This window comes from Kogia breviceps, chromosome 20 (assembly GCF_026419965.1).
Source record: "Kogia breviceps isolate mKogBre1 chromosome 20, mKogBre1 haplotype 1, whole genome shotgun sequence".
NCBI classification, from domain to species: domain Eukaryota; kingdom Metazoa; phylum Chordata; class Mammalia; order Artiodactyla; family Physeteridae; genus Kogia; species Kogia breviceps.
This window is the reverse complement of record NC_081329.1, coordinates 11,834,541-12,122,898: the sequence shown is the minus strand read 5'-3', so window position 1 is coordinate 12,122,898 and position 288,358 is coordinate 11,834,541. Positions and strand designations below refer to the sequence as shown.

The following is a 288,358-nucleotide window of genomic DNA, read 5'->3' as shown; positions in this document are numbered from 1 at the left end:
GGTCAGAGCAGCTGGGAGCAGAGCACGTGTGGCACGTTCGAAGGCTTCTGTTCACTCGATCCTTCCTTGTGTGTCTTGTTGTTATCGGCAGTTCTTACACAGAAGGCAGTCTGTTCTCAAGGTGCTTGAGAAAAGAAGTACACCTACCTCCACTTAAAGAATACATTATTTCTCCCCGTGGGCTGTTTGTTCAAATCCACACTGAAATAGGAACATCACGTAATCTTCCCAAAGAAATGACATGATAACCCGATGATGAAAACATGGAGGACAACTGGTGTCTTTTCTTGTGAAGGTAGCAGTCAGGAGGCGGTGATCTGGGTACAGAAATTGGTAGCCGTTGAAAGAGACCTTTCTCCTTGCAGAAGAGTCTAGATCAGACCTTTCATATACCTTATTGCTATTATTGTGTTTTACTTTGGCTTTTGTCTGTTTGGATGGATAAAGGGGCAGGTGGAGCAGAGAGCAGAGGATGTTTAGTTTTTATCAGGATCACACCTGGTTCAAAACGTAACCTCTGAAAGAAGCAGTATCCTTCGTCCAGCTTCTCTGAGGATAAGGGAAAGCGTGGTGATGAAAGGCGTGGGTCTTTCCCAAATAAGCAGCTGATGCCCCTGCAACTCCGACCCTCTCACAGCCCTTGGTGCCCCCAGTGAGGCCAGCTTCCTCCCGACTCTTGAGCCGCTCACGTGGTCCAGCCACGCATGACTTCTGGTGGTCCTGGGGGTCTGTTCTCCCCTCGCCTCCTCCACGTCTGCTAGCTGTCAGCTGCCTCCAGCCTGTGGGAAGGCAGCTTCCACTGCTCCGGTCTAGCCTCTTGAGCAGGTTCCTAATCCCGGTGATTTAAGCTCCCAAGAAAATCGTCCTCTAAGTTAGTTTAGTTAGTTCTTTACAAGTACTCTCCTTCCTGGGGTGCCTGCGTCCCACCTTAGGGATGCGGCAGGGCACATCACCCATAACCTCGAGAGAGTCAGAGCCCAAGGCCTATTCTGCTGCTGAGTCTGGCTCTTTCAACCCTCCTTCCTCACCTGTGCGGAGTTAGTCTCCTGGGGACCCGGTGCTCGGCCCTCATGTCTGTCAGGGCCCACCAAGCCCATCAGATTTTCTGCATGTGCACTAGGATCCCAGCTCTGGACAAGACACAAGTTCCTTCCCATGGAGCTTCTGGCAAATCAAGGGCGTGGCTAGATGGTTGCTCATGTGTCCTTTAACATCCCTTGATTTTTAAGGAGCTTGGCCTGTCCCCGGCACCTGGACTGTCTCTGCATCTCCCCATTTCAGTGTATCTGAGTCTTTGGCACAATCAAAACTCTGTTGCTGGAGTTTCTATGTTTATGTGACAAGAGAAACTGCCACCCTCTCCCCACCTTTTATATGAAATGGCTCTGGAGTCCAGAGACCCTCCTAGGGGAAGAGAGTGCAGATGTTACAGGGGGAAACGACCCTTTCGTGATTCCAGCAAGAGATTCCTTAGAAGAACATCAGAAACCAAACTCTCCTCGGTTTAAGGTTGGAGACCACTAACCTTAAGAGCCGAACGAGTGCTTTGCTAATCAAGAAGCTCCTCAGGATGGGTTCAACTCCACTGTGTCCAGGAAAAATAATCATTTGTCTCTAAGAGGTGTGTTTGCTTACTAGATCTGCTAGAAAAACCCCAACAGGTCTGCAGCCCTCTTGGTGCCTTGAGTGGGGAGAAGAACCCATGAATGAGGCTGCACCCTATGGGAAGGAGTAGAGTTTTTCAGAGGATGGGGTGAACTTATGAACAGAGACACTGGCAGCAGTGGGGGCTTGTGCTGGAATGAGAGGATCATGGATGCGAGCTGAGGATGAGAAAATCGGTTTGCAGGGGTAGGAAGGGCCCGGGGCATCCCCCCAGGGAGACTAGGTCGCCAGGGGCCACGAGGAGGACTGTCCACGTGTAGAACCTTAACACTCACTCTCTCACATTGTAATTCTTCTTTTTTTCCAAAGCCTTTTTTTTTTGTAATAAAATATACATAACATAAAAGTTACCATTTTAACCCTTTCTAAGTGTAGAATTCTGTGGTGTTAGGTGTATTCACACTGTTGTGCAACCGTCATCACTATCAATTTCCAGAACTATGTCATCATCCCAAACAGACACTTTGTACCCATTAAACAACAACTCCCCAGTCCTTCTCCCCCCAACCCCTGGTAATCTCTGTTCTACTGTCTGTCACTATGAATTTGCCTCTTTCAGGTATCTCATATAAATGGAATCATACAGTATTTGTCCATTTGTGTCTGGCTTTTTTCACTTAGCAGACTTAGCATAATGTCTTTAAGGTTCATGTATGTTGTAGCCTGTATCAGGACGTCACTCCTTTTAAGGATGGGTAATATGCCGTTGTAAGTATATGCCACATTTTATGCATTCATCTGTCGATGGACGTGTGGGTGGTTTGCGCCTTTTGGCTACTGTGAATAGTGCTGCTATGAACATTGGTGGGCAAGTCATTGTAATTCCTTTTTACAACTTCCCTCACCTTGCAGTCTGGTGGGCTACTCTGGTGGAGAGGAAAAGGATCAGGTGGCATAGAGGAGGTCCTAGCCCTCTACCCTCACCTAGAACCTCTGCCCAGGTTCCAGCTGGAAGGACCACAGCTTAGAGTCCCACACAGCCACATGGGCAATGGTAGAAACCCATGATGGCAGAGGGTCATCCGGCAGGGACATTTGCAGGAGAGAAAGTGTGGCCAATTTCCAATTACTTCTCTGTGTAGATAATGCTGCCCGCACCCACCCCCCGAGGAGATGGGGGTGCCCGTCCCACACCTGTTTGGTGGTTGCGTTTATAGTACATAATCTGGAAAGATATGAACCAAAATGTTTACAGTGCTTATTTTGGAGGATGGCATTACTGGTGATATTTACTTTCATATTAGACAAAAATAGAACTATTTCTATTTTAAAAAAATGAATGCCAGGTTGATTACTCAGATTAAAAATATAACAGGGCTTCCCTGGTGGCGCAGTGGTTGAGAATCCGCCTGCCGATTTGGGGGACGCGGGTTCGTGCCCCGGTCCGGGAGGATCCCACATGCCGCCGAGCGGCTGGGCCCGTGAGCCATGGCCGCTGAGCCTGCGCGTCCGGAGCCTGTGCTCCGCAACGGGAGAGGCCACAACGGTGAGAGGCCCGCGTATCACAAAAAAAATAAAAAATAAAAAAAATTAAATTAACTTAAAATAAAAATATAACAAAGTATCCTATTTTAGTGCTTGTTTCAAAATACATTGTCAACATTCCAGTTCAGCTGTCCCTTCTTCTAGCTTTGTCTAGCAGGAAGTTTTTCTACATCAGAATTGTCACAAATTTTATTAAGGTTTTTTTTTAATGTCAATCTTAAAGACAGTGAATTTGTGGCATTAATTGAGCATCTATTGCGTGCATAATGCTGTGTTAGAAAACTACAAATAAGATGGGTAAATATTTATTCTCTTGAGTTGCTGTAATAAATCCATGTAATATACCTAAAAATATAAGATCTAAAATCGAATTTCCACCAAGCTCAATAGAAATGCTTTTATCACATGCTGCATGTGTTTGGAAGGTAGAAAGCTTTATGCACACCCACAGGGCCAGTGTTCTTGGGGTGAAGTTTTAGGGAGATCCAGAAGGCCCTGCTGCTCCTTCAGCGCCCCAGAGAGCACAGGAGCATGTTGTCACCTCAGATGCTTCCATGGCAGGAAGTTGGGTGAGTGAAGCAGGCAGGGTATAGGTGGTGACTATATCATTGATCTTCCAGACGTAAACACTTTTAAGGGTGAAAAGGGGAGCTATTACTAATTGCGCAGGGATAACCAGCATCAACTGGGACCATCCAGGTAAATCAGTATATATGCTCCCCGTTGGATATAAGGCATCTGGAATGTGGGGACTCCAGCTGCAGCTAGAAAGCTGCTCCTTATCTAGAGGCAGTGAGATACAGCAGTCTCTAAAATAGGGCTCCAGCCAAACACACAGCCACTGATCTACGATATTTGAAAGCAAATCCGTCCTTAGCAGTCCCCCCACAAGGGGGTTAAATCAGGGCGTCCGGGCACACGCCTCCTTTTAGATATGCCACAGAAGCTCAGCCAGTGACACACGTACACATGACTCTCCCTTCTGTTACACTTAAAACTGGACACAGCGGAAATGTTCAATAATATGAAATGGGGGCTTCCCTGGTGGCGCAGTGGTTGAGAATCCGCCTGCCGATGCAGGAGACACGGGTTCGTGCCCTGGTCCGGGAAGATCCCACATGCCGCGGAGCAACTAAGCCCGTGAGCCATGGCCGCTGAGCCTGTGCGTCCGGAGCCTGTGCTCCGCAACGGGAGAGGCCACAACAGTGAGAGGCCCGCATACCGCAAAAAAAAAAAAAAAAAAAAAAAAAAAAAAATAATATGAAATGATGGGGGAAATCATGGCCCAGTCATATTAGCTTTTACTGATACTGTCCTTAAAGATTTTTCAGTGAGATGAACAAAAATCTCATGATATAATGTTGAATCCAAAAAAGACTACAAGACGACATATATAATATGAACCCAATTATGTGATATATATATATATATATATATACACACACACATATACACATACATGTATATATATATGAAAGTAGGAAAGAGATATGTAAAAGTGCAGTTTGCCCCTGGGAGATGGGTGAGGAATGATATTTGTTTTCTAAATTTTCCATGAGGTTTTTTTTTAAACTGTAAGTATATATTGCAAAATTGGGGAAAAATCACTTTATATATGTGTGCGAAAGCTAAATATATATGTAGATGTGTGTATACATATACTGTTTTCTCATGTGGTCTATCCAGCGCCAGTCCATCTGGCCAGAGAACCCCGAGTCATCTTACACTCGGCCTTGGCTGGCAGCCTGTGTCAGGATGGTGCAGGGCCCACGGAAGAGCCAAAAGGAATCCTCAGAAAATATCTGCTCCATGAATTCTCTGCCCGACCTGGTGCCAGGAAGGCGAATGGGTGTAATCTTGTTAAAGATTAGCAGGAGTAGCTGTGTACCTATTTGCAGTGAAAATTTTTCCTTTTATTACATGATCCTTAAAAATGGGCTTTCCTCTGCTGAGTCTGTTTTCTCAGTTATCTCCTCTCTGCCCTGCCCCACAGCCACAGAAAGGAAGGTTTTTGTTGTTGTCGTTTGTTTCTGCTAAGAGCAGTTCTGTTGGTGAGGTTGGATGCCATTGCCTGGCCACAAAGGGGGGGCCCGTTTAAGATCTCTGCCCCTCCGCGTGCTCGATGGGCAGGGAGCTGGGTCCGAGGGCTGTCACCACACAGTCTAGGAAGAGAACCTCACCTTCTCTGTTTTGCTACTGGTTCTTTGGATTAAAAAATATCACAGAAGCTGGCAAAGTTGCTATGTTTTCCTCTTTGGGTTCAGTAGCAGGATATCATATCTTCATGTGCAGTTTGTACTTTATTAGAAAGGCCTTGAGATGGCATAGCAGCGTTTATATTCTTAGGTTTGATTTTACTTATTACATTTGTATTTTGGGGTTTACCAAAATGTATACCTCCATAAAATTTTTAAAAATAAGGAAAGAAATCAGAGCAAAGGGAAAATAAAAGTAGAGGAGGAGGAGACTAGATGGAAGATTCGTGCACAGGATGCCTGTGATGAAGTCATGCTGAGTTACAGAGGTTGAGTGGGGCACTGAGCCATGAGCTCCCTAAAGCTTAAAGAGAATCCCAAACAGAAGAGCCGCCTTATAACTGATGCAGTGAGGAGTCTTCTTTATGGTTCCAATCATTTAAAAGCACTATCAACAGGTAGCTGATACCACGTGGAAACTGGTGGTGAAGATGGCAGAGCTAAAATACGGGAAAAAGACGCAGAGCCTGAGTCCCCGCCTGCAGGAAAGCTGCCCACCTACCAAGAATTTATGTTACACATTTGGGAGTTTGTATGTTACAGCAGTCAACCTGCCCTAACACACCCAAGAAGAGAAATCGCTATTGCACACATTGGTGTCATTACCTTTTTACATGTTTGGGTTCCCTCTCCTAAGCTGCAAATTCCTTTGAAACCCATATTTTATTGTTTTTTTAACTAAAAAAGAATTTTTTTATAACCCCAGAGAGTCTAGCATAGAGCCGTGCACACAATGAGCCTTCAGTAAATGCTGAATGATAGATTCAGCGAGCTCCTAGTGGGCTGAAACTGAGCCTTTGCCTTTTGTTTCCAATAGTTCTTGGGATAGGATTATGTGCTATTAGTCACTTTTAATTAAGGTTCTTACTATTAAGGAACTTGAGACCCAATATTCTTATAAAGAGTGGAGATCTAGAGGAAAGAGATAAAATAGATATGCCCAAAAATCCATTTGGAATTTCTCTGAGAGATGGTTCTCTCTTTAATCCCTGCAGTTATTGAATGTAATGGAAGCTTCAGTAGAACTTGAACCGGCCTGTGAGTCAGGAGGCTTGGGATCTCTCTCCACCACAAATTGTGACCTTCAGTTTCCTTGCCTGTAAGATGAACAGTGGTTCCTAAGTGAAATTCTATAGATTAATGGAACATTGGCTACCATTCAGTTACATATCTGTGTCTCTATGTCTACATAGTCTCCACGCGATTTTGATGCACAACCAGATTTGGAAACCACTGGACAAGGTGATCTTAACCTATGAGTCCATCTTTTATAACATGGAAAGAAGGCCCTGGCTGTGGTCCGCAGTGCTGTTAATATGGGAGAAAGACTGCAAAGGAAAAGGGATATTGCCAAGACATTTTTTAAAAGCATCATTAAAGCAAAAATATGTTACTATGATTATAGATTTGTGTACTCTGAGAACATATTCCCCCCCCCACCCATTTTGTGATTATAACTATAAGAAAATTATACTTGAATTAGACAAGTTTTTTAAAATTTATTTATTTATTTATTTTTGGCTGTGTTGGGTCTTCGTTGCTGCGTGAGGGCTTTTTCTAGTTGTGGCGAGCGGGGGCCACTCTTCATCGCGGTGCGTGGGCCTCTCACCGTCGCGGCCTCTCTTGTTGCGGAGCACAGGCTCCAGACGCGCAGGCTCAGTAGCTGGCGCACGGGCTTAGTTGCTCCACCGCATGTGGGATATTCCCGGACCAGGGCTCGAATCCTTGTCCCCTGCATTGGCAGGCGGACTCTCAACCACTGCGCCACCAGGGAAGCCCTAGACAAGTTTTGAATGACCTAGTTCTTCAGGAATGCAGTTGTCTTTAAAGCATCTTGTGAGTATAGTTTATACTCCTCCTAGATTACGATCTCTTTAAGAGGAAGCAGAAACCGTCTGCTATTTGCATAGTCCACACTCCAAATACCTACTAATAATCATGGTGTCTTGCTGTAGAAGTTCTCTGTTTACAAAGCGAATTGTCTCAGTTTGCCCTCATAATGACCCTATGAGGTGAGTTTTCTTACTTTCCCCATTTTACCAGAACCCAGGGGTCTAGGTTCCTTGATTTGCTCAGTCACTTAGCAAGGTGTGGTAGGTAAGGAAACTGTCAGACTGACCACTGAAATGGGAACCTACGGGCATCTGAATCAACTTTTAATATTCACCTCATTTGAAGTCCTCAGTCTGATTCCTCCCTCTGTACACAGGCATGTTCTAGCAACACGGAGGATGAGAACCTCTCTCTGTTGGTTTACAAACTGGCCCCTGTACTCAACAGGGCAAGGAGAGACTGAAGAAACAGGCAGACACTCCAGATCTGTGGGTGACAGGTTTAATAATTAAGGGGAGGGGCTTCCCTGGTGGCCCAGTGGTTAATAGTCTACCTGCCAATGCAGGGGACACGGGTTCGAGCCCTGGTCCAGGAAGATCCCACATGCTGCGGAGCAACTTAGCCTGTGTGCCACAACTACTGAAGCCTGCATGCCTAGAGCCCATGCTCTGCAACAACAGAAGCTACCACAATGAGAAGCCTGAGAACTGCAACGAAGAGTAGCCCTCACTCGCTGCAACTAGAGAAAGCCCGCCTGACGTAGGACGCTTGTCCTGGGCCCTGAAAGACAGTAGGTCTCCACACCCATCGCAGATGTTAGACGTTTATATAGAAGCCTTCACTGGGCTCAGTCACATATGTCATCCAGATGGTCTCAGCCCACATCATTATCTCCAGGCTGTGTCCTTGGGGCAGCTTCTGGGAGCAGGGATGGCAAAGCTGGATGCACGTTCTCAGGACGGGGACGCGGTGAGGAGCCTCCAGTCACCTGGGTCCAGGTTCTGGGTCCACCGGCAGTCACATCCCCTCCATGAACTCCCTGCGCAGGCCCCTGCGTCCCTCCTGCATTAGCTATGACTGTGGGCCTGTATCCATTTCCCCGGAGAATCGTTTAGTTCGGGCAACAGTTTCCTCTGGGGCTGGCTCCCTGTGTGCAATGATGTTCAGGGCCTGAAGTGCGTCTCTAGGGAAGGTGAGAAAGGAAGGGGCTCAAGCACGTCAGAGCAGAATTGTCGCAGCTTCAGGTCCCAGCGAGAGCCGCAGAGTCAGGGGACTGAGTTCTGTTTCCATTCGGAGCCAATCAGGAGATCTCCAGAAAAGCCCTCTCTGAGCCTTAATTTCCTCATTTGCAAAATAAGAGTAACACTTGTCCAAACTACCTTCCAAGACTGTTGTGAAGGAGGGGGATGTTTTCCTTCTTACACTTGCAGCCTAGGAGGGGACAGACCCAAGGGCCTGTGTCTCCACAGACAGGAAGCCTTCCCAACCTGCCAACACATCCACCCATCCAGCCCTCCACCGGCTTCCTGGTGGGCACAGGCAGGGTTTTGTCGTTGTTGTTTATTTTGAAAAATAAGCTCAGCTTTTCAGATTCAGAGAACAAATAACAAATATGATAGCTGGCCAAAGAAACTGAAATACACGTTTGCAAGCAAACCTACTTTGTTCATTTTTACAGATACGAAATTATGTCTTCTTCTGGTCTATAAACTGAAATCTATAAAATTATTCAGGTGTAAGAAGTAAAATCAGTTCAAAACATTTTATTTTGAAAATGCCCAGAATAGGTCACTTAGATGCATTATGGATGAATGCTTTCTCCTTGCCCTGAAATATGCCTAGGGCGGAGGTTTGCCACACCACAGGCCCGGGAGAGGACTTGTCCTCGTCAGACAGAAAACAGTGTGTGACTGTGCAAGTAACACAGGGCAGCAGGAGGGGCCCCGTCAGCCAGGCCCGAAAAGGCTCGAAGCTCCTGCACACACGGCCCTGGGGAAGGGGCTGCACAAAAGGCAGCAGCCCCTTGTCCTCTCCAGGCCCCACCAGGGAGCATCTTGTCCTGGGGGCCAGCCCTCTTTCGCAGGCTGTGTGGGAAATGGTTACACACAGTGGGGTTTGCTCCAGGGAAGGAGAGCAATAGTTCTATCTCGCAACAAGTTGATCCAGGCTGCCTGGAGGGCCACGTTAAAAGTGAGTCTCAGGCCAGACCTGGGTGGGGTGGAGAGTAATGAGCACCCACCGCATGCAGCTGTGTCCTTTCTCCTGAGCCTCAAGCTCCCTGACGATGGCCGCGGCTAGAGCAACTGAACTTCTTTGTTTTATTTTAAACACACCAGAACTGGGCATAAAGCCAGGGTGTTATATTAAAGTTCTTTATAGACAAAGAATATATGCAGATAGATAAGTAGATAGGTAGGCAGGTTGATAGATAGATAAGAAATACGTTATAGGAATTGGCTTGTGTGGTTATGGAGGCTGAGAATTGGGGGTCAGTTGGTCCAAAGGCCCAAGAACTAGGAGCACCTATGTCCAAGGGCAGGAGATGATGTCCCTGCTCAACCAGAGACAGCAAATTTGCCCTTCCTGTTTTGTTTTGTTTTTTGTGGTACGCGGGCCTCTCACTACTGTGGCCTCTCCCGTTGTGGAGCACAGGCTCCGGACACGCAGGCTCAGCGGCCACGGCTCACGGGACCAGCCACCCCGCGGCACGTGGGATCCTCCCGGACCGGGGCACGAACCCGCGTCCCCTACATCGGCAGGCAGACTCTCAACCGCCGCGCCACCAGGGAAGCTCTGCCCTTCCTGGGTTTTTTTTGTTGTTCTTGTTCTATTCAGGCCCTCGACAGAGTGGATCATGCCCACTGGTGAGGGCAGTCTTCTTTACTCAGACTACCTGTTCAAATGCTAGTCTCCTCTGGCGACACACTTGCAGACACACCAGAAATAGTGTTTTGCCAGCCATCTGGGCATTCCTGAGCCCAGTCAGGTCGACACATGAAGTTAACCATCGCTGTGTGCGTTCGTGTGTTGAGAACAAGGGCCTTCCATCTTATTCATGGTATAAATGAATTGTGTAAATGTGGAATTCACAAAATCCTCAAATTGCAGATGAGCCAGGGGACCTCCAGATACTCTCCCCATCTGCCCCCCATTTTAGCACCTTTAGCACTTGCCATTTTGAGGTTGAAGAGGGAGGCTCGGGGAGGTCATGTGCCTTGCCTGGAGCTACTTAGCCAATTAGTAGAAAGCCAGGACTAGAGCCATTTCTCTGTACTCTCCTGTCTGGGGACACGGCTTGCATGACCTGGTTACCTACCTGTCAGATGGGAAAGGACATTAGGATCAGAACCTGGGACCTGGTGTCCCTACCCGAATGGGACAGGCACCTGGAAACACACTGAGGCCTTTGCTAAGAGCAGGGACACTCTGGGAAACAGAATGAGGTCTCTGAAGGCTGTGGCTACAGAAAGAGGTGGTATAACTGACAGCTGTGAGAACCCAGGGAGCAGCTGGGAGCAGGTACCGCTGGGAGATCTTGCAGGCAGGTGGGGTTTGGTGCCCTGGGAGCAGGCGGCAGGCCCCAGGCACCGGGCCCATTTTCAAGAACAGGTTTCCTGCTCCTGGGAGGGTCTCTGGCACTAGATACTCAGAAATTCAGCCCTATAAGGACTGAAGTGGTTGGTAAGACACACACATGGATATCCAAGTTTAAGAAATAGAGCAGGAATCCAACGATCAAGTCCAAGATGGAGTCCATTTTGGGGAGTAAAGCAGGAGCACACCAAGCAAGGGCCAGAAAAAGGTGTTAGGGCCTTGGGCTAAATCCACTAAACTGTGGGCAGGATTGACCCAGCGGCCAGACTGAGGTTGAGTCTGCAGATTTAGGACGTTTAAAGGGGGCTGGTGCAGGGACAAAGGTGAAGACTGCTGATCAGGCAGAACTTTGCACTGACCTTTAGCCCAGTGCTCTTTTCTATTAATTATTTATCTGTTAGGAGTTCTGCCGAGCTGGAAACTTTTCATCCTTTACCTGAAAAACAAATGAAAGAAAGGGTAAAGAGATAGGAGGTTCTGATTCGCTCCTGCCAGTTTGGGGAAAGCAGTGGTATTTACCCAGATTTGGCAATTGCATGTTGGATAACTCAAGCAAAGGAGAGTCATAGCCCTCAGAGTCTCCCATGGCCGGGTGTCAAGTTCTTCATACGTGCTAGGAAAATGGGCACTTTAATAGTGCAACATAGCTCATCCTTTTAAAAAGTCAAGCAGGGCGTAAAATGCCGGGTCAGTCAGGGAGCTGATTGTCACGGATGCTTGTGCAGGAAGAGGGGGATTGAGACCCGTATCTGAGACAGGATAGAGGCGGGGGAAGAATACTGGTCTTGGAGTCGGAAAACTTGGGTTCTGGTCCGGGCTCTTCCATTGAAATTGCTCTGGGCAATGTCCTCATCTATGACCCGGGGACTGTACACCTCGGACGGGGAGGCGGAGTTCGTGGAATCACGTCTTTGCAGGTGCCCTGAAGGAAGTTGCAGAGAATCGTTCTCTTGTAATTTCATTTCATAATCCCTTCCTTCTTTCTCTGAGACTCAGATATTCCTGGCTGGGTGAGGAGAGAGGACTCCACTCGATTTGGCCTCTGTAGACTGAGCCTCAGGTGCACTCCACTGTCCTGCAGGAGGTTGGCGGCTGGTCCTTCTAGCTACTGCTCACCTTGTGTGTGATCACACTTCACTTTCTGAGAGCAAGAGGGAGAGACTCGACTTCCCTCACTCCCCACGCACCTGCGATGATTGGGATCAAGCCCTATCAAACTAGGAGTGCGGGAGGTTGTCGAGATCCAGGGAAAGAGGAGGCTGAGGTTCCCATGGAGCCCCCGAAGCTCCTTTGTGACTCCCCCGTACAAATGCTCTCTCCTTCCTAGTTCTCCCAGGGACACATCCATTGTCCACGCCTGTGGGGCAGGTGGCTCATGCTGGACTCACTTCTGAGAATCTTCCAGACCTGGCCCCCTGGAATTGGGCAAAGCCAGTAGGCAAGGGACTGACCATCCTAGAAGTGGCGTGGCCCAGCACAGGAATCAGAGGAGGCCCTCGTGGGCCCTTCCAAGGCATATGGCGTTTATTTCCTGGGCACGTTCTATATGTCTGGCACTGTGCTATCTGCCATCTATACATATTGAAGAGTGTGTCATTGTAGTGGTGAGTGAGATGAGGAATGTAGAAGTTAAGTGGTTGCTTAATGTTGCCAACTAGCAGGTAGCAGAGCCAGAATCCGAGCCCAGGTCAGCTACAGACACCATGAAACCTCCTTCTCAGAGAGGTGCTCACTACCTGGGCTCAGGGGGTAGGGCCGTGCACTGGAGCCGGAGAATCAAAGGCTCACAGTCCGTTAGATCAAGGCCAAGAGTCCCACACTGACAACTGAGACCCTCACCCTCCCTTTCCTTCACTCCTTCCCCTCCTCCCTCCTGTTCCTTTACCGGTGGCGGAGACCCCTGGAGAGACGGGGGGAGCTTGGGCTGGGTCTGGAGGTGCTCCCAGAGACCGAGGCTCTGCAGACCCAACGAGTGAGCCAGAGCTGTGAATTCAGTCCCACAAGGACTCATCGAACGTGTACCACGTGTGCTCGATGAGGACAGCCTGCGTCTTCATTAGGGAGCAGGACATTCACCCCGAATGGTTCATGGCGGTCAGGGCTGTGCCTGACTGGAGGCCAGAAGGAGGGCTCCAGGCAGCACGGGCTCAGCTGGTGGTGGAGACCAGAGGAGAGCAGTGAGGATAAAGGGAAAGGCTCCCGAGACGCACGGGAGCCCAACTGCAGCCTATGCGTGTCTGCCTCAGAGGAGTGTTTGTTGAATGAATAAATGAAAACTAAAGGGTGGTTTGAATTCAGACCGGAAGAAATGAGTTGAGATGACATTCCAAAAGTGAGAAAAACACCAAAGAAGTCTTAGGGGCAGGAATCAGCAGGAAGATGGAGAAAGGAATGGGGATAACAGCGGGTAGTTGTATGGGACTGAGAAGGGCAGGGCTTCGACGCCTCGGAAGACTCTGGCCGTGCCATAGGCACGTGCTACTTGCGAGCACGCTGGCATCTCCTCTGGGAGGCTAATGGCCTCTCAGACTTTACTTGTTTCAAGCTGAGCTCTTGTCTTTCTCTGCCAAATTCCAGTTTTCACATCTTAGTCCCATGCTTCCACTTGCTCAGGCCAAGAAGCTGAGAGTCGTTCTTGACCCTTCCCTTCCTCTCACAGACTTTACATCTGGTCCACTAGGGAAGCAGGCAAGCTCTACCTTCAGAGTCTCTAGATTCTAGAACCCAGCCCCATTTCGCCCGTCCACTCAGCACCTCCTGCGGAGATCACCAAATGGCCTCTGGGCCAACCCCCGACCTTCCACCCTTGCTGTCCTAGTCTGTTCTCAGTGCAGCAGCCAAAGGCATTCTTTTAAACTGTGAGTCAGATCCTGCCACTCCTTTACTCACAACCTGTCACCGGCTGCCATCTCGCAGCGAAAAGCCAGCATCCTTGCGATGTCCTGTAAGGCTGATGGTTCCGGGTACTTCTCTCCACCCTCCCCAGCCTCACCTCCTGCTGCCCGACCCCCTTCACTGCCCCTGCTGCGGCCGTGCTGACTCCTTGCTGGTCCTCCGTGCTGCAGACACACTCCAACCTCAGAGCCTCTGTAACTGCTGTTCCTCTGCCTCGAATGCTCTTCCCCCAGGTGTCGACATGGCCTCCACGCAACTCCTTTATGTCTTTGTCCAGTGTCACTTCCTCAGGAAGCTCTTCCCTCACTATCTAAGCTAAAATCCTATTACTCCTCTCCCTTGGCACTCTTACCCTTCCTTGCTTTATTTTTCTTCGTAAAATTTACTATAATCTGACATATTTATGTCTGTCTCCGGCAACTAGAACTAAGCTCCATGAGGGCCAGAGTTGTGTGTTTTGTTTATTGCTGTGTATCTAGCCCCTAGAACAGAGCCTAGCACATGGTAAGAATTCAGTAACTCTGTGATGAATTGATGACTGAATGACAGAAAACTTGGTAGGGAGAATGCTGAAAGCAGATAACAAGAACGACAAATAATAACAAAACTTTTCAATTTCACCTTGTATCTGCTTCTTCGTTTAAGCTCCACCGGGGTGCTGTTCCGTTATCTGTCTTCTCCCTGTTCAGCCCCGTCAGGTGGTGGTTTCGCAGTTCCGTTGACAGAGAAAAGTGATTAGGTTGTGTTGGGAGTTGTGTTTCCCCCCCAAAAGAGGCAGGATGTCCTAACCCCCAGTACCTCGGAACATGGCCTTATTTGGAAATAGGTTCTCTACAGAGGTCATCAGGTTAAAATAAGGGCATTAGGATGGGCCCTAGTCCAATACGACTGATGTCTTTATAAAAGGGGAAATTTGGGCACGAGACAGACAGGCAAAGAGGGCAGGTGATGTGAAGACACACACAGCGGGGTCGGGGGGCGCGGGAAGAGGCCACGTGAAGATGGAAGCAGACACCGGCGTTACGCTCCCACAGCCAAGGGGCTCCTGGGGCCGCCGGAAGCCCGGGGAGCAACGCGGAGCAGATTCTCATCGCAGCCCCGGAAGGAACCAACCCTGCTGACACCTCATCTGTCTTGGACTTCTAGCCTCCAGAACCAAGAGACAACACATTTCTGTGCTTTGAAGTGCTTTGTCGCGGCAGCCCTGGAAAATTAATACAGATGGGGTGCTTCCTCTTCACCAGGCAGTCAGCCCGATTCGGGCAGGAAACAGAAAACCGAGGCCTCGTCTCACCCTGCTGCTGACAGGCGGGCGTGGAGATGAACTGGGATAGATGTGGAGGGTGTGGGCCCCGGGTTTTGGTTCCCACGTCGGCCACGCCCAGGCAAACCACTCCACCACCTGGGCCTCCGCATCATCGCCTGTCAAATGAACTTCTGGGAGTGAATCTTGTCCCCAGCTCCAGCCAGCTCTCCACGTTCCATTGCCCTACAGCATTCTCAGAGGTCTAAACGTCAGCGGAAGGCAAGAGGAGAGAACATTTGATTAAGCGGTGACCTTGAGGACATTTTCCAAATAACTCTTCATTTGCAGAGCCCAATTAAACAATTTTTAAAACTTTGTCTGTTCCCATTAGCTGGCTTTTCCTCAGCGTTTATTTCCAGCCTGGGCTGATGTCATTGACAAAATGAATGGAGAGGAGAATCAGTGCTTGAGTAGAGTGGTAACTCCTACATTAAGCTAGCTGTAGCCTCTAAAGTTCAATTCAAAAGCAAAAGTGAGGGACTTCCCTGGTGGCGCAGTGGTTAAGAATCCACCTGCCAATGCAGGAGACACGGGTTCGAGCCCTGGTCTGGGAAGATCTCACATGCCGCGGAGCAGCTAAGCCCGTGTGCCACAGCTACCGATCCCGTGCGCCGCAACTACTGAAGCCCGTGCACCGACAGCCTGTGCAATGCAATAAGAGAAGCCGCTGCAATGAGAAGCGCGCCACAACAAAGAGAAGCCCCTGCTCGCCGCAACTAGAGAAAGCCCACGCGCAGCAAGGAAGACCCAACGCAGCCAAAAATAAATAAATAAATAAATTTTTAAAAGTATAAACTCTACAAAAATCTCTATAATAAAAGACTATTGGTAAAGGATTAAAAAAAAAAACAGCAAAAGTGAGAAAAAAAATCATGGAAAGGGAGAGGCCCAAAGAAAGATCATTTTCTGTCTGTTAGAGAATAGATTTGCACCGAGGGGCCTGAAATACTACATAATTGGCAAGCTTCCTGTCAACTCTGCTACTTTCGTCCCAGAAGAATTATATGTCAGTTGTGTAAACTGCTATAAATAATTATTGGTTTTGCAAAAATTATATCCAGGCAGAAAAGCGAGTGTCATGTGGAGCTGTTTCTCTGAAATATCCAGATTTGGAAACAGGATTAACTGCCTCCAAAACCTGCCCCCCCCAGCCTGCAATCACTTAAGTGTTGCAGCAACTCAAGTGCAAGCACTCCTCTCCCCCCAAAATGGGGGTGGGGGGTGGAGGAGCTGGTGCCAAGTCGGTCTGGACAAGACACAGCTGTTGTCCACGCCAGAAACGGGGACCTTAGAGGTTATTGATGCCACCTCCCACTCACCTCAGGCAAGTAGAGTATGATGGAATGAAAGGACCTTTTCTCGGATTCATTCAACATATCCTTATGTGAACCCACTACTTCCCAGGTGCCAGACCCTAGAGAAACAAGACAGACAATGTTCCTGCTTTACAAAGCCTACAATTTCAGATAAAATACCTGGAAATTATAAGATCCGGGGAGGAAACAGAAACTAACAAGGACACAACTTTGATAATTGATCTTTGAAGAGGTGAAATTGAGACCTGACAGATGGGGATGTGAAGGTTGAGATCAAGGCCATTCCAAGCAGAGGGAACAGCATTTGCAAAGGTCCTGAGATGAGAAAGTTAAATGTCTGCTATTGAAGTAGAAGGAAATATCTAGATAAAAATCTGCACGTCAGACGGAGAATTATGGATCTAGAAGAACTACAGAGAACAATTTGCCAACACCATTATTTTATGTTTTCTAAAGTTTAGAGTCTCGTTACCTTCCCTAAAACCTCACAGAGGCCAGTGGAAGAGGAGGACTAAGATCCAGCTCTCTGGACTATTCTGTTACCAACCCCTCTCATTAACCAAGCTGAGCAACTGAGTTTACTCCATTCCCATTCTTCCAGAATATTAGTAGCTCTGTGTGTCATACAACAAGTGAATTGCACATTTGGAAGAGATGTAAGAGGTCATTTTATGGGATTGCATTCATTCATCCATTCTTTTTTTTTTTTAAGATGGGAAGTTTTCTTTTTTTAATATTTATATTTTTAAATGTATTTCTGGCACGTTGGGTCTTTGTCGCTGCACGCGGGCTTTCTCTAGTTGCGTTGAGCGGGGGCTACTCTTCATTGCAGTGCGTGGGCTTCTCATCTCGGTGGCTTCTCTCGTTGCAGAGCACAGGCTATAGGCATGTGGGCTTCAGTAGTTGTGGCACGCAGGCTCAGTAGTTGTGGCACATGGGCTTAGTTGTTCCATAGCATGTGGGATCTTCCCGGACCAGGGATCAAACCCATGTCCCCTGCATTGGCAGGCGGATTCTTAACCACTGTGCCACCAGGGCAGCCCCCATTCTTTCTTTCACTCACTTCCAACTGCTCGGTGCTCTCCTCAGGCAAGCCCTTGTACCCACCTCATTGCTACATTTCTGGCCACTGCACTTCACCATGCTGGTCTTATGTCCTGTATACTTGTCCAGAGGTCCATGAGGAGGTCAGGATCTATCCCGAGCACCAGAGAATTCCCAGTGCCTACTTAGCCTGGCACATAAAAGGTGCTCAATTAATATATGCTGAAAGCTGAATGAGTGACTGAATGGATAGATGGAATCAATGAAAGTTGAATATCCTCAGCTCTCTACTGGAATGTTCACCTGTGAGAACGTAGCTCTGTATTCATTCATGCTCTGGTCTTGTCTTCAAACACTGCCAATAGGGAGTTGATAAAGTATTAAATGCTTGTCTACCATTAAAGACTGTTAAAATCCAGTAGCAAATTTTACAAAGACCATGATAATTTCTCGAATTTTTTCTCAGTTTTATTTCTTGTTGTTTCCAATAGGTAATATACATGCATAATTCCAAAGTCAAAGCAATATAACAAGGTGACTTTGTGAAGTGTCACTCCCACCTGGCCCCAGTTACTCTGTCCCCTAGACCGCATTCCCAGCCCTCTAGGTACAGACTTGTTTGTCTAGGACTGTACCAAGCTGTACCTATTGTCTTGGTAAATATATTAATAGTGAGCCCTTTCACTCTCAAAAATATCCCATTTAGGCAAAAAAATAATTTGGTTACCCTAGCTATAGTTAACCGTTTTCACTACTTCCTTCAAGCTTTTCAAAGTCAAACAAATAAGAATATCTTAATATATGGCTTACTTAAGCATCCTGCTACTGGTGGGCAGCTGGTTTATCTCCAATTGTTCCTATTACAATCAATGTGGCAATGCTGTATCACTTAACACGTGTGGAGTTGTGTCTACAGGAAAATACTTAGAAGCAGGATTGCTGGGTCAAATGGCACATGAATCTGTAATTTTGATAGAAATTGCCAAATTTCCCTTAGTTGGGGTTGTGACATTCTGCAATCCTAAAACAAGTTATGAGAAATCCTGTTTTCCTATAACCTTGCTCTCAAATGTCACAGACTACATGACTTGATCCAAAATTAGCAACTGTGACCTAGAGGGGAGCACACTGTTGGTTAATCCCTTCCCCAGAAGCCGGCCCGGCTCCCTAGACCTGCCAAAGAAATGCCAGTGTATTCATATGTTGTTTCAATCAAGTGATATGTTTTTTTTTAAAAAAAACCTTTAAATCAAGGGCTTTCATCAATACTAAGGACTTTCAGTATTTTCCTTTTTTTTTTCTTAATAATTAATAGTTTTTCTATTAACTCTCCTAACAGTATTATTCTAAGCAGTGGTCCTTTAATCTGAGGCTTACAAATCTCTAAGAACTATGGGAGATTGTTCTGTCAATGATATGTTAGGGTGCAGTAATTAGGTACGCAGCACTTGGGCAGCACTTACTCATCACCACAGTTTTCAAACCCTTTGGGCTAATGCAGTTAGTTGAGTTAATTGCCCATGTCCTACTGTTGGAGTGGTCTTGCTAGAATAAAGAAAATGAGCACATTTGGAACAAAAAATCAGGCTCATTAGTGAAGAGTTTCTCAGACTGTGGCCCTTGGGCCACCTACTTCTGAGTCATCTGAAGTGCTTGTTCAAAGGGTAGATTCCTGCACTGGCTTTATAGCTACTGAGTTTTACAATTCCAGGCTTTTCATGTCATTGTTCTGATCATTAACACTATTGTTCATAATTATTGTCAAAAGCCATGTACAGGACACCAGACCAGTGCTCTGTAGGAACCTCCTAGCTCCCCTCACCCTGATTTTTAGAGAGGATTTCCTTTTTGGGTTTTTTTTTCCACTGTCTCATGATTTTTAAAAAGTATTTTGTTATGAAAAATTTCAAACATAGGTGAAAATAGAGAGAATAGTACAATAACCTCCACGTAGCCACGATCAACGTTAGCAGTTATCAACTCATAGCCATTTTGTTTCATCTCTGTCCCTACCAATGGCTCCCCTTCACTAGAAACCTTAGAACCTTATTTCATCTGTAAGTATATTTTAGTAAGTATCGAGTTTCTCCTGGCCCCACAGAGGAGCAGCCCATAGGAGAGGGGGCTGGAGAGGCCTGGGGTGGGTGGAGGGGGAGCTCTGGAGGGACGATGGCCTAGCGGGGTGTCCAGTGGATCTCCTCTGGGCTGGCTGTTACCCTGCTACGAGGAATCTGTACGAAGCACATCCTGAGATCCCCGGGCTCTAAGATGCGATTCTGCCCTGTCTCCTGAGGGCGCTGTCCCTGCTGGGGAGAAGCCCTCCGGACGCAGACACCGCTGAACGTCGGCGGCTGAGTGCAGTTTTGCTATAAGTGAAGTGCTTCGTTGCAGCTTGAATATTACGCCAGACCTTTTCCACACTTCAGTCGGTTTGGTTTCTGTATTTCATTAGCATTTTGTCCTCACTCCCTTTCCTTGCACAAGCACGTAATTCCAAAAAGCATTCACTCCCCTGCAATCCTCAATATCCTACCTGAATTGGAAGTGGATTTTTCTCCCCTTTTAAAGAAAAAGATGGCCCTATGCAATATAATAATTTCTGTTCCTGTGGAGAAAACCCAAGCACTTCACTGACTGTGTGATAAAATGCCATTTCATGCTTTTGGAGCTGTGATTGGCTATCACCTGTGCAGTAGTCCTCTAAGAGCCTAAAAGCCTTCACCCCATGGTGCTACTGACGGACCGAGACAAGCAGAGCAGACAACGGGGAAACCAAAGCCCGCACCTCTCGGGTCAGTAACACAGGTGGCAAGAATGAACCACAAACCCAAACTGCAGGCACTCCAAAAGAAACCTCTTCCTCATCTCAGACTTATAAAGTTTCCTACTAAATCCTGAGAGGGGATGTGTGAAGATTAGGATTAGGCTCTTGATTGACATTTGTCCCCCAAAGCAAAGAACTTCTTGCTGTTGGAACTGCTTTTCACATTCTGATTTCTACAAGTTTTTTTTTTTTTTCTTCTCCAACATATTCCCAATAACAAAGGTCTTTCATCATTTGATAAACTGTTTAAAAAGAGATATATTTCTTCATCCTTAAGACACCACTCTGCAATCTTGTGAAAGACCGTAGTTTTGATGCAAGATGCAAAAGGTTGGGACACGGGCTCAGATTTCTTAGCCTAGTCAGCACCTTGCTGCTTGACTGCTCAGGCGCTTGGGACCTCAGGGCACTTGGCGGAAGCCTGTTGGGCAAATTCAGCCACTGTGAGAGACCCTGGAGCAAAGAAGAGGCACCAGGTTCCATTTTTCTTCTTGCCTCTTTAACAGCTTGGTAAATTGCACCTTATTAAAAATGTGGGAAAAATGTAATAGAAAAGTAAATTATAACAACAATGAGCTACTTTTTCACCTGTATAATTGACAAATATTTCAAAGAATCATAATGCCCTAAGTTAGCAATGGTGTGGGAAAGGAGGTCGCTGGTAATGGGAATTTAAGCTGATACAACTCTTCCGAAGAGAAATTTGGCAGGACCTGTCAAAAACCCTTTCAAATGCATATCCTTTAATCTACTAATCTCTCTCCCAAGAAAATAATCAGACTGAGTTTGAAACTGTCTGCAACAAATGTTTATGATAAGAGAAAATTAAATGTCCAAGTATGTAGATTGTATTAAGTGAGTTGTTATAAATTTGTAAAATGGAAATCTCTGAAGTCCTAAAAAATTATGAGGTAGAGCTATATTTATTGGTATGGAAATATTCCACAGTACATTTTTTTCTTTTGCATATAGGTTTCTTGTCGCTTTATCCCCCCTCTTTGCAATGATGGATGCTACCATCAGCTCTAATTAACATCAATAAACAGTCAGGTACTCCACTCTTTTGAAATCTAGACGGGCATTAGAATTCTGAAACAATGTGAATATTGTTACAATTTCACTAAAATAGTACAAGGAAACCTGCTGGTTTCTGTAATGAAAACAAATTCAGATGTCATCGGAGAGGTGGGACCCTCTTTGGGGAGAAAGTAGCTGAACCGTGCAGTCACAACTCTTATCCTCAGATAATCACCTTCCACCATCATCCGTGGAGGAGTCGGTGGAGGGAATATTTCCTTATCTCATATTTTTCTCAAAAAGGTCTTGATGGAAAAGTGAAATTAGTACGGCTGGAAAATTAGAAATAAATGACAAACTGCTAATTTAATACTGAGGTAGGTAAAAAAGAAGGAGGTCCTTTATTATTTAAAAGTCTTTGAATCTAAAAGGTATGTTTCTAGACATTACTTGCAAAGGGACCAAAACGGAGAGCAAACATTGAGGTGGGTGGAGAAAATGCTTAACAATTAGAAATTTGGTCGAAATTCTCCCCAAACAATGCAAAGTTTGTTTTTAAATTTACAGATTTGTTCATTAAACATTTATCAAGCACCTATTGTGAGGCAGCTCAGATATATAAAGATGAGCAAACAGTCTCTTCTCAAAAAGCTCCCAAACTGTCCTGGATTTGGTCAGGGACTACACCACGTTTCAGTTCTGGTCTATGTGGGCAAGTCCCCTTCTGCATAACCACCAGTGACCCATTCCACGCATTTTCTCACATATTTAAACTAATTTAACTAACTGGTTGTTTCAGTGTCACACAGATATAGCCTGTCTCCATATGTTGGGGTGTCCTGGGCCCTCTTCTCTTCTTTGTACACATTATTTCCCTAGGTGATCTCATCTAGTCTCATGGCTTTAATTACCATCCAAATATGATGATTCCAAATCTGTGTCTCCAGCCCCTACCTTTCCCGAGTTCCACAGTCAAATTTGCAGTGGCCTATTTGGCATCCCACTTGGACATCTAACACACACCTCAGATCTCTCTGGGGACAGCGGCACAGCTCCTGTGCTCTGGTCGGCCAGCCCTGCTGCGGCAGGCGCTGAGCTCTGCAGACGCTGGCACTCCACACAAGAGCAGGAAGGAGGAGGGGCCCATCTCTCTCGGTTGTTCACTTGGCAACTTGCTTATTTCCTCTGTTACTTCTGGTCCTTGTTCCCTTGACTCTGAGCTTGGAGTTCCGCCAGATGCTCCCCTGACCCCATAGCTACCTTCTGAATGTGTTTTGGATTCGGATTTCCTCGGTTAATATGATCCCTTCTGCTTTTTATCATTCATGAATTTTTTTCAAAGTTTTAACCTTTCTGGTTGTGCTTCTTATTTTCTCTCTCTCTTTTTAATTCATTCTTTTAATGTTTTAAGGTATTTTTTCTGGATGTTTTGCATGGGGGTAGAAACGTACACTGAGTTTTCCATCTCGATTCAATATCTATTCTCCCTTTCGTATAGATTCAGTGTTGTACTGAACATAAGCCAATTTAATAACTCAGTTATTTTGTTAATTATTGTCCTGTGCTCTAGGACTGAAATACCTTCAGGAGCTATTGAGATGTGTGGCAGTACTGTACCCAGGCACTAAGAGACACTCAGTTGTTTGTTGAAGAAGTAGAAAGCAATCAGAGGTCTCATGGTTATTGTTTCCTTTAGCTATGAATTCTCATTTCTCACGTCCTTCACTGTCTCACTGTTGTAATTGGTGGTCTTATGTTTCATACAGTTGCCTCTCCTTTAGACAAAAAAAAAACCATGCATGTGCTTTATGAAGCTTTTGCTTCTCAACACCACCACCCCAGGAGGAAGATTTCTGTCTTTGCAATTACATTATATGGGAAACATTTCCCCAGATCATTTCTTTCTAAATATATGATGTTCTACTATAATTATAATTTTTTAAGCCTTGAAACAAAGTAAAATTGGGTTTGTTTAAGCTGAGAGCCTATCCTTGAAGAGAGCACTATATAATTTACTTCTCGAGTTGTTCTGCCATCTTCAGGGTATGGGAACAAAGAAAAGCTATGTTAACTTCCTCTGATCTTATAATATCCTCCTCTACCTCAGTAGCTAGGCAAGAAGGTTGTGATGGTTAATTTTGTGTGTCAACTTGGCTGGGCCATGATATCCAAATATTTGGTCAAACATTAATCTGGATGTTTCTGTGAGGTTGGTTTTAGATGAGATTTATATCTAAATTGGTGGACATTTTGTAAAGCAGATTACTCTCCATAAGGTGGGTGGGCTTCATCCAATCAGTTGAAGGCCTTCATAGAACCAAGGCTTACCTCCCCCAAGCGAGAAGGAACTCTGCCAGCAGATGGCCTTCCAACTTGAACTGCAGCATCAACTCTTCCTGGGTCTCCAGGCTGCTGGCCCATTCTGCAGATTTTGGACTTGCCAGCCTGCAAAATAGTGTTAACTGATTCCTTAAAATAAATCTCTTTATATATGTATGTTTTTTTGAAACCTCTAAACTGACTTGAAGTCCTTGCATATCCTCACAGTGAGGGGTAGATGTTACAGAAATCAGAGTAAACACTACACCTATTCACGTATCTGCTTTGAGACTAGAGGTCAGAATCCCTTCTCTAGAGACCCTGTTGGGGTCCATTTTCTCATCACTGCCTTTGTAGACTCCCCTGGACTGTGAACTCTATTTGTCTACTAAAAGCCATGATGGCAGCCTTGCTTCTGGTCCATTGGGCATTCCCTGGATGTTGGATTCAGCTCAATTACCAGAATCACTATGCACAGCTGTGACCTCATACCTTCATTAAACTCCTAGAATTTGCATTTGCTTCTGTCTCGCGGTCTCCCTGGACTTCCCAGTCACTGGATTGTGCCTTCATGTCCAGAGAAGTAACATTCACTCATTTCGTCATTAACTGGACTCCCAGTCCCAGCCAGTCCAGGTGTTCTGCCCTGCTTCCCACCCAGCGACCATAGCGAACACCACACATCTTAGACTCGTTTTTCCTGGTTGTCCTGACAACCTTACAAATTTATGGTTGTGTCCTTTGTTTTAATTTCTAATTTAGTTCCTATATTTTAATGTTATATTCCATCATATAAAGTTGACCTTAATAAGAAGGGTGAAACTTTACAAATAGGAAAGGAAAACTCTTTTCCAAAAATTCAATGCTGAGTATGTCATCACAAACTAATGTTAAACTTGGAAAATACAACTGAGACCTGAGAATTCAAATTAAAAAACTAACTGAGCAATACGTACCCGTTTAACAATGCAGAACTAGATGTGCATATTCTACTTGAATCAGTCAGGGGCAAGTCAGGGGGTACAAACCTCAGCGGTTATTTTAACAGACAGAATTTAATAGAAAGCATTATAAACTAGGTAACTAGGTACAGTAGCTTCCTATTGCTGCCGTACCAAATTATACCACAAATTGAGTGGCTTAAGACGGCACAGATTTATTATCTTATAGTTCTGGAAGTCAGAAGTCCAAAATCAGTTTCACTGGACTAAAATCAAGGTGTCAGCAGAATTGTGTTGCTTCTGGAGGCTCTGGGGGACAGTGTGTTTTTTTGTCTTCTCCAGCTTTGAGCGACCACCTGTATTTCTTGTCTCACTGGCCTCACGTCACTCCAGCCTCTGCTTCCATCGTCACGTCTCCTTCTCTGACTCTGACCTTCCTGCGCCCACTCAGGTCGACCCTTGTGATTACATTACAGATAGTCCAGGATACTCTTCCCATCCCAGGATCCTTAAATTCACTGCAAAGTTCCTTCTGCCATGTAAGGTAACATCTTCACAGGCGTGGGGGATTAAGACATGGATATCTTCGGGGGACCATTTTTCTACCTATCAAAGTAACGGATAAGGCAAAAACAGAACAGAAGGTACCACACTTCATAGACTGAATCAGCAAGTGCAGGAAGCAGATACCCCCCTAGGGTTCCAATGAAGGAAAGATGTTGGAATGTTTAAAACTTAGATGCTTAGAAAAGGGGCCCACAGAGCAGAAGCCTAGGCTCTGAGGCCCCGATGCCGGCAGCTAGTGCTGGTGTGTCTGAAGGGGACGATGAGGCTGGTTCTAGGGAGGTGAGGAGAGCTGCAAACTGCTGCACCTGGAAGAAGCACAGCTGCAGTGCGAAGAAGCAAGGCTTCTGATGCGGCCAGAGCAGGAAGCAGCCGGGAAGCCCACTGGGAGCCCCCAGAAGGAGTAGGTCCCTTTCCTCCTTCCCTCCCACCAGTTTCCGCTCGGGCTCCTTATCGGCAGGAGGGAGCCAGCCGGCGAAAGAAAAATGTATGTGGAGCCCCAGCCCCACCGTTAACAAAGCCGAACACAGAAAGTAAGTTGGAACTCGAGAAGTGACACAGGACTCAACTTGATGAAAAGCAAAAAGCATAAATCAACCCATTGTTTGTATTAAGCATCCTGGAACCATGACTTTTCCCCTCAATTCCTTGGGGTTTTTTTTTGATATGCTGCAGCCTCAGACCACCTTGAGACATATGTATGGAAATTAGTGTTTTTAGATACACTTTATTTTTTTTGGGGGGGGGAGTTTTTTTAATAGATCTTTATTGGAGTATAATTGCTTCACGATACTGTGTTAGTTTCTGTTGCACAACAAGGCGAATCAGCCATACGCGTACACGTGTCCCCATATCCCCTCCCTCTTGAGCCTCTCTCCCACCCTCCCTATCCCACCCCTCTAGGTTGTTGCAAAGCACGGAGCCAATCTCCCTGTGCTATGGGGCTGCTTCCCACCAGCCAACGATTTTACATTCAGTAGTGTATATATGTCGATGCTACTCTCACTTCGCCCCAGCTTCACCCTCCCACCCCATGTCCTCAAGTCCATTTTCTATGTCTACCTCTTTACTCCTGCCGTGCAACTAGGTTCATCAGTACCTTTTTTTTTTTTAGATTCCGTATATATATGTTAGCATATGGTATTTGTCTTTCTCTTTCTGACTTACTTCACTCTGTATGACAGACTCTAGATCCATCCACCTCACTACAAATAACTCAATTTCGTTTCTTTTTCATGGGAATGTAAATTGATACAACCACTGTGGAAAACAGTATGGATGTTCCTTAGAAAAACTAAAAATAGAGCTACCATAAGACCCAGCAATCCCACTATTGGGCATATACCCTGAGAAAACCATAATTCAGAAAGAGTCATGTACCACAATGTTCACTGCAGCACTATTTGCAGTAGCCAGGACATGGAAGTAACCTAAGTGTCCATCGACAGATGAATGGATAAAGGAGATGTGGTACAGATATACTTCAGGTAGTGCAAGGATTCCAAACTTTTTAGAAAGGATGCACTCTTGGATTTTTTGGTTTTACAACATCCCACGTGGTCTCCATAAATCCCTTCTGGTACATATTTAGTTTTTTAATTAAAGCAAGTTACAACTGGTAATTCATTTGTTTAGGGATTTCATACCATTATTTAAGACAATTTAGGATTACTCAAAACAGGAGGAGGATTTCTGGATCAAATCAGTGGATGAGTCCATCAAACCATTTCATATAATTTGGGAAAAGAAACCCATAAAGGAGACCCCCTGAGTCAGAAAGTGAGATTAAGAAAAATATATCCTATTTTCAGAGTGAAATCTATGTATTTTCACTTATGTTTTGGCCTCATACTTTAGCGGCTTGTGTGAACACTGTGTTTCTTGACCTGGTTTTCAATTTTCACATACCAGGTTTATGTTCTGCAGTACTATGTATTTTCTGTAATATGCTCTCCATATTTTCAAGTTGTTCTCCAATTATAAAAGCAGGACTAAAAGAGCTGAATGTTCCTGTGTCTATCTAGCATCTTCTTCTCCATGTTGACTTCTAGAATGTACCAAGCTTGAGTGCCTGCAGTGCTGTACGTGGTGTACTCTTTCATTCTCAAGTAAACGAATTATCATGCTCTTAAGTCCTAGCCTTGGTCGGCTGGTTTTGCTTTCAACCTCATTCAGTAGACTTCCTTGTCATAATAACCAACGAATGGCTTCAAGCTAAAATACTCGTTTAACTGCTTCTAACTCTCCATCCTCACTAATTCTATTTCCTTTCTTCTCCTGCATTTATAAGTGTATCTTTCGATTTTGTACTGTTGTACTGAAGTGCTACAACTCTGAAAGTTGTACTTTCACTTCAAATCATTGATTAACCACATCACTGGAATCTTTTTGTAAGCAGGTTTTTATGAAAAAGAAGCCAATACAAGGAAACAAAAATTATATCAGGAATTTTTTCCAAAAACATAGTCCAGGATAAATTGGGTCTGTGTAGATTCATCCTATTCCCATGCACATTTCATATTTCCATCTGTTCAATAAAGACTGTGTTCAAAGTAGTGATCCTAAAAAGCTGATTATAAAGTCCTAAAATAACAAAAGATCTTGAAATATATAATATGCATTGTAACTATTGAGGCGGGAAATAATAGATTAACTTATGTAAGACTGATTTTTCCACAAGAATTTATATTTAAGGGAGTTTTCTGTTTAAGAACTTTGATTTCCTTAAATCTTATTCTAGCACCACTTGATTTTCTATTATTTTTGTTGGTGATAACGTTTCTTTAAGATTTCTTTTTTTTCTTTTTGTTAATGCTGCTATGCTTTTATTTTGGTAGCACTAATCTTCTCTTAGTTTTTTTCACTCCCTCCCAGGAATCGTAGTCATCCTAATTATTATATTTTAAGTCTTTACTATTCTCACATATTTTTATCAACGACATTTGGCCCTCTGTAACCGTGAGTTCCACAACTGCACATTCAATTAACTGCAGATTGAAAATATATACATTTTTTAAATGCCAGAAAGTTCCAAAAGACAGAACTTGAATTTGCCACACACTGGCAACTGCTTACATAGCATTTACATTGTATTAGGTATTATAAGTAATCTAGAGATGATTTAAAGTAAATGGGAGGATGTCCATGGGTTATATTTTATATAAAGGACGTGAGCATGAGGGAGTGGGAGAGTATGGGAGGGCGGGGCAGGGGTGTGGATCCTGGAACCAATCCCCTCTGAACACTGAAGAATGACTGTAATTAATTTTTGAATGGCAACTTTCTGTCCCTAATAACTAATTTACTCTTTGCACCTTATTATATTGTTTTATTACTAAGTAACTGCAGTGTATACCATTTCTTTTTCCCCTCTCTAAATTTCTTATATATCCTCACAAATAACTTGACAGTTTGGGTTTATGTAACAAATTTCCTCACACTTCTCAGGCAGATGTACCAAAATAAGGAGATGAATAGTCATAGGGGAGAATATATATCCATATATATATGGATATTCATATGTATATGGAAAGTCAAAGATAAAAGAAATATTGAGGAATATTAAGAGGCTATAGCTATGTTTCACTTATGTTCATTTTACGTTCTTCATATTTCTGTTCATGTACATATGATTTCTAATAGTTTATTTGTAGTCTGCCTTCTCCTTCACTCTGATTCTTTTCATTTATACCTAAACATGTTCGTTCTTAGGAATTCCACTTCTGGATGTGGTAGTGTAAATAATTTGGATTAATCCTCCTGCTGAGAACTAGAATATCTGAACAATTATTTTTTTTAATGTTTGAAGTCATCAAGGAATTATGAACTTAAGAAGAATCAAGGATCCACAGTCTTAAAAAAGAAGGAAACACAAAGGGGTGGTCATTGCATTCAGGTCTCTGGAGCTTCCAGAAGAGGCAGATGAGAAGCTGAGCAGCTTCTTGGAGGTACTGACAAATTCATGAAGTTAGGAGAAAAACCTGGAATTCACAAACTACTGAAGAAGAGGATCCCAGGAACCCTTCTAAGCTTTGGATAAGCTACAAGCCTACACTCTAGGACTAAGTGTGAACTCTAAATGGACTGACCTTCAAAGGGACTAAAGCAAGCTTCAGATAATCTCAGCTACTAACAAGAAGAAAAACATAAATGCTCTATTTAAAGATATCATCATCTTAGACTCCAATTTATCTCCCAATTTTTCATATACAGTATCTGCTACTCATTTAAAAAAGAATCAGGAAAATGAGGAGACAAGTTAATGTGATAGATAACCAAGGGGGGAAAACAATAATAAAAACAGACTTACAAGTATACAAATAATCTGACACAAACCTTAAAATAACTGTACTTAATATGTTTACAGCACTAAAAGGTGAAATTGAGAATTTATGTAGAAAACTGGAAATGATTTTTTAAATGAAACTTCTATAACAGAAAAATTTTATAAAGTGTTTAGCAGCTGGAGAGAGAATAGTGAACTGGAAAATCTGTAATAAACATCCAAAATAAAAGCACAGAGGAACAAAAGGATAATAAATGCAGAAAAGAGGCTAAGAAACATAGGAACTATAGTGAAAATTGTATGAGTAATTGGTCCAGAAGAAGAAGAAAGAGAGAATTAGAAGCAATATTTGCCAAGATATCAGTTGAGAATTTTCCAAAATGGATGGATGATATCAAACTACAGGTTCAAGAAGCACAATAGAACCAGGAAGGTCACTCTAAAACATATCACACCTAAGCACACCACAGTACAACTGCTGGAGACGAAGGGCAAAAAAGTGTTAAATGTAGCTAACAGAAGAAGAAAAATGACCTTCAAAGGAGCAACCAGACTGACAGCAAAAATATCCTTCAAAAATGTAGGTGAAACAAATACATTTTCAGACAAACAAAAATGAAAAAAATTCATCATCAGCAGATCAACACTAATGAAAATATTAAAAGATGTTCTTCAGCCAGAAAGAAAATGATTCCAGGTAGTAGCTCAGAGATGCAAAAAAGAGTGAAAAGAAAAACAGAAGATAAACATAAACGAATATTGAGGATTGAAACCATAATAGTGAAGTCTTATGGGGTTTTAAATATATAAAAATCAAAATACATGGCAAAACCACTCTGGAAAACAATTTGGTAGTTTCTTAAAAAGTTAAACATACACTTACACGTGACCCAACAATTCCAATGTCCATCAAACGGTGAAGGTATAAACAAACTGTGGAATTTTAACACAATAGAATATCACTCAGCTGTACCTAGTAATGAACGAACTGATCGATTTGGGGGAACCAGCCACCTGTGAGTGGGCTGTCAGTCTTTGAAGGCTGGCTTGCTGACTATCAGATGAGTTTTGACACAGTCTTTGAAGGCTGGCTTGCCTTCAAATGAGATGAGTTTTTTCAAATCAGATGAGTTTTGACACAGCCAAGTCCAAACTGTCACGGAATAACTTCGCCCGGGGTTACAAGGTTGCAGACTTCCAGCTCCTCACTTATGTGAACCATGGCACTGAATTCGGAGGTTCTATCCACCAGAAGGTTAAGGAGAAGATTGAAATGTCACCGAACCTCGCTTGGATGGCTGGCAGTTAATGATACCCGTTTCTGACATCACCGCTAAATACAAAGTGACTTATAGAACTTCTCTATCTGCTAAAATAAGTCATGCCAGCCTGATTGGACTGGGTCATACCCAAACACTTTGCCCAGGAGTCAAACTGACCCTATCTGCTTTGATTGATGGAAGGAACTTCAGTGCGGGAAATCACAAGGTTGGGTCGGGATTTGAACTAAGAAGCTTAACGTGGTTTTGAGTAATGCACCAGCTTTGTCCCTGGGCATTAAGAGAAATGAACCCACTGTGTCTTGACCGTAGTCAAGGTCTTCTGTGAAATTTGCAAAGTGTAAACTTTTATTCTTCCGAAGAATTGTAATCTTGCCCATACTGAAGTCTAGAGATCGTAAGTCCATCCTAAGGGAGATGCTTGAAGGCATTCCTGGAGGTTGTCACGTTTGTGCCACCTTTTAGTTCCGAAGTGTTATTTTGAGTGTGTCCCTCAGTGACGATGTAGTGTCATAAAGAAATGACATGATCCTCCAGTTTGCACATCACGCCCTGCCTGTCCCACACTTCCTCATGACCTTTTATTATATTGGTCTCTGTGCTGTAGTGGAATCTTTGGTTTTGCATCAGAATGAAATAAAATAAAACCATAACATTTGAAACAAAAAAAGAATGGTTTAACACCTGAAAAATTGTGTCATATTAATAGAATTAGGGGAAAATATCATATTACCTTAGAGATAAGTGCCAAAAAAGAACTTGCCAAAATTCAATATATATTCATGATTAGAACTTTTAGCAAATGTAAATAAAACTGCTTGAATCTGATAAAATGCACCTATAAAAAAAACCGTACACAAACATTATGATTAAATGTTAAAAACTTTCCCTCTGGGGGCTTCCCTGGTGGCGCAGTGGTTGAGAGTCCACCTGCCGATGCAGGGCACATGGGTTCGTGCCCCGGTCCGGGAAGATCCCACGTGCCGCGGAGCGGCTGGGCCCGTGAGCCGTGGCCGCTGAGCCTGCGCGTCCGGAGCCTGTGCTCCGCAACGGCAGAGGCCCCAACAGTGAGAGACGCGCGTAACGCAAAACAAACAAACAAACAAAAAAAAACTTTCCCTCTGGAACTGAGAATGAGACAAGAATATCCGAGCCAATTAATAAGAAAGATAAAGAAAACAAGTGTAAGAATATGAACACAAGGACGAAAACTGCCCCTATTCACAGGCAATTTGGTGGTGTGCATAGACTATCCAAAAAGATCTACAGCTAAATTATTAAATTTAATTAGTTAGCAAGGTTGCTGGATATACCAATATACAAAAATCAGTTGTATCCTTCCTGTCCCAACAACAAGCAAAAAATTAAAATTTTTATTTTTATTTATTTATTTATATTTTTAATTATTGAGATATAATTGAGAGATAACGTTATAGTATTAGTTTCAGGTACAACATAATGCTTTGATATTTGTATACATTGTGAAATGATCACTATGATAAGTCTAGTTACTGTTTGTCATCACAGTTACGAAATTATCTTTTCTTGTGATGAAAACAATTTAAGATCTACTCTCTTAGCAACTTTCAAATACACAAAACAGTGTTATTTGCTATAGTCAGCATGCTGTACATGACATCCCTGTGGCTTATTTATTTTATAACTGGAAGTTTGTACCGTTTGGCTTCCTTCACCCATTTTGCCCACCCCTCACATCCCCTCTCTGGCAGCCACCAATCTGATCTATGTATCTGTGAGCTTGGCTTTTTTATTTGTTTGTTTTGTTTTAGATTCCACATATAAGTGAAATCATGCAGTATGTCAAGGTCCATCCATGTTGTTGCAAATGGCAAGATTCCATTCTTTTTTTACAGCTGAGTAATATTCCTGTGTGTGTGTGTGTGTGTGTGTGTGTGTGTGTCACATCTTCTTTGTCCATTCATTCATTGATGGGCACTTAGGTTGTTTCCATGTCTGTCTATTACAAATAATGTTGCAGTGAAAATGGGGGTGCAGATATCTTTTCAAATTTTTGGTTTTGTTTTCTTCAGATAAATACCCAAAGGTGGAATTGCTGGATTGTATGGTAGTTCTATTTTTAATTTTTTGAGGAACCTCCGTACTGTTTTCTGGAAAGCCATTTGCCAAGCAAATTGGAAAGAAAACATCGAGAGAAGTTTAGATAACATAATTGTCACAGTAATTCACCTTCTAAGAATCGATCCTTAGAAAACAATAATATCACAAACACACTTGGACAAAGGCTTATGTCCAAGGGTGTTGCAGCCTTGCTTACCATGGCAAAAGACTGAAATAACCTAAATGTACAAACATAGGAGAACGACTGTAGTGACACTGTCTCTCAATCAGATAAAATGTGCCTGCCAAAAGAAAATAATAAAATGGATAAATATGTAACATAATTGTAATAACTATAATTATTATATATAAATATATTCATATTATATATAATATACAATAAATATTTTAATAAAATGGAGAATGATCATGAGATACTATAAAGTGAAAAAAGGAGATGCAAAATTGTAAATATGTACTGGAAAAACCCAAATGTCCATCAAGAAATGAATGGTAGGGCTTCCCTGGTGGTGCAGTGGTTGGGAGTCCGCCTCCCGATTCAGGGGACGTGGGTTCGTGCTCCGGTCTGGGAGGATCCCACATGCCGCGGAGCAGCCGGGCCCGTGAGCCATGGCCACTGAGCCTGCGCGTCCGGAGCCTGTGCTCCGCAACGGGAGAGACCGCAACAGTGAGAGGCCCGCGTACCGCAAAAAAAAAAAAAAAAAGAAAAAAAAAGAAAGAAATGAATGGATAAATAAAATGTGAAATACACACACAGAATGGAATAGTAGACAGCCTTTAAAAGAAATGAAATTCTGTTACATGTTACAACATGGATGAACATTGAAAATATTACGCTAAGTGAAACAAGTCAGGCACAGAGGGACTAATAGTGTATGATTCCGTTTACAGGGGGTACCTAGAATATGTAAATTCATAGGGACAGAGAGTAGAGCAGAGGTTATCAGGGGCTGGAGGAGGAATGAATGGGGAGTACTATTTAATGAATACAGAGTTTCAGTTTGGGATGATGAGAAGTTCTGAAATGGATAGTGGTGGTGGTTGTACAATCTTATGAATATATTTAATGCTACTGAATTGTATACTTTAACACTGTTAAAATGATACATTTTATGTTAGGTGTATTTAACCACAATAAAAACACGCCCAGGAAAAAAATACACAAGTTTACAGAAAATGCATGCTTTGCGATATGGGGCGATGTGCAACTGATATTCAGATGTGATCTCTGGATACCGATTGATTCATTTTTAAAGTTGGGATTGATTCACACAGAAAAGATGTGGAATTAAACGCCTACTATGTGCCAGTTACTCTTCTCGGATCTGAGGGTAGAGCTTGGTAAACAAGACAGGTGGCCCCTTAGGGCAGGAGATAACAGATATTGAGATTATAAGAAATTCTTTCTTTTTTATCTCTTTCTATATTTTCTAAATCCTTCTCATTGAGTATGCTATTTTTATATTGGGGGAGAAAACATAAGTGAAAGAAGAGAAGCAGTTGAGATGGACTTTCTCCCTTGGTGTAAACTCATACCCCATCCATATAGAGAGGAACAGGCCTGATGATGGGTGAGGGGCTGAGGGGGGTTCAGAATTTTCAGAACCAGAGAGACCTGGGCTTCCTGCTCAGCCTGCCATCCTGCTCTTCTCCCTGTTATGTTTTGGGTTTTCCAGCTTCCCGAAGCATCTGGACTACAGCTACTCTCTTTTTTTTTGCGGTACGCGGGCCTCTCACTGTTGTGGCCTCTCCCGTTGCGGAGCACAGGCTCCGGACGCGCAGGCTCAGCGGCCATGGCTCACGGGCCCAGCCGCTCCGCGGCATGTGGGATCCTCCCGGACCGGGGCACGAACCCGTGTCAATTGCATCGGCAGGCGGACTCTCAACCACTGCGCCACCAGGGAAGCCCAACAGTTACTCTCTTAATCCTGCCCACTGCATCCCATTCCGATGGTTTATATCCGTGTCCGAAAGATGAAGAGCTTCGCTTTTCTAGCACCAGGATTTTATCTCTTTGAAAATAGTCCTGCCACAACTTTTGAATCACTGTGTTGGCCCTCTCTCTACTTACAAAAGGCCATGAAGTGTCTTCTAGAGACTCACAAAGCTGATCTGCAAATATCAGGCAGAGGTCAGTAGACTCAGGGGTTCAACACGTCTCCACCGAGGCATCAGAGAGCAAAACTGAGATAGTTTCAAGGCTTTGAAATGTAAGAAGTCCTTAGTGGCCTCATTTCTACATCCTCTCTCTGTCCCCAAATAATTGACCCTAAGTTTGTTCTTTCTTTTCTGATATGTCTGGGATGAGGGGAGGGAGCTTGACCTGAATGAGTGGAATTGATTTGACTTTCTTCATGATAATGCAAGAACCTCCCCCTCCCTCCCCCACCAGCTCTTGCAATTCTTCTGTAACTTTTGGCCTAGGGATCTATTTTAGGCAGCCATTTCCACACTCTGTTAGAAACATCTCTTGTTGTTGAACTAGATTTTGGAGGTGTATGAACATCTGGTTTTTAGACTGTGAGTCCCCTAAAAGCTGATATCATGTTTAATCCTAGCTGTTCGGTGAATGTCTAATCTATAAGTCTATGATGCATGAGTAAAACCGGCTTTCACGGCTTCATTTTCATCTTATTCTCAAGACAAATTTTATTCTCTGTATTTTCCCCACAAAAAAAACTAATGTTTTTCTCTTCTCCATTTCGATTCTTTTCATTTCTCTTTCCCCAAAGCTCCAGTTACCAGTTCTTACCACTGAAAATTCCTTCTCTACTCTCTGTTCCTACTTGTTCGTGATCTAGCAGCCTTGCCTAGGAAAGATGGTGTGGTTTGGTGGTTATAAAGCACAGGCTGCCTGAGTTCAAGTTCTGATTCCACCACTGGTTTGTAACTTCTGCGTGCCTCAGTGACTTCATCTATAAATCGGGGCTAATTGACAAACTCTGTGCTAGGGTTGTTGGGGGAGGGGTCAGGAATGCAAGGCGTCTAGTGTGGAATCTGGCAGCTGAAGAAGGCTTCAATGACTGTTCAGTGGTAGTGGTGTTGCCTGAATGGGTATAGGGAATAACATTATTTAGGTAGGCAGTCCTTCCTTCATGGACTTTGTCCAACTCTAGACTTGATCCTATGAGGAGAAAATGGATCATTGACCAGTGAGGGAAAATCTGGAAGAATGGGTTTGGGCCCCAGGGGAGAGGTGACTGAGAAGGGTGACAGCTGCCACTTGTCCAGTGCCTTCCAGCTCTGGGAGCACTTCTGTGTGCCTCAGACCCCATGACGCTTCAGCATCCCCGCCATCTGCACAAGCTCTCTAAGATTCAGTGGCCCTCCTCATCAGCTGTATTGTTCCTCCCTTCAAAGGAAGAAGCCATAACCTAGAGACACAAACCGTTTCCCTGGGGCACACAACCAGTGGGTGGCAAAGCTGACCTGAAGTTCCCGGTCTTCAGAGGACCAACCTAGGACCTTTTGGAGACAGCAGAGCTGCTGGGTCTGTTCTTCATGTCCACTTGATCCACCACATTTCCATGTAATGGACCCTGTTTCTGGGGGCCTTGCCTTCCTAATCAACCCGCAGTTACATCCTCCCTTCCCCCCCCCCCAGCCCTGGAGTCAGTCCTGGACGCCGCAGATGCAAAACATGAGTGTCTCCACCCCTCCTCACATACCCAGGGGGCTTGAGGATAAGCCACCAGCCGAGACTGGGTCCTGTGGCCTGGCCACAATTGCTGGGCTTAGGTGACACTTGGAGGGACCTTGTGTGAGGCCTGGCAGCTTCCAGAAGCATCCAGGGGGCTCACCCAGTCCCCAGCCCTCTCTCTCCCTGTGCCCGTTTCTAGCTAAGCACTGCTTCCTTAAGTCTGATCTGTTGCCCTAGCCAGTCTCTCGGCCATGGGCAAGCCAGCCTTATTCTGAATCCCGGTTCAGCTGTCAGTGGACTTGGCACCCAGCCCGGCCCCGTCTCTGGGGTTTGAACTGACCCATAGTGTCATTTCCTGCCATGAACAGATGTCAGGGAACAGTGCTTCATCCTCTTGGCCCCCGAGCGCTTGAAGGCTGCCTGTGTCCCCCAGTCCCAGGCCTTGCCCACCTGATTATAGACACTTCCTTTACCGACTGCTTCAGAAACTAGGGCCGCCCGTCCGTCTGTCCCTCCTTCCTACCACCCGTTCTGTCAAAGGACCCATGATATTTTGCATCCAAGTAGCCTCAATTTCAACACAACCATAGCATTGCTAAGACCTCTTTATGGAGTAGAATTAGACTCTTCACTCCAACTGTGACACTGGGCAAATGATTTTACTGCTTCAAGACTTGACTTCCTTTTAGTTTTATAGTGGGCATTAAATTAGGTGACCTCTTCCTGCTATAAAACTCTGTATTTAGAGCTGAAACATCTTTTCTGTTATCCGAGACCTCTAAGAGAGAAAACACGGTTATTGGTCTAATGACTTTAAGTAAATCTGTCTGTCTTCCAGGGGGAGATCCTGCACATTTTCTCTGCCATAGACAAAGAACTCTAGCCTTTATTTCCAACTCATATCTCTCATGCTATGTTTGAGAATGATCTTTTCTGTCTGTATAACCTCTATCAAACTGGTCATTTTTTTTAACTTTCAAATCTACCTTTGACACTTGTATAAAATACCCTCAACTTGCTACATTAAGGTACTTGCATGAAAAGCATGATAATTTCCTTCAATCTGAAAGAGGTTTGGAGACCTAAAATAACCTTGGGAATGAAATATCACCCTGATGCAAAACTGAAACATTGAAGTTACTAGATTTCAGCTATTTCAAAGCTCTGTACTTTTGTCTCTTGATAAATGCTGTAATTGTTGGCTGAATGATTAATTTTCATAATTCTCATTTCTGTTTCTTAGATTTTTTTTTTATTTCTTTGTTTCTTGGTGGGGAAGAATTAGCCCCCACTACATCCCTATAGAAGCTTCATTAATTTAGTAACTCATTGATTCAACAAATAAACTTTTGCAATCTCCATTTACTCACATTCTTTTACCAAAAAGCACATGAGACCCATAGGCTTTTTGGGTCTTCACAACCCAAAACATCTGTTTGAAATGAAAAATTAAATCATTCCATGCTTATAGGCATGTTGATTGGTAGAAAAATTTGAATCATTATTTGGATTTTTAAAATCCAACCCAATATTTTCCTCCATAGGGATTAACTCACCCCTCCTATTTCATACTCCTAGGAAAACAAATTAACTTCCCAGTCACCAGTGCATCTAGGTGGGGCCTTACCACTGGTTCTCATCAATGGAATGTAGCGGAAGTGATCCTGCCACTTAGGGACTAAGGAAGTTCTCTTCCCACTTGGATGATTCCAGGATGATCTTGACATCTTGGGTTGAAGACAGCAGAACTTCACTGAAGGAGCTGCTTCCCTGAATTACTGTGTGGAAGGCCACCTGCCTAACACCTGATTGGACATTAGAGTTCTGGGATTGTCTGATATAGCAGTTTGCACACCTGGTGAACACATCCCTCTTATCCTTTAAGTCAAACAAGCTAGTGACTGCAGTCTTTGGAGTAAGTAGCCTTGCCTACTTGCCTTGGCCTGAGGCCAAAGAGGCTGCCCTGCAAGTGATTTACAGCAAGCTGACTACTTACTCTGCCTTCACGTCATATAATATAACTTGCATTCCCTCTGCAGAATAATACTGGGGTTCAAAGCCATGAATACATGCTCTCCTTTCAATTCTCCTTGGCTGCTCATCCATGGTGGCCAGCCCCACCGGTCAGAGTTCATCAGCTTGTCAAGATCTCTCCCTATTTTGGCATTTTATGAATACAGCAGATGGGTTGGTTCCCTGGTGTGACTCAATCTCAGAAACCAAAACAAAGCACCTGTATCTAGCCTTTTTCACTTCTTCCGGGTCGCTCAATATACATAATCTGGTTTCTTTCAAAATAATATGGTTATCTGATTTCCTTCCTTAGTGGCTAGTTAAGCAATGAATCTGGCTTTCCACAAATTTACTGGGTCCTTGAGTTCATTTAAGGCTTTTCCTCTTACTCTTTCATCAGTCACAATCTCACTTCTTTAATGTCGCCTGGGTTTTTCTGTTTAAATGTGCTTCCTGGTTTTTTTCTGTGTGGTTTACAAACGTGAATGTCTTGGACCCCGTCTTCAGTATTTCCAGCTCAGTGCATCTTCACACCATTCTGTCTCTTTCACTGCCTGAAGATGTGTCTCACAGCATTTCCTCTTGGGATCATCTCTTCTTCAGGAGAAAGAATTTAAAAGTAAGAGATGAATAATACAGAGGTCTACCATTTCTCTGTCCCTATACTACAGCTGGTATCAACTCTTTTTCTGTATCTCCCCTTCTGGTTCAGGCTTCTTACAGGATAATCTAAACAGCAGTCATTGATTGCTAAATCAAATCAAACAAGAGAATATCCAGTTTGCTACTTTTTCCTCTCACATTTCTCCTAATGTTTAAATTTCCCCATCAATCAATTAACAAATGACTTTGGTACACTTTGCCGAGAGCTGTGAGATGAGAACAGAAGAAATACAAACGAGTTCACAAGTAACTTGTGAGGCTGATTTATGCAAAACCATTCAAGAATAGGATAGTATATGATACTAGTTGTCTAGTTATATAAAAAGTGCATTCAGAATTGTAGACGGGAGAGACCAGTGTGTGTGCTGGAGTAAAGGAGAACTTTAATAAAGGTGGGATTGGGGACTAAGACATACAAACTACCAGTTATAAAATAAATAATCCACAGGGATGTAATGTACAGCACAGAGAATATAGTCAATATTTTATAATAACATTGTAATCTATAAAAATATCAAATCTAACCTAATATCTACTGTCTAATATAATATCTACTATAATATCATAAGTCAACTACACTCAATTTTAGAAATAAATGAATAATAAAAAATAAAAATGATTAAAAAATAAAAATGGGCTTTGGCCTTTAGGAACTGTTAGGCTAGAGCAATATGAAGGACAAGCATTTCCTATGTGGGGAATATCATGAACATAGGCACAGAGGCAGGAATAATAGTAACAGCCACAGTGGGTCCTGTTTATTATGCACCTATTATGTTCCTTGCACCATGCCAGGCCCTTTACATTCATTGTATCGAGTCCTCACAGCTATCCTGGGATGATGAGGTAGGTATTTTACAAATAAGAGAACTCAGATGTAGGGAAGTGGTAGATGTCAGATTCATGATTCAGTGTCTGTGCTCCACCCATAACATAGGAAGGTGGGGCCATTAAGAAAGGTACCACTCCGGAGAGTAGAAGGTAGTAAACTAGACAGAATGGTGAGGCTAGATTACGGAGACACTGGATGCTGGATTTGACCTAAAAAGTAACAGGAGACTGTTGTAGATTTTTCAGCACATATGTAGCATGACAAGACAGAAGTTCAAGGCCATATTCCATGTTAGCTGTATGACTCTGTGAAACATGGTTAAACCTGCTGAGATTCAGTAAATGTAAAATGTGTTTAACAGTAGTATCAATTCATAGAGTTGAAAGGCTTAAATGAGGTAATGTATTTAAAGCTTCTACTAAAGTACTTGACGTACAGTGTTTAGTTATGATACTACTATGATACTACTACCACTGCTATTGAAGCAGTGTTTAAGGAAGATAATTTAGAGAAAAACAACAAACATCTTATTCCCTGGAGAGATGTAACGAGATGGCTTGGGCTTCTTGGGGTAAGGAGAGACAGGTATGAATTTACCAACGTGGCAAAGATGAGTCCACAGGACTTGGTGACTGATGTAAGGAACAAAGGAACACAAAAGCCCAAAGACACAAATTTAGAAGAATTTGAGTGTGAAGTGTGATAACATGGCCAGAAATTAGGAAGTGAGCGGGGAGAGTTAGTTTTGGGAGATAGATGAGGAGGTAAGTTTTGGATGTTTTGAGCTTGAAATGATGATAATACATCAAGGAGTAGGTGCTACAAGCTTTGGCAAAACGGTTGACTGTGGAAATGCAGATTTGGAGATTATTATAAAGATATCTATTTGGAAAGTGAAAATGAACAAGAGTCCAGTATAAAGAGAGCAGACCAGAGGACTAGGGTTGACACCTGGGGGTGCCCACAGTTGAGGAGCATGATATGGGAAAGGAGTCACTGAAAGATGAAAGGAAGGAGCAGAGAGAGAGAGGTAAGACACTAATGTAGGTCACGGAAGTCACAAATCAGGGAAGAGAGTTTCCAAAAGGAGAGAGCCCTACTGTGCCCAGGGCTCCTGTGGGGAGAAAAGACTGAGGAGATTAGGAAAAGACTTCTACCATGACAGCATGGAACCCAGATGGGGAGGAACCCAGTTAGCAGGCACTGCCCATTGATGTGAGACATAAATATACAGAGAGAACTAGGCTGTAGCTAGAGGTAGCAGCAAGACAAACAGAGGAGGTTATTTCTTGTTCTTGGAGAGGCCAACACCACCAATAATCCTCAGAGTGAGCTTCCGCTCATCTCCACCCCTTGCCACGTCATGTCTTCACGGACGTGCCGCCTTCTCCCATGGCCACTGCAACCGCCCTAGTCTGACCTCTATTAACTCTCATCTTCCCCTTTAGATCTCACTATTGCTACTGCACTCATCAACCTCATCCGTTGGACCCCAAACCCACCATTTCTGATGATGTTGTGGACCCTATGATCTTTAACAAGCACAACTAAGATTGTTTCTCTTTCAAAGGCATCATCAGGAATGAAGATTATTTTACCTAATTAATTTTCTTCTGCTTAGACACAGGTATCTAAACAACGATAGCAATTGTTATTCAGATCACTCCTCTCAAGCATGCTCAAAGTTCCCTTACCTCTTACACTGTCATTGCATCATGAGATGTACCCAACTGTTATTTGGAGCACGCACTGGGAATAACCTCCCTGCCCAGCCAACTTTGTGATTCTTAGAATCCTATTTCCTCCACAAACCCTCTGCAGTTGGATTTCTCTGATTCCTGCCCTGTTTAAGCATAGGACTTCAATGATTATTTCCCATTTTTCTTCTTCCAAAACATGCTACCTGCATTCCATTTCAAGTAGCAAATATTGTGTGCCAATGAACAACGTAGATACAGTTATTGCATCGTGTAAGTAATGTCTTATTTTCCTTCTGTTGTTGGTTTTACCCAATAAGCTAGCCTGAGTTAGCTTCATTTTACGTTACCTTCCATCATACAGGTCAGAAACCATGTCTAATCCAGCATGTGTAACTAAAGGCCATCCTCTACACTCCAGTATCCCTGTACAGTGTAATGTGCGAAATGGTACTTTATTGGTGCTTTTTGTTGATGAATTGATAATGATTGTGACCCCATTCCTATTCTCTACAAGTTCATCTTTCATGGTAACAACCAGATAGCCTCATTTTTCCTCCACTTCCTGCAAACGCACTGCAGGCATCATTAATTTTCTTGGTCACCAGCATCTCTGAGTTCCAGTTCTTCCTTTCAGAGAGTTTCTCTCTTAATACTTGTATCATAATGTTTACCTGCTTTCCTTGCATTGTATTCTGACTTTGGGCAGGTACAACAATTATTTTCTGATTGGAAGAATTCTCCACAGACTAGCTTCCGGTTATATACGTTTCACACTTTGTTTCTCCTCCACCGCGCGTATGTTTTCATTCTAATTCCAGATACCATAGGACACAGTCAGATCACAGTACGAGCTCTGGCCTTGGACTTTAGTATCACATTCCTGGATGAGTTCCAGTAAGCCATAGGAATATTTCTGGAAGTCATTTCTGCTTTGGGGAGCCCAGTAGTATCAACTATATGTTGAAGTTACTGAAATCCACATCTATAAATCCCACTCCACCAAAACTAAATGTATCCATAATTCACTTTCCCCATAACAGGATCTGTAAAATGCTCATAATCATTCCAGTGACACCTGACACAAGGAGAAATGTGATGGAGAGGATGTCAAAGTGGAAAAGTACAATGGATTTAACCAATTGCAGTTAAGATATCTTACCTCTGAAAATTTACAAAACATATGACCCTGTGAACACAATTCTGGGACCCTCTTAGGGCCTTGGAAGAAGAAGTCAGTGCTAGTGAGGGGCTCTGAAACTAAAGCTTCATTAAATTCATGGCAAATCCACCTTTCTACTCTTGTCTCTCTGTTTTGTTTCCTCATCTGCAAAATAAGAATAATATTAGCTTTGCCTATTTGAAAGGTTGCCATGATACATATAATAAAATTATCTGTGTTTTGTTATTGTTATTTTTATTTGTGGTACACGGGCCTCCCACTGTTGTGGCCTCTCCCATTGCAGAGCACAGGATCCGGACGCGCAGGCCCAGCGGCCATGGCTCGCGGGCCCAGCCGCTCCACGGCATGTGGGATCTTCCCGGAGCAGGGCACGAACCCGTGTCCCCTGCATCGGCAGGCAAACTCTCAACCACTGTGCCACCAGGGAAGCCCTATCTGTGTTTTTAAAAAGTGCTTTATATTACCATTTAATGCATCATTAGAGATGGTTCTTACGTATATTTTCTAAAATTGGCTGTCACTTCTCCCTTCCCACCTTCTCTTCTTACAAAGAACTTTGATGCTCCTCGCATTGGGAGGCGGAGTCTCTGTTCCCTCTCTTCGCATCTGGGCTGTGCTCACAGCCAAAGTGATACTCTGACTCCCTGAACTAGGTCGTAAAGGCGACACGCCTTCCACCTGGCTCTCTGGGAATGCTTACTCTTGCACCCCAACAGCTGTGGGGAAGCCCAAACTATAGAGAAGCCCACAGAAAGAAGAAGAGACAGCTGTCTCCAACCCTCCAGCCATGGGAGGGGGTCCTCATGAAAGTGGATCCCCCGGCCCCAATTAAGCTGATGTTGAGTAGAACAAAGGCAAGCTATAGATTCATGAACAAAATAAATGGTTGTTGTTATTTTAAGCCTTTAGGTTTTGGAGTGGTTTGACTTGACGGGAACCATCCATCTTTCCAATGAAACCCCTCTCCACTTACTCCAGACTGAACTTCTCTGCATTCCCTGACCACACCTCACAATTCCCTACCCCTGTGCCTTTCTCACACCATTCGGAATGTCCTCTTCCCACTGAAATCTTACCTATCCTTGATGGGCTCACTCCGTTGCCACGTGTCCTATGAAGCTCCCCTCGCTGCCTCAGTTGGCTGTGATATCTTCCTCCTCTCAAACCTTGCAGAACTTTGTTTCCACTCGTCATACAGTACTTATTGCCACGATTGATATGCAGCATATTTCACTACTGGCAAGGCCAAGGACCGACCAGTCAGAAGGGGGCCTCTTGAGTTACCTATCCTGTGATTTGGTGACCCTCCGCCTGGCAGCAAGGTTGGTCCCATGTAGGCTTAGCTCTTCCTGTGGCCTGTACGCACCTTCAGGGCAGGGCACCTCATATATTTTCGTCAGTATTCCCATCCCCCATGCAAAACATAGGGTCTTGCATGTAATATACTATATACATTATGAATACTTGGTTGAGACTTAAAAAATAGATCCCTGACAAATAAAAGAGCAAGTCCAGAGAGTATATACAGGGAAAAAAAAAGAGCTTACAACTTTAAATAACTGAAAAATAAGATAAATTTTCTCAAATCAGGATCATGAAGGTTTTTGATCTGAGAGCTTAGTGATCATCTAATTGCATCTCACACTCTTGTGTGCAAAAGAATGGCTTGGGGAAAACTAGTGTGTGTTGGTGGGGAGAGAATGCAGATTCTGGATTCCACTCCCAGACATTCTGAATAAGTAGGTCTAGGTGGAGCTGATGAAATCTCCTCCTTGGTGAGATCTTCAGGGGACTCTGATGCAGGTGGTCCATGGACCACACTTGCAGAAACCTTGGTTTAGTCAGACCCCCTCCATCGGTGACTGGGTTATGCGCTCACGCTGTGTCCTGCGCCGTTTGAACTGGCTGTGGCTGCTGGCTGCCATGGACCAGAAGAGGTAGCATAGCCAGAAGGAAAGAGAAGTTGGGAAAGCTATAACTTCAGCGCTGTCTGTGAAGGAGAAATCACTGCCTTTAATCTTTGGGTGGTGGCTAAATGAAACAAAACACTTCACGGAGATCACTAGGGAAGCAAGTAGCCTGGTTGGGGAGTCTTGCATCTCGGGGTGTCCTCGGGTGGGTTGACCTGTTTCCTCATAGTTGAGTAAATTGTTGATGGTGTGAATCACCTCGTGCAGTTCAGTCTCCACCCTCGGCTACCCAGTTGCTACCAGTCCAATGCCTAATTTCGTTTACTCACAACCTCAGAGCTAACATTAGAAGCCTGGATTCTAACAGATTATCTACTTCAATGCCTTCTTTCCGGAATAAAATCTATGTGGTTCTGAGTCCTTCAGCTATTTAAAAATAAACTCACAGGGTCCTTCCAGCTTTGTTCTTCCAGTTTCACTCGCACCATCTTCTAGAATCCTTTGCCCAGTGAGCGAGTCTGCCCTGGAATCTGAGTCTCTGGAAGAGGCCTCTGAGTCACTGCTTATTTCTGTGCTCTCACCCTGGGGTCTCTAAGAGGCAGGGCCCCAGCCTTTCAAATCTCAATATTGCCCTGGAATAAAAACTGCCGGACGACCTGTAGCTCGAACAGCTTTGTGTTCCCAGCATCTTCCTCATCTTAGAAGGCAGAAGAGGAAATCAGGGAAGCAGTAGGCAGCTACCACTGACTCACCACGAATTATCCTCAACCGTAAATTATTCACGGGCTGCAGAAGAGCCATCTTCTATAAAATTTTAGGCCTTTCTGAAAACACTCTTCATCTTTCCCAATCTTTGTGCATTTTTAAATTTTCATAAATATCTGCCTGGAACATAGCCGAGCAACTGACATCCCCTAAGTGATAGAGACCCTGTGGAACTTGCATGCTGGGCTAGCGTGCAGTGTTCCACAAATGTAACCACAAAGACGGGAAGAGTCCCTCTCATTGCCACAGACTTTCCTTAGAGCAAGATTCCAGACTTCCTGTTGTTGGTCGTTAATAATTGTGCTTTGTTGATTTTGTTCAACTCGGACATTCAGCATTTGTATGAACGCCGTACAAAGCACTCTGTCCCACGTGAGCTCATTTCATTTTCCACAACACTGTGAGACAGGTATTGGTTTCAAATCAAGAAACTGAGGCTCTGAGAGGCTCGGTGACTCGTCTAAGGTCACAGAGCTAATCGGTGATGATCAGGAACTTGACCTAGGACCTCAGTGTCAATTCCAGGGCACAGCCCCCCATGTCATGTGGCACTTGCTCTGTGTATGAACCATGCAGGGCCCACACAGCTTGTTCATGAGAGAAACTGGACACGGGCCTGAAAGCGGCCATGGGGGTGCACCTCCCGGACCTCCAGCTACCAGGGGCATCACTGGTCCAGGGCACCAGCTGCTGCTCTGAAATCCATCTCTGCCTTGGTCAAGGTCTCGGTCCCCACAGTCAGCTCCCCCCCCCCCGATGACTGAAGGTGGCAGGGGCGCTAGGAACGGCCCCTTCCTGGGAGACGTGGAGCTCTTCTGGCTGGCGGTGACTTTGTCTCAGCCTCCCTTTGGCTCTGCCCAACTTTCCTACGACTCCAAGGAAGAGTCCATCCCAGCTTCCTGCCTCTCCTTCCCTCAAGTCTGCTGGCAGGCTCGCCTTCCCGCAGCTCCCTGATCAGTCCTAGGCTGCTGCTTTTCAAAGGCCCCTGGGGGTATCCCGGCCTGTCTCATTCCCTCACTGCCGACGGCCCTGCAAGGCACAGCTCTAGGCTCAGGAAGCCAGGGGAGGGCCTAGTGTTCAGACTCTCGTGACATAGCAGATGAACCAAAAAGACAAAAGGTAGAAAGACTGGGCAATTTTCAACATGCATGCCCACGCTGGGCTGAATCTGTCCTTAGACGTGGAATCTTCAGGGAAAAAACTAAGCAGGGAAACTGCCACGGGCATGTCTGCACGGGCAGCCTTCTTGAAATGGTCGGGAAGAAGTACTTTTCCTAAGCGGCTTGCTCCCAGTGAAGCCCCAGCTCACTGTTGGAGCTTCTGCACCTCGCTTAGGTTTCAGAAGCCGCTGTCCTCAAGACCTATTTTTACTGACCTTTGAACTGCACGTGATGGGGAAGAGGCAACCAGCTATGACGCATACTTGTTAAAGGAAGAAATACTCGTGTTGATTCCTCCTGAGAGGAAGATGTCCCAGAAGGCATTAGTCTTTGTCTATACCTGTCATTTGAAGAAGGAACCAATTTCAGAAACATAGTCCCATACACTTTCCTCCCCTGAGTCATGGAACAAGCATACCATTCCCGTGTTCACTTGCTGAACACACAGTGAGCCCTGCCATGGCCAGGTGCTGGGATTCAGAGGAGAAATAGCACCAAATGGAGTCACCACCACGTGTCAGGGACACATGACAAGGGAGGTTGTCCACAGAGACTGCGGGATTAAGACATCTTGATTTACAGAAAACCAGCTTTTTTTTTAACCGTGCCAGTAAACATTTACCATGGTGGCAATGCTGCCATTTTTTTTTTTTTTTTTTTTTTTTTTTGCGGTACGCGGGCCTCTCACTGCTGTGGCCTCTCCCATTGCGGAGCACAGGCCCCGGATGCGCAGGCTCAGAGGCTATGGCTCACGGGCCCAGCCGCTCCGCGACATGTGGGATCTTCCCGGACTGGGGCACGAACCCGCGTCCCCTGCATCGGCGGGCGGATTCTCAACCACTGCGCCACCAGGGAAGCCCGAATTTTATATTAAATCTTTAATAAGCAGATATTTAATATCTATTCCCTACACTGAAAAATTCTTTAAAAATTCTATTCATGAAGCAGGAGACATGCTTAAAGTCAGGATTTCCTATTGTACTTTTTGTTACTTCTCGTGTTTAACATGGAATTGAGCATACAGCAAGTGCCTGATTAAAAAAACGATTGATGGTTAATATTTCCCTGTATTTCAATGATTGATTTCTTGTTGAACTTTGCCGTTACGTTCTGATGTTGTCAAAAGTAAGATTGTGTTTTGCCCACTGCTGCATCAGCAATGCCCAGGACAGGCCTGCTACCTGTTAGAAAGAAAAAGAATCAATGAATGTGATGGATGGATGGATGGAGCAGCAGAGATTTCTTCAAGCCTAGGGTATTAGACATTTCCTGAAGGAACTATTATTTGAGCTGTGCCATAAAGGCTAAGGAAGCTTTACATGTGTGAGATGGTAATAAGGGCAAACCTGGGCAAAGCAAACGTCTTAAGCAAAAGCTTGATGGACCAGAAGAGTTCGACTGAAGTTGGCAAGATAGGAAGTGATGGAAAATAAGGCTGATGACTGAAAATGTGTTTGACATACTTGGGAGTCCATTGAAAGGACTTAAGCTCCTTGAGGGCAGGGCCAGTTCAGGGCTGTGTTCCCAGAGCTTAGCACAGTGCCTGCCACCCTGATATAATGGAATAATAAAAAACTTGTGGATGAAGGTTGACCCTTGGCCACTTCTCTGAAGTCATCCCTGTCTGTTTTCCTGGCTCACTCTTATACTCTGTTGATAGCCTTGCCCTCTCTTCTTTTAAGCTTTTTAAAATTTATTTATTTTGGTTGTGTTGGGTCTCCGTTGCTGCATGTGGGCTTTTTTTAGTTGCGTCAGGAGGGAGCTACTCTTCATTGCAGTGCGGTGGCTTCTCTTGTCGCGGAGCACAAGCTCCAGGTAGTTGTGGCACGTGGGCTCAGTAGTTGTGGCTCGTGGGCTCTAGAACACAGGCTCAGTAGTTGTGGTTCACAGGCTCAGTAGTTGTGGCTCGTGGGCTCTAGAGCACAGGCTCTGTAGTTGCGGCACATGGACTTAGTTGCTCCGCGGCATGTGGGATCTTCCCTGACCAGGGCTCGAACCCGTGTCCCCTGCATTGGCAGGCGGATTCTTATCACTGCACCACCAGGGAAGCCCAGCCTTGTCCTTCTTAAACTTGACTCAGAGCTTTTGCACTTGCTTGTCCCATTTCCTGAAACATCTCTTATTCGGCTCTGTCCTCTCTTACCTTCCTGCTCTTCCTTAAACATACCACCCTGAGACCTTTGCACTCACCCTTCATTTGATCACTCTTCTTAGAAAATTCTCCCCACCTGTTTTCATGGGACTCAGTCCCTTCCTTCATTTAAACCTCTGCTCAAAAAGCTCTTTCACTTCCTCTAGAAGCCTTCCCTCCCAGCCTATGTAGGAAGTGCCTCTCTCCTTTGTCACTCTCAGTCCCAACTTTTATTTTTCTATTGTTTTAATTTTCTTAATAGCATGTATCACCACCTTACATTGTTCGAGTTGTTTCTTTACTGTTGGCCCCCTCCCTGTTAGAATATAAGCTCTCATACGGTGGTGAGGACTTTTCTTGTTCACTGTTATTTCCCTGAAGCCTACCTTGAGCAGTGCCTGACCCATATAAAACACTCAATAAATATCTGTTGAATAAATAAATGAGTAGTTTAAATACCTTTTTCCTAAAACAGAAGGCTTTTTTTTTTAACTTTATTTTTTGGCTGCACTGCTCAGCATGTGGGATCTAGTTCCCGGGACCAGGGATCAAGCCCGTGCCCCCTGCACTGGGAGCACGGAATCTTAACCACTGGACCGCCAGGCAAGTCCCCTAAGGCCTTTTATGTGCATCCTTCAATGTACCTTTAAACTAAGTCCTAGAACTTTAAAGGTAGAATGAACCACGTTAGAATTATGTTACCCGTTCAAAGCATTTTAAGATGACACCAACGAGGCCCAGACAGGTAAAGCCCAGGTTGGAGGCCAAATCACACAGTTAATTGGTGAAAAAGCCAGAATTGGAAACGTGGTCTCCCCAGGCCTACTCCAGGCTTACCTAACCCAGGCCAGTTCCTGCCATCTGCCTTCCTGAGTATAAGAGGAATGGAGATTTGAAACACTGTTATTACTCATTTAACAGGTGTCTGTAGATAATTCACTGCTGCCACCAGACATGGTGCTATGGGCTCTGTGTCACATAAAGGTGAATAAGGCACGGTCTATATGTGTGCGTGTTGCACACACAAGTAATCACAATTGAATGTGACAAGTCCTAGACCAGAAACATTATAAAGAGCTGTGGGAGCACCTCCAGAGGAAAGAAAGATTATACCTAAGGGAATGAGAAGCAGTTCTACTGGAGGTGAGCTGTCAGTTCAATTACATAAACGTGTATCAGGTGCCAGGCACTGCATTGGCATGGGGCTGGAAGATGTCTAGACACTGCGTATTTGCTGTCAAGGAGCTCAAAGCCAGGCCACGGGCCGAGAAGCATAGACAAACCTGTTACAACAAAGGCCCTGAGTCTGAAGTGCAGGGTAGCACAGCTCTGGGAACAAGAAATGTGTGTGTGTGCACGTGTCCTGGAGAAAGTGGTGCCTCCGTTAGGTTTTGGAGGATAAATAAGAATTTAAGGGGTTGTAGGTAGAAAGAGGAATAGATACAAAGGCTTTCCAAAGAGAAGCAAAAATACTAGTAATTATAGAGTGATCACCTGGCACCAAGCGCTATACTAAGTGTTTGGTGCCGAGCACTCTGTGACATATGTCACGAGAGACACCCCTTTTTTAACATAATGGTTCTTTCTTGGATAGAAGGTGACACTCAGCCCCCAAAGAGCCTACCATACTCCAGACACATCCATCCATCCATCCATCCATCCATCCATCTGTATCTATTTATCTATCAGCATCATCTACCTATCTATCCATATCGCTCCCGGTGTTTATTCAGGAATCAGATATAGGATTTTCTTTTCTTCAGAAATTATAGTTTTCTTCTAATAAGCAGAAAACACATTTTCAGAAATATTGGCTTAAGTATTCCTCTGTTAGGTTGGCTGGGTGATTACTGAGCGAAAGGAGAGTACCATGTATGGAAGACAGGGCTGTGGTTCACATTTAAACCCCTTGAAAGGAGCTCTCTTGGTGATATATTTCATCTCGTCACCCTCAACTGCTTAAAGTGACATTCCAGGAATTTGTGGTTTGTCAGAGCAGTAGTGGTTATGAATTGGGAGCTTTAGTTCTATAAACTGAGTGGACTCAGTCAAGTTTATGTACAGCTGGAGGGCTCAAATGGTGGACCTGCCAGGAAGCCCCAGAGCAGAAACTCCTTAGGGAAAGCTGTGTATACCATTGTCATCCGTTGAACTGGGCAGTCCTACATGTTTTCAGATTGATCAAGGAACTATTTCCTTGGCAAAAACCCACAGAAGCATTATTTTTCCTGCAAAAGCATTACTTCTCCTGTGAAAACAAAAAGACTGCAGGATTGTAATCTCTGAAGGAAATGGGGGCTGAGGGGGAAGGCTTCGTGAGTATCTACTGTTTAGAATGGAGAATATTTGACTTACTTTAGTCATAAGAGTAAAGGGTGGGATTCCTTTCTCCTTCAACTCTAGTATCTTCCAACTTTGTCTGTATCCTCTTGTACTTCTTTCCCTCCAGTCCCAGAAAAAGGTCTTTTCCTCTGCTAGAAGCTTTACTTGGTTTCAAAAACGTTGCCCTCCCATCTCTTCCAACACTGAGGTCTGACTCCACCAAAAATCCCTGTTCCGATTTTATTTTCAATCTCTTCCATTTTGCTGGCTTCTGACTCAAAGCTTATAGGTTTATACATGCTCTAACTCCTCCCATCTTTATAAGTTAAAGCTACAGACAAAATAAATGTTCTTAAACTCTATGTTCCCTTTAGCAAATATATTTCTTCTATCCTTTATGTTCTTAAATTGAGACATAATTGACATATAACATTATATTGGTTTCAGATGTACAAGATAATTATTTGATATGTATATATTGCAAAATGATCACCATAACAAGTCTAGTCCATCACTATTACTATATTTTGTGTATTCTTAGCTGCATAATTTTCCAGATTTTATTTTTTATTTTTTACATCTCTAGAATCAGGATGTGAGGTACATAGTTTGCAAAATGGCCACCATGGTTCCCCTCCTTGTATCCATGTCCTTGGGTAGCTCTTTCCCACATGGATTCTTGACGTGGTCATGTGGCTGGCTTTGGCCAATGGAAGAGCAGCAAACATGATGCAAGCAGAGATTTGAAAAGCAGTTGTACATTGGGGCTTGTCGCCTTTGCTGCGTTAGAGCCTTGAGACCACCGACCGAACACGCTTAAACTACCTAACTGAAGTGTGGAAGAAAACTAAAGGACCCCAGCAAATAGCCTGACAACCATCACACATGTGAGCGAGGCCATCCCTGGACCATCCAGCCCCAGTTTATCCACCAGCTGACCAGCTGCAAGAGAGAGCCCAAGAGAGACTAACGGAGGAACTGACCAGCTGAACCTGGCCCAAGTGCCAGCCCACAGAATCATAAGCTAATAAACGATCATTGTTTTAAGCCACTTAGTTTTAAGGTGATTTGCTATAAAAGCTAATCAATACAGGATGCATCACCCAACAGATGATGTCTTGCAGTTATAACGTGCAACATTTTTTTTTCTTTTTCAGGGTTACATAAAGTAATGGTGCATCTTACAATGGATTTTGATTTAGATTGGACAAAATACAGTACTATACCCATTTGGCAGATGAGAAAGCTAGGGTCCAGAAGGTTTTTTGCCCTAGGTCTGCAACCGGTAAATTGTGGAATTTGAATTTAAGTGGTCTGACTCCAAAACTTTAGCTCTTAACCTGAAAGTAGTTCCACGCAGCTGGAGAAGGGAGTGGCCAGAGAGCTGGCTGGTGAGAAAAGCAACCAGCATCTTATGAAGGGCGTCTCACAAGTTCTGATAAAGAGTTTGAATTTCATTGGTTGACAATGAGAAGCCAGTTGAATTGTTAGATTGGGATACTTACAATTTCTATTTGATGGACTAAAAAACAGTCTTCATGCCACCTCAAGAAACAGAAAGTCTAGTGTTGTGGGAGTGCAGGATAGAGTCTGGAAGCCCTGTCCTCATCCAACAACTCTGTGCTGGGGCAGCCCTGCAAAGCCAGCAGAGGGCCTGGAGAGCACCTCTAGGAGAGCTGGTGGACCCTCATCCAGGAGGAATAGGGGCAAACCCAGAAAAGTCACTGCCTGCGCAGCTGTGGGCTAGCTCTCCCTCATAAAGTTAACAGAGTTGGTGGTTCGAGTGCATTTAAAGAATAAAAGGGATGTGGGAGACGGGAGGACTATGGCTTCATCAGGGCAACTAAAGACCATGTGATAATCATCAGTAGCTCCAGAACAGTGTCAGTTTGGAGAAATATCCTCCCTCCCTATTGCTGGAAGCACAAGAGAGCTGCAGTAGCGAATCTGACCAGTAGCACGGTAGCTCTGCAAAAAGTCCTGCCAACTGTGAAGCTAACGTAGCTTAATTTTCAGGTCCCCTCCTTACAGGAGCCCCTTGTAAGACCTGGGAAGGGCTCTAGCAACATGTTCACATAGTTCAATGTTTCTGCAGAATTTGCAGAAGTAAGATAATTTAACTGCAATCAGTTAACACTGTTGCCATTCTCTACTCCAAGTCCCCTCTGTCACCACCCCTCCCTTGGCAGTGCTGAAGTAGTCAGGTCGTTTTTGGCACCCAGCTAAGGGGAACTGGAGTTGGGCATATATTACTGTGGGTTTGGGGAGATATATATGGGATGTTCAGTCACTTGCATGCATATTTATAACCTCAAAGTGTAAGAAAGCCTTCAGGACTATTCTCTCTGCCAACTCACGCAGTATCCTGGCAGAAAAGCTCAGGGCCAGTGATCATATTTCTTTATCAACCTGTCCTAAGGCATCTGGAAGTATTTGGGCAATGAAAGAGAAACACGGGGTGAAAGGTACATAGCCAGAAGCTATACTACTGAATATTCTTCTGATCAGCGCTCGTTTCAAATGGAAAGAACTGGATCTGGTACTCATCAACAGCTAATCAAAGCTATCATTTAAAAAAAATTCCAGGGCTTTCCTGGTGGCGCAGTGGTTGAGAGTCCGCCTGCTGATGCAGGGGACATGGGTTCGTGCCCCGGGGTGGGATGAATTGGGAGATTGGGATGGACATATATACACTCATATGTATGAAATAGATAACTAACAAGAACCTGCTGCATAAAAAAATAAAAAATAAAATTCAAGAATAAAAAAAATTTTTTTAAAGCAAAAACTAAAAACAAATGTACCGTACTAATGTTAGATATTAATGATAGCAGAAATTGGGTGTGGGGTTTATGGAAATTCTGCAATTTTTCTGTAAATCTAAAACTGTTCTAAAAAATAAATTTGAGGACTTCCCTGGTGGCACAGTGGTTAAGAATCCACCTGCCAACTCAGGGGACACAGGTTTGAGCCCTGGTCCGGGAAGATCCCACATGCCATGGAGCAACTAAGCCCATGCGCCACAATTATTTGAGCCTGCACTCTAGAGCCCTCGAGCCACAACTACTGAGCCCATGTGCCACAACTACTGAAGTCCGTGCGCCTAGAGCCTGTGCTCTGCAACAAGAGAAGCCACCGCAATGAGAAGCCCATGCACCGCAACGAAGAGTAGCCCCCACTCACCGCAACTAGAGAAAGCCCATGCACAGCAATAAAGGCCCAACGCAGCCAAAAATTAATAAATAAATAAATATTTTTAAAAATAGAGATTATTTTAAATAAATAAATAAACTTTAAAAAAATCTCATATAAAGAAGAAATTAATGACTATGCAGCCAAAATGGTAGGGGTAAAAACTTAATATAGAGGTCGGAAAAAATTAATAAAATGTTTAGATTTCTCCTAGTTTTTGTGAAGTGTATGGTGTTATAAAGTTTTAAAATTTGAAATGTATTGTTATTTCTTGTTTCAACCTATAGAAACGTTCTCTTTTGTATTCAACTTTGTAATTTTCTTACGGAGGCTCTCTAAATTACATAGACTTCCAGTTCCACAAAACCTGGATCCACGCTTGTTTGATCATGTGTGAATAGTTAGAAAAGTATGTCCAGTTCAACAACTGAGGACATACTGTGTGTAAATAGTATGCTAGGACTTGCACAGGCGTGCGGGGTGATGGTGGTTTATGAAGATTAATAGGATACGGTGCCTGCTCTCCAGACACTTACAGTTTCGTGGGGGAGACGGTTATATGTCTAATGTAGATGTAGCCTCCCAACAGACTGAGTGGCAAACGCCCAGCCACTGATGCCACCTCTTTCTTTAACCATCCACCTCCCAAGTTCTGGAAGTAAAAGCACATTGGCCATTATTACTTACTTAATTTATTTTAGCTGTGCCGGGTCTTAGTTGCATCACGCAGGATCTTCGTTGCGGCACGCGGGATCTTTTACTTGCGGCATGCAAACTCTTAGTTGTGGCATGCATGCGAGATGTAGTTCCCCGACCAGGGATCAAACCTGGGCCCCCTGCATTGGGAGCGCATAGTCTTACCCACTGGACCACCAGGGAAGTCCCAGCCATTTTTTTTTAACTGTTCATACATTAAAAAAAAAATTGTTTATTGGAATATAGTTGCTTTACGATCCAGCCATTATTAACTGACGTGGCTTAGTTCAGAGGACCATGCGCAAAAGCAACAGATGTAGACGATTAATAATCATCACAACTTTGCAGGGGCAACTGCAGGTGAGGGCTGTGGAGACAAGGCCATTGTCAACCTCCCCTGAGCTTGTCTCCGAAGGAGGACTTTGACTCACTTTAGCTTCTCTAGAAGATTCATGTCGATTTGGATCTAGCTGGAATTAGCCACAAAATTCTAATCAAGCCAAAATGTAATGGGGGTGAGAACAACTGAGAAGACTCAAGCTTATGTTGGGAAATTCGTTGCACTGAAACATCCAGTTGGCTCTTGGTCGCTCAGGTAGAGAGGAGTTTGGAAGAAATAAGGTAGAAAAGAGGTTTGAGACTGGATTCCTACTTCTACGCGAGTCCCAAAATGGAACCCCCAACTGTGGAGTCTGGAACTTTCATTTAATGAGAAGACTGAGGCCAGAGGATGGCAATCCTTGTGACACCCTTCTAAGGTACATACTCTAAATCTCGTTTTACAGAGGATGGAATGGGGCTTTATGCAGGTTGGCCCAACCCCAAAGCCCGTGTTCTCAACTTCTGTGCAATACTGCCACCCATCAAGTCTGTATCTGATGGTCACGGGACAACCCCATAAACTGAAAGTTTTTGAAATGATTACGGAGCAAAGGTTTTTTAAAAAGTCTTTGTGACCACCTAGAAAGGTGGGATAGGGAGGGTGGGAGGGAGGCGCAAAAGGAAGGGGATATGGGGATATATGTATACATATAGCTGATTCACTTTGTTATACAGCAGAAACTAATACAACATTGTAAAGCAATTATACTCCAATAAAGATATTTTTAAAAAGTGTTAGGGCTTCCCTGGTGGCGCAGTGGTTGGGAGTCCGCCAGCCGATGCAGGGGACACAGGTTCGTGCCCCGGTCCGGGAGGATCCCCCGTGCCGCGGAGCGGCTGGGCCCGTGAGCCATGGCCGCTGAGCCTGCGCGTCCGGAGCCTGTGCTCCGCAACGGGAGAGGCCACAGCATTGAGAGGCCCGCATACCGCCAAAAAAAATGTGTTAGTGCCGAAAAGGACCTGAGAAATGATTTCATCTAGCCCCCTTAATTCCCGAGGGGAAACCTGAACTTCTGGAGAGTGAAGTTGCTTCCCAGCGTCACACAGTAGCTTCTGCCAGCGGGCTAGGAATCGAGATGCAATCTCGATTGTGTGCCGGTCCCGGCCTAGAGCCTGAATTAAGGGCTAGAACCCAGGGACAGGCATGCTCATTAGGAAGAAAGTGTCCTTGGAGAGGGAAGGGATAAGAGGAGGCAGCCAATGACAACTCTGACATGTTATGGGTGGAATTGAGCCCCCCCCCCATTTATATGTTGAAGTATTAATCCCTAGGACCTCAGAATGTGACCTTATCTGGAGATAGAGTCTTTACAGAGGTAATCATGTTAAAGTGAGGTCATTATTGTGGACCCTAATCCAGTTGGACTGGTGTCCTTATAAGGAGAAATCTGGACACAGGCACATATGGAGGGAAAGCCACACAAGGAGACATAGGGAGAGGATGGCTCTAGAGAGAGGCCTGGAACAGAGTCTCCCCACACAGCCTTCAGAGGGAACCAACTCTGCTCTCACCTTGATTTTGAACATCTAGCCTCCAGAACTGTAAGACGATACTTTTCTGTTGCTTAAGCCACCCAGTTTGTGGCACTCAGTTATGGTTGTCCCAGCAAACTAATGCACCACAGACTTTGGGAAGCATCTGAGGAGGCACCGCGGCTGAAGGACCGGCAGGAGAAGTCGGGGCAAAGGACGGGCTGAAATGATGAAATCATGGGTGGGGAGAAGGAGACACAGGCAGAGATCTAAATCCAGGATTAGCAAGTGGAAACCCATACAAACGAAAGTGGAGTCCATTTTGTTTCTTTTAAATGGAGAGTCAAGATCTAGCAGATCTAGATGGAGAAGGGGGCCTAGGAGAAGTGAGCTGTTACAGAGGCCGCCGGGGTGTGGGCTGCCTCACCATCAGTGGACCACCGTGCAGGAAACAAGTACTGCTGCCACGTTCAGATGTTCTGGAGCCGTGAGAGAAGCCCAGGGGGAAGTCCTTAGGAGATTATCATGGAGTCAGCTGCAGTCCGCTTTGAGGTCTCCGTGAGCACAAGTTCACCAGAATGTAAGTACTAGTACACTTGTACTGTACTGTGCAGTGTACAAGTACACTTGCACGGCCTGACTATTATGGACGTGCTCTGGAGGCCGACTGCCTGAGTTCCCAGTGACTTTTGCCCTCACTAGCATTCAACCTCTCTGGGCCTCAGTTTCTGCATCTGTGAAAAGGGAATAATGACAGCACCCACCTCACAGGGTTATGATGAAGATTCAATTAAGATAATGTGTGTGAAATGTTTCAGTAAAAGTTATCTGTCATTACTAGAGGTGTTTATTATAACAATAATTCTTCTCCTGCCTCCAATTCCAAGCAGTACTAGATAAGAGCCCTCCACGCACTGCAGGGCACACGCGCCACTGTAACTGGGACCACCGGTATTAGAGGTTAAGGATACTGGCAGGCCACAGGTGCTAAGAGGAAAAATAACATTTGGGCTACGAGCCTGAAAAAAATAGCGTTGGCTTCTGAAAGCCCCAAATCGGCATCACATGCTCGCAGACAGAAGTCCTCAAAATCGCACAGCCAGGACTGAGGAGTGGACAGGCCACAAGAAGTGTCAGGTGAACACTGCCCTTGAGCGATGTCGAGCATGCGCTCTGCTCCACCTATACCCGGGCTCATCTGTCCGGGTTGCTTCATGTCCAGGGCTCTGCAGAAATCCAGAACAGAGCCTTCCCAGCCAGGGAGTGTGGCGAAACTCTATGTGGGGGCCGTAGGGAAACCAGGTTAAAAGGGGTTGCGCACGTCGCTGCCAAAGAAAATAGGAAAGGAAAGTCCTTGGGCCCCCAGGGCCCCTCCCTACAAAAGCCCCAGCCCTCCAAGGAGTCAGCGGGGCACGCGGTTGCGGGTGGAAGACGCAAAAGGGCGTTTCGCGGCCGCCGCGGCACCGCAGGCTTCCGGCCTGAGCCACCACAATTTGCCCCTTGCCCTTCCTCGGACACGTTATGAAATCCACGGCAGTTCGGACGACTAGAGATACGTGTGCCACGGGCCTCTCCGCGCCCTCCCGGCATGCGCGCGACCAGAGGGGAAGGTGAGCGCGCGGCGGGCTGGGCGGGGCCTGCTGGCGGGCCGGGCGCGGCACGAGCCCCCGCCGCAGCCTAGCTCCAAGGCGGCGGGGTCTGGGGCGTAGCCAGCGCACGCAGCGGCGGCGGCCCCCTTAAATAGGATCCGGAGGCGGCTTGGGGTCAGCAGTGGGCTGCGGTGACAGCCGGCGGTGCACGGCCGAGCCTGTGGAGGAGGTGAGTGGTCCTGCCGCGGGGAGCCGCATCCGTACCCGCTGCGGCGCCGGCGTCTCGGCGGGGCGCGGGGCTGAGTCTGCCCTGCCGGCCCGAGCCCAGGAGGTTGCGGCCGCAGCGGAGGCACGCGAACAGGGCCTCGGCTCGCAGGGACGTTCCGCTTTTCCGGCCTCTGCCCCGCGGCTCCTCGGGTTCCCGCCGCAGCGGAGGCCTCCGGGCCGCCCTAGCCGCCGCCGCTTCCTGGGCCGGAGCCGGGGATGCCGGCCCGCAGCGCCGCGCGGGCGGCGCGGGCTTGGGGCTGGTGCACGGCGTGGTGTGTGTGACGCGCGCCGCCGGACCGGGTCCTTGTTTGTGTGGCGGTGGGGACCGGCCCGGCGGGAAGCCGGACCCGGAGCTGCAGATACCAGGCGATGATCCCGCGGGGCCGTGACGGTGCTCTCTGGGCCGCGGCCTCCCTCCTGCCCCCGTGGCGGGGGTTCAGGCGCGCTCGGACCGCGCGTGGACGCATCGGAACAGGCGGTCTCCCAGTCTCAGCGTGACGGTGGCCCCTGCGCGCAGCGCCCGCGGGAAGGTCAAAGGCAGCATCAAAAGCCGGTTGCCACCATGTGGAAATTCTCGCGGTGCCTGCAGAGGAGTGCCCATATCCGCTGCACATGGCCGTGACGGAGTCATTTAAAGAGCCTGGCATGTTTTGAAATTAGGAAGCAAAAATCATGTTATCTATTACCTTGTAGCCTAGACGGTGACTTGAATGAACACGTGCACGAGAGCCTAGAGACAGATGCTCCTGCTAATCAGTGTGTACGTTAGAACTGCAAACTCCTTCCCCTCCCCACTCACTGTCAAGGTTATGGAGCTTAACTAAGACCATTATAAAAGTGCCCTTGCCTTTGAAAGTTCAGACTTTTAAGCTTCTTGTTGGTGCAGGAATATACAGAGTGCCCTAACGGTTAATATCCTTACTTTTATTTTTGACCTTTGCTTATCATAAGAGAAACTGGTTAAATTTCACAGTTTCTGACACAAATTTCACCTGTGATTATCTCAGTGTAAACAATTATTTGCTTAACACTTACAAACAAAAACCCAGTCAAAGCCTCTGGTTTGATTCAGCATTTTCAGATGGAGGTGGCAGGTTAGATTGGCTTAAAACTTAAGGTCTGAGTTGACAGTCTGGTTGGGTGGGCTTGAGAAGGTAGGACTTTCAAAGGAACCTTCGCTTGCCATCAGGGTAGAGCCAGTCTGGGAGACTTTTTTTCTTATTCTGACTCAACTGGGAGAATCCCTTCCCAGTATGAAACTTGACTCCTCATTTGGAAAAGACTGCATTAGACCAAAGTCTTTCACAGCTAAAATTCTGTGACTAGAAAAAGCAAACCCTGAAGAGCAGCACACTTCACACCTCCCTCCCTCACTTAAAATAAGATAGACGCATCATAGACCATGTGTTACAGATTTCTGTTCTCTGCATTTGCTGTAAAATGAAAAGACTTTTATTAAATCACCCTTCTCTCACAATTATAAGCATGTTGACCTATTTCCTTCCCGTCTCTTGTTATGCATAGTTTGGCAGTATTTTTATTATTGTTGTGGGCAGCCTGACTAAAAAGAATCTCTGGGCTTTTAAATTTGGGGCATTTAAGAGATAGATACTTGTGACAAAGACAGGTAGAGACAGGTGTCTATTTATATCTCAAAGATCAAGTGTTCATAACTGTCTGCTTCTGGTTGAGCTTTGGAATAGCTGACAGTGTACCGCATGCCACAGTGTCCTGCTTGATATCCAGGGCTGGCTACATCTTTGGTTTTCGATGTAGCTGTCTTGTGGAAGTTTGGAGGAGGGGCTGGGGAAAGATCATGTTGTTTTGTCATTACAGCTGGGGATTTCTCCTCTCTCCCTTCTAGTTTCACTTTCCTGGAAAGAGCGAGACTGTAGGAATAGTAGTAATTTCTAGATGTGATGCTCAGTAACCTTGGGGGAATAGATAATTTTTTAAGGTCGGTTGCTGAATTTATTGTGCAAATTTGCCACCTATGTCCATTATTCTTTTGCATTTATTATCTGTTATAACCAAATTCTGTCAGTGTTGACAGAATTAATCACGTTTTGTGAACAGTATTGTTTGGATGTTGCAATGCGTTTGACTCCTGTCTTAGAAAATACAAAAGAACATCCTTTAAGGCAGCTCAGAGCTGTAGTTATCCTAAGTCCTCTTCAAGCTCTGCTCTCTGACAGGCCGTGGCCAGTCAGGAGGGAGATCAAAGGTGCCAGAGTTTTTATTGAAGGTTATCGGTCCAACTTGATGTCCAGACAAACACATTAGAGTCACTTTGCTTTGATGCTCCTGCCTGGAGGCCAAGTCTCAGGGAACAGAGAAGGTGCCAGGGGTTGAGTTTGACTTTCAACGTTCTAGTACTTAAAGGAGCTTTGGAGAGCTTTTAAACAAACACAAGCCCTGAAGTCATAGCTGGACGTGATGAACTAGAAGGTAGAGGCAAACCTACCAGTGCTTGTGTCCGCAACTCCATGCCATTTGCTCGCCCCTTCCTCATCTAAAATGCTGAATGCCAGCTCTTAAAAAAAATCCTAGTTTGTGTTTTTGGGGGTTTTTTTTGTGTGTGTTACGCGGGCCTCTCACTGCTGTGGCCTCTCCCGTTGCGGAGCACAGGCTCCGGACGCGCAGGCTCAGCGGCCATGGCTCACGGGCCCAGCCGCTCCGCGGCATGTGGGATCTTCCCAGAGCGGGTTACGAACCCGTGTCCCCTGCATCGGCAGGCGGACTCTCAACCACTGCGCCACCAGGGAAGGCTCCTAGTTTGTGTAAGCTTGAGGTGATACATAATTTGTACCACAGTGACAAGAGAAAAGGGTCACATAATTTGAGTTTGGTTCATTTTTCTGCTTTCTCACATCCTAACATTTAGAATTTCTTAACTGTTGGAGGTGACACAGTTATTAGTCATAACTTTTGTGGAATCAAGAGGGAAGGGTGAAATATGACAGAGCCATCCCTGAAATTTGGCCGGCTTGGAGGGATGGCACTTTCTTTGGCCAAAAACTTAGCTGGAGGTGAGGACTGTTTCCCTGCTGCAGAAGAATACATTTGGCTGGAGGCCAGCGTCTTGTCTCTAGAATCTAAGATTTCAGGACTGGTGGCTCCATGTAGTTTTCAAGTTTTAAATAAAAATTTGAAAGCTGTCTAATTTCTAAGTCAAAACTATTTGCCTCAGAAAATCTGTATGTATAAATAAAATTATATATTTATATAAATACAGTATACAATGACATCATTTTTATAATATATACATTTAATGTTGTAATAGAAATCTATGCTTATTATAGAAAATTTGTGAACTATAAAAAATAAATCTGGGAGTTCCCTGGTGGCCTACTGGTTAGGATTCTGGGCTTTCACTGCTGTGGCACGGGTTCAGTCCGTGGTCGGGGAACTGAGATCCTGCAAGCTACATGGTATGGCCAAAAAATAAAAAAAACCCCAAAAAACAAAAACCTCTCTTCAAGAGATTGAATGTTATTAACATTTTCATGTATTTCCTTTTTGTGTTTTTCCAGATTTTTTTAAGCTTAAGTGTATATTTTTAATCTAAGATAAAATTTTTGATAATTTAATTTTAATCACCTAAGTTATATCGTGAACAATCTTTTTCATGTTACATACTATTGAAAAAAAAGAGTTTTGAAGGTGACTGCCTTATGTGGTTTATGGGATATGCCATAATTTATTTACCTTTCCCTATTGTTGGATATTTAGGAACAACTGTCTATTTCAGAACAGTTCACCAAGCTTCTTATATATTTCAATATATATATTTTTAAGTTTGGGCATGTTCTGCTTTAAAATTGTTGAAATTGACAATGATTTGGAAATTATTTTTATTAGTGTATGGTTTTAATGGACTTTTGGGTTCATGTATTCTAGTCAAATGCTGTTGAAATAAGGATTTCATGCTTTGGAAAGATAAGTGAAAAGAAGTTAGGGCATCACAGGAGGAAATGTGGGCTGCCTTTTGCACCATTTCCTCATTCTGGAGGGACTTCTGATAAATGTATTATCTGTCCATTTGCACACTTATTTGGCTGCTATAGAAGTTGGCACTTTTCCCGCAGGTTTATTGTGGGGAAAATGTCCATATACGTAAGGCCAAGGTGCCCTGAGTACCATTTATTCTTTTGTTAACCAGAGTAAAGAGAAAGTTCCTACAGGAGCTCGTTTCTCCCTCCAGGCTCAGCTGTCAGCTGCAGCGCAGGGCAGTGTCCGCTGAGTGGACAGGATAGCAGGTAATGACAGCTAATAGCGCCAGGCACTGTTCTTGGTGCTTCAGATCTGTTCACGCAGTTAATCCTCCTAACTACCCGGTAAGGTAGGTCCTACTTTTATCCATATTTTATGAATGGTAAAGGAACAGGTGCAGGGATCAAGTCTCCCAAACCAGGGTTTGCACCTAGGCAGTTTGGCTTCAGGGCCAGAGTGCCTAATGGCTTGGCTCTGCTTCTTGAACTTGAAGGGTTCTTAGTCCAGGGGGGCCTGGAAAGTTCTAGGTTAGCCAGCAAGACTGAGGACAGAGCTGGTTCTTCTTCCATATCATTGCTCCTTTGTCATCCCCTATCGCATTCACACGTGTCTTTACTACCAGCGGGCTGAAACTACAACAGATTTTGATTCAGCTCCATTTGGCGAGTGATAAGATCACTTGCTACACAGCTGTGACTTTCTAGAAAATTAAAGAGTAAAAGGCTTTGCCTGCCCTGGAAGTTAGTCTTGTTCTAGATCGTGCTGGAAACTTTTAATAGACAAGAGACTCAAATGGTGGACTTGCAGGGTTTGCCAGCACAGAGGTATAGTCCGGTGGTTATGGCCCCCTTTCCCCAGGACAGTTTTAGGCAGAACCCCAATCTATGAAATAAAAGCAGGGCTGCCGTGGTTTAAGGAGGGAGGGGTGGGAATCCCAGATCACAGAGACTCGAGAGGCGGTTGCTTCCTCGCCTCTGAGACACTCCGGCGCACCCCAGGTTCCCCGGGTCCCTGAGCCTAACTCACGTATCGCCCGATGCAGTACCTGGTACAGGAGAGGAGATGACTTACCCAGGTTACACAAACTGTGTTCCCCTCGGGCTGTGACACACGGTGGAGTTTGTTCCTGGGCCCTGTCCCTGTTCGAGGAGGGGCTGGACCTCGGTGTCATCCTTGACTTGTGCCCCAAGATCCTGCCCGTCAGCAGGTTCTGCTTATTCTGTACCACGCTGCCCAGCGCACACGCATTTCTTCCTTTCATCGTCCATGTCGCTGCCCTAATCCAGAGCCTGTCACCTCTAGTTTAGATGGCAAAAGTCCTGAGTTAAGAAAAGAGGGGGAGGATGATGACTCTTCCTAACACAGAGTTCGGATCGAATCCCTCCTCTCGCCCAGAAGCCTTCCCGGGTCCCTGTGCAAGGCCCCGAGTCTTCATGTGGCTTGGCTCCTGGGGGCTCCTGGGGCCTGGTTCCAACCTGCTGTTTGCCATGAGTCTCCCAAAACGCCACGAGCTGGGACTTTTGGAAAGAGGCTCTGGGGCTTCCCTGGTGGTGCAGTAGTTGAGAGTCCGTCTGCCGATGCAGGGGACACGGGTTCGTGCCCCGGTCCAGGAAGATCCCACGTGCCGCGGAGCGACTGGGCCCGTGAGCCGTGGCCGCTGAGCCTGCGCGTCCGGAGCCTGTGCTCCGCAACGGGAGAGACCACAGCAGTGAGAGGTCCGCGTACCGCAAAAAAAAAAAAAAAAAAAAAAGAAAGGAAGGAAAGAGGCTCTGGTGGCACAGGGTTGAACCAAGGCCTCTGCACCCATGACTCTGCCTTCCCGCCGACCCGCCGTCCGTGCCCCGGGCGAGCCTCCCGGGCCTGTGTGCCCACCGACCCCCGTCTGCAGTGCCGCTCCTTGTCCCACCCTCGCAGCACGTCACTCCGCTCTTCAGAGGCGCTTTCCCCAGAGGGACCGTCGCTGTCCTCAGACTCCACAGCGCTCACTGAAACCCTCGGCTGACAGCAGCTGGTGGTTAAAATGATGAAACACTCCCACTCCGCTTAGAAGACATCTGCTACCCCAAGATCCCTCACCCCTAGTTCAGAAACTGAAGGGCTAGCGCCTGGCCGGGGAGGCTCTCCTGAACCCTATTCTGGTGGTTGGCCTGCTTCTTTTCCAGTTGCTTGGTGCCTGACTGTACTGGTTATGCCGTGTTTTGAGCGCCCCCCACCTCACCCCACCCTTCCTTTGCCTCTTCATAACGCGCATAGAGGTCCCCCAGCCACACACTGAGCTCTGTGCATTTAGGAGACCTAGTCACTGTCGTTTCTGTGTTTTCAGCAGCGTTTAACACACGGCAGGCCTCGCTGCTAGTAAGTCCTTAGTGTTACCTGATGATTGATTGAGACCAGGAGACATTCAGATGGACACATGTCTCATAAACGGTGTCACCGACAAGAATGTTCATTTCATCGTTCCAGGTTCCTACGCTATGATCCTGTGCGAGGCTTAGATCTTGTAGCTGAGATCAAGGCGTTGAAAGTCTCCGGAGGTGCCCCAGACTGAGCAGCTGGCAGGGACCTTGCTGTCACACCGTCCAACCAATGAGCTCACCGGGGAGGGACCCGCAATGCAGAGGGTATGCCCGGCCGCCCGAGCAGGCCGGATGCCGCAGGCGGCGCCAGGCTGTGCTTCCCCTCCTGACGTGAGCCAGAGAGCAGCACGTCAGACTCCAGGGCCTCTCTGGAGGGCACGCAGGGACTCTAGCTGAGGTCCCGGGAGACCAGCTCTGATGAGCCAGGCCCTTAGCCTGCCGGGGGCCCTTGCCTAGAGTCTCCTTCTTCCAGAGCAGCACCCCCAGTCCGCTTGGCCTCGGCACTAGCCCGGGTGCCTGTGACCTGTGCTGTACTGCCCTCCCCAGAACGCTTCATTCCGTCACAAGGCAATGCGGAGTATTTTTGTCTCCCCCTGGATGGAAAGTCCGTGTGCAGCTTGGGCCGGCACTGTTACCCTGCGTCCTGGGCGCCAGGGGGTTTGCAGGCGCTCCGGTTAGCAGTTGTATTTACTGCTTCCCGTAGTCGGGAACTGACAGAGACTCTAGCCAGGCAGGTGGCAGAGAGGAGGTGGGGCGCTGGTCTCCAAGATGGGGTGCATGTGCCCCGGGTCAGGGAGACCATCTGTTAGGGTGCAGGTGGATATATTAGAACCTCTGTAGATATTTATTTTTTAGCTTTCTTTTTAAATTCATAATTGTACGTTTCATAATGTTCAGAAAATATTTGCACATGTATACAGTTTATAAATAAGTGCATCTACATATTAGGGATACATTTACTTATGATTTTTGTTGCATTATCAAAAGTTCAGAGAGCCAGAAGATTAACTCCTTCTCTGCCACCGGTGTGGCAGGACCCCTCCAAATACCATTTTTAAAAGAAAGGAATTTGTTAGTTAAGGGGGGATAGACACTGCTTTGTGACACTGGGTTGTGATTCGTGTCAAATTGGCCTCTGACTTTAGGAGAGCAAGGTTAAATCTGGAAGATTGTTTTGCCTTTGGCCAAAACTTGACAATGTAGAAAGAAGCATCTTTAGGACAAGGATTTCATTTTTTTCCGTTTTATTCACTCCTGTGCCTCAAGCAGTGCTTGATGTAGAGTGGGTGCGCTCCCTAAGTATTCTCAGTGTGTACATATGTACCTTTTTCTTGCATGACAATGAAATAGCATGCTGGGTTGCCCACTTCAAGTCAATATTTGAGTTGGCTTTCTTTGTTTAAACCTTTGGTCAGTGGCAGGTTACAGCATTTGTGCCCGTTTTACTCCTCTTAACTGAGTTCTCAAAGCTGTAGGATCGTAGAGCTAAAACAGGCCTCAGAAGTGTCACCTGAATGATAAGATGTTTGGGATTTGCTTTTAAATTGTTTTTTAAGAATGAAACAATGCTGACAAGATGTTGATCATTATTGAAACTGAAGCTGTGGTTATTATGGGTACATGGTGGCTTCTTATACTACCCTGTATACTTTTGAATAGATTTGGAAATTTTCATAATAAAAATTTAAACAAAACATAAAGGGAAAATAAAGACCCAAAACTAGCGTCACCTGTTCCAAGGAGGTACGGCCAGATGGGACAATCTCTTTTTTTCCCCTTCCTTCTTTTAAACACTGGGTCATTATTCTATAATCCTCTGCAACTGGTTAGATTCGTTTTGTCTTTAGCTCCCCCAGGGCTAATCACCTCTTATATAGTTACCTGAACTCTGGGTGTAACCCTCGCTCACCGAGGCCTCCCTCATCCCTTCTCACACAATGAGCTAAATCCTGCTTAAACCTTTTCTCTGTTTCTCCTGTCGCTTCCTGCTGCACCACTGAGGGTGTCCCCAGAGCTGAAATCTGTCAACGCTCAAAAGTGGATTTCTCCCAAGTTTGGGAGTAGCTGGCCTTGCTCTCTCTCTGGGTAGAAATCTGCCTTTTATTCTGTGTTCCGCTCACCTCTGCTTTCTTAGCCATTTCTCTGGCTTATCTGTCCCTTTGGAACCTTGGTCTGTTTTCAGAGGTGTGAGTACCTCTGCCCAGCCTTGTGTCCCCTCAGCCTCCTTATCCGGGGCACTGACATTTGATCGCTGCGACCTCTGGGAGCTGCAGGGCTGCCTCCTCTCGGGCTTCCGCGCCAGCTTTGCTCCGACCGCCGCCAGGCTGCTCTCCTGGGAGAGGGGAGTGTCGGGGCCTCTGGTTTATGTCGCTGTTGTCCTTAACCTACCCGCCACCCCGAGTGCTGCCAGCACAGGCTGGGCCTTGACGTTTCCCCACCCCCAGCTGCCTCTGCCTATTCCTGTCTGGCTCTCGGCTCGCTGGACCGCCCTCCCTCTGTGCTCTCCAGCCCATACACAGTGCTTTCTCCCCTCTGGCTCCTGGAGCCCAGGGCCCTGCATAGTTTGGTTAACTCCTGCAGGTGCGTTAACTCTTACAGGTGCATTAACTCCTGCAGGTGAGTTCGCTCCTGTAGGTGAGTTCACTCCTGCAGCTGTGTTAACTCTTACAGGTTAGGGCAGACGGTGAGAGCTTAGATATATATTTTCTGGGAGGGGCTTTCACCCCATCTGTCACTTTGCTGGAAGGACAGTTTACCACCTGGGGCCCTTTCTGGAGCAGGTGGGAAATACATAAATACAGGAGGAAATAAACTGACCTAGCCTAGTTACAGCTTGTTTATCTTGAGAAACAAACAAACAAAATACAGCAAAGTACAAAGAGTAATAAAACCATAAAACAAATACCCATAGAATTGATGGGGTGTTTTTTTTTTTTTTTTTTTTTTTTGTTTTTTTTTTTTTTTTGCGGTACGCGGGCCTCTCACTGTTGTGGCCTCTCCCGTTGCAGAGCGAAGGCTCCGGAAGCGCAGACTCAGTGGCCATGGCTCATGGGTCCAGCCGCTCCACGGTATGTGGGATCTTCCCGGACCGGGGCACGAACCCGTGTCCCCTGCATCGGCAGGCAGATTCTCAACCACTGCGCCACCAGGGAAGCCCGATGGGGTTTTTTTTAACAATGGGTTGTTTGCTTTTTATGTCCTGCCATCACCCGGAGTTTCCGGGTGGGTGGGATCCTGTTATTTAGTCCCAGGTGCCAGGACTGCGTGGCCAGCTTTTGCCTCTTTGAGCATCACCTTGGAGATGCTCTGTGGTGTTGGTGACAGAGCGGTGAAGCTTCCCTTTGTTCCCCCTGCCTTCCTTGTCCCCCGGGGGCCTATGCAGGCAGCAGGGGGGCTGGCTCCGGTTTTGCAGCTCACGGGGCACAGCCAGTACCTGGACAGAGAGCTCCGTGCGTGTGGGTCTAGCGTTCTTTCATGATTCTGTTCTGCCCCCTCCCATGGCCACTACCAGAAGTTGCTAGCTTTGGACAGAGCATCTGAAGGGACCCCAGGACTTCGGTGCCTTCTCTGTGTGCAGCTTCTCAAACAAATGGACCTCCTCCCGGTCCTGAGGCCCTTAGAGGAGGGCCCCTGCCAGCTGGGTCCAGCCCTGGTCGTTGTGAAAGACATGGGTCCTGTTTCCTGTTTGATTGTTGTCCCCTTCTCTCGGGGAGCCTCTTCTGCTTCAGGGTTTACTTGGTGGTTCATTGCATGCCAGGAAGGTAGAGAATCTTTTCTTCTGGATTGTTTAGTGGCCACAGGAATTTTATTTCTTCTCCAGCTATTATCATAACAGGCTCTCCTTGTGTTGCCTGACTGCCCCATACCACGGTGTCATTCTCTGTGACATGCAGGCCCCCAGACGTAATCAGGACCCGCCCTGTGCCCAGATCAGCTGAAACAACATGCCTGTCAGACCCACTGATGAGCCAGAAGCCTCACCTGCAGGAGCCTCTTCTGTCTTGCTCCTCGCAGAAGCCTGGGGTCAGCCTAACAAACAGCCACCTGGTCTCCCGCCGCTGAAGCAGAGCCGGTTGACTGTGGGTCTGCTCTGTCCAGGGCTGTTCCCTTCTCTGGCTCTTCCTGGGAACCGTCCCTGCCCCGTCGTGACTCATATCTAGATACCACTTAACAGTAGTGCATCGCTGTTTGAAGACCAGTGGAAACATCTTGCTTCTCTTAGGAATTTTTTTTTTTGAATGGAAACATTTCCTCTTAAATCCATGCCACTAAAATTTCACCCTGACGGAGAGGCTTTTAGGTGACCTGCATATCTTCACCAGGCAGGGCCTGACTATAATTATCGCTTTCCCAAGTGGATGTACCTGACGGGTCCCTGTATCTGTGTTGAAGAGAGAAGGGAGGAGAGCTGTGTGCTTGGTGGTTTTGTTCTCCATGGGGAATGCTGGGCAGGTCCTGCTTCGAGCGTTCCTTGCATCCCAGATGGCCACCCACCCATCCACGCTCTGGGCCTTTCTAAGGGCTCCTCACGCCAGCCCCCCATTGCGTTCCAACCCCTGGGCAGTTTCTCTGGTTGCGAGGATTTGCTTTCCTTTCAGAGATAAAACTCACTTACAGAAGTTGGTGGCCAGCCCTGGGGTCAGGCTCTAGACTCAGCCTTTCCTCTTTGCATTGGCTGTTCTATTTAAGAAAGGGGTTTGCTCTCTTGTCTTCCTCTTGGGCAGCCTTGATTTGTTGTAAACTCACCCGCAATCACATGTCTGAATGGATTTCTACAAAGGAGAAGTGAGGACCCTTGCCCTTAGATGACCTTGGGGGTGACATCATACGTAAGTGAAAGAGTTTGAGAAATAGGCAATGGGGAGATGAGAAAGCAGATGTTCTGAGGTAGCCTCTCGGTCAGTGGCTTGCCATCCTGTCTGCTGCTTTGTTTCCTTCCCCTTCAGGTCCCCCGGAAGGCGCTGCTTGCTCCCCGCTCACTGCCTCGTAGCAGCAGCGAGGGTGCCGAGGGCAGATGCTGAAGTTTGGAAACGGCCTGAATACCCCCTTTCTCTTTGGAGAATCACAGCTCTGTGTACACATCTTCCGGAGGCTTGCAGTAGAGAACTGGGCAGAATCACAGAGGGCCATTCATGACTCAGGAAATGTTTAGGAAGCACCTCTTCTGGGCAGGGCACCATGCTAAGCACCGAGGGCAGCTTGAGACAGTTGGGCCGGGGCTCCGGCCCATGAGGAGGGGGAGCATCTCCCCAAGGGAAGCATCCACTCACCATGAGCACAAAACAGGAGCCGCTAAGGACCACACGAGAGCTACAACTAAAGCATTCCTGGAATTCAGAGGAAGGACTCCCTGCTTCTGACTGAGTGGGTCCTGTAAGAATTTATTCAGGAAAGCAGCCTCTGGCCTATTTGGGTAGGATTGGGACATCTTTTTTTTTTGGCTACGTTGGGTCTTCGCTGCTGTGCGCGGGCTCCCTCTAGCTGCGGTGAGCAGGGGGACACTCTGCGCTGCAGTGCGCAGGCCTCTCATGGGGTGGCCTCTCCTGCTGCAGAGCACAGGCTCTAGGCGCGCAGGCCCCAGTGGTTGTGGCTCGCAGGCTCAGTAGTTGTGGCTCGCGGGCCCAGCTGCTCCACGGCATGTGGGATCCTCCTGGACCAGGGCTCGAACCCACGTCCCCTGCACTGGCAGGTGGACTCTCAGCCACTGCGCCACCAGGGAAGCCCTGGACATCTTAAAGCAGGACCAGGGAGGAGAGCTGTAGGTGAGGGGAACTGCGGAGCGGGTTTGGAAGCACAGGGACCTTCTGCTGGGCTTTGAGGGGCTCGTGCGGTGCAGCAAGGGCAGGGGTGCTGAGGAGGAAGGGAGATGGTGTGTGCTGTGACACCTGCCTCCGTGGCGGCCCTGAGGCTGGGGTCATCAGGGGAGCCCGGAGGAGCACGGGGAGAGGGGGGTCGCCCTTGCACTCGCGTGGGGACGAGGGCCTACAGATGCCTCACAGCCCCTCTGCACTTCATGGCTCCACCACCATTCTCCAGACTCCAAAACTCACCTTCCAGTTCTTTCTCTTTCTTCCATCTATCTCCACTTAGTTACCGAATCCTGGTACGTATTTTTTTTAAGTGATTGAATTTTTTAAAATTCTGGTAAAATATGAGTAACATAAAATTTACCATTTTAACCATCGTTAAGTGTGCAATTCCGTGTCGTTAAGTACATTTCCAGTGTTGTGTAACCATTACCACACTCTAGTCCAGAATTTCTCATCATCCGAAGCAGAAACTGTACTGTGAAGCAGTAACCCCCACCCTGTGTGTCTTTTTCTGTCCCTATGAATTCACCTACTTTAGGCCCCTGCTATAAGCAGAATCGTCTGGTATGCGTCCTCTTGTGTCTGGCTTCTCTCACTTGGCATAACGTTTTCAAGGTTCACGCATGCCACGGCGTCCTTAGTAAAGGCTGAAGAATATTCCGTCGTGTGCGTGTGCCGCGTTCTGTTTATCTCTTCACCTGTGGGTGGACACTGGGGGTCACATCCCCGCTTTTTAAAGCCGCGTGTGTCCTCGCTTTTTGTCGTCCTCTGCGTGGTGTCCCACCTTTGTGTCGATGTGAACACCGTGTGCCTGGCTCCCAGCACTTGCCTCTCAAGGGCCAGTGGCCTTGCCCTCAGCCCAGCCTCTAGTCCTGTTCTTGTGTAGAGCTGGGCAGGGACTTGAACTGCCCCGCACGGTTTCCTGGTCTTTGCGTTGACAGTGTCAACTCCGTGCAGTGAGGACTGTTACTACACGTGCTCTCACGGGTGACTGCTCAGCACCGGCCCGACATGTGCTGCGTGCTTAGCTCACAGCGGCCTCACAGACGTCGTAAGCTCACGCTGATTTCCCCAAACGTCTTCCTCTCCATCTCCTGTGCAGCTTACCCTGCCACGCGTTCCAGATTAACTTGCTCCGAATCCTTGAGCGGAGGTGGGGAGCTGCTTCTCATCCCCGGAGCCTGAAGTTAGGCTCATTTTCTTAGGCCACACTCACCTCCTGCGTCCACACACAGCTCCCCCGAGACGGTGTGATGGCGTCCACAGTTTCTTTTGCACTTACTGGCACCTCGTTATTCTCTATTTTGTGTCTGTATTGTCGTTATGCAGTTTACTTCCAAGCCTCATGAATGGCGTCTGCGGGTTTCCGACGTTTGTACCCCCAAGTGGATATTAAATCATGTACATGTCCAATAGAAGGTGAGGTTTTCCCAAACCCTCTTTCAGTCCTCACGTTAAAGTCTTACCAAGCCTTTCACGCTACGGAGTGTTCTCTCGGACACTTTATTTTGAACAACATCGGTAGAGGGGGCACCCTGTCTTTTTTTTCATTTATTTATTTTATTTATTTATTTTTGGCTGCATTGGGTCTTCGTTGCTGCGCGCGGGCTTTCTCTAGTTGCGGCGAGCAGGGGCTACTCTTCGTTGCGGTGCATGGGCTTCTCATTGTGGTGGCTTCTCTTGTTGCGGAGCACGGGTTCTAGGCGTGCAGGCTTCAGTAGTTGTGGCTCGCGGGCTCTAGAGCGCAGGCTCAATAGTTGTGGCGCACGGGCTTAGTTGCTCCGCGGCATGTGGGATCTTCCCGGACCAGGGCTCGAACCCGTGGCCCCTGCATTGGCAGGCGGATTCTCAACCACTGTGCCACCAGGGAAGCCCGGGCACCCTGTCTTGAAGCCACCCCTGCCAATCCGAATCTTGGGTTCCTATAAAAGTCTAAGGCAAAGAAGTTGAATGCTGGCTGGGTAATTACTTCTGGGGGTTGGATTTTACCAAGGCAAGCGTTGGATATTATTATAAAAACCTTTTAAACATCAGTTTTAAAACAGTGAAGTATGTAGTTTAGTTATATGAATATGGACCCATAGGACAGATATTTTTTAACCTGTCCTAGCATCATACACATGTGTTCCTGTGACTTGGGAGAAGTTTTGCAGTGGCAGCTGCAGATGGCAGTTCAAAAAATCCTTCCACTTAACCAGCTTAAATGGAAGAGAAAAATGTGAAGCTATGCCACAGAAAACTGTTAATCCTCAAAATGTGGCTTTGGAGATTCTGAAGACCTTGTTGGAAGAAGCGTGTTCAACGACTTGGAATGAAATATTAATGAAATGTGAATAGAAAACCAGTAAATATTTCTAAAGTAATGTCTATTGTTGTGTGGCTTAAATATACGTATAGCTTGGCGAGTACAGAGGCTGTAATAAGCAGGCATTTGACCCGTTTCATCTGATCCCTGAAAGTTTATCTGTTCCAGTTGGGCATGTTATATTTGGAATCTCTTTATTTGGGGACGTATGTGGTAGTGGTGGCCGGTGGCCAGTGTGAACGGGTGAGGCCTGGCCCTAATCTTACTGGTAAAAAAAATCAGTCTAGCCCTGTACTTGGCTGTGAAAGCTTTGTGTCCCACTCTTGGACAGCTCTAAGGAGATGGGCAGGGAGTGGTTGAGTATAGACTTATTCAGCTTGCCTCGACTATTTTAATAAAACAGTTTTCTAAAAACAAAGCATCTCCGCTCCCTTTCTCCTTTTAAAATCTTCTTGGAAATTGAATTGGGGATCCACACACAGAATCACTTTAATGAAAGTTAAGCGGGTTTCAGGTTTACTCTGCTGCCTTGGGGAGAATTCCCTGTGGAACTCCTTGCTCCTTGTGCCTGGGATCCCTGAGTGACCCAAGTGGCCCTTCTCCTTCTCATGCTTAGGATGAGGAAATGGTCCAGGGGCAGCGACCACGGTAAGGAATTCCCCTTTGGGATGGGGTTGGAACAGCAGACTTGGGCACCTCTGTGGGGTTTCTATAGCTCCCACCCTCTCCAGAGAGCCTGATGGCTCTTTCGGTTCCAGAGGGGATGGTTTAAGCAAATCTAGCTTTAGGTACTTTGCCAGCCAGGGTTAAGGAGCAAGAATCCAACGGGTCTGGAGAGGCCCATTGAAAGAACAGCACACGGTCTGGCTGCTGCTCTCTTGTTGTCCTCTAGGCCAAGCTCTGCCCAGCAGTGCCAGACAAAGAGGGCACTTTCAGTCCTCTGTAAATAGCCTGTTGTGCAGGGGAGGAGGTGGACAAGGAATGGCAGCATCTCGCCAGCTTGGCTTGCTGCTTTAAGGCGAGATGTCAGGATTTCTTCATTTGCTGCTGCTGGGGCAAGGGTACTATTTATGTGGGTTTGTTTGAGGGCTGCATTCCTGGTGAAGTAGTCCATCAAACCGCTATTATTCAGCTGGATGAAAGCTTGAGGAACTTTAGAAGGAGAGAAACATCCAGCTCACCCATTTGGGGCGGATTTATAAATGACACGAAGAAAATAAAATGCTAATGTAAGTATCCGTTTGCAGAATCGCAGGAGCTGTGCGTGCGTGCGTGTGTGTGTGTGTGTGTGTGTGTGTGTGTGTGTGTGTGTCCATAGAGAATGATGCCCTTGTGAGTCACCTCTGGCCCTGAGCCACGTTTTTCCTGGTGCAAACAGAATGGTAAGAGGTGACCCTTTGTGTACAGTGGGCCTTGAACCTACACGCTCCCAGGCCAAGGTAAAGGGGTGAATGCTAGTGGTTCTGTTGGACATGCAGCGTGAGATGGATTTCAGATGCCGAGTTCTCCTAATACTGTGGCGTGTGAGTGCGGGAGGGACCTGTAGAGCCCGCCTGCTCTCACGGTTCCTAACCTGGGGTGTGGGCTGCAGGGGGCTTGTGAGCCCCAGGTGCAAACAAGTACGTGCGTGTCCTCAGTGGGGAGAGTCAGCGGCCCAGCAGAGGGTAAGAATTGTTCGTGTAGAGGAAAAAGCGTGAGTTTAGTTGGGTTGGTGTCCCGGTCTTGGGAGATACCTTCTGGAAGCCTTGTAGGTGTCCAGCCTCTGTTTCCTCATCAGATTTTATATTTTGATGTTTAAATAAGACACACGATGTGAAAGCTTTTCCAAAACACAAAATTGAATGCTAATTGTATCATTTAGCTCTTCTTCCCAAAGTTCGGGCAGATGGGTGCCAGGATTTCTGTTTTCTGACAGTCATGCAGTCCAGTTTCTATTCCCCTGCTCGTACATCTATTTCTACCCAGGTCTATTTAAAGGCGTCCTCTGCTCTGGTTCTTTGCAGTGAGCTTGTGCCAGGTTTCTCCCGCCATTGGTACGCTCCCTGTCATCCTGTGGTTTTAGACTCCAGCTTTACAGGAATTTCGAAAGACAACTGAGCGATCTCACTTTCTGTAGGTGTGAGAGAAGCTATAGGGAAGGAGGAGCTGACTGCCAGTAGCCTTGTGTGTGCAACAAATGCTGGCCGCTTAAGTCGGCTTAAAAGCCGACTGAATCATGTTCTTAGCAAACAGCACCGTGATTATATGCCTGGGCTATAAAAGCTTCCTGAGATGATGATGTGGAAATTAAGAATTAGGAAAAAGCTTCCAACTAGAGCACCATTGGAACAAGCATAAAATCTGGGTTTTAACCGCTTGTTGGCAAGTACATGAGTCTTGATACTTCTTAGAGACCTGCTGGGACTGTCTTAAGACATGGCGTTTGTGTTCACCTGGAGCATTTAAAGGCTATTTATTGTGGCTAATTTTCTTTGAATGTAGGTCTGCCTCCATTTCTAAATAGCCCAAGTGCCGTTTCCTTAATAGCAGTTAAATAGAAGGGGAAAAGATTTATAATACTCGCCATTCACATTTAAGAGTTCTCCCTTACGTGGATCTGCATGAGGTATTGCCTTCGTTCTTCATCGTGTGGACTGTAGTTTTCCCGTGTACAGCATTAACCGATTTGTTCAGCAGAGTTGATCTGCAGCTTGTTACCTGGCTGCCAGCTAAAAGGCATGAATTAAACTGCTATAGCTTGTCATCATCGCCCACTAAAGATAAGAATTTAGCTGGATTTAAATCCTTAGTGTTCCAGATTAGTACCTGATAAAATGTTCTTGCACGGGTGCTACTGAATGAGCACTTTTCTGTTTTTTTTTTTTTTTTTTAAGTTTTCTTTCCTAAACTTATTTCTAGAAATAGACTTATTTCTTTCTTAGTATAATGCTACCGAATCAGCAATTTTCTGGTTTGTTTTTTTTTTTTAAGTTTTCTTTCCTAGACTTATTTCTAGAAATAGACATTTCTTTCTTAGTATAATGCCATCTACTTGTAGCTTGGCTATTGCTGATGCTTAATATAATATAAAAAATTAATCACTTGTTTATGACTGTGTTTGTTTATGGGGGGATGATTTAATATTCTCACACAGGGATGTGAGTCTGTTGAACGACTCCTGTAACTTCGCACGATTCTAGGTTTTATGGAAATGACTTCAGGGACTTCGGGGAGAGAGGAGGGAAGGGCAGGCTTGTGTGTAATAAATAGGGTGGGTACCTCGCATTCAGGCTCGAAGTGCTGTGAGGTGATGAAGACAGCCAGGATGATTGCAGGGAAAGGCAATCATCAAGTGCACGTTATACGCATAAGGTTTCTCTGCATCCGTGGAGCTGCAATACTGTGTATGAAATCTGACCACTCGGGGCCAGTAAGACCTGGACTTGATTTGTCTGCTTATCCTCGAAGTCTCGGTGTAAACATCCCCTCCTCAGAGGGGTCTTCCCTGATCACTGGATCTTAACGGTGCTAACACTTACTCCACCTTGCAGACAGATACTGCTTGTTTATCTCCCCCACTAGCTGGTTAGCCCCTTGAGAGCCCAGACCGGGTCATCTGGCACTGTCTTCCCAGCTCCTAGCCCACACAAGATGCACAGATTTGTTGAATGGCTGGGATAGTTCAGTTCGAGTTATGAATTCATCTAGAAGAAACCTGCTGCCAGTGTACTGATAATCAGTTACTTTCTTGATCTGTCTTATGTCCGTTTGACATGACCACCCAACATCTGATCGTTCATTTCAGTGGTTTAAAAAAAAAAAAAATACGCCCATTGTCTCTCCTTACTGGGATGCTGACCAGAAAGAAAACAGTGTCTGTCTTCGGAACTGGCACCGCATTGACGCTCACTGATCCTGTCCCTGCCCAGTGGGGTGACTGCTCCCAGCGTCTCATTGGCCTATCCTCCACTGCCTGTTCTCTTGGGAAGTCAAGTACGGATTTTGTCTGCTAGTTACCTTTAGCCCAGTGGGCAGCAGCACAGGACCGGGCATGTGACAGATGCCCTGTGAGACCTTGGCAGGCTGGCTAAGCGCCGGGTGAGCACGTCCATCCCCTACTCCGCCCCTACCCCGCTGCCTAGCCTGTTCCTGCAGTGGTGTGTCACCCAGCAGCCAGCTGTCGGTGGCACAGATGGTGAGTGGTTTTGTAAGTGCTGGTGCTTTCTCTGCGTAGCTATGACCTGAAGAAATGCACTTACCTGCTCCTTCTCTGTTGTCATGTTAAAGCTCGAAAGTTTCTGTGTGTCTGTGAGTCTGTGTGTGTGTATGTATGCCTCCACAGGGCTGTTGTAGCACAAGATTGCATTACATTGCCTCCTAGAGCATTGATGGCCAGTGAAAGCTCCTGATATAATGCAGCTCTGTAGAAATATATATACGATGATGTAGATTTAAATTTGAAGAGGATTTCTGTATTTGGAAAAAAAAAAAACAAACGATTTTCAGTCTTGGGACCTAGCTATTTAAAAAACATAAAATAAGGAGCTCAAAAATACCATCTGGGGCTTCCCTGGTGGCGCAGTGGTTGAGAGTCCGCCTGCCGATGCAGGGGACACGGGTTCGGGCCCCGGTCCGGGAAGATCCCACATGCTGCGGAGCGGCTGGGCCCGTGAGCCATGGCCGCTGGGTCTGCGCGTCCGGAGCCTGTGCTCCGCAACAGGAGAGGCCGCAACAGTGGGAGGCCCGGGTACCGCAAAAAAAAAAAAAAAAAAATCTGAATTAATGATAAAGGTTAACACTTGTTGCATTGCCGGGCAGTTTTCGAGAAAAGTCTTTCAGATCATTTACTAGGATTTCCTTCCCTGTACTGCCAAACATACTTTAGAGCAGTTATTCACCAATAATTTTCTAATTAGAATTATTCATATTTGTTCTCTGTACTGCACATTAATTTTTACATTTATGCATATATATAAATTGTTTATAATATTCAGTTTGAGGCTTTAATATATATATATGGGACTGTTCATCTGATTTTCTTCCGTGTGTTTTGGCTTCTTAATTTTGTATGTGAACTCCTTGTCGTTGTGTCGTCTTTTATTACCTCTGTCTCTTGCTGTTCTCCATGCAGGACACATCGCAGAACGCCAGTGGAGGAAATAATAATAATGCCCAACACAGACCGAGCACACTGTGGTTCCCCACACCCTTCTAAGCTCTTTCTGTGAACCATTTAGTCCTTACAAAAGCCCTGTGACATAGGTGCTGTTTTTATGGATGAGGAAACTGAGGCACAGAAAGGGCAAGTGATCTGTCCCCCGTCAGACGGCTGATGAGCTGGGGAGGCAGGATTTGGCTCTAGAATCTGGGATCTTCAATACTATTTTATACTTTCTCTCAAATACTATGCTATAATCTCTCTAGATATTTGCTAGATAAATATCTCTAGATATTTATGCACACCCTTCTATTATTTATTTTAGCTATAACAGCTTGAGGAATATAAATGACACTGTTTTGTCAGAACAGCCCACTCCAGTTTTCCCTGCACTCTTATGGCTGCTTTGGTGGTACGGGGAGCATGGGGAAGGTGGGGGGCCCACTCAAAACCCAGCTCGGTCTCTTTCACCAGCCGGGGAGCTTGTGCCGAGCTTCGTCAGAAGAAATGGAAACTGATGGCCTTTGGGTGCTTCGGGCTAGTTTGTGCCTCTCTGTTCTTCTCCGCATCAGCTGTGATAACGAGAGTTGAGTGTGTTTGATTAGGTGGAAGAGAACAAGAGAGCATCTAAGGCAAGAAAATGGTAACTTATGCCCCTCGTGTGAACATTTTATGGCAGGAATTCTGAGTGACTAAATCTTTTTAATGTGGTCAACGAAAACTTTACACAAGGTGATAGAAGTAAAACGAATTCCTAAAATGTTTTTAGAAAAGTGAGATCTGACAGCCAGGAAAAGACCTGGACCGTCAGCCTGTGGCTTTAATGCCCCCGATCGGTCAGCCGGCGTCGAGCTGATGGTCGCGCCACCCTGGAATGAACGTGACGTTTTTCTCTCCGGCAGATATCGGTGTAGGGTGCCACCAGCCCAGGACGATGCAAGCCCACGAGCTGTCCCAGTACTTTCGGATGCCAGAGATGGTTGACTTCCGGCAGTACGTGCGCACGCTTCCAACCAACACGCTCATGGGCTTCGGAGCGTTCGCAGCGCTCACCACCTTCTGGTATGCCACGCGGCCGCGGGCCCAGAAGCCACCCTGCGACCTGGCCATGCAGTCGGTGCAGGTGGCGGTAAGTGGAGCCTGGCCGCCCCCGGGCCTCTGCCTCTCTCTCCACAGGTTCCAGGCCCCATCGAAGGCGGCGTCAAGCAAGATCATGATCACAAGCAAATATTGGTGGGGCACTTTGTAAACTGAAATGCGCTCCCCCAACAGAATTGCAGCAGTGATGAGAAGAGGAAGGCAAAAAACTAGAGCAGAGAGACACAGGCAGTGATGCTGCTTGGGTGTCTGGCCACGTCACCCGGAGGAGAGGCTCGTCCCGTAATCTCGTGGGGCTTCTGCCCTGCACCGGGCTCTGAGCTGTGCCCGGAGGGTCCCGAGAGGGGAAAGGACAGGCACGGGGTCCCTGCCCTCCGCAGAGAGGAGGGTGGTCAATTGTTAGAGAAAGAAGGATTTCACCTGTGGTTGTCTGATACCTGGAACACATCGCACCACAGGGGTTAAAAAGGACTCGGGGATTGCTTTTTTTTTTTTTTTGGCTGCATACTCATTAATTGCTTCTTTATATCAGATTTTTTTTAAGTTGAGTTTTTAGAACAGTTTTAGATTTACAGAAAAATTACAGAATTTCCATAAATCCCACATCTATTTCTGCTGTTATTAACATCTAACATTAGTATGGTACATCTGTTTTTTGTTTGGGGTTTTTTTTAAACTTTTTATTATTGAATTTTATTTTATTTTTATACAGCAACTTCTTATTAGTTATCTGTCTTATACATATTAGTGTCTACATGTCAATCCCAATCTCCCAATTCATACCCCCACCCCCACCCCGCCGCTTCCCCCCTTGGTGTGCATATGTTTGTTCTCTACATCTGTGTCTCTGTTTCTGCCTTGCAAAGAGGTCCATCTGTACTATTTTTCTAGATTCCACATATATGCATTAATATATGATACTTGTTTCTCTCTTTCTGACTTACTTCACTCTATATGACAGTCTCTAGGTCCATCCATGTCTCTACAAATGACCCAATTTCACTCCTTTTTATAGCTGTGTAATATTCCATTGTATATATGTACCACATCTTCTTTATCCATTCGCCTGTCGATGGGCGTTTAGGTTGCTTCCATGTCCTGGCTATTGTAAATAGTGCTGCAATGAACATTGGGGTGCCTGTGTCTTTTTGAATTATGGTTTCCTCTGGGTATATGTCCAGTAGTGGGATTGCTGGATCATATGGTAATTCTATTTTTAGTTTTTTAAGGAACCTCCATACTGTTCTCCATAGTGGCTATGTCAGTTTACATTCCCACCAGCAGTGCAAGAGGCTTCCCTTTTCTCCACACCCTCTCCAGCATTTGTTGTTTGTAGATTTTCTGATGATGCCCATTCTAACTGGTGTGAGGTGATATCTCATTGTAGTTTTGATGTGCATTTCTCTAATGATTAGTGATGTTGAGCAGCTTTTCATGTGCTTCTTGGTCATCTGTATGTCTTCCTTGGAGAAATGTCTATTTAGGTCTTCTGCCCAGTTTTGGATTGGGTTGTTTGTTTTTTTGATATTGAGCTGAATGAGTTGCTTGTATATTTTGGAGATTAATCCTTTGTGCGTTGATTCATTTGCAAATATTTCTCCCATTCTGAGGGTTGTCTTTTTGACTTGTTTATAGTTTCCTTTGCTGTGCAAAAGCTTTTAAATTTCATTGGGTCCCATTTGTTTATATTTGTTTTTAACTTCCATTACTCTAGGAGGTGGATCAAAAAAGATCTTGCTGTGATTTATGTCAAAGAGTGTTCTTCCTGTTTTCCTCTAAGAGTTTTATACTGTCCGGTCTCACATTTAGGTCTTGAATCCATTTTGAGGTTTGTTTTTGTGTATGGTGTTAGGGAGTGTTCTAATTTCATTCTTTTACATGTACCTGTGCAGTTTTCCTGGCGCCACTTATTGAAGAGACTGTCTTTGCTTCATTGTATATCCTTGGCTCCTTTGTCATAGATTAGTTGACCATAGGTGCATGGGTTTATCTCTGGGTTTTCTTCCCTGTTCCATTGATCTATATTTCTGTTTTTGTGCCATTACCATATTGTCTTGATTACTGTAGCTATGTAGTATAGTCTGAAGTCAGGGAGTCTGATTCCTCTAGCTCTGTTTTTTTCCCTCAAGATTGCTTTGGCTATTCAGGGTCTTTTTGCCTCCTTACAAGTTTTAAGATTTTTTGTTCTAGTTCTGGAAAAAGTGCCGTTGTTAATTTGATAGGGACTGCATTGAATCTGTAGATTGCTTTGGGTAGTATAGTCATTTTCACAATATTGATTCTTCCGGTCCAAGAGCATGGTATATCTCTCCATCTGTTGGTGTCATCTTTAATTTCTTTCATCAGTGTCTTATGGTTTTCTGACTACAGAACTTTTACCTCCTTAGGTAAACCTTAGTTAGGTTTATTCCTAGGTATTTTATTCTTTTTGTTGCAATGGTGAATGGGATTGTTTCCTTAATTTCTCTTTCTGATCTTTTGTTGTTAGTGTATAGGAATGCAAGAGGTTTCTGTGCATTAATTTTGTATCCTGCAACTTTACCAAATTCATTGATTAGCTCTAGTAGTTTTCTGGTGGCATCTTTAGGATTCTCTATGTATAGTATCATGTCATCTGCAAACAGTGACAGCTTTACTTCTTATTTTCCAATTTGTACACCTTTTATTTCTTTTTCTTCTCTGATTGCCATGGCTAGGACTTACAAAACTATATTGAATAGTAGTTGTGAGAGTGGACATCCTTGTCTTGTTCCTGATCTAAGAGGAAATGCTTTCAGTTTTTCACCATTGAGAATGATGTTTGCTGTGGGTTTGTCATATATGGCCTTTATTATGTTGAGGTAGGTTCCCTCTGTGCCCACTTTCTGGAGAGTTTTATCATAAATGGGTATTGAGTTTTGTCAAAAGCCTTTTCTGCATCTACTGAAATGATCATATGGTTTTTATTCTGCCATTTGTTAATATCACATTGATTGATTTGCATATATTGAAGAATCCTTGCATCCCTGGGATAAATCCTACTTGATCATGGTGTATGATCTTTTTAATGTGTTGTGGGATTCTGTTTGCTAGTATTTTGTTGAGGATTTTTGCATCTATATTCATCAGTGATATTGGTCTGTTATTTTCTTTTTTTGTAGCATCTTTCTCTGATTTTGGTGTCAGGGTGATGGTGGCCTCGTAGAATGAGTTTGGGACTCTTCCTTCCTCTGCAATTTTTTAGTAGAGTTTGAGAAGGATAGGTGTTAACTCTTCTTTAAATGTTTGATAGAATTCACCTGTGAGGCCATCTGGTCCTGGGCTTTTGTTTGTTGGACAATTTTTAATCACAGTTTCAATTTCAGTGCTTGTGATTGGTCTCTTTTTATTTTCTATTTCTTCCTGGTTCAATCTTGGAAGGTTGTGCTTTTCTAAGAATTTGTCCATTTCTTCCAGGTTGTCCATTTTATTGGCACAGAGTTGCTTGTAGTAGTCTTTTAGGATGCTTTGTATTTCTGCGGTGTCTGTTGCAACTTCTCCTTTTTCATTTCTAATTTTATTGATTTGAGTCCTCTCCCTCTCTTCTTGATGAGTCTAGCTAATGGTTTATCAATTTTATTTATCTTCTCAAAGAACCAGCTTTTAGTTTTATTGATCTTTGCTATTGTTTTCTTTGTTTCTATTTCATTTATTTCTGCTCTGATCCTTATGATTTCTTTCCATCCACTAACTTTGGGTTTTGTTTGTTCTTCTTTCTCTAGTTCCTTTAGGTGTAGGGTTAAATAGTTTATTTGAGGTTTTTCTTGTTTCTTGAGGTAGAATTGTATTACTATAAGCTTCCCTCTTAGAACTGCTTTTGCTGCATCCCATAGGTTTTGGATGGTCGTGTTTTCATTGTCATTTGTCTCTAGGTATTTTTTGATTTCCTCTTTGATTTCTTCAGTCATCTCTTGGTTATATAGTAATGTATTGTTTAGCCTCCATTTGTTCGTGTTTTTTACATTTTTCTCCCTGTAATTTACTTCTTTTTTTTTTTTTTTTTTTTTCCGGTACACGGGCCTCTCACTGTCGTGGCCTTTCCCGTTGCGGAGCACAGGTTCCGGACGCGCAGGCTCAGCGGCCATGGCTCACGGGCCCAGCCGCTCCACGGCATGTGAGATCCTCCCAGACCGGGGCACAAACCTGTGTCCCCTGCATTGGCAGGAGGACTCTCAACCACTGCGCCACCAGGGAAGCCCTAATTTACTTCTAATCTCAGTCTTGTGGTCAGAAAAGATGCTTGATATGATTTCAGTTTTCTTAAATTTACCGAGTCTTGATTTGTGACCCAAGATGTGATCTATCCTGGAGAATGTTCCGTGTACACTTGGGAAGAAAGTGTAATCTGCTGTTTTCAGATGGAATGTCACTTAAATATCAATTAAATCTATCTGGTCTATAGTGTCATTTAAAGCTTTTGTTTCCTTATTAATTTTCTGTCTGGATGATCTGTGCATTGGTGCAGGTGAGGTTTTAAAATCCCCCCTGTTGTTGTGTTACTGTCGATTTCCTCTTTTATAGCTGTTAGCAGTTGCCTTATGTGTTGAGGTGCTCCTATGTTCGGTGCATATATATTTATAATTGTTATTATATCTTCTTCTTGGATTGATCCCTTGATCATTATATAGTGTCCTTCCTTGTCTCTTGTAACATCCTTTATTTTAGAATATATTCTATCTGATATGAGTATTGCTTCTCCAGCTTTCTTTTGATTTCCATTTGCATGGAATATCTTTTTGCATCCCCTCACTTTCAGTCTGTATGTGTCCCTAGGTCTGAAGCGGGTCTCTTGTAGACAGCGTATATACGGGTCTTGTTTTTGTATCCATTCAGCGAGACTGTGTCTTTTGGTTGGCGCATTTAATCCATTGACATTTAAGGTAATTATTGATATGTGTGTTCTGAATTACCATTTTCTGAATTGTTTTGGGTTTGTTTTTGTAGGTTCTTTTCTTCTCTTGTGTTTCCCACTTAGAGAAGTTCCTTTAGCATTTGTTGTAGAGCTGGTTTGGTGGTGCTGAATTCTCTCAGCTTTTGCTTGTCTGTAAAGCTTTTGATTTCTCCATCAAATCTGAATGAGACCCTTGCCGGGTAATCTTGGTTATAGGTTCTTCCCTTTCATCACTTTAAATATATCGTGCCACTCCCTTCTGGCTTGTAGAGTTTCTGCTGAGAAAGCAGCTGTTAACCTTATGGGAGTTCCTTTGTATGTTATATGTCATTTTTCCCTTGTTGCTTTTAATAATTTTTCTTTGTCTTTAATTTTTATCAGTTTGATTACTATATGTCTTGACGTGTTTCTCCTTGGGTATACCCTGCCTGGGACCCTCTGCGCTTCCTGGACTTGGGTGGCTATTTCCTTTCCCACGTTAGGGAATTTTTTTCTCGGGTTCTTTCTCTTTCTCTTCTCCTTCTGGGACCCCTGTAATGCGAATGTTAGTGAATTTAATGTTGTCCCAGAGGTCTCTTAGGCTGTCTTCATTTCTTTTCATTCTCTTTTCTTTATTCTGTTCCACAGCAGTGATTTCCACCATTCTGTCTTTTGGGTCACTTATCTGTTCTTCTGCCTCAGTATTCTCTTTTGATTCCTTCTAGTGTAGTTTTCCTTTCAGTTATTGTACTGTTCATCTCTGCTTGTTTGTTCTTTAATTCTTCTAGGTCTTGTTGAACATTTCTTGCATCTTCTTGATCTTTGCCTCCATTCTTTTTCCAAGGTCCTGGATCATCTTCACTATCATTATTCTGAATTTTTTTTCTGGAAGGTTGCTTATCTCCACTTCCTTTAGTTGTTTTTCTGGGATTTTACCTTGTTCTTTCATCTGGTACATAGCCCTCTGCCTTTTCATTTTGTCTATCTTTCTGTGAATGTGGTTTTTGTCCACGGGCTGCAGGATTGTAGTTCTTCTTGCTTCTGCTGTCTGCCCTCTGGTGGATGAGGCTATCTTAGAGGCTTGTGCAAGCTTCCTGATGGGAGGGACTGGTGGTGGGCAAGGTGGGTGCTGCTCTGGTGGGCAGAGCTCAGTAAAACTTTAATCTGCTTGTCTAGTGATTGGTGGTTCTGAGTTCCCTCCCTGTTGGTTGTTTGGCCTGAGGCAACCCAGCACTGGAGCCTGCAGTGTCCTTGTCCCTGAGGTGAGCCACAGTCACGCCCTGCCTCTGCAGGAGACCCTCCAACACTAGCAGGTAGGTCTGGCTCACTGTCTAGTGCGGTCACTGCTTCTTCCCCTGGGTCCCGATGAGCACACTACTTTGTGTGTGCCCTCAAAGAGTGGAGTCTCTGTTTCCCCCAGTGCTGTCGAAGTCCTGCAATCAAATCCCACTAGCTTTCAAAGTCTGATTCTCTGGGAATTCCTCCTCCCCTTGCCGGACCCCCAGGTTGGGAAGCCGGACGTGGGGCTCAGAGCCTTCACGCCAGTGGGTGGACTTCTGTGGTATAAGTGTTCTCCAGTTTGTGAGCCACCCACCCAGCGGTTATGGGATTTGATTTTATTGTGATTGCGCCCCTCCTACCATCTCACTGGGGCTTCTCGTTGGTCTTTGGATGTGGGGTATCTTTTTTGGTGAGTTCCAGTGCCTTCCTGTCGATGACTGTTCAGCAGTTAGTTGTGATTCTGGTGCCTCTTGCAAGAGGGAGTTGGGACTTGGGGAGTTCTAATAGGATGAGGCCAGACTGGGAGCCTGCAGGGTTAATGTGGCCGCAGAATCTAGGATGGGCGTGAAGAATCAAGGACGTTCAAGAGGTGTGTAAGGTAGCGTTGGGTGCCGTGGTTGTGTTTAACTTGGGCAAACAAAGGTCGGGCTCTCATCGCTCTAAGAACCAGGCAGAGAGTGATGTTCCATAATTAGGGCTTACTGGGTGGGATGATAGGGAAGTCCGAAGGAGGATTCTCAGTGCTCCTGCTGTACCTTCCTTCCCTCGTGAATCTCTTCTTAAGGTTAATAGAAAAGATGAAGCAGCCAGGTGTTCACTGGTGCTTTGACTCTTCACCTACTCTCTGTAGTTTCCTGCTTTCCCCTACCCAGGTCAGAATTCATTTTCAGGATTTATGACTCACAAAAGAAAAGCATTGGGAAACAGAGAATCACCTCATTTACTCTTAGATGTAGCAGTGAATGGTCGCCCCCCACCCCCTCCCTGCCCTCCTCTGACCCAGACTGATGGTCACAAGCAGGAGAGTGTGTCCTTCCAAATGAAGCCCTGGCCTAATTAATACCTTTTTGCTGTTTATAGGGTTTCAGTTCTTCGTTTCATTTCAGACAATTTCTTGGATTCATTAATGTGAAACTCTTAAAATATATAAAATGATATGTCAGTGTAATTCATGCCAAAATGTAAAAATAGAATGAACTACTGCTGAAGAAAGCTGGCTTTGTATTTTATTTCTCGTTAGAAGGTAAACTTAGTATTTCACAACAGTTAGTCATATACCAAACGTAAATAGAATTTAATTTTTTCTAATATGTGTGAAGTTTTTGGCATCCCTTCTCTTCTAGCAGAGGACCTGGTATCTCACCGTAGCATTGCCATCACTCTGAAAAGAGTACTTGGCCAGTATAGATTTAAGATATTTTTAATTAAGCAGTAACTGTAAAAAATAAAAAAATTAAAAAGCCAAATTCTTATTGTATGAGAAATTGGAGAGGCACTTACAATGTGGTTTTTAAGTTCCACATAAAGTCAGTTAAGTTTAGCATAAAGTCATTGAGCCTTATTAAAATGATCATACATGTTCTCTGTAGAACAATTTAAAACTGCAGATAAGCAGAAAGAAAATTAAAATCTCTAATTCCATTACCTGGTGTATGGGCTTCCTGATTTTTCTCCTTGCTTATAGGAATAGATTTAGCTCTGATTTTCAGAATTTGTAGGTCTTAGGAAGAGATACAAAATTTGCTTTGCATATCTAAAAAAGAACGTAAAATATTGAATTTGGGATTATGATACTTAGTAATATAGATGCTTTTATATTGTTAGTATCGTCATATGGACTTCCATGGCAGAAAGAGTAACTTAATTCATTAAGTATTAATCAGGAGCCTGGCTGGCTGGCACTGTTGAAGGGGCTGATCAGCCGAATCCAGTACTGTTGCTTTGTTCCTACTTTGAAGCCAAGTAAGCACCATTACCCATCGCCACCGTCACACCCCCCTCCCGTTTTGCACAGGCAGTGTTTTCACCCTCCTCTTCCAGTCAACTTTACATGGCTATGAGAATGAGAGGAATCTGCCCTTTGGGTTTGGCTGCATCTCATCACTGCCCACACGGGCTGCTTCCCAGTCACACTTTTATTTTAAAGCAGCAGCACAGAGGGGACTTCCCTGGCAGTCCAGTGGTTAGGACTCCACGATTCCACTGCAGGGAGCGTGGGTTCCATCCCTGGTCACGGCACTGAGATCCTGCATGCCTCACAGTGCGGCCAAAAAAAGGGGGGAAATAAATAAATAAAACAGCAGCACAGAGGTTCTGGATAAGTTAAAGCTTCTAAAATTTCCTTTTACGAATCATCCTCTTTTAATAAATAGGATGTTAGCACCTGTGCTGTAGACCTGTGCAGGAAAGCTGATGCAGACACACGCTATAGAATTGGGCAGCGAAACTGGAATTGGCAACAGAATCCCAAAAGTCTCTCATAAATTTTTGAGCCTGGTTTGATCAAGACCCTATTTAGAGAGCCGTTTCCCTCTGTCTGCAGGTACAGCTCCCAACCTGCAACAGTGCATGTCCGGGAAGAATTCTGTCTTCCACAGTGTTTCTCTACTGTAGCTCCATAACTTTGAGCAGGGGATGTCCCCTGCCGATGCAGGGGACACGGGTTCGTGCCCCGGTCCGGGAAGATCCCACATGCCGCGGAGCGGCTGGGCCCGTGAGCCATGGCCGCTGAGCCTGCACGTCCGGAGCCTGTGCTCCGCGACGGGAGAGGCCACAGCAGTGAGAGGCCCGCGTACCGCAAAACAAACAAACAAAAAAGGATGAGTCCTTACGGGCATATTGTAATCATCGTGGAGCAACAAAACACAGACCTTGTTGCTCGGTCTTCCCCCACCCTCATTTCACTCAGCTCCTGTCCTGAAATTACAGAGTACGCCTTACAGTTAAGTGACAGTGTGACCTGTCACCCAGTGTTTCACCTATGCCTTAAATTGTACAGATCTGGCATAGAATTCATTTACTGCTTTATCTTCAAACTTTTGCTGCCTTGCTAATTAGAGTAATAATAAATGTCTTGTCCTCGGTTTACTTTGTCAAGATGACGGCTTTATTTGGGACGTGATTAACTTCTTTAACTTTGACTTGGCTGCTTCTCAAAGTCCTGAAGATCATATGCCGCCAAAACGGTAGCATAACCAAAGAATTACTTAGGCAAAAGTTTGTTGTAAAACGATACTCCAAAGCAGTGATTCTCAAAGTAGGAACTGGGGAGTTGACCTGTTGTCTTGAAGAGATAGGGTCTCCATATATCCAGAGCTAAACTTAATCTCTTTTTCAAACCGACAAACAATCCCTAGTTTCCTATTTTGGATAAATCGGAACTGCTGTTCTCTCAGGCCTCCGACTCTCCCTTCCTGCTTTCCTGCCTCCGGTTCCCTACCACTCCCATTCACTCGTGCTTAGCGCCTCCAGGGTCACACCCTGCCCTCCCTCGTCCAGGCCCACGTCAGTTGGTCTCTGTCCATCTCGTCTCGTACACTGCTCACCCTCCTTGTAGATTTCCTTTTAAAGCATCACCCGGATCTTCACCGCTTCCCTGCTGGGGACCTCAATGCCGCCAGGCTGGCACCCCAGAGTCCCCCGAAGGGCCGGCTGAAACGCGGCTGCTGGATCACACCCCCAGAGTTTCTGACTTGGTAGATCTGGCAAAAGGCTCGCTAAATGCTTTCCCTACAAGGGCCAGGTGTTACCTTGACCGTCCTCCGGGGACCGCAGCTCTGGGGTGAGCCTGTGCCCTGTAGATTCTAGGCTTCTCCTCTCTATTGGCTCCGGCCCCCTCGACGCTCCTCTGCTCAGCTCAGTACTCCTTGGAGTCCCTCTGGCCATGTAGGGATAAGATTTAGCTGCCTTCGGAACAAGCCCTGTACCTTATTTGCCTGGTTCCCGTCAGCTCTGTTGGCAGCCGTGGGCCCCGCTCAGCAGAACGTGCTGGGAAGGCAGTATTGCTTCTGCAGAGAGACAACCGAGTAGTGCCATGGATGAGCGACTGTCCTGAGGAGAGGTGTAGGTGGCACCGCGCTAGGCTGAGGTCATGAGGGCCTCTCCGCGGGCCACCAGGCTGCCTGCGCCTTCAGGCCATGTGGTGACACGCAGAGCAGGTCGGGCCAGTGGCCAGGAGACAGCTGTTTAATGGCGGCTGGCTCCTCTTTACCAGGCACACCTCTTACTTTTCTCAGCGTTTTTTCTCCTTCCCATTTTCTGTCTTTCAGTCTCCTGTCTCTCTCTTTCTATCTTAGCCTTGATGCCCTGGGTCTTCCTGGGTTGAAGAGGCTTCTGATGTTTACTATAAAGCCACGAATTGCTTCTGAATTTTAATCTGAATATTTGTTGGTGAAATGATACAGGCTAAGAAGGACTGGCATTGTAGTTAGGACACGTTATCGGGTGTCTGAGTAATATTCTACACATTAGCGTTTTACAGAAAAGTTCTCGTTTGACTAAAACTAACCCTGGACATGGGCACATGATATCCCCATTTTACAGAAAAGAAAACAGACTCCGAGGTTAAGTAATAATAATGCAGGATTCTCAAGGGAAGAGATTTTTCCATCTTTATGTGCACAAAGAATAACTTTTTTGCTTTTATAAAGTAGCATGTTGTAGTTAATAATTGTATTTGGAATCATGGCTACAGGTCTTAGAAAGTTTCTGCCAAAATAAGACTATGTGACGATTAGAAAATATGATTGGGTGATATTTACCCCAGAAGACTATTAGCAGTTGTAGATCGAGTTAAACACACATATGTAGCACATAATAGATATTAAAAGAACATACATAAACATATAAGCAAAAAAAAAAAAAGTCTGGAAGGAGCTCACCAAACTGATAACAGGAGCAAGTCATTTTTGTCCTCGATATACTTCTATACTATTAAAATTTTTAATAAGTATATAAATGATAACTTTAAAAAAAATATTTATTTATTTATTTGGCTGTGTCGGGTCTTAGTTGTGGCACGCGGGCTTCTCTCTAGTTGTGGAGCGCAGGCTCCAGAACTCACGGGCTTAGTTGCCCCACAGCGTGTGGGATCTTAGTTCCCCCGAGCAGGGATGGAACCCATGTCCCCTACACTGGAAGGCAGATTCTTAACCACTGGACCACCAGGGAAGTCCCCTATAAATGATAACTTAATAGGGGAAGGAAAGAGCTAATGGGAGGAGGAGTGAAGAATCCTAATTTTTAAAAAACAGCAACAATAAGGAAAAGAATCCACCAGCCCCTGTCTGGCTGTCTCATTGCCTTATAAAGGGTCTCCACATTGCTCTGTCCCCTGGAGTGCATCCTGTTTCCCTATCAGCTCTGCCTCTTCAGACTGTTTCCTCTTTGAGACCTCGCCTTTTGCCCCTTCCTGAAGCCTTTCCTAGTTTCTTCCTTCAAACCTCATGCTAGAAACAATGTCTCCCACTTTTGAGCCGTGCTTTCTTGTGGTACCAGAAGTCCTTGTATCATAATCTAATTTCCCCCATAAATTTTAAACAAAAATACACCTGTACCCCTTGCAGTATCTCTGGGGCTCTAGCATGCTGAGCTGCTCACTGGTTGAGAACTCCTGCCTCCTGAGATGACTTGCCAGTTAGGAGTTCTTGTCCATAACGGGTGTACTTTCTGAGCCGAGAGATGGCAACTTAGAGGAGGGGACACAGTGGTAGCGCCTCTGCCTCCTTACAAGTGCTGCAGGTCAGTGTGTCCATGCATTTTATAGCTGACGATGGTAACTAGTAGATGCTACCTGAGAAACTGAAGTTGGCAAAGAGAAAAAGCAGTAGACGTAATCGCCAAAAGAATATAGATAACACGACGGAAGTAAAACTGAACAGCGTGTCCTTCCCACGAGACCTGACAAAAATCGGTCCTCTGTGCTGCTGGCCACAGTTTGAGAATCATCACAGTGCATGTAGGGGGTTGGTGTCCCGTCCTCAGACTCTTCAGCCTTGTCTGGCAGGACCAGTGCTTACAGGTCTGTGAGCCTCTTTTCTTTTTCCCTCAGTTGCTTCCTTTTCCCAGGGGTCCCAGGATGGTCCTGGGTGGTCCTTCTCTGAAGCCTGCACTTGTCTCCAGGTGGATGATTTATGTCAGACGCCAGCACATCCCGCCCTGGAGTTCATCCGGCAAATGCTCACCGAGCAGCTGCTCCCAGGCCCTGGAGAGGAGGGAAGGTGCACACGGTAGACTTTTTATTTCTGATGCTTTCTGCTGACGTGCTGTGTGTCTGTCTGTCTTTTTCCCAGGGCAGCGATGGTGCCCGGAGATCTGTGCTCCTGGACAGTGACGAGCCCTTGGTGTATTTCTATGATGACGTCAGAACGTTATATGAAGGTTTCCAGAGGGGCATACAGCTGTCAAGTAAGCATTTGACTGAATCCGTGTGACTAATGCTTCATGTATTTCCTTCAGAAAGAGGGGTCTTTCGTCAGAAAGCCATATTTGCTCCCAACTTTCTCCCACTCAGTCTGGCTCCCGGCTCCCTGTCTCCTCCCATAACATCCGCAGACTGAGTCTGACTGCACACGGGTCCCGCTGGGTGTGCCCCGCGGCCAAGGGGCTTCCGTGGTCACGTGTGTGCTTCATGGAGAGTCACACGTCTGTTAGCTCAGAATAGGCTCTGACGTTTTTTGCAGTAAAGAGACCTGTTTAATTGCGCCTGATCCAACATTTCTCAAGCTTGCTTGACCAGGAGACCCATATTTTGAGAAATACACACTGACATCCAAGGAAGCAGGGTTCCATCAGAGACACTTGGGGGGTGTCGACTCATCCTTCATCCCTGAGGATGGCACGAAAGACCCCGGGCACCCGGAAGCTGCCCGGCCTTCCAGCCCCTCTCCCTCCTGCCCCATGTAAGAAACAAAATAGAAATAAAGAAACAAACAAAGACTCAGACCAAAACCCAGGGAGAAAACATTTCCAATCTGAATTCATTGTTTCGCATCTGAGGACCACAGTAGAATACCTGATACTTTGTGGAATGAAAGATACAAACGAGAATCTAGGAATATTTATGCATGTTAAGTCCATCCTTTTTTTAAAAAATTTTTTTTCTCCTTTCAGATAATGGCCCGTGTTTAGGCTCTCGGAAACCAGACCAACCCTACGAATGGCTTTCATACAAACAGGTGAGTTTTCTGGCCGTGCGGCCGCCTCACGGGAGCCACAGTGCTGGAACATGCCAGTTCTTGGAGCCGTTGAACATTGGGCAGGAAGGAGTGATGAGCCGTAGGCCCGGTGGGTAGAGGGGTTTCTCAGTGTTTATTTCGCCTTACCAGAACCAAATGGTAGTTTTCAGATCCCTCATTTTCACAAGTGGTGTAAAAACAGTTCATGTGTGTTGGAAACTTCCCATTGCACGATGGTCTTCAGGCCTCACAGAATCTTCAAGTGCTTCTGGGTTACATCATCTTGTCATGTTACTGTTTTGCGCAGGTCTCAGCCTATCAATAATCAATATTGTGGCTGGGCCGGCCCTTGTGGTTCATATTACGATGGCAAGACGCCTTTCGGCAATAACCATAAGGAAACTTGGAAAAAATAAAGCTTTCTTACTACAGGACATGGAAATGACACAACACACCTGGCCACACAAGCGGGGTCTCGGGTAGCGGGAGAGAGAGTGTAGAGCGCCTGAGGTTCTGCCTTATTGGGGTCAAAGATGGGGGCCTAGGGTTTCGAGGGCTCACTCTGATGAATTTGAAACAGAAGAGCAGGAACTCAAAGCTCAGGAAGAGAGAAAACAAGTGGCTCAAATGGTCAGTTAGCAACATCAGCCAAAATCTGTAAAACAAAGGAGCCTCGTGCGGGAGGGGGCCTGGCTTCTTCTCTAGCCTATGGCTGGTGATGCGTCAGCCTTGGAAGTGGATGGTCACAGCAATCAAAGCTTAAGGCAGGCACTTGCATTACGAAAAAAGAGGAAGCCCAGCCCTTGGGGTTTACACTACAGGTACCTGTAGTGATCTGTTCCTCTATTGCTTCTGTTATGTATTGGCTGGAGGAGAGAAAACGGGTCCATTGCAGTTGGGATGTTTGAAGGCAGATTGAAAATCACTGGGGTTGCAGAAGTACATTTATACATTTCAGACAGAGGCTGGTGGAGATAAAAAAAAATACTTAAGCTAACTTTGAATTTGTATATTTAAATCACTTTTTCCCCCTAGCCCAGTGATTCTTAGCTTTTGGGGCTAGGAACCCCTGTAAGGTTTTTCGAAGAAAGGTCTGGACCCTCTTTCTAGAGATACAAGTGCATGCATAGAATCCCGATAAGCTCTGAAAACCATCTAGGGACTCGCAGGTTCCCAGCCCTTACACACAAGCAGGCGTTGTGAAACAGTCCATGGGGTATGGAAGTAATCAGCATGTTAATGGCATTCTTGCCTGGCCAGCATTGTCTCACCCCATTGGTGCGTGGGGAGGGGTACTAGGTGCCAGAACCTACAGGCTTCTGGGGCAGGAATAGGTGTGCTTCTGTTTTCTGCAGGTGTGGGTGTGGATTTAAAGTGCTCTTGAGAATTTACCAACTTAGAATAAAGAAAAGAATTCCAAATTAAGATTAAAAAAATTTTTTTTTAGTTCATTTGGGGTAGGAATGAGGAGAGTATGAGGGATGGGAGCAGGGATATGGCCCTGCCTAATTTTTATGACTCTACTTATTTTTACATAGTTGAAATTAATTGTATGCATTTTTGTATTCATTTATCTTACTTAAAATTGTTCCAAATACTCTGATATGGTTTTCATAACTGTCGTATTTACTAGCTGTAGAACATTTTCTTAGAGATTTATCATCATTTACTTAACCATCCAGACATTGGTCTTTTTTCCCCTAGACTTTTGTGACTTTAGATAATTTTGAAATACATATCTTTGTACCTAAAGTTTTTTCAAACCTCTGGTTAGGGTTATTTCCAAAGAATCAGTTCTCAAGAATAGAATTGTGGAGCCTAATGATAAGAGCTTGTTCTTATTTTTTTTTTAAAGATCTCCCCCAAACTTGTTGTTTGTGTGTTTATATCAAAGGACAAGTTTTGGCTGCTTGGTTGCTCTTTATAAACACAGACACAAAATTCTGTGTCCCTGGATTGCTTTTATAATTTTATAAAACTGAAGTATAAAAGTATAGAAACTAAACTAAAGTGTAGAAAGTCTGACATGTATCATCTGTGACCTGCAGCTGTTGGGGTGAAGTTCATTTGCTTTGCAGAAGGAACTGTATGATCAGTTTTCTTACAGTGAGTTCTGGTGATTCAAACCTTGAACTTTACAAAAATGTGTAACTAAAGGAATACCTGTTTGCCCCTGTTCTTCCCCCCAAGGCAATGCTGCTTCTTGGCTAAGATATTAGGCTTGGCCATCACAGGAAGCTGTGTTCCTTGAGTTGGGCCTGATGCTCTTCCTGATTTTTTTCTCCCCCGTTTTAGGTTGCAGAAATGTCAGAGTGTGTGGGCTCGGCGCTGCTCCACAAGGGTTTCAAGGCGGCCCCAGATCAGTTCATCGGCATCTTTTCTCAGAACAGACCTGAGGTATTAACCATTAGGCACTGACCGTACATGGTTTAGAGAGGTCTCAGATGGAAGAACCAGTTAGGGTTCACACCTACCTCTGCTTCAGACCATATTCTTTGGTCTGATTACCTTTGAGAACACGACTTTGCGTTATGCCTGAGACAGTTACATGTATGAAAACCCAAACCAGACCCTTCTTAGCCTTTAGGTAGAAAAAAAAAAAATCACATTTAAAGAAAATTACGGTTTTTGTGTTTTTTTAAATCAGGTCCCCCAAAAAAACTAGTGAAGAAAGTCTTAGAACAAATAACTAACAAAGAAGTCTTCCCACTTTAAGGGCTTCCTCTGTGATTAGAGAAATGGCAATAATAAATGACAGAGAAACTTGGATACATTTTTGTCAGTAGCAAACTCTCATCTTTTCTCTCTAAAAGGTCTGGGCTCTCTCTGCCCAGGTTATACAGTTTAAAATCCTAGGGGCCATGGGGAAGGGGCCTCACGGGGAGCTGGCCTTAATGTGGACAAGCAGGCTGTTGTTTAGCCATCTGGGCCCATGCGTGGTGCTTCTGTAAACCACTGTATTAAATTACATTTAAATGAGAAGCCCCCTGGAGCTATTGCCTGTAGTGTGAGTAAACAAATAGTGGCATAGCTGGTGCAGAAAAATTCAAGCACTGGGCTTGAGGAAAATGAATTGATTCTTAAACCTACTTGGGTCCAAAAGACATGTTGGTTCAATCCCTATGCTACTATTTTATAAATTAGAGTGGTTTCTCAGCGGTTTTTTAAAAATAAATTTATTTATTTATTATTTTTGGCTGCATTGGGTCTTTGTTGCTGCGCGCGGGCTTTCTCTAGTTGCGCGCAGGCTTTCTCTAGTTGCGGCGAGCTGGGGCTACTCTTCGTGCGGTGCATGAGCTTCTCATTGCCGTGGCTTCTCCTGTTGGGGAGCACAGGCTCTAGGCGCGTGAGCTTTCAGTAGTTGCAGCACATGGGCTCAGTAGTTGTGGCTCGCAGGCTCTAGAGCTCAGGCTCATTAATTGTGGCGCACGGGCTTAGTTGCCCTGCGGCATGTGGGATCTTCCCAGACGAGGGCTCGAAGCCGTGTCCCCTGCGTTGCCTGGTGGATTCTTAACCACTGCGCCACCAGGGAAGCCCAAGGTGGAGTCTCGATGCCTACGAGGGTGGGGAGGCCAAGGGAATGTCGGGAACGACCGCACGTTTGCGTGGAGCAGCGTGTCTGTGATGGGGGATGAAGCGTTTCACTGTGGCGGAGGCTGGAGTGGCAGGGTGAGAGAGAGAGAGACAGCTCCAGGCCGAGTGGATGTGAGTGGGTTGTGCTTGCTTCCCGTGGCCACTGTGCCCTTATCCGCGCCATGTGTTCTGCAGAAGATGGGCGCCACTGAGGCTTTATAAGCGGAAGAATGACTCTGCTGCATCTGCCTTGTAGGCGGGTCAGTTGCTGTGTGGCTGATGCGTTTAGAGGAACATGACCAGTGACTATGTCACTTCCTCACTTTCCTGGGGAACCTTCCAGGACAGTTTTCCCAGTAGACAACATGCCCGCCTTGCCCTAGTCCCAGGCCCTGCGGCACACTGTGGCCAGATTGCTGTCCCTCAGAGCCCCAGTTGCTGTTTGGCCGAGAAACCCCAGAGGCTGCACCTTGCCAGGGACATAGAGCCAGGCTCCCCTGTGGCCTCAGGCCGGCTCCACCCCTCGCTCCAGCCCAGCCAGTCCCCACAGCCCTGCTGGGCCGTCCCTGCCAGCCTGGTGGCTCACTGATGCCCCCGCTCCCTGCTTTTATTTTTTTTTTTAATATTTATTTGGCTGTGTTGGGTCTTAGTTGCGGCATGCGGGATCTCTCATTGCGGCACGCGGGCTTCTCTCTAGTTGTGGCGCGAGGGCTCAGTAGTTGTGGCACGTGGGCTTAGTTGCTCTGCGGCACGTGGGATCTTAGTTCCCTGACCAGAGATCGAAACTGTGACCCCTGCATTGGAAGGCAGATTCTTACCCACTGGACCACCCTCCCTGCTTTGATCTCACAGTCCCGGCTCCCAGAGTCTCCTTGCCTTTCTCTCCACCTGTCCAAATCGTGCTGCTCTGGCAAAGGGCAAGCTCGGTTACCTCCCCCACCCAGGAGGCCCGCTGCAGGCTGTCTTGCCTCTGAGGCCATCACTCTCATGCTGTTCGTTCTCTTTTCACATATTTGCCTCAAATTTTCAGGCAAATTGTACTTTGCTTTTAAGAAGTGGGCAAGTGTTTTGCTCTCATTAGGAACCCCTTTGGTGCCTGGCACATAGTGGTAGATACCCAGATGTTAGTTTTGCTACATCTGGTGTTTCCACGTTGAATGTCTATATATTGTTTTCCCTGGAGTGGTTCCACAATGTCTCATTTTCTCACCCTGATCTTTACTTTTTCTTTAGTGGGTGATCATTGAGCAGGGTTGCTTTACTTACTCGATGGTGAGCGTCCCCCTCTACGATACCCTTGGAACAGAAGCGATCACCTACATCATCAACAAAGGTATGCTCGCGGCCTCTGGGGGCACTTTGGCATAGTTATTGGTTAGATACAGAGACTACGTTTGCCGCTACGTGATATGATAGGGATTTTTCCACTGAAATGTACATCTACCCTCCTATTCAAAAAATCTAGTACTTAACCTGGTGTCAGATGTTACAGCCAAGCTTTTGATATCCCAGAGCTGGTTCCTCACTGTGTCTCTTCACTTCCAGCTGAACTCTCTCTGGTTTTTGTGGACAAGCCAGGGAAGGCCAACCTCTTATTAGAAGGTGTAGAAAATAAATTAACACCATCCCTTAAAACTATCGTTCTCATGGACTCCTATGGCAGTAACCTGTCGGAACGGGGCAGGAAGTGCGGGGTGGAGATCATCAGCATGAAGGCGATGGAGGTGAGTCACCCCGCCCCGCCCGCCTCGGTGCAGGGCCTCCCTGAGGTCATTGTGGCTCAAATGTGGTGTCCAGTGTGACCACAGAGTCCCAATTCTGGCTGGTCCTGTGGAAGATGGAGAGCAGAAATCCCTGTCTCGTTACTGGAGAGAAGAATTCCACCCACATGCCCAGTGTTAATCCATCACCTTTTACAGAAAGCGTCCGCATCAGGCGAGTGGAACGAGTTGCTCACGCACTCATTCTAGAGCGCTGACGAGCCATGCCAGTAAATGCTGGAAATGGGGATCTCGGGTTCAGGCAGAGATTTAAGCTTGTGTGTCCTCTTCAGGCTTTAACACCTTTTACTTACTGATTTACCTCTAAAACGGAGCCAGACATAGAAATCTGCCTCACTATTCTTTTCCCCAGGTCGCTTCTCTAGGGTCCTGGTGAATTTCTAGCATAGAGGCTTGATTTGGTTTATTTTTGTATTATACTTAAGATTCACCTTAAATCACAACTTTAAAGGTAGCCATTCTAGGAAAATGAGTGTGGTCCATATTTAAATTGATGGTTTGACATCGGATCCTACAAGAAGCTAGTCTCCCCGGTTGTTTTTGGATTAAACTTCAATCCAAAACTGGGCAAGAGGAGGCTCTTGTTATGAGGCGCACATCACAGAAGTAATAGGTTCAATAAAATAAGTCCTTCTCTTTCTGAAAATGTTATAAATATTTTCCTGGAACTGTTATAAATAGGATTTTGAATTTTATTTACAGTTTTCCTCCTATCAAGAATTTCAGCTACAAGGAAGGGGAAGTTCCTGGGGAATTTAGTCGTCACAGAGAATCTGTCATTTGTTCTGTCAGAGCTTCCGCCTCTCTCTCACTCACACACACACACACACACACACACACACACACACACACACACACACACCATAGCATACAACAGGAGTCCATAAGAGCTAATGGGTGTGCTGAATTGTTAAATTGGGTTTTTAACTAGCTTTTCACCTAGCATTTCCCTATTTTTGTATTTTTTACTTGTAACACCATTTCATAATTATATCTTTTCCCCCATTTTTCCTCTTCCTGCTGCCCCCACCACACACAGACACATACACAAGCATTTTTTTGTCTTTTTTGACTGCTCTGTATGATAAAGAAGTAATCTTAAGATTAAAATTTAGATAAGTAAATGACCAAAGATTATAATGTAAAGTTTATATTAAAATATTTATAAAAGACATTGTTTTACACTTACCTGTATAATATGATTCATATTGGGTTTTTGAAATTTTTATAAGCAAAAGATTAAGTTTTTAAGCAATGAATTTAAAACGAACTTTTTGGTTGATCATGTGATCCAATTTTTATTAATGTCTATTTTTATAGCCTCAAAAATAGAAACATTGGTATTTTTGCATTTTTTCCAATATTTTGTTACGAAAATTTTCAAATATGCAAACAAGTTGAAAGAATTGAACAGTAGACCACTATATCCCACCAAGAGTCTACAATTAACATTTTAATATATCTGCTTTATCACAGATTAATCATTCTATCTCTTTAGTCACTGAGTTGTCTTTTTTTATTCATTTTCAAGAGGGTACAAATTTTATCACCCCTAAATACTTCATTAAGTAGAATTCAGTTTACCTTCTGTTTATGGTTCTTTTTTATTTGGGCATTTGGTACCTAAAGATGACAACTTTGAGTTTTATAATAGCTGTATTTTTTCCTAAATAATGACATAAGTCAGGCTTCAGGCTATGAAACTCTCTTGGCAAATAATGGACTAGTTTGGATAATTTTTTTCTAATAAATTAAAAGTCTAATTGCATATAACTTGCTTTATTTTACTTAACATCAATTTTTGAAGAATTAGAGATCTTAAGAAGTTAATGTAAGAATTTTAAAAAGATGAGTGGAAATTTGGATCTGATAAACATTATTTTCGAAAAAAGATTGGTGGAATTATTGTTACTTTAGCTCTTAGTCGACTTCTGTTTGGATGTCAGTGTTCCTATTTTTAATCAGTGGTCTGTTATATATATAAGTTAAAGTGCGATTAGGATTAAAAACTGTTTAAAACTGTATGCCGGGTAGAAACTCACTGAGCCCTGAGCCCACCCATCTAATTTCCATGTATTTCTAGGCACGCTCACTCAAGCTGTTCGATTTTAATAGGAAAAGAATATAAATAGTTCATTTTTTAAAATTCATAGATATTAGAGTGGTCATGGAGACACCTTCATGAAATAACAACATCAGAATTAGCCCTTGGTAGTAACTGGGAGTCCGCCTTTGGGAAATGCCGTACCTCAGAAATGAGTCTGTCATTCTTAACCTTCATAGCCATTCGAGAGTGGTCACAGAGCTGCTGTCGTGGTCTGTTTTTTTGTTTTTTTGCGGTACGCGGGCCCCTCACTGTTGTGGCCTCTCCCATTGCAGAGCACAGGCTCCGGACGCGCAGGCTCAGGGGCCATGGCTCACGGGCCCAGACGCTCTGCGGCATGTGGGATCTTCCCAGACCGGGGCACGAACCCACGTCCCCTGCATCGGCAGGCGGACTCTCAACCACTGCGCCACCAGGGAAGCCCTCATGGCCTGTTTTATAATCAGAGACGCCCCAATCCTTCCTCTGCTGCACGTGGGGAGTACAGATAGTTGAGCCTCTCCAGAATGGCCACCAGTTAAGTCTGGCAGAGACTGATTTTCTCTCTCCGGATTGAAGATGTCAGTTTTGCAGAATCGGGTGATCACGTATCTGTGCTGAGCTCTGGTTTTGGAAGGGTACAGAGCAGCTGTGGTTCTCTGATTGCGGTGAAGAGCCAGGCTTTGTTAAAGGCTGTGATAGGAAGGGGAGTGGAAACCAGAAGAACGTGTAAAAGACTTTGATTCCTGTCTTTTGAATAAGTCCTATTTCAAAGGCCAGTCCTAATGCCATCGATATAGTTTTATATAAGAGAGAAAACAACCAGAAAATGGCTTCTTAGAACGATGGGTAAGTATTTGGGTTCAGGTTAATTAAAATTGCTATAGTTTATTTAATTTGAAATCTGTGCTGTCTTTGAGTCAGCTGTGAGTGAATCCCACAGAAAAGTCAGCTTGAACTGACTTGATGTGACTTTTGTTCTTTACATTTAGAAAATGTTTCCATTTAAGATTTTTTTTTTTTCCTCTTCTCTTTAAGGACCTGGGAAGAGCCAACAGACGGAAGCCCAAGGTGAGTGCACCATGTGCGACCCTGCCCCAGCCTCTGTGTAGCTTCCGTGCCTAGTCAGCTCGGAGCCTAGTAGAAATCTGGAGTGATATCTTATGACTTAAAGTTGTCTATTCTATTCTGATTTATACTGGCTTTTTTTTTTTTTTAATGTGCTGTAGCCTCCAGCACCTGAAGATGTTGCAATAATTTGCTTCACAAGTGGCACTACAGGTCAGTTTTGAAAAGGAATTGTTCCTGAGTGGCATCTGGAAGTGTGTATTCCCTGTCTCTTCCTGTGGATGACTTATCCGAGCTATCGATGGACTAGAAGCGCGAGAGACAGAAGCGTTCACGCCTGTCTTACGGTAGCTCTGTTATAAGACGTGCCCAGAATCTGAGCGTGTCCTCAAACATCGCTGAAAGGTCACAGTGGGGTCACCCATGTTCCTGGGACAAAGTGTATCCATGGTTTCCAGAAATAAAATTCCCGGAGTTTCCTCTCTTACTGCTACACACACCCTCTGAAACTTGCCCATATTAGTAAAGATGGCTTAAGATAATAAGTTTCATTTTTAAAGGATTGCAGATTGCTCGGGAATGTAATGTGACTAACTTTTGGCTTTCATGGGTGTACCTCACACTACAGGCACCGGAGGCTCTAATGATATGAGGTTTCTGGGCTTCTGTCGTGTCCGTCATTCTTGGATGGAGTTTCTGTCCTCTAACTTTGTTCTGTTCATATGTGTTCACAGGCAGCCCCAAAGGAGCGCTGATCACCCATCAAAATGTAGTGAGCGATTGTTCAGCGTTTATTAAAATGACAGAGGTAAACTTGGGGGATATCGTCATCTTTCTTCGTATCCACTGGTTGGCATCAGGCCTCAAGACTGAAGGCGGTCAAAGCACCACTATCATGTTAGGCATGGACTGTATTGAAAACACTGTCTGAAATATAGATAAGGTCTGAGCTTTCGTACATTCACCTTCCCCCAAATAGTTTTCACTGTGGACCTAATCCCCAACTCCGGCTGTGACCGTTAAGATGAGTTGACAGGTGGAATTTATTACATCTTTTATATGGTAAAACTTTATTTGGACACTGCTCTATAAATGTTTCCAGGAAAGGACAGAGAAGAACTGACTCGCTTGTTTTTATCTCCTATTTTAGTATGGAAAAGAATTAATTTCTTTAAGTTGACAAAGAAATGTTAAATGCTGCTGAAGGTTTTTTGGATTATTATTGTTTTCGTTATTTATTATGCTTGATTTGATTTGGCTTCCACTTTATAAGAAGGATTAAAGCCTCAAAGTTTAGTTATTTCCTGTAATCTTAAAGTTTGCTTTGTAAGTATTTTAGTCTGCGTGGGCTGCCACAACAAAATAACACAGACTGGATGGCTTAAACAACAGACGTGTATTTTCTCACAGTTTTGGAGGGTAGAAGTCCATGATCGAGGTGCCAGCAGGTTTGGTTCTGGTGAAGGCTCCCTTCTTGGCTTGTAGACCACAGGCTTCTCACCACGCCTCCCCCGACCTCTCCTCTGTTTGCATACAGAGAACAAGAGAGAGGTTTCTGGTGTTTCTTCCTGTTCTTACCAGGACACCAGCCTTATTGGATCAGGGCCCCACCCTCATGACCTCATTTAACCTTAATGACCTTCCCTGTCTCCAAATACAGTCACTTTGGGGGCTAGGGCTTTAACGTATGACTTTGAGGGGGGTGGTCACAATTCAGTCTGTAACGCCAAAGGTCTATTTCAAACTTGCCTTTTAAAAAAGTACTTATTGAATAATATAATGAATGCCTTTCCCTCATATCCTTTGCACACTTACATAATTTGCTTTTGCAAATTACATGTCTCTGGGAGGGCTCCATACGGTCTACTTTTTGTGGTAGGGGCCTGTGCTTAATGGTTTTGGGGAATGGGCACCTTTGGTGACTGCAGAAGCGCGATCTCACTTTCACTTATACTTACACTTTCTTAATCCTTTTGGTATATACCTTCTACACAGAGTTCAACATTTAGTACCTTACCAAGTGAAATTTTAATTTCCTTATTGACCTTCAAAGAAAACTTAAAATTCATGAATCATTGAAGTAAATGTTTACAGTTAATATTAAGATTAATAATTTGTAATTTATAATAATAAAATGGAAAATTCCTGGAAATTCTAATGCTTTTCTGCCTGCCTGGTGTCTCTGCTTTCCAGGGTGCATTCGTTGCTTCCTCAGATGATACTCTGATCTCCTTCTTGCCTCTCGCCCACATGTTTGAGAAAGTTGTAGAGGTAGGCACTGAGTTTTATTTTGTTTGTGCACGTGTGTTTGGTTGTGTTCTGCTAAGTTGTGTTTTACAGAAAGCACTTGTCTTGAATGCCAGTGACACAGACGTTTCATTTTTACCATTGCACACATGCGTGAGTGGTTCACGCAGATAAGTTTGAGTGTGCAGACTCTCCTCTACGTAGAGAGTTCTTTGCTCAGCCCCATTTTAGAAACTGAGCTAATTATTTAAGAGCATAATTTTTTTTCTCGGTCCAGATACTTGAACTTTAATACTCATTTTAAAATTGGAAGCTCAGACTTTTGAAGGACACGAATATGGACATGAATTCAGAAAGATGAGCTGTGAATGTAGAAATAATTTTATGAATACCATCCCACAAAGGCTGGTGAGGCTTCAGTTCTGTAAGAAGTCTCTGGGTTTTTTTTTTGGCCACGCCATGCGGCTTGTGGGATCTTAGTACCCCAACCAGGAATTGAACCCGTGCTCCCTGCAGTGGAAGGTACGGAGTCCAAACCACTGGACCACCAGGGAAGTCCCAGAAGTCTCTGTTTTTGATTGTGCTTATTCATAAGGCACAAGTTGACTTCAGATTCATTTTTTCAGCTATATTCCAAGTGCCTTTGGCAAAGCGGGATGACCTTCAGCTGACCTCTGCCTGAGCTCCTCATACACGACTGTGTGACTAATTTAAAAACTGACCAAGAACCATCTTTTTTCCTTCTTGGACAGTTTTGGATTGTATGCTTATAGTAGAAACAGTGAGCACTGCTCACTCATTTAATGAATGTTCACGGAGCACCAGCTGTGTTGCAGGTACTGGGCAGGTATTAGAGAGAGAGGGGTGGCTGATAAAATCCCGGCCCTTTGACTAGCTGCCGCCCTGTAGCATTCACTTCCCCCAAAGGATCAAGGATCTTCCCTCTGATACTTGTGTCTCCTGCACGCCTCAGGAGACCTTGTGAGTTTACAGAGTGATTGCAGACGTGTTGACAGTGGACCGTAGGTACCTAACTAGTTTTCAAAGTGTGCCCAGGAGGCAGGCCACGCTGAACAGAAACCTCCGAGCTTTAATTTTTAAACAATGAACCTTTCTAGTTGTTTGTGCTTTCAAGCCTGAGACCGTTTGTACTTCCGTTGCATCATCTCTTGAATCTCTCTTTCTTTTTAAAATTTAAAATAGGCAGACACTTTGTCAAGTGCCTGTGGCTTGCCAGTGCAGCTTGCATCGGACAGGAAACAATTCAGGCACTAGGTTATAGCCGAATGCAAACTGCCGTGGTACGGATGGCCTAGTGCCTCAGCTGCAGCATATTCTGACTACTCAGAATTTTTTAGTTAGATTCAAACAGAAGAAATGAGACTTTAAAAAGCTAAGGCAAGTAGCTGAGTTTTTTTTGATGAGAATAAGTTAGACCTAAAGTTTCTGGAAGACTAAATATACTTGGATTATCGAATACCATGTCATTCATTCAGCAGATATTTATTATTGAAGCTAAAATAGCAGAACCTCTCTGATCATCACTGAAAACCACATTCCCTGGTTTCTTACTAGTCCCTTTATCTTCAGGATAATCGAGAGCAATGCCACACTCCCATGTTGTACAAGGACCCAAGAACACAAGAACATTGTTTTTAAAGCTCCCTACATTTAGGAACTTTATGATTTCTGGAAGCTGGTCTGAAGTGCTAAAACTGGAGCCTTGTGTGTCTGTGTGTGTTGTGTAATCCCTGCTGCAATGATGACATGTTGGCTATTTCTGTTTACCTCTCTAGTGTTTGATGCTGTGTCACGGAGCTAAAATAGGATTTTTCCAAGGAGATATCAGGCTGCTTATGGATGATCTCAAGACCCTCCAACCCACCGTCTTCCCTGTGGTCCCCAGACTACTGAACCGGATGTTTGACCGAGTAAGTGCCAAGCGAAGAGCAGGGACAGAGCTCTGGACCTGGAGTCCAAGACCGTGTGTGACTGTGGCCGCTGCCCGTACTCTCTCAAGGGACTGCAGTTTACCCCTCTGCTAATACACCTGAGCGCGTTTACCTCCCAGATCTGTGAGTAAGGGTTATAAGACAGAGCGCCTATGGACACACTTTGTCAACTGGAAGGCACAATACAGGTGTGAGGTGGAGGTTGTTTTATTTTCACGATAAACTCTTTGAGCCTCTGTTTTCTCATCTTTACAGTGGACTGTTACTGCCTCCATCTCATAAAGATGCTAATTACATCATATGAAAAGGCTTTCTAAATTGTAAAGCTCCACTGCATGAAAAATGTTACTTACTTAGCCACCCTGAGAGACGTGACTAAACCAAGCCAGGGACCGAGAGGAGGTGGTGAGCCTTTAGAGCACGGACCCCACAGCTGGGGTGGGACCCTGTGTGGTGTGAGCAGTCTCCAGAATGAATTTGGACTGGGCGGTTCTAATACTCTTTATTTTGAGACATGGCTTTCGTCATCTATGAGAACCTTCTCATTTTTTTTTTTTTTAATTAATTTATTTTTGGCTGCGTTGGGTCTTCGTTGCTGCCCACGGGCTTTCACTAGTTGCGACGAACGGGGGCTACTCTTTGCTGCGGTGCGCGGGCTTCTCATTGCGGTGGCTTCTCTTGTTGTGGAGCATGGGCTCTAGGCACGCGGGCTTTAGTAGCTGTGGCGTGCAGGCTCAGTAGTTGTGGCACGTGGGTTCAGTAGTTGTGGCACGCGAGCTCTAGAGCACAGGCTCAGTAGTTGTGGCGCATGGGCTTAGTTGCTCTGCGGCATGTGGAATCTTCCGGACCAGGGATCGAACCTGTGTCCCCTGCATTGGCAGGCGGATTCTTAACCACTGCGCCACCAGGGAAGTGCCAGCCTTCTCATTTTCTTAATGGTTCTTTTTTAAAAAACTGTAAAACAGCTTTATTGAGATATAATTCACATTACATGCAATTCACCCATTAAGTGTACAATTCAAAGGTTTTTAGTACATTCACAGAGTTCTGCAAACATCATTACAGTCCATTTTAGAACATTTTTATCACCTCAAAAAGAATGTGGTATCATCCTCTACCCTGCTACCTCCCTCCACCCCCAAAAAATCTCATATACTTTCTGAATCTATAGATTTCCCTATTCTGGATTTTCATGTGAATGGAATCATGCAATATTCTTTTGTTGCTGGCTTCTTTTGCTTAGTATGCTTTCAAGGTCCATCATGCATCCGTACTTCATTCCTTTTAATGGCCAAATAATATTCCACTGCATGGATACAACACGTTTTCTTTATCCGGCCATCCACTGATGGGCATTTGGGTTGTTTCTGCTTTTTGGCTATTATGAATAATGCTGCTGTGAACATTCATGGACAAGAGGCTGTGTGGACATCATGTGTTTTCATTCTCTCGGGTATGTGCCTAGGAGCGGAATTGCTAGTCATACAGTAACTCTGTGTTTAACTGAGGAACCACCAGTCTGTTTTCTAAAGCAGCTGTACCATTTTACATTCCCGCCAGCTGTGTATGAGGGTTCCAATTTCTCTACATTTTCATCGACACTTGTTATTATCTGACTTCATATTATCTCACCATCCTACTTATTGTGAAACTTTCTTGCTTCTTTACTTATTAGATTTTTGCTCAGGCAAACACCACACTGAAGCGATGGCTGTTGGACTTCGCCTTCAAGAGGAAAGAAGCTGAGCTTCGTAGTGGCATCATTAGAAACAACAGCCTGTGGGATAAGTTGATCTTCCACAAAATACAGGTAGCACATTGACTCACAACAGTTATTTGTCATGTAAACTCCTTTGTGTTTCAAACTTTCTGTGAGGGCTCTTTTTTTTTTTTCAATTGAAGTATAGTTGATGTACAATATTATATAAGTTACAGGTGTACAGTATAGCAATTCACAATTTTTAAAGATTATACTCCATTTATAGTTATTATATAATATTGGCTATATTCCCCATGTTGTGCAATAAATATATCCTTGTAGCTTATTTTATACCTAATAGTTTGTACCTCTTAATCCCCTATGCCTATATTGTGTGAGGGCTGTTTTTAAAAGAGAAGGTGAGAGAGAGAGAATTTCTGGCACATTTCTAAAAACTAAGGACAGAGTCATTAGCAAAACCTCAGTGTCCAAGATAAATCTGAACAGTGTTTAGCTATCCAGGGCAGAAAAGGAATCAAATCAGGTAGCATAGCCTTTCTGATTTTCCATTTTGTTTTGCTGTTCTGGAACTCTTGAGGTATTTTTTTAGGCATGAGTGATAAGGAATATGGAATAATATTATGTCCCCCAGAAGGTGGTGGTTGCCATAAACCCACGACACTCTTGTTCTAATTCCTTAAAACACCTGCAGGTATAGAGGTGTTGCTTTATTTTCCACACCTGTTGAGAGTGAATGGAGTGGTTTCTGGTGGAACCAAACTCCAGTCAGGTGTCCCCCTTGGGGTGCCTGTGCGTCCTCGGACACAGTGAGTTCTGTGCAGCCTGCAGACAGGAGCTGGTGGGTTAGAGTATTGGGGTTCCAAGAAGGAATCTTTGAGAAGCCCGCCACCTTCCAGTCACTTGCCCCTCACCCTCTCCCCTCTCCCTGCCTTGCAAGTCGAGCCTGGGAGGAAAAGTACGGCTGATGATCACAGGAGCAGCGCCCGTGTCCGCCACCGTGCTGACCTTCCTGAGAGCTGCTCTGGGCTGCCAGGTGAGGTACCTCCCTCCACACCTCCCTCTGGTCTCGGGCCGAGTCATGCCCAGGAGTCTACTTTCCAATAGGCACTCTTCTTCTCCTCCGTGTGTCGTATTTTTGTTTGGAAGATCATGTTACTCCTAGGTTGCTTGGAGAAAGGGGTATAGGCACACCTCGGAGATACTGCAGGTTCAGTTCCAGACCACTGCAATAAAGCCAATATGGCAACAAAGCCAGTATCGCAGTAAAGCCAGTCACGTGAACTTTTTGGTTTCCCAGTGCATATAAAAGTAATGTTTACACTAGTCTGTAGTCTATTAAGTGTGCAATAGTATTATGTCTAAAAAGCAATGTATGTATCTTAATTTAAAAATACTTTATTGCTAACCGTCATGTGACAACGCAGCGTCGCCACAAACCTTCAATTTGTAAGAAATGCAGTATCTGCAAAGCGAATAAAATGAGGTGGGCCTGTATATATCTGTTACCCCGGGCAGAATATGTATTTGTGTCTACCACTGGGTAATTTTCTCTAGGGTAAGGCACAAAAGATGCCTTTAGATCAGGTGTGAGGGCATATGGGGATTGGCAGTAAGTGATAAGCCGACGTGCAAAGCATGCAGAGACCGTTCTTAAAGGGGAGGGGGAGCCAGCAGAGACTGGGTGCTAAGTAGCCGTGGGCCGACGGCGTGAGTGAGTCCCTGAGCAGGTCGTGCGGCGTGACCCGTGAATGACACGGGCTCCTATGTGGGTGAATACGTTCGGTGCTGTGATAAAGCGTGTCGTAGCGCACGGGCTGAGGTTACCCAACGAGCTAGAGGAACTTGGTTACTGAGCACTCCCAGCAGAGGTGTGACTGTCCCCCTCTCTTCCTGCCCCATCTCTTGGTGACCCAGTTCTACGAAGGCTATGGACAGACCGAGTGCACTGCCGGGTGCTGCCTGACTGTGCCTGGGGACTGGACCGCAGGTACGATGGCAGGACTTTCCTCATTGGGGCCTTACTTTGGGCATTGGAATTACTGGAATTGGGTTAATAAACCAACTTAAACAAGTGCTGTGTCTCTGATGACTAGGCCTCGGGGTCAACAATCTCGGAAACCAGGGGGCCCTGTGGCAGAGTGGGATGTGACTTGGAGGCTCTGACTGTCAACCTGGGAGGGTGGCAACAGAGACTTACGTAGATCCTGAAGGTCACGTCTAGAGATGGTGTTCCTTATACCAGGTTCAGAATGTTTGGCCCAACAGAGCTTTCCAGGAATTGATTGGGGCCTAATTATTCGCTGGCAAATTTTAATTAAATTTCCAGAGACTCCAGACAGAAATAAACACAAGTCCTTTGTCCCAAAAGGAAAAAACAGGGGAGGACCAACTATCCTGCCTGAGGTTCTGCGTCAGGAGTTTATGATGCGTATTATATGCGTTTCATCCCAATATCCCTGTGAGAGAGAAGCCCTGTTACCTCTGAGAGGACAATGATTGATTGTTGGCTAAAAAGCATGTCAGTAATGTATAAGAATTTACACGGCTTTATGTTTTGGAGCCAGGATTCCAACCCAGGTCTGACCACAAAACTTCTGTGCTTTCCCCTGTCCCACACCGGCAGTGTATTCTACACTGTGATAAATAAGTTCTGTGATTTGTTCGCTGTTTTACACATATGAGCATCAAATGACATAGATTCTAGTATCAAGCACTTTCTAGTAGCATAATTCCGCTGCGATTGGCACTAACAGTCTGTGAACCTTTTTCATGGTGTTTGTTTAATTTTTTTAAAAATAAATTTATTTATTTTTGGCTGCATTGGGTCTTCGTTGCTGCGTGTGGGCTTCCTCTAGTTGTGGCGAGCAGGGGCTACTCTTCGTTGCTGTGCATGGGTTTCTCATTGCGGTGGCTTCTCTTGTTTTGGAGCACGGGCTCTAGGCACATGGGCTTCAGTAGTTGTGGCACATGGGCTCAGTAGTTGTGGTTCACGGGCTCTAGAGTGCAGGCTCAGTAGTCGTGGTGCACGGGCTTAGTTGCTCTGTGGCATGTGGAATCTTCCCGGACAGGGATCGAACCCGTGTCCTCTGCATTGGCAGGTGGATTCTTAACCACTGTGCCACCAGGGAAGTCCCTGTTTGTTTAATTTTTAACTCCTGGTGCCTTACCGGCTAGAGAGTTTGAATAGTGACTTCTTTAAACTAAAATTATCAAAACATAGGAAGAATGATTTGTGATACTCTTAAAACTTAATCTAATTTGTTATTTTTTGTTTTGGGAATAGAACCCAGTCCTAGCACCCTTTGGCAAGAGAGTTAAGTGAGCTGTGAAAAGAATCCCTGTCCTGTCTTCATAAACTTACATGTAAAACATGTTCGTTTATAATCCAGAGCATAAGGCCGTATTGGTTAGAACCAACTGACCCGTCAAGGTCTGTTCTTATAGAGAACCGGGGACGTTACGTCTGTATGAGGGAGAGCAGGGCCATCAGATCATAGGAACCAGGTGAAAGTTTCAGGAAACCTGCTTCCAGCTGTTCAAAGAAACCCTGAAAATGAGCAGCCAAATCATTTATACTTCGAAAAATAATTTGGGGCATCAGACTTGGGAAAACTCCCTAAGAGACTTTTGAATGTTTTTGCCTGTTTTCTAGGAATAAACTCTGTAATTTACCAGGGGGAGACAGGCTGTGATTGCCGAAACCAGAGGTTTATACCCTCTGTTCTCACCCTGAGTGGGCTTGTTTGTGATAAAAGTGATCTGTCCTGAGGATATCGGTAGTCACATCAGGAGTGATCATCTTTTATTTGATATACAGGCCATGTCGGTGCCCCAATGCCTTGCAACATTATAAAGCTTGTCGATGTGGAAGAAATGAATTACATGGCTGCCAAGGGCGAGGGCGAGGTGAGTGAAATCCCGCAGTCACCCCCTCGCTGCGGGCTCCTCCAGTAACCAGCCGCCTCTCAGCACCACAGCACGTAAAGCCACGGAGCTTGGTGTTGCTGGTGACAGCAACAGGCTGTCACACAGGCTTCTTTGTGGCGGTACATTTCTGCCTAACTCACAGGATGGGCAGGGAGGTGGGGGGCACTAATGCCTGCCTTCTGTCGCTGGCCACGATGGGGCCATGGGCCCAGGAGGGTACAGAGGCTCCAGGGCCTGAAGTCCTGGGCCACAGCTTCCTGTCTGATAATTGCGCTCCATGCTAGTGAGCTACTGGCTAGAGGAAGGAAGGCCAAATTGCTTTGGGATTTCACCCCCTTTGGGGTTTTCCAGCAGCTCTGATCCAGAGCCAAGGGTGAGTGTGAGCCCTGGAACTTGAGTGCAGCCAAGGCCGTTATGGAAGGGAAGTGGGGGATTGGAGGTGCTGCCACGAAGCCAGCCGGGCTCTGGTAGCTCCCTCTATATCGTGGCGTTCAGGGTCTGGCCAAAGGCTGGGACACACACACACACACACACACACACACACACACACACACACACACACGAGTTTTCTCTGGAGAAGCCCCAGTCAGTGCTCTTAACAGCTCCCCCTCCAGTTTTGTTGAGATGTAATTGACATCCAGCACGGTGTGAGTTTAAGGTGTACAGCATCATGATTTGACTCACATATATTGTGAAATGATCACCGCAGCGAGTTTAGTAAACATCCATCATCTCATATAGATACAAAAAAAAAGAAGAAGTGTGGTTTTTTCCCTTGTGATGAGAACTCGTTAAGATCTGCTCTCTTAACAACTTAAAAATCTTCCATATGGCTGTGCTAGCTGTAGTCGCCATGCTGTACATGATACCCCTGGTCCTTGTTTATCTTATAACTGGATGTTTGTACCTTTCATCCACTTTCTTCCAACTCCCACGCCCACGCCTCCCTCCCGATCTTTTTCCCTCAGGTGTGTGTGAAAGGGGCTAATGTATTTCAAGGCTACTTAGAGGACCCGGCAAACACAGCAGAAGCTCTGGATAAAGATGGCTGGTTGCACACAGGGGACATTGGAAAGTGGTTACCAGTAAGTGGTCCCCTCCCCTGTTCACAGACACTTTTGTTCCACCGTAGGGAAGAAAAAACCCCATGTGGCGGTGGCACCCTAACTTTCCCTCCTCTTTCTCCTTACCGAGTGGTGGAGCGTAGACCCTTCCGTCTTCTGCAGGAAACAGGTTATACTTAGCATCCTCGTGTAGCATTTTCAGTTTAACGGCAGCAAATATGTTTTGTTTTGATGCTTGACATCCTTTCCGGTTGCTGCTTCTGGCTTGAAATCCAGAGACACTGTGTCTGGCTTTTCACATTTCACTACTGTGCCTTGCTGTTGAGGTCTTAGTTAAGGTCTGGGGGGCACTGCATAGGCTTCCAGGAATGTGTGACAGGTGAAAATTTGTGAACACCCGTGTTTCTTAGCATTGTCATCTCAGTAAAAAACAGGATAAGTGCTTAGGGGATCAGGCCATCCCCTTTGAACTTAGCCTCAGAACCATTTACTATAGCGAAATACAGAGTCCGTCTTGGGAGTGAGATGCTTGTGCAAAAAGCTGACCTCTAGGTTTCACCACTTTTGCTTGTTGTGGTGACACCACTGCTTTTTAAAGTTGTTACTGTGTTTAATTGCAAGCACTCAAATGGCTAGTGTAATTTTTATTATTGTGAAATGTTCTAGTCTTACAGATTTATGGTGCTTTATTTATTTATTTATTTATCACCTATGAGGAATTTCCCCTTTATTTCTGCTGTTCTTGGACAATTTGAAAAAAGGAGAAAAACATGATGACCACTGGTTTAGGGAACATTAGTTTTAGAAGTTTTTTTTTTGAATTTTTGAATTTTATTTATTTGTTTATACAGCAGGTTCTTCTTAGTCATCAGTTTTATACACATCAGTGTCTACATGTCAATCCCAATCGCCCAATTCATCACACCACCATCCCCCCACCGTCACTTTCCCACCCATTTGTTCTCTACATCTGTGTCTCAATTTCTGCCCTGCAAACCAGTTCATCTGTACCATTTTTCTAGGTTCCACATATATGCATTAATATACGATATTTGTTTTTCTCTTTCTGACTTACTTCACTCTGTATGAGAGTCTCTAGATCCATCCACGTCTCAACAAATGACCCAATTTCGTTCCTTTTTATGGCTGAGTAATATTCCATTGTATATATGTACCACATCTTCCTTATCCATTCATCTGTCGATGGGCATTTAGGTTGCTTCCATGACCTGGCTATTGTAAATAGTGCTGCAATGAACATTGTGGTGCATGTGTCTTTTTGAATCATGGTTTTCTCTGGGTATATGTCCAGTAGTGGGATTGCTGGATCATATGGTAATTCTATTTTTAGTTTTTTAAGGAACCTCCATACTGTTCTCCATAGTGGCTGTGTCAGTTTACATTCCCACCAGCAGTGCAAGAGGCTTCCTTTTCTCCACACCCTCTCCAGCATTTGTTGTTTGTAGATTTTCTGATGATGCCCATTCTAACCAGCATGAGGTGATACCTCATTGTAGTTTTGATGTGCATTTCTCTAATAATTAGTGATGTTGAGCAGCTTTTCATGTGCTTCTTGGCCATCTGTATGTCTTCTTTGGAGAATGTCTATTTAGGTCTTCTGCCCAGTTTTGGATTGGGTTGTTTGTTTTTTTAACATTGAGCTGTGTGAGCTGTTTATATATTTTGGAGATTAGTCCTTTGTCCATTGATTCGTTTGCAAATATTTTCTCCCATTCTGAGGGTTGTCTTTTCGTCTTGTTTATGGTTTCCTTTGCTGTGCAAAAGCTTTGATGTTTAATTAGGTCCCATTTGTTTATTTTTGTCTTTATTTCCATTACTCTAGGAGGTGGATCAAAAAAGATCTTGCTGTGATTTATGTCAAAGAGTGTTCTTCCTATGTTTTCCTCTAAGAGTTTTATAGTGGCCAATCTTACATTTAGGTCTCTAATCCATTTTGAGTTTATTTTTGTGTATGGTGTTAGGGAGTGTTCTAATTTCATTCTTTTACATGTACCTGTGCAGTTTTCCTGGCAACACTTATTGAAGAGACTGTCTTTTCTCCATTGTATATCCTTGGCTCCTTTGTCATAGATTAGTTGACCATAGGTGCATGGGTTTACCTCTGGGCTTTCTATCTTGTTCCATTGATCTGTGTTTCTGTTTTTGTGCTAGTACCATATTATCTTGATTACTGTAGCTTTTTTTTTTTTTTTTTTTTTGCGGTATGCGGGCCTCTCACTGCTGTGGCCTCTCCCGTTGCGGAGCACAGGCTCCGGACTCGCAGGCCTAGCGGCCATGGCTCACGGGCCCAGCTGCTCCGCGGCATGTGGGATCCTCCCGGACCAGGGCACGAACCCGTGTCTCCTGCATCGGCAGGCGGATTCTCAACCACTGCGCCACCAGGGAAGCCCCGATTACTGTAGCTTTGTAGTGTAGTCTGAAGTCAGGGAGTCTGATTCCTCCAGCTCCGTTTTTTTCCCTCAAGACTGCTTTGGCTATTCAGGGTCTTTTGTGTCTCCATACAAATTTTAAGATTTTTGTTTTAGTTCTGTAAAAAATGCCATTGGTAATATGATAGGGATTGCATTGAATCTGTAGATTACTTTGGGTAGTATAGTCATTTACACAATATTGATTCTTCCGGTCCAAGAGCATGGTATATCTCTCCATCTGTTGGTGTCATCTTTAATTTCTTTCATCAGTGTCTTATAGTATTCTGCATACAGGTCTTTTGTCTCCCTACATAGGTTTATTCCTAGGTATTTAATTCTTTTTGTTGCAATGGTAAATGGGAGTGTTTCATTAATTTCTCTTTCAGATTTTTCATCATTAGTGTATAGGAATGCAAGAGATTTCTGTGCATTAATTTTGTATACTGCAACTTTACCAGATTCATTGATTAGCTCTAGTACTTTTCTGGTGACATCTTTAGGATTCTCTATGTATAGTAACATGTCATCTGCAAACAGTGACAGTTTTACTTCTCCTTTTCCAATTTTTATTCCTTTTATTTCTTTTTCTTCTCTGATTGCTGTGGCTAGGACTTCCAAAACCATGTTGAATAGTAGCAGTGAGAGTGGACATCCTTGTCTTGTTTCTGATCTTAGAGGAAATGCTATCAGTTTTTCACCATTGAGAATGATGTTTTCTGTGGGTTTGTCGTATATGATGGCCTTTATTATGTTGAGGTAGGTTCCCTCCGTGCCCACTTTCTGGAGAGTTTTTGTCATAAATCGGTGTTGAATTTTGTCAAAAGCTTTTTCTGCATCTATTGAAATGATCATATGGTTTTTCTTCTTCAATTTGTTCATATAGTTTATCACACTGATTGATTTGCATATATTGAAGAATCCTTGCATCCCTGGGATAAATCACACTTGATCATGGTGTATGATCCTTTTAATGTGTTGTTGGATTCTGTTTGCTAGTATTTTGTTGAGGATTTTTGCATCTATATTCATCAGTGATAATTGGTCTGTAATTTTCTTTTTTTGTAGTATCTTTGTCTGGTTTTGGTATCAGCGTGATGGTGGCCTCATAGAATGAGTTTGGGAGTGTTCCTTCCTCTGCAATTTTTTGGAAGAATTTGAGAAGGATGGGTGTTAGCTCTTCTCTAAATGTTTGATAGAATTCACCTGTGAAGCCATCTGGTCCTGGACTTTTGTTTGGAAAATTTTTAATCACAGTTTTGATTTCATTATTGTGATTGGTCTGTTCATATTTTCTTTTTCTTCCTGGTTCAGTCTTAGAAGGTTATACCTTTCTAAGAATTTGTCCATTTCTTCCAGGTTGTCCATTTTATTGGCATAGAGTTGCTTGTAGTAGTCTCTTAGGATGCTTTGTATTTCTGTGGTGTCTGTTGTAACCTCTTTTTCATTTCTAATTTTATTGATTTGAGTCCTCTCCCTCTTTTCTTGATGTGTCTGGCTAATGGTTTATCAATTTTGTTTATCTTCTCAAAGAACCAGCTTTTAGTTTTATTGATCTTTGCTATTGTTTTTTTCGTTTCTATTTCATTTATTTCTGCTCTGATCTTTATGATTTCTTTCCTTCTGCTAACTTTGGGTTTTGTTTGTTCTTCTTTCTCTAGTTCCTTTAGGTGTAAGGTTAGATTGTTCATTTGAGATTTTTCTTGTTTCTTGAGGTAGGCTAGTATAGCTGTAAACTTCCCTCTTAGAACTGCTTTTGCTGCATACCATAGGTTTTGGATGGTCATGTTTTCATTGTCATTTGTCTCTAGGTATTTTTTGATTTCCTTTGATTTCTTCAGTGATATCTTGGTTATTTAGTAATGTAGTGTTTAGCCTCCATGTGTTTGTGTATTTTACGTTTTTTTCCCTGTAATTCATTTCTAATCTCATAGCGTTGTGGTCTGAAAAGATGCTTGATATGATTTCAATTTTCTTAAATTTACTGAGGCTTGATTTGTGACCCAAGATGTGATCTATCCTGGAGAGTGTTCCATGTGCACTTGAGAAAAAAGTGTAATCTGCTGTTTTTGGATGGAATGTCCTATAAATATCAATTAAATCTATCTGGTCTATTGTGTCATTTAAAGCTTTTGTTTCCTTATTTATTTTCATTTTGGATGATCTGTCCACTGGTGTAAGTAAGGTGTTAATGTCCTCCAGTATTATTGTGTTACTGTCTATTTCCTCTTTTACAGCTGTTGGCAGTTGCCTTATGTATTGAGGTGCTCCTATGTTGGGTGCATATATATTTATAATTGTTACATCTTCTTCTTGGATTGATCCCTTGATCATTACTTAGTGTCCTTCCTTGTCTCTTGTAACATTCTTTATTTTAAAGTCTATTTTATCTGATATGAGTATTGCTACTCCAGCTTTCTATTGATTTCCATTTGCATGGAATATCTTTTTCCATCCCCTCACTTTCAGTCTGTATGTGTCCCTAGGTCTGAAGTGCATCTCTTGTAGACAGCATATATACGGGTCTTGTTTTTATATCCATTCAGCAAGCCTGAGTCTTTTGGTTGGAGCATTTAATCCATTCACCTTTAAGGTAATTATCGATATGTATGTTACTATGACCATTTTCTGAATTGTTTTGGGTTTGTTTTTGTAGGTCCTTTTCTTCTCTTGTGTTTCCCACTTAGAGAAGTTCCTTTAGCATTTGTTGTAGAGCTGGTTTGGTGGTGCTGAATTCTCTTAGCTTTTGCTTGTCTGTAAAGCTTTTAATTTCTCCATCAAATCTGAATGAGATCCTTGCCGGGTAGAGTAATCTTGGTTGTAGGTTCTTCCCTTTCATCACTTTAAGTACATCATGTCACTCCCTTCTGGCTTGTAGAGTTTCTGCTGAGAAAGCAGCTGTTAACTTTATGGGAGTTCCCTTGTATGTTATTTGTCCTTTTTCCCTTGTTGCTTTCAAAATTTTTTCTTTGTCTTTAATTTTTGCCAATTTGATTACTATGTGTCTCGGTGTGTTTCTCCTTGGGTTTATCCTGTATGGGACTCTCTGCACTTCCTGGACTTGGGTGGCTATTTCCTTTCCCATGTTAAGGAAGTTTTCAACTATAATCTCTGCAAATATTTTCTCTGGTCCTTTCTCTCTCTCTTCTCCTTCTGGGACCCCTATAATGCAAATGTTGTTGCATTTAATGTTGTCCCAGAGGTCTCTTAGGCTGTCTTCATTTCGTTTCATTCTTTTTTCTTTATTCTGTTCCACAGCAGTGAACTCCACCATTCTGTCTTTTGGGTCACTTATCTGTTCTTCTGCCTCAGTTATTCTGCTATTGATTCCTTCTAGTGTAGTTTTCATTTCAGTTATTGTATTGTTCATCTCTGTTTGTTTGTTCTTTAATTCTTCTAGGTGTTTGTTCTTTAATTCTTCTATGTCTTTGTTAAACAATTCTTGCGTCTTCTCGATCTTTGCCTCCATTCTTTTTCTGAGGTCCTGGATCATCTTCACTGTCGTTATTCTGAATTCTTTTTCTGGAAGGTTGCCTATCTCCACTTCATTTAGTTGTTTTTCTGGGGTTTTATCTTGTTCCTTCATCTGATTCATAGCCCTCTGCCTTTTCATCTTGTCTATCTTTCTGTGAATGTGGTTTTTGTTCCACAGGTTGCAGGATTGTAGTTCTTCTTGCTTCTGCTGTCTGCCCTCTTTTATGGTGCTTTATACTCCAAAATTTTTATTGTTTTGAAAAATACCCCTCCCAATTAATTTCAGAGTACCCAAGCTATTTATTTTTTTCATAGACATTATGGTACTTCACCGTGGTTCTTTTTTTCTTTTCCTTAATATTTATTTATTATTGATTTATTTTGGCTACGCTGGGTCTTAGTTGCAGCATGTGGGATCTTTAGTTGCAGCATGTGGACTCTCAGTTGTGGCATGCATGCAGGATTTAGTTCCCCAACCAGGGATTGAACTCGGACCCCCTACATTGCGAGCTTGGAATCTTATCCACTGGTCCACCAGGCTATTTAGAAATAAATTAAGTCCCTCTTTCCAGACTCAGGAGGGATGAAGTATCCGTTCTAATTCTGACTATGGCTCTAAGGAGCACATCTCATAATCTCCCTGGACCTCAGTCGGCTCCTTTTGGAAATGGAGGAAAACTGATGTGGGCTGAGAGAACTTTCCAGTGGATGACTCTCTGAAGCGAGAGAGTGGCCTCGGGTGGGGATGGGGGTTTTGTTTACGGGAGATGGGGAGGTGGGAGCTACTGGCATTTGGTGAGTCTGGTCTGGAGATTCTCTCATTCCCACAGTCATCATGGGGGCAGCCGTCAGCCCCCTCCTGCCCCCACCCTGGAACAGGGACAGAGGGAAGTGAGCTGCTGCCTCTGCAGCCCCTGCTCTGTGCAGAGCCCTGTAGGAGGATGAGCACGTCTCTACTCTCGAGGACCTTTACCCCATCGAGCGAGCGAGCGGCCGATTCAGATATGAGACAAAGTGAAGCTCACTGAGCTGAAGGGAGCAAGCGAGCTGCTGTGGTTGGCTGGGAGTGAGGGCAGCTCCCAAGTCCCTTCTCTGTCTCTCTACTCTGCTCAGTGGCCTGGGGGAGGTTATGTAATCTCTCTAAGCCTCAGTTTGCCTCTCTGCAAAATGGGTTAACAGCTGACCCCTGCCAGAGGTTATTAGGATTGAATGATAGTGTACAGGAAATACCTGCTGCTGGGGGGAAAGCAGCTGCTGGACCTGCTCACAGGCCGCTCCCCCCCCTTCAAACAGAATGGCACCTTGAAGATCATCGACAGGAAAAAGCACATCTTTAAACTGGCACAAGGAGAGTACATAGCTCCGGAGAAGATTGAAAACATCTACCAGCGAAGTGAACCTGTCGCTCAGGTGTTTGTCCACGGAGAGAGCTTGCAGGTATGCACTGCCCCAGCCGTGAATTCTGTGGCCGGCGTGGCCCGGGCCTAGAAGTCTAGGGCCTTTCAGTGTGATGGGAAGTTTGCGATGGGTGTTGAGTTGACTTTCATGTCTGACGTGCTGGAATATTATCAACACGTTACTGGTTTTTACTGCTTGGCATTTCTTTTTTTTTTTTCATCTATTTTGTAACTGGAAATTTGTACCTCTTATTCTTGGCAATTCTTATCCAGAAAAGTTTTTTTCTCTTTAATTTCATATTACCAAGGGAAGTTGGATAAGGATACCAAGGGAGTGGGTAAAATAAGCTTCTAATTTAATTATGAGGGGAAATATTGATATACAGGTTGTAAGAAAGTTTAGAATTTTCAAACATTAAACTCAACTTATTTATGATATGTCTCCTACATCTTTTTTTTTTTTTTTTTTTTTTTTTTTTTTTTTTTTGCGGTACGCGGGCCTCTCACTGCTGTGGCCTCTCCCGTTGCGGAGCACAGGCTCCGGACGCGCAGGCTCAGTGGCCATGGCCCACGGGCCCAGCCGCTCTGCGGCACGTGGGATCTTTCCGGACCGGGGCACGAACCCCTGTCCCCTGCAAGGGCAGGCGGACTCTCAACCCCTGTGCCACCAGGGAAGCCCTCCTACATCATTTTTGAGCAAATGTGGTTATGAGCCAACATATCTTAAAGTCGAAAACCAACATCAGTATTGCAATGAAACATCATTTGCTAAAATTTTGGACAGATGGTGGGGAGGAAGAGAAGGGTGTCTGGTTTCCTGAGGGTTAATATTTCTACAAATCTTGACATTTTCAAATAATTTTGGAAGAATATTTTCTTATAAGAAAGTGCACCTATTTTTCTTCAAGAGTGCACCTATTTTTCTTCAAGAGTGCACCTATTTTTCTTCGACCTGGAATCATACCCATGCCTCTAATTTTTATTTAGTTTCATTGTCACTAAATTGTAAAGAATGAGATATTAGAGTTTTTTCTAAATGAATCTGCATATACTTTCTCTTTTTATAAAGTAGTTATCTGATATCTATCCCCTTGTTTGCTCATTTGACCCTGTTTTATTTTAAAATATATATATGAGTAAGTAAAAATTAGGGTTTTATTAGGTTTTGATTTCCAATGGTTTTTTTCAAAACATTTATTGCAAAATCCCCAACGCCATCTATATTTCAGAGGCAGGAGTTAACCTGGGCCCCACGGACTCTGGGGCTGGTAACATGCTCTGAAGAGAGGATCTGTAACTTTCATCAGATTCTCCCAGGGGCCCAGGCTGCAGATAATAAAGAACCACAATTTTAGAGCATCTGGATCAAGCCCTTTAATAACTTACTTGTCTCTGTTAAAGGCATTTCTCATAGCGATTGTGGTACCAGACATTGAGACGCTAGGCCCCTGGGCCTGGAAGAGAGGCTTTGAAGGCTCCTTTGAAGAGCTGTGCAGAAACAAGGTAGGTTCCGAAGTGTGCGGCCTTCTCCTGACCCTCCCTTTGCATTAAGTGCAAAGTTCAGGGACTCCCGCCGCGGGAGTAAGGATCTTACTCTTCTTGCCTTATTAGGGTGTCCAAAAAGCTGTTCTGGAAGACATGGTGAGACTTGGGAAGGATTCTGGCCTAAAACCATTTGAACAGGTAAGACTTGCATCCAAGTATATGAATTCCTGCAAAACAGGTTTTTGACTAGAGGATGTTTTCTGTGAATATATTATAGAAGAGGATGAGGTGACGTAAAGACACCTGTGCGGAAGGGATAGTGGAGTGGTTTGGCAGGGGAGGGGATTTTTGTAACCAAGGGTATGAATTCTCTTCCTGGAGGTCAGGCTGCAATCCCGATTCTGTACTGACAACAGGCCACTGCCCTTCGTTGAGAAGGTGCAACGGGACCTGGCCTGAGAGGCTGGTTTGAATTGCCGAGAAGGTCTTTATCCCTTGGGAAGGTTAAGTGCTTTTTAGACTCAGGTGGCCTCCGTCCTCCTTTCCTCCTTTGACTGCCTGGTTTCTTTACAGGTCAAAGGTATTAGTCTCCACCCTGAATTATTCTCTGTCGACAACGGCCTTCTGACCCCAACGATGAAGGCTAAAAGGCCAGAGATTCGGAATTATTTCAGGTCACAGATCGATGAACTTTATTCCTCCATCAAAATCTAATGCAAGGGAGGAAGCTGGGAAGAGGCCGCATGCTTCCGCGGTCTTCTCCTGCCCGTGGCCTCCGTGGGTAGTTTTGACAACGGCAAGTAGGGAAGGAGCGTCTTTGTCTGCCTCGTGCGTTCAGATTCTCGTCATAGGAAGCTTAGAGGGAATGGAACACTGCCTTATGGTCACCTCGCGTTGCAGACCATGTTCACGGTGATATACAATTTCCAAAATGAGCCTTAAAAAAATTGTAAAGGGGAAACTATAAATGTGCTAAGTTATTTACGACTTCCTCAGTTTAAAAGGAGGGTGAAAACTTGTCTCCCTGTTTTGCTAACCAGGTGGTTAGGACTTTGCTATTTCTGAGATGTCTGCTACTTGCTGCAAATTCTGCAGGTGTCTGCTGCTCTGAGGAGTACCGTGCACTGGAGGGAACCGTCCCTTATAAACAAGAACTGGCCCAGCTGCTGGAGGTCGCAAGTGGACCAGAGGGTTTTTCTTAATCCCTCCACCGTCCCCTCCCCATCTCACGTGACCCTTCTGATTAACCCCTGTCACTCCTGTTGGAGCAGAGGATGGACGTAACTCAGAACAGCGCAGGTACGGATGGATGGCCGCTCACCAGAGCGGGTGGATTCTGGCGTCCGCAGAGCAGAATATTCACTGACCCTCTTCTCCAGACCCGATGCCCTCCCTCCATCCCTTCCCAGGGGTTATTTAAAAATCTGCCTTAGACTCTGCAGTGAAGACAAGCATTTCAACAAGGAAACAATTACCTGGATCAGCCATGTTCAACTGTGACGCCGGAAGAACTGTCCACTTTATCTTCACCGAACCCGCCGCTCTGTCTGTGATGGTTTTTAATGTGGTTTCCATATCAAAAGAGTACGTTGTGATTAAGTGGCTTTTTTTCCCCAGAATAAACTCTCAGGCAAGGCATGTCTTTAAAAATATTAAGGGAGTAGATACACTTGGGTACTTATTGAAATGGACGGTAATTAATAAATGCTCTTCTATCATAATGCTACCTGGTTTCTATGAAATGTATTTGACAAACCAAAATTCTAAGACATAGGAATCTGGAAAACTCATTTCCTGAGATTAACTTCTCAAGGGATTTTTTTTAAGTTAATTTGGGAAATTAACAGCATTTCACTTTACTGCAAGCCTTCGCCACACGTGACTGAATTTAGTTGTCATTTATATGTTGAAAGCAGCTGTTTGTGGGTATGTGAGTGCCCGTATCATACAAGCACAACAGGGTCTGCCCTAAAGAGTTGTCGTTGTAATAACGCTATTTGGTAGCCTAGCTTCATACGTGCATTCTTAATTGCACAAGAAGTCAATAATTTGTCACAATGGGGTTTTGAATGTTTGCTTTAAGTGTTGGCTATTTCTATGTTTTATAAACCAAAACAGAATTTCCAAAAACAATGAAGGAAACCAAAATAAATATTTCTGCATTTCAAGTGAGTGAAGCATCCCTTTTTGCGTCAGGTGTTGCGTTCGGCGTGGCCTCTGAGGTGCACAAGCGAAGAGCAAGAATGACCTCAGCCTCCCAGTTCTTTCCTCCATCCCAGGTCTGCTTCCTAGGACGCAGTCATCCCGACACGACCCCGGGCCCCGGCCAGCTCCCAGCAACGGCCCTGCTGTGTCGCAGAGAAGAAAAATCTTGGTGTGAATAACATGGATATTCTTGAAAGCGCAAATTCTCGGGGGGAAAGCGGCAGTGCGGGAGGCATCGCTGCGCTTGGTGGTCCTGGGGTGGATTTCGTTCGGCCTCACCGTCGTCATTCTCTCCCTGTGGAACTGTCGGAGAAGGTGTCCCGCTGACAGCAGCCGACTGTTTCTTTTCTTCTATCACTACCCTACGCTGTCTTTTTAAAGATTTTCTTTTCCAGAGGTCTTAGTTAATCACCCCCTAAGGTTTTCTGTAGCCTGTTTTCAGTCCTCTTTCCCTTCAGTCTTGGGTTTGGGGTGCTGATGTCTGCTTTCTTCCTCTAAAGCTCAAGCCCTGTGCACCCCTCTCTGGTAAGACTCCTCATCCAAGGGACTTCCCTGGCGGTCCACCTTCCAGTGCAGGGGGTTTGGGTTCAAGCCCCAGTTGGGGAGCTGAGATCCTTTAAAGTCTTTATTGGATTTGTTACAATAGTGCTTCTGTTTTGTTTTTGGCCACAAGCCCTGTGGGATCTTAGCTCCCCAACCAGGGATCGAACCCGCACCCCCTGCATTGGAAGGTGAAGTCTTTTATTTTTTTAAATTAATTAATTTATTTATTATTTATTTTGGGCTGCATTGGGTCTTTGTTGCTCCACATCCTCACTTAACTTTCTTTTTTTTTTTTTTTTTTTTTTGATAACGCCCATCCTAATGGGTGTGACGTGGTATCCCATTGTGGTTTTGATTTGCATTTCCCTAATGATGATAAGATCGAACATCCTTTCGTGTGCTTATAGGTCACTTGTGTATCTCCCTTGGAGAAATGTCCTTTGCCCATTTTAAAAAGTTGGTTTTTGTTATCGAGCAGTAGTAGTTCTTTATATATTCTGGATATTAACCCCTAAACACTGTTTCCAATTCTTAACTTTCATGGTGCACCATATACAAAGGCACTCCATCCCCCAAATCAAAAGCACACCTCAAGCCCAGAGGTCTCTGTCTCCGCAGCAGTGACCTGCTGCCCGGAGAGTTCACCTTCCCCTCCCCGCAGGTCCAGCTCTGACACACCTTCACTCTGTGTCTAAACTCAGAAAAGCAGTTTGTTTTTAAGTATATTTGGCATTTGGTAGTTAAAGTATTTTTGCCTCACTTCTGCTTTTTAGATTACTTAGAAGAAGAAGAAGAGGAACTAAAATGTGTTGAGCGTTGCCAGGCACTCTTCTGAGCCTCTTACACAGGTGACCTTTTCATGTTTGCAACCCTCTGAGCCAAATGCTCCTGGTGTCCCCATCACACAGGGAGGAAATTGAAGCACACGACTTGAGTCAGGGTCGTACACGGAACAGAGTCGGAGCTGGGCAGTCTGCCTCTGGACACTGAGTTTCGTCTTCACGCCGTGCAGGTTTCTTGTCTGCCTGCGCCAGTAACCTCCTGACAAAATGTGTCGTTGGATTGTTTCTTAGTGCCAGCAGTTATGCCTCTAAGCTTTGGACCAAACGGTTTTGATTCCTACCTAATGATTGTTCTTTGTCATAGCAGAGGCTAGTACCACTTCACAATTTTGTTCTGGTTCATGGGTCATCAAAAATTAAGTATGGTTGCTGTCTGTGATGTTGGAAACCCCAAATCCATCAAGGACCAAAAGTTAGGTAGAACCTGCCGCTCTATTTCAGGAGGAAAGTGGGTGTAGATCTGGGTCACTGCCCTGTGGCATGTTCATGAGGTCCCTTGGACGTCCTAGGAGTCATCAGCTACGGAGGTAGTGACCCAGCTATAAGGGGCTGTGGGCTCGCTCTGGGTGGTGAGCTATGCTGCGCTCTTAAATTCTCAGAGGGGTTACATGGTGTGGTGATTAGCATTCTGGGCTCTGACTTATGTTCTCATTTAATCCTCACAAAACCCCTGTTAGGCAGGTGATCCACCCATAGCTCTGGGTCTAACATCAGCTAAGTGCCAGACACAGCTCTGTGCTGTGGGGACGCAGCAATGAGCAGAGCAGACAAGACCCTTGCCTGGGGACAGCTAACTTTCTAGCCGAGAGAGACGGACAGTAAACAGGAAAGCAAATGAACAACCTCGGATTGCAATGGGTGCCTTGAAAATAACGCGTAGAGTCTTGGCGAGGGGCCACGAGGGCCTATTTTAAGTGTTGGGGTCAGAGAAGGTCTCTTTGAGGAGGTGACACTTGAGGTGATAACCTGAAGAATGAAGAGGAACCAGCCTTGCAAAGGTTTGGAGAAAAGAGGTTTCAAATAGCAATAGCAGTGAGTGCAAAGGCCCTGAGGTAGGAAAAGAGGTCCCTCTAGTCCAGGCCCTGAAAGGAAGCCAGTGCGGCGGGGGCATCGCAAGCACAGGAAGGAGGGGAACTGAAAGCAGTTAGAGAAGAAGGAGGGCCGGTTACCAGGCCTTGTAGCCCAGAATGGAACCTGGATTTTTCTCGGGAGGAAACCAGTGAAGGGTTTTGAGACAAGGAGTGCATATTCCCTCAATGAACCCCTCCTGGTGGCTGCAGGAGGATCTGGGGAGAAGCACGGAAACCCGGCCGGGACAGGCTTACCTGTGTAAGGCAGCCTGAACCAGGTTGGTGGCAGTGGAGATAGAAGACAGTCGCAAGCAGCTGCAGCTGGGCCCCGTCACGTGGGGGGTCAGGAAAAGGGAGGCTCCGGGGCTGAGCACCGTTGGGTGGACGGCGGAGCCCTACTTACCGAGACGGGAAGACCCCGGGGTGTTGGTTTGGGGAAGGGAATCAAGAGGTTGGGTTTGGGCAGTTTCCATCCGAGGTTCCTGCTGGACGGCCACGTCGGGATAGATATGAGTCCGCACCTCGGAACAGGGCTCCCCAAACCCCGGCACCAGTCCGCAGCCTGTTAGGAGCGGGGCCGCGCAGCAGGAGGTGAGCGGCGGGCGGGCGAGGAGCGGAGCTTCATCTGCTGCGCCCCGTCGCTCGTGTTACAGCCTGAACCATCCCCTGCCCTCCCCCGTCCATGGAAACATTGGCTTCCAGGACACCGGTCCCTGGTGCCGAAAAGGTTGGGGCCCGCTGCCTCAGAAGACGAGTCAGGAGACAGCAGCTTGCAAAGTCCGCAGCACAGAAAAGGTATTTCAGGCTGAGGGGCTTAATCAGGCAAACTGGGGACCCGGAAACCTGGACAGGAAATCGAGGCGGCCCCACGCGGACCGCTGGGGACCTCCACAGTGGGGCGTCGATGAAAGAGCCAGCAACGGGGGCTGAGAGTCACGTGCCATGAGGAAGGGGGGAGCCCAGCGCGTGGCGCCCCTGAAGCCCAGAGGGAGAAGTGTTTGGCTAACACAAATCGTCCTTGCTAAATACGAAGGCTGCTGGATTTCCCCCCAAGAGCACTGAGCAGGCTTCCTGCTTTGCACGGGGCTCACTGAACTGGAGGGTGAATCACAGGAGCAACAGCAGTGCTGCTCGGGGACGCTGGAGTCCCTGCTCGGCTGCGGCACCCCTGGCGCGGGTGCGGAACCAGTCGGCTCACGTGCTGCGTTGGGCCACGTGCGCGGACACCAAGGGACTCTTGTTTTCGAGTCTCTTGCTTCCCCGCACCCACGATACTGCTGCCCCTACCCTGTGGGGGCTCCTGCCGGCTGCCCGGCCCTGCCCGGGCGGAGCTGTCACCAGGCCCTGCGTTTGGGAGACACTCCAGGGCTGCCCCAGGCAGCTCGGCCACTGCCCCTGCTGCTGCGTCCCCTGCTGTGCGTCAGATCCACCCAGTGCCCCGCACCCCTCAGTCCTCCCAGCCAAGCAGGGAGGCCGCCATCTCCTGCCAGGACAACCGCACCAGCCTCTTACTCTGCCTCCTTGCCTTCGGTTTTGGTCTCTACTAACTCACCCACTTTCCCTCCACTTTGCAGCAAGAATGATTTCTCTAAGTCATGTGTCTTAATCACGTGATTCACCTGCTTAATCATGCCGATGTGGCCTGTTGCTCTCAAGCCTGAACTGCCGAGTGTACTTAGAGGAAGGCTTGGCAAATGTGACTGTGCATCAGATCCCCTGGGGGAGAGTAAATCTGGAATCAGGCCTGAAATTCTGCATTTCTAATAAGCTCCCGGCTGAAGCCAGTGCTGCTGGCCTGTGCATTACCCTTCGAGGGGCAAAGGAACTGGAGGGCCCCTGCCTGTCTCCCCAGCCTCATCTCTGGCCACCTCCCCAACTCGTCCAGCCATACGGGGCTTATTCTAGCTCCCAGAATGCATGATGCTCTCACTCGCCCCTGGGCCTTTGCACGTGCACCCTGCCTCGAGCACTGTCTTACTCCCCCCCCCCCCCCCCGGCTGGCTCCTGTCCTTTATTTCAGTGAGATTATAGGTGTCACTTCTCCTAGGAAGCCTTCTCCGATTCTCCAAGCCCAGGAAACAAATTGTTGAGCATGTTTGTGGCCTGGCAGTGGTGTGAGGTGGAGGGGTAGGGTGATAATGATCTTTTTATGCTAGGGCACAAGGTCAACGGGGTGAGTGAGCTAGATCATGAGGTACAGGGTGGCAGCCAGAGGGCGGGGGGAGCCGTTTCCTCCTACAGAAGGTTCTAGGAAGAAGATTTTTGTGTCACCTGGGGTTAGAGGGAAGCCTGTCTGACCTGAGCTTGTCTGAAGTGTCCCTGGCTCTTCCACTGCCCCCTCCTCCCTGCTCGCTGAGCAGAAAGGATCCCTGAGGAAAGGACCCTGCTTGCCCCAAATGTTCTGAACAAGGTCAGCCTCACAACTGTGTGTGTCCTCAGGCCACCCGAAAGTCATGTCCGAGTGAGCAAAGGTCATCACAAGGATGAAAACTTTTTCCAGAAAGTTCTTTTTTGACCAGAGCTTGAAAGTGAATCATGGAGACAAGTTTCTACTGTAGAAATTTTATGTCCCTTTTTTCCTTAAGAAAATCTTTTTCTTTGAGGTGTTCTTTCATTTTCTTTTCTCTTTCTCCGCTTACATGCTCCTTTGATCCTTGTACAAGTTACAAAGTTATTCCCTTCACAGATTGGAAGTCGGTTTTTCTTGGCTAGTGAAATCCTGGATTTTGCTAGAATGTTCCTGCCGGGGTTCCTGCACCAGACTCTCTGAGTCCTGCAGGGAGCTGGGAACGGAATCTGAAACATGAGACACAGCATCGTCAGGATGTAGTGATCCGACCTACTTAGCCACGTGATCTCAACTTGGGTAGGAGGAGTGCCAATTAGGTCTGGAAAAAGTAGAACATTAGTTACAGAGCAAACAAGTTTAGTAGCCGGCTATCAAAGCACATGACCTGGGGAGGGAGCTAATGTCATCGCAGTTTGTTCCGATGGGAAAATCTTTCTGCCCTCAAACTTAAAGGACACCGAATAGGACTTCCTTTCTGAATTTTTATTTCCCCTTTTTCTTAAAGGGGGGCATCCAAGGGAAGGTCTCTTTCCTCCTGGCTCCCCCGGCTCGCCCTCCTGGGATGTTTCAAGTTTGTTTTGCAGTGTCATAGTTGTAGATGTCGAGCCGTTGGTCTGTTTGAAACAGATAACGACTTTAGTTTCTTCCCAATGAGAACTGCCAAGTTTAGTGGGTTATAACTGCGTACCCGATAATTCGCAGGTGCTGTAAGAAGTTAAAAAAGAAAGTCGGAAAATTGAAGAAATAAATGATTTTCTTTCCCACGATAGAAAATTACACTCTTTGCCTTAAGGGAAACTTACAGGAATGGATTTGATAAATTATGGCAGAGGATCACGCACATGAAGGGAAAAATGAGTTGAGCAAAGGCAGTTAAGATATGTAGTCTAGGGCTTCCCTGGTGGCGCATTGGTTGGGAACCCGCCTGCCGATGTAGGGGACGCGGGTTCGTGTCCCGGTCCGGGAGGATCCCACGTGCCGCTGAGTGGCTGGGCCCGTGAGCCGTGGCCGCTGCGCCTGCGCGTCCGGAGCCTGTGCTCCGCAACAGGAGAGGCCACAGCAGTGACAGGCCCGCGTACCGCAAAAAAAAAAAAAAAAAAGATATCTAGTCTTATTAATCTTGAACCCACTTTGAACCGACGGTAAATGTTATTGACAACGTCTGAACATGGGTAAGTCGCTCTGGTCTCTGGTTACGTTTTCCAATCTCCAGCGCATTCTTCCTCTGCCCCCTAGTGGACACAGCGCTGAACAGAACATGTGACCGAACGAGCTCCGTAGAAAGAAAAGCGCAGAGGCACAGAAAGAAATGATAAGCCCTTCTATCTGTCTGGGGACCTCCAGATTCTTTATCTCTTGTCTTCACGGTAATCCGATAAGATAAATAATAATATTCTCATTTATATGTTCATTAAACATCAAGCTAATAATCCAAAATATAGCACTAATATATAGATCAACCTACGCCACAGGGAAGATATATTTCCGCAGGGAAGTGTCCATACCCAACCCTTCAGTTTACCCCAAGGATCCAGGATGTCTTGTAGTTCTTTATTTTCTGTATTTGTATTATAAAAGCAGCAGTTTTTTTTTTTTTTTATTTCCCAAACATGAAAGTACATTACATAACTTAACGACCCGCCTCGTAGGTCCTGCGGCCCCTCTGCGCTTCCCCGCGCTGCTCCGGGTTCCCCCGAGACTCCAGACCCGCTGGCTCCACTCCGGTGTTTTCTGCCCCCTTCCAGCCCGTCCTGAGCACTGTCCCCACTTCTTCACAAGCCCAGTGGCACGTCCTATTAATTCTAGCTCTCTGGGACCCTGACTAATACAGGTAGTCATGTCACGAAAGCTGGTCCAGTTAGAGTAAATCTCAGGCCTTTTTCTGGAGAAGGAGTGCTGGGACATAGCTGCTCTCTTTCTCTGAAGGGTGGAATTCCGACGGGAGACTTGGAAGAGGCGCCAGGTGCAGGCTCTGGGCCAGAATCCTTAGATCTTGTGCAGCCGCAGTCACTTCCTGCCCGTGGGGCTGCTCCTTCGTTTCCCCATATGCGAAGTGGGATTCTGGCGCCCACCACAGAGGGTTATCGAGAGGGTTAAATGGTTCCATTCTACTAAACATTGGAACGATGCCTGGATCATAGTAAATGCTCAGTAAGTCCAGGCAATGATGCAGCGGATGGGGATGATGATGGCAGGACCCAGGCTGAGGAAGAAGCTGAGGGACGAGAAGAGCAAGGAAACGGGTTCAGAGCCCTCATGGCTTCTCCAGCCTCTAGATCCAATTGAGCTTGACAGCCATCCTACCGCTGGACTTTTCAGTGACACGAGCTCATAAATTCCTTTATCATTTAAACCTACTTGGGTTGAGATTTTATTTCCCTCCAGAGTGCTGAACCTCTTGTCTTAACAGAAAGACAAGAAGCACAAGCACCAAAGGTTTGACTGTAACCCCTTTCCTGGGAAATGGAGCTAACTTTCCACACTCTTACAGGTGACAACTTTCCGTGATTCCAGGAACCCTATTTCTGTGCATCAGTGGGGAACTACCTTCAAATCCTCACAGGTGATTTACTCTTCTGTGGCAATTGCCCAAATGATTCCTGGATGGATTGAACAGGTATTTCACTGAAGAGGAATCAGGAAGGACCTATAAACAAGGAAGAGATATCAACTTAAGGGAAATGCAAATCAAAAACACAATAGGATACCATTTCAACTTGCTAGTCAGGGAAAAATATTTAAGTCTTGAAAATTCTAAGTATTGACAAGTATGTGGAGCCATGAGGACTTTTACACGCTGCTGATGGGGCTATAAATTGCACAGTCTATAAAACGGCGTGGCGGCTTCCCTGGTGGCGCAGTGGTTGAGAGTCTGCCTGCCAATGCAGGGGACATGGGTTCATGCCCCGGTCCGGGATGATCCCATGTGTCGCGGAGCGGCTGGGCCCGTGAGCCACAGCTACTAGCCTGCGCGTCTGGACCCTGTGCTCCGCAACAAGAGAGGCCGCGATAGTGAGTGGCCCGCGCACCGCGATGAAGACTGGCCCCCGCTCGCCGCAACTAGAGAAAGCCCTCGCACAGAAACGAAGACCCAACACAGCCAAAAATAAATAATAAAATAATAATAATTTTTAAAAAAAACGAAGAAACGGTGTGTATAACTTGGCATTCTCATATAAAGCTGAAAATGTCTATCCCGTGAGACAGTAATAGTACTACTGAGTCTATCCTTGTCTCTTAGATATGTGCCCTGCAAGACACTTACAGGAATGTTTAGCATGGCATTGTTGGTAACTGAAAACAACTGATGTTTCCATACATGGGAGAATGGATTAATAAAATGTGGTGTATTTACTTAATGCATTCCAAAGACAGTGAAAATGAATGATGACATCTACACGCATCAATGTGGATAAAACCTAAAAATCATGGCTTTGAGGAAGAAACAGCACTTCCAAAATACATACCAAATAACATTTATATAACGTTTTAAAACATACAATAATTAATATATCATTTAGGGATATATCAAGGTAGGAAAACATGGGAATGAGAAACACAAAATCAGAAGAGTGGTTACCCGTGGATGGAATGACTGTTGTAAGTTTCCTAACCCAGTGGTGAGCACATAGGTGCTCCTTTTTATCTTTACATTATATATGTTATATTCTTTAGTATGCATGAAATATAATAATTTTTATTGTGGTAAACTGTACATGACATAAAGTTCAGCATTTTAACCATTTTTAACTGTACAACTTAGTGTACAGTTACTTATGTAATTCACACTGCTGTGCAACCATCCACCATTAACCACCTACAACTTCTTCATAATCCCAAACTGTGCTTTTGGCTGTCACATCCAAGAAATCATTGCCAAGTCCAATGTCGTGAAGCTTTTGCCCTATGTTTTCTTCTAAGAGTTTTAGCTCTTACAATTAGGTGTTTGATCCATTTTAAGTTCATTTTTGTTTGTTTGTTTTGTGGTACGCGGGCCTCTCACTGTTGTGGCCTCTCCCATTGCGGAGCACAGGCTCCAGACGCACAGGCTCACCGGCCATGGCTCACGGGCCGAGCCGCTCCGCAGCATGTGGGATCTTCCCGGACCGGGGCTCGATCCCGTGTGCCTTGAATCCGCAGGCGGACTCTCAACCACTGCACCACCAGGGAAGCCCTTTAAGTTCATTTTTATTTATGGTATGATAAAGGTCCAACGTCATTCTTTTGCAGGACAGTACATTTTTTAACACAAAGCAAAGAATCAGAGAATATTAAAAGGGGCCCTCACCATTTACGAATAAAGAAACTGGGGTAGAAATAAAATAATAAGCCAAGCTCACACCACTGCTTCAGGGAAGCAGCGGGGTAAAAACTCAAGGTCTATTTCCAATGCACTACACTACACAACTGCGCAGGCGCCTAAGGACCCAGCGCGCCCCGCCCTGGGTTTGGATCCGCCCCTCGCGGGAAAGCGCCCTCTGACTTTCCCGCACTGGCTCCTCTCCTTCCTCGCCCCCTGGGGCGGTCCCTGGCGGCTCAGGAGTGCGCAAAACGTGCGCGGCGGACGTGGGGTGAGGGAAAACCCGGGAAATCTTTGGCGTCTCGTGGATCCGTCAGGGACTGCTTGTAAGGCGTAAACTCCAGCTCCGCTTTCGCGCCGTACCAGGCCGAGTTTTCTCTCGCGCTCTAGGACCGGGAGGAGCCCTGGCCCTGTAGGAAGCAAGCGAGGGGGCGTGCCCTCGTGCTCGGCCCGGATTGGCCGCTGGGAGCAGCGCGGGATTTGGCGGGAGCTTCGGGAGCTGCGCCGGCGCAGTGAGCGGTGGGCCGAGATGGCCCCGCCGAGGCGAGTTCGGTGCTCGGGGTAAGTGCTGCGGCCTCTCGGAGCGCCGGGCTGGGGGTTCGCTTTATCTTTCTTCTCCGCCGGGCTTCGGCCTCTCGGAGCTGTTCGTGCTCCCTGGCTCTGCCACTGTGCAACTTGTCCTAGTGACTAAACTCTCAGGGCCTTGGTTTCCCCGTCGGTAAAATGGGAATAATAATATCCCCACCTTGGAAGGATTACAGTGAGGTTTAAAGGAGTCAGTTTAAAACCTTGGCCGGCGGGGAGGGGAGAACGTTGGCTAGTGTCAGCGTTACTTTGTGTGGGTGAGTGTAGCCTAAAGTAGACTCCAAATATTTTGAAACAAACCATCCAACAGATAACTTAATGAGTGCCTGTTACTTGTCAGACATTACGTTCTAGTGACGCTTACACTCTGGCTGGTAGTATTCTTATTTTCAAGACCCTGCTTGTTTTTGTAACACAAACCACGGACTGTAAAGCCGAACTAAATCTCCCGCCGCGGGGGCCCAAGCTGCAGCTTGTTATTCTTAAAGAGGGCCTCCAGCCGGGATGAGTCAGGCTTTTTTTTTTTTTTAATCAAAAAGGGCATGCATTTTAAAATAGTTTACAAAACTGCTCTCTAAAATGTTATTCTTCATGGACCCAAGGGTACGTGTCTCGCTGGCGGTGTCTGGAGTGCCTCCAAGGCCCTGTGTGGTCCTGGCTGGAGGGGCCTCGGCGTGCTTCGCGCTCTGGCTGGTACTCAAGGCCTTAAGGAGTTCCACCTGGGCCGTGGGAAGGCGGTCTGGAGAAGGTGCATTTGTAGATGCGGGTGAGGGTGCAGGCTGCCAAACAGCGTAGGGGACAGGCTGGAGCAGGACGAAGCAGGGCAGTTGAGTAAGCCGCGACTAGGCTCCCATGGCCAGTGGGGAGGAGGATTGGGAAAGAATTAGGGGCCTGAAACTCAGCTGACAAGAGTGAAATTTTATCTGATAGGCTAGTGGGGTTTTTTCTCTCTCCCTCCCTCCCTCCTCCCCGCCCCCACACGTATACACGTACATATAACATTTTTGCCTTTGAGACGCCTGACATCTGTTTATCCCTCCCCCTAAAACGCACTAATGCACATACACCAAAATTTTTTACGTATGTTACCACCGAGGTTTCCATCTTTTGGGAGCCTCACCTTGCTCCTAGCCTAAGGTGAGGAGGAAACTTGACCACTTTTTTGAGCACAGACAAGACAAGAAAGGGTGGAAAGAGTGGGTTCAGAAGTTATGTGATCTGGTTTCTCGTCCTATCACTTGGCTGTGTGACCACTGATGTCACTTAACTTTTCTGAACCCCAGAACCATAATTTAGGCCGTAAAACTAGTATCTGCTCTACCTTCTTTTTTGGGTCTGAGAATCAAATAGAGCAATGGTTTTCAAATGTGTTCCACCGGGAACTTGTTGGACAAGCAGACTCTCAGCGGCCACCCCAGGTTTCCTGAATCAGCAGCTCTGGAGTTGGGGCCAAGCCGTCTTGTTTTAACCAGCCCTCCAGGTGATTCTGATACCTGAGGATTGTGAACCACTGCTCTAACAGTTTTCCAACTTTTTTTTTTTTTTTTTTTACTGTAATTCGCAGTAATGATGTTTTACAGCACAGTGGGTACGCAAACATGCACGTACGCACACATAATAAAGCCTAGGGTTTAAGAAATCTTTTCTTTTCTTTTTTTTTTTTTTTTTTTTTTTTGCGGTACGCGGGCCTCACTGCTGTGGCCCCTCCCGTTGCGGAGCACAGGCTCCGGACGCGCAGGCTCAGCGGCCATGGCTCACGGGCCCAGCCGCTCCGCAGCACGTGGAATCTTCCCGGACCGGGGCACGAACCCGCGTTCCCTGCATTGGCAGGCGGACTCTCAACCACTGCGCCACCAGGGAAGCCCAAGAAATCATATGTTTTATATTCTCTTGTATTTATTTATTTTTTTAATGCTGGGGGAAAACCTTAAAGGACATGATGGGGCAGTTGATGAAACTTGGATATGGAGTGTAGATTAGATTAATGATGTCAGTGTTAAATTTCCTGATTCGGAAGTTGTACTGTGACTACACAAGGTAACGCCCACTTAGGAAAGACACACTGCAGTGTCCCCAGTTTACCATACACAGACACACAGGAAGCAGGTGAGACAAAATGTAAACAGTTGGTGAAGCAGATAAAGGGTATACAGAAGGTTCGTAGAGTATTCTCAGCTATTCTCTAAGTTTGAAATTATATCAAATAAAGAAATACTTGTTCCACAAAGAAATACTCGTTCAGACACTAAACGGACTTTGCTCTCCGCTAACGGGTGTCTGCAGGGCACTTTTGAAAGTCAGGGCCTGTGCGTGGTGGTGTAGGGCATCCCCCCAGCCCTGGCACCATGCCTGTACCACAGAGGATACTCAAAGCATAGTCCCTGGCGGGATTATTTCCTGCCTCTCATGTTTCCACTTTTCTTCTGGTCACTATTGTCATATCTTGTTTACTTTAAGCTCCGTTGAAGGTACGCAACTTTATCCTTTTATCCTAATGCCCACTGGAGGGAGCCTGAAGGGCGGAAAGAGGGCAGCTCTGGGTTTGAACTGATGCAGATGTTAACGCAGGCTTCCCTCCATCCTGGCCGCGTGTGGCTTTGGGCAGATACACATCTGGAACGTGGGACTCACTTCTACCTTGAGGACTGTTTCAGAGATAAATGAGAAAATGTGTGTAAGAGAGCCAGGCACGGATGGAAACGGGGGTCCAGTGCTTGAGAAAGAGAGGTACCTCTCTTGCTCATTTCTGCAGAACACCAGCTGTTGCTGTTGATTGCGACTTCAGGGACAAGGATGACAGCAGCATTAGGAGTTTTCTGTGTCCCTGAGGGCAGAGCTGTGCTATTTATACGTAGGTGTTATGAGTTGACCTATAAAAAATTTAATTCAATGTGTGAGATATGGGTTCTACTTTCTAAAGGGATTTTGCCATTACCGGAATTTCATCATGTGCACATTGTCAGTGCAACTAACAAGGAATGTAATTTGGAAAGAAAATGCTTGGATGAGGTGTGATTCTGGTGTTTCCCCCAGTTATTTTTAAGTATTTCCTAACTCTTGTGTGTGGGTTTTCTGTTTCCTAGTACGAGATATTCAAAGAACACTATAGGAAGAACACATTCCACGAAAGATGTAAGTTATCTTTTTTATATTTTAATATAGTTTTTCTCGTAATTGACAATACAAAGTAACGTTTTATAGGAGACTCGGAGTCTCGTAGACTTGGTAAGCTCAGTGTTTTCTTGTAGTGAAAAAGCATATTCCTTTTCCTCCTGCCCTTTCCAGTATAATGGAGAAAATGGCCGTTGTTAACGTTTTGAATCTTTTTTTCTGGGCCTAGGCTGGTTTCATTTTCATTTGGATAATCGACATCATTGAACAATTGTACAATGTTCTGTATTTTGCTTTTGTTACTTATGGCCATTTCTCCATGTTGTTATAGTTTTCCACAGTTTATGATTTCATAATATTCCATTTAGTTTCACATTCACAGGGTATTTTTACTTCAGGGTGGAGTCTTAGAAGGAAATGTCTGTGAAAGGCAGGTGCGTTTGTTTAACCCTCGGGCTAGCTCAGTTCACAGTATTTTCCAGCGGCTTTTGTCCAACTGGCCTTGGAAATTCATGTGAACAACCTCTGGTCGTGCCTGCTTGGGGGTGCCCGGGCGCCGGGAGTTCTCCCTGCTCTGTGCCCTGCCCCTGGTCTTCTCTTTTGCAGGGTCTCTCCCCTCGGCTCCCCTAACCCCCTACCCGTTTGGAGGGGGCCCTTTTCCTCTCGGGAAGGGTTTCTTCAGCTTTCCGGTCCTCTTCCCTCCTCGGGAAGGCTGCTGCCTTGCACAGGCCCATTTGCTTGGGGAGGATGGAGGATGTCAGCTCCTCTTTGGCGTTCGTTCTACCCCCCCACACTCCATGAATAGTTTTTCCCTGAGGGTCTGTGAGTGGTAGTTTCTGTTTTGTCTCTCAGTTTTATTCCATCTCCTGTATAACTTCCAGAATTTCTTCATATTTTCCTGTCTGTTAATGGCAGCCCTCCACATTTTCGAGAGCTACTGTGGATGTGTCTCTCATTTTCTGTATGTTGTCTTTCATTGGGATTTGAGGGGCAGTCTTCCTGGGGCTTATTAGTATATTGCACTGTAAACCCTCATCTCTCTCCTGCAAGCAGGAGTTTTTAACCTCTGTGTTTAGGAACTTTCCTGGGCATGTTTCTGGGGAGAGGCCCACACGGGCTCAGGAGTTGGCAGGCTGTGGCCTGTGGGCCGGATCCAGCCTGCCTGCTGGTTTTGTAAAGCCCTGCGGGCTAAGGGTGGTTTTTATATTTTTAAATGACTGAAGTAAAATCAAAAGAAGAGTGTCTCATGCCATGTGAAAATATGAAAGTCAAATTTCAGTATCCACACACAAAGCTTGACTGCAGCCCAGCCGTGCTTTTTCCTTCTGCGTGGCCACTGTCTGCTTTCACCCTGCGCGGCTGCGCTGCGTAGTGGCACCAGTCCCCACGGCCCGCAAAGGCTGATATACAGGTGACCCTTGAACTGGGAGGGTCCACTTCTACCCGGATTATTTTCAGTAGTAGGTTCTACACTATCCGCAGTTGAAACCGCAGATGTGGAACCCCGGATCAGGAGGGCCGACCGCGAAGTCACACGGGGGTTTTCGGCTGTGCGGAGGGTGGGCGCCGCTGAGCCCTGCGTTGTTCAGTGGTCAGCTGTGCTTACCCCCCGATCCTTCATAGAAAAGCTTCCCAACCCCTGCCTCAGATGATCAGAAGAGCCTCTGCCCCCCAAGAGTGTGAAGGCTCAACTTCTTAGGCAGCGGTGATAGCAGGAGGATCCTTGCCACGTAAATCAGCTTTGTAGTGTTCTTTTGGGGAGGGCCAATTCAATGACTTTGACCTTTATTCACTTTTAGGAAGCTGGCCAAAAGCACAAGCCTACCGATGTATTTGATTTTCCTAATAATTCTGGGATCTCAAGCATCAGCAGGCTGGGTGAAAATGAGAAGGAGGAAGAACCCTATGAAACCTTTGGTTAGTATTTTAAATCTTTATCCTAAAATCTCTAAAGTGGTTCAAGCGACAGCGTTTAGGCTGTAGTTACTAATACAAATATAGAAACGCCCTCAAATACAAAAGCCGGGTTGTCTGCACATGAGTACGGTGTTCTGGGGAGTCTTTGATAATTTGAATTAATTTTTCTCACTTCTAGGTACGTTGGAAATAAGAACTCTATTAAGAGTTGTCAGAGTGGAGCTCTCCTAGTAGCATTTGTCAACCAGCCAGCCACACTAGGACACCTGTTGTAGACCTTTGTAACAAGAGGAATATAAAATATATTTCTCCCTCCATACCTCCAGCAGTCGCTCGGTAAGGGGCTTTCATTTAGGAAGGAGCGGAGGGACAATTTTTCCTTTTCTTAAACACACAGAGGCAGAGGATGCTTCAGGAGAGCTTCACCGTGTTCTTGGGTGTTAGGAAGACAGGACTGGCCCCTGGCTGACCCGGGTTTGTGAGTTGTCCAGGCGGGACAGCTTCTGTCAGTGTGTCACTGGCCCCTCTAGAGGCCACAGATGATACAGAATGGGCCATGTGCACCCCCATCTAGAACAGCAGTAATCAGACATTTTTGCCAGAATAAGTTTTAAGGGAATTTTGAAAACATATAACTTCTCCCGTATTTTTAATTTGGCATCTGCTATTTCTAGTCTAATTTTTGTTAATAAAAGAAAATATTGTACACTTTGTAAGATGAAAAGTAATCATTACCAGAATACCCCTTTTATTATGACTTGATAAAAATGTTTTAACTACTCATCTAAAAGAAATCATAATTTTGAAAATTGAGATGTAATTCACTTGCCATAAAATTCACCCTTTTAAAGTGTACAGTTTAATTCACTTTTAGTATAGTCACAAAATTGTACAACCATCACCATCTTCTATTCCAGAACGTTTGAATCACCCCAGAAAGAAGCTCGGTGCCCAGTAGTAGCCACCCCTGTATTCCCCTCAGCCCCCGGCAGCCATAAATCTCCTTCCTGTCTCTGGATCTGCCTGTCCTGGGCGTTTCAATTCAATAGAATGGTGCACTATGTGTGTGCTCATATGTGACTTGCTTCTTTCATTTAGTGTAGTATTTGCAAGGTTCATCTACGTGGTAGTATCAGTACTTCATTCCTAAAAATGTTTATAGTTCAATAATCCATTGTGTGGATAGACCTCATTTTTTAATCCATTCATCAGTTGATGTACACTTGCACTGTTTCCACTTTGTGGCCATTATGAGTTATCCTGCTGTGAACGTTCACATACCAGTTTTTTGTATGGACATGTGTTTTCATTTCTCTTGGGAATGCCGTCCCTGAGTATCCATGTGAGGTTGGTTCCAGGACCCCCCGTGGATACCATAGCCCGAGGATGCTAAAGTTCCTTATATAAAATGGCATAGTGGGCACCTCCCTGGTGGTCCGGTGGTTAAGACTCCACACTTCCGATGCAGGAGGTGCGGGTTTCATCCCTGGTCAGGGAACTAAGATCCCACATGATGCGTGGGGTGGCCAGGAAAAAAACAAAAAACAAACAGAAAGTGGCGTAGTGTTTGCATATAACCTGTGCATACCCTCCTGTTCGCGATCAGTCATCTCTGGGTTACTTATAATACCTGATACGATAGAAACGCTATGTAAGTAGTTGCCTGTGTGCAGCAAATTCAAGTTTTGCTTTTTGGAACTCTCTGTATATTTTAAACAATATACATTCCTTAAAAAAAAAAATTTTTTTTCCCCAAATATTTTCAATCCATGGTTGGTTGAATCTGTGGTTGCAGAACCCACGGATATGGAGGGCCAGCTGTACACCTCAGTCATGTGGCGTTTTGAGGAAATGTTTACACGGCAGCTGTACTGCTTTGCGTTCCCCCCAGCTATGTATAAGGGTTCCAGTTTCTCCACATCTTCATCCACTCTTGTTATTATCTGACTTTTTGATTCTAGCCGTCCTAATGGGTATGAAATGGTATCTCATTGTGTTTGTGTGGTAAAATATACAGAACATAAAATTACCCATTTTAATCATTTTGAAGCGTCTGGTTCTGTGGCGTTAAGCATGTGTATCGTTGTGCAGCCGTCACCCCATCCGTCCCCAGGACTTTGTCCTTTCTTTCCCCTGAATGAAACTCTCTGCCCAATAGCCGACAGCACCTCGCTCCCCTCTCCCTCTTCTAGCTTTCTGTTTCTGTGAATTTGACCACTCAAGTGAGAGGAATCATACAATATTTGTACTTGTGTATCCTTTTTCTCATGCAGCATTATGTCTTTAAAGTTCATCCATGTTGTAGCATGTGTCAGAACTTCCTTTTTAACAGTGTGCTGTATACATTTTACGTATAGACCACATTTTGTTTATCCAGTCACCTGTCAGTGGACACTTGGGTTGCTTCTACCTTTTGACTGTTTTGAATAATGCAGCTATGAATATAGGTGTACAGGTATCTGTCCCAGTCCTGCTTTCTCTTCTTTTGTGTATATGCCCAGAAGTGGAATTGCTGGATCATATGATAATTCTGGGTTTAATTTTTTTGAGGAATTGCAGTTGCACCATTAGCAATGCACAAGGATTCCGTTTCTCCACATCCTCACCATTACTTGCTCTCTGGTTTATTTGATAATAGCTATTCACATGGATGTGCGGTAGTATCTCAATGTGCTTTTGAGTTGGATTCCCCTAACGACTAATGTTGTGCATCTTTTCAGCGCGCTTATTGGCCATTTGTATGCAGGCACACCTTGGAGATACTGCGGGTTCAGTTCCAGACCACTGCAATAAAGCAAATATTGCAATAAAGCGAGTCACGAATTCTTTGGTTTCCAGTGTGTATAAAAGTTATGTTTACACTACACTGTAATCTATTAAGTGTGCAGTAGCATTATGTGTAACAAAACAGTATACATTCCTTAATTAAAAAGTACTTTATTGCTAATCATCTGACAATGCAGGGTTGCCACAAGCCTTCAATTTGTAAAAAATGCAGTGTCTGCAAAGTGCAATAAAACGAGGTACACCTGTATCTTCTTCAAAGAAGTGTGTTCACATCCTTTACTTGCGTTGAAATCAGGTTATTTATCTTTTTATTATTGAGTAGTAAGAGTACAGCTTGTGTGACTGGTTACATATGGAGATTCAAAATTGGTCTAGTTTTCTTTTTTTCCCTTGTTATTCCCAGTAGTAAAGTAAACCCCTTTGCCTAGTTGAGGCCGATACAAAGTATATTACTGACTTTAAAATTGTGCAGTTGCATATTCATTATATAAGCAGCTGAAACGTTTAAATCTGAGAACGTTTAAATGTGTGCAGCACGCTAAAGCCGGAGCGTGAAGAGATGGGTGCTTGGCCCTTACCAGGCGCCCCTGCAGCCATTCGCTCCACGCTGCTGGCCTCCTCCTTCCCCTGCCACAAGCCCGGAAAGGGTGCCGAGGCCTCTCCTGTGACCCCCTCTTCCTCGGCAGGTAGGAGCATCCTCCCACCAAGGCCATGTGGTCTCCTCTCCTTTATCTCCGTTTCTCCGTTATCTTCATTATCTCCTTTATCTTCATTCCAGTTAACTTTTTTTTTTTTAATTTTTTTTTTTTTTTAGTTTTGGCTGCGTTGGTCTTCGTTGCTGTGTGCAGGCTTTCTCTAGTTGGGGCTACTCTTCGTTGCGGTGCGTGGGCTTCTCATTGTGGTGGCTTCTCTTGTTGCGGAGCACGGGCTCTAAGTGCGCGGGGTTCAGTAGTTGTGGCTCGCGGGCTGTTGCTCTGAGGCACGTGGGAGCTTCCCGGACCAGGGCTCGAACCCGTGTCCCCTGCATTGGCAGGCAGATTCTTAACCACCGCGCCACCAGGCAAGTCCCCATTCCCGTTAACTTTTTATGCTTAGCTCAAGGCTCTAGAGTAAAGGAGAGAGGAGGGGACGTGCGGAAGGACTGGGGTCCCTCCCCAAAGGGCCAGTCGTCCGCAGATGTCGAGTGCCCACCCTGCGCCAGGCACTCTGTGGGGTAATGGAGTTGCAGGAGTGGGGCAAGCACTCCAGGCCTCTGAGTTTATTGTTCATGCTGTGTCTCCCAGGTAGCTGTGTGATGCTCCATCAGGTGAGGAAAGAACGTCAGACCTCCTGTTTATCTTTTAGCTCATTTAAGAGTTTCCATATAATATATAAGGACAGTAAGGTTATAGCTTAACTATCCATGTATTTATTGGTGAAATGGTTTACATTTTTTCTTGTTTAGGTGTGAGATCATAAGTAGCATATGTAATTGGTTTTGATTTTGTTAGCCATTTAAACACAGGTTGCTTTATACTCCAGTGTAAAGGAACAAACTTGAATACTGCTCAGACAGCCAGACTTCTGAGTGCCCTTTTTAAAAAAATCTTTTGTAGACCCTCCTTTACACAGCACTGCTATATATGCTGATGAGGAAGAATTCTCCAAGCACTGCGGGTCATCTCTCCCCTCAAGTCCTCAAGGAAAAGAAGCAAAAAGAAGGTATGGGTGGATCTCAAGCAACTGTTTACTCATGGTCAATGGGATTTCTGAAATGTTCTTTAAGATAGAAGCTTATAAAACCAAAACTTTTTAAAGATCTTCTGAGTCAACTTATGTTTTCCCTCAAGAAGACTGGGACATGAAAAGGCAGTTTATCAGTAATTGACATTACTTATAATAACTGTAACTGACACCTGATTATCCTAGAAAACATACCAGTGAAGGTGGTTTAGCTTTGAGGTAAAACAAACGAGGGGAAAGGTTTTAGGAGCATAGAATTTTAGATGATTTTGAGAGGTCCCTTTAATTTACAAATATGCTTAATTGTCACAACAGATGCGTGTTCTAGTTCAGGGTGGAAACAGGGAAGAGAAGCTGATAATCCCAAAGGAAACGCGGTCTGTTGTAAATTCAGCTGCGTGGTCCCTAAGCTGCCGTGGTTTGAGTTTTGAGATTTATATATGGAGGCCTGAGTCAGGAAAATCTGCAAAAATGACACCACAGAGGCAACTCGAGAGCACATATAATGAAGAACTCTTCAGTAGCTGTAGTACTACTAACTAAAAATTATTAGCTAGAGCAAATCCTTGACTTAAGGACCTCTGTTAGGTAATAGGTCAGTTCTAGTTACTGACTATATTTTGAAAGTAACAAAACTATTTTTAAAACAAATATCCCACTTGGGCAGAAATCTAGATGAGCACATCTTTCTGAGGTTCTCTGCACTGGGGAAACCTTATGGTACTTGGTTATTTGGGAGGCTCCAGTTTTTCTATGAGATGTTATTGGAAATTGGTAGCAAAAGCCAAATATTTGGAAAACCACACAGTTCATTTTATTTTATTTATTTTATTATTAAAAAAAAATTTTTTTTTGCGGTACGCGGGCCTCTCACTGCCGTGGCCTCTCCCGTTGTGAAGCACAGGCTCCGGACGCGCAGGCTCAGCGGCCACGGCTCACGGGCCCAGCTGCTCCGCGGCACGTGGGATCTTCCCGGACCGGGGCACGAACCCGCGTCCCCTGCATCGGCAGGCGGACTCTCAACCACTGCGCCACCAGGGAAGCCCACAGTTCATTTTAAATGGTGGTGAATGTAATTTTTCAAGAAGAATTTTTGAATAGGTGACACATTTACATAGTTTAAAAATATAAAAAGGTTAATAATAGTCTTTATGTCCTCTCTACCATTACCCAGCTCCTGCATCCACTTCTTCCTTCTCCCCCACTATTGATTTCTTATATGTCTTTTCACAGTTTCTTTGTGCACGTCAAAGTCAGAATACAGAGTTTTAACCTTTTTCGAGAAGGCAGGCTGCCTTGCTGCCTGGCTTTTCTGCTCTCTGTATCCTGGAGGTGCTCCCTCCCTCATCAGCGCACACGGAGCTTCCTTGCTCTTCTCTTCACAGCCGCGGGTCTTGCGCGGTTTGGATCTCCAACGGCCCATTTCCCCCGTCCTGGACCGACAGGCAGTCGGGTTGTTTCCAGTCTCCTGCTGTCGCCAGCAGGGCTGTAGCCAGCGACCTGGCACGCATGCCGTTTCACACGCGCGCCTGTATTTGTCACACACGTGCCTGTATTTCTGTGGGATGTATTCGTAAGGGGAATCCTCAGTCAAATGAAATATGTTAGCCGTTTTCAGAGTTACTGCCACGTTCCCACCAGCGTGGTATCAGACTTGCAGTTTTGCCAGTGTGATATGCTGTCTCAGTCTAGTTCTAGTTTGTAGTTTTCTCACGACTGAGTTAAATAGCATCTCTTACATGTTTTACAAGTCCTTGAATTTCTTTCTGCGCACTCTTTATATCCTTTTTCCATTTTTCTAGCGTTGGTCATTTCCTTCTTGACTTCTGTGACTTCATTTAAACATGAGTGAAATTAATCCTGTTTGTCATGGACGGCTTCTGGCTTTCTGTCGTGGAAGTGGATTGAGATTGTGCCATTGAGTAGGAGAGGGCACCTAGGAGATTGAGTACCCCTGTCATGGTGAGGCGATCGTGAACTTGGTGTGGAGACGTTAGAGAGACTGCTGTGTACTTGGGTCTGGCGCTCAGGCTGAAGTGGTTTGGTACAGGAGGTGCAGGCACGGGTGAGCACTCCCAGGGAGAGACGGTGGGCTGAGAGGAGGCGGGGGCCTGGGGCCACCCTGTAAGGAAACCTGCCATCTGTCCAGGTGGTGGAGCAGGCGCTTGCGAAGCAGAGAGAAGACCAGTGGCCAGAGGGGAAGGAGGAAGCCAGGCAAGGGTTTGTGCTCGGAGAGGTGGAGGAGTGAGGAAGCATGTGTCCTCGCGGTGGCGGCGGGGGGTCAGACGCCAGTCAGGGAAGAGCTGAACTCATGGGTTGGTTTAACCGTGGATGTCCTTGGTAATCTTGGTTTTGGTGCTGTGATACGTCCAGACAAAAACCTTTGTTGGGGTAGGTTAGACCGGGCTTATATATGGATACAGAAGGCAGTCTGGGCAGAAGGGATGCGTGGGGAGGGGCGCGGGTGGGGAGAGAGGGAGGGAGGGGGAGCGCACGCCAGCGCCCCCAGGGACTCCCGGCAGCGTCGCAGATCTCCTCTCCTCTCCTGTGTCCCTGCGAGTCTGCTCTCACCCTCTCCTCTCCACCCTCCCCCTATTCCTCTCGTGGCTTTAACGACCCATAAGCCGCGGACCCCAGGTCTCCCTCTTGCCCAGCCTCTCCCGAGGCCCCCGGCTGTCCTGCACCTTGGCCACATTTCCCTGGATGCCTGTAGGCACCTCGGGCTCGACAAAGCCGAAACCAAGCTCCATCATTCCTCCCTCGTCTGGTGTCAACAAGCTCCTTTGGTGTTCTCTAGCTTGATGGTCCTGCTGTCACCCAGTCAGCCCACAGAGCTGTCTGGCAACCGTTCCTGGTACCTTCTGTTCTCCGACCAGTCTCCTTTGTTCTGGCCTGTGACTCCCTTGAGGATCTGCTTTCCTTCTCTCTGCACACCCTCCGGCTCCCTGTGGCCGCGGCTCAGGCACCTGCTGCTGGTGCCTCTGTCTGTGCCATCACCCCCCCAGCCCCCCCGCCACTTCCAGTGCGTGTGTCTAGCATGGAGGCCTTAGCTCCCTCACCCCCAACCTATAGGCGTGGTATGGGGGCCCCGTGTCTGTCTGGCTCCTCGGGTAAGTAGACCCTGAGGCAGGGTGAGAATTGCAGAGATCTGTTAGCAACATCGGGGAAAGTTACAGGTGGAAGAATCCGGAGTGAGCAGAGATGGCCTCAGACTGCAGCGCGGCTCTCACAGCTCTGGCCGGCCCCGGTGGTGGGCAGCTCTGAAGGGCAGGCCGGCAGCAGTGGCCGCCACGCGGCGAGGGTCGCCCTGGCGCGGCAGCCAAGCGCAGGCAGGTCCGAGCAGGACGCCTCCGGCCGCCTCGGTGCCTCCCCGGTCCTAGCCTTTGTCTTCTTCCACAGTGTTAGCTTCTCTTTAGCAACACATTCGCTCTGTACTCTGATTCCCGTACGTCGAACGGGCCGGGCTGTTTTACACCCCTGTGCTTTCATGTTTCCTTTTCCTTCTTCCTTAAATCCCCTTCCCTTTGTTTCTTTGCCTGGAAAAGTGTTTTCAAAAGTCATCTCAAGTCTCATGACCGTGATGTGTTTCCTGATTCCCCAGCCATTTATCCGCATCTCCTCTGCACTCTCTGCCTTTGGCCTCCCTGCTAGTCAGTGAGCCCGTTAAAGGAAGGCTCCTTGTTTTTCAAGTAATTTTATTCCTTGTACTTGTATTTTGAGGTTGGTGTTAAATAAATGTTTGTTGTATTGAATTGAATGGAAAAAATGAAAGAACTCTCATCAGAAGTTTAGGGTTATTTTTTCCTTTTCAAAGGATGAAAGGGGCTTCCCTGGTGGCGCAGTGGTTGAGAGTCCGCCTGCCGATGTGGGGGACGCGGGTTCGTGCCCTGGTCCGGGAGGATCCCACGTGCCGCAGAGCGGCTGGGCCCATGAGCCATGGCCGCTGAGCCTGCGCGTCCAGAGCCTGTGCTCCGCAACGGGAGAGGCCACAGCAGTGAGAGGCCCGCGTACCGCAAAAAAAAAAAAAAAAAAAAAAAAAGGATGAAAGAAGGTATTCCCTTTTCTGTCCCCTGAGCGTAGGCCCAGCGTCTGTGGATTAGTACAGATGCTGGCCCGTACACCTGGGAGTGGTGACGGGGAGAAAAGAGCGGTTCTCAGACAGGACCATGAGGTACTGCGCTTATGGGACACTTCCTTGCCTGCCAGCACTCAACTGATGTGGCCTGGGTGTGGGAACGTGTGGGAGATGACCAGTAAATCTGGGAAGGTGGCAGGCCCACCCGTGACAGGTGGGAAATCTCCTTATAAATCGAGCTTGTTTTTGTGTTGGAGGAGCAGCTTTTAGAAGACATATGTCAGTAAAAATGAAATGTGTGCAAGATATTGATGGTTTGTTCTTTGGTACAGTTCGGACACTTCTGACGTTGAAGCAAGTGAAAACGAGTCTGTAAAAATTAGTGCAAAAAAGGTATGTAGGCGTGTTCTCCTATCTTAAATTGTAAGATATTTCATATCCATTTTAAGTTGGATGCAAATAGAGAAAATGTTCTGTAGCAACATTCTTCATAAAGAGTATATAATATTTTAGAAGATTTTTTAATAAAAATGAAATATTTTTATATCGGAAGTGTTTTTCATTACAGAGATCTCAAATCTCTGTGTACCTGGTCAGTTTCCATAGTGTTCGTGTAATGTGTTTAGATGGTGGTTTACAGAGGCAGAGTGGTTTGCTGGGAGCGTCTGCCTGGAGCCCTTTAGTCAAGGTTTCTCGTCCTATCTGCTCATCGTGTTGCCATCTTCCTGTTACGTTCAGTCTTGAAGTTTAGAGATAAGAAATGTGGACTTTATGGTTATCTAATGCAGTAGGGATGATAAGCATCTGTACTTTCAAAACAGTAATGCTGTTTTCTTGACGTAGCCAGGAAGAATACTCAAGCCCATTAGTGATGAATCTGAAAGCACTGAAGAAAGTGATGTAAGAAGAAAAGTTAAACCAGCAGAGAACATAAGTACACAACGTGAAGCTGTTTCAGCGACAGCATCTTCAGAACCTTCAGAGAAACCAGCTGAATCAGTCACGCTTAAAAAGGTGGGACCCCTTGGTGCCAAGCCCTCTATTGAAAAAGAGACCTTTTTGTATAACAGTTTTAATCTGATACTTTTTGAGTATTGCGCATTGTCGATAGGTTGTTGAGATTCTGAGTTGTGTTTTCTTCTGAACGCTTTCATTCTAATAGGCACCTTAATTATTGGCTGACCATCTTGAACTTCTGTAGAGCGTGGCTTGTCCTTCGCTAGGGTCACTCTGTGGAAAGCGTAACGTGTCTTCCAAGCCTCTCTAACTCAGTGGGACTCAACCTCTGTGATAGCTTTCAGTAGCTGCAGAACAGAATACCACACATGTGATTTCAAACAACATACATTTATACCTCACAGTTTCTATAGGTCAGAAGTCCAGGCTCGCCTTAGCTGGTCTCAGAGGCTGGAGTCAAGGTGCCAGCCAGGACTGAAATCTCATCCGAGGCCCACGGTCCCCATCTAAGATCACGCAAGCTATTGGTAGAATCCTGATCCTTGCCGTTGTAGGCCCGAGGTTCTTGTTTTCTCTCTGGTTAAAGCTGGGTCACTCTCTGCCCTTAGGTCCTCGTCACATGGCCCTCTCGCAACATGGCAGCTGCCATCTTCAGAGCTAGCCAGAGAATCTCTCCAGTCTGCTGCAGTGGCCTCTTATGAAACGCAGCCTAGTCGAGGGAGTGGCCATCCCATCATATTCACAGGAGCCACCCACACTCAAGGGGAGGGGATTGTCCAAGTCCTTGGGGATCTTGCTTACCACACCCTCCCGTCTCTGCCTCCCTGGTGAATCTGGCCAGATTGGTTTTCGGCTTTGTTAGGGGGAGTCTAGGGTAGGCCTGACTCTAGAGCAGTGCTTCTCAACCCTCTTCCATTGTTGTCCTCCCTAAGAAGCCTTTTTAGACATTTTTCCTCCTAACCATCCCCGCACAGTTAAATTTTTAAAATCATAAATATACTGTGTATCTGTGTGTATACAAGGTACTTCGGAGGGTCACAAACCATTGTACTGTCTGAGAGTCTCTGGCCTGTCCCCTCGGGAACAGTCTCACCCTGTTTGATATCGCACGACCTAGGGTACCGTTCCTACCCCTCCCTAAGTTGTGGTCTCTCCCCTCGCTCAGCTGGATAGACAGCTGTTAACTGGTTGTTGATGAGGTCTCTGCATTTTCTCCATCTGAGCTCCCCCAGAATTTCTTGTCTGTTATGTTCTTCATCGCACGATAGCCACGTCCCAGTGTACTCTCTGTAGCCTCACGCGCACGTGGAGCAGGCGGTCAGACCTCTGCTCTTGTCCCTGAGCAGCCTGCTGCGGGTCTCTGCCTCCCGCGGACAAGGGCTGCCGCTCTGCGCCGGGACTGGGCCCGCCGTGCTGCTGCCTCGGCTGTCCCCAGGCGTGCGGGAAGGCGGGCGGCCCGCGTCCACCCTCCGAGTCACTCAGGTTTGTTTTGCTGTTGTCCAGGGCCTGAATGAAGGTGCCACCCCTCTCCCCACTTTCTGGCTGTCCGTGGCAAGGGAGCTAGTTCAGAAGCTGTTACTTCCTCCTCGCCTGGAGCAGAAATCGAGCTGATTCCACACATTGTTATCTTGAATAACAAAAGTTCAGATTCCTCCAAGGCACCCACTGTTACAAGCCAACTGAAAGTTTTAATTACTTTTTATTTTGAGGCGGTTTAATTTTTTTCAGCATTTCCTTATATTAATTTAGGTAATTTATATAATTATTAACTTAGAACAAAATGAGAATTGTAGCTAAAATATTGACAGTGTCTGATAATACTGTCTTAATTCTTGTTTTAAGAGAAACTCCTCTTAAATAAAAATCTTTGCTGTGGGTTTTTTTTTTGTTTTTTTTTTTTTTAAGAAAACACAGAAAAAGAAGATGTTTCGTGGCAAAAGGAAGAAACCAAGAAGTGAAGCCACAGACTTGGGTATACAATAGTGTTTTATACATAGTCAATCATTCAATAATTTCTTTTTTTAAAATATATTTTTAATTTGATAAAGTAGTAAATTTAAGTATATAAAATTGTTACTTTAAAAAGTTAAAAATACGTGACTTTGGAGTAACTGATTTTCCCAACACCCATCATGAAAATTTTCAACATACGACAAAGGAGAAGGCATTTTACAATATATATTCATATACCCACTACCTAGATTTTACTGTCAAACTTTAGTATACTTGCTTTAGCGCCTATTCATTAATCTATTTTAATTTTTCATAACATAGTACGCACTCTTTTCATACAACATAGTACATACTCTTTTCATACAACATAGTACGCACTCTTCATACAACATAGTACGCACTCTTTTCATACAACATAGTACGCACTCTTCATACAACATAGTACGCACTCTTTTCATACAACATAGTACGCACTCTTTTCATACAACATAGTACACACTCTTTTCATACATCATAGTACGCACTCTTTTCATACAACATAGTACGCACTCTTTTCATACATCATAGTACGCACTCTTCATACAACATAGTATGCACTCTTTTCATACAACATAGTACGCACTCTTTTCATACATCATAGTACACACTCTTCATACAACATAGTACGCACTCTTTTCATACAACATAGTACGCACTCTTCATACAACATAGTACGCACCCTTCATACAACATAGTACGTACTCTTTTCATACATCATAGTACGCACTCTTTTCATACAACATAGTACGCACTCTTTTCATACATCATAGTACACACTCTTCATACAACATAGTACGCACTCTTTTCATACAACATAGTACGCACTCTTCATACAACATAGTACGCACCCTTCATACAACATAGTACGTACTCTTTTCATACATCATAGTACGCACTCTTTTCATACAACATAGTACGTACTCTTTTCATACATCATAGTACGCACTCTTTTCATACAACATAGTACGCACTCTTTTCATACAACACAGTACGCACTCTTTTATAGAAGGCTTCTTTCAGCAGGACTTTGAGATTCATCCATGTTATTTTGCATCATTTTTTATTGACACAGTTTATTGAAAAATGGGAGGAAAATGAAGCATTGAAAATAAAGCATTTTCTCTCTTTCCTTCAGTTCTTCTAAAAGATAAGTTTTATATTTTTCTTTTTATAAAAATGCTTATTTTAGAAAATTTCAAAGGTATGGAAAGGAAGATAAAATCACCTACAATTCCATCACCCCAAAATAACTACCATGTTTTTTGGTCTTTACTTTTCAATTCTTTTACTGAGCTTTTCTCACACGAAGTGGGCTCAAGTCCTTGTCATTAAATATTCTACAATACCATTTTAATGTATAATATTTTGTTCACAAATGTGCCATAGTTTAGTTAATCTCTTATTATATTCCTACAGCTATCTGAATCAATACACTCAGTAAGCTTTATGTGTCCTAGACGTGGCGTATCGGGTAGATTAAAACTGAAAATACAGTTAACAAAGAAGATCTCAATCACCAGTAGTGTTAGATAAGAGCAGACTGTTAAGTAAAGACACAGCAAGGTAATTAAAAGGCAGCAGTGCTTTAGGCTGCTTCAGCAGAAATGGGAGAACCAAGCAGACGGCAGTTAGAGGGTGAGGTACAGATGGGTTTGTGAGACTGACTGGGAGAGGAAGAAGTGAGCATGTCTCCTCCCATGTGCTTCTTCAAAAGTTGTGGCTATTTTTAGCAATTTGGTGGAACTACTTTTGTTGTAGGCTTTCAGAACCCTGGACCTAGAGCTAAACTGTTGATAATTAGTATATTAAACTGACTTATCCTAATGTTGTAGATACTTCCGACTGTGTACCTATCTGGTGTTTAGAAGAAAAGAAAACCAGTGACATCATGGAGTTAGATGTCGTTTTGTCTGCATTTGAGAACATCCTCCTAGAGTATAAGTAAGTCTTTTGATATTGTGGTATATGTACCTAATAAATTTCCCTCAAAATAGCACTTCTACTCACTCCACAGCTTCTGATATGTAGAATTTTCATTATCACTGGTTTTTATTTTTATTTATCACTTTTATATTTTTAAACTTCCATTATGATTTTTTTCCTTAAGCCTGTGAATTTAGTATGTTTTTGTATGTCCAAATATGTGACTTTTTAATTTATATTTTTGTATTAACCTTCCATCTTAAATAGTTACGGTCAAGTGTCATGGACTGGTGATACCTATTTTGAAATATTGAGGCTTCCTTTATGGTCTGGCACATAATCTGTGGGAAAGCTCTAATTAGTGGTTCTATGTAGAATCTCTAATTATTGGATCTATTAGAATCAGTATTACTCAGTTTTTCCTGGTACTTCTATCAATTTATGCTATTTATATAGAGAGATTATTTTATTAAGACATCATGTTTAAAATTGCTCTTTTATTCATTTATTTATTTTATTTATTTAATTTTTGGCTGTGTTGGGTCTTTGTTGCTGCGCACAGGCTTTCTCTGGTTGCTGCAAGCGGGGGCTACTCTTCGTTGTGGCGCATGGGCTCTAGAGCGCAGGCTCAGTAGTTGTGGCGCACGGGCTTAGTTGCTCCACGGCATGTGGGATCTTCCTGGACCAGGGCTCAAATCCGTGTCCCCTGAATTGGCAGGCGGATTCTTAATCACTGCACCACCAGGGAAGCGAAGCCCTAAAATTGCTCTTTCAGATTGAACATTTTATCCTTATGTAGTGACCCCTTCCATTCCTAAAAATGCTTTTTGTCTTAAAATCTATTTTATCTGATACTAATATGTCACTAGATTTCTTTTGCTAATATTTGCCAGATTTTATATTCTTTTAACTTTTATTTCCAACCTTTGTCTCACCTTAAACTTTATTATTTCTTATAAAATCTTTTCTAAATCCAAAGTGTCCATTTTTGAATTCCACCTGTTGACTTTAGTCCATTTACATTTATTTTAATTATCCATATATTTAGAAGAATGTACTGATCCACTGTTTTTACTTTAAAAAAATTTTTTTTCACTTTTTGATGTTTTTAATCCTATATAACATTTTTTTTTAAAAATAGAATTTACAACTCTCCACCAGTAAGGTTAGAATTTTGGCAAGCTCTCATGTCTTAATCTTCTCACCCTTCCCCCACCCCAAAACCCGTCATGTTTATAATACCTAGAGACTTTAATTCTGGGAGAAGGGCTATCACAGTTGATGTGAAATGGCTTCTCTTTTACCTGTTTCAATGTGGGTTCTTGACTTTGAACTTGCCAGGGTACTGCAACTTCTCAGCTGGTTTCTGGAGTTCTCATAAAGGCTTTTCGGGCTGTAGGTAGTTGTTAAGTTGGTTTCCCTGTGGGGGAATGAGGTGTGGGGTTTCCTGTTCCACCGTCTTCTGATGTCACTAGAAATACTCCATTTTTTTTTTGATGAAAACTTCTTCAAAAATCTGTATTCAGATGTGTAGGCCTTCTTCTTATGTTATGCTTAGCTTCGGAAGAATTAGGCCATGGGCTTAGTCCCCTTATGCTGGGTGACTTTTCCTCATGGATTTGCCCCAAGAAAAAAATAACTATAAGACAAACTGTCACACAAGAGATTTATTTTCTATTAAAAGCACACTTTAGGGCTTCCCTGGTGGCGCAGTGGTTGAGAGTCTGCCTGCCGATGTGGGGGACACGGGTTTGTGCCCCGGTCCGGGAGGATCCCACGTGCTGCGGAGCGGCTGGGCCCGTGAGCCGTGGCCGCTGAGCCTGCGCGTCCGGAGCCTGTGCTCCGCAACGGGAGAGGCCACAGCAGTGAGAGGCCCGCGTACCGCAAAAAAAAAAAAAACAAAACACTTTATAGTGTCATACTGTGCCGAGGAAGAGGAGGGCTAGCTGCCACCCTGGCGGTATGTGCGCTGCTCCAGCACAGTCGCTGTGGGTCTGTGTCCAGCCAGAGCGAGCCAGATGGGAGACTGGGCTCTTTTGTCTCTGGTGACAGGGACCTGAGCCAGTTTTGGGTCAGCTTTATAGTTTTTGCAGAACTGAATGGCTGGCTTCTGGCTACTTACTCATTGGTTAGTCCAGATGTGTTATACAATTATTTCTCCAGTTATAGCAGGGAGGGAGGAAGGAAGGGGCTAAAGCCTGCTGGTCACTGGATCAGGCGGCAGAAAAAGACGGGGATTGGCTGTAAACATTGCTTTCTACATGGCTTAGTGTCACCTGTGGATGTAGCCAGTGTCAGGGAGTGCTGACTACATACATGAGGGTTTGGGGGAAATATTTCCTGTTCTTTTTGTTTGTTGAGATGTTTCCAGTATTTTTTTAAATCTGAGAAAGGGCTGCAAGCTGACCATGTCATCTTAGATATTCAAAAGGGCACGTACCAAACTGTGTGTGTCTATGGGTGTGCTAAACAAATGCAACACACCTTTCAAAATCCTTTATGTAATACCTAAGTTTAACTTTCTTTATTCTGCTATAGACAAAAAACAGACTCTAGAATTTGTAAGGAAGCCATCAACAAATTTCATTCTAATTTGAAAGAAGAACTCATCAAAATGGTAAGTTCACTGACATAAATTTGTTGGTCTAGATATTTTTTAGTAATACTGAGCAGCAAACTGTTATCTTAGAGGAGCTTGCATTTGCTGGCAATGTGGTGAAGAACTCATTAGAACTATGCACATTTCACATGTTGTTTTTAAACTAGATGTAGTTATATTGTACACTGATAAACAGTAACTGTGGAAAATGCTGGCGAATATTTATTTTTCGTTTTGTGTAGCTTGAAGAAGTCCAGATGTTGAAAACTCTGAAAAGGAAGAACACTAAGGTAACTGACTTATGTGCTTAGAAACGCAGTCCTGTAGAACATGCACATACGTGGAGTTAAGTAAAGACCTGACTCTGGGTTTTATGACGTGGAGAGTTTGTATAAGATCTTTTATCTTTTCAGTCAGGCTTTTCTTTGGTTGATCTGGTGATTGATCAGATGAGTATACTGCAAGCTGAGGAACTGGGGATCCTAGTTAAGCCGAAAAATGGCTCTCAAGCCCCAAATGACCACTTACATGGATAAGGATTAAGTAATGTATATTTATCACTGTTGTGTATGTCAAAAAGTGTTCAGACTGAAGAACTGTCTTATGTCTCAGGTAAAAGGGCAGCCTGGGAAGAATCCTGGGTTAAGGCTCAGGAGACCTCCTTTCTTGTCCTGGTTCTGCCCCTTCGGTGCACCGTATGCCACTAGGTTTGCAAGGAAACCTGCGGCGCTCCTTGCCCATCTGTTTATAGTTGGACCACTCGACATCCTATGTTCTAGCTGCAAACTTGCGTGAACCTACGTGTAGAAGCACAGCTCCCCCTCTACATTTATAACAGAAACGGATTTGAAATGTGTACATTTTTCCTTCTGGTGATTATAAGCCTTTGTTGTTTTTCGGTTTTAATCTCCTGTTGGTCAATTCTGCGTTTCTTATAAGCAAGCAGGAGTAGTCTGAATGTCCAACAGTGGAAATATGAGGTAGTCGCTAAAAGTGATAGTTGAGATAATACCGTGCATTATATTGAAATGTCCTTTTTAAACTACAGATTGTGTCGTGACACTCCCCTGCCTCACTGTGTTTCTAGTGTACCTGGATACGGTGGAAGCCCCTTACTTTACAGCTCACAGGGTAGTAAAGATCTGGCCCCACTTCCTCTTTCAAGCTGTCCTCGAGTGGATGCCCCTGTTCTTTCCCTTCAGAGCATGTGTCACAAGTTGTAACTACATCCTGCTTGTATGTAATGTCTGTCTTCCCTGTTAGACCAAATTTCCAGGATGGTTAAGAATGGGGTTTGTCTTGTTTCCCACTATATTTCCAATACAGTGTACAAGGCAGTGCTCAAATACTTACAAAATTAATGTAACTGTTGTATTACTTAGATGATCTCAGATATCGAAAAGAAAAGGCAACGTTTGATTGAAGTCCAGGATGAACTGCTTCGGTAAGATAATATCAGAATCCTCTTTGAGAACTTATGAGAAGGATTTAATCACGATATGCCATGCGAGGCTTTGTTGTAAAACTTGCTGCTGTGCTGCGTTTAAACCCCAGGTTTCTCTGAGCTTCGAAGCTCAGTGAAGGCAGGCTTTGCTGCCAAGTGGAGAAGCTGTGAGCGGAGGGGAATTCAGCAGTGGCCCGTTCCCCCACGAGAGCTCTCAGTTCTGGCCCGAGAGGCAGCCGGATTAGAGACTGAGTGCGTGCACAGACTCTATCTAGAACCAGACTGCCGGGCTTTGAACCTAGGCTCTGCCATGTGCTGGCCGTGCAGCCTTGGGCAGGTTACTTAACCTCTCAGTGCCTCAGTTCCCTCACGTGTGGATGAGCACGATGCTAACTATATACCTCACAGGGTGTTGTGAGATTTAAATGAATAAATATACAGAAAGTGCCTCATGGAGACTGGGGTACAGTAAGCTTTGTATGAAGTATCAACAGTTTTTGTGAATGTTGGTGAAAGGTATAGCTTGGCGTGGCACTCGTGTGAGTGCATTCCCAGGTGTTGAGCCGGGACACTTCCCACCAGGGCTGTCTCCACGGTCTGCTTAGGAAGACTGGAGCACAGTCCATCAGCTGGTTGACCAACTAGTATTTCCTGGTGGTCTTCCATACAGACAGGGCTGCTGTGTGAGCTGGAGGGTTGGCCATAAAGTAGCAGCAGAGTAAGCTGTATCAGGTATGCTCTCTGCTCTTAAGGAGTTTAAAATAGCTTGAAAAAGTGGTCTTATCAGAAAAGACAACCTATAATTAAGTACTAAGTTTTAAAGATGAGACGGCCACAGAAGTTTAGAAGTGGGAAAAATTGGTTGTCTAGGCCTTTGGTTTCCAAATCTAGTGTATGGACAGGTGCTGCTGGCCCATGCTAAAGCTTTCATTGGCCCAGGCCAAAATAAGAAAGGTAGTGAGAGGAAGCTTTTTAAGGTGTTAGCTGTGTGTGCTGGGCACTGTCCTATAAATGCTTTACATACTAACTCATCGCTGTAACCCTGTGAGGTAGGTCATTTGGCTATATAAGACAACTACAGAAGAGTCATCTGTCTTTGAGATCTGTTGTTCCTTTTCTAGATAGAACTTTAGAAGTGGAGAAGTATAGTATTTTGAAAAGGCACAGAAAGAGAAAAATGTATGTCATCATTGCAACTTTACATGGGAAAGACCTAAGGCACAGGGCAGTAACTGACCCTCAGCCACCCGCCTAGGAAGTGAGGGAGCCACGGCCTGGTGTCTGCCGACTGGCTCCAAATCGAGCACTCCTGCCCACAACCCAGATGGCACAGTGAGTTTTCCAGAAGGTAGCACTTGTTCAGTGTACAGAACTGTTACGAGGACTTTTCTTTTGTAAAATGATATTAGAGCATAGTTGTTTTTTTATATGTTTGTGAGAATAAAAGATGGTAGCCTCTCCCCATTCTTTTATAAATTGGTCCACAAAATCCAAGTTATCCCTTTTTATTTTATAGGTTAAGAAACCAATAAGCTACTGAGAGAGAGAAAGCAGGTTGCCCAAGGTCACACATTTCATCCAGGCACTGAGAGAGCGTTTCCGCTGGTTTTATTAGACCTTTTATTTCAGCAAGAGGTAGGGAGGGGCTGAGGGAAGGCTTTCTGTCCACACTTTTACTGTTAAACTGCAATGCCTGTCTGCTTCCGCCGGGGGCGCTAGAGTCTTTACCCAAGTATATGTTTTCATTCAGTAGTTCGCAGGACTTTACAAATGGCTCGATGAATTTTAGGACATCTCAGGCGTACTCGTCTGTGGGCTTCATTGCTGAGCACTCGTTGTGCATCACGTCTCAGAGTCTTTTCTGTGTGTTGAGTCCAGAGTCGTTCACATTGGTAATTTCGGAGCCAAAGGTACCTCGGACCACCTAGGCCACCTCCCCTGCTTTTTTAAAGCTTCACTCAGCACCCTGACATACTCCATCTCATCTACCTTATTAGGCTGTTGTTGTACTTTATGTCATTTATTTTCGGGAAAAATTTTTTGTTTGTTTTAGGTTAGAACCAGAGCTGAAACAACTACAAATAAAGTATGATGAACTAAAGGAGAGAAAAGCTTCCCTTAGGAATGCAGCGTATTTCTTGTCTAATTTAAAACACCTTCATCAAGATTATTCAGATATTCAAGAGAAAGAACCAAATGTAAAGGAAACGGTAACTTCAGTTTTCACTTTTCACTGTGCTTTAGAAGATACAGGGCATTTGCATGCTGCAGTACAAGAGCTATGGAGAGGCAGCATTGGTGTCTACCCAAAAAGCATCACTATAAATTGGTGAAAATTTGTTATCACCACTTCTTTAGCTAATTAATTAAGGCCAGAGGAGTAAAGAAAAATCCAGAAACATTGATTTTACTAAGGTATTAATACTTAAGCTTCAGAGAACTGAATTTCTTTGAGAGAAGCACATCCTCTGTGTACAAATCTCAAGTGAACAACTATGCTTTATTACTATAATTGTCATCAACATAAGACCGCTCATACATGTTATAAAGACCAAACTTGTTCTTTGTTCAGCCCATAGTTTTAGTATCTTTTGTATCTGAAAAACTAGCCATTATCCCATATAAATGGTAGGTGTAATTTTAGAAGTTGAGAAATACTAAAAAGGCATGTAGTAGGGAAAAATGTAATTTTTTTTAATTGAAGTATAGTTGCTTTACAATGATTCAGGTGTACAGCAAAGTGATTCAGTTATACATATATATGTAAGAATCTTTTTCAGATTCTTTTATATGTTATTACAAAATACTGAATATAGTTCCCTGTGCTATATAGTAGGTCCTTGTTGTTTATTTTATATATAGTAGTATGTATATGTTAATCCCAAACTCCTAATTTATCCCTTGCCACTGCATCTTTCCCTTTTCGTAACTGTAAGTTTGTTTTTGAAGTCTGAGAGTCTGTTTTGTTAATAGGTATAATTTTTCTAGATTCCACATGTAAGAGATATCATATGACGTTTGTCTTTGACTTACTTTGCTTAGTATTATAATCTCTGGGTCCATCCATGTTGCTGCAAATGGCATTATTTCATTCTTTTTTATGGCTGAGTAATATTCCTTTGTGTGTGTGTGTGTGTGTGTGTGTGTGTGTGTGTGTGTGTGTGTGTGTGTGTGTGTGTGTGTACCACATCTTTATCCATTCCTCTGTGGATGGACATTTAGGTTGCTTCCATGTCTTGGCTATTGTAAATAGTGCTAAAGTGAACACTGGGGTATCTTTTCAAATTATGGTGTTTTTAAAAAATTAATTTTTGGCTGCGTTGGGTCTTCATTGCTGCACGCGGGCTTTCTCTAGTTGTGGTGCGCGGGCTTCTCATTGCTGTGGCTTCTTTTGTTGCGGAGTGCGGGCTTCAGTAGTTGTGGCGCACGGGCTTTGTTGCTCTGCAGCTTGTGGGATCTTCCCAGACCAGGGCTCGAACCCATGTCCCCTGCCTTGGCAGGCGGATTCTTAACCACTGTGCCACCAGGGAAGCCCTATGGTTTTCTTCAGATATATGCCCAGGAGTGAAATTTCTGGATAACTTGGTAGTTCTATTTTTAGTTTTTGAAGGAACCTCCGTACTGTTCTCCATAGTGGCTGTACCAATTTACATTCCCACCAACCATGTAGGAAGGTTCCCTTTTTTCCACACCCTCTCCAGCATTTGTTGTTTGTAGACTATTTGATGATGCATTCTGACCGGTGTGAGGGGACACCTCATTGTACTTTTAATTTGCATTTCTATAACAATTAGCAGTGTTAAGCATTTTTTCATGTGCTTTTTGACCATCTGTATGTCTTCTTCGGAGAAATGTCTATTTAGATCTTCTGCCCGTTTTTTTTTTTTTTTTTTTTTTTAAACTTGTACGCGGGCCTCTCACTGCTGTGGCCTCTCCCGTTGCGGAGAACAGGCTCCGGACGCGCAGGCTCAGCGGCCGTGGCTCACGGGCCCAGCCGCTCCGCGGCATGTGGGATCTTCCCGGACCGGGGCATGAGCCCGTGTCCCCTGCATCGGCAGGCAGACTCTCAACCACTGCACCACCAGGGAAGCCCTGCCCGTTTTTTGATTGGGTGTTTTTGTTTATTTTTTTATATTGAGCTGCATGGGCTGTTTTGTATATTTTGGAAATTAATCCCTTGTTCGTTGCTTTGTTTGCAAATATTTTCTCCCATTCTGTGGGTTGTCTTTTTGTTTTGTTCATGATTTCCTTTGTTGTGCAAAACCTTTTCAGTTTAATTACATCCTATTTTTAAAATTTTCATTACTCTAGGAGGTGGATTCAAAAAGATGTCACTGCAATTTATGTCAAAGAGTGTTCTGCCTAAGTTTTCCTCTAGTATCTGGTATAGAACCAGGTATATCTTTCCATCTGTGTCCTCTTCAGTTTCTTTTATCAGCATCTTACAGTTTTCAGAGTACAGGTCTTTTGCCTCCTTAGGTAGGTTTATTCCTAGGTATTTTATGCTTCCTGATGTGATGATAAATGGGATTGTTTCCTTAATTTCTCTTCATATTTCATAGTCTAGAAATGCAACAGATGTATCCTGCAACTGTACCAAATTCATCGATGACCTCTAGTAATTTCCTGGTAGTGTCTTTAGTAGTTTCTATGTATAGTATCATGTAATTTGCAAACAGTGACAGTTTTACTTCTGTTCTAGTTTGGATTCCTTCTTTTTTCTTCTCTGATTGCCGTAACTAGGACTTCCAAAACTACGTTGAATAAAAGTGGCAAGAGGGGCATCCTTGTCTTGTTCTTAATCTTAGAGGGAATGCTTTCAGCTTTTCACCATTGAGTATGGCATTACATGTGATTTGTCATATATGGCCTCTATTATGTTGAGGCAAGTTCCCTCTATGTCCACTTCCTGGAGAGTTTTTATCATAAATGGATGTTGAATTTTATCAAAAGCTCTTTTGCATCTACTGAGATATTATTTTTATTCTTCAGTTTGTTAGTGAGGTATATCACATTAATTTGTAGATATTGAAAAATCCTTATATCCCTGAAATGAGTCCCACTAGATCATGGTGTGATTCTTTTAATGTATTATTGGATTTGGTTTGCTAGATTTTTTTCAGGATTTTTGCATCTGTGTTCATCAGTGATACTGGCGTGTACTTTTCTTTTGAGATATCTTTGGTTTTAGTATCAGGGTGATGGTGGCCTCATACAATGAGTTCAGAAGTATTCCTTCCTCTGCAGATAGTTTCAGAAGGATAGGTATTAACTCATCTCTAAATGTTTGGTAAAATTCACCTGTGAAGCCATGTGGTCCTGGCCTTTTGGTTGTTGGGCGATTTTAAATTACTGATTCCATTTCGGTAACTGGTAATTACCAGTAATTGGTCTTCATATTTCCTGTTTCTTGCTTGGTTCAGTTTTAGTAAACTTTGTAGTTGGTTCTGATTTTTGCTGCAGACTTTGCTACTGTTATGATAACCACCTAAGATTAATAGAAATACTTAAATTATAGAAAAAATTTGTACATTTTATACAAAATTATGATATACAAATATATAATGTATACATACATCTTATTCACTTCCAAATTCAACTTCAAAGTTTTGATATGGGGCTTCCCTGGTGGCGCAGTGGTTGAGAGTCCACCTGCCGATGCAGGGCACATGGGTTCGTGCCCCGGTCCAGGAAGATCCCACATGCCGCGGAGTAGCTAGGCCCGTGAGCCATGGCCGCTGGGCCTGCGCGTCCAGAGCCTGTGCTCCGCAACGGGAGAGGCCACAACAGTGAGAGGCCCGCGTGCCACAAAAAAAAAAAAACAACAACAACAACAAAGTTTTGATATGATCTAAAAGTTAGGCTCAGGAGATTAAAGATTTGTTTATATTCAGTATATTAGAGATCTGGAAATAGAATGTTTTTAATTTTTTTTGACAGTACCCAATTGGTCTAAAGCTTATTTGGAGTTGGGGATTTTGGTTAGTAGGAGAAATTAACAATAGCACTGGTTGAATTTGAACATTATAACTTTGGTGAGAACTGAGACTGCCTTCTTTGGAATACATGACTCTTACTAACGTCTTGTTCTGTGCAAGCCCTCAGGTGTTCTGGACTTGCGTTGTAGCAGCTGTGCGTTATGCTTTCAGAGTGTACGTACTGGGGTATATGTCTTACCTCTTCTCCTAAACTAAGAATCTAGAACCAAATGTTCATTCTTCCCCTTTCTGCCCACCCTCCCTGAGAGCAGGTGCCCTGTGGTAGCTTGAACACATTAGGCTCTCAAATACTTGTTAAACTGAATTGCCTAGTAATATGGTAAGTGAATTTCACTACCAAGAAAATCACCATGAAAACATAAGCAACAAACTATCATAAGTATGATACGGCTGTCAGGGGATTTAAGTCACTCACCCTTAGATACAAAATTGCACCGTGATGTTTGGCTTTGTTAATTATTTCAAAATCATGAGTTGAGCTTTGTTTTCTATTTTACATTGGGTTTGTATTTAATTGTCTTTAATCGGTTTGGATTGGCAACTTTTAAGACACTTTATTGATCTTCCCAGGAAGTAATTTTTCCAGATGATGAATTTTAGGGACCTGCTGTTCTCGTTCCATCAGTTCTTATGGTAAAAGTAAATCTTCCTTATGGTTTCCTGTGTTTAAAATAGCATGAGATCAAGCCGAACCCACAGGTTCACTAGCTGACTTGCCCGAACCAGGTCTTACCCTGTCCCAGGGATGATTTTGTTTTAAATAATTCAGATGCCACAGTTCTTTGAGCCAACTTATCTCCCGGGATGATTAGCTCAAGCTTTGCAGAGCAATTCCCTTGCAACCTTACTTATCGATTGTCCTAAGGCAATGAATTAAAACCAATTTTATCAAAAAAAAAATGAGAGGAAGAGTGATTCAGAGAAACCTCTATTAATACTGGCATTTGGTCATAACATTGAGCTATGTAAAATGGATAGGGTTCTAAAAGTTTTTTGATACTTGTTATTCTGAATATTTTCCCTCAACAGTATGATTCATCCAGCCTTCCAGCTCTGCTATTCAAAGCAAGACCCCTTTTGGGAGCTGAAAACCATCTGCAAAATATCAACTATCAATTAGAGAAGCTCCTTAACCAGAAATGGGACCAGTCTACTAAAGTGTGCACATATAAAGAGTAGTCTCATGCTACTGCCTGTTACCTTCTGAAACTGTATGTATTTTTCCACAAAGGAGATGGGGGGGGAAGAACCCCAAACTTTATTACTATTAATTTGAATTGAATATTTCTTCTAATTGTTATAGCAACATTCTCAGGTACATTTTAAAAAAAGTAAACTTGTCTAATTGTTCAGGCTGGTTGTATGGTCTTGTCACCAGAATTTAATATTACTTTGTCATTAAAATTAAATGGCTAGGTATAGTAGTTTTAGAGGCCATAGTTAATTTTTCTGGTTAATGTCAAGTAATGAGTTTCAAAATGTTTTAAAATGTTGACACCTAATCAGCCCTAGACATACAGAAGTTTTACTGTAAAAATAAACATGCAAAATTAAGCCAATATGAACAAAGACTAATAACTTTGGTTAATCAAATAAGGAGACCTACACTAAATTTAAGCACACTGGAGCTACTTTTCAATAAAACTGGCTTCAATAAATAAGATTTGGAGGCAAAGTAATAAAACTTAGCTGATACAACAGGCTTTATAAGTTACTACAGTTTGTTATTAAATGTTTTCAAGCAAATTACAGCCTAGTACTCTTGTAATACTTCTATAATTAGTTCATCAGGAATTTCACCAATTCCATTGTAACTGAGAAGACTGTCCTCTGCAGCTTCTGCCAATTCAGCATCTTCTGTAGCCTCCAAAATATAAGCATCATCAATGCCATTATCCCAGTCAGCATCAGAAAGTGTACCTTTTGACGATGCACTAGATGATGGTTCATGAGGGTTCCTTGTTTTATCTGCTGTAAACTCCTCATCCTTTAGTTCCAAAGGGGAGGGAGAGTAGAGTAGGAAGAAATTACTGCTTATTCAGACAGAATGTATGATTTCACCATATAGTCAATCTCTACTGAATCAAAGTATTCAGTTCAACAGATTTTAAAATGAAAACACTGGATGATATTGTCTCCAATACAGTCACCATGGGAATGGGCTCATTGTTGCTGCCTTTGTGGCACACTCTTGAAACTCCAAATTTAGAAATGCCTGCAGTTCCTGTGGTACATTCTTTTCAATGTACACAGGTGGGGCTACAGCAGTGGATAGTCTAGCTGAAGGCAAAGTGGTTTTTAAAATGTATCTGCTATCTTAACATATTGTCTATAAAGTATTTTTAAAAACTAACATGGATTGAAAAAAGTTATGAAGAACAGTTTTGAGACAACTTTCAAAGTATGAGTGTGGATTTGTATATTATTGTATCAACATGAAATTTTCTGAATTTAATAATTTCACTATAGGTATTAAGAATGTTCTTCATCTCTTAAGTATGTAGCTGGAGAATAAGAGATTTGTTATGAACTGAATGTTTATATACCCCCATCCCCAAATTCATGAGGTTGAAATCCTAACCCTTAACCCTCAATGTGATGGTATTAGGAGGTGAGGTCTTTGGCAGGTGATTAGATCATGAGGGCAGAACGCTCATGAATGGGATTTGTGCCCCCTTATAAAAGACCACAGACCACAGAGTGCTCTGTGATAGGGAAGGACACAGTGAGAAGACAGCTCTCAATGACAAGATTCATCAAAAATGATGTGTAATGTGTACAGTAGAGGGAGAAAACAAGTGTGGCCAAATGTTTAACAAATCTAGAGGAAGGGCGTACAGGGTTCCTTGTTCTGCTGCAACGTTTTTGTAGGTTGAAACTTCTTTTAAAACCAGATGAAGCAGAAGTAACAAAATATTAACTGTTAAAACTAAGTGATAGGTTTGTTATACTGTTCTTATTGTAAATAAAGACAAATTAAATCCAAGCAGTGGTAATACTGCACACCAAAAGTACTTTCAACTTGGCATTTCTGAGCTATTACTGGATAGGCAGGAAAAGAAATCAGTTTTAGAAACCCACTGAAACCACAGACATGCATCAAAATAACACTCCAAATGAACAAGGATAAAATATTCTTCTTACAGGCACAATTTTAAAAAATCTTTCTTCTTATCTCTTGACCTAGTAGTTCACCAGAGAATCTGGCTATCAGCTATTTTATATCCAGCTCCTACAGATCAAGAATGAGATTTCTACCATTTCAGTATGAATTTTTTCAGGAGACTTTTAAAAATCAAATTTAATAGGTACCAGTTAATTAATCTAGATTGTAAACTCAAGCACTAATTCAGCTTGTATCAGGTAACTTTCATTCTAACTAACACTATAAACAAAAAGGCTGATAGATGTGGGGGAAAAAAACATTAAAAAAAAGTCTAGAAAATAACACGACAAGAGTACTTAATGAAAATTTCTTGTAAAATATTAATAAGACCCCCATATAAAAGTAGAGGGCAGTTACAGGCAATCCATAACAGAAACACATAGTGAATCTGATGAAAGTTAAACTGCATTAGTAAGTGTAAATTAAAACACCTGAAATACCACTTTATGTCTACCAGGTTGGTAGAGATTAAAAGGCAGAAACAAGCAATGGTAGCAAATGTAGGGTAATAGGTACTCCCATAAACGGAAATCTAATTTCCTATTGTTTTTTGGAGACCAGTTGGTAATATGTATGGAAAATATCTGTGATGGTTTAAGTAGGAAAAAAAGCCTACAATATAGTATGTATACTATGACTGCAAAAACATGAGGGTACAAAGATACAAATTCTGGAAGATATAGACCACAATATTTACATCAGTTATCTGCGTGGTCAAATTATAAGTGATGATGCTTTTTTCCTTTTGTGCTTTATGTATTTTCTAATGTTTGTCTACAATGAATGTGAATTACTTGGGTAAATAAAAATTTTAAAAAGAAAAATATTGGTTTGGCAATCTAGTAATATCTACCAAAATTTAAAATGCCTATAACCCTTTGACACAATTCTACTTCTAGAAATTCTTCTTATAGCTTAAAGAAACAATATATTTTGGTATACTTTGTAAAGCAAAAAATGAGAAATGTCTGAAACTGGTTAAAAATAGCTAGCTACATTAATTTCTTATGCAGCAGTGGGAAAAAATGAGGTTCATATTATCAGATTTGTGCTGAGACAATCACTACAACATATTCCTAAGTGAAAACAAGGTACAGACGGTGTTTAAACAATATCTGGACACACCTGGACACCATTAGTTCATTTACCATTGTACCAAGAACTAGTTAGTAATGAGAAGGAAACTAAAAACTGCACTTACCTCTTTGAGAAGAAACAGAAGACGTACTTCAGCAGGTAATAGGAAACCTGAATCAGAAAAACAGTAGAACTATTACATAAATATCTAATTTTTACTTTGTGGTAAATGTAAAAATTAGTAACTCACAGTCAGATTTGAAGTTTTGTGCTTTACATATAGGGTCATGACATTTTTGATACCAAACTTCATTTTTCAGGTCAACCAAGATCCTTTACATTAAAAAAAGAAAAGAAAAAATTATTTACTATCTAGACTTGATAGAAAACAAAATTCAGCTACATGCCATTTACAAGAGATATGCCTAAGACTTCAACATGGAGAAAAGTTAAAAAGTAAAAGGATGAAAACAGACACTTACTTGGCAAACAATGGTTGCCAAAAGTATCACAAAATGAACTTCAGGGCAAAAAGTACATACTGACAGAAGTTCCTCCCAGGAATAGAAATTCCCAACTTCTATCCACCAAATAAGAGAGCATCAAAACATGTGAGCAAAACTGACAACTTGAAGGGTAAACAAATCTTCAACCATAAATCAAGATTTTTAAAAAAACATTCTTTTGATAATTGATACCAAACAACTCCCCAAAACTCAGGATATCAAAAATTTGAGAATTTAAAACAATTATAAAAATTGACTATGCTAGGTACAACATGAATCATCAAATTTAAAAGTATTCATTCACACAACACATTCTTTGACCACAAAGCAAATTATTTACAAATAAGCAACAAAAAGATAGCTAACTAAAACTCATAACTTAGAAATTTAAAACATTTTTCTTAACCAAATGACTCAAGGAAAAACCACGATGGAAATTAGAATATGCTTAGAACTGAATGGAACTGAAATTACATATTAAAATATGTGAGGGGAATTCCTTGGCAGTCCAGTGGTTAGGATTCCATGCTGTTACTGCCGAGGGCCCAGGTTCAATCCCTGGTCAGGGAACTACAATCCCACAAGCTGTGTGGTGGGCACACACACCCCCCCCCAAAATAAATAAAAAATATGTGAAAAAGAGCCAAAGTGATCTTTAGAAAGAAATTTAGAATCCTAAAAGCTTATTTACAAAAAAAATGGCTAAACACAACTTAGAGAATTAACAGAATAAACCTTAATAAATTAAAAGGCAGGAAGTAATAAAGAGCAAAAATTTAGAAAAATCAACAAGGACAAAATATGAAGACTAATAAAATTCTTTCAAGATTAAACAAAAAAAGGTAAATAAATAAATGTTATTAGAAATTGAGATATAACTACAAATGCAAAATATACTAAAAATGTACTATTATGAATTTTTTCCAGCAATGTTGAAAATTTTGGTAGAAGATAAGATAGATAAGAATATAAGAATATATATAAGATATAATATATAAGATATATATATATAAGATATATATATATAATATATAAGATATATATATAAGATATATAATATATAAGAATATACCAAACCAAGCAAACTTAAAGTTACAGAAAATCCAAACAATCCTATAACCACTAAAAGTTTTTTTTTCATTTGATTAAGTAATTGGGACATTTACCAAGGAGAGAAAAATGCTGGCAACCCAGTCTAATGGCCTCATAAACATTCTAATAGACTTCCTAATAAACAGACTAATGCTACAGTTCCCAAACTGTACACCAAAGTGCCCCAGAGTGACGTAGGATATTTTTATCTTTCTAGGGAAACGGTGATAACACATCTGTCAAGCACCCCACAAACTACTTGCTTGTAATTCATAGCTTCATTATATCACCTTTCTTCATTCCTTTCAGTGATGTTCTATCTTTGTAGAGCTGGGTTTTTTGGTGGTGGCTGTGATGAAAAGTACCATAAATGTGGAATGAAACGTGACAGTGAGAGTGGCAGTGTCCAGCCTAATTCCAAGGTTTAAGAGTTTATGCAATGCTCAGAAGGACAAACATCCCATTAATAATTATATTTAAGGAGGTTCAAAAGGTCCAAACTTCCAGGTATAAAATCAGTCACTGGGATATAATAATGTACACATGGTGGCTATAGTTAATACTACTGTATTACAAATTTGGAAATTGGTAAGAGTAAATCTTAAAAGTTCTCATCACAAAAAAACCAAAATTGTAACTGCATCTATGCATGGTGATGGATGTTAACTAGACTTACTGTGGAAATCATTTTGCGATCATGTTGTACACCTGAAGCTAATGTAATGTTATGTCAATTATACCTTAATTTTAAAAAATGAAATACAAATATTTTCTTTCAATTGATAAACATTTTTTTTTCAAAGAGCTACTAAATTATTAGGACAAACACTAAGTTGCTTGAAACTGATTAATAAACTGTTAGGTATTTCTTTTGTCCTTGGTGCAATGTGAAAAAATTATTACGATACTAAGGGCAACATAACTGAGAAAGTCTGGGGACCAATGGCAATTTGCTAAGTTGAGAGTCCTTATCTACGTAGAATGTTCTTCGCAGGATGTTTCTGCGTATGGTAAACAAACCTAGAGTCTATGGATTTATGAGGCATGGTTCCCTGGACATGTCATACATGCTATGTAACTATGAATATAAAACACAGATGTTTGATAACTTCAGTGCTCCCTGCTGTGTACAGTGACTGCTCACTTCTGCCTCAGCTTTCAACCTGAGTTAGAGAAAAGCATCCAGTGCAGGAAGGACCCGGGTCACCGTGCCAGATGTCCCAGGCCTCACTCTGCTTCTCCTGTGCCTTTGTTTCCTTGTATCTTTAGAGCTACCAGTACAGCGTGTCACTGGGTAAGACCTCCGACTCGTGGGAGTGGAGGTTTGACAATCCCATCCTCAGATTTGTTAGTAACCAGGGAAATGCAGATGAAAACCACAACACCATCTTAAACTCACCAGATCAGCAAGACAAAGTTTTAAAATCTAACAATAATAAGGTTTTGGTAAGAATATGGAGCAGTACAAAATCTGAAAACACTGCTGGTGGGAGTGTAAAGTAGCAAGACCATTTGGGAAAATAATTTATTATCTAATAAAATTAAATATGTGCATATTCTATGACAGCAGTTCTAGTTTTAGAAATATTTTGAAAAACTTGCATATGTGCACTAAGTGATATATACAAGACTATTTGTAGCTTCACTGTTTATAGCAGCAAGCCAAATATCCATAGTAGGACAACAGATGAACTGGTATATTTATATTTGTATAATGACATATACAATGATGAAAACAAGAATAAACAACAGCTACATGCTGCAGTATAGTACGGGTGAACCTCATAAATATAATGTTGACCAAAAAAGCAAGTCAAAGGATGCAATTTACCTAAGATTCAAAAAAATGTAAAATGAAATATACTGTTTGGAGATACAGATATATACAGAAAAACCATAAAGAGAAGCAAGGGAAAGATTAACACAAAATCCAGGATAATAGCTATAATCTCTAAAGAAACTGGGGCTGGGCCCACAAGGTACTTCTGAGGTTTGGATGAATTTTGTTTCTTAGGGTGAGAGACAGATATGGCAAGTTATCATTTTAGTATTAGTTCTTAAAAATGTAAATATATCAGTACATTATATACACATATATATGATGTATCTCACAGTTAAGAGAAAGAATACACTGTGGATACATAATACAACCTGGTAATTCTTCAGAAAGAAATATATAGCAACCTGAGTATCTCAAGAAGTTAAAAGATGATCATTGTATGATGATTTTCTGGCAAACTTGCATAGAAAAAACTAGAAAGATACACCAAAATCTTAACCATAGTTATTACTGGTTTGGGGACTATGGGTGGTCTTTTGTGTTTTTCTGTTATAGCTTTCTGCATTGAGCATATAGTTTTAAAAGTTTTTTTTCTTTACTGAATTAATCTACATATATAGTATAGCACTGAATAATAATATCTAAGATGTTTTCTAGCTTTCTAACAAAAGCTTCATGATAATTTTCTCACATCTAGCCCATGTGCTGTATAAGCTTGATATATCGAAGTCTGAACTTTGACATTATGTATTAAAACATAGCAAAATTTCTCACATCATAAATGATAACTACTGGGTTTCTATTTTATCCATATTTTCAATATTTCCTTATATGATTTAAAATTCTTCTAATTTTACTTCTTCCTTTACTTCCTCTCCTTTTGCCAGGGGCATTTAAAAGGAAACTCTAAAAACAGGGCCTGGCATATACAGCAAGTACCCAATAAATACTGGTTCCCTTCTATACCATTCTTTGTCTTGAACATGTTAACATAACCTTAACTCCAATTCTTAAACACTCACGGAGTAGTTTCCTTCTTGTCCAAATTTGCTCACTTTTGATTTAGACTTGACTACTACCTCTCATTTCTTTCTAGCCCCACTTAATTCTACTTTAGTTTTCTCAAGATTTTACTATTTATTTAAGGGATTATTTTACCAAATAAAGTACAAATAAAGATATGTGCTAGAGGGCTTCCCTGGTGGTGCAGTGGTTAAGAATCCGCCTGCCGATGCAGGGGACACGGGTTCGTGCCCCGGTCCGGGAAGATCCCACATGCCGCCGAGCGGCTGGGCCCATGAGCCGTGGCCACTGAGCCTGTGCGTCCGGAGCCTGTGCTCCACAACGGGAGAGGCCACAACAGTGAGAGGCCCGCGTACCACAAAAAAAAAAAAAAAAAAAGATATGTGCTAGAGGCAAGGTAATAAGATACTCAAATTAAATATTAAAAAACAAACCAAATAAAATATAAATTGAATTACAACTAAATCTATTATAAAAAATTTTTATATTCTCATCTTTAAAAATTATAAACATTTAAAATACTGGTTAAACACACAGAACTCATTAACAAACAGTATTACTTACATGATATTATTACTCTTGTGGGCTCTTCCAATGTTTTCACACCAGCGGTATTTACAAATATCATAAACCAATAATTCTTCTGGGAAAAAGTAGCTCCAACGCCGAATTCCTGAACCACAAATAATGTTTCTAAAGATATTATTATTGTATCATATAACAATTAATTAAGAATAAGATTGTTGGGCTTCCCTGGTGGTGCAGTGGTTGAGAATCTGCCTGGTAATGCAGGGGACACGGGTTCGAGCCCTGGTCTGGGAAGATCCCACATGCCGCCGAGCAACTGGGCCCGTGAGCCACAACTACTGAGCCTGCGCATCTGGAGCCTCTGCTCCACAACAAAAGAGGCCGCAATAGTGAGAGGCCCGCGCACCACGATGAAGACTGGCCCCCACTTGTCCTAACTAGAGAAAGCCCTCGCACAGAAACGAAGACCCAACACAGCCCAAAATAAAAATAAATTAATTAATTAATTTAAAAAAAAAAAAAAAAAGATTGTTTTACCTCCTTTAATGCCATTTTTATTCACCAACAAGAGAACAAATTGATCAATTTCAGGGTACGGTGAACACTGAAAACCTTCAATGGCTTCTACTGCAACAAAAAGAAAAATTAATTATAAATCATAACGGCTAAAAGATGAGGAGTTAAATTTTAAGTTGTTTAGTACAACTATGGCTTTTGCAACCTGCCCCTGCCAGTTTGTTTTGGGTTTTTTTTGCCTTCTCTACAATATGTCTTTTAGCCAGTCATGGATTCTTACAAGAAAGCAGGTAAAATTCAGACCTCTCAATTAAATCAAATTTTAGCTAATCTGCATAAAACATTTAGTATCACTTCAGTTGCTTGCTTCATTCTGATAAAGAGAAAAGCAGCCCCTTGCATCCAGGAGCTGTCCTAGTATTATCATTGAGGCCTTGGTGTTGCTAAAAGCTGGCTGGGGACTCACAGCTCAGCCCTGGTATTCTCCTATTAATCATAAACTATTTCATATAACTTCAACATCAGATAAGGTCACTCTGTGGCCATGATTCAAGACAAAAATGAACACCACTCTAATCATGTGTGAACACAGACAAAACATGAACATTTTCCAAACCACAAAAATGACCAAACGCCCACCTATCTTGTCGAATATAAGTAGCTGCTCCTCCTTTACCAATGGTGGCTTTAGTCTTAGCCTCCCTGTAGTCAGCCTTCCTTCTAGATAAGATTTATCAAGATATTTAATCATAAAATTGTCACTGACAGTACCCAGTTCAAAACAAACACACTTCCTTGGAGACTTCAAAAGCATCTACCTCAAGCCTGAATCCTATAATAAGTCCTTTCTAACACCCTTTTACTGAGATGCCCCCAGTTTCCTATGCTGTGCATTCTCCACCGTGGTGACCAGTAATAAACTCAGCTTATTACCACAGGTGTGTTCCCCAGTGCTCTTTAGCTGTACAGCACTGACATTCATTATGTTTTCTAAGACTCTAACGGAAAAATTAAAAATAATTTATTTAAAATCTTACTTAAATTTAAAGACAGAATACCCTTAAAATGAAGCCCAATTTCACTTACAAAAATAGTACACATAATTTAAGAAATTTTGGAAACTATATTACAGCAGAAATGAGGAATAAACTCTAAATCAATGTCTAAAAATAACTGTTAAACAACCAGAGGAAAATAAACATAAGAAAATGTTATCCATATTTTTAAAATAAACCTGTGTTCCTACCTCACATATAATTTTGAGTTTTAACATCATAAATGGGCATTTTTCATATTATATAGGCTTTATAAATTTAAATCAAATGGCTACACAGTATTTTACAGTATGTAACCAATCCCATTTTGTTGTACATTTAAATTTTCAGTTTCACTATTATAAATGATAGCCCAAAATATGTGTATAAATATATTTACTGGTGTTTATATATCTTAGAAAAAGATCTATACTTTCTTCAGTATAGGAATGAAGAACACATAAGTTTTGTGAAAAATTATATGGCCATTAAAAGAATGCAGAAGTGGGCTTCCCTGGTGGCGCAGTGGTTGAGAGTCCACCTGCCAATGCAGGGGACGCGAGTTCGTGACCCGGTCCGGGAAGATCCCACATGCCGCGGAGCGGCTGGGCCTGTGAGCCATGGCCGCTGAGCCTGCACGTCCGAAGCCTGTGCTCCGCAATGGGAGAGGCCATAACAGTGAGAGGCCCGTGTAACACACACACAAAAAAAGAAGCTTTAAAATACACGAATTTTTATACTTTTTCCATTTTGGATAGAAACCCAGTTGTTCTGAAGGATCAGTACATATGAATACTTAAGATTTATAAGCAAAATAAATTTTGCATCCTTAAATTTTCATAAGAAATTGTTTTCTTAAAATTACCTGAAGTACTGTTATGGTTAAAATACTCAACTCGTTTTTCTTTATTTTGAGATATGTCACATGTCAGAATTCGTAAAGTATCTGAGAATCTGAAGAAGAAAATATGTAAAACAAAAAGTAACATTATATTAGAATTAAAGAGACATGACTACAGAAAGGACACAATTTCAAATAGTTTCATAATAAAATCCTTTTTGTTCAACAGATAACTGTTCTAGAATATTTATCACACATTTGCCCACAAAAGCACCAATCCAACCCATACAAAAAAAGAGTAGTTTGGTGATCATTTGAAACTGATGCTTTCCTCTACTACAGAGTAAATCAGAAGACTCTAGGACTGCTGAAGCTGCAGAATGAACTATTCCTCAAACATACAGAGCCTTTGAAATTTATGTTAACAATAATTTTAAAAGTCTGGATAATAGGAAGAAAAAAAGAGGGATGAAAGCAAAGGGAAAATAGATTAAAATTAACTGAAAGCAAAAATACATTCATAACCATAAAGAATTTAGCCTTTATTTCAGGAAGAAAAATACCTGATATTTATTTGGATACACAAATGACAGTTAAGATAACTCTACTCAGAAGAACTCTCCACTTCTGTAAAATTAATATTGAAACTACAAAAATGAGATTTGGTAATCAAGAGATTACCTGTACTTCAGGCTGTTATTAGAGACCAACTGTGTTGCTTTTCCCATACATGACATAATGTGACCTTGTTCCGGTGCCAACCACAGTGGGGAGCAAGAATCATGTAATTTTTAGGACCAACTACCTCTAGAATCTCAGAGATGATGAATAATTAACATTTACTGAGCAGAGACCATGTGCCAGGCACTGTTGTAAGCACACACATACAGCTCTTATTTAATCCTCACAACTCCATGAAATAGATGTTAATATTATTTCCATTTTAAAGGTAAGGAAACTTAGACTTTGATGTTACTTCTAAGATTTGTTATGAAAACTCAAATAGTCCATAAATATATAGAGAAAAACAACACATCTTCCCACCCTCCTGAGTAACCGCTATCAAGTCGACATTTGGACACAACTTTCCCTATGGCAGTGTATCTTAAGTATTTTTATTAAAATTTATCTCTATGGAATTTCTCTTTAAAATTATATGTAGGAAAGGCAAAAAGGAGAAGAATCAGAACAAGTTAATTCAGCAAGGCAATTTAGTCTGATCTTTAACCACATGTCCTACACTAACAAAAATTGCCAGCCCAGAGTGAAGGGGAATAAAGGCATATATTTCCGTTGAAAGATGTCTTTCACACTTTAAAAAAATGACCAACATGGGAATTTAAATGTTCAGTAACAGAACTGACAATAGAGTATATCAGTATAATGGAAAATTATATAGACATCAACAATTTTATTTATAATTTATTGTTGGTAATTATTAACTTGACAAATATTCATGACATAATGTTGAGTGGATAAAATAGGTGACATAACCATATAAATAATGATCTCATGAAATATGTTTTAAATGAAGGAGCTATGTAAATTATATTTCTGTATGTGCATATATAAAAAGAAAATTAAATGTTAACAGTAAGTACATTTCCAAATGCAATACAAGTCATTTTTCATTTTTATAGAATAATCATTTTAGAAAAACTGGAAAATATATCAAATATAATCATAAAAGGATATAAAGAGACAAATGGTTAAAAAATAATTTCTACTATTATTTAGTTAATGGATAAAAAAGAACAGTTAACCTAGAATTTTAAGAAATGACTTTCTTTTACTCAAGATATAAAAAATTTATACAATTCACATTTTAGTAATATACAGTGCCATTCACTGCCTAATAAATATTCATGAACACACAATGATTTAATTCTGGTCCTGTATACCTGACATTGCTGACCAAAGCAGAGAGGAAATATTGATTTTCTTTGGAAATATTCTTCAATTGTATAGGATAAAATTTGTTATCTTCAGCAACCTCCAAAGGCACATACTTTCCTATTTTTGATGATTTATACAGTCGAAAGTTTCTATTTCTTGTATAAACTCCTATATCAAAAATTAATAAAACAATATGAATGCATGTTTTCAGTGATTTGTTTTTATAGTCAGCAAATATTAATTCTGTATAGTATTATTAGAAAAAACACCTGGTTGAGGTTCAAGGTGGTGGTGTAGGAAGATCCTGAACTCACCTGCTCCCAAGGACACACTGAACCTACAGCCATACATGGAACAATTTCCTATGGAAAAAAATCTGAAAACCAGAGGAATGGCCGCTTCACATCAGGCAAACGAGAGGGAACTCACACGGCAGCACATAGGAAAGGCTGAGAGGGACTCTCACCATAAACCCCACCCCAGGCACGGCAGCACACAGTCAGAAGGGAACGCAAACCCGAACTTCTCCCTAAGGCATACAGGCTTCATACCCCACATCAGGCACCCAAACTTTTAAGACCAACACCTGAGAGATGAGCCCTCCAAACACCTAGATTTGAAGACCAACTTGGCTCACAGCCACGAGACCCACAGGGCCATGAAAACTGAAAACGACTCTTAAAGGGCTCACATGCAGACTCACCTGCCCCAGGGTCAAGTGCAGAAGCAGCCTGTTGAAAAGCGCCCATTCATTATGTGAAAGAGACTCACTGACTAATTTTAAAGCACTGGTCTGAGGGGCAAGGTCCTCTTGGGATATGCTCTAAGGATGGAGGCTGGTGGGCACCACCTTCCTGCTCTCCTTCTGCCTTGCTAAAGCTGAAGGGAGCCATCTTTCTTTCATCTTTCTTTTTTATTTTATAAGCGGGTACCATCTTCATACCACCCCTCTGCCTTGCTCCAGCAGTGGGTGCCATCTTTGTGCTCTCCCTCTGCCGTGATCCTGAGTGCCAGTAGCTCCCAGAGGGGAGCTTCTACACACATCTGCTGCCCTGGTTTTCACAGCTGGTGACACAGTTTCTGTGGCTACCAATCCCTCCTTGATCTCCTGGCTCTAGAGGTTAGGGAAGCTTGTGATCCTGGGTCCCATGGAGCTGTAACAATCAGAGAGATAGCTCTTGGTAGACTACCACTCCCAGAGTATTGCACAGACAGTAGACTTAAACACACCCCCAGTCTTTCCAACAAAGAGGCCTATTTGCTTGTCCTGGAGCTTAGGGGCTCTTAGGGAATGGAGGCCAGCGGACACCCTCTTGGCACTCTCCCTCCACCTCACTACAGCTCACCAGTATCTCTCAGAAAGGAGCTTACACACTCATCTGGAGCCCCAATTTTTGTGACTCCTGCCCAGCCAGACTGCCTGGCTCTGGTGACTAGCAGGGCTTAAGCTTTTGGTCCCACAGGGGTGTATAGATTTGCATTCTCTAAAAGCTGCTGCCTGAAGGTCTGGCTTCCAATCAGCTTGAATCTAGGTGCTGACTGAGATCCTCCCCTTTGGGGCACTGACTGGTCTTGGCACACACTCCGTTACTAGGAGCTATTAAAAATATAATAGGCTGCTTGGACAAGCACAGAGGTTTGTGACAACATGAGCTAAGACAGGACTGAATGATAAAGTTCATCTTCTACACAAGGCCAACCCTTCAAGACTGGGAGAAGTGGCTGTTTCATCTAATGGATAGAAACCAACACAGAGAGTCAAGCAAAATGAAGAAACAGAGGAATATATTCCAAATGAAAGAACAAGATAAAACCTCAGGGAAAAAAAATCTTAATGAAATGGAGAAAAGTAACTCTCCTGATAAAGAGTTCAAAATAATGGTCAATAAAGATGCTTGCTGAACTCAGGAAAGAATGGAAGAACACGATGAGAACTTCAACAAAGAGAAAATATAAGAAAGTACCGAACATAAATCAAAGAACTGAAGAATACCATAAGTGAACTGAAAAATACACTAGAGGGGTTCTACGGCAGACTAGATGAAGAAAAAGAGAGGATCAGTGAACTCAAACACAGGGCAGAGGAACTCACCCAATCAGAGCAACAAAAAAGGAAAAGAATGGAAAAAAAGTGAAGACTGCTCAAGGGATTCATGGGACAACATCAAGCAGACTAACATTCACATTAACGGAGTCCTAGGGGGAAAAAAAGAGACAGAGAGAGACAGAAAGGAACAGAAAACTTATTTGAAGAAATAATAGCTGAAAATGTCCCTAACCTGGGGAAGGAAACAGACATACAGATACAGGAAGCCCAAAGAGTTCCAACCAAATAAGATCAATCCAAAGAGACCCATACCAAGACACATTATAATTAAAATGCCAAAAGTTAAAGGGAGAGAAATCTTAAAATAGCAAGAGAAAAAACTTGTTATGTACAAGGGAACCCCCATAAGATTATTACCCCAGAAGGGAGTGGTATGATATATTCAATCTGGCTGACATTAAAAAAAAAATTCCAACCAAGAACACTCTACCTGAAGTTATCAGTTATAACTGAAGGAGAAAGAAAGAGTTTCCCAGACAAATAAAGGCTAAAGGAGTTCATCACCACTAAACCAGCCTTGTAAAAATATTAAAGGGGGCTTCCCTGGTGGCGCAGTGGTTGGGAATCCACCTGCCGATGCACGGACGCAGGTTTGTGCCCCGGTCCAGGAGGATCCCACGTGCTGCCGAGTGGCTGGGCCCGTGAGCCATGGCCGCTGAGCCTGCACTCCACAGCGGGAGAGGCCGCAGCAATGAGAGGCCCGTGTACCACAAAAAATATATATATATATATATATATATATATATATATATTAAAGGGACTTTCTTAAACTGAAAAAATAAAAGGGGTGTTAATGGGCTTCCCTGGTAGCGCAGTGGTTGGGAGTCCACCTGCCGATGCAGGGGACACAGGTTCATGCCCTGGTCCGGGAAGATCCCACATGCTGCAGAGCGGCTGGGCCCGAAAGCCATGGCCACTGAGCCTGCACGTCTGGAGCTGTGCACCGCAATGGGAGAGGCCGCAACAGTGAGAGGCCAGCGTACCACAAAAAAAAAAAAAAAAAAAAAAAGCGGTGTTAATTAGTAAGAAGAAAACATACGGGGACTTCCCTGGTGGTCCAGTGGTAAAGAATACACCTTCCAATGCCGGGGACACAGGTTCGATCTCTGGTCAGGGAACTAAGATCCCACATGCTGCAGGACGACTAAGCCCATGTGCGCAGCAACTGCTGAGCTCATGTACCTCAACTAGAGAGCCTGCGTACCATGAACTATAGAGCCTATGCGCTCTGGAACCCAAATGCCACAACTACAGAGTCCACGTGCCCTACAGCGTGCACACCACAACTAGAGAGAAAACCCACATGCCACAACCAGAGAGAAGCCCGCGTACCACAATCAAAGATCCTACATGCCTCAACAGAGATCCCGCGTGCCACAACTAAGACCTGACACGCCAAAAATAAATAAGTCTTAAAAAAAAAATGAAAGTGTAAATCTCACTGGTAAAGGTAGATATATAGTAAAGGTAGTGGATTAAGACTTACAAAACTAGGGACTTCCCTGGTGGCACAGTGGTTAAGAATCTGCCTGCCAATGCAGGGGACACGGGTTCAAGCCCTGGTCTGGGAAGATCCCACATGCCGCAGAGCAACTAAGCCCATGCGCCACAACTACTGAGCCTGCACTCTAGAGCCCGTCAGCCACAACTACTGAGCCCACATGCCACAACTACTGAAGCCCACGTGCCTAGAGCCCATGCTCCACAACGAAAAGCCACCGCAATGAGAAGCCCACGCACCACAACAAAGAGGAGCCTCCACTCACCGCAACTAGAGAAAGCCCGCACGCAGCAATGAAGACCCAACGCAGTCAAAAAAATTAAATAATTGTTATCAACTTAAAATAGACTGTTATAAGTTGTTATATACAAGCCTCATGGTAACCACAAAGTAAAAACCTATAGTAGATAATACACAAAATGACAAAAGGAAACTAAGCATACCACTAGAAAAGTCATCAAACCACAAAGGGAGAGAGCAAGAAAAGTAGAAGGGAAAAGAGGAACTACAAAACAGCAGAAAACTATTAACAATATGGCAATAAGTACATACCTATCAATAATTAAGTGTAAATGGACTAAATTCTCCAATCAAAAGATACAGAGTGGCTGGGCTTCCCTGGTGGCACAGTGGTTGAGTCCGCCTGCCGATGCAGGGCAGGTTTGTGTCCCAGTCCGGGAAGATCCCACATGCTGCGGAGCGGCTGGGCCCGTGAGCCATGGCTACTGAGCCTGCACGTCCGGAGCTTGTGCTTTGCAACGGGAGAGGCCACAACAGTGGAAGGCCCACGTACCACAAAAAAAAAAAAAAAGATACAGAGTGGCTAAATGAATTAAAAAACAAGACCTATCTATATGCTGCCTACAAGAGATGCACTTCAGACATAAGGATACACACAGGCTGAAAGTGAAGGGATAAAAAAAGATATTCCAAACAAATGGAAGCAAAAAAAAAGCTGGAATAGCTATATTTGTATCAGACAAAATAAACTTAAAACAAAGACTGTAATAAGAGACAAAGAAGGGCATTACGTAATGATAACTGATAAAGGGGTCAATACAAAAGGACATTTGTAAATGCTTATATACACCCAACATAGGAGCATCTAAATATATAAAGCAAATATTAACAAACCTAAAGGGAGAAATAGACAGCAATACAATAATAGTAGAAAAATTTAATACCCCACTTACATCAATGGATAGAACATGCAGAAAGAAAATCAGTAAGGAAATATTAGCCTTAAAGGACACATTATTAGATCAGATGGACTTTACAGAACATTCCATTCAAAAGCAACAGAATACACATTCTTCTGAAACGCACATGAAACCGTCTCCAAGACAGATCATGTTAGGCCACAAAGCAAGTCTTAACAAATTTAAGAAGACTGAAATCACATCAAGCATCTTTTCTGACCACAATGGTGTGAAACTAAAAATTAAGTACAAGAAGAAAACTAGAAAATTCACTTGTATGTGGAGATTAACATGCTAATGAGTAAACAATGGGTCAATAAAAGAAATTAAAGGAGAAATTTAAAAATACCTTGAGATAAAAGAAAATGGAAACACAACATACCAAAATGTACAGGATGCAACAAAAGCAGTTCTAAGAGGGAAGTTAACAGTGATATAGGCCTACCTCAAGAAACAAGAAAAATCTCAATCTAAAATTATACATCAAGGAACTAGAAAAATAAAACCAAATGAAGCCCAAAGTTAGTAGAAAGAAATAAAAGATCAGAGCAGAAACAAATGAAATAGAGACTAAAAAAAACAAAAAGATCAATGAAACCAAGAGCTGGTTCTTTGAAAAGATAACAAAATTGATAATCCTTAGGTAGATTCACCAAGAAAAAGAGCGGACTCATATAAATAATATCAGAAATGAAAGAGGAGACATTACAACTGACACAAAGGATCATAAGAGACTACCATGAATAATTATATACCAACAAATAGGAAAACCTAGAGTAAATAAATAAATTCCTAGAAGCATACAACCTGCCAAGACTGAATCATGAAGAAATCGAAAATCTGAATGGACCAAGTACTAGTAAGGACACTGAATCAGTAAACAAAAACCTCCCAACAAAGCAAAGTCTCGGACCAGATGGCTTCAAATGTGAATTCTATCAAAGATTCAAAGAATTAATACCAATCCTTCTCAAACTCTTTCAAAAAATAGAAGAGGGAACACGTCCAAACTTACTTTACAAGACCAACATTCCCTGAGAGCAAAACTAGACAAGGATACCATAAGAAAAGAAAATTACAGGCCAATATTACTGATGAACATAGATCTAAAAATCCTCAAAATATTAGCAAACCAACTTGAACACTACATTAAAAGGATCATACACCATGATCAAGTGGGATTTATTCCAGGGATGCAAGGACAGTCCAACATCCACAAATCAATCAATGTGATGTAACAACACATTAACAAATGAAGGATAAAAATCATATGATCATCTCAACACATGCAGAAAAAGCATTTGACAAAATTCAACACCCACTTATGATAAAAACTTTCAATAAAGTGGATACAGAGGAAACATACCTCAACATAAAGGCCACATATGACAAGTCCACAGTTAGAAATACTCAGCGGTGAAAAACTGAAAGCTTTTCCTCTAAGATCAGGAACAAGACAAGGACACACACTCTCATCATTTTTATTCAATGTAGTATTGGAAGTCCTAGCCACAGCACTTAGGCAAGGAAAGAAAGAAAAAAGGCATCCAAATTGTGAAGGAAGAAGTAAAACCGTCATTGTTTGCAGATATACTGTATACTTGTATACTTGATATTATACAGGTCTGCCTCAACTAACAACTGGTTACATCCCAACAAATAAGTTGAAAATGCATTTAATACACCTAACCTACTGAATATCATAGCTTAGCCTAGCCTACATTAAATGTGCTCAGAACACTTACATTAGCCTACAGTTGGGCAAAATCATCTAACACAAAGCCTATTCTGTAATAAAGCACTGAATACCTCATGTAATTTATTGACTAGTATATTGAAAGTAAAAAAAAACAGAATGGCGGGCTTCCTTGGTGGCGCAGTGGTTGAGAGTCCGCCTGCCGATGCAGGGGACACGGGTTCGTGCCCCGGTCCAGGAAGATCCCACATGCCGTGGAGCGGCTGGGCCTGTGAGCCATGGCCGCTGAGGCTGCGCGTCCGGAGCCTGTGTTCCGCAACGGGAGAGGACACAACAGTGAGAGGCCCACGTACCACAAAAAAAAACCAAAAAAACAAAAAAAAAAACCAGAATGGTTGTCTGGATACAAAAATGACTGTGACTGATCTATCTTCCTGACTGCATGGCTGACTGTGAGCTGCAGCATTATTATACCACATATCACTAGACCAGGAAAAGATCAAAACTGAAAATTCGAAGTATGGTTTCCAATGAATACATTACTTTTACACCACTGTAAAGTCAAAAAATTTTAAGTGGGAAAAAAAAAAGGTAGGTCAAACCATCATTAAGTCAGGGATCATCTATATGTAGAAAACCCTAAAGACTCTACCAAAATAATGTTAGAACTAATAAATGAATTCAGTAAAGCTGTAGGATACAAAATCAATATACAGAAATCTGTGGTGTTTCTATACACTAATAACAAACTATCAAAAGAGAAAATAAGAAAACAATCCCACTTACAATTGCATCAAAAAGAATAAAGTATCTAGGAATAAATTTAACCAAAGAAGTGAAAAACCTGTACACTGAAAGCTACAGGCATACTTCAGAGCTACTGTGGGTTCAGTTCCAGAACACCACAATAAAAGCAAATATCAGAATAAAGTCACACGAATTTTTCACTTCCCAGTATTATAAAAGTTATGTTCATATTATATTATAGTCTATTAAGCGTGTAATAGCAGACTTTAAAAAATACATACCTTAAAAAAAATACATACCTAGGGGTAGGATGGGAATAAAACACAGGCCTACTAGAGCATGGACTTGAGGATATGGGGAGGGGGAAGGGTAAGCTGTGACGAGGTGAGAGAGTAGCATGGACATATATACACTACCAAATATAAAATAGATAGCTAGTGGGAAGCAGCCACATAGCACAGGGAGATCAGCTTGGTGCTTTGTGACCACCTAGAGGGGTGGGACAGGGAGGGTGGGAGGGAGACGCAAGAGGGAAGAGATATGGGAACATATGTATATGCATAACTGATTCACTTTGTTGTAAAGCAGAAACTAACACACCATTGTAAAGCAATTATACTCCAATAAATATGTTAAAAAAAATACTTTATAACTAAAAAAATGCTAACCACCACCTAAGCCTTCAGTGAGTCATTGTAGTAACATCAAAGATCACTACTCATAGATCATCAAAACAAATAATAATGAAAAAGTATAAAATATTGCAAGAATTACCAAATGTGAAACAGAGAGACACAAAGTGAGCAAATGCTGCTAGAAAACTTGCGTTATCATTGGTTGACTCAGGGCTGTCACAAACCTTTAATTTGTAAAAAAAAAAACACAATATCTGTGAAGTGTCATAAAACAAGGAATGCCTGTTTTATTTCCAAATTCCTATACTTGGTTGTCAGGGGTGCTAGAAAGATATGCAATACAGCAGGAACACTTCCTATTCTCAGCCTGATTGGCCTGGTAATCTTGCTTATAGCTTAAACCTACTTTTCTTCAACTTGTAGACACTGAAGCTCTCTGAGTTGCTCTAACCATCAATGGCAAAAATGCTGCTCTTATGGCTTTTCAGATCACAAGCTAGAACTCAACATAAAAATGAGGTTTAGTTCACCAAATTGGAGCTCAGCTGAATTAGGGGTCCTGATTGGCCTGTGTGTTACCTAAACAGGCTGAGGTCTTGTGCCAGTGCTTCATATACCCTCAGATTCAGAGACCAGAAGCAAGCAGGGCAGAAGAGAGCACAGCTGAAGAAGCCACCAGTTTTATCATAGTAGGAAGCTGATGAAACAACCCCTGCAAAGCTCTTCAGTGCAGAAAACGCCAGGCTTACTTTGCCACCTAATAACTCCATTTTTACATTGTACCTATTTTTACAATTTATTTCACCTAATTAAACCTGTCAGCAGCATTGGAGACCGCTATCCAACTGTCCACTGTTATGAATCCTGGGAACATTTCAGAGCAGGAGCCAGCCACCACCATTCTCTTCTGGAGCTCAGGCCAGCCTGCTGCTTATGTCCCACAGGACCCCTTTAAGATCTCCTAACAGAAACCTACTAGATTTCCTGCACCTGAGCTCACTGATCACATTCTGCTAGTGACCCCAGTTGTTGTGGAGCAGTGGTGGTAGTAAGAATCCTAAGCAAAGTGACAAGTGGGCACTGACTGGTCTCTCACAGAAGTACACAAGGACAGTCCAACAGAGAGCTGTCAATTCTACTTACCTAGATCTACAAAAAGATGCTTTTCTCCCATGTTATTCTTCACAATTAAAAATGAAAGATCAGGACTGCTTTGCTTAGCTGACCCCAGCCTGTCCAGTTTCTTTGAATTCGTTGTCCAGCTCTCTCCTATATCCTTATCTGTGGACTTTTTGCTAAAGGAAATTCCTTGCTTAATTGGTGTTTCAGAAAAATGGGAAAATTCATGGCCCATTGTCTCTGGAGTCATATCGTCATCTTCACTAGCAATTAAGTGAAAAGCAGGCTCTAAAATTTTTCTCACAAAATTACCTAAAGGAAAAATAAAAAGGTTAATCTAATTATTTTCTGCAAACTATAACAAGATTTAGGCACAAATCTACACAGGACAATTTTACACAGTAAGGCTTCTACTTTTGATTTCTGGTTTTAAAAAACTGAATTGTTATTATAAGCTGTTAACACACCTCTCCTATACTTCCTCTTGTGTAATCTTTTACTTCTTAAATCCCCTTTGACAGGGGAGTTTAGTGTAACTTGTAAACAAATCATCTTAGAAGGGAAGGTTCATGTGAGAAGATCTGTCAGTGTTGCTAGTATGGGCCTGGGCCGAATGCTCTGTCACCAAAAAAGCACCATTTTAATGAATACAAATTGAGTAGAATTTACATTCATAATCAGTGTTTAAAGAATGCAAGGTTTACACAAGTAAACAGTGCTGCCAAGCTCTGCCACACTCCCCCTAGGCCAGGACGTCAGCGAATTTCTAAGGACCTATTTGCTCCCCTCTACCCGCACGACGTGCCCCAGGACGTCGACGCTCGCAGCCACCAGCTTACGGTGCGCACTCCTCCTGCCTCTCCCGATGATCGCTCATGCGCTGGGCTCTGGCCCAGTAACTGAAGTCCAGAACTAAAGCAAGTAAATGCATCTATTGTATTTCAACATTTATTCTAAGAGTTCTAAATATGAGTGGTGCTATCTTTACATAGAAAAGATGGTATGACAATCCAGAGCTTCTTTAAACTCTCATAATTTGTATCATAAAATCAAGTAACAATCTGGTTAAGTTGCTTCATGTATAACAATACTGGAGAAATGCACTACTGTAAGAAAAACTTAATTTTAGTCTTTAAAATTGGTATAGTCTGGGTTTGTCACTTTATTTACCAGACAGCTTGAACCCTTAAATCATAAGATACACATGCTCGAAGTTCAAAATTCTCTTTCTCCAAATTAGACTTAATTACTGCCCTCCTCAAAGAAGCAAATCCAAGATCTTCTAAAACTAAAAATCAAAATGAAAGCAAAAGAATTTGATCCTTGCAATCATATATAGACGTGATTATCTCTGGAATGAGGGAAATAAGGTAAATACTGAGTAAAAAGAAATCATGATATATCAAAGGACAATAAAGCAGTCCAAACATAAACTGATAAATTTTCCTGGAGATGTAAAATTACACCTACTTGACACCAAGAAGGCGTGGCTGCAGAACCAGTTGCCAAGACTGTGCTTAGGAGGCCGGGCTAGGACGACGGACGGTGGAACCACCTTAATGCTGACACCGGCTCCAGCAAACTACTCTGCTCTCTGCTGCCCTTCCCCAGTAGTGTCGCCCTCACCCATCATTAATACAGGGACAACTTTATTGGCTGGGAATAACTCAGAAGAACGTATCGATCATAGAAATTTCAGGTTCTATGGCAGGCTGGTAGGAAAGTATTTCAAGGAGATCAAACTTGTACATGTTGCTAACATTCTATGATCTTACACTTCCTAATTCCTCTTTCTGAAAGGCTGACAACAGGAAGTAGAAATGTCACCAAGAGATACACTGAGGGAGGGGAACCAAAGTGGTGAATCTGGACTATTTCATAATCTCTGCATCTCTGGTTCTGACAGTTCATGATTTTAGAGGATCGAAGCCAAAGATGGCACCCCGTTAATCAGGTCTGTGTCTCTCACTGTAGCCACACCAGACCCCACTGCTCCCCAAATTAGTCACGAACTCCTACCTCTATACTCTTGCTTATGCTGTTCTGACAGTAAAACCTTTCTTATCTTTGTCTGATGGGATTTGATTTAAAGCCCAGCTTCAATGTCAGCTGCCCTCAGAAGCTATCTGTAGGAGACACTGCTAATTGCCGGTCAAATTTCCATTCTCCTCTTCCTCCTAGCAACAAATCTCCATGTTTAGCCTCCTGGCTAGGAGTCAGAGCAGACTACAAAGAGTAAATAGGAGTCAAAGAAATGCCTTGCTTAGGGCTCTGCCCCTCGCACCAGACAGCGGAGCCACTTAACATTCAGTCGTTCATTCAGCAAATATTAAATGATGTCTTGTATTTATGGTAGCTGCTGCTGCTGCTGCTGTTATATTATTATTACTGATAGACATTACTATCTGATAAGCTCTGGAAATACAACAGTGAATAAGAAATAATCCATGCCCTAAAGAAACATCAAGAAGAACAGAAGACAAAACAAAAACAAGAAATTACCCCCAGGAAGTGGTGAACGCTTTGACGTGATAGGCACTGAGCACGCTCTGCAACCCAGAGGGAACACGAACCTAAGTCTTAGGGTTTGGGATGTGACAGAAAAGGCTTCTCAGATGACAATAACTACACTGAGTCTTAACAGACCAGGTGAACTGGTGAACTGGTCAGACAGCAACGTCAAAAAGTGCAGAGGCCTAAGGACTAGAGAAAACGTGGCCCCCGTGGGAGCTAAATGAAGGACAGAGTTAGAAGTGCCAAGTGGTGAGAGATGAGGCCAGTGCACAAGGGGCCTCATCATGCCAACTAAGACACCTGGACTCTTCCCTGAAGGCAAGGAATAATCCTGGAAGGGTTTGAGGCACACAGTAGTATGATCAGATCACTCTAGCTAACTGACTAAAGAAGTAAGCAAGACACAGCATTTCCACTTGGGTAACTGGGTGAATGGTCATACCACTCGGATATACACCTCACAGGAGAAAGAGCAAGTGTGGGAGAAAAGATGAGGAGACTGGTCTAGGACACGCTGAGTTTCAAGTGTCTGAGTGGGGATGTTCAACGGGAGAACAGTCTTGGCTGCAGAGAAAGACTTGAGAGCCATCAACACACAGACGGGAATGGAAGCCATGACAGTGGATGATCATTAAGGTTACAGATGGAGTGAACAAAGGGACAAGGACAGATTCAACAATTACTAATATCCAAGGGATGAAAGAAAGAGACAGAGAAGAAATGTCCAACTAAGCTAACAGAAAATGGGGAGATAATAAGGAGTCCTAGGTATACAGCACACTAGGCCACTGTGACCTAGTGTTACCCTAATCTAGCAATAAGACGTTGACTTTCATGCCAGTCTTTTATTGACTATGTTCATGCCTTTTGCCCTGGGTACCCTGGAAACTGTCAGACACTTGTTCTGAAATGGATTACCTGTTGCCTGAACTTCAGTCAATCGTCTGCTTGCCCTACCCCTGCTCTGATATACACTCAGGATTTTGGCTTTTATTCAGACCTTGGTTTTCAGTGTTCCCTTTCTACCTATTTGTTACCCTTTGGACTGACTTCATTTTATACCTGGGCCTATATCTCTAAATGTCCAGTCCTGGAATTAATCCTCTGGTTACACTTTCAGGCTTACACATCTACACTTCTCTCCAACCCTAAGGTTTGGCCTGGAACAATAAACAAGGCTTCATGAGTGTGGCCTGGAACCCAAGCCCAGTTCTCATGTACTAAAAGCTAAAGGCAAGGCTAAAGCAAAGGTCAGAAATCCAGATCTGAGGTATCAGAGATAACACTTGAATTAGGCCTCTCCTGCATTACCCAGAAAACTTCTGAAATGACTCCTGTTGGAACAGACACCAGGACCAGGGCATGCATGGCCATCCCAGTATCTACAGCAAGAGGCACTAATGCCAAGGATATCCTGAGTACATTAATGTGTCTAAAATGAATCTAGAATAGGAAGATAGATCTACAACTAAAGGCAAATCCTGAAAACATGAAAAATCATGACTCATTTTTTTAGGACAGGTTAATGACCATAAAACCTGACAAATACAAAACTTTAAGAGGAAAGGAAAGCATAAGTTTTTAATATAATTGTGACTTTTTAGAAAAAACAGTACGCTTACCAACATGAATATTATCTTTAAATGCCACATCATGGAGTTGAAATATTAAATGGCGGCTAAATTTTTCATTGGTGCTAGAATCCAAGTTGAGAACATCTTCAGCTGAACAACTAACCCTGTAAAACTGTTGAAGTGCTTTACAAACATGCTGAAAACACAAGTAAAACATCAATAATTAGTATTTTTTGTTTTAAAATTTTTCCATGAGCAAAATTCAAATATCTTACAAGTCTAATCTGTTTTTTATTTTGATATCAGATTATGACATAACAATTTAACTGAATTACTTATGTACTGAAATATACATATTTAAATTACTATACATGTTTATGTTAAATAATGCATAGGCTCTCAGGGTTAAAGGCCTCTCAGAATTCAATTTATCTTATACATTAATCTCTAAAATCACAATAAAAATACTTCTTTTTAACCACCTCTTTTTATACATTTTATTTATGTATTTATTTATTTGTTTATTTGCTGTTTGGTTGCACCAGGTCTTAGTTGCGGCAGGTGGGCTCCTCAGTTGCTGCATGCATGTGGCATCTAGTTCCCTGACCAGGGATTGAACCCAGGCCCCCTGCACTGGGAGCAACAGAGTCTTATCCACTGTGCCACCAGGGAAGTCCTAAGCATCTCTTTAAATATTATCTATGAGTTAAAGTCACAATTCCATTGTTTATAGTTTTAGTTTTCAGAAAGTTCCTCACGCACACTGAGCCCAAATCTACATCCAAGAATGTGGCCTCCAGGGCTAGCTGATGCTAGTAATGAAAGCAGTTACGCATTATAGGAAGGTAGCAAGCGCAGGGTTACGAGCACACGATTAGGAGTCAGAAAGGTTTGACTTCTGGCTTTGCTACTTACCAGCTCTATCACTTTAGTCAAGTCCAAACCTAACATTCCTCAACTGCAAAATGGGATAATAATAGAACCTAACATTTCAGGTTGTTGTAAGGAGCAAAGAGAAAATGAGAGTAAAGAGTTGTCCCAACGCTTGGCACATGTAACTGCTTAAAAGAATTAGCTGTGCAGCCACAGGACAAGTCCCTTCTCCTGAAGCCTGTCTTCTCTTTTGCAAAACGAAGGTACTAAGAAACACCACACAGGTATGGTACTGGCACAAAAACAGAAATGTAGATCAATGGAACAGGACAAAAAGCCCAGAGATAAACCCATGCACATATGGTCACCTTATCTTTGATAAAGGAGGCAAGAATATACAGGGGAGAAAAGACAGCCTCTTCAATAAGCGGTGCTGGGAAAACTGGACAGCTACATGTAAAAGAATGAAATTAAAACACTCCCTAACACCATATGCAAAAATAAACTCAAAATGGATTAAAGACCTAAATGTAAGGCCAGCCACTATCGAACTCTTAGAAGAAAACATAGGCAGAACACTCTATGATATAAATCACAGCAAGATCCCTTTTGACCCACCTCCTAGAGAAATGGAAATAAAAACAAAAATAAACAAATGGGACCTAATGAAACTTAAAAGCTTTTGCACAGCAAAGGAAACCATAAACAAGACCAAAAGACAACCCTCAGAATGGGAGAAAATATTTGCAAATGAAGCAACTGACAAAGAATTAATCCCCAAAATTTACAAGCAGCTCGTGCAGCTCAATATCAAAAAAACAAACAACCCAATCCAAAAGCAGGCAGAAGACCTAAACAGACATTTCTCCAAAGATTTACAGATTGCCAACACATGAAAGAATGCTCAACATCATTAATTAGAGAAATGCAAATCAAAACTACAATGAGATATCATCTCACACCGGTCAGAATGGGCATCATCAAAAAATCTAGAAACAATAAATGCTGGAGAGGGTGTGGAGAAAAGGGAACCCTCTTGCACTGTTGGTGGGAATGTAAACTGATACAGCCACTATGGAGAAGAGTATGGAGGTTCCTTAAAAAACTAAAAATGGAACTACCATACAACCCAGCAATCCCACTACTGCACATATACCCTGAGAAAACCATCATTCAAAAAGAGTCATGCACCAAAATGTTCATTGCAGCACTATTTACAACAGCCAGGACATGGAAGCAACCTAAGTGTCCATCAACAGATGAATGGATAAAGAAGATATGGCACATACATACAACAGAATATTACTCAGCCATAAAAAGAAACGAAATTGAGTTATTTGTAGTGAGGTGGATGGACCTAGAGTCTGTCATACAGAGTGAAGTAAGTCAGAAAGAGAAAAACAAATACCATATGCTAACACATATATATGGAATATTTAAAAAAAAAAGGTCATGAAGAACCTAGGGGCAAGACGGGAATAAAGAGGCAGACCTACTAGAGACTGGACTTGAGGATACAGGGAGGGGGAAGGGTAAGCTGGGACAAAGTGAGAGAGTGGCGTGGACATATATACACTACCAAATGTAAAATAGATAGCTAGTGGGAAGCAGCCGCATAGCACAGGGAGATCAGCTTGGTGCTTTGTGACCACGTAGAGGGGCAGGACAGGGAGGATGGGAGGGAGACAGACACAAGAGGGAAGAGATACGTGTATCTCCATATGTATAACTGATTCACTTTGTTATAAAGCAGAAATTAACACACCATTGTAAAGCAATTATACTCCAATAAAGATGTTTAAAAAAAAAAAGAAACACCACACAGGGTTATCTTGGGATTAGCAAAAATGTCTGTTCACTGCCGAACACTTAGATACCGAATAGTTATGCAATAAATTGTGTTTATTAATGTTATTTTGGTATTATAGCATACCACCTCCCATCATGCTCTCTGATCCTACTCTTCTTCAGTAAATTCTTTCTCAGAGAAGGCTTCCTCAATTTCCTTATGTACATCAAATTGCCCCATATATATTCTACCTCTATTTGTAGTACTTACACAGCTGCAATTTTTGTGATTATTTTAATAGGTTTCCTCTATATCATAGAGAATATCCCTCAGGATCTGTTCTCTCCTGCTTCTGTAGAAATAGAACCCTGATGATTAGCTAGATATGAGGTCATCGAGAATAAAGACCATGTTCCCCAGACTCCCTTGCAGTAAGGGAGTAAGTGGCCATGTGACTAAGCTCTGGCCAACAGGATGTAAGCATTAGGAAAATATTCTACTTCTACATTATAATCTTAAAGGAAAGGGGCATGCTCACCCCTTCCCCATTTTCTACTGTCTAAAATGTAGACACAGAGGTGTGGAGCCATCTTGGACAATGTAAATAATGGCATCTCAGGAAGAGCAAAGCAACAAGCCTAGTCCCCTACTACAATGGAGCCACATCCAGGTGTTACATGAGAGAAATAACTTTCTATCTTGTTTATGCCCCTTTAATTTTAGGTCTTTATTACGGCAGCTAAATCTATCCTAACTTATTATCCTCCATTACATGATAAATTCTGTGAAGGCAGAAATCATGTCTCTTTGGGCTAGCCATTGACACTAAGAGGCTGAAAAAATTTTGATAAATGAATAAAGTCTACTTATGCACTTTGGAGCTATACAGAATAAATGTAATAACTGTAGATAATAAAAGTAATCATAGTCCCCTTAAGTTCTTTCCCCCAAGTTAAATTTTAAATAAAATTTTAAGTTACAGAGAATATAGTCAATATTTTATAATACTATAAATGGAGTATAGTCAGTAAAAATTTTGAATCACTGTTGTACACCTGAAACTAATATAATATCGCAAATCAATTATACCTCAACTTTTAAAAAGTTTTTAATTTATTTAAATATTTAAGTTGTAAAATCCAGAAGTTAAAAATATATGATTTGAGCAATGTTACCTGTCAACAGTTTTATAAAATGCTTTAGCACCAGAAGTCATTCCATCTGGCAGAAGTGGCTTACTGGAATTGTCAGTTAAAAACTGTCAGTATCAAAGGGCATTACATATTATCACTAGTTATTATTAGTCAGTTATTTATTAACCATCTGTTATGATAACAGCTAACCTAACTTATGCCTCCTCACACAGAGATGCTAAAAGAAAAGTACTTACTGTATTATACACTTATTACATACAAAGTAACCAGTAAACGAAATTAATTTCAATATAATCATTTGTAAAGGTTACATTAAGTAAAATAATCCTAATAACTTTTCTACCAACATAAGCATGTTAAATAAAAATGCTGTGTAATTTTAAGCTCAGATTTCTACAACCTTTTCCAATTTTTGTTGATGTTAAAGATTAGTTGTTCAAGACTAATTTGGATAAGATTGTATAAAGAATTAGGAGGAAAAAAATTTAAACACCTACATGCTCTTTACCATACCAGTGTTTATTCTTGTTACAAATAGGATTTGCACTAGTGTTGATTCCATTAGGGATAAGTTTCTAGTTTCTAATACAATGAAGTACTAATACTTCTTTTTTAACAGTATCACCATATTAAAATGCCAGTGAAAATCTCTGAATCTTAATTCCTTGTTGGCCACACAGAGCCCACATAACAAATCCTACCTTAGACTGTAGAAGTGTATCATACAGTAGAAAAGAGTCAATATCTATGGATTATTAAAAATGTAATTAAGGTTAAAAAGTAAATACAACTTACCAACTATAATGAAATAAAACATTTAAATTAATTTTTAAGGGTCTAATGGCTATCTCAAGAAAAACATAACTTTTCTGTTCTTTTTGGGAGGGCTGGGGGGAACTTATGTATATTTCTTTTGCTTCAAAGTCAGGAGAAAGCTGACATTATGATTTTTTTGAAAACAGTATTTGCATACATTTTTCAAATAAATTTAAAATAAAACATTTAGTGATCCGACAAAATCAGCAGATATTTTTAATCAAAAACATTTTAATTTGGATGTATTTTTAACATAAAATGAGTCATCTACAGTTAATATCTAAAACAAAAAATAATGTTAATACCTACTCTGAGGCCAAATAATAGTCAATATAATTTTAGTACACCTTAATACAATCTTAAAAGATTTTATAAACGAACCTAATAGAGCTTAGTTGCATAAGCCCATATTCCTTTTATTACTAACTTCCTGGTTGACACTGCTAAATCAAAAATATATACTAGGGCTTCCCTGGTGGTGCAGTGGTTGAGAGTCCGCCTGCCAATGCAGGGACGCGGGTTGGTGCCCCGGCCCGGGAAGATCCCACATGCCGCAGAGCGGCTGGGCCCGTGAGCCATGGCCGCTGAGCCTGCGCGTCCGGAGCCTGTGCTCCGCAACGGGAGAGGCCACAACAATGAGAGGCCCGCGTACCGCCAAAAAGAAAAAAGAAAAAAAAAAAAAATATATATATATATATATACATATACTAGAACTACACTTTTTCTCTTTGTGAAAAACAAAGAGCAATGATCACTGTAGTTCTAGACCAGGTTTTGCCAGTAACTAGTTGTTGGACCTGGAGTTGGAATTGAGTCTCTCTAGGCTTTAGCTTCCTCATTTATGACGAAGTAAGACAGAACAGTTGCCAAAATTTCTGCCAGCTCAAAACTTCTGATACTATTTTTATCACAATTTTCTTGGGGGCTTCCCTGGTGGCGCAGTGGTTGAGAGTCCACCGCCGATGCAGGGGACACAGGTTCGTGCCCCGCTCCGGGAAGATCCCACATGCCGCAGAGCAGCTAGGCCCGTGAGCCGTGGCTACTGAGCCTGCGCGTCCTGAGCCTGTGCTTCGCAGCGGGAGAGGCCACAGCGGTGAGAGGCCTGCGTACCGCAAAAAATAATAATAATAATAATAATTTTCTTGAAGTTTACCTTAGTACTCAATTTTTCAGTAAAAATTACTTCACCTAATCTTCACCAGAGTCAACTATTTGTAATGCAAAAGAATATATAATTAAGAAACAGAAAATTCCCAAACTGCCACCTTTCTCAGTTTTTTGGGGGTTTTTTAATGTTTTTATTTTTGGCTGCACTGGGTCTACGTTGCTGTGTGTGGGCTTTCTCTAGTTGCGGCAAGCGGGGGCTACTCTTCATTGCGGTGCGTGGGCTTCTCATTGCAGGGGCTTCTGTTGTAGAGCACGGGCTCTAGGCGCAGGGGCTTCAGTACTCGCAGCGCGTGGGCTCTAGAGCGCAGGCTCAGTAGTTGTGGTGCACAGGCTTAGTTGCTCCGCGGCATGTGGGATCTTCCCAGACCAGGGCTCGAACCCGTGTCCCCTGCATTAGCAGGCGGATTCTTAACCACTTCACCACCAGGAAGTCCTCTCAGTTTTTTTTTGATATAGCAATATTACTGAATATATGGACATAAACTGAACCTTCCTCCTTTTCAGAAGTTTACTCAGAGAAGTGACATTAGGAAACGAAGTCAAAAGGAAGAGTAACAAGAAAAAGGAGGAGAAACACAGAACCTATATATTACACAGGTTGGATTCATTTAATGACTGAATGAGTGAATGAAAAGATATACAGGTAGATATAAGGAGAAAAACCTGAGTCTGTAATTTACCTCAATGAGTAATGCAACCATCTTTTTCCCATCAGCTCCTGGATTGGCAAGTCTGTTAAATTCCAAATCAAAATAAAGCTTGCACACAGCATTTTCAGGAATGACTTCATAGCAGTGTAAGAGATTTCTTCTGAATTGAATAATTCAAGATTGTTAGGTTTAGATCTCACACATTTTAAATCACAGAAGTTGCTCTTGTATCTCAAGATAGTATATTAACTGTGATTTAATGACAGGTAACTATGACATAATGAAGACAAGATAAAGTGAACAACTGCTTGCCACAGGTTTAGGAACACAGTATCAAGAGTTTCCATCAAACAAGATGTAACAATCATTTTCTGTAACATTATTTCACTGGAAAATATAGTCAACTTCATACTGTTATTTATTCACAGATAATTTTGATATCAGGTAACACTTCTACATTTGTTTTTGGTATCACCATGAAGCAAATTTTGTTTAAGAACTTTCTCAAACTGTGTTCCCACAATCACATATTCTTGGGATTCCATGAATTTTTTAATGAGAATTTTTAAGTTCCATATTTTCATTAGGAATATTTTAAAAACTGGTTACATACATTCTGAATCACCTGACTTCAATGAGCTTTCAATGCTCACAGGTGCATTTCATTTCACTCACTGCTCACCAGTGAGTTTCATTCTCACTGGTATCAAGAGGTATGACTTTAAGATGGGTTATTAAGAAGAAATGCTGACTTGATTAGTAAATGATAAACTGCTTAGTGGCATCATATACAAATAAAAGGTTCACAGTAATTTGAACAAAGAAAAGTGATGGTGGGAACTGTGTCACCACGTGATACAGGAATTCAAAACACACGCAATTCCTCTCTCCTAGCACCTGGTGAGATAATTCAGTGCTGCTATCACAAGGAAACTCCAGAATTCAATTCTAAAGGTAAAGTAGTAACTAACTGCGTGACCGAGAACTATGAAAGCCAAGGCAGCCTGATTTAACTTCACAAGCATTTCCAGATGAAGGAAATGTAATTTAATGTGTTGTCCTTTAAAAGCTACTTACCGGGATTCATAGTAAAACCAAAGTTGAGCATACGTTGTTACAAGGTAAATACGTTGTCCATTGCCCACTTTGTATTCCAAAGCAAATACACGAACGTCCTTTATAAAACCAAAAATAATATTCAAAAAATTAGTAAAATGCAAACTTAAAATCAACTGTAGCTATTAAATGTTCATAAAGATTTTATTTTTCAAAAACTGGAACATTTGTATTATTGAAAACAAGAAAATGAATCACTAAATCTATGCCAATCAAAATCTAGTTATGTGTATTTTATATTTAGTCACTCAGCTAATACATGTTCAAGGCAGAAACAATTAGAACATCCAGACTAAAACAAAAAAAAAAAGAAAAATTATTTTTCAGTCACTCGTTTGACTTCCTATTATAGTTTTATCTGCCAGTTTATGAAAAAGAACTTATTTTTTAAAACTACCTGAACATTATTGTAAATAATTTGGACTAAAGTTAATAAATTTCCTACAGTATATAAAAATACACGAGAACCATTTTAAAAAATATATTTGTATGTAAATCTTAAAAGCTAAAGGAAAGTTTTAAAATGCAGAACAAGTAACTATAAATTATTGTTTCTCACAGAAAAGGAATACACAAGTTCTTTTGCTTCCACTTGGCTAAAGGTAGCTGTTGAGCCTATAAAGGAACTAAACTTCCATTTTCATGAGAGAAATCATAAAAAGACTAAGTTACCCGGCCCTATTAAAAATCTTCTCGAGATAAATTTTATAAACTGATGATTGGTAAATCCAGCAATCATACAGCTATATTTTTTTAAAGTCAAGATTAAGTGAATCTGTATTTTAATTCTGATACCTGAATTAGGGTTACACAAAATGCACACAAAAGGCTTTTCTTCTATTTCCTAAACTATTCTGATGAGATATGAGCGAGCTTCTGTTTACCAGGGAAAGAAGGTCCTCCTCCTCATAAACTTCTAGCATTTTGAGTTTTTATATATAATCAATTTTCAGAATCACAACATATTTATGCTGGATTTATGTTGGATAGATGCATCTTTTCATTATATTTCTTTATATTCCCCACAGTGCCCAACAAAAAAGATGTGCAATACACACCTGCTTATTTTTGAGAACCATTCCCTTTGTGAGGCTAGCATGTAGCAAGCACTTCTTCCTCCCACTTTCCTAATGTGTTGGAAATTATGATAAATCCACTCTACTACTCCAAAGCACAAAAAAGGACAGTAGAAAGATAAAAACGTGTGCTTTGGTACTATGATTTAAGTTTTAGGGCTTATTAACTCTAAGCTATGACATTTGAGACATTTTCATTTGCGATTGTTTAAATTCAAATCTCCAATCCCTAATTTCATCCTTAAAATCTCACACTCTGGGTTTCCCTGGTGGCGCAGTAGTTAGGAATCTGCCTTCCAATGCAGGGGACACAGGTTCAAGCCCTGGTCCGGGAAGATACCACATGCTGCGGAGCAGCTAAGCCTGTGCGCCACAACTATTGAGCCTGTGCTCTAGAGCCCACAAGCCACAACTACTGAAGCCCGCACGCCTAGAGCCTGTGCTCCGCAATGAGAAGCCCTCGCACTGCAATGAAGAGGAGCCCCCGCTCGCCACAACTAGAGAAAGCCCATGTGCAGCAACAGAGACCCAACGCAGACAAAAAAAAAAAAAAAAAAAAAACCTCACACTCTACTTACTCATTTCCTGATATTTCTGTGGGTATTATTTTAGTTTAACTCTTACCCTCATTCTATTATTTTTCAGTCCATGAATAGTCACTTCTCCTCTAAGCATAGCTTCATTTCTCTGTCATTACAAATTTTTTAAACTATTTGGCATTAGATATGTCATTTTTTTCATTATTAATGTAAAGTAAATGGTTAGTGATTCATGGATATCTTTCCTAATAGTACAAAAAGATCGCAATTAAATTCTTCTGGTAAAATATGTTGACTGAAATGAAGACAAACAACAGATTTTTTTGGAAATCCTAAGGTATAGTAGCCCTAAAAAAAGATGAAAAAAATTACCTGTTTGCAACTTTTAACAAAATTAAAAGCTTCAGTTTGCCGATGAAATAGTTTCCAAATGGATGGTGGTTCTTCTGGCTTAGACAATCTTGGTCTGTACACCAAGGGCAATGGTTCCCTCTCATAATGGGATGCTCGTTCTTCAATTTGCTTCAGTTTTGCTTCCCATTTTCTCTCCATTGGTTCAGAAGTATGGGGAGACTAAATCCTATCCCAGGTAGGATCTCTGTCAATTACTACTAAAATAAACAAACATGGACGCCAGTTTCTTTGTTTAAAATGTATTTTGTTTGGTAAAACTTCAAAGCTCATTTCTGCTTATTTCTTTGCTTTACAGTTTATGTTTTGCATGAAGTTTTGTTGTGAAACAAGGACAGGGCTGGTTATCAGAAACCTTTAGACCCTGGCTCTTCCGTCTAATAGTGCTGCAGTTTTGAACAGGTTAATGAAGCTCCCTAAATTGTAATCAGCTGCAAAATGGGAATCAACATGATCTTTATGTAGTCATCTTGAGGATACACGTCATAAGACATGAAAATGTTTTGCAAATTCCAATGCCTCATGTAAATGAGTTTTTTGCACCACTATGGTTTTTATTATAACCATTTTGTTGCATCAGGTGCCATGTACCTCACCCAGATGGCGGGCACCATTCCAGTGCTATCATTTCTTAGTGCAGAATTCATTTCTAGGCACCACTGTCTAGTTCTTAGCTCCCTTTTCCTCTTTTTCCTGCCCACTGCTCTTTTCTTCTACCCAAACGACTATTAGTTGGGAGGATAACCAGTGTATGACTGGGAGTTACAATACTGGCTAGTTTTGGTTTGGGATGTACAGTAATCATAAGCATGACTTGAAAAAAAAAGAATAAATGTTAATCTGTTAACTTAATGACTACTTCTGTGATCAGTCAATTGAAATGATTACATTTCAACCCTTGCTTCCTAATGATACATGTTTTTGTTTGCATACACTGCTTCCATGTTAGCCATGCCAAAGTAAGGGGACCAGGCAATACCTTTCCAATTTGGGATTACAGTTTACTTACAAAGGAAAAAGGATAGGTTTTTAGAAGAGGGCGGAAAAGCTTCCAGTATAGAGAAAAAAATGGGGACAAATTCTCTGGCATTCCTGCCATCAAGAGATGCCATCTAAGCCCACTCCCATACAGACTCTTGGCCAAGTGACTTGCTATGGCCAACGTCACATCGACAAATGTGAAGCAAGCAGAGGTTTAATAAGTGCTTTTGCATTCGATTTGGCTATCATGGAGTCCTGCTCTGAGATCATCATGCTGTAACTCTAGCCTCACAGAGGATAAAAGGCCATCTGGAGAAGAACCAAGGTACCCCAGCTGATAGCAAGCACCAATTACCAGATACGTGAGTCAAGCCATTTTGGATCATCCAGCCATCATCTGAATTCAATGCTTGAGTAAGCCTGAGTGAGTTCAGGTGAGAGATCCAGCAAACTGCCCAGGCAACCCACAGAACTCTAAGAAAAAATTAACTTGTTTTTAAAGCCAGCCAGTTTGGGCCTGGGTTTTACACAGAAATAGAAATAACTAATAGTTTCCTTCTTCACTAATATCATCTATGTTGTAATTTATGTATGTAGAAAACAGATATATTAGGTTTTAAGTGATGTAATATCATACACTAAAGCATTTGAAGATAAAATCCCTAATCACCTTTGTCAATGCCTATCTAGTACTTGCATTGATAAATATGCTCTTGAATTTTAGCAGAAAACTTTGCAAGATAAACTCACTGGCAAATTAAATATTCCCTGGAAAGAAAAATAGAATCACCCAAAAAGATTAAGAGAGGGTAGGAATATCCTCATGCATTGTTAGAAAAAAAGGCATATTATCCATAGACTTCAAATTTGACTTCAACCATAAGACTTAAGTTATACCCTCAGAATTACACTTAATCCACATGGATGTTATAAATTATAAACCAAGAAACAAATAAAATTCTAAAGCTATCAACATAAATTTCATAAGATATGCCTAGGAAAGGAATACAATTTCTTTGGCTTGAAGAGATGGGGCAATTTTTAATACAACTGTGTTAATTTTTCAATATATGTGACAGGGCTCCTTACTGCTAGATAGATTCTGAGTATTAGTTTATTTAATCTGCTTCAAACACAGATAAAAATCCCCTCCATTTAGACAACCTAACTGAGAAACTTTCTTCTAAGAAACTAACTTTCAATAAAGCCCATCAATTACTTAACGAAGAAAAGAAACACATAATGTGATCAGAGGTGAATTATGACTCTAGTATCTAGCAAATAACTGACGAGAAATAACCATGTGGATGTTCACACTTAGTTACAATGACACTGGGAAAATTTTTTCTGGTTTTGTAAAAATATTGGTATGACCATGGGAGTATATCATATATGAAAGTCATAGTCACAATGGAAAACCAGTTTAATTAACACTTACTAGACTGAGGAAACCACACATGTCAACAGAAAAAAAAAAGAGAAGCTCAAATATGTTATGCCCCCTTGTTCTCTGCACAGTTTTAAAATTTTAACAGCTGGGCTGAAAGACAACTGGGGCTTAGACTATTCAAGCAGCAGGGTTGAATATTAAAAGCAAAGGAAATGGAGAACAGGAAGGCATCTGGCATTCTGGTTTGGGACTATCATATTCCTCATCCCTACCCCCTGGGAGAACATATCACCATTTCAGAAATGCTCGTGGGGAAATAGTGCGATCTTTTTTTATATACATATAATTACACATGAAAACCCCTTTTCACACAGGGACCATAACTACTTTTGTAGCCGTTTCCAAGACCCAAAGAAAAATATTTGTTGTATTTTAAAATAGCAGGCTTAAGAGCTCTATTATTTATTTCTTAGCATCGCACGGGAATGTTTAACCATTTTTGATACCAGTTTCACAACTAAAGGTGGTCAGGCTAGAAAAGAGGTTGGCTTCGTCTTTTTAGAGTAACTGTAGCAGGGGAAGGGACAGTGAGAGTGAGGGTGAAGAGATGACTGAGCCGACCTAAGCAGCCCTGGCTTCCAGAGGTTCATGCCTAGCCTTGTTTATCGGCGACACTTGACGGCCTGGTCCCCAGGAGCAGCTGGACCATGCGGCCCATGGTTCACGACTACTGGCTTCTAGGGGCAGCTGAAGCCTTCCTCGCACAGCTCTCTCTAGCCCAGTTCTCCTCATTTCTTTTCTTGTCTAATCACAAGTCAATTCCTATTCCCCAACTCGAACTTCTCCCTCTGGCCTGAGAATAGATTCAACAGTATCTTGTGTTTTCTGCATATATGTTCCAGTTCTAATATTTAGTAATGTTCTGGTATTTGGCAATGTTTTCTTAATATAATTCCGTTTATGGCTCTTGTAATACATTTATACTATTTCTCCCACTGCTAAAGTATTCATAATAAACTGTGATTAAACTTCATTTACAGTAATAATAGTTTACTTCCCAGATGAATAACACCTTACAAAATTATTAAATATGCTAATTGGCTTTTTCTTTTTTTTTTCCTACTTCAGTCACCTTGCCTGTCTATGCTTGAACAGAGTAACTCATATTTAAATTTCCCAAAAGTCTCCTATAAGGAAAACATCCAGTGGTACACTGTTTTTTCCAGTTCTACCTTTCTACCATCCCCACAGGATCTCCCATCCAAAGAGCCTAATTCTGCCAGACTAATCACCCTTAAGACCATTTTCAACAGCCAAGACATGGAAGCAACCTAAATGTCCATCAACAGAAGAATGGATGAAGACATGTGGTACACATATACAATGGAATATTACTCAGCCATTAAAAAAAACGAAATAATGCCATTTGCAGCAACATGGATGGACCTAGAGATTATCATACTACGTGAAGTCAAACAGAGAAAGACATATCATATGATATCACTCATGTGTGGAATCTAATTTTTTTTTAAAAATGATACAAATAAACTTATTTACAAAACAGAAACAGGCTTCCAGATATTTAAAACAAACTCATGGTTACCAAAGAGGAAATGGGGGGGCGTGGGGGGGGTTGTAAATCAGGAGCTTGGGATGAACACACACCCACTACTATCTGAGACGGATAACCAACAAGGGCCTACTGTACAGCACAGGGGCTCTACTCAATACTCTGTGATAACCTATATGAGAATCTGAAAAAGAACGACTATATGCATAACTGAATCACTCTGCTCTACACCTGAAACGAACTCATTAACATTGTAAATCAACTATATGCCAGTCAATTTTTTAAAAGACCATTTTCATAGCTTTGCCTAGGGACACTCATTAATGATTCAGAGCATCACTTAATGCACGCTAAAGTTTACCTCAGGAAGTCCAAACTCTCCAGAATCTGGCCCTCAACCACTTACCCGGTATTCGATTTCGTCTTGTTCAGCCTTCTCACCGAATGAATGATGATGGCCACGACCTGCACCTGGCCCACTCCGGGAGCCCTCCTGCGTGTTGCCCTCCTGGAATGCCCCACCCACCCTTCCTGAAGTCTTCCCCTCCCAGGCCCAGATCAGGTTCTGCCACCTCTGAGACAGCTCTGTAGAAAGAAACTTCCGACATTGCTTCTAGCCATCTATTTTACTATAATTAAGGTTTCCCCAAACGATTAAGTGTCATTTCCACAAAAAACAGAAAACCGCTGCTGTTGCCCCTGCTTTAACTAGAGCACAATTTTGGTAAGAAAGTTTAGCACAGGAAGGGGTTTGAGCATCAGTACGGGGTAACAGGACTGGTTAAAAAAAACTAGTACACTAGTGCCCGCCTTACAAATAACTGCATGCCAACCACTGCGCAGGTTGGGAGTGGGTCCTATTCTTCAGTTTTACTGCAGCAGAAAAAGGACTGCCAAACACTGGTCCGCTCTCAACTTGGCAGGGATAAAGGCCTAGCTTTTATTCCCGGGATCTGAGTTTAACTCGTGTAGCCCTTAACAAGGGCGAACTACTTAGCATTTTAATTAAGCCCAGGTGCAAACTGGAATTCCTACCTGCAGGGGTTGCTGAAAGAAAAAGAAAATGCATTGCCACAATGTGAGAACACAGATAAGCACTCAAGGAACGGTAGCCATACTCAGAACGATGTATATCTGTGAACAAAACAGCGCCCTGATTAATACCCAAGTAAACAAAAGTGCTGGAAGTGGGCGAGTTCTTCACCTGGGGCCTCTGACTTGTCAGCATGTCCTGAACCTCTTGAAACTTGATGGAGAATTTCGTGCTCAATTGGGTTGGTACATTCTTCTGCGAAAATGACTCAGAGTCTGAAAAGAGTTCGTGACCCAAGACAGGCGGAGGCCCAGCAGGGCGGTTAAAGCTTTTGGTTTCGGAACAGGGAATTCGGGGTGACCTAAGGGAAGGCCTCCGGTTGCCCGAGGGGAAGCGGGGACTACCGGCAGGCCGCGACCCGCTCCCCGTCCTCCCGCAGGGCCCGCCCGTGACTCCCTTCTCCCTGAGCCCGGGGCCCGGCGAGGCCTTCGGGTTTCCCTCCGTTTACCTCCAGGGACGCTCGCCGTGGGCAAGAAGCCGTGGGTCCTCTGCGGCTGGCAGGACACGCGACCCGCCCACTGTGGCGGGACCGAGTCTTCAAACCTGGCGCGGAGGCGGGGCCGGGGCGGGAAGTGAGGAGAGCGCGGGCCCGTGAGACGACAGCGTTCTCGGGCAGGACGGGGACTGAAAGGGAGCGGAGGCTGGGAAGGGCCTAGAATGGCCCAGAAGCGTGCTTGGAAGCCAGGAGCTCCCGGGACCCGTGAGTGGGCGGTGTTCTCGGGCTGAGCGGCGTTCTCAGGCGTGGCGGGACCCGTGAAGGGGCGGTGTTCTCGGGCTGAGCGGCGTTCTCAGGCGTGGCGGGACCCGTGAAGGGGCGGTATTCTCGGGCGGAGCAGTGTTCTCGGGAGGGGCGGGGACTGTGAGGGGGCGATGTTCTCGGTTGGAGGAAGACGGGGCCTGACGGACGTGTCGGCGCAGCGCGGGGCTCGCAAAGCTGAGGGGCGGGGCCGGGGCGGGGCCTGGGTGGGGCCAGAGTGGGGCGGGCCCTGCTCGGGCGCCTACCTCTGAGTGCGGCTGCGGCGGAAGCAGAGCGGCAACCGAGCCCAGCAGAGCGAGTTGGTGGCTGCGGCGTGGGGGCTGAGAGGTGAAGTATGCCCTCGACGCTTCTCGCTTTGGCGCTATAGGCCCTGGGCTGGTTCCCTCCACTCTCCCAAGCTCAGCGCCTGACCCAGGGGCCTGCTCCAGCCTTCAGCTGCCCGGGGGAGACGGAGGAGAAGGGCCTGGTCCGGGCGGCGGATCCTTTGTTTTGGCGCTACAACGGGCGCGGGAACGAGCCCTGAAGCCCGCAGATCGAGAGACCCGGCCCGGGGATGGGAGGCCGGGCCGCGGAGCGGAGATCCGGCTGGAGACGCCGAGCCTGGGGGATGGGAGGGCGGACCGAGGATCGAGAGGCTGGGCCGGGGGTGATGGGAGACCCGCGTGGGATGTGGAGGGCGGACAGCGGGAGGCTGGGGAGCGGAGACCCAGCCAGAGACGCCGAGCCCGGGGGACAGGTGGCCGGGCCGAGATTGGGGGGTGTCGGGAGACCCGGATCAGGTCGCTGAAGCCTGGTAGCAGGAGGCTTGACATGGGTCGCTGAGCTGGGGGAGGAGAGGCGCGGGAGGCCCAAGCGTAGGCGCTGAGCCCGGGGGGTAGGAGGTCGGACCTGGGAACGGGAGGCAGCGGGGATCGAAGGCTGAAATTTTAATCGGGAAGGAGGTGAGGAGGCTGGGCGCGGAGAAAAGATGACTTGAGGGCAGAAGGCGGGCTGGTGCTGTCCTAAGGGCTCTGGCCCTCAGGGCTTATTCTCCCATTGCTGGTGAGGATTTGGTCTCTGCTGCCTTCTTTATCTAGATTTTATCAGGTTGACGGGTGACTCCCCTTTACAAAGAGGTAGTTTCAAGTATTAAACTCCTCTTCACTTTCAGACCTGAAGGCCTCCATGCATCCGTATAGCTCCTGCGGGTGACTATGTATCCATGGCCCAAATCCCTTAGGCTTTGAAATCCCCTCAGCCCATGTTGAATAAGAGTGCCTTAGTCACTCTTGTCTTCAGTGGGTGTGCTCTCAAGCCTTACTTCCCAAGTCACCTGCCTCTTTCCCAGTTCTCAATAAGTGGCTCCCAAGCCAAGAGACTGGGAACCAACCTTATCACCTTCCTCTCCCGGCTCCTCCAGTTAGCCGCCAAGCCTCCTGGCGCCCTCCTAAATATCCACTAGATCTGGCCCCTTCTCTCCATCTCAGATTTAAGCCACCCTAAGCTCTCCCCTGGCTACAGGAGGCCCCTCTGGCCCCTCTCCAGTCCATTCTTTATAGCACAGGCTGAGGGATCTTTACAGAATAAAAATCCAGAAAGCTGTTCCTTTGGTCATAGGATAACCCAGTTCCTTAACACGGTTAACAAAGCCAAGCATAGGTTGGCTCCTTGGTCCCCTTCCCCTGCCTTATCTTTCATTATGGCACCATTTCACTTTCTGCAGAGCCATGCTGATCTTAACACTAACTCTTCTCTTCCTGGAACACTATCGCATTCCCTCTCTGCCCATCACCACACACTTGCTTGAGGAACTCCTATTTATGTTTCTGTTCTCATTAAACATTTCAAGGTTAAGTCTAGCTATTATGTGTTCCTTTGGCATCCGTCTCATCCTAAGAGGAAAGTGTCCTATCCTTTGCAGTTGCTTATTTTTACACTCTCCCCTATTAGCTCCTAAGCAAATTCCACAAGGAACTGTGTTTTTCTCGTTATCTTGTTCCGTATTGTCTTTCCCCATATTTGGGGCCTGGCACAAATGAATGCCAATACTACAGTATTATGCTTTTTAATAATTATGCCCTATATAGAAAAAGAAACCTATTTTAAGGTCGCTTAGCAAATTATAATTAAATGATGCGGACTAGAAAGGAAGGGTAGAGCTGAAATGCAGAGTTGCTGTAACAATGTGTGTATGCAGGATGGTATTAGGAGGTGCTAAGCAAGCTGCATAGACCAGCCTGTGTCAAAATGCGCTCAGCCACTTCGAATGTATTGCAGTTACGTGATCTCTAAGAATGAAATACAAAGCTTAAATCATCCCTATCCCATCCTGATGGTTTTGCCTTGCTCTTTTGCAATGAAGGCTTTTGAAAGTTAGAATGTGTTTTAATGAATGAAGGAAGGAACGGTTTATTGGAGTGTAGCAAGAAAACCTGTTCCCAGTAAGAAAGAAGTGAAACATTGTATCCAATTACATCAGATTTGCTTTTGCTATCCTGAAAAATCTTTCCTCCTGCAATTTTAAGAGACTGACATATCTGATACAGGCAATTATAATGCTTCTTTTGTGTTGTGCTTTCAAATCCAATCTAACACAATCTCCTATTGGTTCATCCCCCTCCTGATGCTGGGAAGCAGTCTTTAATTTCATGAATGGCACTAGCTCAGTTCTGGTGCCTAGTATCAGAGAGTTCTTTAGGCTCTGCCTCAAAGATGGGAAGCACTGGTGTTGGATCTAAAGAAAAGATGTGGAATTCTTAGACTGTTGGATACTGTTGTGTACGCATTTAACAAATACAAATGTAATGGAGGGGGATAGGTACTCTGCTGTCGTAGGGCCCGAGGCCACATCCCAAGGGCAACACTTCCTATTTCATCCATAAATTAGGCAGGAGTAATATACATACCTCGCAGGGTTATTATAGGGATAAAATGGGATAATGTCTGTGACAGTGCCTTGTAAATCTCTAAGTACTGTTGTTAATTCTCTGCCTATTTTGATCTTCAAGTTGCTTATAGAGTTTCTGCATTAGGGTAGAGTAAAATAAAGTTCTCTATTTTGTACTGAACACCGGCATCTGTCTTGTTGAGCCACTTTTGAATACCGTGAGCTCTGGTGCGAGTCACACATAGGGGTACACAACCTTGGTCTCCACTACTTCAAACACTCAGGGTTTACGACTCTGCACACAGCTGGTGTTCAGTCAATTGTTATGGGAAAAATGACAAATAAATAAATACTACTGACCCTGACTTTTCACAGTTTCAGACCTTCTCTGGCAGGGGGTTGTAAAACTGAATCACTTCTGCAGAGGAGAGATTCTCAGTGGGAGGGAGGAGGCCTTACAGGTTATCTATAATTTTTATAAAAGGCATCCAAGCTCCTTCATTCGACATTTATTTCATAACGCAATATTTAGGTCTGCAAGGACTTTCCCATTTCCCCTTCTGCCCCCTCCAGAGATACCATCTTAGGACAAGACTTCAGGTGAGGGGAAACAGGCCCCTTGCACGTAGTAAGCATTTTGTCCTTTCTGGCTTGTGGCTTTTGAGTAGTGCGGAAGCCCTCCCGGTCTGTCTTCCTTGCCAGAGAAAAAGAAAGAATGGTTTTGTTTGTGTGGCCCAACTGAACTTATTTAAGTTTCTTCTGTATTTAATTTTACTTGCCATGTGTGAGATTCCTCCTTTATTACAAAATAAATATTAAAAGTCTGACCTTTACCAGGCCCAATGACAATATCCAGTTTGGTGACTCTTCCCAAAGAAATGCGGGGACCAGATGGGAAATGATTTCAATAAAACCTCTGGTACGTCACAGCAGAAATCTCCTCTTATCCATACTGTTGTGAAAAAAGTATTTTCTCCTTTCTGTTTCATTTACCAAATCTGGAAACATGACTGCTTTTGAGACTTTGTCCTCTCTAATTAGTAATAAATACAATCCCGATGTTTTTCAAGCTCTCTGGCCAAAGTATGAGCCACCCTCCTTGTCTGTAGGTTCTTAACCAGATATGGAGGGCCATTTCTCCTACACCATTGTACATAAAGGACTTGAGCATCTGCAGATTTTGGTATCCCTGGAAGGAGGAGGAAGGGGGGGGGTGTCCTAGAACCAATCTTCCATGGATACTGAGGGAGGACTGAATCATCTCCTCACAAGTCATAGTGAAAAGGCTTCACCTCTCCTTTAAAGGCAAATAGAGACATAGAAAAAAGTGTCCGAATGACATTCTAAATGCTTAATATGAAAGTTATCCAAATTTTGTGACTAATTTTACTTTTAGAAGTAAATTACCCAGTGGCACCCAAAACACCATAAACATCATTCCTGGTTTCTTCGTGAGTTGGAACGAGTGCACTTTATACTATTTCACTGTCCTTGCAGTCAGTTTCTATCATGTTTATGTATGCTTCCTCTCTCGTCTTAGTGTTTCTAGGTTGTGGATTTTTGTTTCCTTTCTTGAAATTATTGATAGCATTACCCCTCCTATGTAGAACTAAGCCATGTAGAAGTGTGGGAAGCTGACAGATCTGAGTTTGAATCCAGGCTCTGCCATTTAAAAGTTACTTAAATGCTTTCAGCCTCAGTCAACTGAACTATAAAATGGAAATCTCATTATGCCTCAAAACATCATTGGAAGGACTAACTAGAAATATGTAAATAATGAATATATGCATAGAAATGTACCTTTTAGCTCAGGGTCTAGCCCGTTAGCCAACAGTAAGAGGACCTGTTATTACACAACACTAAAATCACATATTATGTTATGATTCTTTGTGCTTTTCTTTGGCTACCTGTTTTGGTAAATTTTTACTTATAATTTTTTGAAGTTACTCATATTTGTGGAGATGATTCAGAAGTGAGTGATGTTGGTTCTTATGTCTCATTTTGAGATTTAAAACCCATTTGGTTAGGCAAAGACCAGGTTTTAGACCTTACCTCAGTTTCCTTATAGGACAGGCACCAAGAACAACCCACTGGTGGGTGACAGGTTAACTAAGTAGGAATAACTTAAACTGCTTATCCTAATTTAATATCTCATTTTGAAATCTCTACCATAGGTACAACGTTCAAGCCGTTTTTTTAAAAAAAAATAAATTTATGTATTTATTTATCTGTGGCTGCGTTGGGTCTTTTTTGCTGCACGCAGGCTTTCCCTAGTTGTGGCTAGTGGGGCTACTCTTCGTTGCGGTGCGCGGACTTCTCATTGCAGTGACTTCTCTTGTTGCGGAGCACAGGCTCTAGGTACACAGGCTTCAGTAGTTGTGGCTCATGGGCTTAGTTGCTCCGCGGCGTGTGGGATCTTCCCAGACCAGGGCTCGAACCTCTCTGTCCTCTGCATCGGCAGGCAGATTCTTAACCACTGCACCACCAGGGAAGTCCTCAAGCCTTTTTTTTTTTTTTTTTTAACATCTTTATTGGAGTATCATTGGTTTACAATGGTGTGTTAGTTTCTGCTTTATAACAAGGTGAATCAGTTATACATACACATATGTTCCCATATCTCTTCCCTCTTGCATCTCCCTCCCTCCCTCAAGCCATTTTTAATAACAGGTTATTTTTGGTTGGTTATTTTTCCTAAAATGTTGATACTTTGTAACTTCATATAGAAATTTCAATTTTAGAAATTAATTTTTATTCCTCTCTTTGAACTCTGTAGATAATTTATTCTGCTTAGCTTCATTGTGGCATTATGCAACGGTCCCTTTAGTTGGCTAACCACAATAAAAAATTGGGAAATCATTGCAACTTTTCACTTTAGGAAAACACAGCCTGAAATGCTTATGTATTTTAGAGTGACAGTAAATTTCTACTGACAACATTTTTTAACTTTTGAAAAATCTGACCGTTGTAGCTTCAGTGGCAAGTATTAAAGGGATCTAGGAACTCAGAGACCTGATTCTAAGACCCAGGTTCCAGGTTGCCATCTAATGCCAATTGATCTACTTAGAACTTCTCTGGGACCCAATATATGTTTAGAAATTTATTATCATCAGCATCCTGAATTGATGGAAAGAATTACATACTCAGTACAGTAAGAAACAATTAGTGTTAAGTCCATTGCGGTGCTACAATATATTTGTTATTTTTATTATTTTTTTTTTTACTTTTTAAATAGCTTTACTGAGACAATTCACATACTATACAGTTTATCAATTTAAACTATAGAATTCAGTGGTTTTTAGTATATTCACAGAGTAATTATCCATCACCACAATCAATTTTAGAACATTTCTATCACCCCAAAAGAAACCTCATAACCATTAGCAGTTATCCCCAATTTCTATCCAAACCCCTAAAGTTAGGCAACCACTAATTTACTTTCTGTTTCTATGGATTTATTCAAAATTTCATTCTTTTTTCTGGCTGAGTAGTAATTCATCATATATATATGTATATATATATGTATGTATGTATATATATATATATATACACACACACACACACACACACACACTATATTTTTTAAGCCCTAGTGTATATTTTCCTGTTTGTGTTTTGTCAAATGAAAGTGTTCTAAGAACTTAAACTCTCGTCATCATATAGGGCATTTTTTCCCCTTGGGGGACAGTTTCTTTTATCCTTCTGAGATGAGATCACCATGTCCAGAATAACATATTCATCCAGGCATTAGCTAATGGAGGTGAGGTAATGCTGAGTGTAACTCTTCAGTAAGTTCTGCAGGAACCAGAGCTCTGCTCCCAAGCGTGTGGATTTGGCGCTTTCACGTGGGAAAAGCGGACGGTGACAGGCAGAGAGCAAATGCACGCCAGTCTGATGCAGTGAGGATTTTATTTATCATTTTATAAATTTTCAGTAGTACATGAAGGTCAGCTGACAGGACTGGGGGAGACAGAGACTCCACTCTTGGAGGGCACACACAAAGCAGTGTACACATCGGGCCCCAGGAGGAAGGAGCAGTGACCCCAAGGGAGACTGAACCAGACCTACCTGCTAGTGGTGGAGGGTCTCCTGCAGAGGTGGGGGGGGGGGGCCTGTGGTTCACCAGGGGGACAAGGACTCTGGCAGCAGACAACCTTTTCTTTCAACTAAATTCAAATATGTTTGGCTTTCAAACCATTGTCTCAGTCTTGGAATTTAAATCTCTCTTTTGAAACCCAAAACTGAGCAATGACTTTTTTGTTCTAGTCATTATCTGCCTTCTCGCTGATTTCCAGTGTTTCTAGTTTTTAAATTACACACGGTAGGCTCAGAAAAACTCATAATTACTTCTTTTTCTGTTTGTTTTAATACTTTTGTTGAGTTTGGCGTCTCTTTCATGGTGTCAGTTTTTCTTCAACAGTCAATGATTTCTTGGTTATTCCCTTTTTCTGTCTGCCTGTGTTGCTTGTGATGGGACACTGGGATGGCTGGACTTATCTTCGGAGTTTAGGTGCCAAATCAGTTGGGTTTGGCAAACAGGTTGGATGCCAAACTCCAGTTTGTGTTATTTGCTAACGTGGGTACTCTGTTTACCAGGTTTCAGTGTACACTTTTATTCCTTAAAACCTGTGGGGAAATACTCTGACTACTCACTATTCAGCCAACCATAAGAAAAGGCAGGGACAATCACTCAGCTGCTCCAAATGCAGCTCACCAAGATGACCCTAAAATTCTCCTTCCTTCCACTTCTATTCCACTTCTAATGTTCTCTCAGCCCCGTTTCCCAAAATCATTCCCATCACCTCAGGAATCTTTCCCTGATACTTCCTACTTTCTGTCTCAGCAATTCCTCAAGATTCCTACTCCAGGATCCTTGTTGATTGCATATCAGCAGAGTAAAGAAAGTGAAACAGGAGGGGAAAGACATCTGGGAGAGGTGACCTTTCAATAGAGACCTGAGCGAAATAACTCATATTATCTTATATAATATTACATAACATAATATATCGGTGAGACTAGAATTCCAGGTAGTGGGAATAGCAAGTATGAAGACCCTGACAGGAAATTATTTTTAAACAGTTCAAATAATCCAGTGGGACCGGAATATAGCATGCTAGTTGCTTATTGGTGGAACTGAGAGAGGAAAAACCATCACTGTGTCTTGGTGTTATGAGAGTAACAAATACACACGCATAAAAAGCAATCCAGGACTTCCCTGGTGGCACATTGGTTAAGAATCTGCCTGCCAATGCAGGGGACACGGGTTCGAGCCCTGGTCCGGGAAGATCCCACGTGTCACAGAGCAACTAGGCCCGTGCACCACAACTACTGAAGTCCAAGGGCCTAGAGCCCGTGCTCCGCAAGAAGAGAAGCCACCACAATGAGAAGCCCATGCACTACAATGAAGAGTAGCCCCTGCTCACCGCAACTAGAGAAAGCCTATGCGCAGCAACGAAGACTCAGTGCAGCCAAACATAAATAAATAAATAAACTAAAAGAAAAAAAAAAATCCAAAACAGGATAAAATGAAAATACAAGAAGGATTCTAATTACATGCTAAGTAAATATATAGGTGGAAGAGATTAATTCTGGCATGGTGGATCATGTACGATTCTGTGAAAGACTTTAAAGGAAGGGGTTTATTTCTTGTTTATGTAAAAGTGTGAGTTTGTTTGTTGACCCTGCCACATGACTTCATAAAGTCGTCATCATTGGTTAAAAAAAACAACAACAAAGGGAACAAAATACGTCATAATATTTGTTCCTGAGAAATCCTTATCAGATAGAAACTGTTTTAAATACTAGTCTTAAAAAATTCAGATTTTTTTTTTCTTTCAGCCATCAAGTACCTTACTGAAACAAAATTGTCTATTTGATGTCTAATATTGGAAGTTATTAATTACAATTACTTGTATTAAGGCTAATCACGCTGAAATGTTTTTAACTTTTAAGAATGATTTGGTTAAAGAAAGTTGATTAAATTTATGAAGAGGAAATGACTACTCGAAAGTCACCTTATATTTAGGTTACATCTTTTTTTTTTTTTTGGCTGTGTTGGGTCTTTGTTGCTGCACATGGGCTTTCCTCTGGTTGCAGCGAGCAGAGGCTACTCTTCGTTGTGGTGTGTGGGCTTCTCATTGCGGTGGCTTCTCTTGTTGCAGAGCACGGGCTGTAGGCACGCAGGCTTCAGTAGTTGTGGCACATGGGCTCAGTAGTTGTGGTTCGCGGGCTCTAGAGCGCAGGCTCAGTGTTGTGGCGCATGGGCTTCATTGCTCAGTGGCATGTGGGATCTTCCCAGACCAGGGTTCGAACCCGTGTCCCCTGCCTTGGCAGGCGGATTCTTAACCACTGCGCCACCAGGGAAGCCCTAGGTTACATCTTAACCTTGGTATGAACCAAGAAGCCAAATGCAATTAACTCTTGAGCAACGAGGGGTTAGGGGACCCTCCCTATAGTCGAAAATCCGAGTGTATAATTTTTAGTTGGCACTCTGCAGCCATGGTTCTGTATCCATGGATTCAGCTAACCTCAGATGGTGTAGTGATATAGTATTTGCTATTTTTTAAAATCCACGTGTTTAAAAAAAAAAATCTGTGTAAGTGGACCTGTACAGTTCAAACCTGAGTTGTTCAAGAGTGAACTGTATTTTAAAATTCTGGAAAGCTTGCCACTGTTTAAATCTAAACCTTCTATTACCGGTCATAAGGATAGAATCACTTTGTCCCACAACTTTATTGTTGGCAAGAATAAAAGATTGTTAGAAGTTAATATTTCAGTCCAAGAATCACTGCGCTGTTGCAGAAGTGTTTGGTAAGACGTCTTTTGCCCTTGATCATTGGTGGGTACATAGCAGCCTTTAGGGGTTCCTGAACAGCTACTGTGCACCCTACATTTGGCAGACTCATTCAAAGCGCCAATTTGAGGCAAAACCCTGGGGCCAGAAAGACACTGGCAGGAGCTCTGGGTTCACCTTCAGAAATTTTATTAAGTCTTTTTTCCCATCCCACTGTGTTTTCACTCCAGGTTTTCCACAGGCTGGCCAGAAAGTCTTGAAACATAAGTAACTCTATTTTCTCATGGATTATAATATAATGCCAATAAACCATTTATTATGTATCTGCTGCATTTCGAGAATTGTTAGCCAACCTGTACTGTTCTCTCAATTAGTCAAATTAACAACTTTGTTTTTCAACCATGGATGGATAATTATTTTGACTTGTGTTGGGGCAAGTTGGTCTCCATATTTATGGTTGAAGGAGGTTTGAGATTTCCATGTGCCTATTATGTGTTTATTATACATACGGAAGAAGAAGAGAAAGACAGACAGACTGGGACGTGGTACACAGCAGTCAAGGAAGGGTTGCTGCTTTCATAGTAGTAAAGTTACCACTATTTTTATCACTCTAGAAACAGGGCTGAGAGTTGAAACTGGCTAACACAATACTGGTTGGTATAGTCTACCATTTTTGGAAGATATTATTTTATAAAATAATGTTTACTACAGTTTCCTAACTTTAAAAAAGTAGACATTATAGAAAAAATAGAAAATATAGAAAAATATTAAGGAGTAATTAAGTTGCCAGTGATCCCATCATCCAGAGGTAGCCACTGTTAATAAACAGGTTAAAAGGTAAAGATACTATAGAACCAGTGTATTGGATACACCATGACTTCACTGTTTCTCTGCACAGATTTTCAATATTTTGATGAGTAATACATATCCTTCCCCTTCCCCCCTCTCCCTTTTCCCTAGAGTTATTTCCTTAGGCTGCATTCTTAGAAGTGTAAGTTTCCTAGAGCAGATGTCAAGCCTTTTATTGAGGGGTGTGGGAGGGACATGTTTCAGGAGGTAATACCAATTTATGACCCTTCTACTCATGTCTGGGAATGCCTGTCTCACACAGCTTTGCTAGACGTATGCATGATGAGTTTTTGTATTACTTGGTAAAATGCACGCATACGTACTCATGAAGGTATAGATAGGACATTTGGGGATTTTTGTCTCAAAGTTGTCTCTTCTAAACAGAGAGAAAATGGGTGCCATCACGTGAGAAGTGCCTCATCCTCCTTGCATCCAGCTCACCAGCCTTCATACGTTGTGCCCAAATAATTTGTCCTCCTTGCGTTATTATAGTGGATGAGCCCTCACTTGTTCTCATCTGAGGCTAATACGTCCTCATATGTGAGCTAGATTCATAGACCCCCCCTCATCCCTCCAAGAACTTTGCTCTTTTTCTCCTCTTGCCTTATTTCCCACTTTCTATGGATCATTCTCATCAGCATAAAATCATGCTTTAAAGGGCTCATCTTTAAAACCAAGCCAAACAAGAAATGTCCTCTACCCCTGGCCCCCTTTCAGCCACCATCCCCTCTCCTTGCCCCTTCACGGTAAAACGATACAACACTGACTGTCCTTAATATCACTGAACTGTACACTTAAAAATGGTTAAAATGATAGATTTTATGTGTATTTTATCACAATTTTAAAAATTTAAGAAGGGGGAGGGAGCCTAGGACTTTCTGTAAAGGCTTCTGTGGTTGAGTGAGTCCTGTTGATGGGGTGTGAATTCTTTTAAGATTTCTGATTTTAGCATGGGAGTTAGGTTAAAAGTTCTGTTTTGATTGGAATTTTTGAGATAGGCAGGACTTCTAGAGGCTGGAGAAAAAATTTTTGTCCTTGTTTTTCTGTATTCTTTATTTAGGGAGGCAGATTGCCATAGAAGTACCTTTCTTTGGGGAAGCTAGAGAAGACATGGTAGAACTCCAGACAGGCAGTAGGGAACTGGCTTCTTCAGAGGCAGTAGGGACGTAAGAGGGCCTCCATCCCTAAGCTTTGCGTCTGTAGACAAAGTCACTTAATCACGAGGAGATGGGTTTCCTAACTTTTCAGATTGTTGGGAAAATAAAAGATAAGATGCCTAGCTCAGTACCTGCTGTATAATAAATGCTCCATAAGTGACAGCTGCTTTGATTAGAAGGACTCACTCAGTGTGGGAGGTAAACAGAATTGTCTGACAGAAGAATGAAAGCAGGAACTTTAGTTTTTACTTCCAGGTTTCCTAAAGCCAGTCCACCACCTTAAATGAGAAAGTGGGATTTTCATGGCTAGTTAAGAGTAAAGATTACGTGGAGGTTTGGAACTTCCTGGTGCTGAATCTCTTCTAAGCATCCTAGAATAGTGTTATGTGAGGTATACCGTTTTTGGTTTTTGTTTTAACTGAGTGGAGTTGGAAGGCAGAGTTCTTACCAATGACCAGATCTGTTGTAATAGAAGTTGCAGTGTGTATCTTGATCTGGTGGGGTATCCAAATGTAAAAATTTATCAGGCTGCACACTTCCTATCTGTGCACTACGTGTACTTCATAGCTCAATTAAAAACGAAAGAGACAGAGAAATGGGCGACCTTATACATACCTTTACAAAGGATTGTTCTCAGTTTTGACTCACAGAAGCCTTGAACAGTAGAGGTGAAGCTGGGAGAGTGATGGTACTGCTAATATGAAAATATCCATATAGTGTGTTTATTTACAGAAATAATCATTGGAATAATTAAGGCAGTGATCTTATAATGACTGATTTTGATTAACATCTATTTTCTTTATATTCTAGTTAATAAAAGCATCCATGGAGAACAATGAAAATAGAGTGGATTCAAAATCCATTAAAACTTCAGAGACGTGAGTATTTAAATGGAATCTCATACAAGCCTAGAAAGATGGGTGTATGTAATACAGCAAACTTTGAGGAAGCAGATAGAATATGGGCTTTCAAGCCAGAGAGGCCCAGATGACTTCCTACCTCATGTGACAGCTGCATGGCTATACACATGTTAAATTATGCTCTCTGAATCTCCTCCTTAAAATAAAACCGTCACGGAACTTCGGGGAGGTTGGAGGGTGCCTGACGAGTCGTCAGAAACCCTGCCCTAGTAGCAGAAGGATGACCCAGGAGAGGCAGATGCACCTTCCGAACCTCTGTGCAGGATGAGAGGTTTTGTGTTTGGGGGAGTTTTTTGGCCTCCTGTTTATTTGTGAGTTTTAAGGCTAAAATAAAATGCCAGTTCTCAGTCTGGGGAAGAATTGCGTGGTTATAGATTATCTTTTACCCTTTGTCTCAGTCTTCCTTTTTGGAATATTCTGCTCATTAACGCTTCCAATAACCAGCAGATAGAGAAAGGGAAAAGAGAGAACTCAAACACTCTTAATTCATGTCTGTTATTATCCATTTGGGATCTCTTGTGGTACATTTAATTCTAAAAGTTTATTTCTGGGGTCCAGTATTATTATTCTGGACCACCCAGGGAATTATAAACTAATTTTAGTACTAAACAACACTGTTACAGCAGAGCTATTAACAGGTTACCAATAAAGATTTTTGCAATATTTGTTTAGCAAAGGAATTTGCCTAGAAATTAACCTTTTGAAAGGCAGTCTCATTTTAGAGGTTTCGTGCCTTTTTTTAAACCCTTTTGAACTGATTTACACATTTTCCTACCTTTTCCTATCGTACAGAACATGGCCGCTGAGCCTGCGCGTCTGGAGCCTGTGCTCCGCAACCGGAGAGGCCACAACAGTGAGAGGCCCGCATACCGCAAAAAAAAAAAAAAGATAGTAATTTACTATCCTTTTCCAACAATATTTTTAGAATTGCATATAACGTGAAATACTCCCAGGTTGAATGTGTGGGTACATGGACGTTAGGTATCAGTGTTTGGCTGTTGTTTCCTGATTCCTGGTCCAGGTCAAGGGTCAGGTTTGCAGACTGTTTTGGTCAAGTTTTATTGAAGCATAGCCACACCCATTCATTTACCTATTGTCCTGGGCGACTTCCACCAGCTGGATGGAGTGGGCTGCAACAGAGTCTGTACTGGCAGCCAGCCAGCCTAAAATACTTAATATTTGGTGCTTTGAGAAAAAGTTTATTGACCCTGGTCTAGATAACAGAGGTTTTTGGATAAGTGACCTTTAGACAAGTATTTTCAATTATTTACAACAGTGATTCTATGTAGCAATAAATTATTAGTTTGTTCAGTGCACGGGGTTTAAGGAACAATTTAGGAATTGTGATAAATATTGTGTTTTGAGTCATAGTTGGCTTTTGTTGATTTCCTTATTTCAGGGTAATTTTTATGATTTCACTCTTACCTTGAAGGATAAAATATTTTAGAAAGTTTAAAAAAAAAGTTAAGTATATGCGTGTCTGGAGCCTGTGCTCCGCAACAAGAGAGGCTGTGATAGTGAGAGGCCCACGCACCGTGATGAAGAGTGGCCCCCACTTGCCGCAACTAGAGAAAGCCCTCACACAGAAACGAAGGCCCAACACAGCCAAAAATAAATAATAAATAAATATTTTTTTAAAAAATGTAAGTATAAAATGAATTTGATGAAATTTTAATAAAATTTAGAGGAAAGCAAAATACAGAGATTAAAAGTCTGAACTCTGAAGTTCAACAAATGCTTTCAGCCTTGGGTCTGACACTGTATCTGCATAACCATCATCCTCATAGTGGTCACTTCCTCATCCGTGAAATTTTAGTGAGGGAAAGCCTGTTGCACACAACCTGGCATATTATATTCAACAAATGTTAACTGTTCTTATGTGTTAGAGAAGTTGTGTTAATGTGAACAGCAGCATTGGTCATTTCTCTCTTTGTAAACTGTTGTTTGATTTCCAAACAGAAAGATCTTACGTGGAAGCAAATCAATGGACTCTGGAATATCCTTGGACGATAGTTACAAAATGGATTATCCTGAAATGGGTTTATGTATAATAATTAATAATAAGAACTTTCATGAAAGTACTGGTATGTATCATAAGATAGTTTTTAATCCTTTACAAGTATTTGTACCATTTATATTTGGTGTAGTATAAAAAACAGAATTGATGTTATTAGTTAGTAAACTAATGACACAGAATAGCCATGAAGTAGAGATAGAGCAGGACCCTACGGGTCCTACAATTCAACATGAACTCTTAATCTTCTACCCATCATCAAAATCTCTCCCTCTTCTATCTGTATGTTTATCTCTTCTGCCCTGACTTCTGTGTAACCCTTGCTTCTTTATCTTCCTGCTCCCTCTTTCATGTTAATGGAAGGATCTCAACAAATAGTAAGTAGAAGTATTTTTCCATTCCAGGAACTGTGCAAGGCACCTCACAGAAATTGTCTTATTTAATTCTTAGAGCAACCCTGAAAACTAACCACCATTAGATGCCGAAAGGTTAAAAATCCTTGCACAGAGTCCCACAGATGATTTAGTAGCAGAACTGGGACTCAGCATTGATGCTCTGAATCCACTTTCTGTGCCACTTCACCCATGCCTTCATTCATTCTGTTGACTTTCTCTTCTTCCCCTGAAAAGAAGACAGACTCCCCACCCTTAAAAGAGACCTTTCTTTTACCCTGCTGCCTCTTAAGCTTTGATCTGATTTTTGTCTCCTTCCCTAAATATTAAAAACACGTACTTTTAACTTGCCATCATCACCTCTTTCCATCCCTTTGATCCTGTTTTCTCTGTTTCTACCTCAACCGCTCTGTAGAAGTTCCTGTTGGGTTCACCATAGCCTGATCACCAGATCCCGTTCTCAGTCTCTATACTATGTATGGCTTGGATCTAATAATACTTTCGGAGGTTTTTTTTTTTAAGAGAATGTAAAAAATAAAATCCCTCACGATCCTAAAAAGCTATTTAACATCTTACTGTATTACTTGATATTTTTTCCTTGACAGTTTCTTTCAAAGCTTAATTTTATCCATAATAGTAAACAATATTGTATTTTGCTTGTTCCATTTAATGTAATATCAGCATTTTTTATGTTGTTGTACAATTTTCATATCTGTCATTTTAATGATTATATGATATCCCATTCCCTAAATATAGCGTTCACTTGACTTGCATAATTTACTGTATGAATGAACACTTTGGCTGTTTCTTCATTTTTCATTTTTTAAATTGGTGCTCTGATAATTCTTTGAATTTGCACATTAATCATATTAGAATTAATTTTAGTTAAAGAAACTAGAATCTGTTGATTCAGTTTAGGAGGCTATCTACCAGAGTGCTGGTGAAAAGGGAAAGAAGCCAGATTACACTGGAAAGATAAGCTGGATTTGATGTTAGATTCATTATAAGGAGTGAGGAAAAAGTAGTTGAAAATGAGTGTCTAAACCTGAATGGCACCATTTGTATTGCTTTCGGCTCTAAGTTGAGATACCACCTTCAACCGTTAGGTATTCTGCCTCATATTGCCAGTTATAATGCCCTCGTCCCATAGAATTTTACATTGTTGAACTTATTGGAGTTTTTTTTTCCTTCCAGTTTTATTGAGATATAATTTACACACAGCACTTATAAGTTTAAGGTGTACAGCATAATGATTCGATTTCCATAGGTCATGAAATGATTATCACAATAAGTTTAGTGAACGTCCATCAACTCCAATAGATACAACATTAAAGAACTAGAAAAAAGCTTTTTTCCTTGTGATGAGAACTCTTAGGATTTCCTCTCTTAACAACTTTCATGTATAACGTACAACAGTGTTAATTATGTTTATCACATTGTATGTTGTATCTCTAGTACATCCCGGGTACTTACTTATCTTTAAAGGAGGAGGGGGCTTCCCTGGTGGCGCAGTGGTTGGGAGTCCGCCTGCCGATGCAGGGGATACGGGTTCGTGCCCCGGTCCGGGAGGATCCCACGTGCCGCGGAGCGGCTGGGCCCGTGAGCCGTGGCCGCTGGGCCTGCGCGTCCGGAGCCTGTGCCCCGCGACGGGAGAGGCCACAGCAGTGAGAGGCCCGCATACCACAAAAAAAATATAAAATAAAAAAAATAATAATAATAAAGGAGGAGGGGGGAAATTGTTCTGCTCTCCCCCCAAAATACTTAGGCCTGTAGTCTGGCTTTAGCCTTAGAGTGAGCCCCTTTTCGGCTTTGAAATTTGCAGCTCAGGTTCTCACAACCGCCTCTGACAGCCTGGTAGTCTTTGTTCAACTACTCAGTGGCTCACAAACCAGGACCAGAATTCAGTCACCTTGTCACACAGCTGCATGGTGTCCTCAGCCTTTCCAATGTCAAAACCTTGACGAGCTTACTTTAATTTTATAAAAATAATATATGGCCATAATATACATTTCAGAAATTACAGATTAGCAAAAGAAAAATTGAAATCACTCCTAATCACACTACTCAGATAATCAACAAAAATTTGGAGCTAGAAACAGCTAGTCTTTTTTCTATGCGTGTGTGTTAAGTTTACTCAATGTGCGCCCTCCCCCTGCAGCACTTTAGGATTTTTAAATCTGAATTCACTGTTCAGTCAATCCGTACGTGTATGTGGAAGGTCCTGTAAAGGCATGAGGAAAGCCCAGGACTCCTGGGCACAGTCCGCACACCAGCTTCAGTACTTTGTCCAAGTTCCTGGACTCCTCTGTGCTCCCACATCTGGGCAAATGAAGCCAGTCATGATAACGGTCTCATGGTGGTTAGAAGGCTTAATGGAGACCACACAGAGCAGAGTGCCTGATGAACAGTGCTAAAGTGGCTAGTGGTTTGTGGGGTGTTTCCTGAAAAGGTGCTATGAAAGTACTCATGTATCTTAGAATTGTTGGGACCTTGAAATCAAAGAAATAGTTCCTCTGAGTTTGTGAGGTGTGTATTGATACATATGTGTGTGTGGTAGTACGTGTGTGTTTGTGTATATGTACATTATGTATGTGGGGTGTGTGTGTGTGTTTTCTTTAAAGTAGGATCCTATTCTTTTTTTTTTAAGTGACCATTTTCCCATGGCAAAATTTTGTCTACAAAATTTCAGTGGCAATATAGTATCCCATTATATAAATGACTTTTAATTTCTTTAACCAAACCTCTCTTGTTAGGCATTTAAGTTTGTTTTTCACTATCTAAGCAGCTGTGAAAGACGTCTTTGTGACTGTAACACTATAACAGCTTATGTTATGAAGTGTCTTATATGCTAAGAAATGAAAGAGACTTTGTGTCACCACGATCGGAATATTGAATTTTCTTCGCATTTGCAAGGAAGAGTTTACTGTGGATTGTGTGAATCACTGACTAGTTCATTTCAAAGCAGTTTATGGTTTTTTTAAATTTATTTTTATATATTTTTTATTTTTGGCTGCGCTGGGCCTTCGTTGCTGCACACGAGCTTACTCTAGTTGTGGTGCGGTGGCTTCTCATGTTGCGGAGCACGGGCTCTAGGCACGCAGGCTTCAGTAGTTGTGACATGTGGGCTCAGTAGTTGTGGCTCGCGGGCTCTAGAGCGCAGGCTCAGTGGTTGTGGTGCACAGACTTAGTTGCTCCGTGGCATGTGGGATCTTCCTGGACTAGGGCTCGAACCCATGTCCCCTGCATTGGCAGGCGGATTCTTAACCACTGCGCCACCAGGTTAAGTCAATTTTTTTTTTTTTTTAATGCAACTAAAAGTAACTTTTTCTGTTCAAGGGATGGCATGTCGGTCTGGTACAGACGTAGATGCAGCAAACCTCTGGGAAACCTTCACGAACTTGAAATATGAAGTTAGGAATAAAAATGATCTTACATGTGAAGAAATTTTGGAATTAATGTACAGCGGTAAGAAATAATGAAAAGAATGACCTTCGTTGTCCAATTTATGTTACAATCTAGCTGTAATTATACACATAAAAGTAAAGCATGAGAATTGTGGAACTAAACAGTACACAATCCTACTCTATATATTTTATGTAAGTAAAACAAGTGATTCATACCAACTCACTAGAGTGGTTTGAGGTGTGTTGCTCTGCCCCAAGTTGGGTTTACACGATCTCTTAGTTCTGTTCCCAGGTTTCTTCATCTTATTCCCATACAGTGCATATGAAATGGTTGAATAAAATTGCATTGGTTTTCTGTTTGTTTTTCTTGTTTGTAAACGTTTTCCCAGTTTCTAAAGAAGATCATAGCAAAAGGAGCAGTTTTATTTGTGTGCTTCTAAGCCATGGCGAGGAAGGAAAAATTTTTGGAACGAATGGACCTGTCGATCTGAAAAAATTAACAGGTTTCTTCAGAGGGGATTGTTGTATAAGTCTAACTGGAAAACCTAAACTCTTCATTATTCAGGTAATATATAACTGAGCAACCTGGTTATTGAGGATTCATTAGGGATTAATTTACTCAATTGGGGATTATCAAAAAAATTGATTTTTTTCCCTGTAGCTACTGAACTATTGTTAGTTTTTTGTTTATTTAAACTACCACTTAGGAGATAGAGGATAAATTTTAATTTTAGACTTCTAGCAAAAGGATTCTGCATCATTAACATCAGTTTTTACAGAGCCTTTGCATTTCTTAGAAATAACAGTTGTGCATGTACACATATATTTTTTAAAATAAATGTTTAGTTTCTTTTACTTTTTTTTTTTTTTTTTAACTTTTTAAATAAATTTATTTTCTAACCTCTAGGCTTGCCGAGGCACAGAACTAGACTGTGGTATTGAGACAGACAGTGGTGTTGAGGATGACATGGCCTGTCAGAAAATACCGGTTGAGGCGGACTTCTTATATGCCTATTCTACAGCACCTGGTAAGAAACGTACAGACACTGAATGTTATATGTAGATTTTAAACAACGAAGAGTGTGTTCCAAAGGCTGTTGTGATTTTGATATCCATAAAAAGCCAATTTGTCTGTATTTTAGGATACCTTAACCACAGACGAGTCTCAAAAAGTTGTCTTTAGCAAAGTTGGGCCAGAAAATATGCATCTGTAAAAAAGCGTACTTACATAGTGTCATTCAAGAACTTGATACCACATGGAAACTGTATTAAAACATAGGACAAGTCAGAGCTTTGCCCACTTCCTGGAATAGGAGAGAACTGTGTTTTCCAGGAATTCTTTGGAAGATAGGAAATTGAAAGGATAAGCCTGAATAGCATATGCATAGGTAGAAATGGAATGAGGGAAAATAGAGTTAAAAATGATTTATGAATAGGTTATCAACCTCCACTTTTTTGTGGTTGTATTATACGTGTCATCATATAAATAAGTATTTATGGATCATATAATTGTTTACTTATACAACTAAGGGTGTCACAAAGTTTGGAAATACAGGGCAAATGTATTTTTAAACAGTATTACATTTTTAAATATAGTCAATGTGATTTCTTTTAACCTCCAGGCATCTTTCCAGATAAAGTACTTTCAAGTTAAAAGCAATGGATCCAGGGAATTCCCTGGTGGTCCAGTGGTTAGGACTCAGTGCTTTCACTGCCACGGGCCCGGGTTCGATCCCTGGTCAGGGAACTAAGGTCCCACAAGCCGCATGGCACAGCTGAAAAAAAGGAATGGATCCAATAGTTAATCTGGGAAAAGAACAATAAATACACTATTTCCCCTTTTTGGACTTTTGAATATACTATAATGTGTTTATTATACTCTATTCAGATGCCCTGTAGACAAATTTAGGACACTCAAATGTGTGTGCATATGTAAGCAGGTTATTTCTTGGATAAGCCAATAATCTGATTGTAACACGATGCTACTTATAATGATCCTTTTTATTTCTTTGCTTTTGCATCTTCTGCATGTTACCCTGTTCTTCCCTATTGGAAGGGAAGCCCAGGAAGTAAAATTCTCAGTAACTCAGTGGTGAAGTTAGTCCACAACTCTTTTCCTTGTCAAAGCAGAGGTATAGATAAAGCACCCATTCGGTTTTTGTTTTGTTTTCCCCGAAGTCAAAGGTGTCATTTATTTATTTATTTATTCCCTTTTTATGGCTAATAATACCTATGGATATTTTTGCTTGTTTTTACCTTCATGATTATGTCCTAATTTATTAAATCAGCTAACATTGGATATCCATGATATTTTGGTTACATTTTGCCTTGTAGGTTACTATTCCTGGAGAAATTCAAAGGACGGATCCTGGTTCATTCAGTCACTTTGTGCAATGCTGAAACAGTACGCTCGCAAGCTTGAGCTTATGCACATTCTCACTCGGGTTAACCGAAAGGTAGCAGTAGAATTCGAGTCCTTTTCCACTGATTCTACTTTTCATGCAAAGAAACAGATTCCTTGTATTGTGTCTATGCTCACAAAAGAACTGTATTTTTAATCACTGAAGAAATGGATGATTTTTTTTTTAATCTATATGCCAAGTGAGGAAACGGTGTGACTGATAAACTATATTTTCCTCTCTCATTTAAATCTAATCTAATCCCCCAGGTGACACATGGAAACATGTCACTTTCATAGCAATAAAACTACTATGAAGCTACCTCAAACACAATCAGGTAGTTGAAATGGAATTTAATTAAGAATAAACAAAAATGGATAACGGTACAGTCATTATGAGAGGAAATGATTGTAAATTAACAGCTCTCATTATTAGCAAGTTTTAATGATTATGCTACGCTACAAATTTTCAAGGAATTATGGAAGAATTTAAACATTGCTCTAATGTGTTTCAGTGATATTGACAATGCTCGTTTCAGAGAACACGTTCTGGTTTTTGTCAAACTATAGACATGACGATGTGGAATAATGTATCATTGAACTTGGTGGTCCATGTGCACGGTCAAATGCTTGAAGACCTTGCTCTTAGAATTAGTATTTGGAGACAACACAATGGTATTTTTATATCACTCATCTGAGCACATGGTGTTGCGATGTCTGTCCCAAGCATGTCTCTCTTGTTTAAAAAAAAAGAAAAAATCCTGTTTAGTATTGAAAAAGGAACTAAATGTTTTACTTGAGAATGCGCAAGAAAAGTAAGTTGGCTGTCAGGTTAAATGCAACATCGATAGAGGGAGACAGAGTTAGGGCTCTACGGTGCTGAAATACAGCTCTTCCCGCCGGCCGCTGGGCCTCGCGCTCCCACAGGATATCTGAAGGGCCCTGTTGCGAAACCTCAAACCTTGATCACACTGATAGCAGCATGAATTGAAGAAATTCTGTAGGAGCATACTAAAATACAACTTACAGAATACACAGTGAGGTGTGAGGAAGAAACAGTGAATCAATCAGCTGGGCACTCGTAATTAGAAGATGGCTTGAGCCTGAACAGGGACACAGCACAGCCTATGTGATGAAGTTAGAGCCCTAGACTACGGCTTCAGGAAAAGGAATGCTGGCTAGTTTCTTCATAGGTACTGGTGTACATGGAGGATGCTCCCAAGGCAAGAAGCTCCAAGAAAGTGAACCAAATCAAACTTCTGAAATGGAAATTTTCCAAAGATGGTGAGAGTCATAATAAAAATTGTAGCACCTTTCTTTTTTTTCAATTTTTTCAATGACAGCTTTTAATTGGATGTTAAATTCTTATCTGCCTCTCTGCAGATAGCACATTATATAAAATACAGCTAGCACCATTACCCCTGTACCGGATACACTGAATAACAATTCGCTTCTCACTTTACACCGAGGGGGAGAAGGGCCGCAGTTGTCAGCCTGTCAGAAATTAAGTATGTTAATTAATGCTTAAGTGTATGAATATGATTTACAAGAGGCTCGGAGTGTTGTTGGGAGAAAATCCTGAGGTCTGTCATTCCCCTTCAACGATAACAAGTGCTCAGTGACCTTGACAGACTGTGTGCAGACATGGGTGTGGCCACGTGTGCACTTGGCCGCCAAGCTTTGGGAGCTGAAGTACTCCCAAGAGCAAATCCTGGACTCCTGGAATGTCCCTTTCTGCCATCCACAAATGTCAGTCCATAAAAGCAATGTCATTAGCATTTCCTCATTTTCCAATATAAGCGGTGAGTGTGGCCTAATAATATGAGCCCTCAACCATCCTTTGCCAAGGATGGGGAAAATCATAGCACTCTTTGTAGTAAAATTTTTGAGCATGTTAAGTTGTATTTTGTTGACATTTGTAATCAAAGGAGAATGATACTGTTATGATCATATACGGTTCTCTGAAATGAAAGGACCATGGCACACAGGATGTTAGCAGTCATTCAGTCTTCCCTCCTTTGGTGCCCAGGGAAACTGAAGGCCAGAGAGGAGAACCAGCACAGTCCCAAGCCGGGGAGAGCAGGCTAGGAGCCTCCTAGCTCAGGCGGCATTGAGCTGTCCCTGCATCGCTGTATCCCTCTGGTTTTCAGTCTGACATTTCCTGTGAGCCTTCTTTTGCTAAAAGAAAGGAACTCACGTTTATAAATGAAAGCTATTTGTTTTGGTTATGTCTGTTAACTTTTTCTAAATCAATGAAGTATCTTAAAGTGTGTTCCTGTGTGACAATTTTATAAAAATTTTGTTATTATGAATTTTTATTTCCAAATATAAATTTTAACTTAAAATTACCATCACATTCAAGTTTTTGTTGTTGTTGTTTCTGATGTGCTACTCACTGAAATTAAAATATTTTTAACCAAGTGCTTGATTTGGAAGGGCCAGAGAAGATGCAACAGGACCCTTTAATCAAATACTTCGAGATGGTGGCAAATTACCAAATAGGATAAGCAGCCTTCCTTTTCTCCCAGGTCCCTCTCAGAAGAGCATTTCTAAAGTTACCATGATGCCAGGAAGGATACTAAGTTTGCAGAGATCACAGCCCCTAAATGTGACCATATTTTTGTTTGTTTCCTTGCTTTGAGGAATGGGGAGTGGCGGAGTATAAAGGATATTGCTGAAATGAATCATTTCAACCCATACATTTTTAATAGGGCGAATAGAGCAGGGGTGGGGAGAGCGGGGGGGGGGGGGGTGTGGAAAAAAACCTGTGACGTTCCCAGATGGTCAGCTCTGGGAGAGGAGCTGTGACAGGGGAAGAAGTCCCCTTTGTGTTTTATGTACTTAGAAAAGAAATATGAGAAAGTGCAAACATGAGTGGTTTACATTTCTTCCAGTATTTCTGTAGTGAATGTACATTACTTTTAAGTCAGAAAACTAATAAACTTCTCTAATTGTGACTAGGGGATTCCTGTTTCCAAGGAGTAGAGGGTGACGTGAATAAATCCTTTAAGACTCTTTTAAAGCTATAGTTCTGTAGTACGTTGACAGTAGAGCCCATTCTAATCTCTGCTAAATAAAGAAGTCTTCAATATTAAAAAGCAAAATACCAAGGCCAAGAACCCAATAGAAAAATGGACTCAGGGCCATGAACAGACAGTTCACAGAACACCACCAAATGTCCCTTACACCTCAGATGAAAATCTTAATCATCACAAGAGAAATGCAGATTAAACTAAGGTATCATCTGTCATCTAGCAGACGGACAAAAGACCTCATTTGACAACATTCTGTTAGCTGAGCTGTGGGGAAATGTATCCCCCGTTGGTGGGAGCACACAACGGCGTGTGGAGGAGAATCCGGCAATACCTGTCCAATTATTTACTCTTGAAGCAGCAATCTCAGGTCTTGGAGCTCAAACTACCCATACACCCATACATGTACGAAAGTATATACGCAATTATTCACCTCAGCATTGTTTTAATACAGCAACCCAGCTGTAAAAACGATAGGTTAGATACACTGATACATCCACACAGTGGAACACGGCTTGCTGTAAAACAGAGTGAGGAGGACCCTCTTGAACTGATAAAGATCTCCAGCATGTATGATCAGGGGCGAAAGGATGAAACACAACGCCATAGACAGTCTGCTGTAATTTGTGTAAAAAAGGACCAGGGGGCAGGGAGAGTATAAGAATATGCATAAAGTAACACCAGGAGGATAAAGGACACTAATACAAATGTAAATGGTGGATGAGGACAGGGATGGAAGTGAAATTTCTTTCGTGTTGACTTTTCGATATCGTCCTGACTTTTTGGAACCGTGTCAACGTATTGCCAGCCTTCAAAAATGGAATCAAATTAAGGGGGGATGGGGATGGCACCAAACTTTCAGGAATGAAAATGTGGACCCATACGGGAGTAGGGCTGGAAGGGATGCCACAGCTGTCCTTAGCCGTGTTGCAGGATTTTGTTTAGCTTGTTTATTTTCTTCTTTGCTTCAGCCTCTGTAGGTATTAGTTGAGAAATCATAACATGCTTGATATTAGAACTTGAGCCTAAAGTAATACTCAGCATCAGCTTTTTATAGCTCAAGGAGCAAACTAGACTATTCACATTCGCTTCTTAATTCACTCTCTAGTTGTTCCATCCTTATCCTTTGCGATATGATTGTAATAGATTATCACATGATGAGGAAGACCAAGAAATATCCATCAAAGAATTTTTGTGCACAGAATCTCTACCGTCTGCTATGTTGATAACTGAAAGAACTGAGGAACTGACGTGCTTAGGGATGTTCAGAAAAAGCAAGCATCTCCCTTTCAAGAAAGTGTTTTTCCAGATTTAAAGTTGGTGCAAAAGCTATTAAGTAGCATGTTTGAGCTAAGAGGCCAATGTCCGATCTACACCTGATGCTTTGGTTTTAGGTGACTTAAATGTCAGCTCAGGGACCTAACAGCCTCATATACAGCTTCCCAAGAGGGAAGCTTGTTTGGCCAATGTATTGAAAGCGAATTCACTGATTTTACTGAAATATTTCCAAAGACTCATTTCTGCCTGGCAGGTTTAAGGAGCATTGAGCAGGCCACTGTGGGTGAAGAGGAGTCAGCAGGAGAGCAGGTGAGGCTCACGGGGAGATGCTGCAGAGCGGGGCCTTGAGGACGCTGTACCTACAGATCCCACCGAGGGACAGAGTACTAGCGGAACGGGAAGAGGCTCCAACATCCAGGGGCCCAGGAAAGGAGACCGAAAAGGACGGCCAGGGCTGAAGGTGGGAAAACAGGAGAGTATAGGGTGAGAAAGCCAAGGGAAGAAACTGCTTCCCAAGGAAGTGGCCTGCTGGGACAAACCACTGAAAATTCAGAGAAAATGAACATTTGAAATATGCATTGGATTTGTGACAGGAGGTTATCGGTGATCTTGACAAAGGGGGTTCTGTGCAAATGTTGAGGCAGAAGCCAGCTTAGAGAGGATTGCTATATGAATGCCAAGCGAGGAAACGGAAATTAAAAGTATAGAAAACTTGAGAAATTGGCTTCAAAGGAAGGGCGGGATTAGGGGGAAGAAGTAGCTAGAGGGGGAAGTGAGTTGAAATGTTGTGTTGTGTGAGAGATTTGAGCATGTTTAGATGCTGATGGCGAGAATCCAGTCAGGAAAAAAGACTGCAAATACTGGAGGGAAAAGTAAATGACAGTGTAGGGTTCCTAAGAAATGAGAGGGGGTTAAATCTGAGCTAATTGTGGGGATGCAGAGAGGAGGTGGGTCTTTTTTTTTGTTTCTTTGTTTTTAACTGGAGGAAATATGAGAAGCTGGGTGTGAATAAAGCTAGGCTTGTTAAGTTTTGTAACAGGAGGTTATAACACTGTATTTTTTAAGAAGTAGAAGACAATGACTGCTCAAAGTTAACTGTTCGAAGGGTTAGAAGAATAAGGAAGCTTTGAAACCATCATTGTCAAGAGCTGGAGAGTGAGTTGACTGGAGAAGTTTAGTGAGGTCGCTGGGCGGCATTTAGGACCCAGTGAAACCAGCCATGGTGAATCACAGTGGTACCAGCCTGCCCTGTTGTGGGGTTTTATCTAGGAACATTCAGCTGCTTGGTATGTGTTGGCTTCATCCAACTTTGGGTATTTGCCCACATTTATTTTAAAAAAAAAAAAAAAAAAGAGGAGCCACGGACTTCAGGAGACTGCAAAATGAGTTACTACTCAACTTATGGACCATGGAAGCTAAGCTGGAGAGACAGGGCAATGAACACAGAAGGGGGGTAATTTTAGGGAATAAGAAGAGTGGTCCGTGGCCTGATGGTCCTGATGACTCTGAAGCACCCTCATCGTACGAGTAGTGGAACAATAAGACTGAAAGGATTGCAGATTGTAGTCAGAGAATGGATGGGAGGTGGGGCAAATTCAATCATGAAAAAGATGTGACTGATTAAGTTGGAGACTGAAGTCGGATGAAAGACCATTTGGGAGCTGAGGTCATGGAACTAAGGGGTGAGAATGCTGGGTGTGTCCTCCTCCCTATGGGCACTGATTTGCTGAAATGAGATTCCATGTGCAGGAGTATAGCATAAGATAATGTGATAAAATGTACTTTTGGGGCTTCCCTGGTGGTGCAGTGGTTGAGAGTCCGCCTGCCGATGCAGGGGACGCGGGTTCGTGCCCTGATCCGGGAGGATCCCACGTGCCGCGGAGCGGCTGGGCCCGTGAGCCGTGGCCGCTGCGCCTGCGCGTCCGGAGCCTGTGCTCCGCAACGGGAGAGGCCGCAACGGTGAGAGGCCCGCGTACCGCAAACAAAAAAAAAAAAAAAAAAAAAAAAGGAAAATGTACTTTTGTTTATAAACCTTTGCTTTTAGGGAACTTTTAAAAATCTACCTTCTGTTTCTGTCAACTTACACTGTTTAAAACTAGCACCTGTTATCACCGTTCATAAAAGAAAGGGCATTTTAACTCCCACCTCCTTCATTTCCTCCTCCCTCCCAAAATAAGGAGGGACATAATCTCACATTTTCCAAGGTCCCTGCTCATTTTTAAAGCTTAGAAAAAATAACCGATAATTCTGCTCAAAACCTTAAAATATATATTTTTTTGTTTCCAATTTGTAATTGGAACATGAAGTAGACAAAGGCACCGGGTAGAAATCGTAGCTGCCTGTTTCCAGCCAATGCTGCTGGGTCTCTGTTTTGAACATTTGCTTCCAGAGCTACTGTTGCTGATGCAAATTCAGACGGAAGAGACTGAGCAATAAAATTTGCAAGTGGTGTCTGTTGAGAGTTTCAGTTATTTGTAAATCTGTGAGAATGGTTGAACTCCTGCGGGGTAAGTGATGGAGGCAGTCTGGGTACCAAAATCTTGTTCTGCACCCACGCCTCACCCTGCTCTCCCCATCTCCTGCTCCCCTCCTCGGGGCTCTCCGTCCCCAGCCGAGCTTGGGACCTTGCATGGACAAACAAATCAGATTTGTCTGGCTTGTGTGTATCAACTCTGATCTATCATCACACCCTTGACCCAACCCAGGCTGATAGAAAATTAAATTGTCTAAATAATAAGTCTGTCCATTAAGGACAGATTCCATCTGCCTATTTTCGTTTCAGTTTATCCCTGTTGAAGGTACCCTTGGTACCGTCTTTTTTTTTTTTTTTTAACATCTTTATTGGAGTATCATTGCTTTTCAATGGTGTGTTAGTTTCTGCTTTACGACAAAGTGAATCAGTTATACATATACATATGTTCCCATATCTCTTCCCTCTTGCGTCTCCCTCCCTCCCACTCTCCCAAGTACCTTCTAAACAAATTTTTTTCAAAAAACCTTTAATGTGAGAAATTTAATATGAACTTTCTGGGTATATCTCTCTAATATTCAAAGCAATCAAATATCCTTTATATTTCATTTGAATTTCTCATGTAAGTACAAAATGGGACAAAATTAGAACCTGATATACCCCCCTGGGTTCTCTCCTCATCTCCTCACATGCCCTCAAGCATAGAGCAGAATTAATAGGTTGAAATAGTTGAACCAAAACAGTGGTTTGGTTTACCCAAGGAAAACATTAAAAAGATAGGCTAGACTCAGAGCCACTATGATACATTCACATCCTTAAAGTTAACCACTACAAGTGTTAGGGATTCTCTTTACAGTTTTCTTCTTGAAAGTCATCAAGTCCCCAATGGAAGCTTATTGTGAAAGTTTATCTATGAGCCTTAAGGGCATCTACTCTGTGTTCAAGCCCTGATGTAAAAGTCCCTTCAAACCACTGCACTGATATCAACTTACTTAGTTGGACGGGAGCATAATTTTGAATCGCATCAAGTAAATTCTGGGAAATTCCTAGTTGACATCTGCACTATCTTTGAAGATCTTATGTTTGTTGGGCAACCCATTTTTTTCAGCATGTGAAACTTACAGGTAAACTATGACTAAGAAACGTTTTTCACTAAATACAGTCACAGTTCATTTCAGCTCAGAATTCCCCCCCCCCCCCCCCGGCCCCGTCCTGCTCCACCTGCCACGTGCCCACTTCCTCCCTGGGTTGGTTTCGTGTCGTTTGGGTAGTACCAGCTCTGGAATCAGCTCACTAGCTGCCTCTTCCCCAGTCTGAACTCCAGTTTCTCTTTCTCTAAAATGGGGACAATAATATCTTCCTTCCAGCAGCAGTGACATGAGAAATTTTTAAAAGATAACGATGGAAAAGTTGTCTTGACAGATTAAAGCTCTAGAGACCCAAGCAGGTTATTCTACGTATCCATCAGTTTGCTGCTGTTGGAAATGCCAGTAGAACTAGGGAAACTACTTTCTTGACTTATCTGTACTTATAGCTCTCAACTTTGTGCCCCTTCTATTCTAAGTGAGGCTTTCATACCGTCCTGAGCCAAGAAGAAGGGGGTGTGGGTCTGGGCTTCAAAGGGAAAGAGGACAAGTCACAGGAAGAGGAGAAGAAAAAAATGTCTGATAAACAAACGTTTGCCTTGCCTTGCAGGTAAGTCTTTCTGATATAAAAGTTATCTCTAGTAATAGCTACTTTTCTGCAACAGCCCTTTATCTAAATTCCTTTAGGCAGTTAAGGGAGAGGCAAAAAGCTTTTCCAGAGACTGCTGGGTCTTCATTGCCTTCAGGCCCAAACATCCACATGTCAAAGTGGCTATTTTGGGGTGGCATATTCTGTTTCCCCTCACAACTTTCTCATTTAATGACAAAACGAAAACGAGTTAGTAATGAGTTTGATGTCCCTTATTCAAGGATTTGGGGAGCACAGCGGGAACCCGCTTCCGGAGGGATTTGGGGCAAGAAGGAGGTTTACAGAGAGAAGCGGCCACGCGGAAGCAGCACCATCGGGTAGGACGGTGGCAGGTGGTGTTTTCTAGGGTTAGGTAAACTAGCTAAAGCTGAGCTGGAGGATTGTGAGTGGTGTATGTCAGGTTTCCTTGGCAGGAGTGTCTGGTACAAGCAGGCTGATTTAGGCTTAGATCTGCGACATGGGTGGGGTCACTGGATACGTGAACTGTCTTTATCACTCTGTTAATATGTCAAGTTACTTGAACCTCAATTCTGTTTGGTAGTAGAGAACTCATCGGTTTAGGGCAAACCCAATCCGCTCAGAGATAAACCATCCAACCTGGGGCTCACTCCCTGCCTGGGAGTTTGTGAAGCATCATGACAGAGAGAGGAGGAGGTTGGAGGTGGCTGGTCTTCCAGTGTCACAGGTGCCCCGTGGGTCCTGCTGAGATGAATGTCATTCTGTTTGGCTGTCCTCCTCCCCTCCCCCGCACCCCCCCCCCCGGCATCCATCAGGACACCTGCGTTCCCGTGGGGGTTCTGCTCTCACAGTCTCATTCCCAGTCACGAGGCCCTTGTTGGGGGGGGAAACATAATTTTCCCTCCACCCTTCTGAGTTCTTGGCTGAGGTCCCTGTAATAAAAGACAGATTCACAAGACAAACGAACAGAAGTTTATGAACCTGTGTGTACATAGGAGACACCCAGCAAACAAAACTGAGGAATTCCCCAACATGACCAAAACCACTGGCTTGGATAACCTCTTCACTAAAGACAAAAGAGAGAAAAGAGAGGGGAGCTCAGTTATGGGGACGGTTACCAGGAAGAGCAAGGTAAACAAGGGTAAGGTTTGTTACACAGATTTGAGTCTGTACCTCCTCCGTTGATAGGGTTTTCCTTCCCTTCCTGGTACAGAGAGGGACATAACCCTACAAGTGGAAATTTCCTTTGTAAAGGTACATTTCTCTTGCCAAAGAGTAACTTCTCCTTTGTTTTCAGAACTTCTCCTGTGTCTGTAGTTTCTCAAACAAATCCTATGCCAAAGAGGTACTGTTTAGGGCGGCATATTTTGCTGCTGCCCTTCACCCATCAAAGCTGGCTGCATCTCAGACCACAGAGGAAGGTTACTGAGCTGTTTCTTGAGCCCTGGCGGGACAAGCAGGGTATCTGGGAGGCTGCCCCCAGCCCACCTACTTAAGCCCTTTCTACAGCTTATGCCTTATTCTACAGCTACCGTTGACGGGCAGGGCACGGCGGGAGCTTCTCCTTCGGGGATCCAAGCAGGAAATGGGGTGCCAGTCTGTTCTAAGTTGCAGAACCCCAAATCTAAGGGGCTGCACAGCAGGGCTCCTTCTGTGAGGCCCTCAGCATTGACTCACCCCGGCTCTTTCCTCACCAGGTCTCCTCCCTTCTCCAGCTCGGAGGATTTTCACCTGGTGGCGGGGAGGACAGAGAGGGAAGAGGCAGATCAGCCTTCTCTGTCTGTGTCACACCTGGCCTTCAGCTGTTAAACATCAAAACACGAGAACTTAATGCGACAAGTCTCCTTGGTGCCGCGAAGGCCTTGTGTCTCACAGCCAAATCGACAGTGCGGGAACGGGAGGTTGTGACAGGGTGAAAGGAAGCGTGGGTGCAGATTTTGCCATGTGTGCTTATGATAGTAGTTACCCTTATGCAATTTCTCTATGCCAAGCTCTTCACAAACAGTATCTCCCTTCATTCTCACAAGAATCTTAGGAAGTAGCATTATCATCTCAGTTTGCTAAATGAAGTTGAAATTTTGTAATTGAAAGCTCAGAGGTTAAATGACTGGCCTAAGGTCACACAGCCTGTGGCTGGTAGTGCCTCAACATGAATCCAGATATTTCTGCTTCCTGAGTCGTTGCTCTTTCTACAATCCCTCGATTACTCACTTCTTTAAAGGACACCAAATGAAAAACACAAGCCAAAGCATGCACCTGGAATCTAGAGGAGAGCATGTGTCTGTAAAACAGATTGGGAAAACACCTTACACCTGATCCTTAGAGCTTTGTCCTTGTGAGATACTGCATCAGCATGTGTACGGAGAGTTGGTCAAAGTGACAGACGATCAGAAAGGATCTTTTCTTGGTGTGTGTGTGGGGGGGAGTAGCTGGAGGAGAGAGCCGAAGAATACAAGGTCTCAGATCCTTATGAACAATGTGATCAAATGGCAGAGACTTGGGGCTTCCCTGGTGGCGCAGTGGTTGAGAGTCTGCCTGCCGATGCAGGGGACACGGGTTCGTGCCCTGGTCCGGGAGGATCCCACATGCCGCGGAGCAGCTGGGCCCGTGAGCCATGGCCGCTGAGCCTGCATGTCTGGAGCCTGTGCTCCGCAACGGGAGAGGCAACAACAGTGAGAGGCGCGCATATCACAAAAAAAAAAAAAAAAAAAAATGGCAGAGACTCACTTTTCCAGAACCAGCCCTCAAGATGACCCACAACTATACTTTAGTGCATCACTTAAAGAAGCCACCTTAAAGGAGGGTATACAAGCCTCAGGATAGAGCTGGAACACTGCAGAGTTGGAGTCAAATTTGGTTGAAAATGGGCAGACCCCTATCCTGTGATGTATGCACTGGTTTTCTTAACTAAAAAATCTCGAAGTCTCTTGGCAATGCATTTAAAACACCATAATTTTCTTTTTTACTTTCCTTTTCGATCTTCTGTCCAACTCCATTCTTCTTTCACCCATCTGTTACCTTAGGATCCAGAAAGCAAAGCAGCAGCAGCTCCTATAGCTGACGGAATGAGGTCGGGAGCACCTGTCCATGGTGTTGTGTGTGGGTAGCAGCAAACATACAGGAGCAAGAAGACCAACAAGGAGAGTCTGGGCTCCGGGCATCGCTCCAGGCAGGGAGTAACTGCACTCACTGCGTGAGCAGGCCACAGAGTTGGGCAATTGGGAAGCCGAATGATGATGTGGCTTTTAGGAACTCAAAAACAAAGTGGAGGCGAGAAACAGGAAGGAGCATTGTGAAATTGAAAGTTCACTGGCTTTGGGGTCAGCAAGATCCAGTCACAAAGCCTGATGTCTCTGCTCCGTTACTACATGACCTTGGGCATCTTCGTTCACCTCTGTGAACCTCAGTTTTCTTATTCATAAAATAATCATAACCATAACATCATCCTTGCAGTGTGGTTAGGACGATTAGAGAGGATGCATATAAAACACACAGCTTAGGACTTCACAGGCAATCAGTTCTGTCCTACATCAAGGCTCATGTATTTCCTAAGGGATCGTCCATGGCTTCCCCCGGATTCCTAGAGCTCATAATAGGTTGGATTCACTGCACGTGTGTACGTGCAAGGCGGCCGTGCTAGTGCTGTGAATTCAGGGTGCAAGGAGCTTCTGCAGAAAGCTGCAGGAATGTGAAGATGGGTTGGTCCCTGCTGATTTCATTTTCTACTGATGCAAAACCATTTACCACACACTCAGCATCTTAAAACAACACGTTTGTTCTCGCACAGTTTCTGTTTCTGTGGTCTGGAGTCCAGGCACAGCGGAGCTAGGTCCTCAGGTCAGGGGCCAACCAAGCTGAAATCGAGGTGCCAGTGGGCTGTGTTCTCATCCAGAGGTTTGACTCAGGAAGAAACCATTTCCAGGCTCATTAAAGTTATTGGTAGAACTCAGTTCCTCATGGCTGTTTTCTTGCTGTCAGCCGGACACCACCCTCAGCAACTACGAGCCACCCTTGGGTCCTCGCCTCGAGGGCCCCTTTACAGGCGGTTCATGACATGCTGTTTGCTTTTAGGCTAGCAGGAGGGATCTCTCGTTTCAAACATCTCCTCCCTCCAGAGAAGGCCCAGGCCCCATTTTGAGGTGTTCACTTGCTCAGGTCAGGCTCAGCCAGGATCATCTCCCTTTTGATTATTCACAGGCAACCAGGTGGAGACCGTAGTTACATCTGCAACACCCCTTCACTCTGCCACGTAACCTAACCTATGACAGGGGTGAAATCCCACCAGATTCCCAGGTCCCGCCTGCACTCAAGAGGCGAGAATCATACAGGGCATGGGCACCAGGGGGCAGGAACTGGGGGGGCATCTGAGAATTCCACCCACTGTGCCTGCCTGGTCACGCCCAGCTCCAAGTGAGGGCTGAGGGCTGAGCACGGAGGTGAGTAACACTTGGCAGACACCTTGTGAATCAGCTTTGATTCGGTTGGAAGTTCACCAGGTGATTTTTCTTCTTGCTACATTAATGCATTCTACAGAATTACAGCAAAAAAAAAAAAAAAAAAATTCCGGATACCACACCCTGAAAGAAAATTGTCCTTTTGGGAAATGTTTTGTCCTGGAGGAAGCATCTCTTACCATCTCAGACACTTTCCATTCTGTTCTGCAGACTTCTTGAGGCTGTAATGTACATTCACAAGAATTCAGGTCACATGGCCTGAGATCTACTTTGTAAAATACTCTCAATCTAAATATGGGGAAACTAAGGCCCATAAAGGACCTGGCCTTTAATTCACCTGGCCCCCTGCTCTGGGCCTCTTGCAGTGCTGTCGTGGCCAACATGTCCCTGCTGTTTAAGGAGAGATGTATCAATTGAGTAGGATTCCTAGTAGGAATCCTAGTAGGATTGGTCTAATGAGTAGATGGGCACCAGAAAATGGAAAAAGTACTAGCCAGTGTGGGGTGGATTGAGGGATTTTCCAAATAAAATTTAATGTCCTGATGACTACCACTATACAGAGAAAGAGATGGTAAAAGTTATTTTCAAATTAATTGAAACTGAATTATTGGAATTAATTGAGGAATATTTCTTTTGCATGAAGTCTTTTTTCCCTCATTTTCAATGAAAAAAAATTTGTATTAATAGGCTCCAGGAAACAAACCACATTTTGAAAGTAAGTAGCTTGCAAATCTTTCCAGGTCTATTGGGATTAAAACAGCTACAAAGTTATCTTGTTCATTACCTCCTATCCAGATCACTGAAACCTGATTGGCTTACTTACCAGTCTCTAGTACCCCTCCAAAAGATTTTTACATCTCTTTCAGGCTGAGCTTATTAACAACACCTGGCAGTATTAGTTTTCCCTTAAAGAAGGATTCCCGGGGTGGTATAGGGAGGGTGGGAGGGAGACGCAAGAGGGAGGGGATATGGGGATGTATGTATACGTACAGCTGATTCACTTTGTTATACAGCAGAAACTAACACACCACTGTAAAGCAATTCTACTCCAATAAAGATGTTTTTAAAAAGTGTTAGGGCTTCCCTGGTGGCGCAGTGGTTGGGAGTCCGCCAGCCGATGCAGGGGACACAGGTTCGTGCCCCAGTCCAGGAGGATCCCACATGCCGCGGAGAGGCTGGGCCCGTGAGCCACGACTACTGAGCCTGCGTGTCCGGAGCCTGTGCTCTGCAACGGGAAAGGCCACACCCGCATACCACAAAAAGAAAAAGAAGAAAAAAGAAAGAAAGCATTCCCCTGTGCTGAAAAAAATGTAGGGTTAGATTTGAGAAAGACCTGTCAGAGTCAAAGTCAAATGGGAAGAGTGGTTCTCTTTTTTCTTACTTGTACAGAGTGGTTCTGTCTGCGCAAGAGAAGATCCCAGAGTCTGTCCTAATGCAGCACTCCAGTGAAGGGAATTTAAAGAGCCAAGATGGGGGGCCGTGGGGAGTGGGCATGGACCAGCTTTACTAAGAAGTGCCATCGACTGAGCGTCGCACCGAAACCATACCGGCTTTGGAGGGGTCCTCATCAATGTTGGAGGCGGGGACCCCGGCCAGAGCCCAGGGACGTGATGTGAAGTAATCAGATCCTCATACCCCGCTGCTGGTAATGCAAACTTGGACAGCCACTTGTGAAATCAGTTTGGCACTTTCTTTAAAGCTAAATATACACTTATTATATGAGCCGCTCATTCCACTTCTAGGTGTTTATTCAAGAGAACTAGAGATGCGTGTCCACCAAAAGACCTGTACGTGAATGTTCACAGCACCTTTATTCATAAGGGCCCAAAATGGAAACAACACAAATGTCCATCAGGAGGTGAATGGATACACAAACTGAGGTACAGTTGTAGCGTGGAATAGTCATCCCCAGTAAAAAGCAACAAACTACCCAATATACACAACATGGCTGAACCTTAGAGGCATGTTGCTGAGTGAAAGAAGCCGGACAAGAGTACATACTATAAACTTCCATTTAAATAAGGGATGAGGACAGGCCAAAAAACCAAGCTCTCAGCGAGAGAAATCATATTAGTACTTGCCTGGGGAAGAGATTAGGACTCTAGAAACTGCAAAGGGGCAGAAAGATTTTAGGAGGTAATGGGAGTATTCGACATCTTGATGGTGGTGATGCCTACACGGGTGTATATACTTGTCAAAACACATCAAAGTGCAGTCTTAAGTGCATTCAATTGTATACGAAATACTCACTATTATATAAATATTAAACCAACCAAATGTTGATTTTTTTTTTTTTTTTCGCCATGCAGCTTGTGGGATCTTAGTTCCCTGATCAGGGATCAAACCTGCTCCTTCAGCAGTGAAAGCGAGGAGTCCTAACCACTGGACCACCAGGGAATTCCCCAAAGTTGATTTTTTAAAAGTGACCCAGGTGCAGGGTTTCTGCTGGAGAAAACTCTGATGACGCTCACTCTGTATCCCTAGAGACCTCTGAAATGTATGCTATGTGTCTCAATTCCAATGGAATGCCTATTTAACGGACATAAAAATACTAGAGAGACCAAGGTGGAGTCAACTCACTCTTCCTATTCCTGCTGCTAGAAAGCCTGGATATTATAAAGCAAATATAGAAAACTCTGAAAGGGGAGAGGAGGAGGAAGATGGGGAAGTGACCTCAGAACCCAGGGAGTGATGTGGCAGTGAGTTCCCTGAGTTTTCTTATTGTCTCATGCATCCTGGATTGAATAACAGAAGGCTGGCAATACAGAAAGGGCAGTGGGTGCAAACCAAAAAAAAAAAAAAAGAGCTTCCAAAGAAAGGGGCAGCCTAGGAAGACAGAAAACTTTTAGACAATAACCAGCCTGCTCAAGCCAACACGACAGGAAAAAACCTCACTCCACACGCACCTGATTACCAAGGGCACCCAGGCAGCAGAACCTCTTCTTCCTCAAGTGAGTACTGTTTCCTCTTAAAAAGAAAACCTGTTAACACTTTCAACGGCACTGGCTATGCTTTGAGGTAATGATGGTTATAAAACCATAAGGGTGTCTCACTTGCGCAGGGGGTGAGATGTCCAAATGGCCCTCTATGACCACCTCTGTGACGATTAAATTGCTAGGTCGCTAACACAAGTCATTGCTATTCCTTGTCCCCAGATTGGACCCTGGATTTTTAAAAATGACCAGTCTTCTCTGACAACACTAAATTCAGTGGGGGAAAATACTTAGGGATCTGTTAGGGTGACTTTGTACCCAAATTATCTTTGGCACTCCCTCGATGGCCACTTGGTACTGCCGAAAAATTACTTCCATCTCCCACTATTTAACTCGCAGCTTGGCACACAGGAACAAAGAAGGGATTCCGTGAATAATTAGATGTGAGTAGCATGCGCCGCAGTTTTGCCAGTGGAGCTCACCAGGACTGTCAGAACTACCCTATTTTCCAAGCTCACAGGAAGAGAAAAACCTTAAAGACAAAGAAGGTAGCTCACCCTTCTCCTGGGAGGATATTTGTAATTATTCAGACAATCTATTCAAATAAAATGTTATCCTTATAGATATATGTTCTCGTAAATAAAATGTTATCCTTATAGATATATGCTCTAGTTATCTTTTCAGGATGGGTAGAAGCAGCTCACATTCAAATACTTAATCAGCAAGTTTTAAAAGACTTTATTCCAACATTTGAAACACCTTGTCCATTAAGAGAGATTGGGCTTTTTATGGGATGATGTAAACAGTTTGTAAAGCCCTATACATCAACAATGCCTCCACTACCCAACAAGAATAGTAAAATATCAAAATTGCATTTTGAAAAATAAACTTGCCATGATCTGTGTTAAAAATAGCCCTGGACTTCCCTGGTGGCACAGTGGTTAAGAATCTGCCTGCCAATGCAGGGGATAAGGGTTCAAGCCCTGGTCTGGGAAGATTCCACATGCCGCGGAGCAACTAAGCCCGTGCACTGCAACTACTGAGCCTGCGCTCTAGAGCCGGCGAGCCACAACTACGGAGCCCGTGTGTCACAACTACTGAAGCCACCACAATGAGAAGCCCGTGCACCGCAATGAAGAGTAGCCCACGCACCGCAACGAAGAGTAGCCCCCGCTCGTCGCAACTAGAGAAAGCCCGTGCACAGCAACGAAGACCCAACGCAGCCAAAAAAAAAAAAATTTTAAAACCCCAAAAAATTGGCCCTGCTCGTAGCTCTTATAAACATGAAATCTATAGCTTAAAAAAGACAGGCACTCTTGCCATATAAAATATTAATTTGTAGGATTTGGGGTATTTCAGGCACTTCTGGAAGAATAGACATGAGCTGAATGGTGCTGTGTTGGATTATAACAATACCTCTGAGGTGTGATATTTCATTCGCAAGTAAGAGAGCTCTACCAATTGATCTGGATGATCGTGAAATAACACTGGTTTCACATCTGGGTTCATCAGTTTTCACATTGCCTAAAGGTCACTGGACGGGGGTTTTTTCAAGCCCCATGAACGAATATGGCTGTCAAGTCCTAAGTTCTTATATCATAAACCCCTACCTCCCATAATAAGCAGATGTCAGTCTCACTCATGTCATAACTCTTGGCATTAATGTCTCTTTTTCTCCCTAGACACAAGGGTCAGCAACCCACTCTCCATCAAGTTCAAAATCAGTACTGGCATCATGATGTTTTCCCAAGGGTGACCTGAGGCTACAAGGACAAAGGACAGGCCCGTTACTCTAACCTAGATCTGCCAAAGACTAAAATTCAACCTGTGTTCCAAGCTGCCTGAACTCTAAGTAAGTTCATTCTGATACAATTTAAAGACTCAAGAAAATGCCCAAGGAGACATTTTTTTCACCCTACCTGTTGTCAACAGGAAGACAGGTCTAGTGACCATCACACGTATCAGCAGCACACGACAGTGATTACACACCAGGATGTTTGTTATTTGCTGCATTGCTCCATCTAAACTTTCTGGGCAATGAGTCATGGCAGAGAGGTAAAGGGAATTCACTCTTAAAGACCAAGTCTCACCCTCTCTGGATACCATGTCTTGACCTCATCACTGTCACTGTGGTCTTATCTTCAGGAACTAAACATACAATAATAATTTGTTCCTTTAATTGTCACACTGATATACAAAATACTTAAATGCTTCTAAATGCACGGTCTGCGCTCATGCATCACAAGGCACTATGGGAAAATCCCCATACAAGAGGACCTTTTCACCTAAGATGCTGTGTGTGACAGTTGAACAGCAAAAGGCTGAAAGAACAAAGCCCTCCAAATGTTATGGGTAACACAACTAGTCTAACTTCACAGAGTTTGTACTTTCCCTTTCCAACTCAGTGGAAAAAAACAGAGATAACTAGCAACTGAAGATTAGTGTTCTAGGCCATTGATGAATCTGTATTGTTAGAAACTAGCATTTAATCCTACCTTAGGCTACTTTAAAAATCCACCCAAACATTTGTAGAGTAAGTATAGTGTCACTGTGTTCTAGATGACAGTTACAATTGGAAAGGAAATAATAGTTTACATGAAACATGAATACTTAGACCATGTTGCAGGAACTGAACCTTTAAAAGCACATATTCTGGGGACTTCCCTGGTGGTCCAGTGGTTAAGACTCCGCACTCCCAATGCAGCGGGTTTGATCCCTGGTCAGGGAACTAGATCCCACAAGCTGCAGCTTAGAGTTCACATGCTGCAGCTAAAGATCCCGCATGCCGCAACTAAAAGATCCCACATGCCGCAACTAAAAGATCCCGCGTGCCGCAACTAAGACCCGGCACAGCCAAATAAATAAATAAATATTTTAAAAAATAAATAAAAGCACATATTCTGAATTTTCTCCCCTGGATATTAACAAATAGTGAACACTATATATTTAATAATAGACTTGGAAAAGAAATCTGAAGAACCAAAGATAAGAAATCTCACAAGGAATCAAATTTAAAATAAAACATTGCTAAAGAGGCAGTGAAGAATTGTAGAATAAGAAAATGACAAGAAGCCCAATATTCCATTTGTTAAAAATTCTTTTCTGTTGGTTTACTTTTCTCTGTTTTTAAAATGACTTAAAGGACACAAAATGGATTAATCATAATCCTTGGTTCATGGCACATCTTGGTTCATAGGTCATCCTTGACTGTTCCTGGGCCTCTATGTAAATATATTTGAGTGTATTTGAATAAACCAGTGATCACCTGTGAACCCACCACACAACCCAAGAACGAGAACTCTGGCCTAACATCTACTAACATCTGCTCTACCCCTGTTCTTCTCCTTGCTTCATACCCTCCAGCCCAGGGGTAACCACTGCCCTGAATTTATGCTTATGATTCTTGGGCTTTCAAAAAAATGTCTTACCGCATATATATGATTGCTTAAGCAACATATTGCTTGGTTGTTTTTCTTTTTTAAATGTATAACTTATATCCATTCTCCTGTTAATTTACCCATTCTCTTATGAATGAACATTTGGTTTATTTCCAGATTTTTGCTAATATGAATGGCACTATGTGAGGGCTTTTTGTTTTTTTTGTCTTCTGGTACACATGGGCAAGTTTCCCTACAGCTTATACTTAGAGGAATTTTTCTGTCGTAAAGTATGAGAATGCTCAACTTCATGAGATAATCCAAATTGTCTTCCAAAGTGGTCGTTCTAATTTAAACTCTGACCAAATAATAAATAGCTTTCTCTTCATATTTGATCCACAATCTCTCCATATTTGGTATTGTCAAACTTCTTAATATTTGCCAATAGAATAGACGCAAAACATCTCATTGTTCATTTTCCTAATTACTGAGATTGAGCAATTTTTTATGTGTTTATTGGCTGGATGTTTCCTCTTCTGTGAAATTCCTATTAAGGTCTTTTGCCAATTTTCTATTGTTTTCTTTCATTAATTTGTAAGAGCTCCTTAAACTGTGCTGATATGTTAACACTTTGTAGGTTTTATGTGCTGCAAATATCTTTTTCCATTTTATAGTTTCTCTTTTCACCGTTTGATGAAAGAATTTCTTAATTTTGCTATAGTCCAAAATTTTAATCTCCTTTAATGGTTAAATGCATTTTTGCATCTCACTTGCTTCTACGTTCTACTAAACATTTTAACATTTTGCTTCTGACATTTAAGAATGATCCTCTGTGGACGGACCTAGAGACTGTCACACAGAGTGAAGTAAGCCAGAAAGAGAAAAACAAATACCGTATGCTAACACATATGTATGGAATCTAAAAAAAAAAAAAAAAAAAAAAAGGTTCTGAAGAAGCTAGGGGCAGGACAGGAATAAAGACACAGATGCAGGGCTTCCCTGGTGGCGCAGTGGTTGAGAGTCTGCCTGCTGATGCAGGGGACCACGGGTTCGTGCCCCGGTGCGGGAAGATCCCACATGCGTGAGCCATGGCTGCTGAGCCTGCGTTTCCGGAGCCTGTGCTCCGCAACGGGAGAGGCTACAACAGTGAGAGGCTCAAGTACTGCAAAAAAAAAAAAAAAAAAAAAAAAAAGACACAGATGCAGAGAATGGACTTGAGGACACGGGGAAGGGGAAGGGCAAGGGCAAGCTGGGATGAAGTGAGAGAGTGGCATGGACATATATACACTACCAAACGTAAAATAGCTAGCTAGTGGGAAGCAGCCGCATAACACAGGGAGATCAGCTCGGTGCTCTGTGGCCACCTAGAGGGGTGGGATAGGGAGGGTGGGAGGGAGACGCAAGAGGGAGGAGATATGGGAAAATATGTATACATTTGGCTGATTCACTTTGTTATACAGCAGCAACTAACACAACATTGTAAGCAATTATACTCCAATGAAGATGTTAAAAAAAAAAAAAGAATGATCCTCTGGAATTAATTTTTGTATATAGAGGGAGTTAGGACTATAATTTTATTTTTTCCGTATACCAATAACCATTTTTTTCTACTTGTGCTTATTGAAAAATCCCTCCTTTCCTTGCTGATCTGCCATGCCATCTATATGATATATCAAAGATTAAATATGTGAGGACTGTTTGGGAGCTCTGTATTCTCCTTCATGGGTCAGTTTCATTGGTCAGTTTGTTTACCTTTGTAGCAATACCACACTGTCTTTAATTGCTGTAGCTTCATAAAAGTTCAGATGTTTGGCAGGGTAAATTTCTTCTCTTTCCTCTTTAATAATGTCTTGGATGTTCTTGGCTCTTGTCTTAATGACAAGACTTAGATTATTGCTATGATCTATGAAATGTAACCTGCGACCTTACAATTCTGCAATTCCAGCTGCTCTGTTTAATTATATTTAAATTGGCATAAATATTAGTGAGGTTTCTTGTTAATTCAGAAGAAACTTCACCTTCATTGACCAACATGACTTATGCATTAGGGTGTAATAAATCGCCCAGCTCCTTTTTTTTTAATCATAGCATGCACAGAAAATAACATTTCTATAGCAGATGGGGGTTAATGGACAACAATGCTTGTGGCCTAAGATAAATGCCCAGGGCCCCAGGCCAAACTGAGCCTTCCTGATGGCTGAGAACGTCAGTAATCTCCACACACATATAACACACGGTCCCCCAGAACACAGATCAAGATGCTCTGCGTTATTCAAATGAGTACTTGACACTATCTCATTTTAATTAAATAAATAAGCATTTACATACATTTCAAATAGGATGGGGCTTCCCTGGTGGCGCAGTGGTTGAGAGTCCGCCTGCCGATGCAGGGGACACAGGTTCGTGCCCCGGTCCGGGAAGATCCCACGTGCCGCGGAGCGGCTGGGCCCGTGAGCCATGGCTGCTGAGCCTGCGCGTCCAGAGCCTGTGCTCCGCAACGGGAGAGGCCGCAACAGTGAGGGGCCCGCGTACCGCAAAAATAAATAAATAAAATAGGTGGGATCTGTGTCCCTTTACAAAAGCAGATTGCTTAAATTAAACCACAGGCAAAGGCAGAGTTAACATAAGTTGAGCACATCTGCCTTCTGTGAGATACTATTCCAAAATCTAATTTGAATCTAACAGAATGCCAATAAAAAGTTTAAACACTGAACAATTAATTTATAAATTATCTTACTTTAATTTAGTTGCTTATTTCTATGACTTTACTGTTCTAAAAAGTGCTCATCTAATAAAAAAATCAACGATCATAGCAAGGACGAAGAAGATGGTAAAGAACCGTTCCCAACCTCACAGCCTACAAACGACCATCGTTAATACAGGAAAATACATGCCGTTCACCCTCTGGGATAGACGGATAAACAGGAAGACTGAAAGATAGATGATGGAACGGTAGATAGACTAAAGTAATTCTGAATAAATGGTATCACTATAATGCTAATTTTGATTAAAAGTTTTACATTTAATTGAATTTTAAAGCTCTATTGTTTGGTACATACACATTTAGTGTCTATGTCTTCTTGGTGGATTTTTAAAAATCATTATATCATAACCCTCTTTACCCTTAAACTTTTTTTAAAATTTATTTATTTATTTATCTATTTTTGGCTGCGTTGGGTCCTCGTTGCTGTGCGCGGGCTTTTCTCTTGTTGCAGCGAGCGGGGGCTACTCTTCATTGCGGTGCGCAGGCTTCTCATTGTGGTGGCTTCTCTTGTTGCAGAGCACAGGCTCTAGGCGCGTGGGCTTCAGTAGCTGTGGCTCGTGGGCTCAGTATTTGTGGCCTACAGGCTCTAGAGCGCAGGCTCAGTAGTTGTGCACAGGCTTAGATGCTCGGTGGCATGTGGGATCTTCCCAGACCAGGGCTCAAACCCACGTCCCCTGCATTGGCAGGCGGATTCTTAACCACTGCGCCACCAGGAAAGTCCCTTTAATTTTTTTCTGTTATCAATATAGCACCACTCTTGCTTTCACTATTATTCATGTTAGCTTGACAAAACTTTTTTTATCCTTTTACTTTCAAATTACCTATGTCGTTGTGTTTGAAGTGAGTTTCCTGTAGACAGCACGTAGTTGGATTACACTTTCTTTTCTTTCCTTTTTTTTTTTTTTTTTTTTTGCAGTATGTGGGCCTCTCACTGTTGTGGCCTCTCCCGTTGCAGAGCACAGGCTCCAGACGCACAGGCTCCAGACGCGCAGGCTCAGCGGCCATGGCTCAAGGGCCTAGCTGCTCCGCAGCACGTGGGATCCTCCCGGACTGGGGCACAAACCCACGTCCCCTGCATCGGCAGGTGGACTCTCAACCACTGCGCCACCAGGGAAGCCCTCTTTTCTTTTTAAAAATCTATTCTGGGGCTTCCCTGGTGGCGCAGTGGTTGGGAATCTGCCTGCCAATGCGGGAGACACGGATTCGTGCCCTGGTCTGGGAGGATCCCACATGCCGTGGAGCAACTGGGCCCATGAGCCACAACTGCTAAGCCTGACCGTCTGGAGACTGCTCCGCAAGGGGAGAGGCCACGACAGTGAGAGGCCCGCGCACCACGATGAGGAGTGGCCCCCGCTCGCCACAACTGGAGAAAGCCCCCGCGCAGCAACGAAGACCCAGTGCAGCCAAAAACAAACAAATTAATTAATTAATTTTTAAAAATCTATTCTGCTAATCTCTGCCCTTTAATTAGTATGTGTAGACCGTTTCCCTTTAAAGCAATTCTTGAAATGTTGGTGCTGAAGTCTGCTACTTTATTATTTGTTTACTGTTTGTTTCTTATTTCTCTTTTCTTGTTTTTTTGTGGGGTGCCTGGCCTCTCTTTTTAGGGTTCCATCTTGTTTAATTTGTACTTTTTTTGAGCATATTGCTTTGTATACCTTTCTTTGGGGTTGCTCTAGGTATTACAATATACATACATGACATCACAATCTATTGATTTTAACTACAAGTGAAGTATTGAAAACTTACTTCCACTTAGGTCGTTTTTACCCTACTTTTTTTTTTTTTAAATTTTATTTATTTATGGCTGTGTTGGGTCTTCGTTTCTGTGCGAGGGCTTTCTCTAGTTGTGGCGAGTGGGGGCCACTCTTCATCGCTGTGCGTGGGCCTCTCACTATCGCGGCCTCTCCCGTTGCGGAGCACAGGCTCCAGACGCGCAGGCTCAGTAGTTGTGGCTCACAGGCCTAGCCGCTCCGCGGCATGTGGGATCTTCCCGGACCAGAGCACGAACTCGTGTCCCCTGCATCGGCAGGCGGATTCTCAACCGCTGCGCCACCAGGGAAGCCCCTACCCCTACTTTTAAAATATAATTCTTTCAAGTGTTTCTTTTATGTATATTGAGCACCAAATAGAGGCTGTTTTAATTTTCGCTTCAACCATCAAATATGATTTCAGAAACTCATGAGAAGGATAGCTTACTATATTTACCCATATTTTTACCCATTCCCTTGCTGTTATTTTTTCTTTCCTTCTTTCTGAAATCCCAGGCCTTCTTCTGTTATCATTTTCTATCTGGAAAACTTCCTTTCACCTTTCTTTAAGGGTACAGTCTGATGGTGACACATTGTCCTAGTTTTCTTTCATCTGAGGATGTCTATTTCTTTTTCCTTCCTGAGGATGGTTTCTCTGGACACAGAATTCACATCACCTATTCCTTTCTTTAATTACTTGAAAAATGTTGTGCCACTTCCTGCCAACCTCCATGGTTCGTGGTTTCAGATGAGTAATCTGCTGTTATTTGAATTGCCGTTCCCCTATAGGAAATGTGTCATTTTTCTCTGATTGCATTTAGATTTTTTTCTTTGGCTTTAGTTTTCAGATATTTGATTACAATGTGTCTTGACATGGATTTCTTTGATTTGGATTTCATTCAGTTCTGTGAATCAATAGTTTTACATCTTTGAGTCATTATTTCTTCAAATGTTTTTTTCAGTTCCCCATTCTTTCTCTCTCCTTCTGGGACTCCAATGACACAAGTAGTATAACTTTTGTTATTGTTCCACAGGTCCCTGAGGCTCTGTTTATTTTCTTTTTCCCCAATATATTTTCTCTTTGTTTTTCAGGTTGAGAAATTTCTAGTCACTGTTCTTAAGTTTTTAATCTTCTGTCATTTCCACTCTCCTGTTGAGCCTATCCAGCAAGATTAAAAAAAAATTTTTTTGGGTTGTCATATTTTGTTTGAATTTAACAGAAAAAGAATAACTGAAGCAAAAGTGAAGTCAATGCTGACCTTTAGAACAATTTTTTTTCACTCCATGACAGATAAAGCTATTCCCTCAGTTCCCTTCTTCTCAATACAGAAAATAGTAGCAGGGCCTCTTAGAAATTACGGCAGGTCTTCGATTTTGGAGATACTCTTGTTCTTTACTGTATCAATCATGTTAAAAGGATCACATATTTCACATTACATATAATTTTCCTATTAAAATATTTGAAGGGATTTTAATAATACAGCAATGAAATTTTTATTAATTTTCTTCTTTTTTTTTTTTTTACATTTTGAGGCAACAGTGAACATTCTTGGAAGTCCTTATGGTTTTGTGGTCCTAGACTCTGCACCTGTGCTGTCTAATGAATGGCTCTGGACTCATTTTGTTGATGAGAGTAGGTTTGATACCTGGCAGAGCCTTGTCAAAAATTATTTTCTCTATCATTAACCAACATTTCCTTCTGAAGTTTATAGCCTGGCATTATACCCTTTTCCATGTTGGTTACTCCAAGGAAATTATGCTGTTTCTTTTGGGGTGATTTATATCATTTGGTATTGAGGGAGGTAGATTCTGTGATCCAACTTCATTTAACCTTCTTTAAAAGTGAAAACTATCATTTTTAGTCCTTTCGCAGAGACACCGACATGAAGACATTGTTAGCTTTTGATATTTTAGAATGTGTCAGTCATTCCTTGGTTATCACTTGTTTAGGTAACATTTCCCCCTAAATTACTAATTAAATCCCAATTAAATTAATCCTAAATTTTGGCCGGATTCTTTCTTTTTAAATGGTTCAAAATTGCTTCCATCTTTTTAACCAAATTTGCCCAAATCTAAAGCATTATTCATTTTGTTTACCTACCAAGGATGAATATATTTCAATTTACTTTTTTTTTTTAACTTAAAAAACATATTTATTTATTTATTTATGGCTGCATTGGGTCTTCGTTGCTGCGCGCGGGCTTTCTCTAGTTGTGGCGAGCGGGGGCTACTCTTCGTTGAGGTGCGCGGGCTTCTCATTGCGGTGGCTTCTCCTGTGCAGAGCTTGGACTCTAGGTACATGGGATCTAGATGCAGGCTCAGTAGTTGTGGCGCACTGGCTTATTTGTTCCTGGGCATGTGGGATCCTCCCAGACCAGGGCTCGAACCCGTGTCCCCTGAATTGGCTGGCGGTTTCTTAACAACTGCACCACCAGGGAAGTCCCTCAATTTGCTTTTTACTGAAATTTGTCAACACAGTTGGATCAATGCATATTGCCTCTTTTCCATCTTCCATTTTGATGACAGACACCCAAAGCTCTGGACACTATTTTCTTTTCCCAATACTGCTTGCTAAGTTTTTTCCGTTTGCTTCATTACCATACTTCCAACTATTTTCTATTTAATTTGTAATTTGGCCTATTTTAAGTTTTCCCTTTCCATTGTTTTGTTCTGGCAATCCTGTATCTAGCAAGTTAGTTTTTCTTCTCTGATATCTCTCATGTTTGATGCTGTTAATAATATTATTGTAAAAAGACAATTTGTTGTTTCTACACTGATATTGGAAAAATAATAAAGTGATAAAGTTAATAGGTGTTTTTTTAAATGTGACTAGTAGGCAAGTGGGTTTTTTTTTTTTTTTCTTTGCTGGTTGTTTTTTGTTTTGTCTTCAAAGTCTTCAAAGACTACATTTAAAAGTTTATGGAAGATGGGGAAAATTATCTGCTGAAAGTTGCATCCTGTGACCTCAGGCTGACTTCAGGCTTTGACAAGGACATCAGCCTTCTTGGGTGTTTGCATCTTAAAAGAGGAGCCTGGAGCGGCAGATATGGAAGGTTTGTTTCAGATATTAGGAGAGCGAAGAGAGTATCGTCGTACTCCTCCATTTACATTTTGTTGAATTGCTGTTGTTTAGACGGAAAATATGAAAAATATCATTATACTGTCTATTATCGTGCACATCACACCGTGTAATGATTTGTTGATTGTTCATTCCAGGGCAAGGCTGTGAGTTCTTTTCGTCAAAGGCTCTGTATTATTCACCTTTCTATCCCAAGAGCCTAGAACAGTGCCTGGCTCATGGCTCATTTCAATAAACGTTTGCTGAATAATACTTGGAATATTTAAAACATCTTTCCATGGTCTTGTGTTGAAGGTTAAAATGTGATTTTCCAGTGCTTGTACATAAAAGGTGTTTATTCATAATCGTATAGATGCTATTCTAATTTCTGAAGAGGAGGACAAAACCTAGGTTATTGTAGCATTGTTTCTAATGATGGGTAATTGTCTATTCTCCTGTCTGTAAATGTCTGTTTCCTGGAGGCCCTAATGCCTGCGTCCTGTCCTGGGTGTGCCTTTTTACCTCCACCACTAGGGGGCAGCACAGGTAATGAAATCAATTCCCTCCGTTTACACCTTGCAGGGTTCCTCCACACCAGTCTGTACAAAATAGCCCCTTGCTTGTAGAAAACGTTATTAAATACCAATGTGCAACCATTTCAGGTTTTAGGATTCTTCTTTCCAAACCTATAGAAAACTCCAGTACATTACCTTAGACTATAATCCAATGACAGAATCTCACGTTTTAAGTGAGGGATTAGTCTAAGGTTGCTTCCAGCTCTAAGACGACTGGCTTCCCAGGTTGATGTTCTCTCTGCCACCCACCCCATTTTTGGTTTTGAAATGTGGAGGGAAGTCGGAGGTGATCAGGTTCCCCTTCAGGTCAGGAGTGGCTGAAGGGCTCAGGGCAGCGTCAGGCTGAGGAAGAAGAGCCCCATGACCCTAGCTAGGCCTCCCATTGCATGGTGACCCTATTTTCTTTTTCTTTTTTTAAATTTGCTTTTCTCTTTTAATCCTCTGCCTGCTCCAACTCAAAACATTGCCTGAAATTAAACAGAAGAAAGCTGTCGAAGAGTCAAGGCAAGCCAACCCCAGGTAGCAAGCTCCCTTCCCACGGGGGGCCAAAGTCTGCGCATAGGGGTCCCACTCAGAGCCACGAGTAAAAGCTGGTGCAGAATAAGGTAGTTCTAGAGGCTGGTAATAACCCGGCCCAGAGGGGTTTTGTGCAGTGGCGCACACCTAACAGGGCCAGGCTGTGCAAGAAGAGGTGTTGATTGGCCTTGTCAAAGAGCCCCTTCTCATGGGCACCCAGGACCTGGGTGCTTGTGCCCCATAGGAGGCTCCGGATTCACACAAGGTACCCAGGCGACAGCAAGTAGCCCCTCGCCTGGCCACGGCCGTGGATGGTCTGGGGCCCTATTTTCTGAAGCTTAAATCTGGACAATGGTCTGACCAGAGGAATGTGTTTCCAAATCTCATGCCAAAAATTTGAAATGGGGGCTTCCCTGGTGGTGCACTGGTTGAGAGTCCGCCTGCTGATGCAGGGGACGCGGGTTCGTGCCCCGGTCCGGGAGGATCCCACGTGCCGCGGAGCGGCTGGGCCCGTGAGCCGTGGCCGCTGCGCCTGCGCGTCCGGAGCCTGTGCTCCGCAAAGGAGAGGCCACAAGTGAGAGGCCCGCGTAACAAAAAAAAAAAGTTTTTAATGGGGCTGTCCGGGAAAATCTGGAGTCCAGTCTTCAGCATGAGGGTCAGCTGTAAAAAGTGCTGTTTGCAGTTTGTCATGTTCATTGGCATCTTTTTTTTGTGTGTGTGGTACGCGGGCCTCTCACTGCAGTGGCCTCTCCCATTGCGGAGCACAGGCTCCGGACGCGCAGGCCCAGCAGCCATGGCTCACGGGCCCAGCCGCTCCGTGGCACGTGGGATCCTCCCGGACCGGGGCACAAACCCATGTCCCCTGCATCGGCAGACGGATTCTCAACCACTGCGCCACCAGGGAAGCCCCCGACCTTGTGCTTTAGAACGTACCTCTCCGGCCTTCCCCCCACTGCACCCCTTCCCACCCAGAGCTTGTGCTCTCTCTTCTGGAAGACTGCATACTGAAGACCCTCCTTAAATGGCTATGAGCCTGCATGGCTTCTTCTATCTTCAAAGGCAGGCTGCTTAGCCAAACGGTACCCAAAGTGCTGCTGTCTGAAGGGGGTGAGGATGTGTGGATGGAGCTTGAATGGGGCTTAGGAAGTCCACACAGGGGATGCAAGGCCCCTCATGTGAGAACAGGGCTGGGGTGAAGGGGAAGGCGATTGGCCCAGCATCGGGGCCAGCTTTCCCTCTGCTACCACATTCCTGTACAGACCACCAAGGAGTCTGAGAATTCTAACTTCAACCTTGGCCTTTACAGGTCATTACTGTGGTATATTTGTCAAGGTAGCAGAACAGGGCATGTTTTATTTAACACTTTGCTGGCTTCATTTATACCTCATAATTATTTAGACATATGGCAAATGTAGGAGTAAAGTTCTATCACGTTCCAATTTTTGTGGCCTTGAACTGAGAAAAAGGAACCTTGGAAAATAGGCTTTATATGCTTGGATGATTTTATATAGAATTCCCAAGTTCATTAGCTTCTGTAATGACTCACGGCTGTTACTAAAATAAACTTTATATTATCTTCAAAAATCTAGGGTTATTATTTAGGTCAGCCATTTGAAGGCGCTAGACTCAACGTCTCTGTGAACCAAAGGATATGAATGACTAAAAGCAGGAGAATTATTACCTGAGGGTTGAATCTCAGAATATTACATGTGAGATTTTGCTTGTTGACTCAGTGCTGGCTGCAGGCGGGGCAGAAGGGCACCAGGAGTGGTGCAGATCTGGGTCAGTAAGCAATGCGGGAAGCAAAGCAGAGAGAACTGGGCCCTGTCCAGGCAAAGATGAACCTTACAAGAAGAGAAGAAATTTTAGAGGACAAGAAAACGGTGGACTGTGAGGTTGAAGTGGGGACTGCGGAAACTGAATGGCAAAATAAAGAACCGATTTATCAATGTAAAAACACATATCAGAAACTGGACCCATGTGTTACACGATATTCAAAAATCAACTCAAAGGGGATAAAAGACTTAAATGTAAGACCTGAAACTGTAAAACTCCTAGAAGAAAACATAGGGGACGATCTTCAGAACATTGGTCTTGGCAATGATTTCTTGGATATCACACCAAAAGCATAGGCAACAAAAGCAAAAATAAATAAATGGGACTATGTCAGATTAAAAGGTTCTGCCAAGCACAGAAAATAAAAACTGAGTGAGAAGGCACCCTACAACATAGGGAAAATATCTGCAATCCATATATCAGAGAGTGGCTAATTTCCAAAATATATAAGGAACACATACAATGCAATAGCAACAAAACAAATAATTTGGTCAAAAATGGGCAAAGACCAGAATAGACGTTTCTCCAAAAAGGACACACCCATGGCCAACAGGTAGAGGAAAAGATGTTTAACACGCTAATCATCAGGGAAATGCAAGTCAAAACCACAATGAGACGCCACCTCACGCCTGTTAAGATGGCTACTATTAAAAAAGGAGAAGATAGCAAGTGTTGGTGAGGATGTGGAGAAGCTGGAACCCTTGTACAAAGTTGGAGGGAATGCAAAATGGTGCAGCCACTATGGACAACAGTATGGAAGTTCCTAAAAAAATTAAAAATGGAGCTCCCATGTGATTCAGCAATCCCACTTCTATTTATCCAAAAGAATTGAAATCAGGATCTTGACGACATATTGACACTCCCACGTTCCTTACAGCACTATTCACAATGGTCAAGATGTGGAAACAACCTAAATACCTGTTATACCTATCAACAGATGAACGGATAAAGAAAAATATGCTATATCCATATAATGGATATACCTCTAGCCTTTAAAAACCGGGAAAGCCTGTAACAGGTGGCAACATGGATGAACTCTGAAGACATTATGCTAAGGGAAATAAGCCAGTTACAGAAGGACAAACACTACATGATCCACTTATTTGAGGTATTTTAAACAGTCAGACTCACACAAGCAGAGAGCAGAACGGTAGTTGCCAGGGGCTGCAGGGAAGGGAAATGAGCAACAGCTAATCAACGGGCACAGTTTCAGTTATGCAAAATGATGCAAGTTCTAGAAATCTGCTGTATATCATTGTGCTATAGATGACAATGCTGTGCTGTGAACTTAAGAATCTGTTAAGAGGGTACATCTCAGGTTAAGTGTTCTTACCACAATAGAATTTTTAAAAATCATATCAATGTCATTTCCTTTCACATCACCAATGTCTGGTATTCTTTCGAGAAGCTGAATATAAACTAGGAATCTTTCTCTGAGTCGATGATGGTGATGATTAAATAGTAGATGACAATGACTGAGCGCTCACTATGTGACAAGCTCTCCTCAAAGACCTCTGCCTATACTGTCTCCCACCGTAAGTGTTAGGTATTATCATCATCCCCATTTTACAGATGAAGGAACTGAGGCACAGAGAGGCTATGTAACTTGACCATGATCCAGCAGCAAATAAATGGTGGAGCCCAGGTGCAAATCCAGGTAGTATCCTTCTATTATATGAAGGTCAGTATTTTCCTATATTCATCTTGTTATGAATATACGTATTTCCAAAAGGGTTCTGAAGCTACTTTAAAACTTTGTTTTTTAACTTTAGGATTTCAGAGGTTAGCTGTTGAATAAGGGGTGAATTTGACACGCATTTAGTGAGGACTCTGAGACGTTTGAGGATGATACAATAATGGATAGTCAGGAGTTAATAATAATTTATACCTAAGTCATTGAACAGATTATAACACGACGCAGAAAGTGGCAGGTGTTCAAAAAGAAGAGGTATGAAGCGCTATGAGAATGCAAAAGTGAGGAATATTACCTCTCGAGGTTGTGAAAGGATTAGGAAAGAGTCTGGGAAGAAGTTCCTTTGCTTCTGGGCTGGGCCTTGAAAGATGGGGAAGATTTTGACAGGTGGAAATTGAATTTTGTGGGCCCGGCCATGTCAATAGATTGTACTCATGTATTTTTATGTCTACCAAGATTTATTCTTAGTACATTTTTTAAAGTGTTTATTGAGCACCTACTGTGTACTCTGTGCTTAGCAAGGCACCAAGGGTGCAGGAAACTTATGACACAGTCTCTGCCCTCAAGGAACTTACACACTAAAATAGGAAACAGGGGACTTCCCTGGTGGTCCCGTGGCTAAGACTCCGCACTCCCAATGTAGGGGGTCTGGGTTCGATCCCTGGCCAGGGAACTAGATCCCACATACTGCAACTGAGAACCTGCATGCCGCAACTAAAAGATCCCACATGCCACAACGAATATGCCGCAATGAAGATTCTGCACAAGGCAATGAAGATCCCGCATGCCACCACTAAGACCCAGTGAGGCCAAATAAGTAAATAAATAATTTTAAATAAATAAATAAAATAGGAAACAAATATGTATATAAATACAATATAGTGTGATAGACATATGCAACAAGTAATCATCATTTTTTATTTATTTTATAAAATTTTAAACTTAAAGTATTTCCTCCCTTTCCCCCCCAAAATTCATTGCATAATCTTAGAGGAAGTTTCAGATTGTAACCTTTATATAAACTGTAGTAGCCTCTGCTGGTGAAACACTGTTTTGTAACTATTAGAATAGTCCAGACAATAGGGAAAGAATTGCATTATTTTAGAGCTGTACAAGGTACTGTCCACAAATCTCAGAAAAGGAAAGGAAGTTCTATGGTAGAGGAAGAAGATGGCACCCACACTGCTCTCTTAAAAGCTATAAAAGCTCTACAAGTATCTTGCAGGCATAAAGCTCCAAGTGTATGTTCACAAATCCTCATACCTCAGAAGTGACACCCTTACAATCCTGTTTTTCATAACACGAGTTTCCAATTCAGTCTCTTCCAAGACAACTTTTTCCAGCTGTATATTGCCAATTTTGTAGTACAAGCAAAGAAAAGGTGGGAAGGGGACTAATCTCTGCTGAATGCCACCTGCTCTAAGGACGAGGCACTGCCCATGACATTTGCGTTAGTTTTCTTTTATGCCACATCAATCATAATGTGTAGATATTAATCTCCATTTTGCAGGTGAGGAAATTCAAATTCTGGGGGAGTTCATGATCTACCCAAAGTCATGCAGTTTCTATGTGTAAGGGCTGGAATTATAATCCAGTCTGTGTGGTTCCCAAGTCCCTCTCCACCATACAGTTTCCATTTTACTTTGCAATCAGCGTAATTGGGATATTTCTGCCCTAAAATAATAAGTAGGAATACTGGTCTCTCTACCTCAACTTAATATCCATGGGTCTGCTTTTAGCATTTGGAGGTGTCATTATATGACAATAACTTGCTTTTATTTGCATAGTGGCCATTATACTACTCAGTCTAGAGATTTGTGATATTCTGGTCTAAATGGAATGAAAGCTATTAGGGGTCTTTAAGATTAGCCTAGTATGATATAATAAAACAGAAACAAGTTGAATTGCGATGAAATTGCTGCTCCTGAATTTAAAACTAGTCAAGATAAAACAGATGTTCAAAAAGATCGCTATAATCTTCACCTGAATACTAATACATTTTTAAAAATCAAACAATATATATATTTACATATGGAGAAAGCAAAACCCACCTTAAAATGCTAATGTCATTTTCTCTGCTATTTCTTGAAGCAAAAAAAAAATAAAATGATGCTGAACTGTTGACTATTAGGCAGCAACACGGTGTTTCAGAGAAACTAACTGACTTGAAAAAGTAAATAAGATTTTCAAAGATGAATGAATCATACACCTGCATACAGCATGGTACAGCAATTAGTGTGTCCAAACTCCAGGTGCATCAAGATTGTGACATGAAGATGAGGCATATATAAAAGTAAGAGCATTTTTAGCTGAATCTGATCTGGAAGTCAGGAGGCTTAATTTCCATGAACAATTTCTTTCTTTGCTGGTTTGTTCATTCTCCACGCTCTTCCAAAAAATATCTAATATCAAACTGCTTCATTTGTTTTTGACAGTGTGACTTTGGCAAAAATCACTTAAATATCTGCGGTTTTCTAGCACCATATTTATTTCTTTTTTCCCCCCTAAAAATACTGTAAATAGCAGCAGAAGTTCCTGGTGAACTCCCTTGCATGTAACGTTATTATTTTTTATCTTTTGTTGTTTGTTTGCTTTTCATTACAACCACAGGCTAACCTCATACTGTACCCCACTTCTAAGAGCTGCTCAGTTATTGTCTTCCCTCCGGAGGGTCTAACTCTGATTAAAACAGAAATGGACACAAATTGAGCTTTTCTGGGCAAACTATCAGAGAGACACAGGCAGGAGAGACATGGTATCAGGGCATGGGGGTCAGGAGAAGACAGGGGGTCAGAGATTTTGCTTTTAACACTTTCTAAAAGATGTGCACAGATCATTTAAGGAAATTTGGTGGCAACTTCCAACCAGAAATCCGGATGTTTCACTAGGCTGGCACCAAGTCCTCCAACAGAAATCATAGTCACAGATGCTCTACAGTAGATCGATTTTAGTAGCTTCCCATTACAGGCTTTCCCTGATATCACTTAAACACCCTGATAAACGCTTTTCATACCAAGGCTCTCCCCCGCTCCCCAAAGTGTCCCCACTGCCACCACTTCAGCCCATGTGGCAGGATCCCTGCTACCTGCTGATCACACGGAGCGTGGCGTCCTCTGCTCGTGAAGTCGCCTTTCTCCTGGTCCCAGGCTTTCTCGAGCAGACACAGGTCTGTTCTCTCACTAGCGAGCAGGAGGTGTCTGAGAAGAAGACCCTTTTGATCAGGTTGGAGACTTAACTAGTAAGTCGGTCACATCGGGCTGATTGCCCTGTCCTCTGGGGAGATAGTTCTCATTGGCCCAGGAGACTGCAAGGTAATAAAGTCCTGGGAGGCAATGATCAAACTGTCTAGAGACCCCAAGAGGCAAGCCGTGAGCACCGCTAACTTTCCTGCCACATCCTGTCCCAGGTGAGGCTGTGTGTTTGTGAAGTAGCAAGAAGTCTATGTACCATGGGCGTCTCTTTCAATTCTCCAGAGTCAGCAGAGGGATGGGGCAGTGTGGTCTCAGCAGAAGGGACCTGAGGATAAGCAGTCAAGGGACCAGACAGACCCTGAGGGGAGATCTATCTTTGAGTGTCTATTCAGAGTCAATGTCTTGAGGAAGGGAAAGGATATATCCAGGAGGATATTCAGCTGATTCAGCCCAAGGACTAGGCCTTGCTCTGGACTGGGCCCCTCAGAGGGCAAGACTTCGGTTGGATCTCCTGAGTTGGTAAGAAGGTGTGAACTTTTGCCTTGAATTTTCAGACCCAGAGCAACTTCTTCTAGACAGCAGAGGGTAAACCAAGTTGAGTGTAGTTTGAATTTCTTAGGAGAGCAGGTTGCAATGAGTAATGGCAATGCATTGCCCTATAGTCTAAAATGAGCCCACAATATCACTGAGGGTTCACACCTTAATACAACTGAATTTCGGGAAGAGGTCAAACCCTTCTCTCTGCGTTAGAATAAGCAGGGTCTTCCACCAGAGTGTGATTAACACCTTGTATCCCTCAGCAAAGTGAAGCTGCCCCCTTCCCAATCTCCTAAACAAAGGGCTTCCTCCATGCCTTGTCTGCTTGGTCCCCAAAGGCCTTGTATCCTGAACTCCACCCCTGCACTATTTAGGCAATTCTGACAAAAGACTTCCAGGATGGATTGGTGAACCCTCTCTGCATCTGGAACATTCATAATTACCTTAGTTTTCCATTCCAAGCGTGCAATCATCCGTGTTCTCTACTTCAAAATGCATTTACCTCTGACAGAATCCTAGCAAACAAAGACCTGGTCCGGTGGTACCTATGAGGAAGGAGATATGATGTTTTTAAATTAAAAACTAAAAATTTTCTGACACCAAAAGCACAGGCAACAAAACAAAAATAGGTAAATTGGATTTCATCAAAATCAAAAACTTTTGTGCATCAAAGGACACTATCAGAGTGAAAAGGGAACCCATGGAATGGGAGAAATTATTTGTGAATCATATATCTGATAAGGGATTAATATCCAGAATACTTAAAGAACTCCTACAACTCAATGACTGTAACAACAACAAAAACAATTTAAAAATGGGTAAAGGGGCTTCCCTGGTGGCACAGTGGTCGGGAATCTGCCTGCCAATGCAGGGGACACGGGTTCAAGCCCTGGTCTGGGAAGATCCCACATGCCGCAGAGCAACTAAGCCCGTGAGCCACGGCCGCTGAGCCTACGCGTCACAACTACTGACGCCCACGTGCCTACAGCCCATGCTCCCCAGCGGGAGAGGCCACTGCAATGAGAAGCTAGTGCACCAAAATGAAGAGCAGTCCCTGCTCACCGCAACTAGAGAAGGCCTGTGCGCAGCAACAAAGACCCAACACAGCCAAACATAAATTAATTAATTAATTAATTTAATTAAATACAAATGTGAAGAACTTGAATATCTATTTCTCCAAAGAAGATATGCAATTGGCCGAGAAGCACATGCAAAGATGCTTAGCATCAGTAGCTCTTAGGGAAATGTAAATCAAAATCATAATGAGGGCTTCCCTGGTGGCGCAGTGGTTGAGAGTCCACCTGCCGATGCAGGGGAAATGGGTTCGTGCCCCAGCCCGGGAGGGTCCCGCGTGCCGCGGAGCGGCTGGGCCCGTGGGCCATGGCCGCTGAGCCTGCGCGTCCGGTGCCTGTGCCCCGCAGCGGGAGAGGCCAGAACATGAGAGGCCCGCGTACCGCAAAAAAAAAAAAAAAATCATAATGAGATGACACTTTATACCCATTGGGATAGCTATTATTAAAACAAACAAAACCCAGAAAATAACAAGTGTTGGCAAGGATGTGGTGAAATTAGAACACATGCTTTGCTGTTAGGGATGTAAAATGGTGCAGCTATTGTGGAAAACGGTACAGCACTTCCTGAAAAAAAAAAAAAAAAAAAAGAAAAAAGAAACAGAATTACTGTATGAGCCAACAATTCCACTTCTGGATATTTACCCAAAGGAACCGAAAGCAGGGACTTAAACATATTGGTAAATCCATGTTCATAGTGGTGTTATTCCCAATAACCTAAAGGTGGAAGCCCCCAAGTGTCCAGTGACAGATGAACGGACAAATAAAATGTGATATATGCATGCAGTGGAATATTACTGAGCCTTAGAAAGTAAGGAAATTCTGACATGTCTATAATACAGATGAACCTCAACGTTATGCTAAATGAAGAAGTCTGACACAAAAGGACAAATATTGTACGATTACACTTACATGAGGTACTTGGAAGAGTCCAATTCACAGAGGCAGACAGTACAATGGCGTTTGCAAGGGGCTGGGGTGGGAGTGAAGGAGGTAACAGAGGGTTGTTTAATGGATGCAGAGTTTCAGTCTGGGAAGATGAAAATACTCTGGAGATGGATGAGGGTAATGAGTGTACAACAATGTGAATGTACTTAACGCCACTGAATTCTACACTTAAGAATGGTTAAAATGGTATATTTTGTTATATATATACATATGTATCACCACAATAAGAAACTAAAAGCTTTTTTAAAATTAAAGCTTTTAAAAATTAATTAAAGTAAAATTAAAAATTAATTAAAACGATTTAAAAATTACAGCTAAAATTAATTCTCCCTCAATCCCCACATCTACGTGCCAAATGCGCTGTTTCTGCTTTGATCATTTTACTGTGAGTACCCATCTGTGGGCTTCTGGCTAGTTAATCAAAATAACCTTGGCTGAGCATCATTTCTTCTAATTCTCTTCCTCTAGCCCACCAGCCACATCCTACATCCTGCAAACCACACCTGACAGCTATTAATTATTGCCCTGCCCCTTCCCCAGTTTCCTGGAGTACCTGTGTTTTTATGTACCACCTCCTGCTGCTCTCGGCTCCATCTCTGTGCAGTTGGGTACCTTGTATTGGTGGTAACTGTTGACCTGGATAAGCAAGAATTACAATTAAATTGCTGTTTTCTCGTTGCAGATGATGCAGGAATAGGAGAATCTTTGGGTGGCCCATCTCTGTCCACTCCTCCTTATTAGCAATGTAACACATGTTTTGTGGCTTAGGATTTCAAAGAAGGGGGATTTTCTTAATTTATCAGCTAAACCAGTATTACAACAGCTTATGAAGAGTTTGCAATTGTTTGGGTTTAAAGCAGGGACAACATGAAACACTTAATGAAAAACTTTCACAAAACTTGGACTCTTTCCAGCAACTTAGCTATGTGAGAATAACTTTTACACCCTGACAACTCTAAAAATAAAACATTTTTAACTTAAAGCTGTTCTTCCAGTTGCTGTTTAAAACTTTATTCCAAGAACTGAGATGCTATTCAGCAAAATGCAACTACAGGCTTCTCAACAGTAAGGTTCAATAATCGTTATATGTTTCCTGGTGATGGATTTATTTTTTATCTTTGAAGTTTATAATGATAGCTGTAAAAGTGAATGTCAATAGTATTACTATCATTTAATTTCTAATAATGATTTTTATTTTTATGTGTTAGAGCTATAATAATTCTAATAATATTACCAGAATTTATTTTGTGCTTTATGATGATGATATCAGTAAACCATCTTTCCAGCAACATTTTGCTATGTTTCAGCTTATTAACAGAATTATCTGTGCTTTAAAACTTTGGCGTTAAAATATACCTTCAATAACGCCATTATAATTATCATGTGTTTAAAATCTGTGTAAATAACTATAAGCATTTTTCTTTAAAAAAGAGACTTTTTATTTCTATCAGAGTAGAGCTGAGTTTCTTTGATTAAAACTGTGGTTCTTAAATTGTGTGCTGAACCACCCCTAGTGTAACAAGCAAACTTAGAGGCACTGTGGGTTATTTTAAGTTTTTGAGGGGCACAGACAACCGTTGGCTACCACGCCAACTACTACTAAGTTGTTTAGACCTCACTACTTAATAAAGAGAATCGTTCAGGTATTTCTTTTGGCCCGGGGGCACCAGGAACCAGGAAAAGTTTGGGAATCTCCGGATTAGAAAGATTAGTGGACATGAAATATAAGATAATTGAGAATTACTTATATAGTACAATCCTGTCATTTTATAGAGGAGAAAACTGAGGTCCACAATGGTTAAAATCTTAAAACTAGTAAGTCTTAAATACCCAGCCTCCTAGCTCCCTTGTCAGACTGTTCAGTAAAAAGACCTGATGAACTTGATAGTCTGCTGAGGTTTCTATTCTTCCCGTTCCGGTCTCTCTGCTTTCTGGTCAGGAGATCCAAGCTTTGTAGCCCAGCCTGACCATATACCAGCTGAATATCTTAAGCCAAGTTCCTTACCCTTTGTGAACCTTAGCATCCTCATTTGCAAAATAATTGGGCTGATGATAATGGCTAATAATAGGTAAAAATGGAGTCACTTCTAGAATAGTAATAGAAATAATGCACTTGAAAAACATTTTGTAAATAGCCAAGCACTTTATAAATCACTGGTTTTCATTCAGTAGTATTTAAACATCTACTATGTGCCAAGCCCTGGGGAGACAAACAGAAAAACAAAATTGTCTCTGCGTTTAAGAGGCTTATCTCTCCTGGAAGGGAGAAATATAAATGATTATAATCAAAATTGACAAATAGTATAGTAGAGGTAATGACCAAGTATAATGTGGTAGAGAAGGACTGAGGGGCAGGGGAAGTCCTGGCAGAAAAGGCAAGGGTTCAGGCCTGACTTGGAGGGTGGGTAGGCAATGAGAGGGGTGGGGAGAGCAGTCCAGGGAGGGGGAGTGCTCTGGACCAAGGACACAGGTGCAGGAACAGAGCGCCTTCAAGAAGCAGCATAGTGGAACTTCCCTGGTGATCCAGTGGTTAAGAATCCGCCTTCCAATGCAGGGGACACGGGTTCGATCCTTGGTCGGGAACTAAGATCCCACATGCCGCGGGGAAACTAAGCCCGTGTGCTCTAGAGCCCGCATGCCACAACCAGAGAGCCTGTGCGCTGCAACAAGGAGCCTGTGCGCCGCAACAAGGAGCCCATGTGCCGTAGCAAAGATCCCTTGTGCTGCAACTAAGACTCGACACAGCCAAATAAACAAATATTTTTTTAAAAAAAAAGAAAGAAAGAAAGAAAGAGCATAGCATCCCATACGGCTGGAGGGAGGAGGATGGGAAACAGGAAGTGGAAGATTACACTTGGGAGAGTAAATGTGTGTGCTGGACGCTGCTCCCAAAGGGTCTGGTATTCCTCTTGAAGGAGTGGACATCACCCTGGAAAACTGTTTGAGGATTTAAAGCGAGAAGGAAGGCAGCCCAATGTGTAAATGTGACGAGCTCTCCTTATCCTTTCCTAAGAAGGAAACTTGAGTTTGTTAGCTTCAAGAACTGTGGCGCTATGTCTGTATAATTCCTTTAGTCTGGCAACTTACTCTGAAGAGAAACACAGCACTTAATAAAGGTTTTAATGATTATGTGTATGGCAAGGTGGTAGTGAGATTCTTTTTTTTTTCTTTTGCCAAAATAAGATTTTATTTTGAAAGTTATTTGAAAGACACTGGTAAGGAAGGAGAACACTCAAAGGATGTAGATTCCAAATTTACATTCTTTCCAACTGCCACCGATGGTCCTTGTCATGCCAAAAAGTTGCTTTTTTTGGTAATTCCTATTTTAAGCTCTCTGGAGGAGAGATCTTATTCCATAAGCCAAGCCATTTTTTTTTTCCTTCCTCCCTCCCTTGTTCCTTCCCTTCCTTCTTTCCTTTTTTTCTTTCTTCTTTTCTTTCTTTTTCCTCTTTTTCTCTCTTTTTTCTTCATTTCTTTCCAGGAAACAGTTAGTTGGGGATGGGTATTTTTTTAAAAATGTCAAGGTAGATCTAATATGTTCCACAAAGAGGAGGGGCTTAGTCAAATGTGAAGTGGAAAGCTTCTCTACTATTTGCTTATCATCTTGCTGGAACCAGGAATCTACATGAGGAAATGGCATCCAGGAATGCAGTCTATACAAAGTCCTTCTGTCTTTGCATCTTAAGTGCTCATCATTGGTCCTCCTGTTCCAGCTCCCACAGCCCGCAGCTCCTCCTCTGGACCTTGACCTTGGAAGGAGGTTCTGTAAATCTCAGCAGTTTTAACCTTGACAGCAAAGCCAGAAATGATTGTAAAGTGATTCTCACTTTCTTCTGTCTTTTAATTCTGTCACACATAGTATCACTGAATGAACGTCATCTCCTCTGTCGAATTCACTGAGAAGTTGATGAGTACATTTTGGTGACAACTGCCTGACACTCTTGTATGTGTCCATTATCAATCACTCTGTGTGTGTGTGTGTGTGTGTGTGTGTGTGTGTGTGTGTGTGTGTGTGTGTGTCTTGATCGGGATATATCAGTGCTAAGCGGTTTTAAAACTCCTAACTGAAACAGTCAGAATAACATAGGAAAGAAACAAAGATTTAAAACAACCCCCCAAAAAGAAAAAAAAAAATTACACAGGAATTAGTCTCAGCTGGGTAACTTGACCTATATATCCTCATGTTGTCATTGCTACCTGAATGGTTATCAGGTAGTTTCACATTCATGTTCTTACTTGCTTCTCCAGAATTGAAATAGGTTAATGTACATCTTGAACCCAACATGGAGATTTTAAAAGTAAAGTGCATACCACATAAGACAATGTCCACTGATGATACTTCTATACTGAAAGTTCTTGGTTGAACCTATGTCACATTCTTCTCTGAACACACTTGGAACTCTCGATGGCTTAGATGAGCCCGAAATCAGCTGTTCAGTGGTATAGCTTATACTGGCTCATGAGAATTGTTTGTGGACAGCCCTTTTAACTCTGCATTCAGTGAAGTCATGTCAGTTGGCCATGACAGAAGTATTTACAGCAGGTGTATTCGTTTCCTAGGGCTGCCTTAAAAATTAACACAAAGTACCATAATTGAGAGTTAATTATTATTATGTGTTTATTAGTTATTTAGTATGCAGTATAAATTATTTTCTTAATCAATATAATAATGCAACTAATTGATATTATAAAGGATAATATAGTGATTTAAATGTACTGTATTCCCTTATAGTTCTGGAGGCCAGAAGTCTGAAATCAAGATGTCACCTGGGCTCTGTGCCCTCTGAGATGCTGGGTGGAATTCTTCTCTGCTTCTTCACAGCTTCCAGTGGTGGCTATCAACCTTTGGTGTTCTTTGGCTTGTAGATGCATCTCTCCAATCTGCACCTCTGTGGTTGCTGGCATGCTCCCTGTGTGTCTTTGTCTCTGGGCCTCTTCTTATAAGGACACCAGTAATATTGGATTCAGTGCCCTCCCAGTATGACCTCATCTTAACTAATTACATCTACAATGACCCTATTTCCAAACAAGGTCACATTCTGAAGTACTGTACTGAGGGTTAGGACTTCAACATACATTTTGGGGGTGTCACAATTCAAAGCATAAATAACACTGTGGAAATCAGCAAATGCCACAAGTCAGGGCTTTTTTTAAGGGGGGAGTTGGTTTCCAGCATATCAGTGTGTTGGTCTGTCACATGACACCAGGAGAGGGCCACTCACCTCAAATGTCACTTTTCCATAGGAGTTTTTCCTGTTTTTTTTTTTTTTTTCGCGGTACGCGGGCCTCTCACTGCTGTGGCCTCTCCCGTTGCGGAGCACAGGCTCCAGACGCGCAGGCTCAGTGGCCATGGCTCACGGGCCCAGCCGCTCCGCGGCATGTGGGATCTTCCTGGACCGGGGCACGAACCCGCGTCCCCTGCATCGGCAGGCAGATTCCCAACCACTGCGCCACCCGGGAAGCCCATCCATGGGAGTTTTTCATCAGAAACTTCCTCATATGCCAAATGGCACCTGGCAGTGAGAATTAAAGGTGGATGCATGTAGTTAGGATTTTCCAGCCATTTCTTAGCCCTTTAAAAATATCTATATATTTCCATTATTTAAAAATATTGAAAAATACAGCTGGGTAGAAAGAGTAGAAAGCCACGAATGAATTATTCATAGCTTCATCATCCAAATAGAGCTATCATTGATTCTTGATAAATTTTCCTCAAAATATTTTTGGAACTTTTTCTTTTGCTATTTACATTTCTCCTTTTGTGCCAAACCTGTCTGAATGCTTTGCCCTATTTTCTTCACACTTTTTTATTTTATAAATTTTAAAAAATGTGAGTAATAATACCTTAAGACAACACGCCAGTTAGAAAAATCACACAACAAGACTAAGCAAAATCTGTCTTGATCACTACCCCAATCCCAATCCTCTCTCTGGAGGTAAATACAGTCATTGGTCTTAAATGATTCTTCTAGACCTTTTAAAATGCCATAAACCATATCATACCATGTATTTTATCCCACAGCTTACCTCTCTCCTCCCTCTCACTAAATTGTATACCCTTGAGAGCTTTTTATGTCAGATTTAACATGTTATCTTTAATTACTGCAACACATTTCATTCTATAGATGCACCATAGTTTAATTATTCTCCTATTGCCAATTTTTTGGTTGTTTTCAATCTTCCACAATTACAACTAAGAAGCAGTGAAAATCCTTGTACACGCCCCTTTATGCATAAGTACAAGTGTTAATAACACTTGTTATTAAATAAATAACAAGAAGCTGAATATCTGAGTTGAAGACTATAATTTTAATATGACAATTTTCCTTGAAGACAGCCCCAATACACCCTTCCAATGAGAGTGCAGAAGAGTATCCATATATTAAATAATTAAAGAAATAAAAATCACAAGCCAGAGGCTCTAACTGGACTCCTTATTTGTTTGTTTATATTTAAATTTCAAAAATTTCCAAATTTCTCTTCTCTGAATTTACTAGGTTTCATCCAAATTCTCTGATTTATAACCTTATCCCTTAGCCAGCATGTACAATGACATGGAATATGTCATATGATGAACGACATAATTTTTCCAAAGACCTTCTAATAGTTTAGTGCAACTGGGACATAAGGAATGAGGTAGGGATGAGAGGAAGAGGTAGCTGGAGATGCAGGCAGGTTAGAGACACATTTGGGCAAGGATTTGTTTAGAATTTGAGGTTGTATAAAGCAGAGAAGTCAGTAAATGGGCTAGTGCGGTAATACAGGTAAGGTTCTGAGCGGAGGCAATAATGGTGGGAAAATGAAAAGGAAGGGAGAATATCAAGACCTATTTAAGCAGTGGAATTTACAGAACTTAATGAATGTGAATTGTGAAAGAGAGAAACTTAGAACATTTCCTGGATTATTGGCTTCAGTGACTGGTTTTCATGACCGAGGTCAGTCACAGAGGAGAACACAGCGGTGACGGTCACAGTGTTAAGCCAGGTCATTTGGACAAACTGGGCAAGGCTGCAGAAATGTGGAGATAGGTATTCTGAAGGTAGGTGGATATACAAGCAAGAAAATCAGGGTTGGAGCTATTGAATAAGGTTGATCGGTGGTTAGCAAAATCCAAGGGAGTGGTTGAGACTGTCCAAGGAGAGAGCAAAGAGTAGCAGGAGAAGAAATCCAAGGAGGAAATACTAGGAAGCACAAACATTTACAGGACAGGCAAAGAAGGAAAGATCTGACTGATCCATCTTAATAGTTTGGCGATTTCTTATCAAGTTAAACATACACTTTATGACATGGCTTTATTAAGCAAAAATAAGCAAATATGAATATATGTTCTTACTTTTACTTTCTATTATGGAAAAGGTAGCATACGCAATTGGACATTGCCTTTTTTAAAAAATCTCAAATGGTATACTGAAGAGCTTTCCAATATAGGTATACAGAGAGCTCCCTCACTGATTTGCTGAAGAGTACTCCATTGTATGACTGTACCACAGTTTATTTAGTTATTCCCTATGGATGAACACTTGGATTGTTTCTTATTTATTGTGGATAATGCAGCAGTGAATAAATTTACACTTTTCTGAAAATAAAATAAAATACGACATGACAAACCCACTCTTGTGTAACTACCCAAGAGAAATAAAAGCTAATCTTCACCCAATAACCTCTATGCAAGTGGTTATAGCAGCTTGATGTGTATTTGCCCCAAACTGTAAACAACCCCAAATTTCCTTCAACTGATGAGTATACGAACAAATTACAGAACATCTATGTATTGGGGATGCTACTCGGCAATAAAAAATCTATTGACACAACAACATCATTGAATCTCAAATGCATTTTGCCGACACCCAAAAGGCTATGTAATGTATAATTCCACTCGTATCACTGTTGTGAGCTGAAGGTTCATATCCCCCATCCCCAAATTGATTATGTTGAAACCTGAACCCCAAATTCAATGGTATTTGGAGGTGGGGCCTTTGAGAGGAAATTAGGTTTAGATGAGGTCATGAAGGTGGAACCTCCACGATGGGATTAGTGTCCTTAATAAGAGGAGGAAGACAGACCAGAACTCTCATAGTGAGAAGGCAGATGTCTGTAAGTGAGGAAGCAGGCTCGTACCAGGAACCAGATCTGCTGGCACCTTGATCTTGGACTTCCCAGGCTCCAGAATGGTGAGAAATAAATGTCTGTTAGGACTTCCCTGGTGGCGCAGTGGTTGAGAATCCGCCTGCCAATGCAGGGGACACGGATTCCATCCCTGGCCCAGGAAGATCCCACACGCCACGGAGCAACTAAGCCCGTGTGCCACAACTACTGAGCCTGCGCCCTAGAGGGCGCGAGTCACAACTGCTGAGCCCACGTGCTGCAACTCCTGAAGCCCACGAGCCTAGAGCCCGTGATCCGCAACGAGAGAAGCCACTGCAATGAGAAGCCCGTACCACTCACCGCAACTAGAGAAAGCCCGCGCGCAGCAACAAGACCCAACGCTGCCAAAAATAAATACATAAATTAAATTAATTTAAAATAATAATAATAATAATAAATGTCTGTTGTTTAAGCTACCAGGTCTGTGATATTTTGTTATAGCAAACAGAGCAGGCGAACACAATCACAGACTCAAAAAAAGTCAAAACCACAGGGACAGAAAAACTGTAAGTGGTTGCCAGGGCTTCAGGTCGGAGCAGTTGTCTAGAAAGAGGCACGAAGGAATATTTTGGGGGTGATGGATCTGTCTTCATTATGGTGGTGGATACATCACTATATGTGTTTGTCAAAATTTATAGAACTGTATGCTAAAAAGGGTGAATTTTACTATGTGTAAATTATATCTCAATAAACCTGACCCCTGAAAATGTTATGTATGACAGCAAGATACAAAGTCAATGCCTGGAAAAAAATGAGTAGAACAATGAACTGGCTTAGATGTAAATGGGCAAAGAAAAAGACAACAAAATAATAACTAATTAGGAATATTGAAAGTAATCAAAAGTAGGAAAAGCTAGTTTCTGGTGAGAAGCCATTCAGGAAAAAGAGATAAGGAGCTTTCTGTGGCCTACAGGCTTAATACATACACATACTCTGAGTAAAGAGTACACAATACACAATACTCTGTGTTTGTTGCCATAACAGCTAAACACTTAAGGCAGCCTCAAGCAGAACTCATTAGAAATAAGGTGCTCTCTACACTATCAGGGAAATGTCGCTCAGTCCTTGGCATGCATAAAGAAAGATATTGAGAAGTACTGTAATAAAATTTAAAATAATTAAAATATAGAAATTATATAAAGTATTATGGAAAACTTAGAATAAAGAGAAAGACACCATTATCTAAACACAATGTAAATCTAATAGATTACTTTACCACATAAATAATATGTTTCTTGTAGAAAATTACCATACCTAGATGAACCAAACGAGAAAATGAATAGAGCCCCATTTTCAAAATTTTAAAATTCTGACAAAATCATGTAAATTTTAATTAAAATAATAACCAGATACTACTGTAAGTCTATCAGGCTAACAAAGAAGACGTTATGACAACACTCAGTTATGGCAAGAATGTGGATCAGAGGAGATTCACCGTCTATTTTGGTGGAGTGAAAAGAGGTTCAAATACTTTGTAGAGCATTTTGGCAGCATCCGGTGAAGCTAAAAGCAGGTATACTCCCAAGACCTGGCAATTTCACGGGTAAATGCCCTAGAGAAATTTTTGCACATTTGCTTAAGAATCTGTATAACAGTATTGTCTATAAGAGCAAAATATTTGGGACAGAGTAAATATCCCTTATCAGATTAGATAATGAAATTGTGTCATTGTCACACAATGCAACAGCCTATAGAAGTTAAAAAAAAATGAGTTAGAACTATATGTATTCTGTTTTTTGATAAACCTAAAAAAAAACAAAACAGGATGCAGCATAGTGAGAAAAGCAAATTACATAATGATTCGTACAGTATGTATGATACCATTATCCGAAAAACATACAATATACACACACTTGTATGTCGATATATACACATATACATAAAAACTCTTCAGAATGTGTGTGTGTGTGTATATCTCCTCAGAAGAGAAAGGACTACATAAGGGACATCTCTATTTGTAGCGTTCCTCCCTCCCCGACCCCCCGTAATTTTTTTCTTTCAGAATGCAGGAAAGAAAGAGGGAGGGTAGGAGAAAAAGAGGAAGAAAGGAAGGAAAGAAGGAAGGAAGGGAGGGAGGGAGGGCCTAAAGTAAGTAAGACAAAGCTTTGTGGTAGATTCCAGGGGAATTAAAAATTGCTCTATATACTTTTCTTCATATTTGAAGTATTTTATACCCCAAAACGAATATTTAGTCCTTGTAAACAATTCAGAAAATACGTAGTGTAAAAAAAAAGTCATCCCTCATTTTAAAAAATGAATGTTAACATTTTGCTGCATATTTTTCCAGACTGTGCCATACTTTCATTAGCCTGCATGTTATATACATAATTATTTTGGTAGCCTTTTCGAAGAGGCCAAAATTTCTCAAAAATGTTCTTCTGATTCATGAGGTGAATGATACTGAAGTCCGTTTTTTCTCTGAGTCTTTGGGACGGCTTCTTACCTTAATTCTACACTATTTTCTCACAGTTCCATCGTCGTATTTGCAGATTTGGTGGTTTGTCCTTCGCCCCACTCAGTCCACTTGGGGGCTATCTCAACCCATCTGAAATCTACTGCCGAACGGAAGACGACACGCACAGTTGCCAAACCAAGTCTCCCTATCCGTCGGGCATTCGCTGAGGGCACCCTCGCTATCTGAAATGAGAACTCTCAGAACGGCACCGTCTGACCTTCTGACACTCTTAGTCTACGTAACGCAGGAGAAACTACAGTTCCCGTGGGGCTCTGCTCCTGGGCGCCCGCCTCCACCCCTGCGCCTGCGCATTCTGAGCATGTACTACAACTCCCAGACTGCATCGTGTTGCCGCCCTCGCCCCTCTACTTCCTGCCGGGGCGTTTCATGAGTGACAGCGTCTCTGCGAGTCCAAGAAAAGTTAAAGGTGGGCGGAGTTTGTGGGCTGCTTGGGAGGCTGTTAGGAGTTGCTTACTTTCTTTCTGTCACAAGAAAGCAGCAGGTCTGCAGCAGATTTCTGATGTGCAGCTGCTTAGATATCGGGTGTGCACGGGCTTGGCTTTTCTGAACCGGGAGAGGGGTCTTTCAGGCACCTGCACAGGTGGTCACGCCTTGCGCTGCGCTGATCCTTGCAGTCAGTTTGTCCTTGGAGTTGTCCAACATCCTTCCCAGGGCGTAAGAGAGGCTGACAGTCCTGTGTTTTATTGGAGTGGTGGATGTTTTCCCGTCTTTTCTTTATATCTTCGCAGGCATTTCATGGGAAATTAGTAGACTGTAGAGGAGGCTGCAGATATTTTACCCTGGAAATCCACGCGCGTTTCTTGAAAGATTGCTCCTAGTTATAGTTTCGTACTTTGTTTCGGTTGGGCCTGGGATCCCTGTTTTCATGATCTTTCAACTCGTAATTGTTTATGTGCTCTGAAGACAGAATCCTGGAGGAATGCCTGTATTTAAGGGGAAATAAGTCACCTAACGCACCTCTTGACTGACACCCTTGATATATGTAATTAATACATGGGATATGACATGATTAATAAATGTAATGCGTGGGAAACTACAGTCCCCACCCCATCCCGCTGAAAGCAGAAACGCTCCAGTTCCAGAGTGGGGAATGTCAGAGAGAAATGGGTTGAAGAGTGAATGGTGGGTGGGAGGTGAACAGTTACAGGTGACCACAAATTGCTTTTTCAAAAAATGTGTTCTTGTTGAGGAGAACGCTGGATGGTGGGTTGAGACCCAGCTTTGCCATTTATTAACTCTGTCATTTCGTACAGGTTAGTTTACTTCTCTGAATCTCAGTTTCCTCATCTGTGAAATAAGGATGATTTTACCTTTCCTCCCCACATGACAGTTTTTGTGAAGGCAAGTTAAAGTATAATATATGAACATAGTTCTTAAACTCCATAATCACCCCAAAGTGAGTTGGTAATGATAGTATTGTGGCAAGTGTAATGAAAGGCCAGGGCAACTAGGAACACCAGTTAAGAGAAGGGTTGAAACTAATGACCCTGGGGTCAAGGCTGAAGAGTTAAGCAAGTGAATCTGGTAAGGGCCTGAGATTCTGGGAGAAGACAGACGGGTCAGCTGGTAGTATCTCTCTCTCTCTGTCTTGTTGCTAAGCCTAAGAATGGTAGGAGCCACATCTGATGTTCACAGTTGTCTGCTTGATGTCTGACAGAGTGTGTAGCACATGGTGCCTTTGCTCTTACCTTCCCTTTGCCTGGAACACTGTTACCCCATGTTATCAGTCAGGATTCTCTAAAGAAGCACAGCCAGTAGGAAATGTGTGTGTGTGTATGTATACACACTTATATGTATATATTAATGAGTATACATACATATATGTATACTCACTATATATGCATGTATACTATATGTATACAGTATACACATACATATATGCACACATGGTAGCACACACACACATACATATATAAGGTATACTAAGAGATTTGTTTCAAAGAATTGGCTTCTGTAATTGTGGCAAGTCTGAAATCTGTAGGCAGGTTGGAAACTTAGGTGGGAGCTAATGTTGCAGTCTTGGGGCAAAACTTCTATCTTGGGGAAACCTCAGTTTTGCTTTTAAGGCCTTTCAAGTGATTGGATGAGGCCCACCTACATTGTGGAGGGTAGTCTCCGCCTTACAGCTTGTAGATGTTAACCACAGCTCCAAAATAGCTTCACAGCAACATCTAGGTGAGTGTTTGATTAAATAGCTGGGTACTATATCCCAGCCCAGTTGACACATAAAACTGACCATCATATCCTGGAAAGTCTTTGCTCAATATTATGTTTTCATAACATTTAAAATTGCAATCCTCCACACACACAGACTTACATTCCCTACCCGCCTCTTCTTTTTCTGATGTTTCCCTTAGCACCTATTATCTTTGATCCATTGCCCTATTTTTGATTTCTTATGTTTACTGTCTTTTTGCCCCTTGTAGAATATAAGCTCCACAGGGCAGGGATTTTTGTGTGTGTTGTTTACTGATGTATCCTCAGCACATTGAATGGTACCTAACACACAGTAGGCCCTCAATAAATCTTTGTGAATGACTGAAGGAATTTTGAAGGTGGCTGCTCAGTAAATACTTGTGGGATACATGGAGGGTTTCATCCTGAAGTATTCCTGAACAGACTCTCTTGACGGGTGGAAGGATAGTAGATTGCAGGAAAAAAAGGAAGAATTTCAGAGTTCATATCTAGGAGGTGGAAGAAGTAATGAAGAAGCAGCATAGACAGATCAGGGTGTGCATTCCCTTTGCCCTGTTACTCAGCTGTGTGACTTTGGGCAGGTTATCTAATGTCTCTGGGCCTCAATTTCTTCATTGGTAAACTGAGAATAATAATACTTAGTACACAGGGTTGTTCCAATAATGAAGAATTGATGTAATAATAGGTTTAGCCTAGGACCTGCCACATAGTGAGCATGTAAGAGGTAGCTGTTGTCAATATCATCATTATTATTCAATATCAAAGTGGAGACATTAATAAGAATTGAAGTAGACTAAAAGTAAAACTATTGGAATTTAAAAGACAAAGGGCCTGTGAGGTTGAGATGCTAAAGTCTGAAGTGATGTTAATACACAAGTTTGGGTCCTGCAGAGAGTTAGGGGCATAGTTCACTTTAGGTCAGGGTCCTTTAATTTTGTTTCAAAACAGAATGAACATCTTTCAGTGTATGCAGCCCAGAAAACAGATTAATTGACACCAAACCCTTCAGTTTGCCCCAGGCTGCCATTTTAACTGCAGGGCTAATTGGTTCCAGGTCAGAGGTCCCATTCATTTGCTTCCTACCGACACTTGAGAGAAAAATGTACATTTTTGCTGCTGATGTTTTGCTCACCAGGATTCTTTTGTTTTCTCCTGAGGTTGTTGCTTTGGGCAACAAGAGAGATGGTAAGATTCCAAAACAGCTTTCTATCTACCCTGACCCAACTCCACCATAATTGTTACCATATACAGCTAACAGGCGTTTTTAAAAAGATCCAAAGGAATACATACTCACATTGAACGCAGTGCATGTCTTGTGGCTTACCTATTGATACAAACAGAAACAGAGTTTCTAGCTTTGGTCCCCTCTGATAAAACATAATAGTTTTTCCGATATGTGGGTTGTGTGTTCGTCAGAAAAAGACTAATTTTGAAAAACCTAGTGTGGACCTGGTCATTCTGTGACGACATGTCTGATTTTAACTTCTTGGGAGGAAATATTTATAGTCCCGAAGACAAGTAGATTTCATGCAGAAGAAAGATGAAGGCCGGATGTTTGCGGTTTTTCTTCTGGTCTTTCTGCTTCGCATAGTATCTGAGTACAGCTAGTTACAACGATTCATGTTTGTTTAAGGAGTGGGCAGATTGTGAAAAAATAGACAGTTGGCTGCAGCATTCTGAGCTGTGTTTTTGCTTCTTGATTTCTGCTTTGCTCCGTTGTTATAAGAAATAAACAGGAGTGAGAGCCGCGTTTAAGAATGATAGACTCTGGGCTTCCCTGGTGGCGCAGTGGTTGAGAGTCCGCCTGCCCATGCAGGGGACACGGGTTCGTGCCCCGGTCTGGGAGGATCACACGTGCCGCGGAGCAGCTGGGCCCGTGAACCATGACCGCTGAGCCTGCGAGTCTGGAGCCTGTGCTCCGCAACGGGAGAGGCCACAGCAATGAGAAGCCCGCGTACCACAAAAAAAATTAAAAAAAAAAAAGAATGATAGATTCTTTCAGCAGTTCTTTTTTTGACCCAAGGTCATTTCTTCACATAGAAGACTGTGGAATTTGGAGTAACATTTTTTTTGAGTGTCATCCAATTGTGGATGGCTGGACTTTGGTGGGTAACAGTGGTCACCTCAACCTTCCTTCAAGATTGCAAGATAATTTCTTGTCTAAATGTTAGGGATGGGTCAAAAAAGGATCACTGTTCTGTGCTGCTTCCCAAGTGAAAAAAAAAAAACAACCCCACTGATTTAAATGGAGTTCCTCCTTGCTTTCCTGTGTATTTTATTTGAGACATGCTCATAATAAAGAATCAAAGCAGTACTTTCACATTTATTATTTTCAAATTAAGGATAATCAAATGTCAATTTAATTCAGTGTCAAATTAAGACTGATTGATGTCCTGTCCAAACCATTAGAATATCTTGATAAATCCTTTTCTAATAGGAATAACCTTGCATGAAATTGGGTGGGACTTAACACTTTGTTTTCTTTTCGTGGTGGGTTGTCCATTTCTGTATCCTTTCTGATAACTAAAGCACCTAGCAGAGATGGAAGCCTTATCTCCCGAGTTAACCTTGTTTCAAAGCCTCCGGCCTTTCACTGCATAATCCCAGGAGGCGTCATCCACATCAAACTGTGAGTTTTTTTCAAGGAGGGGACCTTGATGACTTATTTCCATCATTTTCCTAAAAGGTGGATAATTGATGTTCTGTTTTTACCTTGTTCTTTCCATTCCTGAGATATGACAGTTGCGGTCACTTTTTGAGTGAAATTGGGATTGAGTTCCCATGGTTCCCTCCACTTTCCAGGGACACTCTGGCGCTAAGTGTTTGTTCTCACCTGACTCACTATCTCAGCCTCCAGGGAAGGACCTTTTTTTTTTTTTTTTTGCGGTACGGGGGCCTCACTGTTGTGGCCTCTCCCGTTGCGGAGCACAGGCTCCGGACGCGCTGGCTCAGCGGCCACGGCTCACGGGCCCAGCCGTTCCGCGGCACGTGGGATCTTCCCGGACCGGGGCACGAACCCGCGTCCCCTGCATCGGCAGGTGGACTCCCAACCACTGCGCCACCAGGGAAGCCCAGGACCCTTTGTTTTATCTTGCCAGATTTTCACCAGACATCTTTTTTTCGAACTCTTGCTTTCTTTCATGTGTGTGGTTCTCCTCACCTTTCCAACTCACATGGAGTCCCAGGTTTTACTTCTTGGGCCTCTTTTCATTTAGGCTCTCCAAGGAAATTAAAATTTTCGTCTTTAGCATACAGGACAGTTTAGCCTTACATGCCCACCTCAGCTTTGGACTTTATGTTTGCATATCCAAAAATCATGTTAACGTGTCCTGCTCGCCAAGGTTCATCTACCCCTTAGCACTGACAATGGTTTCAAAATTTTGAGTCTTTTCTCCCTTCTCTAACATTTATTTTAAGTGGATACAAGTCTTACTTTCTAACTGATACGAATTATACTTCCTTAAAAAGAAGAGAAGTTATTTTTTAAAGTATTTTTTACCCAGCTAGATAGATTATCCTCTTCATTATTTAACTTGATAAATAAATACTGGAGCCCTATTAGGTCCGGGGCAAAGATAATAGGTATGGGAATATAACAGTGAACAGGACACAAGAAAAGTCCCTTACCTCATAACGTTTACATTCTAGTGAGGGGCATACAGTAAACAAATTTACAGATTATATAATGACAGGCAATGGTAAAGGATTAGAAAATAATGGTACTGTTATTTTTGATAGGATGCCTAGGGAAGGTCTTTTAGAGAAAGTGACGAGTTCCAGAATAAAGTGAGGAAATGAGCCACACAAAGATCTTGGGAGAAGAACATTCCAAAGAAGGACATATAGCAAATCCAAAGGCCTGAAGCTGGAGGGAGCCGTGGAACAGCAGGGAGGGCAGAGTGACTGGCACACATGAGAGATGGCAAGAGTGATGGGTGAAGACACTGCAGAGGAAGCCAAGGGCCAGATCATAGAGAGTCTTGTAGTCTAAGGAAGGACTTTGGGTTTTAAGGGTGATGGGAAGCCATTGGAAAGTTTTGTGCAGGAGAGTAACAAGATGTGGCTTATATTCCCTATTTTACTTTCGTTGAGATATATTTCATATACTGTAAAACCTACCCTTTTAAATTTATTAATTTATTTGTTTATGGCTGTGTTGGGTCTTCGTTTCTGCGCGAGGGCTTTCTCCAGTTGCGGCGAGCAGGGGCCACTCTTGATCGCGGTGCGTGGGCCTCTCACCGTCGTGGCCTCTCTTGTTGCGGAGCACAGGCTCCAGACGCGCAGGCTCAGTAATTGTGGCTCACGGGCCCAGTTGCTCGGCGGCATGTGGGTTCTTCCCAGACCAGGGCTCGAACCCGTGTCCCCTGCATTGGCAGGCGGATTCTCAACCACTGTGCCACCAGGGAAGCCCCCAAACCTACCCTTTTAAAGTGTACGGGTTCAGTGGTTTTCATACAGTCACGTGATTGTGCGACCTCCACCACTATATTATTCCAGAACCTTTCGTCATCCCCCAAAGAAACCTCTTAGCAGTGCCGGTGAACAGTCACTCCCCATCTCCTCCCACAGGCCCTGGAAACCCCTAACCTACTTCCTGTCTCTATGGATTTACTGATTCTGGACATTTCACATAAAGGAATCATATAACATGTGCTGTTTGTGTCTGGCTTCTTTCACTTAGCATAATGTTTTCAAGGTTCACTCATGTTGTAGCATGTATCAGTATTTCATTCCCTTTTATAGCTGAATAGTATTCTATTATATGGATATACCACATTTTATTTATCCAGTGATGGATATTTGGGTTGTTTCCACTTTTTGGCAATTATGAATGAAGTTGCTATGAGCAGGGTATAAGTTTTTGTGTGGATGTGTGTTTTCATTTCTCCTGGATAATATAACTAGGAGTGGAATTGTTAGATCACGTGGTGACTCCATACTTTACGTCTTATGGAACTGCCAGACTGTTTTCCATAGCAGCTGTATGAGGGTTCTCATCCTCACCAACACTTATTATTTTCTTTCTTTTCATTATAGTCATCTAGTGTGTGTTAAATGGTATCCTATTATGGTTTGATTTGCATTTCCCCAATAAGTATGAAAAATGAAGTTGCGCTTCTTTTCATATGCTTATTGGTCATTTGTTTATCTTCTTTGGAGAAATGTCTATTCAAATGTTTTACCCATTTTTGAATTGGATTATGTCTTTTTATTGTTGAGTTTTGTCCTTTATATATTCTCAATAATAGACCCTTGTCAGACATGTGATCTGCAGAATTTTTCCACCCATTCTATAGGTTGTTTTTTCACTGCCTTGGTAGTATATATTGAAGCAAGTTTTTAATTTTGTTAAATCCAATTTATTTATCTTTTCTTTGATTGCTTATGCTTTTGGTTTCCTACCCAAGAAACCATTGTCTAAGCGAGGGACATGAAGATTTATATCTACGTTTCTTTCTAAGAGTTTTATAGTTTTAGCTTTCATATTTAGATCTTTGATCCATTTTGAATTAATTTTTGTAAATAGTGTGAGGTAGGGCCCAAATACATTCTTTTGCACATACGTATCCAGTTGTCCCAGCATCATTTATTTAAAAAACTATTTCTGGGAATTCCCTGGCAGTCCAGTGGGTTGGACTCGGCACTTTCACTGCCGTGGGCCCAGGTTCAATCCCTGGTCGGGGAACTAAGACCCCACAAGCCACATAGCATGGCCAAAAAAAGATAAAAATAAAAAGACTACTTCCCTAATTGAGTTATCTTAGCACCCTTGTCAAAAGTCAATTGATCATTGATGTGTGGGTTTATTTCTGGATTCTTATTCTCTTCCATTGAGCTATATATTATCCTTATGCCAGTGCCACACAGTCTTGAAGACTGTAGTCTTGTAATATGTTTTGAAATTGGGACATATGAGCCTTCTAACTTTGTTCTTCTTTTTCAATATTTTTTTGGCTATTTTGAGTCTCTTGAAATTCCACATGAATTTTAGAATCACCTCATCAATTTCTGTAAAAAAGCCAACTAGGATGACTTATGCTTTAAAAGTAACACTACAGCTGTTTATATGGAGAACATACTGTAGAGAAACCAGTTAAGAGGTTACTTTTAGTAGTCCAGGTGAAGGATGATATTGGCTTGGAACGGAGTGTTAGCTGTAGAATTGATAAGTGGTTAGAGTTTGAAGATATGACTCTCTGGGTTTGTAGATGGATTGTGGTGTGAGAGAAGGAGAGGAACTGGGGGTGATTAAAGGTTTTGATGTAGGCAACTGAGTGAACACTGTTGCCATTTACTGATATGGGGAACCCTCATGAAAGAGAGCAGGTTAGAGGACCAAAAGTCAAGACTTTGCTTTTTACATGCGAGTCTGAGATGCCTATTAGAAATCCTTATAGAACTGTCAAGTAAAAAGTTATATGTGTATAATTCTGGAAGAGATCAGAGCGGTAATATAAGTGAGTGTGCAGATAGTATTCGATATCTTGGGACCGAATGAAGTGATTGAAGGAAGGAGTATGAATAGAGAAAAGAAGAGTTCTGAAGATGCATTGCGGGGTCCCCCAACTTTGAGAGGTTGGAAAAAGGAAGAGGGTCCAATAAAAGAGATGTAGATAGCTGCAAAACCAGGAGAGAGTGTGTGTGGTATCTTGGATGTGAAGGGGAAAAAGATGGAGGAAGTGATTAATTGTGTCACAAGCTGTGAGCATGAATAAAATGAGGACTGAGAGTCGTGTGTTGGAGTTCACCAAAGAACTTGATTCAGCAGTGTTGGGGACAAGAGATTGGAGTGAATTTGAGAAAGAACGGGAAGGAATGAAGTGGAAATGGAAGACTCTTTCAAGGAGTCTCTCTTTTTTTCTCCCTCCCCCCCTTTTTTTTCTATTTGTTTTACTTATAGACATTTTCATGAACAAAAGTAGCAGGAAGGGAAACTTTCACTTCCATCCAAGATGGAATAACAGGGACCATTTTTACTTTCTTGCATGAAACAATTTAAAAATGGACAAAATGTATGAAAGAGTGGTTTGAAAGACTTTGGGCAACAGGCAACAAAAGACAATGATGCCTGAGAGGCAAGAAGAAAAATGAGTGAGACATATGACTGCTACAGCTTACTGCCTTGAGAGAGTTTTCAGGTCTCAGCACAGGGAGGGGGACAAAGCCTGGTGGACTCCATGAGTTGAGGAGATAGAGTTGAGAGTCTAGGGAGACCAAGGTGGCTGGAGGTCACAGGCCAGAGTACTGGAGAGAAGAGAGCACTGAGAGAGAATTTCAAAGATCTGCAGAGGGTCCCTCTTGATTTTTTGTCCGAATACTCATCTGAATATGGTCCCTCTAAAATGATTAGCAGAAACAATGTCTGGTGCTCACACAATATTGGTAACAGTGCCTTTTTCCTCTATCCACAGTGGAAAACAGCAAGATTCACATGGCATTTGGTACTGTACCCAGAAGTTTTTGCCTCAGTAATGAGACTAATTAGCCATAGTTGGAACATTTCTGTGCTCTTGCCTGACAAGAACAAGATCTTAAAGGCAAGATCCAAAGTTCAAATCATTTCCAAGTATCTTAACATCCCAGGACAAAGCTCAAGAATACTTACAGGAATGCTTTTTATCACTTCTATTCAGCATTTTACTGAAGGTTGTAGAAACAAAACTGTCTTTATTTGCATGTGACATGCTTAACTGTATTATCTCTGTTGCACTACTCACCTTTGCCATTGTAGTGCCAACGCAGCTGTAGACGATATATAACCAAATGAGCATGTCTGTATTCCAGTAAAACTTCACTTAAAAAACAAGCATCAGACCACATCTGGCCCATGGGCCGTAGTTTGCAACCCTTGGTCTATGTAGAAAATCTCTTGGAATCTACAAAAAAGTTACTAGAACGAGTGAAGTTAGAAAGGTTGCAGGATACAAGACCAATACACAGAAACCAATTTTGTTTCCATATAAAAACAATGAACAACCAGAAATTGAAATTTAAAAATAACAATTCCATTTATAATAGCATCAAAAAAAATAAAATATTTTGGGATAAATCTGAAAAAGATGTGGAATATCTGTACACTGAAAACTATAAGACATTGCTGAGAGGAAGACCTAAGTGTGTGGAGGCTCCTTATTCAATGGCATACATATATATGACTCAGTATCGTTAAGATGTTAATCTCCTCATATTGGTCTATAGATTTAACACAATCCAGATTACAATCTCAATAGGCATTTTTGTAGAAATTGAAAAATTCATTCTAAAATTCATGTGGAAATGAAAGGACCTAAAACAAAACAACTTTTATAAAGAAGAATGAAGTTGGAGGCCTAATGCTACTTGATTTCAAGGTTTATTATAAAGGTATAGTAATCAGGACAGTGTAATATTGTCATAGACAAAGACAAATAGATCAGTGGAACAGAATGAAGATACCAGAAGTATTTCCACAGACATATGAACAATTGATTTTCAACAAAGGTGCAAAGGGAATTCTGTGAAGAAAGGATGGTTTTTCTAGCCAGTGGTACTAGAACAATTAGATACCAAAAAAAAAAAGGAAAGAAAGAAAAGAAAAAAAGAGTTCAATCCATATACCTCACACAGTATACAGAAATTAACTCAAATGGATTATAGACAAATATGAAACCTAAAACTATGAAACTTCTAGACAAAAACATAGGATAAAACATTTATGACATTGAATTTGGCAGAGATTTCTTAAATACAACACCTAAAGTACTATGCATAAAAAAATTATAAATTGTACTTATCAAAATTTAAATTTCTGCTCTTTAAAAGACACTGTCAAGAGAATGAAAAGACTGGGATAAAATATTTGTAAATTATGTCCAAGAAAGGATATATATCCAGGATATTTTTTAAAAACTCTCAAAACTCAACAATAAGAAAACAGCTCAATAAAAAATGGGCAGAGATTTGAACAGACGCTTCACCAAAAAAAGTTGCTGGATGGCAAACAAGCACATGAAAAGATGCTCAACTTCATTCGTGAGTAGGAACATGCACATTAAAACCACAATGAGAAACCACAACTATTGGAATAGTAAAAAAAAATAAAATCTGATTACATCCCAAGTGTTGATTAGGATGTGGAGGATCTGGAACTCTCCTCCACTGCTGGTGGGAATGTAAAATTGTACAAACAACCTGGAAACAATTTTGCATTTGTTTTGAAATGATCCAGCCATTCCATCTACGTATTTACCCAGGACAAATGAAAGCATATCTCTATACAAAGATTTGTACACGAATGTTTATGGTAGCTTTATTTGTAATAGCCCTCAACTGGAAGTAACCCAAGCGTCCATCGACAGGTAAATGGATAAACTGTGGTATAAATAAATGATACTCAGCAATAAAAAGGAATGAAACATTTGTACATGTTGCAACATGGATGAATCTCACAAGTATTAAGCTGTGTGAAAGAAGACAGACCAAAAAACAGGAGCCTATATTGTATGATTTCATTTATAAGAATTCTGGAAAATGCAAGTGCATACATAGTGACAGAATGAAATCAGTGGTTGCCCGGAGTAAGGGGTGGGAGGGAAGGGATTTCCAAGGGGCATGAGGCAACTTTCAAGGGTGATATGTTCACTATCTTGAATGTGGTGAGGGTTTCATGAGTATATGCATATGCCCACTGTACGTTATTAAATCGGACATATGAAATACATACAGTTTACTGTGTGCCAATTATAGCTTCAGTAATTTTCAGGATTCTGCTCTTCTCTTTCGGGGACTTTGGGGGTAAAGGGGAGTCGAGAAATGCAGCGTACTTAGAAGGGGATATGGGATCAAGTGTGGATTTTGGTTTTTTATTAAGTTGTGATATGCTATAGAATGTTTATATTCTGATGAGGGGAGAGGACAAACAGATGCAAAAGTAAGAGGAACTGACAGAGTCCCTGAGTGGGCAGGAAAGTCTGGGCTGGTATCCCGTGTGCAAAGGAGGCCTGGGCCTTGGAGAAGAGGACAGCTCATCCACAACGGGAGTAAAGACAAAGGCAAGAGTGAGGCTTGCCTGATGCACCACACTGGCTCTTTGTTAGTAATGATGATAATATCAACAATTCCAACAATGAGAACAGTTAGCAGGCACTGTATTCATTAATAAAATGAGTCACACAAATTCCGCAGTAATTGATTTCCTTTGATGATGTTTTCAACCAGGACACCCATGAGCATCTTGTTGGTACAGATTTCTGGGTATCTGCAGCTGAGAAGGGATAATAATGCCTGCAACCCCAGCTCTCCTTTGAAGCAATGCTCATTTGGTCTGAATGGGAGTAATCAATCGATAGAGAGAGTGGGAAGTCCTCTGCCTGTGTATTCAGTGTAAAATTGTACTGCCATTCAAGTTTTTCAGTATTAGTAGTATTTTCATAACCAAAACCCTCTGTTCTCCTGTCCCCTTGTCGGTACCATCACCGCCACTCCCATAACCGTTGCAGCAAAACTAGCAGTAGCTACCAAAGTGGTGCTAGACACGAAACAACTATCTCACTGCATCTTCGCAACAGCCCTATGGGGCAGATGTGCCATGAGCCCCTGTTAATGGTTGTGGAAAATGAGTCTCACAGAGGTTAGATTATTGCCTGAGGTCACATCTCCAAAGTATCAGAGGCAGAATTAAAATCCAAGTCCGTATGACTCCGGAATCCTTGCTCTTAACAAGAATTGTATGCTGTACTTACCTCCCCTTCTGAATGAGAAGTTTCACTGGCAAGAGTAGATTATATGGAATTTCCCTCCAATTCTTATTCATTGCAGGGACCACCTTTTGACAATAATAAAGGAACTCAGACTAATGAAAATAATTCATTTTCAACATCCTGCCTCAGCAACTGTTTTCATCTTTCTCCATTTCCTTTCGATCCTTATCCATGTGCACATATTTCACATAGTTGTAGATGCAATGTTATATTCTGCCTTTATGGCTAATGTTATACCAGGCATTTTTTTCTTGTTGCTCTTTAGTCTTTAATGGATACATAATATTCCATTTTGTTAATGTGCCGTGATTTAATTAACCAAATCCCCTTGATGAACAAAAGTTGTTCCCAGTTTTTCAGTTTTATAAACTATGAAAACTGATTTCCCCCCCATCTTTTGTAATTTTTTAAAAGAAGAATAAATTCCCAAGAATGGGATTACCAAACAAGAATTTGAACATGTTTATGTCTTTGGTACTTTAAAAGAGAGTGAAATTAGGAAAGTTTGTACCTTGGATGATGGTAGATAAATTTCATAACTGGCACAGACAGATGAATAGTTTAATTATTGTTCAGGAGGACCAAAATTGAAGACAAATGGGGAGTGACAAGGGTACAGGCTTTCTTTTTGAGGTGATGAAATGTTCTGGAATTAGATAGTAGTGATGGTTGCACGGCTTTGGGAATATACTGAAAACTGAATTGTGTGTATACTTGAGAGGGGTGAATTTTTATGGTGGGTGAATTTTATCTCAATAAAGCAGATATAAAAAATTAAAGACAGTTTCAGATATTCCAAGTAACTGCTTTAGCCCTTGCTACATTACTGTCAGAGTGTCCTGGATTTGTTTTTTATATTTGGAAGCAGCGTTTCACAGTGCTTAAGATCATCAGACTGCCAAATGCCATCTCCACTTAGCAGCTGTGTGGCCCCTGGTGAGCGCTGTAGGCTGCATCCTCCGGAAGCCTATACCGAGACAGAGTTTGGGGTGCAGGATGTTTATGAAGGATCGGGACTTAGGAAGGCAAGGCAAGAGCAGGGCTGGCTGGAGGAAGGGATGGAAGTGAGATGCAGGTCTGACACAGCCTCAGCCAACCCCGACTGTCAGTATCCTGCATTGGGCTGAAAAGGCCAGGCATTCTTTACAGGGACCTTGTGCAGAAGTTCGGTGTGTGCTGCCCCAGACGGGGAGGACTGCAGGCCAGGGGTGCTCTGCACCTGCGGCCGACTCTGAAGGAGCTGACAGCAGAAGGCTGACCACTGTGCTTCCTGCAGGTGGGCAGCATGACCGGACATCTGGGTGCAACATCTCCGTGTCAATCACAAGAAATTGCTTTAACATCTTTTGCCTCAATTTCTCCACCTGTTAAACTGAGATAATAACACTATCTACCTGTTAGGATTGTCAGAGAGCTAAATGAGGCAACACATAGGGGACACTTAGAACAGTGCTTGTCATAAGTGTTCAAAAAATACTAGCTGTTATTTTATTAGTCTATCATTATTTATAATACTATATATGATTAAATATAACTTATAAATATAATTTTATAATACTAAAACTATTAAATATAATATATAAATACTATCTATAGTATAATATTTGTTACTATCGTTATTAATGAATAATATAGTCAGTTTTGAAGAATTGTAGTGTAGCATATCCTGAGAAGGCTCTGCAGACCTCTTATTTTTTTATTTTTTAAAATGTATTTACTTATTTATTTATTTTTGGCTGCGTTGGGTCTTCGTTGCTGTGCGCGGGCTTTCTCTAGTTGCGGTGAGCGGGGGCTACTCTTCATTGCAGTGTGCAGGCCTCTCATCACGGTGTCTTCTCTTGTTGCGAAGCACGGGCTCTAGGCGCCTGGGCTTCAGTAGTTGCAGCACGTGGGCTCAGTAGTTGTGGCTTGCGGCCTCTAGAGAGCAGGCTCAGTAGTTGTGGCCCACGGGCTTAGTTGCTCCATGCGTGCGGGACCTTCCTGGACCAGGGATGGAACCTGTGTCCCCTACACTGGCAGGCGGATTCTTAACCACTGCACCACCGGGGAAGTTCCTGAAGACCTCTTTTAAATAGACTTTATTTTTTAAAGCAGTTTTAGGGTCACAGCAAAATTGAGCAGAAAGTACAGAGAGTCTGCCCCCCAACACACGTACAGCCTCTCCCACAATTCTGAAGGCTTCTAAGGAATGACATCTTTCTGAGATGGCTTGTGTATATTTTGAGGCTGGACTGGGCAGGCCTCTCGTACTACAAAGAATGGGTTGAATGATGTTCTGAAAGCTTCTCTGCCCAAGATTTTCCTGTGATCTGTCTCCTCCCGACTGATATTTCTATCCCATTCAATCATTTTTGGTTATTAACACCTCCACTGGTGAGATGGGTTTACTGGATCCTTCCTGCTCTGGCAATTAGCTGAGAGCTGAACCTCATGTGAAGGAAATGAGCTTTGATAAACAGTTGTGGAATGGGGGAGCTCCCCCAGTGCAGGGGCTCAAGGGCAGTGGGTCTGGATGTTGCACATAGCAAATCCTGTGCATTTGTGGGGAGGGCAGCATGAACCCATGGCTTCCCTGCTTGTGGTTTGGGGTGGGGGTGGGGAATCGGGCGAGGAAGACAGGTGCTCAGAAAGGGAGGAGGAGAGTAAGAGGAGCCTTTGCTTAGTCACAGCTTTACAAAGGGCTGACCCTTGGGTACAGCTCTGCTAGAGGAAGAACGGAAAGACAGCTTAGATTTTTTTACTTTTTAATTTTGGAATCGATTTCAGTTTTATCCACATTGTATAGGAGAAAATTTCTAAGTGTTGAAACAGCTTTGCTTTGAAAAAAAATTCATCATACAGGTAAAAGGACTTTGTATGAATGTTAACACGTATAAATTCATGTAACCAGCAGCAGTCAGGATACAGAACAATTCTACCATCACATAAAATTCCCTGTGCTGTGTCCTTGTACTTACACTCACCTCTGGCAGCCACCGATCTGTTCTTCAGCACTATAGTTTGAGACAGCTCTGCTTTGAATAATTTTGTCTTTTATCCTCATGGAGTTTGCGAAAACTGTGGGTTTGGGGGTCAGAGAGAAATGTTACCTCTTCCATTACTAAGTATGTGATTTGGGGAGGTCAACTTAATGAGACATGGAAAGAAGAGGTAACATATTTATAAGGTCCTGCCCGATGAGGACAAGTCTGTCTTTGCCATCTTGGTATCTTTGCCTTACTCAACAGATCAGAGTGAAGTTAAGGGCTGGCGGCGTGGGGATGGGGTGGTCTGGACTAAATGAGATAATGTATGTGAAGTACTTACAACAGTGCTTGCCATATAAGAAATGTTCAAAAAATACTAGCTGTTATAATTTTATTATTACTCTCATGAAAAATATA

General features: G+C 43.0%; 5 protein-coding genes across 46 annotated transcripts; 3 read left to right on the top strand and 2 right to left on the bottom strand.

Moving 5' to 3' along the window:
- Nucleotides 1-58,059: 58,059 nt before the first annotated feature.
- Nucleotides 58,060-123,049, top strand: ACSL1 (acyl-CoA synthetase long chain family member 1). Of its 13 annotated transcripts, XM_067022475.1 has the most exons (22): nucleotides 75,102-75,467; nucleotides 75,584-75,707; nucleotides 79,142-79,368; nucleotides 91,797-91,911; nucleotides 92,617-92,681; nucleotides 94,977-95,078; nucleotides 97,488-97,587; nucleotides 97,800-97,978; nucleotides 101,157-101,189; nucleotides 101,348-101,399; nucleotides 101,921-101,994; nucleotides 103,380-103,457; nucleotides 105,230-105,364; nucleotides 107,061-107,195; nucleotides 108,043-108,138; nucleotides 109,020-109,092; nucleotides 110,923-111,011; nucleotides 112,001-112,117; nucleotides 119,293-119,436; nucleotides 120,798-120,899; nucleotides 121,008-121,079; nucleotides 121,455-123,049. In XM_067022475.1, exons 3-22 carry the CDS (start codon nucleotides 79,174-79,176, stop codon nucleotides 121,593-121,595), a joined length of 2,097 nt encoding a protein of 698 aa, XP_066878576.1. In that variant the 5' UTR covers nucleotides 75,102-75,467; nucleotides 75,584-75,707; nucleotides 79,142-79,173; the 3' UTR covers nucleotides 121,596-123,049. The 13 variants fall into 13 exon arrangements, with proteins under 13 accessions (XP_066878573.1, XP_058905330.1, XP_066878577.1 ...); XM_067022472.1 differs by lacking the exons at nucleotides 75,102-75,467; nucleotides 75,584-75,707 and adding an exon at nucleotides 58,060-58,391; XM_059049347.2 differs by lacking the exons at nucleotides 75,102-75,467; nucleotides 75,584-75,707 and adding an exon at nucleotides 58,317-58,599.
- LOC136793311 (uncharacterized) lies at nucleotides 58,729-63,947 on the bottom strand. The gene is made up of 2 exons (XM_067022480.1): nucleotides 63,702-63,947; nucleotides 58,729-59,277 (listed from the first exon to the last, which is right to left on the bottom strand). The coding sequence occupies exons 1-2, from the start codon at nucleotides 63,889-63,891 to the stop codon at nucleotides 58,820-58,822; spliced, it is 648 nt and encodes a 215-aa protein (XP_066878581.1). The 5' UTR covers nucleotides 63,892-63,947; the 3' UTR covers nucleotides 58,729-58,819.
- A 9,829-nt stretch (nucleotides 123,050-132,878) lies between the features above and the next one.
- Nucleotides 132,879-165,500, top strand: CENPU (centromere protein U). 3 transcript variants are annotated; one of them, XM_059049357.2, is made up of 13 exons: nucleotides 132,879-132,971; nucleotides 136,079-136,127; nucleotides 137,906-138,023; nucleotides 142,406-142,511; nucleotides 146,940-147,000; nucleotides 147,451-147,621; nucleotides 149,470-149,536; nucleotides 151,389-151,497; nucleotides 154,018-154,096; nucleotides 154,321-154,368; nucleotides 155,461-155,522; nucleotides 157,576-157,732; nucleotides 162,551-165,500. In XM_059049357.2, exons 1-13 carry the CDS (start codon nucleotides 132,940-132,942, stop codon nucleotides 162,698-162,700), a joined length of 1,209 nt encoding a protein of 402 aa, XP_058905340.1. In that variant the 5' UTR covers nucleotides 132,879-132,939; the 3' UTR covers nucleotides 162,701-165,500. The 3 variants fall into 3 exon arrangements, with proteins under 3 accessions (XP_058905340.1, XP_066878809.1, XP_066878810.1); XM_067022708.1 differs by lacking the exon at nucleotides 157,576-157,732; XM_067022709.1 differs by lacking the exons at nucleotides 155,461-155,522; nucleotides 157,576-157,732 and having other exon boundaries at nucleotides 132,885-132,971.
- Nucleotides 159,642-272,272, bottom strand: PRIMPOL (primase and DNA directed polymerase). 27 transcript variants are annotated; one of them, XM_067022691.1, is made up of 17 exons: nucleotides 203,146-203,469; nucleotides 202,809-202,892; nucleotides 197,625-197,863; nucleotides 195,599-195,696; nucleotides 194,552-194,681; nucleotides 188,121-188,268; nucleotides 184,009-184,296; nucleotides 174,986-175,148; nucleotides 173,109-173,197; nucleotides 171,849-171,929; nucleotides 171,231-171,317; nucleotides 170,730-170,838; nucleotides 166,015-166,097; nucleotides 165,889-165,935; nucleotides 163,442-163,508; nucleotides 161,099-161,281; nucleotides 159,642-161,010 (listed from the first exon to the last, which is right to left on the bottom strand). In XM_067022691.1, exons 3-16 carry the CDS (start codon nucleotides 197,802-197,804, stop codon nucleotides 161,124-161,126), a joined length of 1,728 nt encoding a protein of 575 aa, XP_066878792.1. In that variant the 5' UTR covers nucleotides 197,805-197,863; nucleotides 202,809-202,892; nucleotides 203,146-203,469; the 3' UTR covers nucleotides 159,642-161,010; nucleotides 161,099-161,123. The 27 variants fall into 27 exon arrangements, with proteins under 27 accessions (XP_066878792.1, XP_066878806.1, XP_066878805.1 ...); XM_067022705.1 differs by lacking the exon at nucleotides 171,849-171,929 and having other exon boundaries at nucleotides 160,619-161,010; nucleotides 171,231-171,320; nucleotides 197,625-197,860; nucleotides 203,146-203,559; XM_067022704.1 differs by lacking the exon at nucleotides 171,849-171,929 and having other exon boundaries at nucleotides 160,695-161,010; nucleotides 171,231-171,320.
- Nucleotides 203,570-227,201, top strand: CASP3 (caspase 3). Of its 2 annotated transcripts, XM_067022710.1 has the most exons (7): nucleotides 203,570-203,781; nucleotides 215,927-215,994; nucleotides 217,996-218,120; nucleotides 221,779-221,907; nucleotides 222,236-222,411; nucleotides 222,754-222,874; nucleotides 224,181-227,201. In XM_067022710.1, the coding sequence occupies exons 2-7, from the start codon at nucleotides 215,942-215,944 to the stop codon at nucleotides 224,402-224,404; spliced, it is 828 nt and encodes a 275-aa protein (XP_066878811.1). In that variant the 5' UTR covers nucleotides 203,570-203,781; nucleotides 215,927-215,941; the 3' UTR covers nucleotides 224,405-227,201. The 2 variants fall into 2 exon arrangements, with proteins under 2 accessions (XP_066878811.1, XP_066878812.1); XM_067022711.1 differs by lacking the exon at nucleotides 217,996-218,120 and having other exon boundaries at nucleotides 203,696-203,781; nucleotides 224,181-226,598.
- Nucleotides 272,273-288,358: the final 16,086 nt, after the last annotated feature.

Bases quoted from the DNA above. Each gene is read 5' to 3' on its own strand.
- CASP3 (XM_067022710.1), top strand. From the start codon at position 215,942: ATGGAGAACAATGAAAATAGAGTGGATTCAAAATCCATTAAAACTTCA. The intron at 215,995-217,995 runs GTGAGTATTTAA...ATTTCCAAACAG, and splicing joins TCCATTAAAACTTCAGAGAC to AAAGATCTTACGTGGAAGCA. The intron at 218,121-221,778 runs GTATGTATCATA...TTTCTGTTCAAG, and splicing joins GAACTTTCATGAAAGTACTG to GGATGGCATGTCGGTCTGGT.
- PRIMPOL (XM_067022686.1), bottom strand. From the start codon at position 197,804: ATGGAGAGAAAATGGGAAGCAAAACTGAAGCAAATTGAAGAACGAGCA. The intron at 184,297-188,120 runs GTAAGCGTACTG...TTTTTCCTTTAG, and splicing joins TAAAGATAATATTCATGTTG to GTAATTTTGTGAGAAAAATT. The intron at 165,936-166,014 runs GTGAGTTACTAA...TTTCTGATTCAG, and splicing joins ACAAAACTTCAAATCTGACT to GTTTCCTATTACCTGCTGAA.
- LOC136793311 (XM_067022480.1), bottom strand. From the start codon at position 63,891: ATGAAAGGAAGAAATGCGTGTGCGCTGGGCAGCGTGGTACAGAATAAG. The intron at 59,278-63,701 runs GTAAGTCATCTC...AAAACATGCCAG, and splicing joins ACACAGTTTGTGTAACCTGG to GCTCTTTAAATGACTCCGTC.
- CENPU (XM_059049357.2), top strand. From the start codon at position 132,940: ATGGCCCCGCCGAGGCGAGTTCGGTGCTCGGG. The intron at 136,128-137,905 runs GTAAGTTATCTT...ATTCACTTTTAG, and splicing joins GAACACATTCCACGAAAGAT to GAAGCTGGCCAAAAGCACAA. The intron at 142,512-146,939 runs GTATGGGTGGAT...TCTTTGGTACAG, and splicing joins GGAAAAGAAGCAAAAAGAAG to TTCGGACACTTCTGACGTTG.
- ACSL1 (XM_067022469.1), top strand. From the start codon at position 73,711: ATGCTTAGGATGAGGAAATGGTCCAGGGGCAGCGACCACG. The intron at 107,196-108,042 runs GTAGCACATTGA...CTGCCTTGCAAG, and splicing joins TGATCTTCCACAAAATACAG to TCGAGCCTGGGAGGAAAAGT. The intron at 109,093-110,922 runs GTACGATGGCAG...TTTGATATACAG, and splicing joins GCCTGGGGACTGGACCGCAG to GCCATGTCGGTGCCCCAATG.